The 288,358-nt window shown below is 43.0% G+C and overlaps 7 protein-coding genes and 2 long non-coding RNA genes across 27 annotated transcripts; 5 read left to right on the forward strand and 4 right to left on the reverse strand.

Annotated features, from left to right (window-relative positions):
- Positions 1–20,592: 20,592 nt before the first annotated feature.
- Positions 20,593–45,749, reverse strand: UBA2 (ubiquitin like modifier activating enzyme 2). The gene is made up of 17 exons (XM_075008476.1): positions 45,556–45,749; positions 42,259–42,342; positions 41,920–41,990; positions 39,882–39,946; positions 37,846–37,946; positions 37,546–37,667; positions 33,933–34,000; positions 33,492–33,613; positions 32,030–32,129; positions 31,229–31,389; positions 28,734–28,827; positions 28,518–28,630; positions 28,276–28,431; positions 27,844–27,940; positions 26,800–26,905; positions 25,239–25,375; positions 20,593–22,532 (listed from the first exon to the last, which is right to left on the reverse strand). Exons 1-17 carry the CDS (start codon positions 45,697–45,699, stop codon positions 22,354–22,356), a joined length of 1,920 nt encoding a protein of 639 aa, XP_074864577.1. The 5' UTR covers positions 45,700–45,749; the 3' UTR covers positions 20,593–22,353.
- Positions 45,750–46,287: 538 nt separating this feature from the next.
- On the reverse strand, positions 46,288–56,007 carry PDCD2L (programmed cell death 2 like). The gene is made up of 7 exons (XM_075008789.1): positions 55,845–56,007; positions 54,488–54,651; positions 54,279–54,348; positions 53,266–53,663; positions 51,998–52,108; positions 49,172–49,323; positions 46,288–47,603 (listed from the first exon to the last, which is right to left on the reverse strand). Exons 1-7 carry the CDS (start codon positions 55,971–55,973, stop codon positions 47,473–47,475), a joined length of 1,155 nt encoding a protein of 384 aa, XP_074864890.1. The 5' UTR covers positions 55,974–56,007; the 3' UTR covers positions 46,288–47,472.
- Positions 56,008–65,799: 9,792 nt separating this feature from the next.
- On the reverse strand, positions 65,800–83,414 carry LOC142020496 (fatty acyl-CoA hydrolase precursor, medium chain-like). Its single transcript, XM_075008348.1, has 14 exons — positions 83,099–83,414; positions 80,259–80,372; positions 78,846–79,050; positions 76,019–76,157; positions 74,672–74,805; positions 73,825–73,978; positions 72,618–72,722; positions 71,241–71,348; positions 70,777–70,917; positions 68,983–69,063; positions 68,478–68,625; positions 67,092–67,238; positions 66,471–66,549; positions 65,800–66,057 (listed from the first exon to the last, which is right to left on the reverse strand). Exons 2-14 carry the CDS (start codon positions 80,332–80,334, stop codon positions 65,874–65,876), a joined length of 1,701 nt encoding a protein of 566 aa, XP_074864449.1. The 5' UTR covers positions 80,335–80,372; positions 83,099–83,414; the 3' UTR covers positions 65,800–65,873.
- A 7,408-nt stretch (positions 83,415–90,822) lies between these two features.
- On the reverse strand, positions 90,823–135,924 carry LOC142020454 (fatty acyl-CoA hydrolase precursor, medium chain-like). 5 transcript variants are annotated; one of them, XM_075008254.1, is made up of 14 exons: positions 131,994–132,076; positions 126,114–126,256; positions 123,761–123,965; positions 122,851–122,989; positions 114,029–114,162; positions 109,292–109,445; positions 109,038–109,142; positions 107,998–108,105; positions 102,278–102,418; positions 98,220–98,300; positions 94,866–95,013; positions 92,997–93,146; positions 92,152–92,224; positions 90,823–92,048 (listed from the first exon to the last, which is right to left on the reverse strand). In XM_075008254.1, exons 2-14 carry the CDS (start codon positions 126,133–126,135, stop codon positions 91,862–91,864), a joined length of 1,647 nt encoding a protein of 548 aa, XP_074864355.1. In that variant the 5' UTR covers positions 126,136–126,256; positions 131,994–132,076; the 3' UTR covers positions 90,823–91,861. The 5 variants fall into 5 exon arrangements, with proteins under 5 accessions (XP_074864355.1, XP_074864354.1, XP_074864356.1 ...); XM_075008253.1 differs by lacking the exons at positions 126,114–126,256; positions 131,994–132,076 and adding an exon at positions 135,795–135,924; XM_075008255.1 differs by lacking the exons at positions 126,114–126,256; positions 131,994–132,076 and adding an exon at positions 132,894–133,247.
- Positions 135,832–140,579, forward strand: CIAO2B (cytosolic iron-sulfur assembly component 2B). Its single transcript, XM_075008257.1, has 5 exons — positions 135,832–136,038; positions 136,781–136,860; positions 137,700–137,825; positions 139,455–139,500; positions 140,362–140,579. Exons 1-5 carry the CDS (start codon positions 135,897–135,899, stop codon positions 140,457–140,459), a joined length of 492 nt encoding a protein of 163 aa, XP_074864358.1. The 5' UTR covers positions 135,832–135,896; the 3' UTR covers positions 140,460–140,579.
- A 28,009-nt stretch (positions 140,580–168,588) lies between these two features.
- On the forward strand, positions 168,589–173,973 carry RRAD (RRAD, Ras related glycolysis inhibitor and calcium channel regulator). The gene is made up of 5 exons (XM_075008477.1): positions 168,589–168,672; positions 168,847–169,213; positions 170,823–170,896; positions 171,514–171,718; positions 173,080–173,973. Exons 2-5 carry the CDS (start codon positions 168,859–168,861, stop codon positions 173,355–173,357), a joined length of 912 nt encoding a protein of 303 aa, XP_074864578.1. The 5' UTR covers positions 168,589–168,672; positions 168,847–168,858; the 3' UTR covers positions 173,358–173,973.
- Positions 173,974–181,482: 7,509 nt separating this feature from the next.
- Positions 181,483–192,436, forward strand: LOC142020574 (uncharacterized). The gene is made up of 3 exons (XR_012647449.1): positions 181,483–181,613; positions 186,122–186,179; positions 192,362–192,436. It is a non-coding gene; the product is annotated as an uncharacterized LOC142020574 (long non-coding RNA).
- Positions 192,437–194,852: 2,416 nt separating this feature from the next.
- CDH16 (cadherin 16) lies at positions 194,853–246,716 on the forward strand. Of its 14 annotated transcripts, none has more exons than XR_012647445.1 (17): positions 194,854–194,991; positions 196,776–196,914; positions 201,356–201,514; positions 205,119–205,315; positions 207,866–207,991; positions 210,321–210,471; positions 211,798–212,028; positions 213,609–213,685; positions 214,189–214,269; positions 216,181–216,369; positions 224,145–224,392; positions 227,964–228,097; positions 232,043–232,282; positions 234,182–234,298; positions 238,502–238,548; positions 243,548–243,664; positions 243,972–243,990. XR_012647445.1 is itself a non-coding variant. In XM_075008547.1 (17 exons), exons 2-17 carry the CDS (start codon positions 196,842–196,844, stop codon positions 244,018–244,020), a joined length of 2,241 nt encoding a protein of 746 aa, XP_074864648.1. In that variant the 5' UTR covers positions 194,854–194,991; positions 196,776–196,841; the 3' UTR covers positions 244,021–246,716. The 14 variants fall into 14 exon arrangements, 10 of the variants coding, with proteins under 10 accessions (XP_074864653.1, XP_074864648.1, XP_074864649.1 ...); XM_075008547.1 differs by having other exon boundaries at positions 238,502–238,553; positions 243,972–246,716; XM_075008552.1 differs by lacking the exon at positions 196,776–196,914 and having other exon boundaries at positions 194,853–194,991; positions 238,502–238,553; positions 243,972–246,716.
- Positions 246,717–257,128: 10,412 nt separating this feature from the next.
- Positions 257,129–282,683, forward strand: LOC142020705 (uncharacterized). 2 transcript variants are annotated; one of them, XR_012647488.1, is made up of 3 exons: positions 257,129–257,198; positions 277,348–277,539; positions 279,451–282,683. It is a non-coding gene; the product is annotated as an uncharacterized LOC142020705 (long non-coding RNA). The 2 variants fall into 2 exon arrangements; XR_012647487.1 differs by lacking the exon at positions 257,129–257,198 and adding an exon at positions 276,390–277,180 and having other exon boundaries at positions 277,345–277,539.
- Positions 282,684–288,358: the final 5,675 nt, after the last annotated feature.

Raw genomic sequence — 288,358 nt, forward strand, 5'->3', positions numbered from 1 at the left:
GGCCGGGAGGCCGCGGCTGGAGGAGGTGCCCGGGGGCAGCCGCCCGTCCTCGCCGGCTCCTCCACCCGCTTTCGCGGCCTGGGGGGCAGGGGGCGGGAGCCCGGTGCTGCCGCGCTAGGGAGGCGCTCGGCGTGTTCTGCTGCCGCAGTAAATGTCACCTCCTCCCCCCGCGCAGCAAAGCAGGGGGCAGGAATTCGCCGCCCAGCCTGACATTCCTGTCCGGGATTCACACGCTGCTCCGCTCCCGCCCCGCCCCGCCCCGCCGCCGCAGGGAGTTGGGGAGGTGGAGCGCCCGTCTCCCTCCCCGCCAGCCCCGGTCGTGGCTGGACCTGAAAGGGTTCGGGACTCTTGTTGCTCGAAGTTCTTCGGGGTGTTCTTCTTGAGGTGGGGGGCAAGGCTGGCTGCGGTGCCTGAGACCGAGCCAGCCTGTGGAAGAGAAGACAAAGCAATCGTTCTTTTTGAAATAAAATGTATTCCCTTCGGTAAAAAGAACCACCACCAAAGCGTCTCTCCTAAGATGGATGCAGCAGCAAGGCGGGATTTTTAATGAAATAATTACACCAGCACTGTTCATTTAAAACAAAACCAAGCCCGCGTCATAAAACCCTATTAGTTCTGTGCGAGCCATTCTTGTCTACTGAGGAATTCCATTAGGGAGCTTTGCTCTAGAGACTCCTCTTCTGGCTGAGTCCCTGCTTCCTCTGAGCACTTCTTTCTGCCTGGAAATTCCCACTGTTAATTTCAGTTCTAAGGGGAATATACCTGCTGAATCTGATAAAGCGGGTCTTTGCCCACGAAAGTTTATGCTCCAAAATATCTGTTAGTCTGTAAGATGCCACAAGAATTTTTGTTGTTCTTGAAGCTACAGACTAACGCGGCCACCTCTCTGATACCTGAGGAAGTGTCTTACCCACTGATGCTCACTACCTAATAAATTTGTTCCTCTTTAAGGTGCTACAGGACTGCTTGTTATTTCTCAGGCAGTTTATGACAAAAACAATCATTTTTGAGTTAGCTAAGCATAAAATTTATGCCCTTTTTTTAAAAAATACACTTTTGGCTTGCAGATTGTACATATTTTTGTTAAAATATCTGAATTGTTTGCAACTGGTGCTTCAGAGGCAGTGCTTGCTGTAGTGCCAGTCAGCATTTACTGGGGTGTTTACAAACTTTACATGGATGGCTTGTTTATGTGTATTCCATATTCTAAACAAAAGTCCAGTGAACTTTATTTGTAGGAGGCCCACGGAATTAAAAAGTATTTTAAGCCTCCTCTACACTGAGGGGTTGTCCATGCTAAACGGAAGATGGACCTGGTCAGGATCATTCTTCTGGAGTTAGATTTTGCATGTCTGGTTAAGATGTGGCAAAAACGATCTCTCTGAGCACCACAGTTGATGCCTGTACTCCACGCTATTGTGTGGCGTAAGGGATGTCAATGCGACAGCATAGAGGCTAGGTCTTCACTAGGGAAATAAGTCAATTCTGATATGTCAATTCTAGCTGCACAAATGCCATAGCTAGAATTACACAGGGCCTTTTTTCTGCCAGAAACAAATCTCAATAAACCCTAAAATAAAATAATTTGAATTTAATGGGGCTGCTAAGGGATCAGAATTATAGACTCAGTCCTATGATTACATGCCAACTCTGCAGTTGGATCACTGTAGACAGATACCCTGCATCTTTGTGGAGCTGCATAGGGTTTGCCTAGGCCAGAGAATCCAATTGCAGGATCAACAAGAAGTCCTGTGGCACCTTATAAACTAACAGATATTTTGGAGCATAAGCTTTCGTGGGCAAAGACCCGCTTCATCAACGGGTCTTTGCCCACAAAAGCTTAGGCTCCAAAATATCTGTTAGTTTATAAGGTGCCACAGGACGTCTTGTTGTTTTTGAAGATACAGACTAACTCAGCTACCTCTCTGATAATTGCAGGATCAGTGCTTTAGGATTAAGCAAATAACTTATCAGCTGCTTAGTGAGTCTGTAATTTTTAAAGGGCTCTATATGATGTATCTATGATGGCCCAAACAATTTCTGAATCCACATGAATTTTTAAAGCAATCTATTTATTTTGGCTGTATGTCTATGGAGAAGTTTCTACCCACTTTTATTTTAATGTGATGGTTCTGGGAAAAACATAACACTTGCTGGTATTTAAATTTGTATGACTTAAAAATGGTGCACAATAAAGTCTAAAAGCAGGATAAAAATTGTTACAGGTCTGAAACCTCAGATACCAAACTGTAGCCTAGAGTACATTTTGACACCTACGTGCCACACCCCTGAAAATAGCTTGTGTTTATCAGGGAAGCGCTGAGGTCGCCCTAACAATAGGTACGCAAATGTTGCCACTATAATGTCTGCAACCAGTGGAAATGTTGCAAGTTTGAGCTGTGGACACTGTACAGTGCCAGGAACATTTTATCCTGTTATCAGACGTATTCAAACATTAACAGTAATACCGCACTTCAAACAGTCCCTAACCAGGGAGGATGACTAGCAATTTTTGTGTGTTAAAGAAGTGGAAAATCAGTGTGTGAGTTGGCAATTGGTGGTGTATACAGGAAACAGAAAAGCTGTGTTGGGGGGTGATGCATAGGAAGGACAGGCTTCCAAATTTGATGTCACTGCCAGTGTAGTTCCAAGGGCAAAGATGTGCAAATATAGTGAATCTAGTCAATAAAACACACTTTTCTAATTTACGCTTTTTGTTGGGTTCCTCACTATGCGGTTACCCTATGTGTGCTACTGATTGCTTCCGTACTTCGTTAAGGTGTATTGTATCTTAGTTTGCAGTTGTTTGCTGCTTGTAAATGCGATCTGCAATATTTGGTGCATCTATGATGGCTTACTATCTTTGTGCCATACAATACAGGGATGGTTGCCATCACTCCAGGCTTGTCCTGGAGTCTCCAGGAATTAAAGATTAATCTTTCACTAAAAACTATATCATGTGATACAGAAGCTCCCTAAAAGTTGGGGTGCCACTGGTGCTGAAACCGTGACCCCCACTGCCTCATGCCATGTCTTCCCTGAGACCCCTCCTCAATCTTTTCCTCCCCAGGATGCCATCCCCCTTTCCCTTCTGTCGTCCTGCCCCCCCCCCCGCCCCGTTGTTCACCATTCTGGCTGGTAAAAATGATGGGGCCATGCCCTCTCCCCTTGATCTAGCACTCCCGATATGCTGAAACTTTCAAAAATAAGTCCAACCAACGCTGGCAACACTCAACTGGGGAGCCGTAATGTAATCTTCCCTGCTATTCTGACTTGGCAGGACGCCTGCAGTGGTTGCAATGTGCTCCAATCCCTGGCCACTTCAAACAGTGGACTGAGGGGCTCCCAGCATATATCCCAGCGGTGGTTTAATGTGGCCAGTAGGAACTGGTCTGAGGCTACTTATCTCATGCAGACCCCAGAACAGTGTTCAAAAAGAAACACGACTCTGTTAACTGGAGTCCTGTCCTCCCACCAAGCCTGATTCAATCTGTAGGACTTGGCCATTGGCTTGTATGGCCCAGTGCACTGTCAAAAAATTCTATATCCCATTTCCACTAAGTCCTATTTATAATTATCTTGACCTCTTCTGAGATCGTGTTTTTTCTATAGATAGTTCTTTGCAAATATGACCCTGTTTTCTCCCTGATTAATCCCAGTAGTCACTCAAACAATATGGTGGTTAGGGATAGAAGAGAACTTGGTCAGACAATCTGACTTGCCGAGAGCTTCAATCACTTTTCCTCATGAAGTAATCAACATCCATATTAACATGACATGGTGGACAGGTTGGTGTAGCAATCCTCCCCGACTCAGGGTCACATCGTGCCCCTTGCTGTGTGATCCTGCAAGGGAGTAAAGTAGTATCAGGAACCCTCTCCCCCTTACTCCCCATGTCTGTTGTGAGCTGCAGCATAGATGGGGAGAGCAGTCAGATGGACATTTTCTGTCTCCTGTGCAGGTGGCTGGGATGTAAACAGGAAGTCGCAGGGGGTAGTTGCAATCTTGGCTGAGCCTCTCAGTGTGCCAGCTAGTAAAGCTGAAATGGCCTGAAGTGGGCGAGAGAGCTGTGGCAGGAAAGATGCTAATAATGCCAAATGTTCTCATGAAGCAAAGTTTCTGACTCACAGTTCAGCCCCCTGCTCTGTTTCTGGGGCAATCCAGTTACGTACTACCCAAGACTGCAAAGTTATCGTCCAGCTCTTGACATACGAGGAGTTAAAGCACATGCTTTTTTCTGCAGCAGGAACTCAGAAATAATATTAGGGACTGCAGAGGAATCTGGGAAAAATCACCCCATTTGGGAAGCATTTTGGATGAATTACATTTTTACAAGCTTTCAGCAGTAAAATTAAGATTACACCCAACACATAACTCAAGAAAGCAAGGCTTGGGTAATGCTACTGCAGACCGCTGAATCCCCTTGTGTACCTCAGCACAATGGTCTTCTCTCTGTCCTTTTATAAGAGATCCGAAAGATCAGCTCCTCACAAGAAATTGTATTGCTGTAGTACATGTAAGAAAATGTATTCATACGTGCTATAGTCACAGATGTGGCCCACATGGATGAAATAAATATGTTTACAGTGGTATATAACACGCCTGAGTGTTGTTACATTTTTTTCTCATAGACAACCACATGTGTCGCAATGTGCAAATACAGAGGGGTTGAGCTGGAAGTGCTGTAGCTATTATAAACGCTCGAGTAGTTTTCTCCACTTTTATATTTATGAAAGAAGCCAAGCAACAGAAAGAAAACAAAAGGAAGAAGCCAAGTAACAAATTATAATCTTGGCATTTTTTCTCTTGCTCCTAATTTAGGCATATTTGTGAAGATTTAACAGCTAATAGAACCAGCTGTAAAATGGATGTATAGCTACAGGACTCATTCCTGCACAAAGGAAATCCTTCTTCAATAGCTTTCATAGAGCTACCTGGCAGTATTAAGGTTAGATCAATAGAAAGCTGAATTTAGTTGCTTTATTTGGTATGTTAATCTTTGTTTGATTTAACGTGATACCAGTAAAACAGATATCAAAGAAAGCCACCTGCGATGGTTAAATAAGCTCCTTTGTCTAATACTTAAAGGGAGGAAAAAAAGCCAGGTGGAGTTATTGATCTGTGAATATCAGCTGCCTAGGCCTGGCAGTCAGCAGACTCCTATTTCTATTAATTGCCAGTGTGCCTTCGAGGAAACCCTGGTCAAGCAAGATCAGAAAAATAAATTACTCTCTGTGTGTGGTGATTTTCTTTCTCTCAGCTGCAAATCGCTTACACACAGCAAAACTGAGACTCCGTAAAGATAATTCATGGATGAAATCCTGGCCCCATTGAAGTCCATGGCGAAACTTCCATTGATTTCAGCTGGCCAGGATTTCACACCATATGTTTTTACTATGATGATGCAAGATTGTTTGTTGTGGTTTTGACCTTCCCAGTTCAAGAATCTGGAAATGGTGAGAACTTTTCTGAGATTCACATAACAGATTTGATTCTACCTAAAACATATTCTCCCTGCTCCTGAGTAAAATCATTAAATTATGATGTTGGGTACATTATTGTAGATTTAATATTATGTATGTTTACCATTATATTTTTCCATTTTAAAAAGCAATCAATTTTTTCATGGGGAGAGGAAACCTAAAGATTATTCCCAGAGCCTTTTTTTGTTGAAAAAAAGGAGCCAGTACTCAGCCAGCTCCCCATCCTCAGGCAATCCCATCGCTAAGGCTGCTGAGGGGCCAGTACTCAGTGCTGGCAAGTACCGGCACAACCAAGCATTGATTATTCCTCCTCCTTACTGTCTTGGGACAAGATTTTTTAATATTAGTGGTGATCATTTATATGCAAATTAGTTTGTTTGTCCAGAGATGAAAGTTAAAAAAATACAAACCTACATAAACAAACCTTTTCAAGTCTGAACTTTGGTGCATAACTATGCCTCATTGCTTGGAGGAATATTGCTTGCTTGCTAAAAAGGTTATTTAAAGTAAATATATCTTCAGGATAATTTAAAACAGAGCAGCTCTAAGACCTCAATTTTCCAAGTCTAGCCACCTGATTTTTAGTGATTTGACATATATCTATTTTTTACCCTGCTTTGTAGTATATATGAAAATATAAGCATCACAAATACCCCATTTCTTTCCTTTTAAGACTGACAGAATTCTGTGAACCTTGTGCTTTTATAAAAACCACTGGAACCCAAGTATCGGAGGGGTAGCCGTGTTAGTCTGGATCTGGAACAGCAACCTTGTTATCCCCACCCTTGCTCTGGCTTATATATACCTGGCCCTGCAGATTTCCAATACCAGCATCTGATGAAGTGAGTCTGTGCTCACGAAAGCTCATGCTCAAAACTTTTCTGTTAGTCTATAAGGTGCCACAGGACCCTTCGTTGCTGTTACTGGAACCCAAGTTACTGCTATTCTGACGTGTTTTGGAGTGCCATCTTTTGGTAGACAGTGACATTGCACTTGCTCAACTACATTTAACTGCTAGACAAAAACTATTTAAAGTATTTTTGACTAACTAGTCTGAAAGCTTGTAGATAACTTTTCATTATAAATCTGCATTCAAATGTTTAAAGTGTTTTACATTCTTCTTACTCTTTTAATATTTCAGTGCAGACACAGCACCAAGTTATTCCAACACAACTCAGGACAATGCCTTGAAAACACCATTGATTCAGTGCCCTTAAGCTTAGACAAAGTATCCCAAGTATCCAAGTTTATTTCACTACTTACATATAAAATAAACATCAGTAAGCATTTCTCATTTTTCATGTAGTGTTGCATCCAATAATCTCCAGGGAGTTTAAATAGTAAAATTACTTTCTAAAACAATTTACTGGCTAAAATTTTGGATGTCTGCAACATCAGATCTGTCTTAATCATAATTATTCACAAACATAAGACATAGTTTCAAATATAATCAGCTGGCTTCATACCAGAGACTCCATTTGCACATCTACAAATTCACATTTACTAGTTCAAATAACTTGATTATGTGCCTCATCATTCATTTAAAGATGGGGCAAAATCAGAAGCCTTGTCTGAAAATGTGGCCCCCTCATTTCAGAGATCTGAAAGAAGGGATATTCACAGCTACAAGGGTAGCTAATCTTCGAATGATAGAAAGTAATGAAAGGGAAACTACAAAACCTTTGCCAGTTAGGAAATCCTAATTTCTTTCAGTATCTGAGTCAAAAGTCATTACATAGGTAACAATCCACTCAGATTTTTCCTTTTTTTTTTTTAAATGTCAGTTTCCAGTTGGTGCAAGGTATGAGTGAAGTCATTACTTTATATTCACCCAACACATGTAGCAGGTCAGTAGCTGCGTTAGCTTGCTGACATTGCCCAAATAATAATTTTGACCATGACCTGAGACATCTTTACCAGAAGTGAAAGTAGTCTCTATTGAGATTACTTTGGCTCATGATGATGGTATTTTCTTCTTAACAACAATAACAACTCTACCCATTTAACCTTTGTTCAGTGCAAGTAATAATAAATCAAGTAAAATGCACATGGGTAATAATTACATAATAATGTAACCGAGATTCATATAGCATCAGTTGATCCATAATACATACAGTGAGAACCCTGCATCCGGCACTAAAGTGTAGTCACCGGCAGGAAGGGGGAAAATAGCAAAATTATGATAAATTGGAAACAAAGAACAATGTTAGCAGTGGGAACATCAGTGGACCTTAGGAGGGAAGAAGAAACTTACTATGATTTGGAACTTGTTTGGGACATTGGAGCCAAGCACTGAACTTTTGTGTGATGGGCACTTTCATGACTACAGTTGGTCGAGGAACTTAGTTTCATATCTAATTTAAAAGATATAATCTCCATCAGTTCAGTCCACCAACATGATGCTGAGCTATGGACTTATTGATTGAGTGAATGTCTATACTGGATTTGGATGTGTAATTACCCCTATAGATTTGATTAATGTGCTAACGATAGAAGTATAACACCCGTGGTGCAAGCAGCTGAATTTACTAGCCACCAGGAGTAGCAGGAGTTACCCTCTGAAACCCAAGGTAAATACTTGGGGACTCCTGTAATTTGTACTGTTGCAGCAGCACTTCTGTTTTTAGAGACCTAGTACAATAAGAACCAGCATGAGTATGTCTGCTAGGGCTGGAAATAACAGCCACAAAATAGACGCACCCTAAGAGAGACGAGTGTCACCTATTGATCACTATTGCTTTCTGCAGATGTTTTTCCTATGTTCTCTCCAGCCATGACTACCAGGCCTTCTTCAATGCCACCTCTTACTTTCGTTGCTTGGTCTTCTACCAGCCTAACAATGCTTCAGCCTCTCTTCCTTCAATATTTGCGTTAAAACAGCTTTCTTCCAGAAGGCTGAGCTTCCTTACACATCCATCTTTCCTCAACGAAATGTCAGTACAACACAATCAGGCACTAACCTGCCCAGTTCGCCACTCTACCATTTCACTCTTAGGCCACGGAGGGAATGATATTACCCTATCATTCTGCTCAGATTGTAGGCTTTTTGGACAATGAGCACACCCTCTTGGTTATGCACACAGACCCTAACACATTCTGATGCTGCACAAACAATACATAACAGTGCTGCCGACTCCTGCAATATTTCTTGTTATTCTTAAACTCCCAGATCATGAAACCAAAGGATTACATAATCAGTGCAAACTAAAAAAAACCTAAATGTGCAGCTCTCAAAGTTGCTGAGCACAACTTGAACATTAAAAAACCCCAAAAAACAAAAACAAAGAAAGAGAAAGAGAAGTTACTGACCGTAGTAACGGTGGTTCTTCGAGATGTGTCCCCGTGGGTGCTCCACCATAGGTGACGGCTTGGCCGGCGCCGCAGATCGGATCTTCCAAGCAGTTTCTGCCGGACCGCGCATGCGCCGGCGCGCGCTGCTCCCTGGCGCGCTCCTGGCCATGTGCGCGATCCGGTCCCCGCCAGTTCCTCGACCAACCGCCTCGGTTGCCCCTGCAAAACACTAACAGAGATCCGAAGCGGGGAGGATGGGCGGGAAGTGGAGCACCCATGGGGACACATCTCGAAGAACCACCGTTACTCCGGTGAGTAACTTCTCTTTCTTCTTCGAGTGTCCCCGTGGGTGCTCCACCATAGGTGACTACCCAGCAGTAACCCAGATAGGTGGTGGGTAATCGGATTATGTGCAGCTGGTCCCCGAGAGGACCGCTGCAGAGAGACGGGTATCCTCTTGGAATACCCTGTGAAGGGCGTAATGTTTGGCGAACGTGTCGTAGGATGACCAGGTCGCCGCTCTGCAAATGTCTTTCAATGCAACGCCCTTGAAAAAGGCTGTTGATGCTGCCACCGCCCTGGTGGAATGAGCCCTGGGAGTGGCCGACAAAGGAGTCTTTCTGAGCTCGTAGCACATTTTTATGCAGGATACAATGTGCTTTGAGATTCTCTGCGATGAGAGACCTTCTCCTTTAGATTTGGGAGCGAGGGAGACCAGGAGTCTATCCGTTTTTCGGAAGGACTTGGTCCTGTCTACGTAGAAGGCTAGCGCCCTCCTCACATCCAGGAGGTGTAGGCGCGCCTCTTCGCTGGAGTTATGAGGCTTTGGATAGAACGAGGGTAGAACAATAGGTTCATTGATGTGAAACTCGGAAGAAACTTTGGGAACAAAGGCTGGATGCAGCCGTATGGTTACCGCCTCCTTGGAAAAGACAGTGCAGGGTGGCGTTGCCATGACTGCCGCAAGCTCGCTCACCCGACAGGCTGACGTAATTGCAAGAAGAAAGGTCATCTTTACTGTAAGGAGGCGAAGGGGAACCGTGGCCAAGGGCTCGAACGGTGGTCCCATGAGTGTGGTAAGCACCAGGTCCAAGCTCCACGAAGGTGGAATCGGTTTCCGAGGGGGGTATAGGTTTACCAACCCTTTGAGGAACCTGGTAACCATAGGGTGGGCGAACACCGTGTGCCCTCCCTCCTCATGTCTGAACACCGAGATGGCAGCAAGGTGGACCTTTAACGAGGATAGCGAGAGTCCTGCTCTCTTGAGGTCCAGTAAATACTCTAGAATTGTAGGTATAGGCACCGAAAGGGGGGCCAGCTGCTTGGTAGAACACCAAGCCATGAAGCGAGTCCATTTTTGTTTGTAGGTTTTCCTAGTGGAAGTCCTCCTGCTACTTTCTAGGACTTGCTGTACTTCCACTGTGCATGTGCTCTCTAGGGAGCTGAGCCATGGATTAGCCACGCTTGCAGTCGCAGGCTTTGGGGGTGCGGATGCACTATGGACCCCTGGGCTTGCGTGAGCAGATCCGGCGCCACCGGAAGAGGCATCGGTGGGCGGTCCGACAGGCGCAGGAGTAGGGGGAACCATGGTTGGCGATCCCACGTTGGGACTATCAGGATCATCCGAGCCTTGTCTCTCCTGGCTTTTTGCAGAACCTTGTGGATCAGCACTGCGGGGGGAAACGCGTAAAGCAGGGGGCCTCCCCACGGGATCGCGAACGCGTCCCCCAGGGACCCCCGGCCCAGCCCTGCTCTGGAGGAGAATCGTGGGCACTGTTTGTTGTGCTGAGTGGCAAACAGATCTATTTGGGGAAACCCCCATGCGTGGAAAATCGGCCGTAGTAGATCGGGACGGATCTGCCACTCGTGGGTGAGCGCAAAACGTCTGCTCAACTGGTCTGCCTTCACGTTGTGCGTGCCCGGCAAGTAGGAGGCTCTCAGGATTATATCGTGGGCGATGCACCAGTTCCATAGGTGGATTGCTTCCGCGCATAAGGTACGGGATCGAGCTCCTCCTTGCCTGTTTATGTAAAACATGGTGGAGGTATTGTCTGTACTGATCCCGACGACTTTGCCTTGTATACGGTCTCGAAAGTGTTTGCAGGCGTTGAACACTGCTCTGAGCTCTAAAACATTGATATGCAGAGACTGTTCCGTGGGTGACCACAGTCCTTGAGCCACCTCTTCGCCCATGTGCGCTCCCCACCCTATGAGGGAGGCATCCGTAGTGAGGAAAACCGATATTTGCGGCTGATGGAAGGGTACCCCTGTTAGCAAGTTCCCGGGGTTTACCCACCATTGCAGGGATTCGCGCACCCCAGGTGGGGGCGACACCACCCTGTGAACGGTGTGTACTGCTGGCTTGTATACACTTGCCAGCCAATGTTGCATGCTGCGCATGTGCAACCTGGCGTTCTGTACCACAAACGTAGCCGCTGCCATGTGGCCCAGCAGCTGCAAGCACGTCAAGACCGGCACCGTAGGGCTGAAGGTGATGACCTGCACGAGGGAACCGATGGCTCGAAAGCGAGCCTCTGGTAGGTATACTCTCGCCGAGACCGAGTTTATGCGAGCCCCTATGAACTCTATGTCCTGTGAGGGGTCTATCTTTGATTTTGCCAGATTGATAACCAGGCCAAGAGCGGAGAACGTGTTTGCTGTGATGCGTATCATGCGGAGAACCTCCCTTTTCGAGGTCCCTTTGAGCAGGCAGTCGTCCAGATACGGGAAAATAAACACCCCCTGTCTGTGCAGGTAGGCTGACACCACTGCCAAGGTCTTGGTGAAGACTCTGGGGGCCGAGGAAAGGCCAAACGGTAGGACCTTGTATTGGAAGTGTTCGTTGCCCACCATGAACCGGAGAAAACGTCGGTGAGCCGGATGAATGGTTATGTGGAAGTACGCGTCTTGTTGATCGAGGGCTGCGAACCAGTCTCCATCGTCCAGTGCTGTAAGGATGGAGGCAATAGTGATCATCCGAAAACGTTGCTTGCGCAGATACCTGCTGAGGCCACGAAGGTCTAAGATGGGCCTCCAGCCTCCTGTCTTTTTCTCCGTCAGGAAATACCGAGAGTAGAACCCTTTCCCTTGCAGTTGCTCCGGCACCTTTTCCACCGCCCCTATGAACTCTAGGTGGGCCACCTCCTGCCTGAGCCTGGCTACATGGGAGGCCTCCTGGGGGTGGGGCTTGGGCGGGGGTCGCGGCGGCGGGAGCGACTGGAAGGGGATGGCGTACCCCGTGGCTATGATCTCCAGCACCCATTTGTCTGTGGTGATCCTTTGCCACTGGTCGTAGAATGGTCGGAGGCGATGGTGAAAAAGTCGTTTCGGATGATCTTGTGCAATGGTGGTGATGGCACAGCCCTGGATCTGTATGTCAAACTTGTGGCCTTTGGCCCCGCCCCGAGGACGGACGGCCCTGTTGTGAGCGTCGCCTGGGGGTTCTGTACTGCTGGTGCTGCTGATGCCGCCCTTGCTCGTAACCCCTGTGATACTGGGGGCGCTGTTGCTGGTATTGGTACCGCCTTTGCTGTGGGTAGTACCTTTTCTTTGAGTATGGAGGGGTGTAAATCCCCAGGGTCCTGAGTGTGGCTCTTGAATCTTTACTGGAATGAAGGACCGAGTCAGTTGATTCAGCAAACAGCTTCTGCAAGTCGAAGGGAAGGTCGATTATCTTCGCCTGCAGATCTCTCGGTATGCCCGAGGTCTGGAGCCAGGACTCCCGTCGCATCACCACTGCAGTTGCTGTGGAACGTGCTGCCGTGTCCGCAACGTCCAAAGCAATCTGAACTTCCATCCTCGCAGCCGCGTAGCCCTCTTGCACTATGGCCTTGAGGACCGGCTTTTTGTCCTCTGGAAGCGAGTCCATGAGGGAAGTTAATCTGGCATAGTTGTCGAAATTATGGTTCGCCAAGTGCGCTGCATAATTTGCCATTCGCAAGGTTAAAGTGGAGGAGGAGTAGACCTTTCTGCCGAACAGCTCTAGCTTCTTGGCATCTTTGTCCGTTCCTCCTGTTTTAAATTGAGATGTTTTTAATCTTTGCTGCGAGGACTCCACCACCAAGGAGTTTGGCTGGGGGTGGCTAAACAAGAACTCCATGCCCTTCGCCGGCACGAAGTATTTCTTATCCGCTCTCTTTTGGACAGGCGGAATAGTTGCCGGGGTCTGCCATATGGTAGTGGCGGACTCCAAGATCGCTTCATCAAGCGGGATTGCTACTCTGGAGGAGGCCGGGGAGCTCAAATTTTTAAGGAGCTTATGATGTTTCTCTTGCACTTGTGCTGTCTGGATGCCTTGCGTGAAAGCTACCCTCTTAAACAGCTCCTGAAACTGTTTGAGATCGTCCTTGGGATGGATGTCCCCTAAGGCCGTGGCCTCATCCAGGGAGGAAAACGAGGAACCGCTGGGGTACATTTCTTTGGACCCTTCCGGTTCTTGATGGTGATGGTGCGCCCTCTCGCTGGAGGTTTGCGAGGGAAAATCTCGTGGGTCCACGGCCAGTCCCCCCTGGGATGCTTGAGTCTCCGTCCCCGATCGCGATTGCCCTCGGGGGTACGAGGTAATATGTGGGGATCTCTCCCTGGTAGATTGCCGATGGTGTCCATGCCCCACGTGGTAGGGACGACCATGGCAGTATAGGCACTGTTCCTGGGAAGGTGACCTTGACCATTCCCTTTGCACGTACCCTCTGTGTCTGGGAGAGGGGGATCGTCGAGACACTGGAGAGAGCGATTTTGCATAATAGTCCAGCGATTCAAATCCCAGGAAGGGCGAGGGTGGTGCCAGCCATGGGGAGGCTGATTGCAGGAAAGGAGAAGGGGGCTCCGGGTAGGCTAGGGGGGGCCCCTGCCTTCTGGTTGGAGTCTGCAACATGAGCGGAGGGCTGTGAGAAAAGAGCTCCACAGCCCTGTCTGGAGAGGGGCTGCAGTGCCTCCTCTTGTGTGCAGCCTTCCCCCTCCCTGGAGGAGGTAACTCCGCCCCCTGATGGGCGGGGGATCCCGGCCCCGTCGGCACCGTGCTAGGCACGCTCGAGGGCGGTGCCGCACGTGCGGAGTCCTTCTGCGCCTGCAGGCTACGTGCCTGCGCGCTCTGCACCGCCGGTTCCCCGGGGGTCGGTGCCGCTGGTACCGGCGCTTGCTTAGCCGCCGCCCTGCCTGCGGTGCGGGGCGGCTGGCTGATCATCGGAGGCTGAGCCGCTTCCACGTGGCTCTCCGTGCCGCCGCCGATCAGCTGTTGCTGCGGCTGGGGGCTGCTCGCTCCTCCCGTCCCGCTCACTGTTGCTGCCGGCAGGGATCGGGTTGGAGAAACTTTCCTCCGTTTTTGCGCTGATGGAGTGAGGGAGGCAGCTTTCCTTCTAAGGGCCCCGGAGGGTCCCTCCTGCTGCGGCCGCTCCGGCACGTCTGGCTGGAGGGCCTTGTCAAGAAGCAGCAGTTTAATTCTCATCTCCCTGTCTCTCCGTGCTCTGGTCGTTAACTTTGCACAGAAGGCGCATTTTTGTGCCACATGGGACTCCCCCAGGCACCTTATGCATAGACTGTGCCCATCGGACACTGGCATCGCCTCTCGGCAGGACTCACATTTTTTAAAGCCTGAGGAGGACATTGTTGGTGAGTCTTTGAGTTTGTTTGTGGGTACTTAGCACTTCTTTGTGCTGTTTCCCCGTCCGATGGCCTGCCTCCGCAGGAGGGCTGATGGCCCTAGCTCCCGGCCTCCGGCGCTTGTTACTGGGACTGGCTTGAGCTGTCCCTCCGTAGCTTGTATGTTGTTTGTTTGTTTGTTTTTTTTTTTACAAAATAACAACCGGTTACTTATGGTATCCTAAAGAACTGAAAAACTTTAAAGAGAAAACAAATAAAGTCGTTGAATACGCTATGTGGCTTTAGCCTAGTCGGATTCCGTCTGCAGCCGACGGCGGTTGAGAGGAACTGGCGGGGACCGGATCGCGCACATGGCCAGGAGCGCGCCAGGGAGCGGCGCGCGCCGGCGCATGCGTGGTCCGGCAGAAACTGCTTGGAAGATCCGATCTGCGGCGCCGGCCAAGCCGTCACCTATGGTGGAGCACCCACGGGGACACTCGAAGAAGAACCCAGGTTATACTTTTTTTTTCCAAAAAGAAAAACATGGCTTTTAACAAAGCCTTATGATTTTGTGGCCTGACTCATATTTGAATATTTGAGATAGGCAACAATTAACCCTGAAATTTAGTGATGACAGAGCCTGAATCTGGTTAGCCTACAGGATCCAACAGTGATTAGCAATAGGCCTTACTGTAAAGATTTCAGTTTGAAATTGCAAATTAGATAGAACTTGGCAGCCGTGAAAGTCAATAGGCATTGACCAGGGGTTCATTTATGTCTCTCGCCAGTTCAAAATTGTCAGTGTCCCAGAACACAAGTAAGGTATCATTTGGAATTACTACAAGCAGTAAATTGGTAACGTTTCAAATCTGATTTTTCAGGAACTACAACAGTGAATTATTGTCAGTTGCCCAATTTGGGCTTTCTCCTGGCTGAAGGGGATAGTATCATTTTGATAATTCAGTGGACAGGTTCCTTGGGCCTCCACATAAACTATTTTGAGAACCAAGTAACTGCCTGGGTAAGTGTAGGGTGGGGAGTTGGAAAGGGAGGGAGCCGTTCACAAGAATCTCTCCCAACAAAACGTGCCACAGAATAAAGGAATGTGAGCTTCCATTTTAATGTCATGCTATTTTTCATTACCAAGTTTAGTAAGGGAAACAAATGCATTGTTCGTATTTAATGAGGGTAAATACTTCATTGTATTTGTACACTGCTTTTCATTCCAGCACTTAAGCTACAGAACATGCCCATACAGTAACAAACATTACATGCTAACCTCCTTTCTGTCTTTCCTAGATATCTTCATTAGTGAAAGTTTTATCACCATAATCAGTAAGCGCAGCAAACTGCACCAACATAAACAGTGCTGTATACCAGTAGAATTAGCAATGCTTCATTGGTTTATTGATTTCTACTTCTGCAGAAATATCTTATGGAAGTGAGGCTTTGCTTAGCATCATATAGGGACTGAGGTGAGAAACTGTGAAAGAACCGAGTAGAGCTCTTGGAGTCTCCCCTTGTTTTAATTACTAGCCTAATCTTCTTTTGGTTTTGGTTTTTTTTGATTTTTACTTTTTGACAAACACTGGACAAAAAGTGTTTAACAACTGAAATTGTCAAAGCTGAAAATAGGACATTTCAGAAATTAAAAAAAAAAACAACAAAACCAGAAAACTACAGAACAAAAATCTACAACTGTCAAGCAGCAAGGTAAAGTTTAGGTGAAAAAATCCTACAGTAAAGTGGACTTTACAATGCTCAGGGAACATTAAGATCCACCCATCATTCTGAAATACAGACTTTCATTTGCTGTGAGATCCAGTCTGGATATTGAGTTATGCGTCAAGTATTGCTGAGCTTCTTAAAGAACCCAAGTGAATATCTGGCACTAAATTAACAGCACATCTTGAAGTCACCTTTTTTCTTTAAACAGCCTGTTTAAAAGGTATTATTTTTATAACTCCTTTTTATTAAAAACATTTGAAAGTCTCAGAACTAATTTGGTCACTTAAATACTGATTACCCAAACAGAAGGAAGTAGGGTAATCAGTATTGTCTCCTAAATGGATTTTTGGTTTTTGAATGAGCAGTGTTACATTGTAGGCTAGATTTCAAGTTGTAAAACAGACTGTGTTGGGTAGGTTACATGGAAACTATAATCAGCAAATACAAGATTTTAAATTAATTGTTGATATCTAGATTTTCACATCTAAAATTCAATTAAGGAAGGCTATACTATATTTCTAAGTAGTGCGTTAAACACCAGTCACAGACAGGCAAAATATTTACCACTGCAGACAAACACTGGGTTCAACTCCTGCGGTTCAAAGTTTAGAAGTAAATGTAGTTTAGTACTACATTTTTACATCCATACTGCAGATTTCTGGTTTTAGTGGTGTATTCAAGGGACAGCACAAGCTGGCAAGGCAGATTGCAGTGTGCAACACCAAAGGGAGTGTTCCCCACAAATGCGTGAAACTGTAGTAATACAAAATGCAGCATTTCAGTATTATACAACAGACAAGCATTTGGGGCCTGTGGCCAATGAAGCATAGAATGAGGCTACGTCTACGTTACCAGATAATAGCGATTTTAAGGCATTTAGCCCAATTTCCCATCTTCACTGTAACTTCCATTATTATGGAGTACTAAAATTGACATCATATCGATACCATAATATCATAGTAACCTGACAGGTGTAGCATTCCGGTCAAATCTAAAATTCCAAATGAAGGAAGTACCACGTCTTTAAATCAAATCCATTAGCTTCCAGAGATGTCCCATATGTGCCACACAGTGCCCCACAGTTCTCTGCTCTGGCCTCTTCCATCTCCACTTTTCTCAGGTGTGCAGGAATTGGGCAATAGGAAGACTGTTTCAATTCAGCGCCTGGAAGCCTGTGGCTGTAGTGTCATGCTTGTATGAGAGACCAAAAAAATCTCTTTTTTTGCTATTAGGATGGCTGGGGTGTCTGTAGCTCTGTGTCTAACTCCGCTAGCTGCCTTTTCTTTTTTTTTTTTTTCCCTGCACTGCCTGGTTCCGGCTGCTGCCCCACTGCACCATGTGGCAGCTACTCTGTGGGCGGGAGGGTCATGCTTGTATGACAGGATGACAAACTTCTTTTCAGTTGTTTACATTTTGTCCTGCCCTCCCCCATCCTTCAGCCCTCTCTGAGAAGTGCCACGCAGTCTGGAACTTTCCCTCACCCACCTCACATGGCTTGACCCCAAACCAATAAAAGGTGCTGAACATGCCACGAGGCAGCTTGCACGTGGTGAAGGTCCTGGAGCTGCACGGGGGACGTCTCCCTTGGCAGCTAAGATTTTTGCAGGCTGACAGCCACCTGGAGAAAGTCTCCAGCAGCTGAGATATTTGGGGGTCTTGCAGCCACCCGGGAGAACTCTCCCTCTGCAGCAAAGATATTCAGGGCTGTCTGCCTCCTGGTGAAAGTCTTCGGTGGTTGAGATATTCGGCTGCTGGCACCTATTAGGGGGAAGTCTCCCTCAGCACCTACCGTTCAGGGAGCTGGCTTAAGAGCATCAAGCACCCAGAGTCAGAGGCTGGGACCAGACTTACCCTCCGATGAATCTTTGTTAAAGGATTTCAAGTGTACTCAGTCCAATGTGGCATCCGGTTCTCAGGCTCCCTCTACGTAGCTAATTTGTAGGCACACGACGTACCATCGAAAGTTGATTGGGCGGACATTCAGTGTAATGCCCTTGGGTACTTAGATGTGCATTTCTAGATTATAGGTTGGGTGCAAGGATGCAAATTATTGCTAAGCTGAGAATCTTCTTTGCCAGAAGTCTAAATACATAGCCAAGCCCTTCCTCTGGGCCCACTGGGCATAGGGGCAGGTGGTGGGTTCTGACACAGGATTTCCTGGGCTCCCACTGGCTTTAAGAAGGTCCAGAGGCAGGCACCATAGAGCATTGATTACTGTGGAAAAGGTGTCCCCTGGGGCACCTGGAGGCCCTTTTGGTCAACAGAAGGAAAAACTTTGTCTCTGGAATGACTGTCTTTTGAGACCAAATTTTAGTATGGTCTTGATCCAAAAGCCATTGAAGGCAACGTAGCAGGTCTCCAATTACCACAGTAATTGTAGCAACCAACCGAGGCATAACTGATTTGATGATCCATTGCATTTTCAGTATTTAACTCCCATGTCTATTACTTACAAATACACATGCAGATTTTGGAGTGGATGCAAGGATGAAAATTCTTGTTCTGAGGATCTCCTTTGCCAGATCCAAGCCTGCACCCGCTGGTAATGGGGCAAGTGATGGATTCTGCCCCGGAGCATCAGCAAGCGACCAAAAGCTGCTATAACCGATTCAATGATCCATTGCATTGTCAGCGTAACACCTGTGTCTACTTACACATACATTTCAGGTGCAAATTCTTGTTCTGAGGATCTTCTCTGCCAGGAGATCTAAATCCAGATCCAGGTAGCATGTTTGGGCCTGGATGTAGCCCTGCTGGAGCTCCTTCTCCTTGACTTCCTCCATGCTGCAGCAGGTCGTGGTCTCATTCTTTCAGGGTGGTGGCCATCTGGCACAGGCTTGGGCATTATAGTGCTTCACCTTGGGGTCTTGGAGTAACTCCTCCTTGCCCCACAGGCCCAGGAAGGTCTGGACCTTGGGCCCAGCTGAGGAGGGACCCACCTCTTGGTGCCTTGTACTAGTTCCTTGGACCTCTCCAGCTGATTGTTTGAAGGCCTAGGGAGTCTTGGGCTCCCTCCTGCTGTACCATGTAGAATGCGGCTAGAAAGGAGTAGGTGCAAGGGTGTGCACAGCAGCTTGTAGCTCTGCTATTCACACACTCAGAAATTTGTGACTAGAGTGTCTGGCCTTTGAGACAAAATTCTTGATCTGAGGATCTTCTTTGCCAGGTCTAAGTCCAGATCCAAGCCTTTCCCCTGGGCCTGCAGTGGCTTTTGGCCTTGATAATATTAGGCATCCCCTCAGTTCATGTAACCCTTCTTCCCCACTTAACATCAAGCATGTACTCCAGTGCTTTTGCATCCTAATTTGAAAACCTGTCAGTTTGGAAGCCCAGCATTGTTTTTCTAACCTTTTATAACCACCTTACTACCCCTCCCTCCTCCTTACGAAAAGCACATCTCTCATAGATTCTGGCCAGATTCCCCCTGGAAAAAGAGACATTTAGTTAACAAGGCAGGGGAATGAGGAAAATGAAATGTAGGAAGATGTCGCCAGATACTCACAGACACTTGCAGGGTGTATTTTTTTTTACCATGCTGCACCAGTGCAAATACCCAGAATGCTACAGGGTTCAGGGAACTGTGTGATAAGATCCCACAATACACTGCTGCAATGGTCAATTTTGGTGACTTGTGTGTGATAGCGATAAGTTGATTTTGTGGGGAGCCTGTGGGAAGAGGAGGATGCTCAAAATTGAATTTATAAAACCTAGCGTTAAAAAATCAATTTTAATAAAGTCAATTTTAGCTCATAGTGTAGACAGCCTGAGAGTTTGGGTCCTTTCCTTTTGTCTCCCTCAGCCTTCCAACGTGCAAGACTGATGACTTTGAATGTTCATTAAAAATGGAACAAAATGAATACTGGTGACACAAAGTCCTTCAAGAAAATACATTAAGAGCCATGACCCCAACGTACCATTCACCAATTTACGATACGATCCTGATGCAAAATTGCTTACATTTAGAGAAGTCTTAGCTATTTGACTCATGCCAAATTCAAATTCCAAGAGATGAAAAGCAACGCTGAACATAAGCAAACTTGGTATCAGAAAGTTAATCAAAATTGCAGCTTTCCGTGATGTATACAAACAGTATATATTGTATGTCTCTAAAATCTTGCCTACCAGTCATCGCTAGGCAAGCATATAGATAAAATATGAGACAAGATTACAGCATCTTTCAACCTAGATGGTATGAGTTTCTGATTGGGACATGATAGCAAAACTCTAATATATGGATCACAAGTGATTCCAGCCATAAAGTTTCTTGACACACACACACACGAAACTTAAAAAAAGAAAGTGCATTTGCCTTAATTTTCTGGAAATAACACAAAGGTTAGTAAAGGAAGCTTTACATCTGAACGTGTATTCATGACAGACTACAGATTATTTTAAAAAAAGGCTGCAAAGATACATTATCCAATCTCTTGTACTTGAATCCCCAAGTCCCTCTTCCCCTCCCCCCGAAAGGTGCAGAAGCAAAACAGCAAGAACATCAGTCCTTTGTCAGTGCCACTTCCCTTTTAAAATTGATCCAATTTTGGCATGATTAAAAACTCCTTTGGATCACGTATTCATTTTCAACTCGGCATCAAAGCCTGTTCTGTCAACAAAAGACTAAGCGTCTAGACCTGTAATTTCATATTTGGAAATCTGAATTGAGAAACCAGTCTTATACCAAAAGTTATAATTTGAAGAGACTAAATACAGAACTGTGGAATCCTGTACTTTGTCTTGTTAGTATCTATGCCATGTGCTTTGTTTACAACTGAAAAAGTAGCTTATGTAGATGCCAGAGCCTGGACATTCCATGAGGAATCTGAACATTAAGTATTGTTATTTCTGTATTATGCATCATAATCAATAGATTCTGCAAAGAATTTCACTTAAAATTCTGTTGGTGTACAAGCCACAATAATAGAACTCATTTAGTCAATTTTATTGCCTCCATAGGGCTAACACTAGACATACTAAAGCAAACAGTAGTGATTCCGTAAGATTGAGGGGCTTCCATTCTGAAAATAACATTGATAAAATAATAGTAATCCTGATTTAGGTGCAAAATCTTCACCTTAAGTTGAAATATGTTGCAGACATATTGTGAACTCTGGGTCCTGCTGAAATAAACAAAAATGTAATACTTTCAAAATATTGTTCCAAAACTTACATATTTCTCACACAGCAGTTTTTTTCAAATACCAAACTGAATTACAGAATTTCTTGTTATTAAGAAATCTGTAACAACTGTAGATCTAGTGTAATCTAATGAACCTCATGAAGACAAGTGCCATAAAGTGGCACTGTCCACTGGCAATTACAATCTGGAGGAAGGTGGTTTGCATGCTCATACTGAATAGTATAATAATTGATTGTCCAGGAAAAAATACTGACATATAAGTTTTATTAAAAAATTCCTCTTCCACTTCAAATGAAATTTTAAATTCCGTACTGTGAGATGTTTTAAAAGTGAAAATAGCACAGTATTAATTTCTGAAGACCGTGTACATTGCAAAATATCCCAGAATTCCACATAAACTTGGACTGTGCAAACTGATATAGCAAGTATTTCAGATGTCATTTATTTGGTCCATGAGATGTACAGTATAGTAGTAGTATTTGAGTTTTACAAAACATCAAATATAAATAACCTGAAACTGTAACAATACACAAAATTTGCTTCTTACATTGACATACCAGGCAGTACGTGCTGAAAAACTTGAGTAAATTAACAATGTTTTACAATAATGTACACAGTGCCAGTTGATGTTTAAGATCAGAATTTAAACATGGCACTTTATATTTCTCTGTTTTCAAAGAATCTGATCTCAGATTATTTGAGGGTGTGAAAAATGGTTAGATCTAGGCTAAAATATTTTTGTCTAGCCAAAATAAAAATCTAGTATTTATAAATCTGGGCTTCAAATGATGACCCTTTACTAAATAAGAGTAGTTTTTGTCCTAATGAATTATATCTAAATGTATTTACATAAAAATAACATGCTTTGTTTTCATGACTGTTTAAGGAAATACTTATGTTTAAGTATTTATAAACTAAATTTCTACTACATTTAATATAGCATATTGGAAAACTTCTACGATTCTATTGAAATTAGTGTTTTACCATGAAGAGAAATGGAAACAAATTGTCTAAGCCAGGGCATGAATCTGCCTGGGAACAAAGGCAATAATAATAGTCTAGTTCTGGACATTTAACACACCCCAAAGAAACATCTTATCACATTATCTAGATCATTCTATCATTCGTTATTTGCACTCAGTCTAGTGCTATTATATCATCTTGCTCTTCTGTCTGGTCTGTACGCATTCTCTTTGTACTGACATGCTCTCGGTCTTCTAGTTTTCTCTTGAGGTTTTTATTTTCCACATCATCAGTATTGCTCGAAGGACCTTCATCATCAGAATCAACGATCAATACATCATCTTGATCTGGAGCTTTAAAAAAAAAAATCAATTGGTGTACTCAAAACTGACTATTTCATTTACCACAAAACCAGAAAAACACAGTCAATGCCAAAAACAGTCACGGCTCTCGATAAGCCATTCCCACTCCTGAACTCCCAGAACTTTCTGGCTGGGATAAGGGTTAATTGGCAAGATCTCTGTGCATATGCAAATTCAGTATGAAATGTATGTGCGCCCTATGTACAGGTGTTTTAAGTTTAGAACGTACATATTTAAGTCCTAATCCAACTTTTACTCTTAGTCTATTTCTATGCTAGAAGCATCTGTCTACAGATGTTACTGGGAGACGAGATGTTCCAACAAAAATTCTGTTGACACATCAGATGTACGCATAAAAGCAGATCGATCTTTTGATCTGCTCTGTTGACTAAAGGGCCCCCGGAGCATCTACGCAGCTCTTTTATCAATCGTTTGTGGACAAAACACATTGTGTGTGTAGGTGCTCCCTGATTTTTGTTGACAAAACTCCAGTTGTAGCCTCAGTGAATGAACTAGAACTTCTACAGTAAACTCTTTCATATCCTGCATTCTATCATACAGAACTCTCAAAACAACTGGGATCTTAACCATAAGTAAATTTTAGTTACGTTTTCCATATACACAGTATAGCGAAAGTAAATACAAATAATTACAGAAAATACAGTATAAGTTGACAGTGTGCAATACTACTGTTGGTAAATAAAGTACTCTGCATACATTTTTGTTTGTTTCTTAATATCTAATCTTGTTTTTCTTTAGTGTTCTGCGTTGATAGATATAACTCACTATTATCCAGAATATATGAATGTCTGGTAACCTCCCAGTCCCAGGGACGCTGGATATGAAAGAGTTTACTGTACTAACAGTCATATTCCATAAGAGTGAAAAAGAACTAGGAAAAGAGAAAAAGAATAGATGGGAAGCTTAAAAAATTAAAAGATGATAAAAGGAGATGTAAGGAAGAGAACAGAAAGAACACATTAAGAAAGTACATTTACCTTTTAAGAATACTATTTTCTGTGTGTGTATACTGTAGAAACTTCTTTGGAATATTTATAAAAATTGCCTCCATCTCAATTTGAACAAATTCTGACCATACTCTAATGCTTTGTATCAATTTAGAAAAAGTGATAAAGTGAGCGGCATGGAAAGTGACCTCTTTTTTTCTGCACATATTTTGAGTAAAACCACAAAAAAAGCAAAAAAACAAAAAAACCAAACTTCCCAAAAAACTATCAACTGAAAATCTGTGTTTTCTACACATAAGATTTCATTTTCATATAATCTGTACTACCTCTGAGCGCATAATAGGAAGCTTCAAATATTTTAACTCAGATTTTATTTCTTAAACCATTTAGGGTACCTTCACAGCCAGACATTCTAAACCTGAGGGAGAAGGTATTGATATTGTTCTGGTTAGCATATTGCTCTCACCATATTTTGCTTAAAATGGGGAAAAGATGGCAGGTATGTCCTATTGCCTAAAACACTGGACTTAGTTTTACATCCAATCCTGGCACTGCTGACTACTGGCTGACCTGGGAAAAATAAGATCCCACCCCATACTGCAGCTTCCCCATCTGTAAAGTGGGGATAATACAAGTGTTTTAAGATCTGCTGATGAAAATCACCAAGCCTATTTTAAACAATCAATGCAAATTACACTATTCCTTTATCTGCTCTATGTCTACAAAATTCTTTGCAGTTAAACATCTTCCTTTTAAGAAAAACTATTCAAATAACTTAGATTTTTAAAAATTTGCATTTAAGATAAAATATTAATTTTCTACTGAATCTCAAAGGCGCATTTTTACTATTTATATGTTATATACAGACAAGATACCTTCATAATAGGCAATTTGGGGCGACTGCCTTTTCACATTAGAAAAACTGACTTAGTAGTTATCTTGTAAAGGATACTTTATGTTTTAACTAGAAAATTTACCCACTGCTCTGGTCCTTAATGCAATTATTTTTTTTAAATAAAAAGGAAAAGGTACTTGATTTAAATGCCTATATTTTTCAAAAATAGTGTTATTTTTACAAAGTTAATTTTTTATTTAAGATTTCTTAAAAAAAGGGATTTTTTTTAATTTTCCATATTTTATGTCTATTTTTTAAAATGGGAATTCCATCAAGTGAATTTTTTCTTTAATCCCTAGTATCTCAATATTTACTGGGTTTTAACAGAAAGGGATACAGTCATTTGGTTTCCAATAACATTTTCTTCTCATTCTCAAACCTTAAGCGTTGATTTACCTGTGCCAAAACAGAGAACTACTCCATATTTCTCTTTTCTCTCTTTTCTGTCAGATTTACTGAGAAGCAATCCTATTTCCAGCTTCATCCTATTATTCTGGGTCTTCTTGGTTCAATCTTTTTCCACATTCACTCAGCTATGTCAATTTTGAGGACTGTACATGATTTGGTGATTCCCTCTTTTCTGTTTGGTTTTATGAAAAGCAATCACATTCCAGGAACATCCTGTTTGCTTTCACAACCAAACCCTTATTTTGCCTTAAGTTATGACAAGAAGCAGCTGTATACCAAATTTGGTGGTCCCAGCTCTTACTGTTTAGAAAGAGTTCTTCATCAAACAGACAAACTCTCTAAAATATATATAGCAGAATTTAGTGCACAAACAGGTAGCTTTCTTGTAAAGAGAGCTATTTAACTCAATTTCATAATTATTTTTACCTGTTGAAGTTGACGGCTGTGCACCATCATCACTACCATTGGTAATGTTCTTAGAAATTGGTTCTGATGGTTTGGGACCGACTTTTTCAGGAGCATCTCCAACAACTTCAAATTCTACATCTTTTTCTAGATCTTCACTATGGAGAAACCCATATGCTTTAATCAAACATGCTAACATTTACATTGGTCGTTTCATGAACAAAGCCACACATCTGACACCACTACCAAGAGACCAACATGTAATTATCACACAAGGATAACAAACAGAAAAGCTGTTTTTTGAATTCACACATACACCTTGCTTCAATAGCCTGTTGGAGAACGAACAACACTATGGGAACAGTCATTTGAACTTTGTTCCTAACAGGTTCCGTCAATTTAAATGCCCATTTTTTCTGTGTTCATCGCAAATGCAGACAGCCTGAATCCAGTTAATGAGAATGCAAATAATTTACTCAGCTTCCCCACCACACAACTGTATTTACCTTAGTTTTAGGAGCCTTCTGTATACTCAAAAACACAGGCCCAAATTTTTAACTGGCTACTGATTTTTGAGCACCAAACTTGCAACCCCTTACTCCAGACACGGGCAATAATTTTTGATGGGGGCCACGACAAGATTTTGTAAGTGGTCAAGAGCCGCACTTTTCCATGGACGGGGTGCAGGGTCTGGGACTGAGGTTGGGTGCAGAAGGGAGTTTGGGGTAGGGGACTGGGGTGCAGGAGAGAGTGGGGCGTCAGAGAGAATTTCAGTGAAGGAGGGGGTTGTGACCTGGAACAAGGGATTGGGGTGCAGGGTCCTGAAGGGAATAAGGGCGCAAGAGAGGATTCTGGCCTGAGGAAGGGTGAGGAAGCCTGAGGAGGGAATGTAGAGGCAGGCTGCAGCCAGGAGACAATTACCTAAGCAGCTCCTGGCCAGCAGCACTGTCAGGCAAGCTTCCAGGCTTGCTAGCAGTACTAGATCACTCCATATGGCTCTCTGCCATGTGGGAGTCTTTTGTGCGATGTCTCTGCCCCAGCAAAATCTCTCAGATCCTATTGACCAGAAACAATCAAAGGGAGCTCAAAGATTTTGCTGGAGATGGGGTCAGTGAGTAAAGACCCTCCCCTATCCACTGCAGAACAGAGTGTCACAGGGAGCAGCTAGCCACTTTCAGTGGCTCTGTTCCTGGCACAGGGGTGGGCCAGATCTTGACATCCCCTGCCTAATTCTGATTATAAAGTACTCATCAATCTTCCATTTAGTAGTTTTTAATAAAATAGTCCAGAAAGCTGTAATTCTTTTCTCCTTTGAAATGCATCAACTGTACTCATTTTGAACATACATTGCACTTGTTTGTATATCATGACATAACTTAATTAAACAAAGATCTCTGTAAGTTTCTACTCTTGCAATGAAATTGTCTGTTATTTCAATTCAACAAGGCAAATATGCCCTACCAAAGTTTTCATATTATTTTAAGTTGTTTAATGTTTTAAACTTGTGTGTTTAAAATTCACCTTAGAACTATTCTACAGAATATGTATTATATGTAAGAAAACAAATGGTTCAAAATCTTACCTATGAAGCACATTGATTAACAGAGTATAGTCCTGCAAGAAATCATCTGCCTGTAGCCGAGAGCCATTCCGAATTCCAAATTCAGATAACTTTCTGTGGTTATTTGCTATGAAAATAGTAGAATATTTGACAGAACTTTTACAATAAATACAGTAATAGTATCAGTACTTCAACAAACAGGAGCTTGTATTTTAAAACAAGAAATTCACTGTAAGAAAACAAGAATAAAGTAAACTGGATTTACTTCAAATGAAATGTTAACTCTATTATAAATTACTTAAAAAAGTTACATTGTTTGATAGGTCAAGTTTAAAAAAAGCCAGATGCTTCACAGTCATCTCAACCATTTTCATGTCATTTTTTTCTGTGCATTGTAACCCCTATGATCTTTCCAATAACTTGGCATAACAGAACAAAAAGGCTACATCTACACTGCAGTCTGCTTTCAGAAGCAGAAAGCAAATGAGCGAGATCGGAAATGCAGATGAGGCGCATATTTAACATATATTGTGACTCATTTGCATATTCTTGCACAATCGCACTTCCAGAAGACTCTTTCTGGAAGCAAAAAACAGCCGTGTAGACAGGGTTCCTTCAAAAACAAATGCCGATTTTTAAAGAACCCATCTTCCGATTTTGGTTCTCGAAGAAGGGTTCTTTCAAAAATGGGGTTTATTTTTGAAGGAACCCTGTCTACGTGGCTGTTTTTGCTTCTGGAAAACACTCTTCTGGAAGCCAGATGCTGTGATAATATGCAAATGAGGCATGAACTATGTAAATCCATGCCTCATCTGCATTTACAATCTCACTCATTTGCATTCTGCTTCCCAAAGCAGACTATAATGTAAACGTAGCCTAAGGGAACACAGGAATATTTTGATTCAGATTCTTGGTCCCTCTGTATCCAACTTAACCCTTAATATCTCTTAATACATTTGTGCATAACTTATAGGATTACTAATAAAGAGTTTAAAACAATACTACACTAGGCTGTCTGGACTCCAGTACAGTTTCAAATGAACCAGAAAGCTAGTATGGACATACCTTCTGTTTCTCCCTCCTCTGAAGATATGAGAATAGTCCCTTTTCCATCATCTATCTGTACATCTGGTGCTACCATAGCAAATTTCTCTTTCACTATCTGAAAGGACAAAAATGACAAATAATGAACACCTTTATATTAAGACTAGTTATGCAGGAAATAAATAGCATTTCCACTTAAACTAAGATTATTTAAATCTTTCTGATGTCTTGTGAGGCATTTGTATTTAAAGCCTACTAAAAATTGATCTTTATTCATCTAATCATATTAAGTTACCTCACAACCGGAACCACAAGACCCTTAATAAAATGAGTTAATATTTTAATGAAAATCTGAAGTACAATCAGTGTACTTAACCTCAGATATTAATATTTAAAGTGAAACAGAACAAAGTCTAAGTAAACAAATTACAGTTAAGGTTTAACAGTCTTTACCTTATCCTGTAATGTCAACACAGTAACCTTGTGTACATTAAGTTTCACTGTCACTTCTGGTTTACTTGCACACACATAACAATTGGGATTTGGAGGATCCAATGCACAAGGAACAAGCAGCTTCTTTCTTGGATTTGGTTGTTTGTTCAGAAAAATCTTTGAGGAAGAAAAGGGCAAAAATATAAGAGTCAAATTTTTAAGGTATAATTTCAAAACAAAAACAAAAATGTTGTATCACTTACCGTTCTACATTGGTCTATTTGTCCGGATAAAATCTTCAAACCTTCCAGCACTATCAAACCAGCTATCACTGCATTAGTTGTAGCTATAGCAGGGATAATATTTCCTGCCATTGCTGGAAGAAAAAAAACAAAACATATTTCCAGTGAATGAACCTTTAAAAATATACTAGAGAAAAATACTTTATTTAATGAAGTCATTAATAATTTTATTCTTACACTTGATATCAAATCTGCTCTTCATATTCATACTGAAAATGTGCATCCTGAGGTTTGCAGCAGATGTAACAAAATCCATTGCAGATGGGTCATCCTGCCAACAAATTTAACAAAACATTTCAGAGTATATTTTAAATTGGAAGAAATGTTTGCAAAATTCTATCATCATGAATACAAACAATTTGATTGATCTAATAAATTACTTCAAATTAAAGCATTTCTTCTTTCAAACAGTATTGTTTCAACTTTTAGACAGTGTAGAACTTTATTTTCATTCTGTAAATTATTTACATAATGCTTTAAATGTTCAAAGCAACTTCTAGACATTAATCCATACAGTAGCCCTGAAAGATAAATGTCTTATCTCCAGTAAGACTGAGAAAAGGCAGGTGAGGTGACTTGCCTAGCACTACACAAGAGAGCTAGGATAAGAATTCAGAAAATACTCATTTCCAAACCTGTGACCATTCATCAGTCACCTTTATTTTTCATTGCATACCTGTGTATCTTTCTTCTTCACCTCACAGCCAAGCCAGGAATTTAGGATTCTACTTTTATCAAATGATTTAGTATGGTAAGTCCCTAAAATACAGTACAAAGAACTTTCCTGTATTTGGTGTTGGATTTTTTAAGCTGTAAAGGAAACAATCTTGAAATCATGGCTTGATGGTTAAATGACTATCCTGATCATACAAGCTGCTCTACCCAGGCACAAAAGGCAAGGGGATGTATAGCAGCTTGCAGGATCAGCACTTTAGTGGGATTTCCTTTTAATAAAACTGTATTTCCAATTAATATTTTATGTGATTTATTTACTGATGAATAACTGTTACTTTTAAAAAAAATCTGTGCTTGTACTTTATTGCATGCTATGCAATTATACCTTTGTTAGATGCAGGCTATCAGAGAGACAAGGTGAATGAAATAACATTTTTATTTTGTTTCATTATGTTATATTGACATTACTATAAGAGTCCCGAACCCCTGCCCTTCTTTGTACAACTTTAAGGAGTACCTCCCTTAAGCTTCTTACCAATTTTATCTGATCACTGCATCCCTTCCCTATGGAGGAGCACCTCCATGAGACAACTGTCCCAAGCTTACATCATGAGTTGCAATATCATTGCTCCTTTTTAGCCCTCTCCTCCTTCATTCAGGAGGGAGGGGGCAAGTAAGAATGTAAAAATCCCATTTAATTAGTTAACCCTTTAAAAGTTAAGTTTAACCAGTTAACTGATTAAATGAGGATGGGGAATGGCCAGGGACCCTGCAGAACTGATGTAGCCTCCTACCCATGGCAGGCTCCAGCCTCCACTGGTTAACCACATCCTGTAAGCCTCATCTGTTTAGGGTGAGGCTTACCAATTAACTACTAACATCCCTAGGGGCAAGGTCCTAGCAGCAGGATTTCTGCCCCCAACAAGCCATGGGGAAGGCCAAAAAAAGACCTTGTCTGGACCAATTTGGCAGTGAGGGGGAAACTATTTTCCCACCCCCAAAGAAATGAGTGACTACTGTAATGCCCATAGCAGATCATGACCAGACATGGTATTTAACTACCTCTTTGGATGACTGCTTCTCCAGTCGGTGCAGATAAAAGACAGCTTTTCCTGTACCGGCGTTGCTATAAATAGTCCTTCTGGTTACCTGGGTTAATATCCTCACACTGACCAAGTATGAAGACGTCTCAGTGAGTGGCCTCCTCTGATAAGTCAGACAACAACCCCCAGTGCTTCAAGTGTGGTGCAGTCATTTTTAAAAAACCTCTCCATTCTTCATGTCAACTCAGATAATCAGAGCTCACAGACAAGACCACATTATTTTTGATAAAAACCAGATCAGCTCCTCTTCCCAATTTGCATTAACAAAGAAATTGTTTATATCCAATGTCTATAGTTAAGAGTTTTGAACTAGCCTTACACAGCAATTGGCTTGATCCCTGCCTCTATACAGGTAACTATACTGGTGTATACTGGAGAGGAATTTAATGGATAGTGCATTGTTTTTACTGTGATGTTGTAGCCATATGGGTCCCAGGATACGAGAGATATGGCAGGTAATCCCCTTAACTGAAACTACTTCTGTTAGGCCAATACATTTCTCCTGACTAACAAAGTAAAAATATGCACCACACTGCTCTAGCAGATACGTAAATTCTTAAAAGTAATTATTTTGCTTCCAAATACTTGCTCCTTCTGAGAACTGTGTGACATGAGTAAATCCATTGCTCTTTTATAGCCACCGCCCCTCCATTTAGGGTGAAAGAAAGAGGACAAGGTCCTAGACTGTGGGTCAGTATGAGTAAAGAGAGAATATGTACAGCGGCCCTGCATCCTCCTAAGGTATAAAGGCTAAGTACAAACATGCGTCCACATGAATAGCCAGACCTATGTTGTGTTCCTAGATATACTATTCTAGGACCAAACGAAGCCTTTATTGATTGATTGGCACATTTATTTAGCATATAACCAGTTCTATACATTTTCTGAACTAACCTTATCCCATATAAGCTCAGCTCCATCACCCTTTTCAGCTAGGTGATCTCTCAGAGTTTCAACACTCTTTGAAAACAGACGTGCATAGCTCTTGACATCCAGAACTTGTTGGTCTTTCAGGCCTAGGGAGGAGTCATTCTGTTGATCAGGTGTGTTTTTCTCTTGAAAGTGAAAAAAGTTAAAATCATAAATATCTGGGAATTGCATAAAAGTCTTTAAAGATGTCAGATTGGCCAATGTTAGTAAAATTGTACTCCATTTAGAAAATGCAATTAGAATCCACAAATTACAGGAGCTGAAATATGTATAACCAATCTGTACTTCTGAATTTTCAAAAGCTAAATGGTAGTATACTCCTATCAGTCACAATTGCTGAAAAATCAATACTGCTGTAACTAATACCGACACCAAAAAAAGTCTGACTACAATCTCAGTATGAGACACTTCTATTGTCAAGAATGAAGTGTAGTTTAAATAACACTTGGTTGTTACAGCTGGGAATATCAGTATATTCTATGATGCTTCACCTGAAGAACTGAAATACGTACTTTTAAAATGACAACTACAGAACTGTGTACTTAATAGCTGAGATAGTAAATGCAAGTCAAATTTAGAAAGGCATTTTCATTCTCCAAAGAAATAGCAAATCTTAAAAAAAAATCAAGCAATGTCAAAATCAGTATTTTTGAACAGTTACAATGGTATGTGAAGTGCATACACTTTTATATGGTTGAATTCTTAAAACATACCATATCAGAACAAACAAAAGAACAAAGGAAATATAAAAGAAAAAAAGATTACCTTGATTTTGTACTTCGGTCCAGTCCAATGGCACTGGAGGTTTTCTTTTTTTCCACAGTTTATCCATTGTCAACAGATATCTGATATCATCTTTGAAAAGCTAGAAAACAGGATGAAAAAAATCAAAAGAAAGCTAAAGGTATGTACCTTGTTTTACTTTGTTTTTAAAGCTACTTTAAGACTAAGAATTTGTTCTCTCTATTGGAGAGCACTTTGCTCAGACAGGCTACATCTACACTACAGTAATCTTTCAAAAGAAATCCTTCCAGATCTCTTCTGAAAGAACTTATTTCAAAAGAGTGTGTCCACACACAAAAAAAGCAGATGCAAAAGAGTGATCTGCTCTTTCGAAAGAGAGCATCCACACAGCCCCCGCTCCTTTGAAAGAACGGGCCAGGGATTGAAAAAACCAGGTGACGTGAGGACTGATCTTCTGAATTCAAAAAAAAAAAAGAGAGGGCCCGCAGAGCATCTACACGTTTTCTTTCAAACGAAGGCACTCTTCCTAAAATGGGAGTGGAATAGTGTTTTCAAAAGATGTGCTGTGTTCTTTTAATTTAATTTTGAAAGAACATTTTGCGTGTGTAGACGCTCCACTGGATATCTCCAGAGAGCCCCTTTTTTTCGAAAAATATTTAGAAAGGACTTGCTAGCGTAGATGCCATCACAGCGATTGAAATTACATAACAATTCCCCATCACCTCAAGAAGGCACAAAGGGGAAAGATGCTCCTGATCCATACCTTCTAAAACTTGAATTATTTCATATAAAGTAGATATAAGCAGTGTTTGGCACCCAAAATATTTTATCATTCACAAAGTGTCAAGGGAATAATGATACCACACATGCTCACAAGTGCAAACACACACAACTGAAGTAGTCATTGGAAGCATGGGTTCGTGTGCTGAAGGACACTTCTACCTATATGTCTAATTAAATGTCTGTCTTAATTCTAAGGACTATGGTAACAGCTCTCACTGCTTAATATTACAGTCATCATGTTCGCTCCTACCATCTGTCCACTAGACTGGGGCAACTGTTTGGTGATGGACTCTGAAACAGCACCCTCTCTGCTCCTGACTGTATGTAGAGCACAAAGAACAGCTGTGGCATTTGCTCATGCCATGTAGCCCAAGAATAGTTTCTCATTTGTTCTCTTTAAAAAATAACTAAATCCAATGTAAATTTGACTATCATTTAGTCACTGCTCTGGTGAAATGCTAGCTGTTACTCTAGTACTCTACTCTAGTTAACTGTTCCTCTCCTGGAACACAGGGAAAAGAGTATGCAGGGTAAGATCACAATGCTACACCAAGAACGACTCTCACTGTCATATCATGATTATTTTTTTAAGTAAACAGATTTGACTAGTAGCTTTAAGCACTGAAGTTGAAAATTTTTGCTTCAGTTTACAGCAATGCACACACTTCAAAATAAAAGTACTTATGAGCAAAACAATTACCTTAGTGAAAAGTTTAACTGGATCATAGCCAGTTGATTTAGCCCATTGCTTAGTTGAAACACGTTTAATATCACCATCTTCATTAGATGCTCTTGCTCTGGCCTCTGCTTCTGTTGGCTCCCCTAAAAAATAAATGGTTGATTATGATTTTGAATTTAAAATAGCAAGTTGTGACCCAACACATATTTTTCATCATGGATAAACTAAAGCTATCTAAGGAACAGAACTGAACATTCACCTGTCTGAAGCATTCAGACGGTTTTCCTGCTACAGTCTTTTGGCCTATTAAAGAATCCAAAATGGAGAAAGGAAAGCAGACAATTCTCAGGATCATCTCTTAATAGACCAACATGAATACATTAAAACTAGCTGTAAAACATAATAGGGCATTCTGATTAACAAATGTGATATACAATTAAGTTACTGATTTATGTCACTCACAGGCAGCTTCAGGATCAGCTCTGTCAGGGGATACTTCCTGATCAGCATCTTCTTCACCAAACAACTGACTATGCATTTAAAAAACAGAACCAAAATAGTAGATTAACATCATATAAAAATTGCTAAGTAAGTAGTTCCTTACTTATATGTGCTTTTTAAAAGCTTGTCACAAAAAATGAACAATCATAAAACACTAGAAGGGACCTCGAGAGGTCATCGAGTCCAGTTCCCTGCCCTATCAGCAGAACCAAGTGCTGTCTAGACTATCCCAATAGGTATCTATCTAACCTGCTCTTAGAAATCTCCAGTGATGGAGATTCCACAACCTCCCTAGGTAATTTATTACAGTGTTTAACCACCCTGACAGTTAGGAAGTTTTTCCTAATGTCTAATCTAAACTTCTCTTATTGCAGTTTAAGCCCACTGAGTCTTGTCCTATCCTCAGAGGCCAAGGAGAACAATTTTTCTTCCTCCTCCTCCTAACCCTCTTTAAGGTACTTGAAAACTGCTACCATGTCCCCTCTAAGTCTTCTCTTTCTAAACTAAACAAACCCAGTTCTTTCAGTCTTCCCTCGTAGCTCATGTTCTCTAGACCTTTAATCATTCTTGTTGCTCTTCTCTGGACCTTCTCCAATTTTTCCACATCTTTCTTGAAAAGGCCCAGAACTGCACACAAGAAAAGCTTTACTTATCCCAATTCATTCTACTTGTTTATTACAGCTGTGTTAAATCTTAGTGTCTCAGGTTTTGCTATGAAAATTTCACATGGCACTGTCTAGTGCAGGGGGTGACAACCCCCGGCTCATGTGTGAAGAGCGGCACGTATGCTTATTCTCATCAGCATGCAAGGCTCCGCCCCACTTCCCCCAGGCAGCCAGTAGCTCGCTTAAAGCAATGCCACCTGTGGATTAATAAAAGACCACCACCTACTAATGCTACCAACCACCACCTAAACAGCACAGCTCTTCATCTTAGTTTATTAATGAAGCTGTTGTAAGTAGGACTATTAGGTGGTTTTAATAAGTATCACCGTACCTAAAGATCTCATATAGCCAGAAGGGACCTTGAGAGGTCATCAAGTGCAGTTCCGTGCACTCACAGCAGAATCTATCACCATAGTTCACAGATTTTTTTTTTAAACCCAACCTACCCCAGAACCTTGAAAGGCCCCCTCATGGACTGAACTCACAACCCTGGGTTTACAAGGCTAATGCAGATCAAAAAGTCAAATTTTGGTACTCTGCTTCAGAAAGGTTGCTGACCCATGGTCCAGTGTTTATACTGTGAGACGCCCCCACGGGATAATTCCGCAGAGCTTCTCTAGCTTGTAAGTGTGAGGTATGTAACAAATATAATTGGACCCCCAAAATTATTCTGAAATTATGAGAAGGGAGCATACTTTGATAGATGAACAGACTAACCTTAAAAAGTCTGCCACATACAACATGACTGTGGGAAGCACTATGTTCATTCCTTTTTCAAGATTATGACACATTTTACACAAAATATGCGTGATAAGGTAGCACTTGAAAACTAATAATTTGTTGATTATTGTACATGTGCCAGCATTGTACACAAAGTTATAATATTCTGCTAAATTACATAACTAAGACATATTCAAAATCTGGAGAAGTAGTTGGAAGCCAGTCCCTCAGAGACAAAAGGCAAACTGATGCCTCAAACAGGTGTCAACAAAATCTAACAGACCATCACCTGGTTAAGTGGCCATTCTTTTGGCAGGAAAAAGGGTTTGAAAGAAATTTATGTGCTGGCAAAGAAACAGCTGGAAGCTCCTGACCCTACTGACTTTGTTTCCTGAACCCCAGCAGGAGATGACTCTCAAAGATGAGAAAAATTATAAGAATTAGAAACAGAAGCCCCAAGTTCTTCCTCCTTTCTTTTTAGCCACAGCAACCACAACACCTGAGGAACAAAGGAACAGCTTTGCATTGAGAGAAGAATCCTGTCTGAAAAGAATTAAGACAGTAAGAGTGCCAGGACATGTTGTGAGAGAGATCTTTTGCTGTGAATTCACTCACCTTATTAAGTTAGGTATCAGTGGTGTTTTTGCCTTTCATTTCTTTGTGAGTAATTCTGACTCTTATGCCTCATTACTTGTAGGTTTTCCCCCTCACCTTTCTTTCTATAATTAATAAACTTGTTTTGCTTTACCTAAGCAAGTATGTTTGGTATGAAGTGTTGAGGAAACTTAACTTGGTATAACAAGATTTTTGTGTACCATTTTCTATTAATAATATGATGGACTTTATATAAGCTTGTGCTGCCTAGAAATGGGCACACTTCTGCCAAAAAGTCTGGGACTGGGAAGTTCCTAATGTTGCTGTTACGTGTAAGTCAAGAGTGGCTGGCCATAGCACTCATGCAATACAGCTAGGAGATATATACATGCTGGAGATTATGGATGGGCACAGTGAAGCAGTGATTCCTGTGCTGGAGGATTCAAGGGACACAGCTGTTCAACAGTTCAAATTGTACCCGGGCTAATGTGATAAGCACTTAGAGGTCAAGAAAATAAAATGCCCAGTCTACACCTCTACAGAACTGAAATAAAGTGAATAATGGAATTCAAATGAAAAGTTCTTATGAACGTGGTTTGAGAAATTAACTAGTCCCATCCTGCAGCAGAGCTATTTATCTTTCCAATTAACAGAAAAATTCTACAATAAAAACATTCATATCATGGCCATTTTGATTTAAGGCTGCATGACCTATCCTCTTGAAAGGACGGCCAAACCTACGACTAGAAACCTGCATCTGAAACAAAAGGCAAATATCACAACTCACTTCTCTCTCTCTGTTTTGGCTCAAAAGGAAGCTAGACTCATCTATCATGTAATGCAGATTATAACCAAAATCAAACTAATGCACATAGGAAGTTAGCATTTGTTGCTTTCCAGATGACTGTTGAAAGAATATTGCCTTTGCCTCAAAGCTTAAAAGTTTTACTGTCATCAATCAGTTAACACAAAAGGAAGAGGAAGCTTTTTTAATAATAAATTTCTAGCCCAGAAATTTAGTCTTGAGGACAAACTAAGATCTTGTAGGTGACATCTAACCTTAAACTACGTTCTTTTCACCAAGACAACATAGAGCTAAATGGCACCGTTGTTTTCTAAATAGAAACGCAGGAGCTGCAAAGCCAACTTTATCTTAAATTTTCTCCTTGTTTATATAATTCCAACAATACTGTGACTATCCCTGTTATTTATACTAAAATATGTTGGTGCATGTAAACAGTCAACAAATTCTTTCAATCAATAAAGTAATTATGGTAGAAAATATACCTTGGCTTCCCACAAAATAATTTATAGCGAAGCAATAGGCAAACACATGCTCTATCAACCCATACCTATGTTTCCAAGAAACTTTTTTTTCTTTATCAATTTCTCTTAATGATGCTAAAATATCAGTCTGTCTTCGGAGCTTGTACAGGTTGGGCAAGCTATCAAGAGGTTTTCAGCATACCACTCAAAAGTGGGAAAGAAAGGTTGATGTTAAATAATTTTTAATTTACTTTTTTGTTGCTGGCGATACATTTAGAAATTACAAGACAGTGCATGGTGTGCTAGCTATTTAAAATATGTGTACTTACTTGAACAAATACTTAGCCCACACAATGCAGTGAATAGGTTCTGATGGAGTGTTGCGAATTGTGCAGCCTGGAAAAGTCTTCTGAGTTGGTTTAGGATGACATTCATAGCACTCCGTCACTCCCTACAGATTCAGGAAAAATTAAGTATTTACTTAGGTTACACTGTGATGACTCCAGAAAAGGTATTTGTCATTAATAAGTGACAATATTAGCAATATCTCAGTAAACAAAGACCATTCTTTTGTGCAGCATAGGCTAGACAATCAGTGTACCAAACCACAAAAAGTTGTATCAACTAACCTTTTTGATAACTGTTACTTGTCCAAGGTAGCCAGCAGTTCCACTCTCTATAAGAGGAACATCAGCAGCCAGACACATCCTGTTCACATGGTTACGTGCAGCTAGAGGAGAAAGTATTCAGGATTAACTAAAAAAAAAGAACATTTGACTTTGGAGAGGCTAGAGACCAGCCTTCTGCATAATGTATATCTACATCTATCTCATTTTGTCATATGCACCCACCTTGCTCCTATCATCCTTCAGTTAACAGTATACTTTAACAACTGTTCTTAATATAACAACCTCCAATTAAAATGTAGTTAGGAACAGTAACCCCTTACTTAACATTGTCCTGGTTAACACTGTTTCACTGCATATCTATTAGAGCACATGCTCACTCCAATTTGTGCAGTGCTCCCTTACAAGGTTGTTTAGCTTCCCGCTGTGTCCACCACTTGTAGGATTTTCTGGGAAAATAGAAACCCCTGTAGGGGTTTGGAATCATGGTAGACTGACAGCCTCTCCATCAGCTCCCCTAAGTTCCCTGTAAGGTCTGCAGCCTGGCAGCTGCAGTACAGCTGCCCCTCCACCCATGCCATGCTGCTCCTCCTCTCTGCCTCGGAGCTGGTCCGAAGAGCCTCAGAGAGAGATGTCCTCCTACTTCCCCCAGATCAAGCCTCCTACACTGTATACCCCATCTCCACAAAGAAGGTTACAGCTGTAGGTTCCTGAGTATGAACTTCCTAATCTACAATACTGTATTTAAAAGTGAGTGTACTTGAAGAGGTAATATGCATCTGTCTCTATCCAATGCACAGTCTGTCTCTCTTTCACACACACACACACACAGCATCTCTCTCTCTCTCACACACACACACTCTCTCCCCCCACCCACCCCTTGGCAACATGCAGCTACGCATGCCCTGTCCTGAAGAAAAAGTGATGCACTCCAGTAGAACAGTGTGGGTTCACCATCATGTCGTTTCTGTAGGGAAGTGTTTGTCGCCACTGCCCTCCCTCATGCCTTTGTCCATGCTGGCTTTTAGAGTGTGAAGTTTCATTAACTACAGCATTAACCCTGGAGAGCTCAGCCAAGTGCTAGTTCATATTTACTAGCAAGACATTCCCTGGAAAATATTCTACCCTCTGATTCTACCACCTCAACCAACCTTTGCAATCACCACTGCTGTGTACATTAGTAAATTGTTTAATAGTTATACTGTACTTCTGTGGTTACACTACGGCACTCTGCCAAGAAAAGTCACTGTCGGAACAGATTTCCCAAAAAAACTTCTGTCGACAGTGCAGCCGCACACAAAAACCAACTGGAAGAGTGCTCCATTCTGTTGACAGAGTGGCTGCTCTCTTGACAGAACAGGCACCCGGAAGCACAGCAGACATGGCTGCCCATTGCTCTGGATGCTCTGTCTGTTGAGAGAAGGCCCCCAAGAGCATCCACACAGCTTTTTTGTTGAGAAAATCTTTTGACAGCAGCATTATGCCTCATGGCTGAGAGGCAGAACGCTGCTAGCAAAAATACTGAGTTATGTATTTTGCGTGTGGACATTCCATCAGTTTTGTTGGCAAAACTTGCTAGTGTGTATATATATACTGTCTTTTGTCTGCTGAAAAAAAATTTCCCTAGAACCTAATTCTTACCACCCCAACTCTCTTTACATTATTTCTAATGGGGAGATTTGATTTGCTTAACATAGCAATTTTCAGGAACACAATTACAATGTTAAGCAAGGCACTACTGTATATATATCAAGGGTAGACATACCTACCATTCTTAGCACTTACAATATACACCACAATTCATTTTCGAAGTTAATCATGAAGTACACCTTAAAGATGGTTTAAGGAAATAGGTAAATACAAGCCTCATTTCTCAGATGAGGAAAGAGAGACAGAGGCTGAGTGACTTACCTGACACTGTAAAGACCATTCATGTGAGAACTGACATCAGAACTCAGTAATTTGTGCCTTCTGCCTTGTATGTACAGGTCACATTTCTTTCATCTCAGAAACAAAGCCATAAAGAGTGGAACTCTTACCTCTGTTATCCAAAGCATTCATAACCAAAGTAAATTGCCGGAAGAATTCTACATTATAGTCAGGGCTGTAGAAAAGAAAAAATATTAAAATCAGACTATTAAAAAAGGTTGTTGGTTATTAAGATACAGCAGAAATCCTATATACACAATGAAAACAGAAGCGATATCTGTGTGATAAACTGCAGACATAAGCTGAGTTTACTACTTGTGTTTAACCAATTCTCCCATCTTTGGCCCAATTTAAAGTCACATATTCCTCAATCCACCAGTAGTAAGAATCAGAACATTATACTACCAAAAGGAAGCTATTCCAAGCTTCCAAAAGAGTGGACTTTAAAGATATGATTTTTTTTGTTTAAAAATGGTCCAAGTTTTAAGTTATTTTGGACTTTTTGTCTAAATTTAGTTTTAATTTCCCTTCGCCTGAGATATAATAATTGAGACTCCTATTCTTACAAGCAGGGAGACTCATTACCCAGTAAAGCTCTTGAACACATTCTAAACATTTCTAAAAATTTCTTTCCTAAGTAAAAACAATATATGAACAAACAAAATATACAACCACAAACTATTTAACTACTTTTACCAAGTAGCATTCTTTATTATTACTGCCAGTTAATTTATAAAATTGTCAGATAGAAAATATCCCTTGTAGTTCAACTTTAAAACAATAACCCCATGATCCAAAGCAGAGTTGGATATTGAAAATTCTCCTTTCAAGCTCTGAGCACTAGCTAACAGAGCAATAAGCATTCAAGATTTCCGACAATATTGACAATTATGATTCACACAGAAATCCTTTCCACCACAATGGGGGAGAATGGACTACATATTGCACAAGGTCCCTTTTAAAAGCTATGAAAAAAAACTTGCAAGCAGCATGACATGCATAAAAATCCAGTGGAAAAAGGGAAAAATATTAATGTCTGGAAGTGAAAGAGGCAAATTTAACATGCAAAGAAATTGTCCAGCTGCCAGAAAGGAAAAGCAGAACAAAAGGTTGAACTATAAAATGCATTTTACAGCATCGTTTAATGCTCAAGTTAACATTCTAAACTAAATACTGTAGTGATGCTCCGTCAGTAAAAGTTATAACAATAACTGTTAACCTGTTTATAAGATTTGTAACCCAGTTAGAAATAATTCCAATGTTATTAAATGCAGAGAAAAGGTGTTGACGGAAGAAGAGAAGTATACTTTGAAAAATATATTATTTTAAAATATTATCAATGACGAAAAAGAGTGAAGCTAATAAATATTTAAATAGCTGTGTGTCCATAATTAACATCTTCACATTCCATCCTTATCAACACAACATAAAACATGGTTTTGAAGGAACTCGAAAAATACAAATAAAACCATTAGAATTACTCCAGCTTCTGGAAAATATGCATTTTGAATTATTGATCTAATACATTAAAGATGTTAACATCTTTAAAAATATAATTAACTGTTGACACACAAAGGTAGGGTCAGATGATTATTTTAAGAGTGTTTCTCATGTACAGTATAAACGCAGACTACGCAAATACATTAAAATTCATACATATTAAAGTATGTTCTGGTTTTTATTAAGCACTAAACATACTTTTAGAAAACATTAAAATTATACATTTATCCAGTTAGATCCTGAAGCCTTAATATAATTCAATGTTTGAGAAGTGTTTCTCAACTAGCAGTTTGTGGACCTCCCAGTAGCTGTCATCTCCCTGACATAATTTGGAAGGCAGAAGGCTGGTCCCTAGTATCAAAAAGGCTGAGTAACACTGTTCTAGGAAACTTTAACAATGACTGAAACAAGGACAAAATTGGATACAAACACTTAATAAATATCATTAAAAGAAAATTCAAAAGTTCATAATCAAACTCAAGTCTCTCAGTTTGTTGTAGCCTCACATTAGTTAATTTTTCAAATTTATTAATTTTATAAAATCTCCAAGATACCAACACTGCTATGTTTTACGTAGAGATACAAAACCATGTAACATACAGAAATTCCCAATAATGAGTATTTAAATAATATTTAAGAAAAACATACTTCATAATACTGTCATGATAAGCTATAATATTAGCTTCTGGGTAAAACTGTAGCACGCTTTCCTTGGCAACCTGGAAAAGAACAAACAATTGGTCATCCACTGTTTCTACCTTTCACTCAGGATCCTACAAATCTGCAAACACTGTATTAGTACTGGGGTTTACTGTATGAAGTAACAATTAATTATTTTAGAATGTGGACAAGAATACTACAAGCTATATGACATGATTCTGATATTTTCAACATTCATCTCCTATGTAGTTCAATAACTTTTAATACTATATTCATAATATGAAACATGTTTACTAGAAAAGGTAAGCTTCAAAATTTTCTATTTACCTGTGCTTTTGACCTCCCAACATGTTTCTTTTGAAACAAAAACTGCCTGTTGAGGTTGCTGACATCAATAGTATCCAGATCAATCTGTAAGTACACAAGAGGCAGCCATTTCACACTTGCAAACTAAACAGACCAAAAGTAGAGCATGTAACATTAAAATCGAGTAGTTTCTTCATACTGTCTTCAGAAAGCACAATTTTCTGATCCACTGCAATTTGTCAAGTGAAGTTATGTGCATTTATGAACAAAAATGTGAAAACCAGTTGGTCTAGCTGGTGAATTGACATTTATGTTAAGTCACCAATTTCTGAACAGCTTCATTTCACTTTCTACCCTTTCACCCTGACATCATTATCATCACCACAAAGCATCAAACCAAACCCTTTGAATCATTAATTTAGTTAATAAAATCTACTTCTAAAATGTTTAAATAACTAAGTATAACTGACCAGGACACCTGAATATATTGATGTACACAGATATTAAAGCTTAAATTTTCTGATCTGTGCATGTGTACACTTACTACATCTGCACGCTGACAGCTGCAGGAACTGCACACACAAGTGGTTAGATGCATATTTAACTGGCCATCTGATTGTGCACTTACTGTGACTATATGTTCTGAAATGTTAAGAGCTGAGATGCATTTCACAATTTAAGGAGGTGAGGGTTAGACAATCCAGAAAAATTCCTCGGGAAAATAAAAAATGCACACACTTCCAACCACATATTAAAAAAGTACATGCTAGTTAGCAGGAAAGTGCCAATTTCTGATCCTGCTGTCTTTTAGGATATGTTCAAAATGATGTGCAAATTTAGCAATGTGATATGCAAATGAAGAACATTAGCAAGAATACTGCTCAGAAACTATATTTATAAAATGCAGTTTTCTCACCCCGTATACTTTATTGATTCATTTAAAAATACTATGGCTATATTTAAGGCTAAAGTTAAAATTAAAATATAAGATGCAGAAGTGAAAGCTCTGAAACCATTATCAACACAGTTACATTTAAGATATGCAGTAGTTTCTATTCCTCTTTTTCTAGATGAACTTGTACCTATGTACCCGTATTCACCACAGTGGATTGACACAGCAGTGATCGATACACCAATTTGCTCTCATTCTCTTTGTCTTCTCCTGAGCCCCTTCCCACAGAGCCACATTTTCATACATTCTCTCATAGTTGAAAGAAACAAAGAAAGAAAGAAAAACAGAACTATGGTCTTAATCTAACCCCTATTTATGCTAATAGGGCTGGACAGGATCCTAAAAGAGGGACACAAGCAAAATACTAAACACACCAATGGACAGTTTACCTGGCTTATAACCAGTGTTCCCTCTAATTTTTTTCCTTCCATGTGCGGAATAAATTTTGTTATGTGCCCCAAGGCACGTAGGTATATGCATCATCAATAAAAATACATGCTGCCCACTGGAGGTGGCTCTGGGCGCTCGGCTAATCAGGCAAACCGCACCGGAATCTCTTCTGGAAGGCTGCCCAAGTGTTCTGCTTACAAGAAACAAGGCTTAAAACCCTTATTTTTCCAAAAACAAAAAGAAGTCCTGTGGCACCTTATAAACTAACAGATATTTTGGACCATAAGCTTTCATGGGCAAAGAATTTTTGTTTTTGCAGATACAGACTAATGTAGCTACCCCTCTGATACTTGGTTTCCAAGGCAGCTATAGCAGTCTTTGGAACAAAAGTACTTGCTATTTTTCAGGGGTAACTGGAGTCTAATGACAACATCGAGAACAAAACAAAATAAGATGCCTCTCAATGAAGAAAAATGCTGTTCTTTGTTCTCTTTTCTGGGTTTGGTTTCTGATGTAGTATTTAATGTTAATTCCATCCAAAACACAATGACAAACAGACTGCTAGTAGAATAATGTACTCATAGGAGAATGTGGCCAGAGGCCTGGAAACCTCTTGCCAAGTGGCAAAACGTGATTTCAGATAAAAGTTCCTAAGACCTGAGGAAGTGGGTTTCTGCACACAAGAGCTTATGCTCCAAAAAATTCCGTTAGTCTATAAGGTGCAACAGGACTTCTCGGTTTTGAGGATAGAGACTAACAGAGCTACCCCCTGACACTTACTTTGTTAAGCAAGTATGGATATGAACAAAGCTTCTCAGAACTAAAGTGAAAATCTGTGCTCACCACACAACATTTTCAAACATTATTTATGGACAAAGACAGATGGGGCAAAACATGGATGGAAATAAAGACAGCACCTAACAAAGACCTGCACTCTAAATGTGCCTTTTTAAAAAATATGGTTCTTCGCAGCTGCATTAAGTAACTGTAATGAATTAAAATCTGAAAACCAGATTTGGAGATATTTTCTGCCCAAAAGGAAGCGCTAACAGTCCTTTTTCTCATTTTTGCCCCTTCTTCTATACTCCAGTTTAGAGATTAGCATTAGGAAACAAAAGTGAAAGCAACAGCCCGAGGAATGTATCAGGATTGGACTTTCAAGACTGACAGTTTTACAACTGTGTACCTAAAAATACCATTTCACTACCCACGTATTTTGCTTTCATTGTCACCCAGCAGACTACAACAGCAGCCTCTACAAGACAGTAACATTTATGCTAGAAGACAGCTAGCATTAAGCTAAAATTAACACGGCTTTTCTTCTACAAGTTTAAGGGAGCAGCTGAAACGGGGCAAACGTGATGTGCTGCTTCCCACGAGGCTTTGCCTACTAGCTCTCAGAAAAGCGAAGCTTCTCCTTCGCCATGTGACTGGGCAATCCCTGCAGGGAGCAGGCAGGCAGCGATGCCTTCCCGGGCAGATGTGACGAGGGAATTATTTCGCACGGATCACACCTCTGAGTTCCTGGAGAGCGAGAGCTCTCGCTCCAGCCTCCCGGAGTCCCCAGACAGCCAGTCGTTACCGTACGCCAGGCGCACCCCAGCCTTGCACAGGATGTCAGGAGGAGGAGGAGAGTCCCCGCGCTCGGACCGTTATTTATGTTCGCACACAGTTTCTTTTTGCCCTCCCCCACCCGCAGACCAGGCCGCCAGGCCAGCGCCTCCTCCCCCACCCACTTGGTTCTCGTCTCCCTCCCGCCCGCCCCCGAGGCCCAGCCCCTCCCCGGTCCCTGCAGCTTTGGCGGGCAGGAGCAGTTTGAAAACACCAGGACAATGAGGGGGGAGGGGCGCACGCGCGCGCGCCCCAGGAGCTGCTGCTCCCCAGCCCCCCACAGCTCAGCTCCCCGCAGCCGCTTTCCTCACGCCCGGCCCCGGCCCCCCGCCCCGCCCGGAGTTCGCCCCCGCCCCGGGCCGCACCACGTCGATGTTGCTGAAGCCCGTGAGCACCAGGTTCTTGAGCAGCTCGCAGCCGATGCCGCCGGCTCCCACCACCAGCAGCCGAGCCCCGGACACGGCCTCCGCCAGCTCCCAGCGCAGGGGCCCCGACACCGGCACGGACATGGCGAGGGGGAGGCAGCGCGAGAGCGGGGAGCGACTCGCTGAGTCTCTCCTCAGCGCCGGGCCGCGCTTGGGACAACGACGAGCCACAGCCCGCACCGAAGCGGCCGCTGCCCCGGCAGCGGCCCCTGCCGGCGGGGAGGAGAACGAGCGGGCCTAGAGTGGCTTGACAGCCCCGGGGTGACAACGGCGGGAGGGGACGCCAGGAGAGCCCAGTTTAATTCCTGTACAAAAGTCTACTGTCGCGAAGAGCAGAGAGATGGCTGCTGGGGGGCTGGGACCACGTGCTGTGGAAAGTGACAATAGCTTCAGACCCCCGCCCAATAATATCCCTCTTCCAATTGTGTCAGAAGCAGAGTGGAGTTTAGTAGCTTGCTGTGAAAACCACCTTTCAGTGCACGCCCCGGGGATTCTACTGCACTTTCATTTCATCTGCCTCAGTTTGCAAAAATTATGTTTTTATTTGGAATCAAAGCTTATCAAGCCTTACCCACACGAGAATGAACAGCGGACTTTAGAGCAGACCTCAGGAACGTTTTAACTTGTTTTTAAAATATGTTAGCCTTAGAGTCAAAGCTTAGCTTCTCCTCTTGCTAACACCTACAAATACTAGCTGCAGTTTGCATTGCGGTAGACTTTTAAAATGCATTTTTAACTAACATTTGAAAAAAGCCATCTTTTCTCATAAGGCTTACACCCCTCCAAAGTTTTTACTTTACACAGTTATGAAACCAATACAAAAAACTTTTGAGTTCACTTTGAACCAGGATTGCTGGCAGCAGCAGTATTTAACTAAACCGTGAACGCCTGTATGTTGCCAAAGCCTTAGGGTAGAAAAATACTCAGTAGATGTTAGACTGTATCCAGCTTCTCAGAATCAGAAATATTCAGTACTAGGAATTGTTCTGTATCCCAAAGCTGTGTTTGTTAAAGCAAAAAAAGGGTAAATGAGCTTACAAAAGAGAGGAAAAATAAACCCATCATAGGAGAGGTACTTTTAAACCATTCTTATCAGAGAACCCTTCCATACAAAAACATCTGTGCATAAATGGGATGGGACTCAAATTTCCAATAACTCTATTTTCACATTCAACCCTGAGCCTAACTCCCACAGTGCTGCTTGTTAATTTTGTTTCTTAAAGCTCACTGACAAAGACCCAGAGTACCTCAACCTCAGTGTTAATATCAAACCAGCAATTCACAAAGAGATCATCATCATCCTTAGATCAGTGATCATAGAAAGGATGCAATTTTTTGGATCAGAATCCACATATTCACTTCATATGAAATTGAAAATTAGAAATTCCAACTGAAATGCTGGGCATTTTATACTTAGTGTAACTGCTACACAGAATCCTACCACATGGGTCAGCTTTCCCGGCTGAACAGGTTGAGGACTCTAGAATGGTACTGAGCTCACACAGGCAGAACAAAACAAATCTAGAGTGAGTGCGATAAATAACCTTCCCTCTTTTTTCCTCTCATCCTTGAAAGTTTTAGGCACAGTTACCAGCAAGAATGTGCACTACTAAATCACTATACAAAACTATGTTCATAAACAAAAGCAGCAAATATTGGGCATGCACCATATTTTAAGAAAGTGTATTAATATTCACATGCCAGCACTGCAGTTTTGCAGTTCTCTAGACAAGAACTACTAAAACCCACATCATCATGTAACTTCAAAATGTCATGGTATTTTCATTAGGTGATATTTTGCTGCACAAGTAACAATTTTACTCAAATAAGATTTTTATTTCTATAAGTAAACAAATGTTATTTAAATAATTGCTGATCTGGATCTTCTTGTATAAAAAGAAATTCCTCCAAAGGGTTCTGATGATTAACTAGCCAACAGCTTCTCTCACAAGTGTAAATTAGAACTGTTCCAAATTCCACTGATAGATCTGAAAAAGTAATATTTAAGAGTTTATAACATGTAATTTATTAGTAGCTAATATATTGAAAGGCAAGTGTTTATAAATGTATTCACAAATATGTATAAATAGCATGCAAACAGCTATTTACATACCTAACTGGTCATTTATTCATGTGCAATTCTAAAACAATAGCCCTTTCTCCACAAGTAATTAAAAGATCTATTTAGCAAGGGACAGAAAGGTATACTGACACAATTTTAAACAACTGTGGGATGCTAATTAATGTCCCAATCTGGCTAACACTTATGCACATGCTCCACTATTCATGTGAGAAGTCTTAATGACTTAACTATAATGCTGTGTAAGCATATGATGTGGTAGGTGGGCTGCACTAATGAACTACTCACATGCCTAAAAGTAAGCAAATGTGTGTTTACAGGATAATAGATTTAATTGAGTGCTAAGTTTCTGGACTCTACAGTATTTAAACTCAGAAGTTCTTTAACAATAAAAATGATCTAAAATGATCTAAAACGCACATTCCACTTCATTCATTCAGGATTCCAAGTTGTTCTCCCACATTTTTGTCAGCCACCATGGCTTCAGCAAGGTTGAATGAGTACAACAATGAATACAGTTCAGTATGGATTTGGGAAATCACAATCCAATTTGTCTGGAATAGGGTTATCATAATCCACACTGCAAAAAGCTGGTTTCAATGAAGCCCAGATAGTGTTCTGAACAACATATATTTTGATATAAATCCATAATAAATCATGATTTTGTTCAGTAACTAAAGCCTTCTCACCTCAAATACTATTAGATTGTAGGGCTCGCCTACACTTGCTGGGTAGCTGTAGAGTTTAGTGACTATTCTACTTATGCTGACAGAAAAGCTTCTACTGCCAGTGTAAGTACTCCTTGAGAGGCAGTAGCTATATCGATGGGAGATTCCCAGCTAAAAGGGTGCTATGTTGAGAGGGTGTTTGATCAGCATAACTGTCACTCCAGTGTGTGGATTTTCTATACCTGGGAATGATGGAGTTATACTGACAGAAATTACTAATCTAGACAAAGGTTTAGCTTCCTAAACAAACTGAGTATTTTATCACTACAAGGTTTTAAAGGAAACCCACTGAGATTTCTAAATAAACAAGACTATAGCCACAAACAAAAAGCTTTAAAGATATTGATTTAGTCCTCAAGTCTTCAGTTTAGACTAGTATGTTAATTGCTATACAGAGTTTTCTAGACTTCTCCTATTAGAAAGGCATGAAAGAGAACATGAGGCTTTGATCCGACAGTCCCAGAAAATAAGAACTAGGAGGATTGGGAATACTGCATCTCATTAAAGGGAAACTTAATTGAACTTTAGTCAGTCCTAGCACTGTCCTCATAAGAGCCCAACCCTGCTGAGTAGAATCTAACAGATGGTTACCTCCAATATTAGCTGATTTCTTGATTGCCTTAATAGTATTAAAAATAGCTACTACTTCACTCACAGGGTACATTTCGCAAGAAGCAAACTAAGTTACAGTATGTTATAATCATAATCAACTAGTACTGAGTTAAAGCAGCAACAAAAGATTTAACACCTGCATCAGTACTCTTCAGCATGCTGACCAGTGCTGGCATAAGTTGAAACTCAAAGACTCTGTTACTTCCACAGGTGGTGCAGACTGGAACCATGTTATTGATATTGTATGAAGGACATGTTATAAATAAAGGCTGACCACTCCAGGAGTATCTAGAGAAGAAAAATACCATGTATTTACATTTTTTGCAAATAAATATTATTGACAAGGACACAGGACAATGTCACAGTAGTACGTAGGATTCTAAATATAAGAGGCTGCTTGCCGCACAAATAAGACATCAGCAGGAATCATAATCTTCACCTAAGTTTTAGAAATATTCATTTATTAGTCACAAAGGTTAAGGTGGGGAAAAGATTTAGGCAGTGCATACACTACCCCGCCCTTTCAGAAGGGACATGTGAATGTAGCTAGTTGCTTATTTGAATATTCAGTACCTCATTTACATATTGGTGGCCACTTGCCATTACGGAAGAGCTGTGTTCGAAATGCAAAACAGCCGTGTAGATGGGGTTAGTTCGAAAGGAAGCCCCACTTTCAAAAGCACCCTTCTTCCTAAATTTTTTTCAGGAAGAAGGGTGCTTTTGAAAGCAGGGCTTCCTTTCAAAGGAATGACATCTACACAGCTGTTTTGCATTTTGAAAGCAGCTCTTCCATAATGGCAAGTGGCCATCATTATGCAAATGAGGTACTGAATACACAAATTACTGCCTTGTTTGCATTTTCGGTCAACTGCATCTACATGCCGCTTCTCAAAGGGAAGTGTAGTGTACATGCAGCCTAATCAGAGTGTCATAGGAAAGAGCTGGATCCAATCAACAATGCAGTCTTCCAATATTTAAAAAAAAGAAGCCAATGACTGGTGCCTGTAAAATATACAATACCCTCACCTCTTATTAAACAGGGTTGGGAACAGAGAGCTCTTAACACCTTGCATTACTAGGTGGAGTCCATTGCAGCAGCACTGTATTTATCAGTAAAGCACGACATTGCTAGTACAATGGATCACTCATCTCCAGAAAACCAAGAACCACTGTTCAATGGCAGCTTCTGCTTCAATGCAGCACGTGGGACACCATTCTGCCCCTCTGAGCACAGCACAGAATTCACACCTGCATGGTAATGAAACTAAGGAGCACCCTGTCATTTTTTTGGCCTGCTCTGGGATGTAAGGACTACCTAAGGCTGTGTCTATACTCACATGGAAAGTCGATGACTGATACGCATTTTAGGTATGCAACTGGCATACCTAAAATCAACTTTTCAGCCATCGACTTTGGTGGCTGTCTTCATGGCTTAACACTTATAGCTTGCCAGGACTTCCAGCGTCGATGTTGACCCTGGAATGCACCATTTCATGCATGCGCGAAACGGTGCCTCATAAGATTGAGCCGGAGAGGTTGACTTTCTGCAGTAAGTGTAGATGTAGGCTAAGTTACAACAGCAGATTGGCAAGTGCACCTCAGCCTCTCCAATGATGTTTCCACCATAAGCCCTTTTCCTTACACATCCCATGCGAAAGTCTCAGGGGATATCTTCAGTGAACACCTAGGCTACGTCTACACTAGCTCAAATCTTCCAAATGGCCATTTTGAAGATTACTAATGAGGCACTGAAATGCATATTCGGCGCCTCATTAGCATGCCACCAGCTGCGGCTCTTCGAAATTGCTGCTTATCGCTGCTGCGCAGCTCGTCCAGACAGGGCTCCTTTTCAAAAGGACCTTAGGAACTTCAAAATCTCCTTATTCCATTTAGAAGATTTGTGCTAGTGTAGACATGGCCCTTGCGTCTATCCTCCTCAGTTCTCCCTTGACCAGATCCAGAGCTCCAACAATTTTACTGATATGAAGGAGTCAGACCAGGGGGTGAGAATATCATCTGCTCTGAATATGTGTTTCTTTCATCTATACTGGATCATACACCACACTGAACTCTTACAAATTAAAATAATTTTAGAAAGATTACATCTTCAGTGATGTCAAATTGAAGATTTGTTCATTCTCTGACACAAATGATTGATATTACTATGCCCTCCCCACCACCACGTTTAAATTGTCAAAATACAATAGTGCCTCGATTTACAAGACGGTTGTGTTCCCACGCACCCTCATGCAACCAAAATTTCGTATAAGTCGGGGCGGGGGGCATTTTTCCAGCCAAAAACGCACATTCTGCAGCTGGGGAAGCAGCAGGAGCACCTGGAGCTCCTGGCGTTGGGGGGGGGCAGTTGGGGAGGGTTAAGCCTGGCGGTAGATTGGGGCTGTGGGAGGGGGACAGGGGAGTTAAGCCTAGCATGGATTAGGGTTGCAAGGGGGTGGGAGGTGGAGTTGAGCTGGAGCCGCGCACAGGGGCGGCTGAACCAGGATGGGGAGGGCGCTGAGCTAGAGCTAAGCAGGGGGGTGATGCAGCAGGGGGTTTGAACTGGCGCAGGGGATTGAGCTGGGAAGGTGGGGGGGGGTTAAGCTGGAGCCGTGTGTGGAAGGGGAGGGTTCAACCAGAGCTGTGAGTCGGGGCTGGTGAGTTGCAGCCATGTTTGGGTGCGGAGCCAGCGAGGTGTTTGAAGCGGTGCCGAGGGGATTAAGCCAGAGCTGTGCTTGAGGGGCGGTGAGCAAGAGCTAGGTGTAGGGGTTGGTGGGTGAGCTGGAGTTGTGCATGGGGTGGGGGCGGGGAGGGAGGGTGTTTGAACTGGGGCTGGGGTGGTGAGCCAGAGCCATGCGGTGGTTGGGGGTGAGCCGGGCAGGGGAGTGGGGTGTGTCTGAGTTTCACTCACGTCAATGAGAGTTAAGCGCAACTCCAAATCGTGCATTTTGAGGGTTTATTGTACCTTAGAATTTGATCATGACAGGCAGAAATTCTCTTCATAAATTTATGGAACACACAGTCTATGTTTTTGACCTCACTCTTCTCATATTTCTCATCAGCTTCACCTAGAAAACTAGATAAGTAAGGAGAAATTTCGTCAATAAGGTATACAGTACACACGTTCAAAAATAAGTATGGTTAAAGCTGAAAAAAAACAAAAACTATTGACATTTCTTGTTATATTACCCATAATGAAATGATACCCATTCCTTACATTAGAGTAAACTCTTTAATATAAAGTGTAATTGATCAGTTTGGTTCACAGATATTCATTGGCTCAAAATCATTTAAGACAGTATTTCTGAAACTATGTTCCACATAACACTGGTGTTTGTGAACTCCTCGCAGGTATGCTGCCAGTGTCTGACACTTTGGTGTCATACACTGATTGTAGAGATTTTCTGTTATAAAAACTAGATACAATGTTACTTTTTCATTGCTATGATACCTGCTTAAATTGCTTCATTTTGTTTTTGCTGTATTTGCTGCTGTTTGTTTTTTGGCCTGAATTTTATTTTGAAGAACATTTTCATAGGGCTTCCTCATTAAAATTATTATTGTTTGATGTTCCATGGTCTCAAAAAGTTTAAGAAACACTGATTTAAGCTATTTCTAACTAGCCTGTAATATAATGCCTGTAATCCAAACCACCACATATAACTGTTGATATCTAGCATCAGTCGCTTTTGTGATCGCTCAAAGCCCTTCAGTTTTAAATTCTCGTGTAGCTTTTATTTATTCCCAATACAAAATTGTAAGTCTTTGAACAAATGATCAGAAATGTTACTTCAAAAACGCATCTATATGGATCCTACGAATGTTGTTATCTTTTGTCCCTAAGAACCAAATGCCCAATTTTACACTATAACAGAGTGGCAATTGTTCCTGCTAAAAGTGACCAACCATACAAGTGTTCAAACAGCATAACAATTCTCATGTCCAAAAACCTATTTTTCAAACTATTTCCTTCACAAAAGTCAGCCATCTCATAGCCATCCCATCCCCATATTCAACTTCACAGGAAAAGGAAGTCTCAGTACTAATCTAGGGAACTATATCCATACCTCAAACATAATTAACTATTAATATATAATTAAGATAGCATAAAACTGACTGACAGTCTAGTGATCTAGGAGCTGAATAGTGATTAACTGATTTGGAAGAAGTCAGCTGACAGGAAAGTATTAAATGGCCTTCATTTAACAGCACAGACTATAAGCTTATTCTCACCTTTCCGACATCAACTGTTCCAAATCAATCCCCTCCCGTTGCTGATATTCCTTTAAAAGTTTGTGTGCATGAGCTGTATCAAGGCAGCTAGTATAGTCCTCCTCATCTACAACACTGATGTAGTAGGACTGAAATCTGGGACAAGAAGCAGGCATTACTATGCCATCTCCACATGGAGCCAGCCTATGTAAAGAATCAGAGACATCTGTAGTGTCTGACAGGCTAAGTCCTTGAAATTGGGATGAATACTCTGTGTCTGTGGACAAGGAGGAACTTCTCACTTTGTTTAAGCCAAGTAAGTGACTGGTAGTTTGCACAGGATATGCTGTTTCATCACCAATTCCCCAGTCATCTGCTCCATCACACCAATCCTTCATCGCAAAATTATTCTCTTGGTTCTGAGGATAAAAAAGGAAAATTTTCAAGAGCTCTGTCCCTAAGACATTTCACACAAATAAAGGAACTAAGTTTCTGAACGTAATGTTTAATACGCCCCCCCAATGGCTAAATACTGATACTAAAACTTCCAAAACCAAAGAGACGTGCAAAATAAGGATATTACATGCAAAGACATTTCCTATTTCATAGATAATTTATAACTTCAATTTTTAAAAGCTGAATTTTTGTGTTAGATTGAATTAAGATAGGACTTATTACAAAATTATGGTTCACCATTTTTATTGCCAATTCAAATCAAAATCAATCAGAGGACAAATACACTAAGTCTATCAGGATGAAAACCATACATGGTCTGAAAAAGTGGGTCTGTCCCACGAAAGCTCACCTAATAAATTATCTTGCGAGTCTTTAAAGTGCTACTTGACTGATTTTTTGTTTTGATGGTATATAGACTAGCATGGCTCCCTCTCTGTTACTATTTTTATACTTAGTTTTGGCCACCCACAGTTTAAAAAAAATTCTAATTTGGAAAAGTCCCAGCCGTAAGGAAACTACACATTGTTTATGAGGTCCCTAAATAATACAAAAAACGAAATCATACTTGCAAGTTATACCTGCTTTAATTTGATATCTTGTGTTTCTTTTCCTTGAAGCTCCAAATACTGGGAACGTAACACTTTCCAGCTTTAAAGTGAAAAATAAGAAAGTGATGCATAAGGAAAACCAGGTAATTGATGTTATAAAGGCTAATGATTACACAATTTATTTTTGTATTACAGGAGGACCCACTGTCCCAGAACAGAAATGCAAACCATATACATACCTTTCTGATTTTCCCCAGCAGTCTTTCATGGCACAAGCAAATACATTAATGACACGGTGGAATAGTGAACCTTCAAGGGGGCAATATATCTGCACAATGTGCATCAGAAAGGCACCGCAGATCCCACAAGAAGGATAACTCATAGTTAGTGAAGGGACACAATCCTAGGAGACACAAAACAGAGGCTTCGATTAAGGACCATTTCAAGATGCACTGCACAGTGTTATTAAATGCACTGAGCCCTATTACGGGAAGAATATGATAGGAGACCATAAAATTATGGCAGGGAGAATGTGAATATGTAAGTATTATTCACTCTTCCACACTAACAAAAAGATAAAAAAAAAATCACACAATTAAATTAACTGGCAGCAGGCTTAAAACAAATATAAGAAAGTACTTCTTCACACAATACACAGTCAACCCATCGAAATCGTTCTTTAGGACTTCACAGCTTCTCTTCACAATAACAATGTTCTAAAAAGAATTAGGCAGGTTGGTGCAGAATAGAGCCACCAACTGCTATTATTTATCGTGATCAGGAGCACAATCACTTGCTCTGGGTTCCCCTAAATTTCTGTCTGCCAGAAGTGGGGACAAGACAATTGGGGATGCACTGCTCACTAACTGCCCTAGGCCGTCTACACTAAAGGGTTTTGCCGACAAAACCAGTGGCACATCCACATTCCCAAGGCATTCTGTTGACAGTAAAATAACAGAACCCAACAATTCTGTTGACAGCTGCTCTGCTATGAGGCAGAATGCCTCTGTTGACAGATTCTGTCACAGAAAGCCAGTCAGGATGTTCCAGGAGGGTCCTCTGTTGACAGAGAAAGTTCCCAGGACACCAGGCAGCCCGGCCTGCTGTGTGTCTGGTTGGCAGTTTTGTCAAGTGCGTGGCCAGGCAGATTGGCTGCTCTCTGCTGACAGTGGATCGCTCTCTCAAGCCGCTTGGCAGCCTGGCCGCGATCTGTCAACACAAGTTTTGTAAGAAGGTATCTTCCGAAAGAAACAGCAGTCGACAGATGGGTCTAGTGTAGACCTAGTTCTAGTCGGTTGAGTGGCCTCTGCGGGAGCCTGGGCACTGATCGGACCCGGAATGGCCTGACTCAATAGGCCATTCAAGAACCCCTGCCGTACCAGCGCAACTCGCACGCGCTTCGCTCGGGGAAGCGGAGGCCTGAGGTGCTGCTGCTGGCTGAGCTCGGGCGGAGAGAGCCCGGAACGTGCCCAGCGCAGGGCCCGGGAGTAAAATATAACTCTAACCCGGCGCCGCGCGGGGGGGAGTCACCATTCCGAGACAGCGCAGCGCCCGCCCCGCCCCCGCAGCGACCGCTCCGGCTCCCGGGACCCTTACCGGGCAGCCGCCCAGCTTGCTGGTGGCCCAGGACGGGCCCTGTCTGCTGCTCCGACCGGGCTCGTCGATGGCAGCGTCACGGAGACCCAGCAGCACGGGCTCCAGAGCGCGGCCGGCAAAGGCTGCCATGCCCGGGCGTCAGAGAGCCGGCGGCGCACCTGGGGCTCCCAGCGCCCACGTGACTACGGCAGCGCAGCAGGGACAAACTTTTCTCCGCAGTCAGTGTGCACGGGCGGGGTTGCAGCGTGCTGCGCTCCACTTAAAAGATGGGCGTAATGGAGCCAGACTAACGGCGTTATGAGGGCGTAAGCTTTCATGGGTACAACCCACGTGGTCAGCTGGAGGCAGGGTGCTTGAGATAACAAAAGGCCCCCATTCAAGTGATTGAGGGCTGGTGAGGTGATGCTAAAATCATGGCAGGGTGCTGTACTCCACTAAAAGATGGGCGGGGGAAGAGTAGGTACCGAGAGTGGTGTGCTCGGGGGGTCTGCACTGGGACCACTGCTGTGCAGCTGATTCACAAGTGGTCTCGGAAAAGGGCTAAGCAGTGACATGGCAACATTTGCAGGGGATGGCAAATTACTCAAAATACTGAAGTCCAAAGCTGCCTGCAAAGCATTACAGGATCTCCCAAGGCTGGCAGATTAGGTAGCACCCAGGCCATTTCCAGAGGGGTAATTGTGAGGCTGCTTCAGCAAACACAAGAAAGAGTCCGGTGACACTTTAACGACTAACGAATTGATTAGGGTGCTAGGACATAAGCTTTTGTGAGATACAACTCACTTCCTCAGAGGCTGAAAAGAAAATAGGAAGGGATATGGAGATGGGAGTGTGGCATCATTGTGAATCAGGTGAGAGTATCTGAGTGGGAAATTATGTATTTTAATGTGAGAACCACTCCATGTTTCTATTTATTTCAAGACATCAAGTTTGCATATGAATTCCAGCTTAGGAGTTTCTTGGTGGAGTCTCTTTTTGAAGATTTGTTGCCTTGCAAGTCAGAAACTGTGTGTCCAGGAAAGTAAGTGCTTCTACCTGGGTCTTTGTATGGTACACATCATAATAATGGAGATACACATTTCTTAGAACTGGAAGGTCATCAAGTGCACACCCCTGCTTCTCCCCCCATTTGCCCCAGATAGCCCCCTCAAGGATTGAGTTCATAACCTTGAGTTTAGTAGGCCAAAGCTCAAACACCTGAGCTATTTTGCTACTCAAAGTCTGATTTGTTTCCATTGATTCTTTCATGTAGAGAGTCTGGTTTGTTTGATGTCCATAGCAAGGGGTATTGTTGGCACATGATGACATATTACATTAGTAGATATGAACAAGAATGGGCTTTTGGTGGATTACTAATGTGGATAGCTATTTTTGGTGGATTTGGTGGATAGCTAATGTGGTTAGGTCCAGCAATGGTGTCACTATGGTACATGTGTAGATGGAGTTGGAAATGGAGTTACAGAAATAGGTTCCTGGATTAGGTGTTTCTGTTGTGGGATGTGTTGGAGGTAAGTATCTCTCTCAGGTTGTGGGGACTGTGTGAGGTAAGATGGAATTCTATGTTGATAAATGCAAAGTAATGCACATGGAAAAAAAAATCTAAACTATACTTACAAAAATGATGGAGTCTAAAACAGCTGTTACCACTCAAAAAAAGATCTTGAAATTATTGTGGCTAGTTCCCTGAGAACATTTGCTCCATGTGAAGTGGTAATCTAAAAAGCTAACAGAATATTGGGAATCAATAGGAAAGGAATAGATAATAAAATAGAAAATATCATACTGATGAAAGAGAAAATACCATACTGCCTCTATATAAAGTCATGGCATGCCTGCATCTTGAATACATATCTGGTCAGCTCATCTAAAAGAAGAGTATTTTGCAGTAGGAAAAGCTATAGAAAGGGCAGAAATGATTAGCGGTAAAGACGAGCTTACATATGAGGAGAGATTAAAAAGACTAGGGCTGTTCAGCTCGGAAAAGAAATGACCAAAGGATAGGGGGATATGTTAGAGCTCTAAAAAATTGTCAATGGTGTGGAAAAAACAGAATAAGGAAATGTTATTTACTCCTTCACTTACGTACATAAGTTGCTCACCCAATGAAATTTATAGGTGACAGATTTAAAAAGAAACAATTTCTTCATGGTCAACCTTTGCAAGTCTTTGCCAAGGGATGGTGGAAAGGCCCAAACTGTATTAGGGTTCCAATAAGAGCAAAACAGTTTCATGGAGAATAGGCCAGTAAAGGCTACTAACCAGGAGGGACAGGGATGGCGTCCTTAGCTTCTGTTTGGCAGAAACTGGGAATGGGAAACAGAGGATGGATCATTTGGTGATTACCTCTTCCTTTCATGCCATCTGAAGCACCTAGCAGGATACTAGGCTAGATGGACTATAGATCTGACCCAGTATGGCCATCCTGATGTTCTTATGTAGAGCTAGAAAGTATTTGTCTCCCTGCTGTAATCCACTAGACTCCTTCCAGAGCTGAGAAAGAGCCTAGAAGTCCTGTCCCAACGGTCTCTGCACTCTGCAGAGTTAGTAACAAAATAAATAAGTATATAAAATGTTTAAGCCTAGCCAGTGTCTCCATCTCTTTACACTTGCTCACTCACTCTGGGTAGGCGGTGGAGGCATGGGAGGGGAAGTGGACTCCAGACTGGGTGTGAGTGGTTTGGGAAGTAGGAGGGGCCTGGGCTGGTGCCCAGGGCTTCCGCTGGTGGGAATGAGCTCTGGGTAGGGGAAAGGGTCTGGGACCTGGCCAGAGCTTACTTCAGGGCAGTGCCTGTGTTGTGGTCGGGGTAGCACACACAGCCCCCTGGGCCTCCCCTGCACCTAGGAGTTGGCAGGACATGCTGGTTGCTTCTGGGAGCTGCGCAGAGGCAGCTCCTATGGCTAACCAGACTTTTAGCAAGCCAGATCAGCTGTGCCGACGAACTGCTGGCGTTCCTTTTCAAAGGGGCATTCCAGCTGTAAACTTGATGCCCGGCAACCTTGTGAGGGAATAGTTGATTCAGTAAAAGATATTGCCTCAACCACGTTGTGTCTCAGTGCAAAAAAGAAAGACACTGTGTCAACAAAAAGCCCCAAAGAAATCTAATATGACCAAAGCAATTAAATTTTACATTGTTGGAGGTGCTTATCAGTAAAAAGTCCATAATGTGCTTTATTTTCCCCCAATATTAACTTTTTTATATAACCTTAGAAATGCCCATCAATCTAGGTTACACTGAGGTGACCGAATAAGAAATCCAAAAAGTGAAGATATAGCTATATATAACATTCAATGTTGTTAAGTGCATGGGCAGCAGGTATCAGAGGCCAGGGAAGGCACTGCCTTCCCAAATTGCAAGGCTGGCCCTGTCCAAACTCCACCCATAGATACTCCCTGCAACACAACATCCGAGTCCCCTCCTGTCGAGTTTTCTGGGACTATTCAGGCTACAGTCTGGTCCAGATTGGAGCCACCCACCCTCCCTGTGCTCTGGGGCCAGACAAGCTAGGGTCGCCTGCCCTCCCCATGCTCTGGGTCTGGGGAAACTGGGGGCTGCGTGACACCCACTTGGGGAGGGTAGTAGGCTGGGAGACTGCCCCTACAGTGAAAGGGCTTGGCTCCCCTCTGGTACTGTGTGGAGGAGGCGAGGCTTGGAGCGTGCCTCTCTCAGCTCTGTTTGCACATCATCCATGGGTAATGCAAAATAATGCACATTGGAAAACAGAAACTAGACTATGAATACAAAATGATGGGGTCTAACTTATCTGTTACGCATCAGGAAAGTTATTGGAGTCATTGTGGACAGTTTTCTGAAAACATTTGCTCAGTGTTAAGCAGCTGCTTTAAAAAAAGCTAACAATGTTAGGAAGCATTAGGAAAGAGAGAGTTCATAAAACAAAATATCATAAGGACACTATGGCTGTGGCCACACTAGCCCCAACTATCAGAGGGGCTATGGTAATGTGGCCTTTTGGAATATGCTAATGAGGCACTGCTATGAGTATGCAGCGCCTCACTAGCATAATGCCAGGTGCACGTGCTGCAAAACTGCTGGTTTCAAAATGCATGCTGCTCATGTAGCCAGGGGCCTTTCAAAACAGCCTGATTTCAAAAGTCCCTTCTCCCCATTTGGTTTTGGAAAGAAGGGGGTTTTCAAAAGCTGGGGGGGTCGTTTCAAAAGGCCCCCAGATACACGGGCATTGTGCGTTTCGAAACCCGCAGTTTCAAAGTGCATGTGGCTGCCGTTACGCTAACGAGGTGTTGCATATTCATAGCAGTGCCTCAGTAGCATATTCCGTAGTGCCACAGTACCATAGGGGCTAGTGTAGCCATAGCCGCACTATGTAAAATTTAATTGCTTTGGTCATATTAGATTTCTTTGGAGCTTTTTGTTTTATGAACATAGTCCAGCCTGTGTAAATTCTGAGTGGGGGTGGGAAGAGAGTTGTGAGTACCGTCCTCCACATCGAGGGAGGAGGTAAATGTCTTACCGTTTTGGGTTTGTAATCCAAGGGAGGGGAACACGTTCCACGGTGGCAAGTCCCATAAACTGAATCTTTCCAGAGCTGATCTCAGCGTCTCTGTGTTTCTGTAGCTGGGTGTGGTCCAGCCTGTGTGCATGGCAGGAAAAGGCTTGTGAGCCTGGCCCAGCAACTCCAGGTAAAGGAGACCTAGGCTGACAGAACAGGCAGATTCACTGGTATCTCAGCTCATCAGGTGACTTATGAGGAGGTCCAACTCGTCACAATAACTTAACATAAAAGTTAAAACAGGAACAGTATTTTTGTCCTATCAACACATTTTGAGAAGGTTTAACAAAATAGTTTGGCTGATTCCTTGGGCAGGTGAGATTAGTACCCACAGAAACAAACCAACAACCTCTGCTAGGCTAATGGCCTCAGTGCTTGGAGCTAGTCAAGCTCTAGTCAACATAGGATCTGGAACAGGGGTGGACAGCCCGTGGCTCTCAAGCCACATGCAGCTCGTTGAGCCATTAAATGCAGCTCCTGCTCAGAGCCACGTGCCTGGTGTGCTGTCTGCTGCTCTGCTGCTCTGTGCACGCGCACCAGTGCCTGGAGGGAGAAGTGTGCGGTGGCGGTGGCGGTGGTGGCAGCGGCTCTGGTGAGTCATCAGCATCGAGTTTGAGTGGGGGTGGGGGTGCCTGGCTATGGGGGTGGGGGTGGGGGTGGGGGGCACTGAGTTAGAGTGGGGGATAGATAGATCGATAGAGAGACAATATGTGGCTCAATGGCCTCTCCTTTCTCCAGAGTCAGGCACGCCCAACCCCTCCCCACTGCAACTCAATGCCCTCCCCATTCCCCCACAGCCAGTGACCCCCAGCCTCCCCGCTCAGACTTGATGCTGGCGACTCACCAGACCCACTGCCACCACCTCTAGATAGATAAATAGATAGACACAAATAAATATATAATACATGGCTCTTTGCACTATATCCATGGCTCTTCGTCCCTCACTGGTTGGCCACCCCCGATCTAGAGGATGAAGGGGAAAGGCCAGAGGGACAAAGGTGGCTATGTGGCACTTTCGCACTTTCTGATTCCCATGTTTGTCACAGTCCTGGTCCACCTCTAGAGTAACTTAAATTTCCGAGCTCCTCCAACGTCTGCTGGCTGGACTTAGGCCCCCTGGGGACTGCTGGAAAACAGCACACTCTGTTACGCATCTAGCCTGTGTGGACAGAGGCCATTTTCTTATTTGTTCATAGCTGAACAATAAATGTACAATATAAATCATGCCTCTTATGGAGCACTGGTATTGGTGACAGGCATTCTTTTGAGCAGGATGGGTGAGCACTGGCTGGATAGGTGCCCAGGCTATTGCCACGTGTGTGGGAATGGGAAGGGGACATGACCCACCTATTTCCCTTGTGCTTCTGTAAAGGCACATAGGAGAATATGGGGAGGCACAGATGCCCATGATACTGGGGGTTACAGAAAGGCTCTTCCAGCTGTGAACAGACAGGCCAGCTACACCACTGCAGCTCCTGTTAGGGGAACAGCCTTTCTTCTCCCTGAAGTCCCCAGCATCTTTTCCCTGCACACTCTGGCAGAGCCGTAAGTTGCTCCATCTGGTGTTCTGCCCCATTCAGGCTCCGAAAGCAGAGGAGAACAGTGAAGCTAACTAGGAAAGGAGGGGCACGTCATGCAGAAGGCCCCCTTACAGATTGCCATAGCACTCTTTGAGTGAACATAACGCTTTCCGCACAGAGAGCAAGGCATTTCGATCGTCTTTAGTTGGCTCGTAACAAATAAAAGCAGCAGCCCTTTCCGCCATACTAGCCAGCTATATTGAGGGTGGATGTACTTGGGGGCAAAGGTCACATTCACATTTGTTAAGATTCCCAGCCACCCTTTGCAGTGGTTTGTGATCTCAGGAGAACTGAGGTGCATAGGGCCAGCTTACTGATGGCAAAGTATTAATTTCCTCCTGGAATACAGGTTGGCATTCTCTGGCCTATCAATGTCCATGGTCTGGCATGATTTTAGTTAGCTGGATATACTCATTATGAGTGTGACCAAGTTTCTGGCAGTCCCATGAAGTTTTACACCCACCAGTCCTGACTCTCAGGCTGGTTCTACACATGCCCCCTCTGAACCTCTTTTCGGAGGGGGCATGTCAATGAGGCAATTCAGAAGATGCTAATGAGGTGCTGATATAAATATGCAGCACCTCATTAGCATAATGGCAGCTGCATGTGATTCAAAAGTGCCGCGTTCAGAGCGCACGCCGCCCATGTAGACAGGGCCTTTTGAAAGGACCCCCTGACTTCGAAAGCCCCTTCTATTTGGTTTTAGGGCATAAGGGAACTTCGAAGTTTGGCGCGGACTTTGAAGTGCCTGCGGCTACACTGCCTGTCAGTGCTTCAAAGTTAGCAGCTTTGTAGTTCCCACGGTGGCATTTGCATTGCAGCACCTTATTAGCCTCCTCCAATTTGCCTGCTTAGCATGCCCCCTTCGAAGAAGAGGGCTAGTGTAGATGCACCCTAAGAGAAGTAGCTTCTGGTAGTTTGAGCAGTTGGCAAACTGCTCTGAATACCTCTTGCCTTTCCCCAGATGGAGTGGACTGATCCATCAAGCTTCCTCCACAGGTACATTTGACAATTTCAGGGCCCAGTTTTCAAACATGCATGCCCTGAGTTTATGGCATATGTCAGTATTTAGCTTCAAGTGCTGGTCTAGAAGCCAAAGGCCCTCAGTAGAGCAAGGCACATCAGCACATGTGTAGGGTGACCTTATTTCCCTCTGCTGAATATGAGACACCAACACCATGTCTACACTAGCCAAAAGCTTTGAAATTGCTATGCAAATGGCCATTTCGAAGTTTACTAATGAAGCGCTGAAATAGATATTCAGCGCTTCATTAGCATGCGGGCGGCCGCGGCACTTCGAAATTGACGCGGCTCATCCCAACGGGGCTCCTTTTTGAAAGGACTCCGGCTACTTTGAAGTCCCCTTATTCCTATGAGCAGATGGGAATAAGGGGACTTCAAAGTAGGTGGGGTCCTTTCGAAAAGGAGCCCCTTCTGGATGAGCTGCATGGCAGCAAGCTGCGTCAATTTCGAAGTGCCGCAGCCGCCTGCATGATAATGAGGCGCTGAATATGTATTTCAAGCGCTTCATTAGTAAACTTCGAAATGGCCATTTTCATGGCCATTTCAAAGTTTTTGGCTAGTGTAGATATGGCCCTAGTAAAATTACTCCTATGCAAGCAAATTCAATTCAATCAGTACCATGCAGTACAAACATTCAAACTAACATCAAGTTGACTGAACCCCTTTTAAAAATAAATACTGTGTACCTGGAACCTTTTTCTTTACTTTCTTTAACGGTTTCATGGGGAGAGTTACACACACACTCCCGTACACCTCTCTCACATGAGGATGGGGGTCATTGATCGATCTGACCCAGCCCTCCCTGGCCAGAGCTCTCCACCCTCCATGCCTGGCTGAGCCCCCAGCACAGACCTGCTTCTCTTGGTATCTAGCACCACCTCTTCTCAAGGCAATATGTGGGGGCACGCAGGGAAAGAAGACTCCCTCCGCAGATTTCTGTTGGGACTCATACCGAAACTTGGCAATCGGCTGCCCACTGGCACTGAGCGGGAGGGAAGGGATAGGAACAGCTTCCAGCTCAATGGGGTGGGGATGGAAAGACCAGGTCTATGTTTTTCCAGAGGTTCTCTCTTCCATCCCTTCCCCACTGCCCCACACCCCTATGGCTAGATGCAGTGTATTACATTATAGAAAGACAATAACACCTCCAAGCTGCTGTTAGCCACCATCATAACCCAGCTGCCTCCTGGCCCCAGCTACAGCATGGGCAGGAAGAGGTTAAGCCCTAAAGCTGCATTGGGCACAACCTGGCTGCAAGGACTTCAACCAAACAGCCAGAGGTGGCTCACCTAAGGGTCTGAACAGCCCCACTCCACAGAACCAATTAGTGGAACAACTCAGCAGAAATCACATGTAACTGCCCATGGGGGGAACTCAAACTTGGGATCGCAGGAGCTTAGTACAGGAGCCTCTACAGCTGGAGCTAAAGGTCAGCTGGCTCTCAGCTTAGGCTGTAGAGGACACTCATTCTTTCTCTGTGATGTGGGCTAAGTGCCACTACATGAGACAGCTAACCACACATAGGTGTGTGGGCTGCACATACACTCAAGGAAGTGTTTGCACTGAACAGAAGCTTGTAATGTGATAAGGGAAAAAAGGCATAAAAGGAACGAAAATCAAAAGCCCCAGAAGTGGAAGTCCAGCCATTTCCCATAGGCACCCAGTGTCTAATGCTTCTCTGGGGCAAGTCTGCATAGGGAGGAGTTAAACTGAACTCCTATTTACTAGGGACCACCCTGCGCCCTGTCACACGGTTCATGCTGGAGCACCTACCATGGTCCTCCTTTGGTGAGTTATTTTTCCAAGGATTGACTTCAATGTCAAAAATCCACGCTGGAGCCTTCTTTCTCTTAGCTGGAAGATCTCCTGGCCAGAGCTAGCAGCAAGCCCTGGGGTAAGGGGCCACAGCAATCAGGCAAGCTGATCCCTTTCACCACATGCATGAAACCATTGGTGAAGGTAAAATTAATTTATTCCCAGTACTGGCAGAGGGAGGGGCACACCAACTCAGGGGGGCCATGAGGCCACTCCACACAACCCTCCACCACCCCCAGCCTGGGGCCCCCTCGCTCTTCTTACCTTCCCCTCCCCATCCCATGGTAGGTATGAAGGAGTGAGGGGCTGCCAACATTCTGCCCCGCCCCTACACTCCCACAGGGCTGCATCTCCTGTGGCTCTGCACCCCTCCCAATGGGAGGGCAGCAGCATGCAGGGAACAGGAGCAGAAATTTGACAGCTCCTCTGACTGCCAAGCCACTCTCAGCTCCCTCACTAACGCTGTTCTCCTGAGATGCAGCTCTGTGGGCAGTTTGGGGTCTTTTCTGATATGCTGTACCAACTATGAATAGTTTGCTGGTATGGTTTACCAGACCTTACTGGTCCCTTTCCTACCATTAGGTCACATCACATCTCCCAGAGCTGGAAGGGACCTCAGGAGGTCAGCTAGTCCAGTTCCCTACCCTCTTAGCAGGACCAAACACCATCCCTGGCATCTATTTACCCCAATCCCTAAATGGCCTCCTCAAGGATTGAGCTCACAACCCTGTGTTTGGCAGGCCAATGCTCAAATCACTGAGCTATCCCTTCCCTAAGATATCCAGTCCCCTGCCTACTGGGGGCAGGACCAAGCACCATCCCTAACAGCTTGTTTTTTTTTTTAAATCTATTTAGCCCAACCCCCCTAAATGGCTGCCTCAAGGATTGAGCTCACCACCATGAGTTTAGCAGGTAAAGCTCAAACCCCTGAGCCATACTTACTTTCACCTGGGTGTGAAACCATACAAAAATCTCTGGATAAAACTGCACAATTTGTTAATTTCTCACATTTAAAGTAAACCAACTTGTATCAGAATTTATTTTGTGATACAGCCACACATCTTGCTCTCCAAGACGTTCTGAATTATAATTCTGCATGCTCTTTCTTTTCCTTCATTATCCTGATCTTTTCAGGCAGGGTCTTCGTCCAGAACTCCACTCTCTTCCTTTTCAGTTTCTTTGCTTTCTGTTGCTGTAAATTCAACTGCAGGTATTGTTCATTCACATCGTACGCTGGCCATTCCACCAAACCTTCGCCATTAGGATTTCTGCACGCAATAGAATGAAGAGATGATAGAAAAGGTTGGGAATGGGATAGATAGTCTATAACTTCTAACTCTTCAGTCATACAAGCATAATATTTTTCACGAGCCTGGGGGTAGTTAGGCGGACCTCAGTCTGAGATATGAGATGTACACTAGGCCTGGGGCTCCATTCTCAGCTGTCAAGAGGGCCTCAGGTCACAATTCCAACACATTTTAGTGAGCCTCTGGGTAGCAGCTTGCACAGTCACTACCCCTCCTTTACTTGTTCTGCAATTAAAGCAGAGGACTTACCCTGCAAAGGAGAGTCACAGAAATCCCTCTAGAATCATGACAGAGTCTGCACACCTGAGTTGTCTAATTGGCTGTACACTCAAACAAGCAAATTCTCTATTTGAAAAGAAGTCCATGAATCTCACCCATTTCGAGCAAAATTAGCCCAGTATTTCATTATTGTCTTGCTGAGGTGTTTCTCCTCTTCCGTAGCATCTCTGGAAGCTGGGAATATCAAAGGAGACTTTTTTTTGCATAGTGAAAGCAGATTGTAGGTGTGGGTTCAGAACCACTTTGCATCAGCTGGTTAACCTTTGGATTCTTGATATTTAATAGATGGCCTATCAAAGGACTACTTTGAAGGTGGGTGTGGGTCTGTGGGGAGGGGGTGCCACATAAAGGAAACGTAGATGTTGAGTGCCTCCAAAAAAGGGTTAAATCACCTTAGGTTGCTGGATAAAAAAGAAGCCTGGAGATAACTCCTTGTTGTCAGGTAAGAACTGGGAAAATCAATATCACAGACAAAAACTACCCATTTCTCTGCTATGCAAAACCACCATCAAACAGAAAACATGTTTTTAATTTTACAAGTAGAATTTCGCATGGCTGCTTTAAATATGACCAACTTCTCTCTTCTTGTACACTCACTTGTGCAATTCTGCTGACTTTGGCAGGTACTGTCAGACCACGACAGTGGAGGGAACAAAATATGGCTAACCTGCTAGCTCTGCTAGAACAATAAACATACATATTACCCAATTCCTTACCAAACAGTGATGTCTCATCAGTAAGAAATGCCCCTCCAAAGACAAAACTAAGTTCATCTCCATGATCTGCTTTTACAAAATCTGGTTTGAAACTTGCTGAACTTGGACGATGCTGAAATTCGTAAAAATAGACAGGCGAGCCAGAATCTAAGAGAAAATATATTAAAAAATAAACCTAAAACACTATGTATACATGAAGCTACCAACTTTGTTCAGTGCTGAATCAGGAATGCTTGTTTTCCTTTATTTCTTTAAAAAAAATTAAAAACAACAACAGCAACAAATTACATTTTACAATTAGAAGATGAAACAATTCTAGCCATGTAACTGGAGACTTCAGTAAATTGTTTCTGACCCGAGTTTCAGATGTGACATGATCTCCAAACGTAAAAGGAAGAATATTGGATTCCAGATAATTAATGAATCAAGCTCTGGACATATTAAAGACTTAATTTTGATCTATGAACCATTATGAGAGCTGTTCTCCTTTGAGACAATGCAGATGACAAAACCAAAGGACAAAGCATGTGAAGACTGAGGGCAAAGCATTTTCAGTCCTCCAATCTTGCCATGGAACCAGCTTCCAGAAGAGATCAGCTGAATCTAGAATCTGCTCCTACATCAGATTTTTAAATATTTTTTAATCATAACCTGACAGCCCAGCTTTACAAGACACTGCAAAACCCTTGAAAAAGCTTTTTCACCATAGCAAAAATGAGAACATCAAACTTCCATTGACACAGCTGCCCTCCACCCCAAAAAAGAAGCCAAATCCCCAATCATATACCCCAAAAAGAGATTTTACCCCACAAAAAGAGAAGAATGAATGATGCCATGAAATTCAGTTGGGACTTTGCTATTGCTGTCAGTTTTACATGGAAGACACTCAAATACTAAGCTGAAAGGTGGCAGTGTAAAATTTGCAGATGGATAAACGTAACGAGACAGACCTGCACACACAGTCTTTTTGGCTGCATCCAGTACCAAAGGGGGAGCAATTCAGCCACAGTGATTGAAATACATTAGGGAGACATTACAGAAGAAGTAATTAAAGTTTAACATAAGAAATAATTGACTTTTGTCTGTGAGAGTCAAAATGCTTATACGCTTGAAAGGTAGAAATATATTCACAGCAAGTATGCCTATGCCTTGCCCTCCAGGCGCTGTTCAGTCACCAAGATTAGGAAAAGCTCATTGAAAAGTGATGCAATAACCTTCAATAATGAATACAACCAAGAATGCTTGACCTAATTAGACAGAGCGATGACCAAACTGAAGTCAGATCACATATGTATTAAGTGTGCAACCCCTAAATCAGTGACGCCTGAATTTTAGCAATTTTGCATTTGTGACTGTTCATTTAATGAATATTAACTAGAAACTCACCTCTGTGATAATTAGATGTTTTTATAGCTGGAACTAAAAAGATTGTATCTCCTATCAAATCCAGAAACTGGTCCCGCAGGGCAACAGGGTCATCTGTGTCTCCCAGATATTCATCTATCACTAGAGGCACAAATTCAGCTGATACAGACTGCAAGGAAGGAGAAGGAGAAGAAATTAACCAAAACCATTAAAAAAGTGTCAGACTCTAGAATTCAAGTTGATAAATTCCACAGGGTATATGTATACTTAAATCAGAACCTGACAGCCTAGCAATAAAATGTAAATTTTGAGAGTACCACCTATTTATGCCATTTTTGAGTTATGCAAGTAGGTGCCCCGGTGTGAAAAACGCCAATAGGCCTTTAGCATCTGAGAGTTTTAAAAAACTTATGTGCTAATCCGCCCCCTCAACCCCCCCCACAAAAAAACCCCCAAACATAAAAACTGCCCCAAGCCCTAAATGTTCAACATGTGTAGAAAGAAAGAAAATCTGCAGGTCTCTTACCAATAGCGGATGCATCATTTGTAGTGTTGAGAGGACGGTTTCTTTATGCATCCCCTCCTTCAAGCCAGGTATATTGGATGACTACACAGGAACATATTAAATATAACTGTTTATGTTTATATAGCCCCAAGAGCCTTAACAATTACAGATTTATAGATAACCCCACAAAAAACATTTCTGTGTAACACAGGAACTTCCATTCTGGATCAGAAGCAAGATCATCCACTACAGTATTAGCTCTCCAACAGTGGTCAAGACCATGTGATTCAGAGGAAGGTGTAAGCACCACACAATAGGCAGGTATGGGTAATCTGCCCCCCTCTTCCACCATCAGATCTCATATGATACTTTTACACTGTAGCCTTCACTTGAAATACAATACACAATATGTGCTAGGCAAATTGAGTATCCTATTTCTAGTTAATTTCAGTATAGGCAATTTTGGCATTTGGTGCTGTCTATACAGAGCAAATGTCGAAACACTGCACTATTTCAAGGCATCCCTTACTCCTCCTGCAAAGAGGTGTAGAAGGATGCCAAAATAGCACACCGGTATTTCGAAAACTATTTCCAAATACCGGGTGCATGTCATAGACATTGAGTACCTATTTCAGGATATCTTGGTATCCCAAAATATTTCTGCAGTGTAAACATAGCCTAATAGTTAGAGGCTGATTTAAGACTTGAAGTGTGAGATTCCATGTCCCTTCCAAAATGCTAACAAAAATTCTGGTTATTCTTGTTGTCATGAGTGTGTCCAACCCCTTCTTGAGTCTTGAGAGCATCTAGTTAACATTAGAAAAGTTGATACAAAATTTTGCCAAGTTTTTAGCAGAAAGTAGATCTAGATACATATCACTAAAGTTCTGACTATAAGGTAAATCAGACTCAAGCTATGGGATTTCCTCTACTGCAGGAGCCTCTCAGTTTGAAGAAACCTGCATCTTGTGATGTGGAGGGAGTAAAGTTGTAAACCTGCTCCTGAAATAGAATTGCAAAGCAAAAATAGTGGGTTTCTGTGTAACTGCTTCTCCTTTGTGATGAAGGGATGCCTCAAGGGCTGTATTTATTAATTAACAAAGACAGTGCTTTCCCTTGTTTGTTTTAATATTTGAATATCAGCCTATATTTTAACAGTAGCTAGTGATTTGGAGAGCCTTCACTTAATTTGGGATGGACACTCTGAGACCTTGTAAAGGCTCCTGATGCCAGAGAGTTATGCTCAGAGCTTTCTAAAAAAAAACCTGGCATCCAAAATCACTGGTCAACTTTGAAAATTCAGGCCATCCGATCTTCATTCCCCTTTATTCATTCCCCTCCCTTTGCTGGAGGCCCATAGCAAAATACTTATAAGACTTCTATAGTGATACCAGCAACCTGAGCTGCAGCTGCTACTTACCAAATTGAGGGGGAAGTGGGAGAGAAGCCAGGTGAGGAATGTTGATCATTACATGAATTTCCAGTCATATCTAATTCTGAGACTTATCTTTCCTCTATTCCACCCTCAGTCCCAGAGGTGGTCTACATTTGTACTGACTCTGGACTCCATCTGAATGAAAGGCCCTTGTGAATGTATAGATTTTCCTGGTGAAGAGTGAAGAGTTCTAGGAAGTGTATGCTGTGTGCATGTGCTGGGGTAATGCCAGCAAGGGAGGGGAACCTGAACCATAACCCTACGTCTGACAAGAACAGGTGACCAAACTGCTTTTAGCAGGAGAGGAGGCTGGTGTCCCAATATAAAAAAGTTCATGTAAAAGCTGCTGTGAGAAGAGCCATTAGAAGTAAGTCACTTACATAAGGAAGCATCCAGCCATATTCATGGTTGTTTACTCCTATTATATATGGGACACTATTGAACTCTTTCCCAGCCATTAGCTCTTCAGGGTTTTTCGGAAGAATTACGCCATCAATAACTGCTGGCATGATTGCGATTTGCTGGAGGAAAAGAAAAGGACACCTTTTTAGAGCTCTGCATCAATACAAAACCTGCATCGACATCTGATCTGAAACCTGCAAAAATGGTTCATGGATATCTGCAGATTTGCAGGGCTCTCCACATTTCCAATTGCTTTCTCGCCGACAATACTGCTAAGGCTCAGCTGAGACCAGACTTTAAAATCACACGAATATGAGTAGTTTACATAAAAAGAAAATACAGCTGGGCCCATTTCAGCCAGATGTGTCTCTGTTGATGCAAGTGCTTTTAGAGCTGTGTGTTCAGTGGCTACATCTGACATCTCAGAGCCCATCTTCCCCACCTGCTGCAGCTGAGAGCTCAAAATCATTTCTTCCTCAGGTTTCTTCCTCAAGCAATGAACCATGGCAGCTGAACTGGAGGTGTCACAGCCAGAGATGTTAGCAACCATCTGCAATTAATACAAACAATTGGAACTTTTACAGTCTTTTAGGTTCTAGGGAGTTTTTGTTCAACAGTACACATAATAAAGTGTTACAAGGAATAGAATGCAGCATTTATGAAGCCCACATTGCACACGCATTCTCAAGTTCAATTTTACATGATACCTGAAAACATAGAGAGGGAATTATTGAAACTGTTCATTGTTAGCCTAACTGACTTCAGTGGGAGCAGATTTAGTTCTCTGTTGGATACTTTTGAAAAATCTGACCCATAGCACAGACTGCTAGCTGAATGTGCTTATGGATCAGCTAGTTGGATCTGGAATCTAAACAAAAGACCAAATGCTGAGTGTAAAAAAATGTGTTATTTTCAATGGACACATGTATCTCATAAGAAATGAACAAAACCAAGGACAGAACTCAAGTTTCACATAACTCATCACCTTGGCTGATCATTGGCATATGTTCAGAATAAAGCAATATGCATTGCTTTCTGAACTTCTTGGCTGCTGCTGGTTTATATAACATTAATTTTACATGTTCCAAAAATATTTTAGATTGAATGTACCAATGAAATAGCAATATCTGGAGTCTTCAAATTCCACTGAAGCAGACTAACTTTCCCCACTATGGGCCTGTCTACACAGCAAGTTATTTTTGAAATAATTTAAGCAATTTGCACTATGCAAATTGCGTTAGTTATTTCAAAAATTCCTCATTCCAAACTTGGTGCCATGCAAATGGCACCAAAGTTTGGAATAAGTGGCTGTTCCAAAAGTTCAGTTACCCTTCATATGATGAAGGGTACATGAACCAGAATACTGTGCTTAAAATGGCAGCACTATTTCAAGCCTGGTGAAAAGCTGCAGCATTGTTATTTTGGGATACATTTGTATCCTGAAATAGCAGTTGCTGTGTATACACGGCCCATGAGTCCTCCATGGGTACATATGTAGCGACACGAAGAAGAAGGAAGGAACACACAAAGTTTTCAGCCAAGAACTGAATTTGAGTGGGAAGTAGGAAAGTCACAAGCAGGGCAGATAACAATTTCCTCTTAATAAAAATAGTATGAAACACCAGAAATATGGAATTTGATCTCTGTGGGCTAGGTTGCAATACACATGCGCTATGAAGAAGCTTCAAGGAAACTAGCTGAACAAAGAAAAAAGCCATTAACTCCTCTGGGACAAGAAAAAGAACTGAGAGGGCAGACGAGGGGCAACATAATTGTGCAGCTTCATTAACACAGTCAGTAAGAATGGGTATAACAGAACCTTGGCAATCTCTTCCAGATGTGAACTGAACATGGCAGAAAGTAATGCAACTCCACTTTCCGAAGTGGCTTTCTGGAACAGGCCCTTGGCCAAGGGAGATAGAACCTGGAAGACATGAAAAAGTGGAGCTCAAACGCTATCATCCAGGGCCCACGGGTGTCTCAGGCAGGGAAGTGGCCAATGGGAGCTGACAGATTGTGCTGGAGGTGGCGGCAGTGTGCAAAGCATCTCCCCCCAGCCCACAGCACAGAGTGGCACATGGAGCAGCCAGCCGGCTGCAGCAGGCAGGGAGCCTTCTTGAGGGTCCCTCTAGGATGCTGCCAAGAGCCACCTACGTAAGTGCCTCCCCTCCAGACCCTGCCTCTGGCACTCACCACCCCCTCCCACACCCTAACTCCCTGCTCCAGATCACCATCCAAATCCTCTGCACCACCACCACTCCAGGTCACAACTCCCTCCCAGGCCCTGCACCCCCTCCTATGCCCCTCCCCGATGCCAAAATCCTCTCCTGCACCTATGCCTTCTCCAAACCCTGCCCCAGGTCACAACTCCCTCCTTCACCCAAAGTCCCTCTTAGACTCTGCACCCTCTCCTGCTCCCCAACCCCCTGCCCTGAGCTCCCTTCTCATCCAGTCTCTGTCCCAGACCCCACACCCCCCTCCATAGAGAAGTGTGCCCTTTGACTACTTATCAGAATATTGGAGTGGCCCCCGTCACCCAACTGTATCGCCCACCCTCCCTATAGACAGTTTACCATAGAGATGGACCCAAGCTTCCAGTTCCAGGTGGAGATACAAACTTTCCAGAGGTTGGAGTGGTCATTCCTATACCGGGGGGCTGGTGCAGGTTTTAGGCTTAATGCATTGTAGAATTTATGCTCACTATTATTCCCAGTTTCAAGTAAAGATATGGGATGGGTGGGGTTAATATACCAGCCACATTTGTATCCACTATAGCGTTTGAGGAGAAGAATGGCCTTGTGAATAAAGGGAAGTGAGGAGATAAGAGTTTTACTTCTGGCTCTGCTGCGGGCCTTCTATGCCCCTCATCCTCTTTGTGACTCAGTTATACCATCTGTAAAATGGGGATAATACACCCCAGCTTCTCAGCAGCATTATGAGACTAAATAGATCCATGTTTGTAACGCACACTGAAAACTGTGGATGGAAAGCAGCACAGAAATTGGATTAGTCGTTGTAAAACCTACAAGGACAGAAACGCTGATGCCTCCTGCAGACTCTCCAAATATAGTGACGGATCCTGGATCTCCTCCAAAATGTTTGATATTCTTTTGAATCCATTGGAGAGCTGCTACTTGATCCCAAAAGCCCCAGTTTCCCTGAGCATGCTCATCACCAGTACTGAAAGCAAGACATTTCTAAGTAAGACCCAACAGATTTTATTTTGCTGTTATTAAGTTTATAGTTTTATTACTAGACAACAACAAAAAAAAACGTAACCACTTATGCACATTGATTAGAATAACCTTATTGAAGATATGTATTTCTAAAAAGCTACCTCCACAAATACCGAAAGAAAATGGGTCCAATTCAACCCTGGGCTAACTTCACCTTTGGTTAGTGAGGGTTCCAATATGAATTGACCCCATTTAATAAGGTGTGTAAACTTTCCCCCATTTGTGGTCTGACTTTTGGCTAAGGGCTTATATACATTTCTGGATGATTAAAACAAAAAACAACAAAACAATCCCCCAGAAATTCAGACTTTGAGGTGCTTATGGCAGGTCTATGCTAAAAATGCTGCACCTACGCAAGCAGTAGGGTCCCATGACTATAAATAGAGGCACTTGAAAGAATGAACCTATGGGGTAAACATGTGCCTTTGTATCACATCCACTCTGTGTTTTAGGAGGGTATTTGAAAAAGTGGACATGTAAAATAGTTCTTTAGTATAAGTACTCAGAGAAATGTAGCACAGCAGTGTTTATACAGTTGATATTTAATATTTTACGCCATTAAAATATTTCACGTTCTTATATCCTTTTCTACAAACCATTTATATTTTAAGCTGGATGAGATGACATAAAAACTTACCTAAAGAATCCAGGGATACCTAATCTATACTGTATGGTTACCACCACCACGTTCTCATAGGCACATAAAGCTGACCCATCAAACATGGAAGCTCCACCCATCAAGAAACCTCCTCCATGGATCCAGACCATGACCTGAAAAGAGTAAATTGGGTTACAACTCTCTCTAACTGTGACATCTCCAATCTCCTATGTAAAAACCCAAATCAGTACATTGCAGACTGAAGTTCTAATGCAGATGAACCAGCTGAAGACTCAACATAAGCTAGTGCTTATGTCACTGAGACCATCATGGACACTAAAATCCATCCAAAAGCCACAGCAAGGGCAGAGGCATCCTTCAGGGGGTAGTCAGTTGCATAAAGAGTAGATAAACATGGACTGTGTTGACCCCTATCGTGTGGTTTAGACTGGACAAGCACAGCCATTAATTATGTGAAAGGAAGGCATGGTCTAATAGAACAGTAGTTCTCAGCTAGGGGTACATATACCCTTGGGGGTACTCAGAGCTCTTCCAGAGGGTCCACTAACTCAGTGTTTCTCAACCTTTTATGAATAAAAGATTGGACTTATTTTATGTTCATCTATTTTTTATTTATCCTTCTTGCACAATCATAACTATGATGGCAAGTTTATTGCCTGTAGAAAATTTCTTCCAACCAAACAGTTGCAATTAAGTGGTTTAAACAAACGTGTTGCAATGGTAGAAAACGTTTGTGTGTCTGAAAATTGTAGGTACTGGAGGGGTACTTATTTTTTTAAAAATGGGATAATTTTGAAAAAGGTTGAGAAACACTGCAGTAGAGCTAGGAATGATGACTCTCAAATACATTCCCTTGGTGGCCATAGACAAGTAATTTAAACTCTTTTGCTTTATCAGTAACATGGGAATACAGTAATGACAAACAGCAAGCTATTCCCCATGCACTGCTCCTAGGAATTATTTGCTATTTATAAAGTGCTAGGCGAGTGATAGGGATTCAGAAATGCTTTTGAAAGATGTAAAAAAAGAACCTATAGTAGTTTACATATAACTCTCAATTATGTCTTTCCGAAAAATACACATTGACCTCTCCAACTTTTAAACATAGAAGGATATGTTAAAAGCCTGGAGAAGCAGATATAGGGAAAGGATTTCTTTCTCGTTCTTTGGAGACCTACTTCTGAAACACTTTTTTTTTTTTTACAAAGTGCTCTTTAGCTTTAATTTTGATTTCAGTGAGCACTTCCAGTGCTAGAAAATGAAGGCGATTCAGACATTGCCTTGGCTGCTGTCCAGGATTACTGAGTACTTGTAATAATTGCACATTGTTTGGGAACATTACATTTGTACAGTAGCTTTGCTTACTGGTAACTTGATTCTCTCATCAAAATGGGCGGGGGTATAAATATTCAGGTACAAGCAGTCTTCAGAAATTGAGAAGTTGAGTTGTTTATTTGGAAAAATTTCTTCAAATTTTTCCAGTATTGTCTGGTCTTGCAAGCACCTTAAAGAACAGAAAAAAGAATTTTTTATTGTTACAATGACAAAAATATTCATCATCAGTTTCACTAAAGGGTGCTACATTTCATAAATCTTTAAAATAATTTAAAAAAAATTCAAATAGTAATTATTTTTATTTAAAGCAGAATTTTGCTAGTTCTTTCTTTGCATTTTATAGCCTTAACTTGCTAAAGGGGATATTTTATACTGGTTTTGTCAATTAGTTGGCTAATTTTCAGAATTTCTGTTTTTACATGGATATTTTTCCAGTAAAAAGTTCCCAGTGAGGCCCTCATTCAGCCAACACACATGTGCTTAACTTCACTACTGTAGGTAGTCCCACTGAAGCCGAATGAGCTATTTATGGTGCGTACAATTAGTGTTGTCAGGGTTAAGAGAATAAAATGCTCATCTCTGTAGGAAAAACAGTCAAGCACAGGGCCTCATTAACATCCTTACTGTGGTAATACCACAAACACAATCCCAAAATTGATGACAAATACCACATGCTACATTTCCAGCCACCACTACCTTCCAAAATACAGAACTTTCACAAGTCAAGAAGACAGAAGGAATTTTGCTCTGAAGTGACAAAGATTTTAATCCACTAGCAGGGTTTCCGAAACTCTGTATAGTTGGGATCTGTTTTTTTTTCCCCAGTACCTTTTTCCAAAAATATAAATGCAAATAAAAAAAATTAAAAAATAATAAATTTTCTCTGTTTATTATTTATTCACAATACTAATAGTACATAGCAATGATTTGTATATTTTCTAAGGACAGGTGTTTTCTTCCCCAAGGACTGGTACTGGGCCATGGACCACACTTTGGGAAATGTTGCAATTTTTCAAAATAAAAATCGTTTTAGCTTCTAATGTTGCAAACATGGCTGCACATGCTTAACTTTAAATATGACTAGACCCAATAAAATAAATGGTATGATAAATATGAGTCAAGTTGCATTACCACTTAAATAGCTGGAGGATTAGGATGTTAGTTTTTTAGATATCTGGGGCACTTTGCTTATAGCAATTTTGTAAAGTTTAAATAATGTATCCTACCATTAGTATTTTTTTCAAAAAGAATGTAGAATTTGGTTTATTATAAATTTTAATCTAAAGTTGAAAAGCACAAGTGTTTGAATCAGTTTGACAAAGCATCAACCTATTTTAAGTCAATTGTTCAAAAAAAAATCAAGTATTTAAATCCAATGATTTAGTATATCTTGATTTCAATGTTACCATCCTCTTTTAACAGCATAAAAATGGTGTCAAAATTTGACTTCAAGTATTTTCCAATATAAAAATGATATCCAAATTTGACATCAGATTATTTTAGAAATGTAGACATTTGTAATGATTCCTTCACCATATTACCTACAGTCAAATACAGTAGTTAAGAAAAGAAAACACTACTAAAACAGTTTCTCTACTCTTCTACTCCCACTGTGAGATTTCTAAAGGTAGCTACAGTACTCAATCCAAGATTTAAGAATCTGGAATGCCTTCCAAAACCTGAGAGTGTGTGCAGGTGTAGAACATGCTTTGAGAAGTCTTAAAAAAGAAATGCTTTGATGTGGAAACTACAGAATTTGAACTACTAAAGAAGAAAATCAATCTTCCATTGGTAGCATCTCACTCAGAAGATAAAGGTGAACAAGTGTCAATCCACGCTAATTTGGATCATTACCAAGCAGAATCCATCATCTGCATGGACACATGTCGTCCGGCAGGGTGGTTGAAGCATGAAGGGATATATGCATCATTAGCACACCTGGCACATAAACATTTTACAATGCTGGCTACAACGCTGCCAATGAAAACACCTATTCTCACTTTCAGGTGACACTGTAAACAAGAAATGGGCAGTGTTATTTCCTGTAAATGTAAACAAATGTATTTGTCTGGGTGATTGGGTGCAGAAGAAGTTGGACTGAGTAGGATTTTAGGCTCTAAAGCATTACATTATTTTATATCTGAATGAAGGTTTTTTTGAACATTATTCTTCAATTCTAAGTTCAACTTTCATTATAAAGCATTCTCAGAACATTATTTTTATTAGGTGAAATAAAAAATATACATTTTTTTCACAACTGCCAACATTTGTAAGAAGAACAAAGTGGGCACTGTATACTTTGTATCCTGGACTGCAGGTGAAAACAAATTATTTAAAACTGTAGAAAACATCCAAAAACTTTTTTACTATCGTTTAGCAACACCATTGAGATTTACTAATCACTTGAGAGCCCTGGTGTAGAACCTTCTATCCAAGAATCTCAAGGAAAAACTCAATTTCATCTGAGCTTCCCTGGTAGCATTTCGGCGTGGAGGACATCGATGAAGCAGTCTGTATGTTCTCCAGTCACATTCCACAGGGTTACCACATTCGTAGTGGTGAGGCCTGTTAAGACCAATGAAATCTTAGAAAGCTAAGAACTCCAGCACTGTTGTTGGAGTGGTTTAGAGCAAGAGTTGTGTGACTGGCTTTTGCTAATAAAATAGTGTTAAACTTGCACACCTCTGTGGCTAGATTTACCGTCAGAGGAGTTGTTCCTTATTATGACAACACACTCAGTGGAGTGAAGCCCTCCTTTTGGAAAAGCACTTTTAGGCAGTGAAAAAATATTAATTTTATTTCAGCCAATAATGCTACATTTAAAAAAAAAGTAAATGTAGAGCACAAGGATTCTTACATGGGTGGAAAAGAAGTTGCGTCTCTCACGCTGATCCATGGTTCAGCTGGTTGGGGTGGGGAAAATCTTAGGGCTCCCACAGGTGGTTTTGCAAAAGGAATTCCAAGGAACACGTTTGCAAGTCTGTCAGTTCCTTTGACAGTGACCTGTTTTCCTTTCAGTTGCCCATATTTGGTCATCACTTCTGGTTGTTGGCTTTGCTGCCCTGTGTAATACAAGATAAATGTAAGTAAATTCTAAATAAACAGATAAGTTAATGGCCTGATTCAGAGCCCTGATGACTTAATTGGCTTTTTCTGTTGATTTAATGGGCTTTGATTTAATAGCACCAAACACAGATTTAGTATCCCTTAAAACTGTTTTTTTCCTTTTTTCTTCCAAGCTACCTGTTGCTTACATTGGCTGCAACAAGCGTAACTATTACACACACTGACTTCTTCCAATGCAATGCATATCCCCCAGTTCTTTCAGATATTTGCCCCATCATGAGCTGTCTCAACAAAGGCCACCATACTGCAATCAGATGCCGAGATGGGCACCAATCAAAACCCCAAATCCAAACACCTAGCAAACGTTGGAGTGTTTGAAATCAGAATCTAATGAGAACTCTGTGACTCGAGTCCATCCTTGTCTACAGCACATGACTAAAAGCAGGGTGTAAAGTTAACTGGACTACAGTTGTTATTCTATCGATCTTTGTACTCAGTCTTGCCCATGAGCAGGTTAGCACACATAACAAAGTTCAATATCTTGTGCAATCTGGCATACCTTTCTCCTTTATCTTGGAAAGCTCTAGTATTTAGAACTTACGTTAAAGGAAGTGCAGTAAAATAATTTCATGGCTGTGGCCACTACTAGCCACACTCTCCCCAGACTGTCAGCAAAGGCTCATTATTTTCTATGAAAAAACCTGCTCTGAAATAGAAGAATGGATGAGTTGGAAGATTTTTTTTTTTGTTGCACTCCTCTTCTACTGCTTTCACCTCTCATAAGCAACAAGGTGCTGTAAAAGCACTGCAAAAGCAACTATGAAGTGTGCAGGCAAAGATTACTAGATTAAAAAATAATTTAAACAGTGTGCAGAACACAGACAGCCTAAGCACTGGAGATCAGAAATGAGCCTGCAAACTACAAGACAATAAACTCAGAGCTGATGTAAGCAAGTGAAATTCTGTTGGAACTTACTGGATAAACTTTTTAACGGGAGTTACAGCAGACAAGAATAAGACCCAAGAACTCTGGTATAGAAACAAGCAAATGGATAAAAGCTTGTGTAATTTTGACTGCTGATCCTGCAGAGTTAACCATATAAAAATCCATCTCTGAGAGATAGCCGTGTTGTTTGTGAAGCTACAGAGTAACGTGGCTACCCCTCTGAGACTGTTTTTTAAAGCAAGACATTTTATTCCTTACCCTGAACTAGAATTGCGATCATCCATGCTGCACAAACCAGGGACCAAAGCAGGGAACTCCTCCCAGGAAATGGCATTTTCTTCTGAGCACTTGAATGCAGTGTTGTTTGTTTAACTGTGGAAAAGCAAGCCCCAATCTTAGTGCAAGGCACAGGGGCCCAGTGATGAGCTTGCAATTACATTCTCTTTCAACCTCATGGTAGAAATGTATTGAAATCTGTTTTTAAATCACAGTTTAGCCCTAAGACCTGACTTGAAAATGCACCAGAAGTTTCTGAGCGAAGTCAGTGTGGTTCCTGTCACAGAGAAGCACCTGAAAGTAACGATCACACCCCCTTTCCCTCCCTTGTGATCACACCCTCTGTCCCTCCCCCGCATGTCACAGTCACTGAGTGCCTCTTTGCAATGGTTTCTGAAAGGCAGCCTAGGTGGGCAGAGGTAACAGTTGTAAAAAGTATCTGAAATCAATTCAGCAAAGAAAAGCTGGTAAGACTCACTACAGAATTAGTTGTACTCTGTGCACAGAGGGTGTAGTTCAATAAACCTGTATTTCTTCCCGCAGAGGGGCCGCTGTTCAGTATAAAGAGTCACTGTAAAGATACGTGAAAGGAGCGCATATGTGACTGGTCACTCTTCGCAAACTCACAGTGATGGGGGTGGGTGCAATGTGGACCCCCCCACCCGGGTCTAAATGCCTGTTGTGTGCCCTTGCTTCACCCCAGTTGGCTACAGTTAGGGGAGATTTCTGCAGCAACTGCACCTAGGCAAAGGGTCAACTATTTCTCTTCCTTTCCCCTTTCAAGGGAAGAGGATCTGTCTGGAAAGAGGGCTACTCTCTCAGAAGCCCCTGGATTTGCAGTTCAAAGGGTTTGGTCTCCCAGGCTACATCTATACCAGAGAGCTTCTTCGGCAAAACTGCTGTTTTGTCAATGAAACCTGTGGAGCGTTCACATTACCAATGCATTGTGTTGACAGTAAATGGACGGAAAGCAGGACTTCTGTTGACAACCTTCTGCTGTTCTCCCAGGAGGCAGAACGCCTTTCTTGACAGATCTCTGCTGACAGAAAGCAAGTATGGCTGGTCTGGGGGGTTTCTGCCAACAGAAAAGTCTTCCATGGCACTGGCCAGCTGTCCCTGGGAGACGCCCTGCTCACAGCAATCACAGCTTTATGCCCCCTGCCTCTGGCCATTCTTAAAGGCACAGGGAGCCCTGGAAACTCCATTGCAGAAAGCTGAGAGCAGGGAAGCAGCCCAGCAGCATGTTGCTCTACACCTTGCTCCACAGCTACTCCCTTCTGCTCTTCCAACATATGTGAGCCAGCCAGCAAGCCAGCCACCCTGCAATCTCCAGGGGCCCTCTAGGGAGCTACTGGAGGGGTCCTAGGAGCACCCCCAGGGCACAAAATGCTGGGCCCCATCCTGAAGTGGGTCCAAGGTCAAGGACCTCCTCAGCCTCTGGGGCGAGGAGATCCTGCTGGACCCCTCTGCTAAGAGGCACAACGTCCCTGCATACACCCAGCTGACCACCGCCCTGGTGTTATGCTAGTCTATAAATATAAATATCTATATAAATTTATATAAATACATCTGTTAGCTTATAAGGTGCCACAGGACTTCTTTTTGTTCTCGAAGATACAGACGAATACAGCTACCTCTCTGATACGCTTCTGGAATAGCTTATTTTGAAATAAAGTTGCTGTGTAGATGTTGGACCAACTGTGTTCTTTCCTGGCAGTTGGAGAACACTGCTGTGACATCAGCGATTAGCAGACAGGTCTTTAACCCTCAGTACTGCCACTGGAGTTTCCCTGCTGGGCACCTAAGGCCCCAGTTTTAGTTGTACCTGAATAGGGGTTATCAGTAGGACTTATGATGTCCTCCAAAGTTTGCAAACGTGCAAGTGGTAAACCTTGGTTTTCATCCTCATCCTGGTAGTCTTATCTCATAGACCACGTCCTATCTGCCTGACCATCTTGAACACACCTTGCATCAGGCCATTACTTTAACTATTGGCCTTAGCTCAGTCTAAAGAATATTATCACTTGACTGAAAATATTGTAATCATACCTGCCTACTGTAATTTTTCTCTTGGATTGTTGGAGCTTTCTCAAATTCTCCTTGGTGAACACGCCAATGTTTCTGAGTTGTTCACTTAACTGTATGATATATTGGATTGTTCTTAAGGCCTCCCACATCTTGGTTTTCCCATAGTTCTTGTTACAGATTCAAGATGACCCACAGTTGTCAACCACAAAGCAATTCAAAGTGGAAGAAGCCAGTAAAGGCTCATAGGACCTCCGTTATGGCAAATAAGAGTTGTAGTGTAACCCTGAAAAATGGTTTTGGGGGCAGCCCTCGAATAACCTGCTTATCATCCCTTTCACCTGTCCTTTCCCAGCTATGAGATTCTATGAGCAGTTAAAGAAACACTGAAAGGACGTGGAGATAAACTTTCTGACAAAAGGATTAACACAGGTACTATTTTCTCCTACATAATGTAGTTTTATAATGTAACTAATAATTCCTTCCATAGTATAGCCTGAAAATGAAAATCAGACCCAAATCTCTTATTTCAAGACAGAGAACAGTCAAACACCAGTCACCCACAGTTTAATGATGCTGAGTGGATACAGCCTGTAACGGCCAGTCCATCACAGATTGCTGACAGCAGATCTGAATCATACCCTAAATTTTACATAGGTAACTTGTGAGTAACAGAATTTTTTTTTTTGCATCTTTAGTAACACTCAGACACATTAGTACTAACCCACTACACTACACCACAGTTAGTATAAATACGATAATATATATACATATATCAGTAAAACTAACAGGCTTACTTTGTCCACTGACTAACTGTTACTGCTACTACTGCTGGGTTTCCAGGTTGCTCCGTTTTGGTCTGGTCCTTCAGGTCAGTTCTCTGCTTGATCTTGTCTGTTCTCTTAAGCAGCCACTCTCCTAACTCTTCTCTTCTTCTTCTCTGTCAGCTGTTCTACCCCCCACCCTTTCAGCCTGCACTGTCAGCTCTCAGCTCTTTCCTGCACATGCTTTTGATAGTAGACCACAGTTATGCCACACCTCTTTGGCTTTGTGCCAGTCCTATGGAGTTGTTTTTTTTTTTTCTTTTTCTTTCTTTTTTCCTTTTCAGCTGAACTTTTGACTTTTTGCCCTACTTTCAGCAATGAAATACCATGCAATGGGCTGCTTCTAATGGTGGAACTAATTCAACATGGAAGCTAGGGAAACAAAATGAAGTCCAGGGAATCTTTCCAGGATTAGTGGAAGTAGCTTGTCCCATTGCTTAGGTTTTTCCGGACAAAACGCTTCACCATTCTCTTTAGGATCTTATTAAATCACTCTACTAGACCCTCAATTTGCAGGTAGCAGCTGTCAAAGACTTGACTTTCAGAAGGAAACATAAAATCTTGTATCATTTGGGAAGCAAAGTTAGTCCTGTGGTCTCTTAATATGTCTCAGAGAAACATTAAGTGTGAAAAGAGCATCAAGAACTTTGGAGTTATAGTGGTTGCTTTTGGGGAGCAGAGAGGGACAGCTCTGAATATCTTATTGCATAATTTACAGTCACTAGCATGTATTGATGCCCTGCTGTGTTTTTTTCTAGGGGTCTGGCCATATCTACCTCTAAGTCTCAACCAGGGGCAGAGAAACCAAGGGTCCCTCAACTTCTTGCTACTTGACTCTCTGGCCAGGAGGAAAAATATTGTCTTAGTTCATGGTGCACATTCAGCCATTAGACTTGAACTACTATCCAGGCCAATATCTTCTCTCTCTCCCCAGGTGTCCCACACAGGGCATTTCATATGTTAGCTGCAACATGGGCTAGCAATATTAGCATGTTACCAGTAGCTGGTTCCTCACCAACCTAGTTTGCTGATTCTTCTCTATTTGGTACAAGTGCTCCTTCTTGAGTGTGAAGCCTTCATTTTCAGCTCTCCTAAGACTGTTCTTATGGTGTGATGGGTGGACTAGTCCCTTAGCCCCCCTGGTGCAGGCCTTATGGTCCTGCCACTCCCCAACCCAGAAAGGGGCAGTGGAAAGGTCCTGTGAGCTGCCAAGAGTGGCTGTGTGGAACCAGACAATCAGGGGCCAGCAGCAAGAAGAGAGCTGATGGCTCTTCGGGCTGCCTGTTGGGACTCCAGCTGGGATAAGGCCCTGAGATAAAGGTGCAGATGGTGCTGAGGTAAGGAGGAAGTGGCCAGGAGATGTATGGCCTGCTTCCCCTCACACTGAATTAGCCACCAAGTGAAGTGAGGGTGAAGATGTTGCCTCCAGGAAAGGAGCCCCAGGGCACAGAGAGAGACATTACTAAGGGCACTGAGAGAGACCCCTGTTGGACTTGTGTCCCAGGGGGGAATTTGGCTTGTTATTTCAAATACAGACAGTCTGTGATTCAGCCTGAGGATTAAGTTGCTGAAGAGCCCTCATAGGCAGAGCAATAGAATGCAGGCAAACACACAGCACCAGCGGGCATTCATGAGAGGTAAATGGCCCACACCGCATGGGGACTAGCTGATGACATGCACAGCTTTATGTAGGACCTCTCCTCTGTTCTAGCATGACATTCCTACTCTTTAAGACGACTTCCAGGTCTCAGTGAGCTGCTTCTTTCTTCTGGTGAGGATCTGCGGATGTGTTGCTCAGGAAATCCCTTCCCTGGGGCCATTAGCTTCCCTAGCCCACGGCAAGTTCTGGGGAGCTGGTGTTGCCACTTGGCCCCACTCTCACTTTCCACCCAGGCCTGGGTATTATTGACTTGCCCCCCGCCAGCCCCGCCAGTCTAAGGACGAATCTAAGCATATAACCATGAGGCAGGCCAACTTCTCTGTTAAGACTATGGTTACTAGTGCAATACGGGTTCCCACCCTCAGTTGTAGCTGCTGGCTATGGTAGGTCTTGACATTGCCATGGATACAACGGATGTGGATTGTGTTCTTGGACACCACATTATTTCCCACCATAGAGGCCTAGACCACCATCTGGCTGTAGCTTCGCTTGGACTGTCACCAATGCAATCAACTTGGGCAGAAGGTTGTGTCTTTGTCCAGGTTTCCACCATCCAACCTTGGACATGCTTACACTCTACCAATAGGCACTCCCTCTATAGGTGTCATCTGCCCACAAGAATTGCATGTTTCTGGGCATGCTAGTCTTCCCTAGATTGAGGTCAGATTGCCTGCAGGATGTTATCCAGACCACCATCTGTGACCCCCACTTCAGATGTCTGGAGTATCAGGATTACAGCCCATTATTCTGGAGTTTTTTGCAGGAACTCTTGTAACCTTCCAATAAAACTAGAGAGTCATTTTTTGCATACCTTGCCTTTACTCTGAATAGTCAGGAGGGAAAGTCGCTCGAGTGGAGGTCACTCTTATTCAGTTCAACACCCAGCCAGCAGGGACTCCATAATCTATAATGCCATGTGGGGGAGTAGCCTCAGTAGACAGAGGGCATGACCAGGAAACAAGACCCAGTGGGCAGCCAACAAGAGCCAGCAGAGAAGCTTGGGGAAGCATTGGGTCCATAGCACTGGACACCAAATACAGCAGAGATCCACAATCTGCTCTTTGAGCTCACATTGTAGAGTACCTGGGACTAGGAAGGTCTCATCCTGGAACACCTCTGTGGTTGATCATGTTGAATGTTCCTGATGTAATGAAGTGTTTGTACTGACAATGGGAATTCAGTAGACCCCCCAACTTACGTGGGGGTTGTGTTCTCACAACCCGCATGTACGTCAAATTTCCCAGGAAACTCAGGGGAGCCAGGAAACTGACAAGGGCAAGTGGAGGGGAGCCAGGGACCAAGCGGCAGCCTGGTTCCCAGCTCCCTTCTGCTTGCAGAGCCGGGAAACTAATCAGGGCTAGCACCCTTGTCAGTTTCCCTGCTTCTGTGAGTGGCAGCAGCCTAGTGAGTGGCAGCAGCTTAGAGCCTGACTCTTAGCTGCCACCACTGACGGGAGCAGCTGCCACCCCAACAGGAGTGGGGAAACCTCTCCTGTCAGTCGCGGCAGCCCAGTTGCTGCCACCCGACAGGAGTGGTTTCCCTGGTCCTGTCGGGCAACTGTTGCGTTAACCAGAGACACACGTATCTCAAGGGTTTACTGTAGTGTGATTCATGGGGAACCTGCCTCCCCAAAAGGTACTAAAAGGGTTTGTCACTCTAAGGCAAGGGCTGGGAGTCTGGAACCCACTGCTAGCCAGGGAGCCCACACTTTAACGACTTGTCAAAAAAACACATGCTGGAAAACCAGGAAGTGATAAATAAAAGTTGCCAATATGATCTCCTTGAGAAAAAAGGGAAAGACCCTTTACACACTAGAAAACGAGGAAACAGAGTTAAGGCTGAATTCTAGCATGATCATTACATGGATTTTGTCGGAACATTAAAAAAAAAGCAAAAAAAAAGCTAGCCTTTGGCAACTACTGCTAGGCTATTTGCAGTACTGAGACCCTATAGACTCTCAATTCACTTTCCACAATGAACGTTTCTGTATGTACTATACCAGTGGTGTCCAATGGGAACTGAGAGAATGCCATACTGATGGTTGTCATCTTTCTATATTTACCACTGACACCTCCCCCAGTCAGGCTTCCCCAGCTCCCCCCTCAAAACAAACGGTCTCCCCCAGAGCCAGGCACCCCCAGTGCCACACTCTAAATTAATTCCCGCAACTCCTCAGAGCCGCTGGAGCCGCTGTCAGAAGAGCTGCTGGGGCCGCCACCAGGGCTGCAGGAGCAGCTAGGTCTGCTGGGGCGGGACGAGCAGCTGGGGCACATGCAGCTCCAGAGCCAGAGTCACCCCATGGCAGTGTCTCGTTCGCCACATGTAGTGAGTGGTGACTGCATTGGACACCGCAGTACTACACCACGTCTATTTATACTGAGATAACAGTTCTTAATCTAAGGGTCATTCATGCTGTAGGGGGAAGGGAGCAGAATGGGGGTATATGCCTGATTCTAGCCGCAAGGAATACGTATACGGCAGGCTTGATGCTCCCAAAAGCAATGAATTTCTCAGGAGAAGCCACTGACAGACCGACTGTCGTCAATGCAAAATATCAAGAACTTGACTGGATAAGAACTACAAAGGATGCACCTCCTTATCTTGCCTAAGATTAAATGTGGAGGGCTCTTCTGTCTGGATGATGAATTAGGTCAGACCAGAGGGTAATTATTCACCTTTCTGGTATTTCTTTGTGTGCTGAGTACCAGCATACTTGAAGAAGCCAGAAAGCTGGGTCACGCCCAAGGAATGTCACAACTCAGACCAAGTGCCTTACATTCCACAGCAAAAGAAAGATTAGACAAGAAAATTGGGAAAGGATCTGAATTTGTGCTGTGTAACTGTGCTGGCTCTTTGGAAAATTCTATGGAACCATGGGGAAAAGAGAGAAGCCAGAGCTGGTGGCAATGACTGTCTCTTCATTATTTTCCTCAAATCTGTTTCCTTGCCAGGTGCTCAAATAACCAACATTTGGGCAAGGCCACAGGCTGTGAGAAGGGATTGCTTCCTGAGCAATGACAAAATCAGCAGTGGTCAGAGCCCATATGACTGTAACTGGCATGGAGCTTACCATGGATTTCACCTTCCTGGATGTCCTGGGTATAATACTGGCTCTTTTTATTGTTGTTTAATTGAAAAATAAGTGTTCACTTGCCTCTGTTTTCTTTGCTGCTGACTGGGAAATGAAAGTCAGAGAAGCAGCAAATGACTTGGATTTTGCATTAGAATGTGTAAGTGTGTCCTTGTTAGCAAACAACCAGGAGACCATTCTGGGACCCATGGTGCAGGTGGGAATTCCACCAATGTGAGTCCCATCAGCAATTACTTCTCCCACTGTCCTCACAGCTGCCTGCATCAGTGAATACAAAAATCATTCGATCAGCAAAGAAAACCCTTTAAAGATACCAGAGAGAAAAAATATTCCAGCCAAACTCACTGTTAGTCATAATCATGGACAACATTGAACTCTCTTCCAGTCAGCGTCTCTTCATGTGTCTTAGGAATACAGTAAACTCTTTCATATACAGCAGCCCTGGGACTGGGAGGTTGCCAGATATTCAAATATTCTGGGTAATAGAAAGGTATACCTAGCAACGCAGGACACTAAAGGAAAACAAGATTAAGAAATAAACAAAATGTATGGAGAGTTCTTTATTTAACAACAGTAGTATTGTACACTGTACATGTATAGACTAAGTCTATACTAGAAGTTATCTGTCTACAGAAGTTACTGTCAGAAGAGATGTTCCAACAAAATTTCAGTCAATAGATTGTATCTACACATAGAAGCAGACTGATCTTTTGATCCATTCTGGTGACAAAAGATCCATTCTGGATCTTTTGATCCATTTTCCAGAGCGTCTACACGGCTTTTCTGTCAATAGAAACTATTGACAAAATGCATTTTATGCGTTACTGCTCCATGACTTGTGTTGACAAAACTCTCAAGTGCAGATGCAACCATATTGTATTTGCTGTATGTATTTGTATCTACTTTCACTATACTGTACTTACGGAAAACGTAACTAAAATCTACTTAAGGTTAAAATACCAGTTATTTGAGAGTTCCAGATGATAGAATAGTGGATATGAAAGAGTTTACTGTAAATGGACCATCCACAGCTGAAGGCACAATTGAGATTTGCTGGAGGGAAAAAAATAATTTGTTAGCTTTATTTTCCTTTTTCCTCTGAAAGGTACATTAAAGTTTCCATTGCAAACTTGAGCCCAGGAACTGCCCAAAGGGGTTCAAGCAGTCTGAGAACTAAAGTATGTGAAATCTCTCTGTGCCACGTTGTAATGGTATTTAGAATAGCAGCATTGGATGGATGGCCTACGTCTGTCACAGTTGCATGCTAAGGAGTAGTGTGAGTGTTTCCTTTTACCTACATAGAACCCCCACTTACACCTCTAGACTGTATTAAAACACACTCTGCCTGGGATTCGTTAACAAGTTTGGAGGCCCCTCTGAGGCCCTTGGATAATGCTAGAGCAGGTTGGAAATGAAAAAGAAAAGATTTTCAAGACTTATCTGAACATTGTTGAGGGAGAGATTCTTCACTGGAATTTGAAATTCTCACAAAATAATTGGCAAAAAAATCAACTTTTGGAAAATGTCAATGCAGTCCAGGCAGGACTAAATCTGAATTTTGTAGACAGCTGGCGCCCAAGTTCCACAACTGCACCTCTTCTTCAGAGCAAATTCTGTTCCCAAATAACTCTCACAGGCCCTGGGTGACAGTCCTGTTCTTCCCTACAAATAACCACCCAACCTCAAGAAAATACTCACTAGCAGCCACACAACATACCACAGAAACAATAAGCCAGGAACCTCTCCCCGAAAAAAACCCTGTTGCCAGGTCTTTCTACATACTAGAGACACCATCACTGGACCTAACCATGTTGCCCACACTGTCAGGGGCTCATAGACTAGCATATCCATTAATGTGAAATATGCCATGACATGCCAGCAATGCCCCTTTGCCATGTACCTTGTACAGACTGGACAGTCACTGCGCCAAAGGATGAATGGACATAAACGAAAGGTCATGAATTGGAATACACATAAACCTGTAGGGGAACACTTTTATCTCCCAGAACATACAATGATGGATCTTAAAGGGGCAAATCTGTTACAAAAATATTTTACCATTAGGTTACATAGGGTGACATCTGAATTGAAATTCATTTGTAAGTCTGACACATTCACCCTGAGGCTTAACAAAGATCTCAGTTATTTTACACATTACAAGGACAATTACCCCACCTTTGATATTGGCAGGAATGGCACACATCCCACCTAACTTAATTTACTACTTCCACAGGTCCTATTAATGATGGGTGCCCTGCTCCCTCTCACTATATTACAGACCCACCCACCCACCCACCCCTTGGTTTCTTATTTTTGCTCCAAATCTGATGAACTGTGTCTGACCCGCAAATGTTCATTACCTAATACAATTGTTATTCTTTAAGGTGCTAGAGGACTGCTTGGTTTTTGTTTGGTTCATTAGGTTTTTTCTGTGAAGCTACAGAGTAACACAGCTACCTCTGGACACCTAGTTTTCTCTCAGTGCAGCCCTCTGCAGAGTGGACTTTCTCTTTCAGCTTCTTCAGATGGGCTCTTGTCTTCTTTTTCCCATATCTGAGTCCCTGAGCTATGCCTCAAATGAATCAGCCCAGCTGGGCCACAGCAATCTGTGCTTTGTTTGCTTCTGGCTGCTCTGTCTTATTGATCTAGTTGGCAAAGTGAGTTCCAAACCACTGGCATCTTGCCTCAGCCTTAACACACCCTACAGGGATAACTATGAGCTTTATGGATTTAACATGCTGGAAAACAATTTCAGAACAATAAGAATAGCATGGGTGGAGCTTATGCAGGTATATTCCAGGCTGAAACATGCAGTATTATACATAGTTATTTGTCTTCATTATCAGTAGAGTTCTTAGTGTGATTAGCATTGTAGTATGTTGCACTGTGTGCAACGCTGAGATTTTTGCTCTGTCTCTAAATAGTTACTTGATACAGACAACTAACTTTTGTCTGAGGATCAAAACTTTATTGCCATTATTCTGTTACAACATTGTTAGTTTTATGTATTTTTAATCACACACAATGACATAAAATATGATGTATCAGTATTCAAAGAAAAAGTCAGTGTCTCATATTATTTCATTCTCCATTGCTTTGATGTATCCAGGGAAGAGTAAAAGATGAATAAAAATGGTAATTACCTGATGCAAGATAGAATGTTGTATAATTTTGCAAGGGAAATATTACTGAAAAATGTCACATGGTAAAAAGAGATTGATTTCTGAAAAAGATACTGTTTCTTTTCTCGTTATTTTTGCTGTGTTTGGTACAAGACATCGCAGTCAAGTTCTTAGCAATATTACATATACGTGCACTAAGCCTGGCTAACAACCTTTGCATGTGTGATCTTCCATTATAGTTTTTAAAATCATTCAAAGCATTAATATAAAATAAAAAGCCCTACCTAGCATCATTCAAAACACAATTGAGGAAAAAGAAGCATGCATCTCAGGATATAATTTGGCCTTACAATTTTAACACTTTTCCCTCAGACTCTTCTGATATTAGAAATAATTTCTGTTTTAAACATTTTATTCCAGCCCAGTATCAAAATGCAGATGTTTGATGGGGAATTTGTGTTATAGTTTAAACGAAATATGCTATGTTGGTGGGTCTCTTCCTGAGATATATAGTTACACTCATACAAAATTATCCTTCACATTAAATCCCTAAATGCTCAATCTAGACTTCCCCTGAGTACCCCTAGGGATGATGCCTCAGTTACTTCTGTTGGGAGTTAATTCATTGGTTCAATTGTGAATATCTCCTATTACTTAACATAAAAGATCCGGGGTTTTCCTCTTTGTCCCATAATTTGCAAGTTAGCAACGAAATCTCTATAAAGGTCCACAATTTGCTCACACTGCCCTCAAACAAACTGAAAAAGTGGGCTAACATGATTAAACTTTTTCTGCTGAGTCAATATTATTCAGGTAAAATTTTGCTGTGACAAACTGAAAGATATAATTTTAAACATTATCATTTATAACTCTGAGTGCTCTTGCCTATCTTCAATTATTTTCTTCACTTTTTCAGGTAAGATCTTTGTCCAGAACTCTACTCTGTTCCCTTTCAGTTTCTCTGCTTTCTTCTGCTTTAAATTTAATTCCAGGTATTCCTCATTCAAACCATAGACTGGCCATTCCACCAGACCCTCGCCATTAGGATTTCTGGAAATGTCAGAAAAAAGAATAAAAATCCCCCATTAAATCAGCTGAGATGGAACAAAGTCAAATTTTACAACACGACATTGTATTACATCATTAATCTCACCCATTTCTTGCAAAGTTAGCCCAATATTTCATTATTGTTCGGCTGAGGTGTTTCTCTGCTTCTGTAGCCTCTCCTGAAAGGGAGAGTATGTATACGTAACTACTTTGTAAAGTCAAAAAGCATAACAAAACATTTGAAATTGAACATGCATAACATCAAAGCATGAGTGTATTAGATAATTCAACATAGAAGCTACAACAGAATTGCTTAAATGGAAATGAAGCTTACAGATTTTTATTGTTTAGGTATTATTCTAGCTCATCTTATGCTAGCATTTTTAAAGTTTAGCAGAAAGAATGATGAGGTAGTTCATTAAATATATTCCTGATCATTTAGCAGATTAGGTCATTAAGCCTTTTTTCTAAAATCATACATAACTAGGTTTGCATTTCAACAGATTACGTAACGTTTCTACTCCTCGTCGCTCCCTTAGACAAGTGGGAAGGTACAGTGAAAAAAGAAATAACTGGGAAGACAAGTTTACAGAATGGATGTACACTGAATCCAAAACCACATGACAGTCCTAGCGCACAAGTGGAAACTGGTTTGTCAATATGCATGTTTTTCCACATATGGCGTTTTAGTAGTACAAGAGGGTAAGAAAGAGTCCCAAGTAACACTTTGAAGATAAAAGAAAAAAAAATGTACAAGTTAAATTATGTAGAAGAAAGAAGGGAATGACACAAAAAGTACATCAGTGTGGTTCAAAAAATAAATTACAATCTTTTCTCTGTTTGCAAAAGCAAAAAAGTGTGGGTTGTATTTGTTTAAAGGGCAAGCATGCATCCATGTGAAATATGTCTACTTCACATTAAAAAAATAATACCTGAGAGATGAGTGCTTACCCATTATGCTCACATCACCGTCCAAGAATGGTCCACCAAAGACAAAGGCAATTTCATCTCCGTGGTCTGCCTTTACAAAATCTGGCCTAGTATCTTTAAAAACGCTAGACTGATGCTGGAATTCATAAAAATAGAGTGGAGCACCAGCATCTAAACAAGATAAAATCGAGAATCAAAGCCAAGATTACAACTATTGTACTTTTCCCAGGGAACCATTAAATCAGGTCAGAAGCTTCATGCATGTTCTAAAATCTGTTTTCGTATTTTAAAAGACTAAAGAAGATTACATTTTGAAATGAAACGCTAACTAAAATTCCAGCTCAGTTAGGGTTTATAATCAGTTGTTTTTGAACTAGATTTCAAAAATTACAAGAGGCTGAGGTATGAGCAGACGAAATTCAGAGAGTTCAATGTCTCTCCTGTCTACTCCCTCAATCTAACAATCACATCGCCACCACTGGTATTGGATACAGAATAATTAGAACTGAATGGACCTGGGTACAAAGTTATTTTTGCTGTATCCAATACTAAAGGAAGAAACAATGTTCTGGAATACTGAATGAAAAATATTTGGGAGCTACCACAGGCAAAACACCCACTATCTCCTAGTTTAGCTGAGAAAATCCAAACTCAGGGTTAACAAGTTATGTTCTTTCATTTAATTTATTTATACTGCAAAAAACATGATTCTGCCAACTCTAGTATACTCTCTCCAATATCAGAACAATAGGATCTACGAACGAAGGAAGTTATGACAAAGTAAAGGTGGGCTAGACTGCAGAAGGATGACCTGTACCAAGATGTACTCTTCAGAAGACCAAGCATCTGATGAAGTGAGTCTGTGCTCACGAAAGCTCATGCTCAAAACTTTTCTGTTAGTCTATAAGGTGCCACAGGACCCTTCGTTGCTGTTACAGATCCAGACTAACACAGCTATCCCTCCGATACTCTGTTACTACTGTGACATGTGGATCAGGTTCTAAATGAGGAACTTATCCTAAATGAGTTTCTCTGCCTACATGCTCCCTAAGATGCCATGCAACCATGCAGCTTCCCATTAAGTCCATGCAGGAGCTCAGGAGTGCCGCAGGGAGAGATCTCTCTCCCCAAGCACTGAAGCTGCTGGAGACAGTGGGAAGGAGCATGGATCTGCCACGGACAGTGGAGGGAAGCCACTTCCGGCCAGTCTCAGCACTGAACTGCCATGGCAAGAGGAGAAGCCACTCCCCACCGGTCCCAGCACTAAGTGGCTGCAGCTGGCAGTGAATGATTCACAGCCATTACACCAGTGGGAAGTCCCCCAGGAAGCCTGAGCACCAACCCGCTGCTCCACCTTGAGAACCCAAGCTCTGAGCACTCTCGTGCACCTCTAAGGCCTCATCCTTGCGCCCTCTCCAAAGTCCACACCCCCAGCCCAGAGCCTATATCCCCTCTTGCACCCTAACCCCCAGCCCAGAGCCCCTCCCCAAACGTGGAATCCCCCCCCACATCCAAATCCCCTGATGCCCATCCCTGAGCCTGTACCCCGTCACACCCCTTGCACCCCAACCCTTTGTCCCAGACCTGAACCCCAGTCCCACGCTATAGCTCTCACCCACAGCCAGAACCATCATACTCCTGCACCCCAACTCTATCCTTCAAGCCGAGCCCCTTCCCATGCTCGGAACTCCTGGGCTCCAATCCCATCACGTGAATTTTGTTATGTGCACCACTGTGAAGGTGATGTGTTGTACATAACCTCCACATTGGTACACATAAGAAAATTCATTCCACTCCAGAGTGGAAAAAATTAGAAGGAACACTGTTCTCCGCTAAAGCAAACTGGAAGTTGTGGTAGGTCCGAATTTTGGAGGCTGAATGGAAATTCACCTCTATGATATTTAGACACTTGAAGAGCTGGAATAACAAAGATGATATCTCCCATTAGGTCCTGAAATCGGTCTCGCAGCTCAGCAGGGTCATGTGTGTCTCCTAAATATTCATCTGCTAGCAGAGGCACAGATTCAGATGGAAACTTCTGTAATGAAGGATAGGGATACAACATTAACGGCATCTAGTGCGCTTCTCTTGAGAGTAGAGATTCAATTGTTCATCAATGATCTAGAAAATGAGGTAAGCAGTGAGGTGGCAAAGTTTGCAGATGACACCAAGTTGTTCAGGACAGTCAAAACCAAAACAGATTGTGAAGAACTACAAAAAGATCTCAGCAAACTGAGTGATTGGGCAGCAAAATGGCAAATGAAATTTAATGTGGGTAAGTGTAAGGTAATGCATGTTGGAAAAAATAACCCAAATTACACATACTACATGATGGGGTCAAATTTAGCTACGACAGATCAGGAAAGGGATCTTGGAGTTATAGTGGATAGTTCTCTGAAGACATCCACGCAGTGTGCAGCGGCAGTTAGTAAAGCAAATAGGATGTTAGGAATTATTAAAAAAGGGATCGATAATAAGACAAAAGATATCATACTTCCCCTATATAAAACTATGGTACGCCCACATCTTGAGTACTGCGTGCAGATGTGGTCTCCTCATCTCAAAAAAGATATATTGGCATTAGAAAAGGTTCAGAAAAGGGCGACTGAGATGATTAGGGGCTTGGAACGGGTCCCATATGGGGAGAGGCTAGAGAGACTGGGACTTTTCAGTTTGGAAAAGAGGCGATTGAGGGGCGATATGATAGAGGTATATAAAATCATGAATGGTGTGGAGAAAGTGAATATAGAAAAATTATTTACCTTTTCCCATAATACAAGAACTAGGGGACACCAAATGAAATTGATGGGTAGTAGGTTCAAAACTAATAAAAGGAAATTTTTCTTCACACAGCGCACAGTCAACCTGTGGAACTCCTTGCCCAAGGAGGCTGTGAAGGCCAGGACTCTATTAGGGTTTAAAAAAGAGCTTGATAAATTTTTGCAGGTCAGGTCCATAAATGGCTATTAGCCAGGGATAAAGTATGGTGCCCTAGCCCTCAGAACAAGGGCAGGAGATGGATGGCAGGAGATAAATCACTTGATCATTGTCTTCTGTTCTCCTTCTCTGGGGCATCTGGCATTGGCCACCGTCGGCAGATGGGATGCTGGGCTGGATGGACCTTTGGTCTGACCCAGTATGGCCGTTCTTATGTTCTTATGTTCTTAATGTACACACAATCCCTCAGGAATACAATTATAAAATTTTGTCATAGCTATAAACAAGAGCAGGGAAAGAACAGCTATTTAAACGAAACCACCTCTCAAGAAGGAACTGGAGGGGAACAGAAGACACCATTCACTTCAACGTGCGCGTCTTCTCTATTTGCTTCCCTCTGTACCTTGTAGCGTATAGGGCAATACACAGGCCTTAATTACCACTGTTCCATGACTTCACTGGGGATTGTCAGGGATTTTTCATCCCTTGGGCATAATCGTCCCCGTGGGCCAAGGGAAACAAGCGTTGGGCCATTAATATCATCACAGGGGCAGGTAGACTCTAAAAGGTACATAGGCTGCCAGTTAGCAGCCCCAGTAACGGTCACTCTGTGTCGGTTGGTTTTACCGGTAACCTGAACTCACAGACATTTCAAATCATGAATTTCAAAATCCAGGTCCCTCATTGGTCAAAGGTAAGGCAGCTCCTGGAGAGGGACCTGATTGAAAACAGGCCCCTCAGAACTTTCGTATGCTAATGTAATCATAAATATTCATGAGTACAGGAAATATAAGGCGGCGCCCCGCAGCGCTCGGGGTTAGTCCGTTCCCATTCGCCCAGCCTGCCAGCTGGTTCAGAAGACTTTGTGAAGAGCTCCTGATTTGCGAAGAGCTCCTGTCTCCAGAGCCTGCAGTTCTGCAGCCGCCCAGCAGAGTCCGCTCTGCTGAGGCATTTTGCTTGAAATCACTCTTGAAATAACCCTCTCTAAAAGAGCTTAGGCAGATAACCCTGAGGTAAATTTAGGTGAGGGTCGAACTGGTCCCACCTTTAGGGTGGGATACTGCGCCCCCACCCCTTAGCACCCAGGGTCTGCCACATAAATCACTGCGGCACCTTCGATCTCGCCGCCAACAACAGGCTGAGAGCGGACGTGGAGTGGGACGAACTGGCCCCATCAATAGGGTGGGGTACTGCGCCCATTCCAACTGAGGCTCAAGGTCTGCGACTCACGCAGCACCACTGCCCTCGCTGTCACCGCCTCAGCCTTCCACCACCGGACGTGACTACCGGACTCGACCAACGGACCACACGGACACGTAAAACCCCACATCCCGGAATACTAACTTTCTGACTTTTAAACCGGGCTTCGTGAGCTTAAATCTAACAAAAAAAACCATTATCTGGACTGCACATTTGTTTAACAAAGCCCATAGTTAAACTTGTTAAGTTAAATCCCCATAGTTATATTCCCTTTTACCTCTTTTTTCCTACTTCTCTCCTTTTCCCCTTTTTTCTCCAAGCCCCACTGAATAAGCCAGTGGGAAAGGAGCCTTGTTCGGCTGGACCGCAAGGTATCCAATAGGGTAACCTACCCAGTTACCCAGGGTAATTGAGGGGGGCAAATTAAACCCCCCCTTATTGCTCAGAGAAGGCAAAAGGGCTCATTAAACTTTTTGTCCTTGTATTTAGCAAGGGAAGTCTCAAAGTGGCTTCATCAATGGGACCCTTAACTATACTCATTGTAAGTTAAAACCTAGGTAAATAAGATAGCATATAGAGTGGTAGTTATAAAGTAGTAGTTTAATTATTATATTGTTGACCTGTTAATTATCGTTGGCGTTAATAAATATAATTGTTGTTTATTATAACCTTCCTCTTCGTGCTTTACCCTCGTCACAAGCAATCCCTTGCCAGTTCCTACCCTGCCAGTGGTCAGCTTCTTCCCCGGTCTCTGGCGTTGCGTCTTAGGCCCCCTGCCGGAGGTGGGTGGGGTTGGTCTGCGGAGGAGCGGAGCAGCCCTTGGGCGGGCTTTCTGCCGGCTCCTCTGTGCCCTCGTCTGAGGCCCTGTGGGGATCCGAACGGATTGCTCGTGCGGGGTCAGCGGGGGGTTTCATCACCCGCGATTCTGCCCGCACTGTCAGGGATGATAGCGGAGAAGCCAAAGTTAGGTCTGGAATCCACCATTAAGCCCATGAATGTATAGATACTGGAAAATAAGATCGCGCCAACGGCATCATAGGCCCCCAACATGAAACCATTTAAAATGAATCTTAAAATATTAACCAAACAAACTTGCTGGTCTCTTACCATTGGCAGCAACGTCTGCTCCAATGCGGAGATTATGGTTTGTTTCTCCATCCCTTCTTCTATGGAAGGAAAATCAAATTCCTGTATGTAAAACAGATTTTTGTTTTTCTATTGATTAGATTGATTTGATACCAGGGATTATTTAATTCACAATGACCTACTGCTTGCTTCCTTTTATACTGATGATTCATTTTTATTAAATACAAACTTAGTTTTCAAATACCAAATTATATAAGCAACCAGAAAAATGGTTGAGCAGATTTACACCCAAAGCTGTGACAATCTGAAAGCCTTACCTGTTTTAATTTGGACATGCTTATACCAGAGATCAGATTTAGTATAATTCGTTATAGACAGTTTGATTGCACACATTAAAACTAGGACTGTCAAGCAATTAAAAAAAATTAATCCACTGTTAAACAATAATACCATTTATTTAAATATTTTTGGATGTTTTCTACATTTTCAAATATACTGATTTCAACTACAACATAAAATAGAAATTGGATTTATGACTGACTTGGAACGACAATTCCTCAGCTCTCGTCCTTTATTACCCCTCCTTTACTTATGATACACTGATGACATCTTTATCATTTGAACCCATGGTATAGAGACTCTAGAAGAATTCCACAGAGATTTTAACAATCTGCACCCCACCATCAACTTAAGCCTTGACCATTCCACACAACAGATACATCTCCTGGACATTACAGTACAAATCAGTGATGGCCTGATCGATACCACACTCTACCAGAAACCCACTGACCACTATACTTACCTACACACTTCTTCTAGCTTCCATCCTGCACACGACACGATCCATTATTTACAGTCAAGCCCTCAGATACAATCGCATCTGCTCTGATCCTACTGACAGAGACCAAAACCTACAAGATCCCTACCAAACATTCATTAACCTGAATTACCCACCAGGAAAAGTAATATAACAAATCAGCAGGACCAGACGAATACGCAGAAACTAACTACTCCAAGATAGGCCCAAAAAAGCCAACAACAGAATACCGCTGGTCATTACCTATAGCCCCCAACTCAAACCACTGCAATGCATCATTAAAGACCTACAACCTATCCTAAATCAGGATGCCACACTCCAGAAGGCCTTAACTGACAGGCCTGTTCTCTCCTACAGACAAATCTCCCAACCTTATGAGGATTCTCACTAGCAACCACAGGCTATACCGCAACACTACTAATCCTGGAACTTTTCCTTGCAACAAGCACCGTTGCAAATTTTGTCCACATATCTATTCTGGAGATACCATCACTGGATCTAACCATGTTAATCACAGAATCACAGGCACATTGTCCTGTTCCTCAACTAACATCATATATGCCATCGTGTGCCAACAATGCCCACGCACCATGTGTACAGGACAGCCTGCAAACACTCTTCAACAAAGAATGAATGGACACAAACAGGCATCAAAGAACTCCGAATATACAAACCTGTCAGCCAGCACTTTAATGGAGTGGGCCATTCTGTTAATGACCTGAAAGTCCGTGTTTTACTGAAAAGGAACTTTAACTACCGTCTACAGAGGAAATATTCAGAACTGTCATTTATATTCAAATTCAATACATTAACATGTGGTCTGAACTGGGACAGTAATTACCTGGCCCATTATAAGCACTTTTTTACATACTTTGTTTTATCTAACTCTTAACTTCCCCATCACATACAACCCTTCTGCCACCTCTCTGCTCTTCTGATTTGCCACCCTTGATAACAATTTTTCTGATCTGTCAACCTTGACAACAATTTTTGGACCTCTGTGCTTTATATATGGAGTCTGTTCTGGTATGGCTATGATCTGAAGAAGTGGGTCTGTCCCACGAAAGCTCATCACCTAATAAATTATTTTGTTAAGACTTTAGAGTGGTACATGATTGCTTTTTTGTTTTAAATTGGACGGCATTCACTCTGGCTACGTCTACACTAGAAGCATCTATCTACAGAAGTGACTGCTGGAAGAGAGATTCCGACAAAACTTCTGTCTACTGATCGTGTCTGCTCATAAAAGCAGATCAATCTTTAGAGCCTCTTTGACGACAAAAGGGCCCCCAAGTGCATACACAGCTTTTTTTGTTCACAGTTTCTGTAGACAAAAACACATTTTACGTGTAGAACCTCCGTGAGTTTTGTCGACAAAACCCCAGTTTTGTCTACAAAATTCTCTAGTGTAGGTGTAACCTTTATGTGTTTATTTCAAATATTTCCACTGTAAAACAAAAGATAGTATTTTTAAATTCTCCATTATAACTACTGTAGTGCAATTTCTCTCTCATTAAAGTTGAGCCTCCAAATGTAAAGTTACATTAAAAAAACCTACATTCAAAAATAAAACAATCTTAGAGCCTGTATGTCTGCTCAGTCCTACTTCTTATTCAGCCAATCATTCAGAAAAACAAGTTTGTTTACATTTGTAGGAGATAATGCTGCCCGCTTCTTGTTTTACGATGTCAACTGAAAGTGAAAATAGGCATTTGCACAGGACTGTTGCACCTGGCATAGCAAGATATTTATGTGCTAAATGCACTGAACATTCTTATGTCCTTCATGTTTCAACCACCATTCCACAGAACATCTGTCCATGCTGATGACTAGCTCTGCTCAATAGTGATCCAAAAAAGTGCAGACTGGTGCATGTTCATTTCATCATCTGAATCAGATGCCACCTGTAGAAGGTGGATTTTTATTTTTGGTGATTCAGGTTCTGCAGTTTCCGCATCAGAGTACTTCTCTTTTAAGATTCCTGAAAGCATGCTCCGCACTTTGTTCCTCCCAGATTTTGGAAAGCAATTCAGACTCTTACACCTGCAGTTGAGTGCTATAGCTATCTTTAAAAATCTCACAGTGGTACCTTCTTTACAGTTTAAGATCTGCAGTGAAATGTTTCTACAATGATCATCATCATCATCATCATCCAAGACTGTTGTAACATGTAATAAATGTCAGAGCGAGAGATATATAATTCTCCTCCCAGCACTGAGTCACAAATGTAATGCATTTTTAATGAGCATTATCACATGGAAGCATGTCTTCTGAAATTGTGGCTGAAGCATGAAGAGGCATATGAATGTATAAGCATATTTGACAGTAAGTACCTTGCAACACTAGCTACAACAGCGTCACGTGAACATTTCTCTTTCAGGTGACATTGTAAACAAGCAGCAGGCAGCATTATCTCCCATAAACAAACTTATCTGTCTTTGTGATTAGCTGAACAAGAAGTAGGACTGAGTGGACAAGTAGACTCCAATTTGACCTTCTTTTGGTTTTGAGTACAGTTAAAGTCTACATTCATAAGTTGCATTTCCACATTAAAAGATTGCGCTACAATACTTGTATGAGGTGAACTGAAAAATAATATTTTGTTTATCATTTTTACTGTACAAGTATTTGTAACTAAAAATTATACAGAGTGAACATTGTACACTGTATTCTGTGTAGCAGCTGAGATCAATATATTTGAAAATGTAGAAAAACATCCAACAGTATTTAACAAACAATAGAATACCAATTGAAATTTAATAGTGATTAAACTGTGATTACTTTTTTGAGTTAATTGTGAGAGTCAACTAGTTAAAACGTGTTCCTTTAACAAAAATTACATGTCTAAAAGTCTCCACACAAAAATTGGAGTTATTCTGAGAAAACACTGTAGGATTGAGAACAACTCTCACGGAACACAAGGCACACTGGCAGTGTATTCTAGACTCCTGTCAAACTCTCTGGAAAGCCCAATAAATGACTGAGACATTGGAGAAGAAATTTAAGTGGTTACTGGGAGATGTCTACGGCCGTGCATCGAAAAAAGGGCAAGGCTAATTCAATATGAACCAGATGCACTGATACGAATGACATCAAGGAGTGCTGTATGATTTATAGAAATAAGAACAGAGAGAATGGAGAGCCGGGATGGCCAACTATTTTTAAAATACTATATGCAAGGGGTCTATGCCCTGATTCTGGTCCTATGGAACTATCTCATATCTTGTAAAAGAGTGTAGAAAAATCATTGCAAGTGTCTTACTGAAGGAATAATCCAGCCGTATTCATGGTTATTTACTCCTATTATGTATGGGACAGCACTGAACTCTTTGGCAGCCAGCAGCTCTTCAGGTTTCTTTGGAATAAACACACCATCTATAACTGCAGGGATAAAAACCATTTCCTGTAAGAAAAACAAAATCATTATTTCATTATTATTTCTTCCTCTAGATGATATTGCAAAGTTTCTACTGCTGAGCTGATACAAGACTAAAGTAAGTACTATGTTTTAATGTCTTACAATCCAGTGCAGAAGAGGGCTGTAAAAACAATTATCCGAGGGCTCAAACCTCAGCCTATTTTTACTACACTCTCATCTGCTTCCTTGTGGAATAGCTACATATGTATGTGCAGGGCATGTTCTGTCTATTTCCCCTTTTCCACGTCAGAAATATATGGGTGCAGGGTGGGAAAATATAGCATAATTTTGAGTACTGGGAAATGAGTAGTAGTACAGTAAAACAAAAACCACGTGTAAGATTTTCTTCGTGGCCTAACTCTGCTTCCATTGAAGTCAATAAAACACTCATTGATTTCAAGGGAACAGTTAGGTGAGTCTGCACACTTCAAAGTCACACTCTATACAGCCAGGATTAACATAAGAGCTGAATGTACCCTGGAAATGTGTGGTGTTAGCTTGATTTGTATAAAATGTATACTTAAGACTTCTACAATGTGGGGGAAAGAATTTCAAAGAACCTTTTACGTGACTACAGAAGAGAGAATGGTAAATTACGAGCAGTGACATGTATACTGCTGTGTAACATACTTTAATTTTGCCCTGCTAAGAAAAAATGACTGCAGTGTTGGAAATATTCCCCGTGAGCTAGCTATATCCCCCACTATGGCCTAGAAAATTTATTTATTTTTCACAACAGGTGAGCAGCACCACTGACCTGAAGAGGCTAACCCGAAAACATGAAAATAATCCCTAATAAGGACCACCCTCTTTGGCACTAAAAACAGCACACTTACATCCAGACTATAGTTCTAACATTCCTGAAATTCTAACATACTTTTCTGGAACAACAAAAGTGCAAATGACAGAATGGAATATGAAAATTGGCCCCTACATATTTTAAAGTGGCTTCATTCAGTGTCCAAAATTGAGGGTACCAAGGTTTTGTTTCCATGACTAACTGTGCAAATAAAATCTGTTTTGCATATGAAAATTGCATTTGGAGATTAAAATCACTTAGATCTGTAAATCCACAGAACATACTCTACACATCTCGGTCCCCAGGCCGAGTTTAGCAGCAACACCAATACTGCCACTAGACCGAGAAGAGTGGAAACAGAGACGTAACCTCTCTTCCAGAAGGCTCTTTACTGACCTGGCCAATAGTCCAGTAGATAGGTGTTGGCAGAGCACTGCAAATCCGCAGGAATCCTCTTTATATCTGCATTCATGCATGTGAGCGTGGCTATACACAGCTCATTTTTGCAGATACAGATGTGGATACACATTTTCTACCTAGATCCCTGCAAATTTGCAGATATTTACTTTATATTTGTAGGTACCCACATTTGCAGATGGGGGTACAGATACACACAGATCAAGTTGCAGATACAGGTGTGGATACAAATTTTGTATCTGTGCACGGCCTCTAGGTATTGGCTCCCCTGTCCTCTCGAATGGCTGAAGTGAGATGTGACAGTCCCTCCATGCTTTAATCAAACTGGCTTATGAATATAAACACGCATATCTTGAAGATGCTTTAAACAAAATACCTCATGTAACCTTTCAATGTTAGTGCATGTCCTACTTTTGTGCACATACTATTCTTTGATGTGACGTTAGAAATATTACGTATGAATCTGTTTATTATTCCAAATGTGCTAATGAGAGCCATTACTGGTGCTCCAGAAACCCAATGGCTTGATGATCAACTCAATGACTTGTAAATGGCCTTGTTCATCCTGTAAGTCTAGAACATGGTTTCCCAAACTGGGGGGCATGCCCCCCTGGGGTGTGTGTGAAGAAATTCCAGGGGGGCACGAGGCAACCCAGCCCCCCCTTTCATTTCCCCTACCTGAAGAAAGATCTGGCTTTTGCTTCTGGCTCTCAGCACCTGCCATTTTACGTGGGAGACCTGGCGCAGCCGCTGTAAAAACCAAGCAGCTGGCGAAGACCCATGTGGAGCTAGCTGCCTCCTGCAAAGATCAGTGAGTGTGGGTTGTGGGGGTGGGAGGAGGAGAATGGGGTTAGATGGGGGGCTGGAGGTACCTGGCTCGGGTGAGGGGGATGGGGTAAGAATGGGGGGCTGGTGATGCCTGGCTTTGTGGGATGACAGGGGCTCGGGCGGGCGGCTTGTGGGACTTGTGGTGCTTGGGCAGCCGGCCCTAGCAGTGCAGGGTTCAGGCAGCTTGGATTGGTGGCTAGCCCCAGCAGCGCAAGGCTCAGGCAGCTCAGGCTAGCAGATGGGCAGCCGGCCCCAGCAGCGCCAGGGCTCAGGAGGCTTGGGCTGGCAGGCAGGTGGGTGACCCCAGCAATGCGGGGTTTGGGTGGCTGGCCCCGGAAGCGTGGGGCTTGGGATGGCAGGCGGGCAGCTGGCTGTGGCAGCATGGAGCTTGGGTGGGTGGCTTGGGCAGCTGGCCCGGGCAGCTGGCCCGTGGGTAGTGCAGGTGTCTGGTAGGCAGGCAGCTGGCCCCAGCAGTGTGGGGCTCAGGCAGCTGGCAGGTGGGCGGACAGGTGGGTGGGTGAGTGGCTGAGCCTGGTGGCACAGGGCTCGCGTGGGTGGCTCTGACAGCACAGGGCCTCTGGTGGGTGGGCAGCTGGCACGCGCAGCTCTGGAGGCTGGCATGGGGCGCAGGTAGCTGGCCAGCTGGGGCTGCACCAGGCACCTTCAAGGGTTCAAGAAAAAATACTGATGCTTATTTTTAATTTTAAATAACATTTTTATATCAAGTTTTTGTGTTTATTTTAAATTACAAATTGAATTTTTTGTTAAAAGGGAGGTTGGATGTTGGTAAAGAAGAGGTGGGGAGGTGTGAGGGTTTCTCAAAAATCAGAAGGGGGGCGTGATGCTGAAAAGTTTGGGAACCACTGGTCTAAGAAGGTGCTTGGTGACTATACCACTCGGTACTGAAATCTGTTGAATCTGGTGTTGTTCCATGGGAGGGGGTTTGCCAAGCAAAAGATTTCTGTCCTGAGAAAAAGTCTACTAAAGCAACGGTAAAAGCTATCAGCTCTTGGTTTTCAGCTGGCTTTGGAAATTTCCTGGCACACCCAAAAAGGATAAAATGAACTTTAAAGAGGACCTAAGACCCAGGTCAGAGTAAAAGAGTTTGTCTGACTTGAAGTTTACACCTCTTAAAGAGCTGCTTAGGGTAAGATTTTGCATGCAAGTTTATTAATGAATTTGAACTAGCTATGCATTTTCTATTAATTTTAATTCAGTGACTTACAGTAAAAGCCAGGTTATCTGACATTCCGATAAACAGCACTCTCAATTAACTGGCATCTGCTCGGCTACCAGCCACTACTGGCTGCGTGGCTGGGGCTACCTGCCATGGGACTGGCCACTGTGGGGCCAGCTGCTTGGCCGGGGCCAGCTGCTGCAGGGCTAATGGAGCAGGGCCGACTGCTGCAAACTATCCAGAAAATTTGATTCTCTAGCAACCCCTGCTCCCCAGGGTTGCCATATAATTAAGCTTCTACCATGCTTTGATCTGTCTGTTTTCACTTGCAACCACTTAAATCCTATTTTTCATACTGTTCCTCTTTCTCCTCTCTACACTGAAATCCCCTTCACAAAAACAGAGTCAATTCAGGAATGCCTCCACATGCCGACAGCTTGCTCTGTGAAGCCTGCCTACTTTCCCATTCTAACGCTTGATACAGAAGCCTCAGCACGCAGATATACCACAGAATGTATTTCCCTGGGACGGCACCTTTGGGATCTGAGTGATCCTTAACAAGGGAATTTGCTGGACCAGGGAAGGTCAGGCATCCTGGACTCTCTTGGAGAGCCACGTCTCCTGGCTGCCGAGTGCCCCGACCCCAGGCTGCCTGGAGGACTCTGCTTGGGCTGCCAGTGGGTTACCTGCCCCCAGAACAACTCCCGGCCACCAAGGTGCTGCTGATGGGGATTACCAGCCAGATTCTCTGCTGGATTCCCCAGCCCCTGCTGAACTCCCACCATGGGGCTGACAGCAGGGATCCCTGGCCCCAGCAGGGCACCTTGTGCAGGGCTGCCAACAGGGCTTCCCAGCCTGTCCAGGCTCCCTGCTGCCATGGGGCTGCTGGTGCAGATCGCACTCAGAGTGGGCTCCCCGACCCGGCTCCCCGCAGTGAAGTTGAAGGCCAGGCTCCGGGCAGCTAGGGCTCTCTGGTCCAGCAACCTCTGTGGTCCTGCTGGACCAGGTATGTTGCCAGTTGAGAGAGTTTCAACCTGTATAAATACTCAGAAGTAAAACAGCAATAAACTTTGCATTTGTGTAGAATCTGGGGGTAGCAGAATAACCAAGTAATAAATGTCATAAAACTAAATACGGGCTTGAACACAAATTCTGGACTCAGACACTCGAACTCTGTGGCATCTAAAACGTGGATTAAAATTCTGCAGCTCAGTGGACCATTATTGTATGAAACGCTCAGTCCGGCCTTGTCTACACTACCAAGTTGTGTGGAAAAAACTTACGTTAACCCCAAAAATTGACAAAACAAAATCTGGCAAAGAGTGTTCACATTTGCTCTGTTGACAGATCACACCTACGCTGGAAGCGCCATCGTTGAGAGTGTGAATGATGCACTGCAGGTTATAGTCCACAGTGCAGTGTTGTGGGAAAGCAGAGCTACTCACTATGTATCTTGGGATTCCCCCGAGTTCTCCCGCAGCCTCCTCAGCTGCTGGGAGCAACAGTATGAGCAGTTCTGTGCTGAGGAATGTCAAAGCCGCACAGTCGTCTTGCCCTCTCCCCAACTCCCTGCAGCAACAGTCTGCCTGCCACTGTGTTCCACGTGCAGGACAGAACCTGAGCATTCCAATGATTTGCTCTTTGGACCTCAAATGGAGCTGTTCACTCAGCTGTCAGATACTTCCCAGAGCTTTGAGAGGGGAGGGGCACATGCGTGCAGGGTAGCAGAGATCAAAACACTGAGCAGCACCACCAGGGCAGGTGTGTCTGTTGACAGAGAATACACTGGTTCTTTGTTGACAATAAAGGGAAGGAAAAGAAAAAAAGTCTTGGGGGGGGGAGTTTTTTCTGGCCGAAATAGGACAATTTTCCCAACAAAAGTTGCACGGCAGAGTGTGCACACTCACTGTTTTGTTGCCAAAACCTAGCAGCGCAGACAGGGCCTGAGTCCTCCTGTACAATATGTATTTGCGTCAGTATAACGACGGCACTCAGGGTTGAGGATTTTCAACATGATGAACAACACAGTTACACTGATCTACACCTCCGTGCAGGCAGCCCTATGTGAACAGGAGAGGTTTTTCCACTGACACACCTTCTACCTCATAGGGAGACGGACTACTTACGCTGATGGAAGATGCTCTCCCTTTGGCGTAGGCAGCATCTTCACTGAAAGGCTACAGAGGTGCAGCTCTGATGTTGCAATGGTGTAAGTACAGACAAACCCTAAACATAAGTAACTGCGTTGAGGGTCAAATCCAAAGCCTACTGAAGTCAATGGGAATCTTTCTATTGCTCTTAATACGTCTTTGGACAGTTCTTAAATTAGTAGCTCTCACATACCTTACATATAACACCAGTCAGGGTCACTATTTCCTCAGCCGTTTTCTTCCTTAAACACTGAACCAATGCTGAACTGGTTGTTTCACAGCCAGATATATTAGCAATTGTCTGCAATTGTTTAAAAAAAAGAAAAAAGAATGGATGAATGTGGCATGATAATGACAAATCACCAGTAACTACAACTTACTTGTACAATGGATTTTAAAAAGTGCCAAAAGTTACCAGTGTGCAGAGGCAATCAGATGCTTCCTATGTCAGTTCTCCATTACACACGTCACTTGCCTTTGTGCGTGTGTGTATATACCCAGAGAATGATGTATGGATATATATGAACAGAAGTCTGCAGATCCCATGTTTGAAAACTATTTTCTGGTTTCTCTGCACTATTCAAAGCAAACCAGGATATTTTTAAAAGCTGCCTTACTCTTCAATAGATACACGTTTGATGGTTCTCAGATGTAATTCTGGTGTAAATTGTGATTAGTTTGATTGCGGTTCTTTTTCTGTTGCCTTTGTAATATCTAAGACACTCATCGTTCCCCCTGGAATCATTAAAAAAAATAGGAAAATCAAGTTCTAACCCCTACTTTTCTTCCTGAATTTGGAAACTAACAACACAGGATGCTGACACCTGATGCAGACTTCCCCCAGCTCCAAGTTAGGTAAATGAATTTGTTCAGTGTAGCAGATTATTGCAGCTAAGTCCAGACAGCTTAGAAGTGAACATCCCCTCTTTCTTTAGTCAGGAGCTAGCAGAGTTGCTGCTCAAATATTAACCTCTAATAAGGTTACATTCAAAATCTCCCTGACCTTGCTGAAGCACTACAGAAAAAAATGGGAGATCAGAACCTGATATTTTCAGTCTAAATTCTTTTTGTTGAAGTAGAACTAACTGTAAATAAAATCTTTGAAGATCAATTTGCTCTATCAGAAAAAAAGAGTAATGTACAAACATTTGACTGTTAATTTGAAACTCAATTTGAGAAGATTTCAGGCATAGTTCTAGTGAAATACTATTGAGATAATACTGAAAAACTTACATTAGCAACTGCTTGAGGATAGGAAATAAAGAAGCCAGGAAGTTGAGCAACTCCACTTTCTGATATGGCTTTATGGAACAAACCTTTTGACAGTGGAGATAAGAGCTAGAAAATGAAAACAAGAATATAATTTACATATTAAAATACAGGTTAGATATAATTCATGATTGACCACTTCAACAGCTAGATTTAAAAGTGAGGCTTGGCTCTAGACTCAGTGTTCTTAATATATAAGGTACTTATTGGCAACCTACATGTGCTCCAACACTGAATCCTCCTGCAGACTCTCCAAATATAGTAACAGACTCTGGATTGCCTCCAAAAAATGCAATATTTTCCTGCACCCACTGAAGAGCTGCCACTTGATCCAATAAGCCCCAGTTTCCACGGGCATGTTCATCACCAGTACTGAAACCAAACGAGTACAGAGGTTATTAATAGTAAAACCATCATCTATGTACTTTTTCACTATTGGGCATACCATACTGGCTCTAGAGAAAGAAAACCACGCTGATATTTTATTCTTATACTAGTTTATTTAAAGTCTGTTTTGGAGCCCCAGTCTACAGCTTTGAGTACTACACACGTCACTGCCGATCACTACATGGACTTTCAAAGGAATAGTTTTCCACTATACACATGAACTCCACACAACATAATATTACAGATACAGCGTATAGCAACAGGCACACATCAAGTTATGTTAGGTTTAGGCAGACCAAATTAACATTCTGTATTTTATAATTTGTTGTTTGACTTCAGTTTTTTACCCAATCTCACGGCACCCAGAGCAAAACTGATTAGATGCTTTTTGTCATTAATAATGAAAAACAGAATTAATTACTTGAAAAAAAAGATGCTTCAATTGTGCAGTAAGAAAGGAGGAAGGGACAATTAGTTAAAGTCTGTTAAACCTGCTGGCATGTAGGGCAGCAACATAGGTCCTCCACCTCTGTCTGTCTTTGACCATTTTCTCCCGTGTGTCCCAGTTGTAGTTCATTCTCTTAATGTCTGCGTCAACAGTATGCCACCATGTTGTCTCGGCCCTCCCATGTTTCCGTTGTCCTTCAGGTGTCCAGCAAAGTGCTATCTTTACAATGGTGTCTTCCTCCCTTCTCAACACGTGCCCTACTCATCTTCAGCATCTTCTCATGATGATAGTGGTCACGTCCTGCTGGTGGCATCACAAGAGCAGGTCATGGTTGGAGATTGTTTTTGGCCAAAAGGTGAGAAGTATCTTGCGAAGGCTACTGGTGTGAAAGGATGAGAGCTTGGAAAGGTCACACTCTGTCATCTGCCAGCACTCTGAGCTGTATAGTAGTGTTGATATGACACAGCTCTGGTACAGCTTAAGCTTAGTGCGGACAATGTACTGTGTAGCTCTCCATACATTGTTCATACTAAGGACATTTCTGGCCTTGCTTAGCCTGTCTGGATGTCATTCTTGTGCCTCCATCATGGCGGATGATATTGCCTAAATATGTAAAGCTGTCTGTGCTGGGTAAGTTTGCATCCTCTACCATGATTGGTGCTGGTGATTCTATGTTGGAGAGTCATAATCCCTGGGTGTTTTTTGGCTAACTCTTAGTCCAACCTGGCATCCAAAGGTCCATAGGCATTATGTCTTTTCCTGCAGTATTGATGGGCATGGGAAAGCAACGCAACGTCTTCTGCAAAGGTCTTCGAGTGTGGAAAAAGGTGTCCATCTGATATCCCTTGATGCATCTGCTACTACTGTTCTCTGCATCACGCAAGCCGTGTCTATATGTGCGCCCCTCTTCGAAGTAGTGGCACTAACTTCGAAATAGCGCCCGTCACGGCTACACGTGTTGGGCGCTATTTCGATGTTAACATCGACGTTAGGCGGCAAGACGTCGAAGCCACTAACCCCATGAGGGGATGGGAATAGCGCCCTACTTCGAAGTTGAACATCGAAGTAGGGCACGTGTAGCCGATCTGCGTCCCGCAACATCGAAATAGCGGGGTCCGCCATGGCGGCCATCAGCTGAGGGGTTAAGAGACGCTCTCTCTCCAGCCCCTGTGGGGCTCTATGGTCACCGTGTGCAGCAGCCCTTAGCCCAGGGCTTCTGGCTGCTGCTGCTGCAGCTGGGGATCCATGCTGCATGCACAGGGTCTGCAACCAGTTGTCGGCTCTGTGGATCTTGTGTTGTTTAGTGCAACTGTGTCTGGGAGGGGCCCTTTAAGGGAGCGGCTTGCTGTTGAGTCCGCCCTGTGACCCTGTCTGCAGCTGTGCCTGGCACCCTTATTTCAATGTGTGCTACTCTGGCATGTAGACGTTCCCTCGCAGCACCTATTTCAATGTGGTGCTGCCCAACGTCGAAGTTGAACGTCGACATTGCCAGCCCTGGAGGACGTGTAGACGTTATTCATCGAAATAGACTATTTTGATGTCACTACATCGAAATAAGCTATTTCGATGTAGTGTGCACGTGTAGACGTAACCCCAGTCAATCACCATGTTGAAGAATAGTGCAGACATAACGCATCCCTGTCTGACCCCACTCTTGACTTTGAAAGACAGACTGCAGCATCCCACGCTGCATGTGAAGTTGGTGTAAAAGCTCTTGATGAGCTGGACCACTTGCAGAGGGATTCCGTAGGCTGTCAGAATGTGCCAAAGGCTTTCTCTGTGTATGCTGTCAAAAGCCTTCTCAAAATTGACGAAGTTTATGTACAACTGTCTCTGCCACTCTGTGTACTGCTCTATGATGTTTCTCAGGGTGAAAATCTGCTGTGTACATCCCCTTCCCTTGCAAAATCCAGCTTGCTCATTCCTCAAGACTTGTCGATAGCATTTGAGATCCACTGGATGATGACCTTGGCTACGATCTTGCTGGGTATGGATAGAAGTGTGATCCCACACCAACTGTTGCAGTCGCTGAGTGCTCCTTCCTTGGGAATCTTGATGACGACTCCATCGGGTATCTGCTGTCCTTCCCAATTGCTGTAAACAGTGGTTGGAGAATGGTGGCTGCAAGTTCTGGATCTGCTTTAAACAACTCCATGTTCAGGTTTTCAAGTCCTGGGGCTTTGACATTTTTCAGGGATTTGAGGGTGGCACTGATTTCTTCTTTCTCTGGTGGATCAACGTTAATATCAAGGTCGTCCTCAGCTTCCTGGATATCCACTACTTTTTCAGGTGGTGGTCTATTCAGAACTTCTCTGAAATAGTCTGTCCAGCATGCGTCTTGCTCTTTCTCTGTAGTCAATAACTGCCCTTGTCCTGCCATGATACCTGTAAAAAACAAGCTTGGTGATTCTGTACACATTTCCTTGCTCCCCTTGATTAGCTGCATCTTTAGCTTTTGTTGCAAGGTCCTCCATGAAAGCTCGTTTGTCTGCCCTCGCTAGCTGCTTCACTTTCCAGTTTGCCTCTCTATAATTCTACTCACATCTTTCTTGAAATCTGGCTGATTTAGCGTCTACCATCCTCTTCTTTATGTCCCATCTCTGTTCGACGGCTTTTCATGTATCAGGCTTGATCCACTCCTTCCTCTTCTACCTATCCTTGAAACCCAGATAAGCTTCACTGCTCTTTGTGTAGACTACTGCAATCTGTTCCCATTCTATGTTGATTTTATCTGTGATACCGGTAGGTACATCATCTCTTAAATCTTGCAAAGCTTGAAATCTGTTCTTCAGCTGAATGGTGAAGACTGTCTTCATGGTGACATCTTGTAGTTTTTCAACATTGAAGCGTTTTTGTGTGGGCATCTTAATGCCTGTTCTTCGCAGCTTGAGTTTCACAAGCGCCATCACTAGATGGTGATCACTACCAATGTGCACACCGCTCCTCGCTTTCACATTTTGCAAGCAGCATCTCTACATATCATTGATCATCAGGTGGTCAATCTGATTCTTATATCTGCCGTTTGGTGAACACCAAGTCAGCTTGTGAATGTCGCGGTGTGAGAAGAGCGTCCCTCCGATTACCAGACTGCTGATGGGACAAAACCCTACAAGTCTCTCACCGTTGTCTGCCCATGGCCCTGTCATAGTGTGTGTTGTCATTTCCCACTGTGGCATTCATATGACCCATAATGATGGAAGGTCATGGTGTGATGTAGACTCCATTTCTGCCTGCAGCTGCTTGAAGAAGGTGTCTTCAATTTTCTTCACCGCTGTCATTGGTTGGAGCATAAACATGGATCATGGTGATGTTCACTTGTCTTCCTTTCAGTCTGACGCTCATTAGTCTGGTGTTGACAGGTTTCCACCCTAGCAAGCATTTCTTAATCCCCTTCTTAAGGATGATGGCCACTCCCTCATACTGCTGGTCATCGGCTCTTTCGGAATACAGCACTGTTTCTCCTGTGCAAGTCTTCAGTCTCCCCAGTCCTGTCCATCTACTTTTACTAACACCAAGGACACGTGGGTTGTATCATTTCATTTCAGCGACTATTTGTGCTAGCTTGCCAGTGTCATACATGGTTCATTCATTCCAGAATCCAATTCTGGTCTTTGTCTTGGTGTCCATCATGATGGCAGTAGCTTCCTCACGGCTTTCGCTATTATCAGCCCTACAGGTCCCCACAAAAGAATTTGGAAGGCCACCGCACAAAGTTGTAGGAGAGTTCTTTGTTGCTGTTCCCGTAACATAGTGTTTTTCTAGGTCTGGGTCGTTAGCCCTGAGCTCAACCCCTAATCTGGAGGACCAGGGAATCACACTGAGTCTGGTCTCTACCCTTCGACCTGTCCGGCATGGGTGGCCCGACCAGGAGCGCTAGGCTCCTACTGACATAGCTCTAAGGGTCACTGAGACATACAAGCAACCAACCGTGACAAGGTAGTAATCTGTTGGGAGGAAGAGGTTATATATGTATTCTTCAAAGACCACAGTTTTGGGCCTGAAGAAATTCTTGCTCAATCATGAGCGTACTTCTTGACAAAAAAAAAGGGTGTGTGTGGGGCGGGGGGGGAGAGAGAGAGAGAGAGTTTGAGCAGACACATGGTAACAAAATATGTCTCACCTAAATAATCCAGGGATGCCTAACCTATACTGGACAGATACCACCACCACATTTTCATAGCTGGATAATGCCGAACCATCATATGTTGAAGCTGCGCCTAGAATTAAACCTCCTCCATGGATCCACACCATAACCTGAAAAAGCAGGATCCGTTAGAGCTACTTGTAACAATGAACTTGCTAATTTTGCAATAAATATCAAATACAACTCAAAGGGTTGCAGGTTGCAATATTTATAAACAGCACTATTTTAGAGCAATAGTTCAATTTGATAAACAAGGAGAAAAACATTGTTTATTTCAATACTTTGGTAGAAGTGTGACAAGTGACCCATACTAAGGCTCAATACATTTTTATTTATGTTTATCACCAAGATCATGATAATAAATTTCAAAATACCCTTTCTACCTAATCTTATTCACTTATACCTGTGTACAGTACTTAGGTTTTCAAAGGGTGTCAGAGGTTCTTTACCCTAACCAAGTTACTGAAATAATATTCAGCATTTCTGCTGTTCAACTGTTTGCTATAATTACATATAGCTCCTGACTTTGTATTTCTAACAAGGTGTTCCTATTCGGTGACTCATCAGAACTACGATGATTATTTTTATTATTTTACAGCACCCAATGGAATGATGGGCACCCTGAAATATAGATAAGAAGTCATGATCCTCAGATCCGACACAATGAAAAGGGATAAAAGAACAGCCGTGGGAAGCTGAGAGAGCAAGGACAGGTTAACCTTTGTAAAGTTACAGCACAGGTGAGAAGGCGAATGAACATCATGGCACAGTTAAAGATTATTAAATGAAATATACAGATGCCTTTGCTGGTAATTACTTATAGGCATCATGGAAGAAGTAAGCCTTAGGGAAGTATATGAAAGGAAAAGGTCCTATGGATAAGCTCAGGAAAGAGAAGTTACTCACCGTAGTAACGGTGGTTCTTCGAGATGTGTCCCCGTGGGTGCTCCACAATAGGTGACGGGCTTGCCCGGCGCCACAGATCGGATCTTCCAAGCAGTTTCTGCCGGACCGCGCATGCGCTGGCGCGCGCCGCTCCCTTGCACGCTCCTGGCCATGTGCGCGATCCGGTCCCCGCCAGTTCCTCGACCAACCGCCTCGGGTGCCCCTGCAAAACACTAACAGAGATCCGAAGCGGGGAGGATGGGCGGGTAGTGGAGCACCCACGGGGACACATCTCGAAGAACCACCATTACTACGGTGAGTAACTTCTCTTTCTTCTTCGAGTGTCCCCGTGGGTGCTCCACAATAGGTGACTACCCAGCAGTAACCCAAGATAGGAGGTGGGTAATCGGATTATGTGCAGCTTGTCCCCGAGAGGACCGCTGCAGAGAGACGGGTATCCTCTTGGAATACCCTGTGAAGGGCGTAATGTTTGGCGAAGGTGTCGTGGGATGACCAGGTCGCCGCTCTGCAAATGTCTTTTAACGCAACGCCCTTGAAAAAGGCTGTTGATGCCGCCACTGCCCTGGTGGAATGAGCCCTGGGAGTGGCCGATAAAGGAGTCTTTTTGAGCTCGTAGCACATTTTTATGCAGGATACAATGTGCTTCAAGATTCTCTGCGAGGAGAGACCCTCTCCTTTCGATTTGGGAGCGAGGGAGAATTCGAGTCTATCTGTTTTCCGGAAGGACTTGGTCCTGTCTACGTAGAAGGCTAGCGCCCTCCTCACGTCCAGGAGGTGTAGGCGCGCCTCTTCGTTGGAGTTATGAGGCTTTGGATAGAACGAGGGTAGAACAATAGGTTCATTGATGTGAAACTCGGAAGAAACTTCGGGAACAAAGGCTGGATGCAGCCGTATGGTTACCGCCTCCTTGGAAAAAACAGTGCAGGGTGGCGTTGCCATGACTGCCGCGAGCTCGCTCACCCTACGAGCTGACGTAATTGCAAGAAGAAAGGTCGTATTTATTGTAAGGAGGCGGAGGGGAACCGTGGCCAAGGGCTCGAACGGTGGTCCCATCAGTGTGGTAAGCACCAGGTCCAAGTTCCACGAAGGTGGAATCGGTTTCCGAGGGGGGTAGAGGTTTACCAACCCTTTGAGAAACCTGGTAACCATAGGGTGGGCAAACACCGTGTGCCCTTCCTCCTCATGTCTAAACGCCGAGATGGCGGCAAGGTGGACCTTTAACGAGGATAGCGAGAGTCCTCCTCTCTTGAGGTCCAGTAAGTACTCTAGAATTGTAGGTATAGGCACCGAAAGGGGGGCCAGCTGTTTGGTAGAACACCAAGCCGTGAAGCGATTCCATTTTTGTTTGTAGGTCTTCCTAGTGGAAGTCCTCCTGCTACTTTCTAGGACTTGCTGTACTCCCACTGTGCATGTGCTCTCTAGGGAGCTGAGCCATGGATTAACCACGCTTGCAGTTGCAGGCTTTGGGGGTGCGGATGCACTATGGACCCCTGGGCTTGCGTGAGCAGATCCAGTGCCACCGGAAGAGGCATCGGTGGACGGTCCGACATGCGCAGGAGTAGGGGGAACCATTGTTGGCGATCCCACGTTGGGACTATCAGGATCATCCGGGCCCTTTCCCTCCTGGCTTTTTGCAAAACTTTGTGGATCAGCACTGTGGGAGGAAACGCATAAAGCAGGGGGCCCCCCCACGGGATCGCGAACGCGTCCCCCAGGGACCCCCATCCCAGTCCTGCCCTGGAGCAGAATCGTGGGCACTGCTTGTTGTGCCAAGTGGCAAACAGATCTATTTGGGGAAAACCCCATGCGTGGAAAATCGGCCGTAGCAGGTCGGGACGGATCTGCCACTCGTGTGTGAGCGCAAAACTCCTGCTCAGCTGGTCTGCCTTCACGTTGTGCGCACCCGGCAAGTATGAGGCTTTCAAGATTATATCGTGGGCGATGCACCAGTCCCATAAGCGGATTGCTTCCGCGCATAAGGCACGGGATCGAGCTCCTCCTTGCCTGTTTATATAAAACATGGTGGAGGTATTGTCTGTACTGATCCCGATGACTTTGCCTTGTATGTGGTCTCGAAAGTGTTTGCAGGCGTTGAACACCGCTCTGAGCTCCAGTACATTGATGTGTAGTGACTGTTCCGTGGGTGACCACAGTCCTTGAGTCACCTCTTCGCCCATGTGCGCTCCCCACCCTATGAGGGAGGCATCTGTAGTGAGAAAAACCGATATTTGCGGCTGGTGGAAGGGGACCCCTGTTAGCAAGTTCCTGGGGTTTACCCACCATTGCAGGGATTTGCGCACCCCGGCTGTGGGCGACACCACCCTGTGAACGGTGTGTACTGCCGGTTTGTATACACTCGCCAGCCAGTGCTGCATGCTGCGCATGTGTAACCTGGCGTTCTGCACTACAAACGTCGCCGCTGCCATGTGGCCCAGCAGCTGCAAGCACGTCAAGACCGGCACCGTAGGGCTGAAGGTGATGACTTGCACGAGGGAACCGATGGCTTGAAAGCGAGCCTCTGGTAGGTATACTCTCGCTGTAACCGAGTTTATGCGAGCCCCTATGAACTCTATGTCCTGTGTGGGGTCTATTTGTGATTTTGCCAGATTGATAACCAGGCCAAGTGAGGAGAACGTGTTTGCTGTGACGCGTATCATGCGCAGAACCTCCCCTTTCGAGGCCCCTTTGAGCAGGCAGTCGTCCAGATACGGGAAAATAAATACCCCCTGTCTGTGCAGGTAGGCTGACACCACTGCCAAGGTCTTGGTGAAGACTCTGGGGGCCGAGGAGAGGCCAAACGGTAGGACCTTGTATTGGAAGTGTTCGTTGCCTACCATGAACCGGAGGAATCGCCGGTGAGCCGGATGGATGGTTATGTGGAAGTACGCGTCTTGTAAATCGAGGGCTGCGAACCAGTCTCCATCGTCCAGTGCTGTAAGGATGGAGGCGATCGTGGTCATCCGAAAACGTTGCTTGCGCAGGTACCTGTTGAGGCCGCGAAGGTCTAAGATGGGCCTCCAGCCTCCTGTCTTTTTCTCCGTGAGGAAATACCTGGAGTAGAACCCTTTCCCGTGCAGTTGCTCCGGCACCCTTTCCACCGCCCCTATGAGCATGAGATGGTCCACCTCCTGCCTGAGCCTCGCTACCTGGGAGGCCTCCTGGAGGTGGGGCTTGGGTGGAGGTCGTGACGGTGGGAGCGACTGGAAGGGGATGGCGTACCCCGTGGCTATGATCTCCAGCACCCATTTGTCTGTGGTGATCCTTTGCCACTGGTCGTAGAATGGTCGGAGGCGATGGTGGAACAGCCGCTTCGGATGACCTTGTGTGATGGTAGTGATGGCGCAGCCCTGGATCTGTATGTCAAACTTGTGGCCTTTGGCCCCGCCCCGAGGACGCACGGCTCTGTTGTGAGCGTCGCCTGGGAGCTCTGTACTGCTGGTGCTGTTGATGTCGCCCTTGCTCATAACCCCTGTGATACTGGGGGCGCTGTTGCTGGTACTGGTACCGCCTTTGCTGAGGGTAGTACCTTTTCTTTGTGTATGGAGGGGTGTAAATCCCCAGGGTCCTGAGTGTGGCTCTTGAATCTTTACTGGAATGAAGGACCGAGTCAGTTGATTCAGCAAACAGCTTCTGCGAGTCGAAGGGAAGGTCAACTATCTTCGCCTGCAGATCCCTCGGTATACCCGAGGTCTGGAGCCAGGACTCCCTTCTCATCACCACTGCGGTTGCTGTGGAACGTGCTGCTGTGTCCGCAACGTCCAAAGCAATCTGAACTCCCGTCCTCTAAGCCGCGTAGCCTTCTTGCACTATGGCCTTGAGGACCGGCTTTTTGTCCTCTGGAAGCGAGTCCATGAGGGAGGTTAACCTGTAATAGTTGTCAAAATTATGGTTCGCTAAGTGCGCTGCGTAATTTGCCATTCGCAACGTTAAAGTGGAGGAGGAGTAGACCTTTCTGCCGAACAGCTCTAGCTTCTTGGCATCTTTGTCTGTTCCCCCTGTTTTAAATTGAGATGTTTTTGATCTTTGTTGCGAGGACTCCACCACCAGGGAGTTTGGCTGTGGGTGGCTAAACAGGAACTCCATGCCCTTCGCCGGCACGAAGCATTTTTTATCCGCTCTCTTTTGGACAGGCGGAATAGTTGCAGGGGTCTGCCATATCGTAGTGGCGGACTCTAAGATCGCTTCATCAAGCGGTATTGCTACTCTGGAGGAGGCCGGAGGTCTCAAATTTTTGAGGAGCTTATGGTGTTTCTCTTGCACCTTTGCTGTCTGGATGCCTTGCGTGAAGGCCACCCTCTGAAACAGCTCCTGAAACTGTTCGAGATCGTCCGTAGGATGGACGTCCCCTAGGGCCGTAGCCTCGTCCGGGGAGGAGAGCGAGGAACCGCTGGGGTACGTCTCTCTGGACCCTTCCGGTTCCTGCTGGTGATGGTACACCCTCTCGCTGGAGGTTTGCGAGGGAAAATCTCGGGGTTCCATGACCAGTCCCCCCTGAGATGCTTGAGTCTCTGTCCCCGGTCGCAATTGCCCTCGGGGGTACGAGATAGTTTGTGGGGATCTTTCCCTAGTAGATTGCCGATGGTGTGTATGCCCCGCGTGGTAGGGGCGACCATGGCAGTATAGGCACTGTTCTTGGGAAGGTGACCTAGACCACTCCCTTGGTGCGTACCCTCTGCGTCTGGCGGAGGGAGATCGTTGAGACACTGGAGAGAGCGATTTCGCATAATAGTCCAGCGGTTCGAACCCCAGGAAGGGTGAAGGTGGTGCCAGCCATGGTGAGGCTGGTTGTAAAAATGGAGAAGGGGGCTCCAGGTAGGCTAGGGGTGACCCCTGCCTTCTGGTTGGAGTCTGCAACATGAGCGGAGGGCTGTGAGAAAGCAGCTCCACAGCCCTGTCCGGAGAGGGGCTGCAATGCCTCCTCTTGTGTGCAGCCTTCCCCCTCCCTGGAGGAGGTAACTCCACCCCCTGACGCGCGGGGGATCCCGGCCCCGTCGGCACCGTGCTAGGCACGCTCGAAGGCGGTGCCGCACGTGCGGTGTCCTTCTGCGCCTGCAGGCTACGTGCCTGCGCGCTCTGCACCACCGGTTCCCTGGGGGTCGGTGCTGCTGCCTGCGGTGCCGCCGGTACCGGCGCTTGTTTAGCCGCCGCCCTGCCTGCGGTGCGGGGCGGCTGGCTGATTATCGGAGGCTGAGCCGCTTCCACGTGGCTCTCCGTGCCGCCGCCGATCAGCTGTTGCTGCGGCTGGGGGCTGCTTGCTCCTCCCGTCCCGCTCACTGTTGCTGCCGGCAGGGATCGGGCTGGAGAGACTTTCCTCCGTTTTTGCGCTGATGGAGTGAGGGAGGCAGCTTTCCTTTTAAGGGCCCCGGAGGGTCCCTCCTGCTGCGGCCGCTCCGGCACGTCTGGCTGGAGGGCCTTATCAAGAAGCAGCATTTTAATCCGCATCTCCCTGTCTCTCCGTGCTCTGGTTGTTAATTTAGCACAGAAGGTGCATTTCTGTGCCACATGGGACTCCCCCAGGCACCTTATGCATAGAATGTGCCCATCGGACGCTGGCATCGCGTCTCGGCAGGACTCACATTTTTTAAAGCCTGAAGAGGACATTGTTGGTGAGTGTTTGAGTTTTTAAGCGGGTACTTAGCACCTTCTTTGTGCTGTTTCCCCGTCCGATGGCCTGCCTCAGCAGGAGGGCTGATGGCCGTAGCTCCTGGCCTCCGGCGCTTGTTACTGGGACTGGACTGAAGCTGTCCCGCTCGTAGTTTGTTTGTTGTTGTTTGTTTTGTTTTTTTTTTTGCAAAATAACAACCAGCTAACTCGTAGTAGCCTAAGTACCTGAAAAACTTTTAAAGAAAAAACAGATAAAGTCGTTGAATACGCTATTTGGCCTTAGCCTAGTCGGATTCCGTCTGCAGCCGACGGCGGTTAAGAGGAACTGGCGGGGACCGGATCGCGCACATGGCCAGGAGCGCGCAAGGGAGCGGCGCGCGCCGGCGCATGCGCGGTCCGGCAGAAACTGCTTGGAAGATCCGATCTGCGGCGCCGGGCAAGCCCGTCACCTATTGTGGAGCACCCACGGGGACACTCGAAGAAGAAGAACATTTCAAGCACAAGATGCTTCATGCAAGAAAGTGTGGAGAAAGTTGTCAGAAAAGCAGGCAAATAGGATTAAAAGGCTGCTGTTGTTTGCAGCACAGAGGAAGTGGGTTAAAGGTATGTGCAATAAATATGAGAAGAGATAGGTAGAGAGGGGCGGAATTATAGAAGGCCTTGAAAGTGAAGGCTAGAATATTGATCTTAGAGTAGGGAATTGGAGAAAGAGTCAAAGAAGATGATCAAAATGAGATAAGGAAGCAGGTACATGTTTGTGTGGACTGGCGAGCGGGCAATGTGGATGTGAGGGAGGCCAGAGAAGAGGCTGTAGCATTCAACACAGGTGACAAGATGGTACAAGAGATAAGTTACGGATGTGTGGACACAGAAACAGATTCAAACAGGACCATGGACAGGAAATTAGTAGTACTCTGATAGATGGCGACTGGTCAAGTCTGGGTATGTGGGACAGAAGTCTGGGAAAATCAGAACTCTTCGTGGACGAAGACTACCACTGGCAGACTCCATTCAGTGGTAGGTGGATTTGCTGTGCATGTGCCTCTCAAATTTGAACTCACACCATCCACAAAAAGATCTAAGCAGTGTGCCAGAAGAGAGTTTCCTTTTGGTCAGCTCAAGATGAGCTCCACAAAGCCACGCTCAGCTGAAAATTGTTCTTTGAAGATCCTAAGCTGCCAGGAAAAATGGGCATTCTATGAAAATCATTTATCACCAAATACCTTTACGAAACAAAGTTCGAGGGCCTCAGTTCACTATTTTAATACTATAGTGGACAAACGTGAAATTGATAGTATTTCCAACTTTTCTGGACACCTTTGTCACACTAATGCAATCTAGTACATGGTTTCCCAAACGGGGGGGGGGGCGTGCCCCCCTAGGGGTGTGTGAAAAAATTCCGGGGGGATGAGGGGGAGCGGCGTGAGGTGACCCAGCCCCCTCCCCCCCATCATTCTCTCCACCCAAAGAAAGATCCGGCCTTTGCTTCTGGCTCTCAGCCCCTGCCATTTTATGTGGATGACCTGGCGCAGCTGCTATAAGAACCAGGCAGCCAGCGAAGACCCACGTGGAGCTAGCTGCCTGCTGCAAAAGTGACTGAATGGGGGTTGGAGTGGTAGGAGGAGGATGGGGTTAGATGGGGGCTGGGGACGGGGTAAGAGCACGGGCTAGTTGTGCCTGGCTTTGTGGGAGAGGAGTGGCTCAGGCAGGTGGCCTGCGGGGCTCAGGCAACTGGAGCTGGCAGGTGGGTGACTGGCCCTGGCAGCACAGAATGGCTTGAGCAGGCAGCTGGCCCCAGCAGTGTGGGGCTTGGGCAGCTGGCACATGGCTGGGGTGTATGGCTGGTGGGCAGGCAGCTGGTCCCAGCAGTGTGGGGCTCAGGCAGGGGGCAGGCAGGAGGCTCAAGCAGGCAGCTCTGGCAGTGCAGATTTTCAGGTGGGTCAGTGGCCTGCTCAGGCAGCTGGCACAGGGCTCTGGGACCCGGCACAGGGCTCAGGCACCCAGCCAGTTGGGGCTGCACCAGGCATCCAGAAGGAACCAAGGAAAACAATTTGTGGTTATTTTAATTTTAAATAATATTTTTATATCAAATTTTTGTGTTTATTTTAAATTACAAATTGAATTTTTTGTTAAAAGGGGGTTGGATGATGGTAAAAGAGAGGTGGGGGAGCGTGAGGGTTTCTCAAAAATCAAAAGGGGGGGCATGATGCTGAAAAGTTCAAGAACCACTGATCTAGTAAAACACATAGGTGAAGCTACAGGTACAGCAATAAAGTAGCTTTGCTTACGGGTAATTTAGCTTTCTTGTTTGAATGGGCAGGAGTGAAAACATTCAGGTACAAACAATCTTCAGAAACTGTTAAGGGAGGATGTTTAGCTTTTAACATTGTCATCAGTCTCTCTATCCACTCGATGTCTTGCAGGCACCTGAATGACACAAGGAAAATGATAATAAGGCACAATCATGTTAGTTTTACGTGATACTAGATTTCTGATAACAGCATTGCTGACGCTGAACATATTTTCAGAATGATCCAAAGTATCTATTTCACAACACCACATTATCTCAAAAGAAGGAAACCAGCTTTAATCAAGAATTGGAAATAATGATCTGAGGCTCCCGGGGGAGTGTGAATTTCCCAGGCTACTGGGGGAGGGGGTGTTCCAGCCAGTTCTGCGTGAGATGGATGAAAAGGAACCCCTAGATATTGAACCCGGCCCTGGTTGCTGCTGACTCCTTCCAGCAGAAGGGTTACACACATATAATATTTTCTCCAGACCTCTAGCCTAGCTTGTATTCCAGATGTATTTATTAAGGACAACTTTAACTAGATTGGCAGAGCATCCAAAGTTCAAATGTAGACTTTTATTCTCATTTTCTAAAATAAACAGTTTTCACAACTATCAGGTAGATTTCTAAGCACATACTGGTTTTCTGATAGTACTGAGCTGTTTTAGTAAAGGATAAGAACACCTTTCAATTCACAAGAGAAATGACAGGAGGATTTTTAGAATTTTACATGTTCCTTATGGAACCCATCATTACCATGAACACACATTCAACAAAGCCAAACTCCTTTTGCTAGGATACATAAAGTTACACAATCTCAGAAATGGGAAAACGGGCATATGTGACTCAATTCAGATGTATTTACTAAACAGGGTAGCTAGGCAGAGCCTAACACATTCAGATCTTACATTGGTGGGTAGGCTGTTGCAACTCTCACACCTTTCCATGGTTCTGGTGGTTGTGGGGGTGAAAATCTCAGGGATCCAAGAGGTGGTTTTGCAAAAGGAATTCCAAGAAAAACATTCACGAGCCCATCTGTTCCTTTCACACCGGTCTGTTTTCCCTGGAGTCGCCCATATTTGGTAGCCACTTCTGGTTGTGCACCTTCATGCCCTGTGCAACATATTTTTAAAATATCAGCATATTCGCAAAGAGACAGATTTCCTGGTTGCACATCAGTGACAAGATGTGACCCATATTCCCCCAGATTCAGAACCTTCCTAACCCCACTTTCACATCACAACCGTTCTCTTAGTAACCCACTTGATGAACAAACCTCACAGACTTTCTGGGTAATACAGGGATTTTTAACTTTGGTATAAGGAGCATTGTCGCAGAGTGAACAGGGAAACCACAACAACTCTAAAACAGTGGGGTGGGGTGGAGAGCAAGAGAAAAGTGACCATCTTAACCATGAAAGGTAAGGGGCAGATTGAGAACTGATGACAGCAGCTTTGGCAGTGTTATTCAGCTTGGTCAGTACAGCGAAGCAGCAATTTGAGGGGACAGGCCCCATCAACCCTCCCCCTCCACACACATCACCTCTTTCCAGGAGGTGCTAAAGCTCTGGAAAACTCTAGGTTTTGGGGCAGATAACTTGGCAATTAGTTGACTGGGGCACTGTATCTAATGTAATTCCTATGTACAAGAAAGAAAACTAAATAAATATTAGACCCACTGAGCTTGAATACAAACTTGCTGACATTTTGTGACAAATCACTTAAGGGACTCTGGTCAGCCTTAAAATTTGAATAGATATTCTTACATTGTTACTAACTCTGAGAGAGAGAATGAGGGAGATAGAAATTGCTATGATTCTGGGGTTCTATCTCAGCTCTGGAAGGGGGCCGGGGTCAAATGGGTTACAGCAGACAGCAATTAGATTCCAGCTCTATATAAGAACATTACAATGGCAATACTGGGTCAGACCAATGGTCCATCTAGCCCTGGATACTATCTTCCAATAGTGGCCATTATGAGGTGCTCCAGAGGAAATGAACAGAAGAAGTAATCATCATGATCACCCATCCCCAGCTCTTGGCAAAAAGAAGCTAGGGACAAATCTACCCATCTTGGCTAGTAGCCATTGATGGGCCTATCCTTGAACTTATTTTGTTTTTACTAGAGAACCCTGTTATAAGTTGGACCCTTACACTATCCCTGGGAAAAGAGTTCTACAGGTTGACTGTGAAGAAAAAAAAATTGGTTTATTTAAGATCTGTTGTCTATAAATTTCATTGGGTGAACTTCTTGGCTGTGGCTATACTACCCCTAGCTTTCACAGGGGCATCAAATTATGGCTGCTGGAAAATGCAAATGAGGCACTGAATATTCATGTCAGCGCCTCATTTGCATTTTCAAACAGCAGTAATTTACATGCCCCTTCCAAAAGGGAGGGGTAGTGTAGCCACAGCCCTTGTATTACAAAACAAAAACGCAGTCACACAGCACTCTAAAGACTAACAAAATAATTTATTAGCTTTCATGGGACAGACCCACTTCTTCAGATCTGGAAATTCTACGCTATGTCAGTAACAAAATAAATAAAACATTTCCTTATTTTATTTTTCCCCTTCATTCATGATTTTCTAGACCTCTAACATATCCTCCCACCTGTTAGTCATTTCTTTTCCAAGATGAAAAATCCCAATCTCTCCTCCAATGGAAGCTGTTCTTGACCGCTAATAATTTCTGACCCCTTTCAGTACCTCTTCTTTTTGTAGATGGGGAGACCAGATCTGCACACAGTATTCAAGTTGTGGGCATGTCATGACTTTATATAAAAGGCAATGTGATACTTTCTGTTTTATTAGCTATTCCTTTCCTAATGATTCCCAATATTCTGTTTAACAGCAGCGGTCCAAACGCAAATCCCGGCAGCACACCACTTGGCCCTATTTTTCCCCCTTTTCTTTTAAGTGGAGTACCAGGCAATGTTTTCATGATGATCTAAGGATCATTCAATTATTTGAATGGCAAACCTTTTGTTATTCAAGCTCATTACCTACTAAATAAAATTGTTAATCTTTAAATTGCTACAGGACTGCCTTTTATTTATTTGCATGGCCATTTCTAAGTTTTTGGCAAGTGCAGATGTAGCCAAGGAAAGATAAACACCCAAAAGAAATCTCAAGCCAAACCAGTCAGTAACAGGAGTTAAAGCAAGAGGCCAATAACATTTGAAAGTGCTCCTAAATATCTAGTAGACATTCTCCCCACTTTTCCATTGTAACACAGCTTTAAAAATGATCAGCAAAATACCTAAGTACGGGCCATCCCTCATGTCCGAGAGTGCCCTGCAACATTATATAACTGGTTTCTGTGTTCTTCCTGAATCTGGGCTTGTATATCCTTATCCTACAATGTACTCAGCACCTTGCTGCATCAGGACCACAGTTGGCCTGCTAAGGGAACACAATCGGAGAAATAACAATGTTAGGACCCCTTACCACAAGCACACTAGACCCTGCTTTTGGGCATGCGGACAGAGGAACCCTATTTTTGCTAGTATTATCACCTTCATTTGAAAGGCTTGGCTGACTGTATTACACAGGTTTTTACTTTTTTTAATTGCCTTATTGCTTCTAAAGAGGTGGCATTAGAGACACGCTGCTGGATAAACTGGCTCACGTATACCTCTAACTGGTCTTCCCCCCACCCTTTTTTTTTTAAGTTTACTGAGTAGTTTTGCCATAGTTTGTTTACCTAGGAAGGTGTCCCCAACTTGTGACAAGCTGAACCACAAGAACAACTTGACAGCCTAGCAGGCTGCACAACTGACAGTGACACTTATGACACTGTGTTAGTATTAAAGACAAATAACACGACCCCAGACCACATGAAACAAAATTTTAGAGTAAAAGAAAAAGTTTTAGCAGAAGGATGATGGGTAAAAATCCTTTTCTTTTTTTTTTTCCTTCTTGCTTAAGCCTTTTATGGCTAGTCAAGAGCTGTCAAAACCCTACCCAAGGAGGCCCGAAAGTGGTGGGGGTCACTTTGGTTGGCTTAGGGCCTGGCCCGATAGAGACTGCAGGAACCAAAGAGGCTTCCTACCAATTGGTGCGACAAAGCAGTCTCCGTGCCACAATTTGCGAGTTATGGGATTCTTATGCAGCCAGCTGGACAACTGGACCTTGGCACTAAGGTACAGTAAGACCCCCAAAAACGTATGTGTACCACAAAAGGTTAATGTATTAAGGTGTGGCCAAACAAAAGGAATTGTTTTTCTTTCTCTTTAAGGAAGGTAAACCACCTGTGTCTGTGCCCTAGAAAACAGCGTGTTCCGCCCTGGGCTGTTTAAGCCATGAGACTGGGGCACTGTACCAACAAATGAGTACAGAACTGACTTACCAACAAGAAAAAACACAAGCAGTTAATTGCAAACTGTTTTAACTTTTTAACTCTTACAATGCTGCAATTAAAACAAAAAAGCAGTCAAGTAGCACTTTAAAGACTAACAAAATAATTTATTAGGTGAACTTTCGTGGGGCGGACCCACTTCTTCAGACCACAGCCATAGCAGAACAGACTCAATATTTTTAAGGCAGAGAGAACCAAATATAGTAATCAAGGTGGACAAATCAGAAAAAAAAATTATCCAGGTGAGCAAATCAGAGAGTAGAGGGGCAGAGTGGGGGGGAGTCAAGAATTAGATTAAGCCAAGTATGCAAACGAGCCCCTATAATGACCCAGAAAATTCCTGGGTTCAAACCACGTTAATGTGTTGAATTTGAATATAAAAGAGAGTTCAGCAGCCTCTCTTTCAAGAGTGTCGTGAAAATTCCTCTTCAGTAAGACACAAACTTTTAAGTCATTAACAGAACAGCCAACTCCATCAAAATGCTGGCTGACCAATTTGCGGATCAGGAGTGTTTTTATGTCTCTTTTGTGCCCACTAACTCTTTGTCTAAGAGAGTCTGAAGTCTGTCCAATATACAAAGCATCTGGGCATTGTTGGCACATGATGGCATATATGATGTTAGCTGAGGAACATGAGAATGTGCCCATGAATTGTGAAGCCTAACAATAAAGCCAAATTTTAGTTCCTGAAATTTCTGGAAATTTCATGAAAAACTCCTGGCTCGTTCACCAGCTGTAGACCCGGGGCTGGGGGGGAAGGTAGTAGGATTTATGGACTGGGGAAGGCTTGCCAAGGTTTAAAGATTTCAGGTTTTCACTTTTTTTGAGTTAACAACGGAGTCTGAGACAGAGCCTGTCTCAGGCTAGAGGTGATTTTTTTGCGATTTTTAGTCATTACACAGACAATATTTTCAGCAGCACTTATGGTTTGTTTACTTCGCCGTACCATGATATTTGAGCAGCACTTAACAAATACAAACTGAAGGTGTACAACAGAGTCAGTATTTGGTTACAATATTTAACAATATTTTAACAGCAATACCAGTTAATTAACTAACTCCACTTATGGTTTAAACTTATGCGAAGCAACCAGGATGCAATACTTATTGATTTGTTTGAACCCTTTAGAAGCTGAAACCAGCTCGCTTCAATAGTTGAGGAAGGAGTTACTGCAGTAGTTAGGTTAAAGAAGAGAAACAAAGATTGTTTCAGGAGAGACAACAAAGATTAAAAGGGATAGTGGAGATAGTAAAGAGAGAGCGCCAACTGGTGTGACAAACACCCCCCCTGGTGCAGATTCGTCTAGCACGCTTTTTTTTTTTTTGTTTAAACAGCAAGGGATTTTTATACCCATTTTACCACATAATGATTAAATTAGGGTTTGACTTTATAGAATTGCTGATATCCCAAGTTTTTTGATGATTTTAACCTAAGTGTTTTTTAAAACCAAGTTTTTAATAAAAGGTCAAGGAAAAAATACTGTCAAGTGACCTTGATCCAAATTTGGTTGGTAATTTTACACTTTTTTTGGTTTTAAAAAAAAACCCCTTTGGCACCAATTGGCATTAAAAATATACCCCAAATAGCAAAAATTTATGTACATATTTTACCATTACTAATATAACTGTAACCTTTTTTTTTGTTTGTTTGTTTTTTTAACAAAAAAAAACATTTGGCAAAAAGTCCCGTTATGCCATGTTTAACTGGCAGGCTGCTTGCGGTACTGCTAACAAAATAAATAAAAGGGCGTAGGCCTTTTTTGGGCCTAAGTTAGCTACACTGTTATCTAGCTTATAGCCTATGGCTGTACTATAACAAATTCTTACTTAAACTATATTTTAAACTGCATTTAAGCTAGCACAGGCTACACGAGGCAGTGTAGATGTGCACCACCAAAAGAAAAAAAAAAGAAAGAAAGAAAAACCCTGGTATATCTACAGAAAATGAACACTACTTTTGGAGTACCTGTATTATCACCCTTTCTAACAACTCAAGCTAGTGACCACACTAACGTATATTATCCACACACAGCTCAGCATTAAGATGCTAAACAAATCCATGAGTCAATCACAAATGGGGGGTGTGGAGTGTGGGAGGCTCAAGACAGTGGGCTGGAGATGTGGGGTGCAGGACTCAGGTTTGGGGTATATGAGATGCTCAGGATTTGGGACTGGAGTTTGTAGGTGGTGCAGAACTTAGGGAAGGGCACTGGAGACATGGAGGTGCAGTAATGAGGACTGGGGTACATAAAGGGCTCAGGACAGGAGGTTGCAATATGTGGAGGTGCAGAAGTTGTGGTAGGGTGCTAGGGATGTCAAGGGTTCAGGTGTAAGGGTTGTGGCATGTGGGGACCCCAGAGCAAGGCATCAAGGTTCACAAGGGGCTCAGGGCAAGGCATGAAAGTGGGCGGTTAAGGAGGCAGGGGTCTGGGAGTGGGGGGATAAGGTACAGTGTGTGTGGGGAGCCAGGAATGGCCCTGGGGCCAGGTTAGCTTACCTGGCTGCTGGGGCCCAGACCGCTGAAGGTGAGCCCAGTTTGGATCTGGGCCACTGCCATGCGCAGCCTTCACTGTTCAGTCCAAACACGCGCAGTCCTGCTCAAAAACGCGGGACTCAGCAGACCAGGTCGGGGGCAGAAGCAGGCCAGAAGGTGACCTCCTGTGGCTGCTTCCCACCCCTTGCCCCAGCTAATCCCCAGCCAAGCTGGCTGGGGAGGAGGCCAGGAGAAGTGTGTGAGGGGGACTTGTGATGCAATGTCCAGGTGTGCAGTGCAGCAGATACAGGGGAGGAGAACATATCCCTTGCGCCGCCCGGAGTACAGGCCTGTAATTACAACCCACTCTCAATGTTAGAACATACAGGTTGGACCTCCCTGGTTGGGCACCCTTGGGACGAGTCAAATTGCTGGACCAGGGGAGATCAGGTCTCCGGGGGGATGGAGGGGGGCACCAGGCTGTCAGGTAGGCTCCCCTCCTCGCTGCCAGCCCAGCTCCCTTCTCCCAGGCTCCTGTCAGGTCTCTACTCCTTGCCCACCAGCCAGGCCCCCTGGGCCTAGACTGACTGTGGGATTCCACTCCCCACCCTCCTGGGCTGTGCTAGACTGGCTCCGCTCCGGCACGCCAACATTTGTCTTTGAGAGCCTCCAGGACCACAGATATTGCTGGACCAGAGTGGTTTAACCAGTATTTCTGCTTCTGATTGCGAAATGCCAGAAAATTCTTCTGGTGAAACTATTTCTGAAAGGTAAGAAATAATTATTTCCACTCTGCTTTCATGTATGATAGCAAACAAAATAAAGGGCTATGCTAAAAGCATAAAAGAAACATTTATAGAATGTAAGGTCAGAAGAAACCATCTTTTCTGATCCCTTGCATAACACAGGTCATAAATTTTCACTCGGAAATTCACACATCAAGTCCTTATCTTGCAGTGGAGCTAGAGTGTGTATTTTTAAAGACATTCAATATTGATTTTAAGACATAAAATAATGGAGAGTCCATGATTTGACTTGGTAAATTGTTCCAATGATAAATTACTACATTGATGAAAAATCGCAACTTATTTCTAGCCTGGATTTATCTAGATTCAGCTTTCAGTTATTGCATTTTGTCGTGCCTTTGCCAAATACCTTAAAGAACCATCTGCTATCTCAAATCTTCTCCTCTTGTAGGTACTTACAGGTTATGATGAAATTAGCTCATAACTTTCTCTTGAATAACATAAATATTTTTTTACAGCACTCACAAGAAGTTCACTATAAGGCAAGTTTTCCTGGAAAAAAATGGAAGATTTTCTGAGCAGCACAGGGCCACCTTTTCCCCCCCAACCAGGCAGAGCCTGTGGGCTGGATCTGGCCCTGGCTTGCCTGTTTCCAGTCCAGGAGGTTTGGGGCTTTGCACCCCACCATGTCAGATGCTGCGGGGGAGAGCCCCAAGCACCAGGAACCAGATCCAGGCAAGCGGGCGGTAGATCTGGATTGTGAGCCAGGGGTTCCCCACCCCTGTTCTACGGGACATACAAGATGAAGTGACCCTTCTAACAGCCATGCACTCATGGGACAAAAAAGGGAGGTTAATGAGTTACAGTTTGTTTTAATAAGCCCTAACTCCAGTTTACTTATTAAGAGCATGATTTGTACTATCTAGCAAAGTTACTAAGTTAACCTCCCAGGCTCATCTTTTGAAAGTGTTGTGCAGGTTTCTTTTGAGGATGAAGACTAGTAGGTCAGATACAGAGAAATTAACAGAAACACCAGATTAGGTGTGCATGAATACGTTTAACTAAGCACTCACTTTATATCAGACATCAATCTGAAAAGAAACCTGCACAACTCTTTCAAAAGCTGAGCCCGAGGGCTGAAATTCCTCACTTTGCTAGACAATAAAAGACTCTGGATTTATATCATATGACAACAATCTGCAACAACCTCACTGTCGTCTGGAAGCTTTTCTCTCCCACCCAGCGAAGTTGTCCAATAAAAGATATTAGCTCACCCCCAACTCAGCCCTCCTAGTTTTGTCAGTTACCTGCAAAAACGCATTTCTTCCCAAAGTGAAATTAAAGCGTGGTTCTCCTTACAACAGACTCTAGACAGAGTGACCACTTAAGAAATGTGAAAACTGACACTTTTTGGACATGGTCGTGCATATATAGGACAAACCCCCTAATATGGGATGTTTGGTCACTCTAGCAGAATAGGACTGTAAATGTAAAAAACATCAGAAGGGTCCCATGCTTAAATCCCTTCCTGACTTCTCCGATCAGTAAAGGAGTTTGTATTTACCTTCAGTTGCAATCACAACAGAGCATGCAGCACAAAACAGCACCCAAAACAGACAAATCCTGACAGCAGGTTCCATTTTCATGTCTGCATTAACCAACTGCTTCTCCTCTTAACTGTTAAATGCAGGTATGAAGGTCAAATTAGTAAACTAAGGGCTGATTACGAAACTCTGGATCCAAACAGGAATTGGGTAAAAGGCCCTGGACGAACACGTTAAGAGGATATTAATTTGCACCCAATCCCTAAGCCCTTTGTGGAGACACGATAAACAAGAATTCCCAAGACGAACCCTCATCAACTATTTACACCACCACTCACTACAAAGAAGTTGTACAGGTCATCGTTCTTTGTAACCACTGACATGTTTGGCATTTTGAAGAGGTCACTGCCCAGCTCCAGTGAGTTTACAATCTACGTTTTCTGCTCAGACTGCTTGCAAAAATAAGCACGCTGAAGATGTATGTTACCGGGCTGAGTTAAAGCTTTGCCCCACTCACATGTGATGATGTGCTGACCTACTCCGGGTCCCGTGGGTGTGCGTGGGGTGTGATACAGAGGGGGGAGTCTGGTGCCTGGGACCGACTACCCCACCTTTATAGCAGCCTTATATAGCGTAGCAGCAATATGTGATTCAGTGTATCCACTTTAAAACCTAGGTTTCCACAGTATTATGAGTACCAGGAACAATAACACTCTGATTGTGACCACCACAATCCCCTGTGGCTGTTCTAAGTCCCAATAATTCTCTATACAGCCCCAGCTAGTCCAGCTAGTGGTATTTACCGATAGTGATTGATTCATTTATTTGTAACTACAATTACTTAACACTTGTTATATATTTATTTGGCATAGGCTAAACAGTAGGTTACATATAGCTGTATATGATTACATGTGACTTACCAATAACATCCAATGCTCCCATATCTCACCAACAACTACATTACAGCGGCCCTTCAAGTCAGAGATACGGCTTAGTTGGGACCTTTCGTGGTGGTGACATCCGGGTGATCAGGCCGGGGTCTGCTGTCTGGACTGGAAGCTGCTAGCCTCCGCCTCGTGTCCAGAAGCCCACACCCTTATTCCTGCTAAATCACCTTTTATACTGTTTCTTACTTGGGGGTTCAATACCTGGCCAATTAAAGCGTTTGTTACCTAATTTGGGCTTTCTATCCTCCCGGCCTGTCAGAACATGTCACAAGATTTCCTCTATCCTTGGTCTTTTTCTGAACCTGCCCCCGAGACCCTCTGATATTGCACAACCAAGATGTTCTCTTTGGGGGGCTTCCAGCTACTAGCCCCAGCTGTTCTCTTTGGGGGCTTACTATCTGCTTGTCAGGATGTTCTCCTTGGGGACTCTCCAACTACTTGTCAACTTTCTGATTTTTCTCCTGGCCTGACTTCAGACCTTCCCGCCATTGTATGATAGCGTTCCAAGATGGAGTGCATGGTCATTCTGTCTTGCGAGTGAGGCTCAGCCACCAGGTGCTCGTGCTCCCACAACATGGAAGTGCCCTTCTTCAATCTCCTAACACCTCAGAACTTCTCCAGTTCTACTGAGGTGAGAGAACAACTCCATTTCACAACTTCCATTTGGTGGGCTTGCTTGCATCCATCTGCCGCCCGCATCTCAGGCACCTCTGGCCACAGCACTTAGCCTGTGCACACAGTGTGGAGGGTCCATGCAGGAAGCTGCAGCAGGGTGGGGCTGGGGGCAGAGCCATCCCATCCATAAGATGAATTGGAACAGCTGCTCCAGGCCCTGAACCTGGTGTAATTGCAGCAGCACTGGGGGTCACTTCTCCCAATCACCACAGTGCTCTGCTTTTCCATGCCACCCTCCTGGCACACAGAGTCACAGAATTCTAGGTCTGGAAGGGACCTCAGGTCATCTACTCCAGACCCTGCCTAAAGCATCCCAGCCATGTCTATGTCAAGCTGGGACTTAAAAACCTCTGGGGATAGAGATTCCACCAACGCTCTCAGTAACACATTCCAGTGCTTCACCAACCTCCTGGTGAAGTAGATTTTTCCTAATATTCAACCTACACCTCTCCCTCTGCAACCTCAGACCATTGCTCCTTGTTCTGCTATCTGTGACCACCAAGAACAGCCTCTCTCCAGCCTCTTTAGAGCCCCTTTCAGGAAGTTGAAGGCTGCTATCAAATCGTCCCTCAATCTTCTCTCCTGCAAACTAAATAAGCCCAAAGCTCTCAGCCTCTTTTCGTAGGTCACATGCTCCAGCCCCTTAATTTTTGTTGCCTTCCAATGAATCTGCTCCAGCACATCCACATCCTTCCTATATTGGGGGACCCAGAACTGGATGCAGTACTCCAGATGTGACCTCAGCAGTGCCAAGTAAAGGGGAATAATAACTTCTCTAGGGCTACGTCTACACGAGACCCAAACTTCGAAATGGCCATGCAAAAGGCCATTTCGAAGTTTACTAATGAAGCGCTGAAATGCATATTCAGCGCTTCATTAGCATGCGGGCGGCTGTGGCACTTCAAAATTGACATGGCTTGCCGCCGCGCGTCTCATCCCGACGGGGCTCCTTTTCGAAAGGACCCCACCTACTTCGAAGTCCCCTTATTCCCATCAGCGTCAGGACGAGACGCGCGGCGGCAAGCCACGTCAATTTCGAAGTGCCGCGGCCGCCCGCATGCTAATGAAGCGCTGAATATGCATTTCAGCGCTTCATTAGTAAACTTCGAAATGGCCATTTGCGTGGCCATGTTGGCACGGGAAACGTTATTATATTCTGATCTCATAGAGACATTGTTTTATAAATGAATGCTTATTGATGTTCTCATAAGGTTCAATATTGAATTTAGCATTGTTAGTGAATCCTCCTTAATTTTCAGTATTGTTTTGTTAATGAGATCCTGTTCATGTTCTATACGACCGAATAACTCTACCTTCCTGTAATTTACTTTTTGTTAATAATCTATTGGTACTTGACCTCCTGCTCAATAGGGAATTACCAGAGCGGAATGGCATAAGACCAGTAAGAATTCAGTTTGAGCTGGGGGAGTGGATAAGGGAATTATGAGAAACTCTCCCCTGGTTTGTTGGGAGGGGGTGAACAAAGGAGGCGAGAGGTATAAGTATTGCACACTGCTTGTTGCAAGGTGTGCAGGCTTTGAGGAGAGATCCCCCTGCACCTTACTTGGCATGCCAAATAAAGATTCTTCTTCCACTCTCGGTGTGTTATTGGGCCAGCGTTGCACACCGGTCACGAACTTCCACTGTGCCACCTTAAGAAGGAGGCAACAGCCATTTCGAAGTTTGGGACTCGTGTAGACACGGCCTAGATCTGCTGGAAATGCTGCTCCTGTACACCAATATGCCATCAGCCTTCCTGGCTGCCAGGGCACACTCTTGACTGACATTCAGCCTCTCATTCACTGTAGTCCCCAGGCCCTTTTCTGCTGCACTGCTACTTAGCCAGTGGGCCCCGAGCCCCCAACACTGCTTGGGATTCTTCCGTCCCAAGTGCAGGACTCCCCCGCCGCTTAGCGAGCCTGCTGCCGGGTCTCTCCTCCCACGTGGAGAGCGGGGGTGAGGGGGGGGAGCACGCTGCAGCCTCCGCACCAGACCCTCTTAGCCCCCAGGCCGTGTTAGTCGGGGAGAGGGAGCGGCAGGAGCCGAGCTTGGAGAAGGGGCCAGGAGCGCGGGGGGGGGTTGTTCCCCGCCCGGCTTCCAGCCGCTAGAGCGGAAACTCTCCCCCGCCTGCCCACAAGTGTGCGCCCCGCACTATCCTTCCCTCCCGCCACCGGAAGCGCCTTCGCGCGCGCGAGAAACCTCCTCCGCTCCCGCCTGTGTGTGCATCGGAGTACATCTCCCCTCGCCCTCGCGCCGGAAGTGGAGGAGTGTTCCGGGCTGTGCGGCCTGGCAGCAGGGGCGATGGTGGGGCCGGCTGCGGGCGGGCCAAGCCCGCTGGAGAACGCGAACCCGCTGATCTACCGACGCTCGGGGGAGCGGCCCGTCACGGCGCGGGAGGAGGACGAGGAGGTGCACGACTCCATCGACGACCGGGAGATCTTCGATATCCTGCTCAGGGATTGGCGCGAGGCAGGCCCCGGGTGTCGGGGGGTGGGAGCAGAGCGGAGGGCGCTGCGATCTCCGAGTCTACACGCTCCATCGTGTCGCTTCCTGCGCGCCGGGGCCGCCCGCTCCGGAGTCCTTCCCGTTGTGGAGAAACCTGGCATTCATCTTGTCGCAGGGTCTGGGGGCCTGGCCTGGTAACAGCTGCTGAGAGAGCCCCGCTGAGCGCCTCGGAGAACCCCACACTTAGCAGGGCTGGGCCCCTGTCAGAGCGCTGTCAGTCTGCCTGCCTGGTTCTCACACCACCTTCGTCACCAAGGATCCCAGCACCTTCTAGTAACACGCAGTGATGTGACTGTCAGACCAGCCCCCTTCTCTCCTCTCCCCTCCCCTCCCCAGGCGGAAAGATTGTGAGACTAGAGCAAGGGTTTGGTAGGGAGGGGGTGTTTCGTTGCACAGGTATGCGTGCAGGTCTGTCATAAACACTTCACGCTATTTAGGGGCTCCAACTCCCAAATAGCTGGGTGAACCTCCCAGAATACAAATATGTTAAACCATGAATCTAACACTATTCTTTTTCAGAAAGATGTAGACCTTCCTTAGCCCCCTGAATAACAAAAGAAAAGCAAGGTAGAGTAGAGGAGTCTAAACAGTGGGGTAATGGATAGAATCATCATCCCTTCACCTGTACTTTTCCATTAGAATTTTTTCTATTTACTGCTTTATTTTCCTTTACATTATACATCTTATTCGTTCAATTAATGACCCAGAACATCCTCTTACTTTGGAAGAGCTGAACGTTGTTGAACAAGTTAGAGTTAAGGTAAATTACTTTAGTAACAACATGATAATAGAAAAGATTTAACAAGCATTGACATCCAAACCACACTTTGTCTCTGTACTGACATGTCTGGACACAAATGTATAACAGTTTCAGTAAACAGACCTAGGAGAAGCAAAGTAGAGACGTTCTAAAACTCAAGTAAAGAGCTTCCATTAAAAGTCTCATTCCTGTAAGAGTGGGGTGACTCAAATAGCCAAGGAAAAGTTGGGGCTTTAATTTTCAAAAGCGTTAAGATGACATCAGTCTCTTCAGAAACACAAATATTTATAGATACTAAATGTTGTTAAATTGCCACGGAACAATTATTGGATTATTTTTTGTTTAAAACAGTTTGATTAAGTAACTATAGGATATATGTCTATTTTAGCAATTATGGGGGCAGGGGTAGCTCAATGGTTTGAGCATTGGCCTGTTAAATCCAGGGTTGTAAGCCCAGTCCTTGAGGAGGCTATATAGGGATCTGGGGCAAATATTTAAAAAAAAAAAATCTGTCAGGGATGGTGCTTGGTCCTGCTGTGAGTGCAGGGGAGTGGACTCAATGACCAACCAAGATCCTTCTAGTTCTATGACATAGGTGTATAGTGGGGCAGATTCTGTGCTCATTTGTCGTCTTAGTTTATCATACACATTTCTGATAGGGAGGAATGTTTAGAATGGTCATTAGCATACCAGGTAGAACATTACATTTGAGAAAGGGGTATGGTAGGTAAAATAATAAACGGAATTGTGGGATGGGTTAAGGAGTATTAATTAAGTTGAAATTCACATTAGTATTGACTTGTGAATTTTGTATATGGAAAATTTTTGTTTTTCAACAGGTGAATGACGCTGAAAGTACAGCAATGGTGGAGTTTACTCCCACAATTCCTCACTGCAGCATGGCAACATTAATTGGCCTATCAATAAAAGTAAAGTTAATCAGATCCTTACCTGAAAGGTTTAAGGTGAGTAATAAAATGATCCCCAGTGGAGAAGAGGGAAACATTTTTAGAGAAAATCTCTAGTGAAATATAACTAGGGCTTCTTTTTGCCACTCTTGCTCTGGGAAAAGGACATGCTCCATTAAAATAAAAAAAAAAAGGAAGAAAGAAAGAAACACAAAATTAGTAATTACTGTAGGCTCAAGGCAAATAGTGAATTGGATTTGCAAGTTAAAAATAACACCACTTTAAAATTAACTGATGTCTTGTGGAAGAGATTATAATTTTTACTTATGGGGAACCCTGACACCATAGAAGGAAGTTAAATGTTTTGCTCCAGTCCACATGAGAAGTGTGTGACAAAAGTAGGATTAGCATTCAAGAGTTACTGACTAATAGTTCTGAGTTCAGATCACTTTACTAGGCATCTGTCCCAAAGAAAACTGATTCAGGTTTGTTTGTTTTTTAAGTGGTTAGTCCAAGTTAAAATTCCTTTGTGTAGAAACATTTTCATGTATTAATTATGAAATTGTTTAACTCCAAAATTCCAGAGTTTTGTTGACATGTCAAAATGTTAAATCTCCTTTAATGGATGGTGTTAACATATTATTTTAAAAATAGATTCGTTTGAAAAAAATTCAGTCTGATAAAACATTTTTCAGATATTTGTCCCGAATGTTTGTGTAAGTGCATTTAAAAAAAAATCTTAAGGATCTTTTTTTCTGCCTTCCTGTTAGATAACTATAACCTTCTCAGGAAGAGAGAAACATATCATGAGAGTGGAAAGGAAAAAGGAGATGAGACTCTGAAATTGACAAAATACTGTCAAATGCATAAAATAAACAGATTTTTTTTAACTCAGCAACCTCAATATTGAACAAGGTGTTACCTGTAATTGTGGGAAGTCCAGACTTTTCAAGAATGAGTTTGAAGCTGATAAAGACTCTTGACATTTATTTTTATAGGTGAATGTTACATTTTGCATGCTGTACAGGCGATTCAGTTTTTCTTCTATATTTTTATAGCTGTTGTCCAACTATTTATAAAGACTCCAAGAGTGGAGTCAAAATAAAACTGACCTAATGTAAAAACAAAAAAGCAGTCCCGTAGCATTTTAAAGACTAACAAAATAATTTATTAGGTGATGAGCTTTTGTGGGACAGACCCCCTTCTTCAGATCATACCCATACCAGAACGGACTCAATATTTAAGGCACAGAGAACCAGAAAATTGTAATCAAGGTTGACAAATCAGAAAAATATTATCAAGGTGAGCAAATTAGAGAGCAGAGGGGCAGAATGTGGTGGTTGGGGAGTCAAGAATTAGATAAAGCCAGGTATGCATAAGAGCCCCTATAATAACCTAGAAAATTCCCATCCCGATTCAAACCACATGTTAATGTATTGAATTTGAATATAAAACAGAGTTCAGCAGCCTCTCTTTCCAAACTGCTGTGAAAATTCCTCTTCAGTAAAACGCAAACTTTCAGGTCATTAAACAGAATGGCCTACTCCATTAAAGTGCTGGCTGATATGTTTGTGAATCAGGAGTGTTTTTATGTCTGTTTTATGCCCGTTAATTCTTTGTCTAAAAGAGTTTGACGTTTAACAAGTTTTATAAATAACGATTACAAATACAGCATTTTATTTTTAGGTGGATGTTCACATAACACCAGGAACCCATGTTTCTGAGCACGCAGGTGAGCTTTTCTTAAGGCCAAGAGGTACTGTGAGGTGTTAATAACATTCTAATTAATAAACATTGGACCTCAGATGGAACTGATCTCAAGTTCACTGATGTGTAAGTGCAGGATAGGGAGGGAACTGGAAGTTGAGAGTGACTGTAAAGTCTTACTTCCCCACCCTTTGCCACAAATAGTTTACCTTACCAAAATCTACTGCTAAATCCAACAGTGGTTACACATGGCAGTTGAATAAGCGCTAAAATAAGTTGGGGGTCCTGATTGCACAGCTTGTTCCAGGCTGATGGGCTCCTGCACTTACACAGGGCTCTGATAAAATATTAAGGACTCCACATGCCTTTGGAACAAATTGCAGCACTATGAATGAAATCGTGAATTTACCTTGTACAGGTGAAACCTCTCGCATTCTCTGGTCCAGAAACATCTGTGGTCCAGCATGATTTTAGTTATCTGGATGTCCACTAATTATGGGTGTAGCCAGGGTTTTCCTGGTCCCATAAAGCTTGTTATAGCACTAGTCCTGCCTCTCAGTGTTTTGTGCTGTCAGTCAGCTCTAATCTACCCCAGATAGCTTCTAAAAGCCCAGTCAGCAGGAAATGTTGGTAATGCTGCAAAACAATGCTGATGTCTCATGGTTCAGCAAATTCTCTAGTTCAGAACTGGCCAGGACCCAACGTTGCCAGATGAGAGGTTCAACTTGTACAGCACAAGACTGCAGCATACTTGGAAACTTTAGAATTAAGCAAAACAGGTCTTCTCATAACAATAGTGTGGGAAGTAACGAACGATGTAAAATGGCATCGTGCATCACTACAGTAATGTATACTGACAGTCTTTTATGGGAATATTTTTACACAGTTAATAAACAACTTGCTGACAAAGAACGAGTAGCAGCTGCTTTGGAGAATTCACATTTGCTGGAAGTGGTGAACCAGTGTTTATCTGCTCGATTGTAATTGCCTGATGAAGAATGTTTTTGTTTTTTGATGTGTTAAGCTAATTTTGTACATAAATGGGTTTCTAATATTTAATTGTATGTGTGTCTGTGGTTAAAATAAAGTTATTAAAATTTATAATTTTTTTAAATGACTGTTCTACTATTACAAGAGTTAATGACGAAATTAACTTACAAGCAATAATGTATTCAAGATACCAATAAAGTAAGATGACAGTTTTATTTTGTCAATGGGGAATTTAACATAATTCAGCACCAGAAACAGTGTGACTTCTTTTTAGAGAGAAGAAACTCCCACCTTAAAATAAAAATTTGGTTTGACTTGGTTTTGCCAGTCATCACTATCCTAAAACAAAGACTATTTATAAAACATTAAGCCAAGGAATATGTTAATCTTTAAATTCAGATCAGTTTATGCACACTTGTATTGTACTACTGGTTAGCCTCTGAAACTATCCCATAATGCCCCTTGATATGCCCTTTCTGGTCAATGCTTCATCGCCGCTGCTTTCCAAGTGAGCACAGGAAGTAGGTGATATGAAGCAGGGTCACAAAAGAGCCCCAGCAGAGAGCCATCAGGAGATCCAGGATCGCATTTCTGCCATGGGGGTAATCTGTGCTGAGTAAGCTGCAAACCAGCAAAAGAAATGCACACATTTATGGAAAGATTTCCCAGGGCACGTTGGAGAAAGGTTACATCAGATAAGCCCAGCAATGCTGGGTGAAAATCCTGTACTCCCCTGCCTGGTGGACTGTGCAGCCCATGATTCCAAACAGTGATGCCCTGTCATGCACAGGGTTTTGGTGGTTGAGAAGGCTTTTTCCCTGCACAGGATTCAGCAGCAGAGGCTGAAAAACTTGTTTTCTGCACTTCACATTTTAGGGGGTGGCTCCTCCCAAGCCACCATGCAGCTGGTAGGCTAGCCCCCTGTCCCACCACACGGCTGCCAAGCTGTGCAGAGCGTGCTTTTGTACAGCATCATGCCCTGTCCTGGGCAGCGTTTTGGTATCTGAAAAGGCTTCTCTCTTGCACAGGACTTAGCAGGAAAGGCCAAGAAACTTGTTTTGTGTGCTACACATTTTATGGGGCTGTGCCCCCTTCCCCACAGGGCGCCATGCAGCTGTTACATTTTTAAGCGGTCACTGGTGGAACTGTTCTTCAGGGCATCTGCCTCTCCCTGTTCTGCATTGGATATTATTAAAGAGTTTAGGCTTCTGCCCATTCTAAAAAGGAACCCCAACCCAACAAGTTCTTTGGTTAAAGACAGTTTCCTATGCTCTCCCTGCAGGGCCACACTCTCTTCCCAAAGCCTGTAGCTTGGGGGATGATTTCCTATGAAGGAATGGTGCTTGTGGTCTCTCTTTCTTTTTCCTCTCCCACATGGACAGCTGAGCTAGGGCTTCTTTACCAGAAGAGGCAAGGGAATCCCTTAATTCTTTAGTGGGACCAACAGACAATAGTCTCAAGGGTTCATCTTTCCTCAACTTTTCTATCTTCTAATACTTCCTTAATTTACCTTCTTTTCCTGAGTCACTACTAATTCTGATGGGGTAATGGCTCCATCCAGCACTCTAACCACTAGACAGTCCCAGAGCAGAAAAGAACACATTGTATCTTCTTTCTTTGTGAAGATACTGGCCTATGTGTCTCCTTCCAGCACTCTAACACCAATGCTCTCTGGGATTCCGTACTGAGTCTTTCCTTCTATTTATTCTTGTGTTCATAATGAGCCTTAGCGCTTGAGCCACTGCTACTCCTGCTGGGGTAATGGTGCCTTCCAGCACTCTAATTACTAGACACCAGTGTTCTCTGGGATTCCATATTGAGTCTTGAAGTAATTACAGTGCTTGAGCCACTACCGCTAGACACCAATGCCCTCCCAGCACTGGAGAGAGAACCCAGGAGTTCTGGCTACCAGCCCTCCCACCCTCTAACCTACTAGACCCCACTCCTAGAGCAGGAAGAGAACCGTGCCATTGTATTTTCTTTCTTTTTTAAGACAGTTGTCCATATGGTCACTCCAGATAATTCCATTAGTATCTACAGCAGCCACAAGTGGCTCTTGGGTATCATGGACTTCACTTGGGGAAGAGACGCTTGGTCTAGAAGTAGTGTCCTTAATTTACTTGAAGTAATGACAGTGCCAGAGCCAGTACTGTGCTCCGGGCTTTGGAAAAATGGCCCTTTGTTTTCAACGACAGTGGGGAGTGAGAGCAGTGTACTCAGATGATATCATCACACACCCACAACCACTTCAGGTGCCTTTTTTCCCCCATAAAACACTGGCACTGTCCTAGCTGTAGGGGTGGCCATTGGGGCTCCATGTGCTACTCCCAACCTTGAGCACCAGTGCTGACTCTGCAGCTCCCATTGGCTGGGAACCACAACCAATGGGAGCTCCAAGGGCAATAGTTGCAGACACAGGCAGCATGTAGAGCCCCTGGCCCCTCTGCCTACAAGCTGGACATGCCAACCACTTCCAGGAGCCACCTTAGGTAAGTGCTGCCAGGCTGGAACCTAGCCCCTAGGCCCTCCTCTGCGCCCCAATCCCCCACCCCAAGTTGGAACCCTTCCTGCACCCTAACTCCCTCCAAGCAGCTGCACCCCAATCTCTTACCCCAGTTCTGAGCTCCCTCCAACACTCTGAATGCCTCAGACCCAGTACAAGGCCTCCTCCTGCATCACAAATCCCTCACCCCTACCCACGCTCAGCCAGAGCCCTCACCTCCTCCTGCACCCCAATTCTCTGCTCCAGTGTGGAGCCCCCTTCTGCACCTTGAACCCCCTCATTTCTTGCTCCACCTCAGAATGCACATTCCCAGCTGGAACGCCATCCTCTCCTACACCCCAGCCCACTGTCCCAGCCCTGTGAAAGTGAGGGTGGAGGAGACTGGGAAATAGAGGGACGGGATGAAATGAATGGAAAGTGGGCCATCGATGACGGCGCAGGATTGAGGCAGGGGTGAGGTAAAAGTTTTTGGTTCATGTGATTAGAAAGCTGGCAACCCTCTACGCTCATGTGAACTAAAGCGGCAGATTACACAAGGGTCCTGCGATTGTGGCAGACTAGAGGCTAGAGCTATTTAACATCAGTGTAAAGTAACTTATGCCTGTAATTTCTTCCTACAAGCAGACCAGCTAGTCGCTAATTTTTCAGACACATGAAATAATCGATCTGCTGTTGACCAAGGGACAGCTGAAAGGCTGAAGGCAGGACAGGAACAAGCTGCTAATCTGACATACTAGATTCCCCTCAGTGCCTTCAGGTTTCCATGCACACTACAAAATGGATACTGTTTAGTGAAAGAGTTTTTCACCACTGTGTTACTCATTCACTAGCATTCAGTAAGGATCTCATTCTCGAAACTGGAATGTGTGCACGTTCATTTGCATTTTAGTAATAAGGTATATGCATGTCCAGTAAAGAGGAAAGGATCTAAAGCAGGAGTAGACAGACAGTGACTTGTGAGCCCAATGTGGCTCTTTTTAAAATTACAGTGTAGCTCACAGAGCCCCCTGCAACCTCCCTATTATCCGTCTAACAGACTGGGGGAGAGCTTGAGAACTCTGCCTTGCAGCAGGAGTGAGGGGGTGGGGGTGGAGGCAGAGGCTTCTGCTTAGCAGGGAAAAGGGCATCTCAGGGCTTTGGCTCAATGTGACACATCTGTGGGGCTCAGGATTTCAGCAGGGGTGTAGCTGAAGCCCCAAGTCCTGGCAGGTACCTTCTGTGGGGCTGAAACTCTGAGACCCAATCCCTGGCAGACATGCCACCGTTCTCACACTTCTGAAGATTGTTTTATGAGGCTCAGAGGGCTAGTGAGTTTGGCCACTCCTGTTCTACAGGATTGAACTGGCAGGAAGGACATCCTGAGTTCTGTTCCCAGCTCTTTCTCCAAATGGGAGAGGTCTGGAACTTTTGTTTGAGACATCACTGCTAGTCTTGGCTGCAGGCTATATGGTGGTAGCTGGCCCTTTTGTTTTGTTGGGTTGTTAGCACCCGTATGGTGACTCATGGCATAAGCATCAGAGAGGTAGCCATGTTAATCTGTATCTTTGAGAACAACAAGAAGTCCTGTGGCACCTAATAGACAACAGATATTTTGGAGCATAACCTTTCGTGGATATTTTTGGAGCATAAGCTTAAGCTGCTTCATATAAGCTCTGAGGGCGCATTTTGCCTCACCTACCTGTAGAATGTTGTTAAAGAGCTTGTTTTTGTACTAGTTAAATAAAGGGGGAGCTTTCAGGAAAGGGAACATGTTGGAGGCTCTCAGTGAAACAACTGGGTATCACCCTTTGGAGCACTGTGGAGGGGAAACTTTGTATTGCTTTGGAGTAGATGTATTTCTTTGACCAATGTGGATGTTATAATAGTGATGACAGTGACAAGCATGAATCCACAGTAGGGACATACCTCAAGCAATCCAGAGTTACCTTGTCGTTGTTTCTGCTTACAGTTGATCTCAGTCCAGGGCAGGGGTCTGCAATCCATGCCTCCAGAGTCACATGTGGCTCTTTAAGGACTTTGTGGCTCCCAATGCTATAATTGCAAATTAAAAAAAACAAAAAACAAAAAACCTCCTGATAACGTTTGATAAACAGTGAACCTCTAAAAGCCCAACGGTGAACAATTCATATCTAAATATCAAATGGTATATGATCTCAAAACATTGGGTAACTTTCCCTTTAATATGTGCAGTGCATTGTGGCATATGATACTGTGTCAGTGTTTTGATCATATTGCTAATAAAATCTTGATTTTGGATAGGAAAAGGAAGCTTGCGGCATTCCTGCTATGAAGGGCAATGTGTATTCTAACAAAGAAAACTGAAATTAAATGTGAAGTAAAATTGGCATAATTAAAATATGTTTGGGAGTGAAAGTCAGGAAGACAGTGGTACAAACACACATGTAAAGTGTGAGGAAAGAAAATATGTAAAAAGTTTGTGAACATCCTGCAGTAAACATGTATTGCATTGCAAATCATTGTGTGCACTGTTCTTAAAATAGGAGTTACAAAAAGTATTGTTTGATGTTATTTATTAAGGACCATCTCGTATTCACACACACTGTGGCTCTGGAATTAGAGCTTTTTACCAAATTTGAAAAAAATGGCTCTTCTTCCTATTTTGATTGTCGACCCCGGTCTAGGGTATTATTCAAGGTGCTTTATCTAGGACCACGGACAGCACCTATACTATCAGCTGCTGCCCTTGGGTTGATTGCAAAGGAGAATGTATTAGCAATAGAAGCAAGAATGCAAACTGCAAAAAACAAAGATAGCTCAAAAGGTGCAGAAAACTTCTTTTCTGCTTGGCATTTTATAGAACAAGGTGGAAAAGGTGACTTGTAGAGACTCTGTGCTGGGATTTTCCTGTGGGATGGAGAATGGAAGTAATTCCTCCAAACCTGCAGACAAACTGCAGGACATCAATGCAAGCCCATCCCCAGGCTCTATGCTAACTTACGTGCTGGAATAACTGCTGTAACCGATATGCAGACTCAGGTGGGTTTGAGTCACTGGATCTGTATCATTATGGTTTGAATATCTCTGTTCCTGGGCAGCTCTCAGTCCCCCAACTTCTCATTCATGGACATTTTCTGGGTCAGTTCTGCTCCACTGGAGTACGGTGCCATCTGTATAGCCACTCAGGATCCTGGCCCTGCCTTGCAGCACAGTCTCCTCCTGGAGATTCCAAGAGCCCCCTGGGTGGGTAACAAATGATTTGTGCTAACATTGTATCTAGGGACTTTGTTGAACACTACCCAGGGAAGGATGGGTTAGGCTTAACTTTACTTACTGATGGGTGACATTTCTCATATCCTTGAGTGTCATTAGTTGAGTCCCACACGTGCTGGGAAGAGTCTGCAAAAATAATGTTTTATTATTTTAGTCTTTGGCCTGTGCTCAAGATCAATGTGTTTGATAAACATCTCCCTCTGGAACCTCATTTTATAAGCTACATTTTTCAATGGTTTCACAGTTATTGCAAAAGTTTCCCATTAGTCTGTCAAACAGGCCCATGTTCCACTTCATCCCTTTCTAATCCAATATCATTTGAAACAAACAGAGAGGGTGAGAGTGATGGTTTATGTTCATAGCCTCATCTGAGAGGGAAACTTTTACATTACAAGCTAAAGCAAACTTTCACTTAGGAAGGTGAGTGCCATCCACGGAGCCATATATTCTTAACTTTATTCAAGTCAGTCCTTTTGAAATTGATGCAGCTGTTTGCACATTTAAGTCTATTCAAGTGTCATGGCAAGCCCATTTCCAGAAAGGTAATTTTATGATACTGCCTGTTTCTTAGCTGCCCATGAGGCTAAAGACGTGCCAGGATTTCACATGGCACACCTATCAACACCAAGGGACCCATATCAAAGAGCTCAGCATGTGTTTAACATCTTATTTTCTCTCTGGAAAAGCAGCAACCTTACAAGATGCTCAGGAAATGGCATGTCTCACATCACAAGGACCTTGTAAAAGTACGCTAAGGGTGTCTATTCCTATTTGGTGGAGCTTCCACAACAGGGAGCCCACAAACTCAAGCAGCATGTATACTCCTCCAACACAATGAGGAGAAGCATTACATTTACAGGAACGCTTTCTTCCCATGTGCTTTAGACATCTGTCCTTAGTACTCCAGATGTTCAGGGCAGGGACTGTGCCTTTTGTGTGTTTGAAAACCAACTTGTACACCTTATGCATTACTGGAAACAAATAAATAGCAATTCTGAATTAGTGTGAAAGACCTTTGTGCTGGGTACAAGGAAGAGAAAAATCCATGCCAGTGCACCAAATACAATGCTTCCCATGTGGGTGCCATCAACTTCTCCAGAATCCAAGGTAGGCTTTTTTAAGTATCTAGCTCTTTAGGGTTCAGAAGATACACTCATGGGAAATCTAGATGCATCTGTACACTGGCAGCATACCTGGGGAAGACGTGCTGTGCTGATGGGAGAGCACTCTCCTGACAGCATAACAACTCCACCTCAGCAAGAAGCATAAGCTATGTCAGTGGGAAAGTGTCACTGTGGACAGTGTGAAACTTGTGTCACTTGGGGATGAGAGTGGATTTCAGCCCTAAGGAACATAAGTCAGATAAACTTAGGCTGTTGTGTAGACCTGTCCTCCTATCAATTTTTGGATGGTTAAACTGACAGGCTATGGTTACAATGATGCGAACTGCCAGCAGCAGTCTGCAAATGGGCGGTCTCAAAAATGCAAATGACTGCTCATTTGCATATTCACTCACTGGCAGATGCTGCCACCAGTACAAATAAAGCTGTGTAAATATGGTTCTGCTGGCGAACCTCCCCCTTTGTTGGCAGCCTCTGATTTTTTTTTCAGGCATAAGACTGGTAGGCAGGACCCAAGGCAGCATGCCAACAGCGGGGTCCATCCAGTGGGCAGTAGTTGTTATAGACAATTGGACACAGGGGGTCCGGAAGACACAGGGCCCAAGGTAACCACCTTGCTTGCCTTGCCCTAAGGCTGAGCCTGACCTTACTACCAACACATCCCAGCCTTTCAGGAGGTTATTAAGAACGTGTGACGCTGATTCTTTCACTGCACCACCAGTGCTTTTCCTGAGCACACCAACCAACACAGGCACCGGAGCATGCTCTGAAAAGCCTAGCGCTTGAGTTACGGGTGCCTCAAATTTGATTTGTGCAATGACCTGACCCACGCATCCCCTATGAACCAACCTGCTGTCCACATTCAATCATGACATGTGCTTGAGCAAAACTGAGCAGCCAAGCAAGGCACAGGTCTCTGCTGCTGCACATTGAAGAGCATTAAGGGCTGCAATCTCAGCACCACACTGGACCAATAATTCCAAGCCACGCTCTGCTCTTTCCAGGTGGCATGCTCATTGGGCAGCGCGACCCACCTCAAGCGCAGCCCCGACATGTCCAGCCAGAGCTCCCCTCCCCCGACCACAGACAGGACACGATGCACCCCGGCTAGGAGGCTGTCTCCAGCCCAGCCCTGGAACACACAGGGCTCTGTGGACAGCTTGGAAGCAGGTTACCAAACAGCACAGCAGCAACATAGTCGGACCTGGGGCATGGTGCGTGGAGGGAAAAGGCTCTACAGCCAAGTCCCTTAGGTAAGAGCTGTCTGGCAGTTCCTTTCCCATGTTGCACTCAGGTGCTGCCTATCACTCAGGCAACCCTGCCTTGTCCAGCCTCAGTCACCTTGCGCCTCAGCCTATAGCAGCAAACAGACCTAGGAGTGGCTGCTTGGTATCCAGAGGAGTTCCCATCTGCATGCAGACATGAATAAGCCCTCGCCACCCCATGCTTAAGGTGTCTCTGCTGCCCTAATGCCTAAGATGATGACCTCAGAGGACCTGATAAGAACCCAGTTTCCAACTCATGACCCTACAGAGGACCATGCACTGATACTAATGGGGGGTGGTGTTGAAATATCAGCCTTGCTGTCCCTTGCAGATGCACTTTGCACTGTATTCCTCATTAAGCTGTTCCTCATTCCTCACCATTCAGGCAGTCTGGCCACTTCCCTCAAACAGCACACAGGAACAGGAAATTCCATACAGGTCACTCCAAATTCATGGCCCCCAAGCAGCAGCTAGGCACATAAGTACCCAGGCGGTCCAATCCCAAGATCTTCAGGTAGCAGAAAGTTAGGCCATTAAGATGAGAGAGCATAAAACCTGGGAGTCCATGAGCCATACAAGCTACCAAACCATGAATGAAGGGATCAGAAGACACCAGAAGATACCTGAACAAGCTGCTACACACAGACCGGGCAGATCAGGGGAGATGTGAACAAGGGACTTGGGCCCAGAGTCTCAAAGATATTGATTACCTGGCTCCCACTGAAATCCCCAAGGGTCAGCTGCATCAATATCTTTGAGAATCTAGACTTTGGTCAATGTGGATAATTTTCTCCTTTCCTGATGCTGGAGTTGGGCAAAATCCCTGCTGGCTCAGGTAACCCCATCAGGCACAGCACCCTCACTTTAGATTTTATGAAGGGAATTTCTATTATTCTCATAGATGCTTGTTCTTCAGAGTATTCCTTATTTTCACAGCCTACCAAACCAGGCTTCATCTGGCTGCCATCAAATCTGGCATGCATAGGAATTAGACTCAACTAGTCTCAAACGATTATAGGGGTACCTGTTTTAGTATCCTAACCCCATGACACCAGAGGGTGCAATTTTCCAATCTGAGATTATTTGTGCTAATGGAAGTGCTGGCATCTGTTGCCATTTAAGGATTAAGAAGCTATACTGCAGCCTGCCCAGATGCCTTCACTGGGGAAACGGAGGGATGCTAGCAGCTTTTCAAATGTTTTTCCTATCTTTTTAATAAGACCTGGCAGGATCATCACCTTAAAATATAGTGTCTGAAAAAAGTGGTTGTGTTAGCATTGCAGCCAACATTTTATTAAGGGCAATCGTTTCTGGGATAGAGAAGAAATACCCGATAAACAGGATCAAGTGAAAGGTCCTTGCATCTCAGTTTTGGCTTCTATTTTCATTATGATTTTTTATCCATTGTTTTTTGGATGATGAGGTAGAGCCTGAAAAATACCTTGTCAAGTTACACTTCATTAATGATGGTCAATATTTTTAATAAGTGATGGGCAGCCTAAAACAGACCACTGTTTCTGGGATGCTTTCTGCTCCTCCTGCACAATGTATACACTGGGCCTCATTCTGCAAGTTTGCAAACCCTTGATCTCTCACAGAGGTCTCACACAGATTGTTCAGTTTTATGTGAGTGATCAGCTGTTGGCATTTTTTTCACCAAGAAGACCACTGAGTCATTTGTGGCTAAAATAAAGAGTTAAATTCATTTGGCAAACAAATACACATAGCAAATTATATCAGATTTTAGCCTTATCATGTTTGGCTTCAAATGCTGTTGGTCCAGACGCTCTGCAGAACTATCTACATTTCCCTGGATAGGCAGTTAGGTCTATCAAATACTGTATTGTACATTTATCAGGTTACAAAATAAATGACTGATTTTTTTTACCTTCATTAGTTGAACAAAAGTATTCCAATAGTTCCAGATAATGGTATTTCCAGCACCATCAATTAAACCAGAAATTGCAATAACAATGGATTCCACTAATTCATGAAAATAGGTGCAACATTTTTATCACACTGAAAATACAGGATGAGTATTCATGGCATCCTCCACCATTTTAACACTGAGGTTGAAAGAGCAGCTGAAAGGCAAAGCATATATTATAAAGAAATATTTATGTCACTCCTCTTGAAATGCTAGCACTCAGTCTATTTATTATGTGTAAAAACTCTTGGGATTCAATCCAGCTCCGTATGAGGTTAACGGGTCTCTTCCCCTGACTGCAATGCATGTTTGATTGCCCTTCTTTCCTAGCACAGGCTGAACATCTCTAATCCAGAACGCTCTGATCCAGCAAATTCTGTAATCCAGCATGATTTCAGTTAGCCAGATGACCATTTGTCATGGGTACGGTCAAGTTTGCCATGGTCCAGTAATGTTTGTTTACAGCCCCCAGTCCTTGTTCTCAGTGTTCTGTGCTGTTATTAAGCTGCAATGTACCCCTAAATGTCTTCTAAGAGCCCAAGACGCAGTGGAAGTGTTGGTAATGCTGCTACACAATCTGACCTCCTGTTGTCTGGCAAATTCTCGTGTCTGGTACCGGTCAGGTCCCAAGGGTGCTGGATAAGAGATGTTCAAATTGTACATATAAAGTGGCCACTCTTCTCTTAGGTCATTATACAGTGCGAAGGGTAAGTTGAAACAAAGTGGCATGAATAGCACCACCCTTTGGGATGACTGGAAATGCTTCCAAGGCAGAGACTCTTGAATACACAAATAAAACAAATATGCCAAAGACAGAAAGTGCAGGAATGAAAGCTGCCTAGAAGAAACAATAACTGCACTTCGGTTGCCCACATTGGCTGTAGATAGTAAAAGCTATTCACCAGAGAAATTTAAGCAATATGTGCCCGGTGCACTCTCAAAACTATGGTATGGAAAGTCTGCTAAGGAAGTGGAAAAGGGCTGACTGCCTATGTGGCAGATCTGAGGATTGTAGGCTCAGGCCTCCGGCTCAGTGATACCTCTAGGAATAGTGTATTACAGCATTACCAGTGTGAACTCCAGTAGCAGAGATCTGGATCCAAAGTCTGAACTTCCCTCCCACAAGTTCAGAGGTGTTTCAGTGCTGGGTTTTGGTTGGATCCTATCCCACAGAAACTGAATTCCTTCTTGAAACTTCAAGGTGACACCTTCATAAAGCTGGTGCTCCTTAGGTGATGTGAGCCTTTTTCCAGCAGATGGTGCTGCAGTTTCACACAGGTCAGCATTTACTCTGAGATATAGCTTTGAAAGTAAACACAGCTGAAATCTGGGAGGAGACACTTTTTATCCAGTGTCCCAAACCTTGTGCTGTCTCCTGCTTATAGTAAGAGCTAGATACACACAGTAAAAGCGACTTTTCTTCTTCATGGAGCCAGATTACACTGTAGCATAAGGCATTGTTTGTCCTTCCTGACTGCACCATGGGAGAGTCCCCACACTGTATCTTCAGGTTTTCTGCTTGGTTCTCCTTCTGTTTCTACAGAACAGAAACCTCCAAAAATCTTAGCCTCATAGAATCCAGAATCACAGCAGTTGCACCAGGAGATATGGTGAGGTACATGTTTGCACAGATGAAGTCTAGATCATAGAATTTTCTCAATCTGACATACTCAGTTCTGAGGCTGTCCCAACTGCACTGGGATGGGTTTACCCCAAACAACTTGGCAATTTCTGAAATCAGCAATTTTAATTAGGATCACGGTTGATTAAATCTGCAAAGTATTATGGTTTTCAGCCTCTGTGAAGCAAATTATTTTTCTGCTCTTTTTACATGTGTAAAGTGCAATGTACTGGGTATATGATTTTCTTTCTCCGTTAATTAAAAAAAAAGATAGTCTCCTATATATCCATATGTTTTGATAGTGACTTATGGCAGAGTCATTGCTTTAGTTCTTCAATGAACACTTTTTTCTTCTTATAAGGGAAAATCCACTGCATCAGAGTGAGATTATCTAAAAAAAAAAAAACCTTCCAACAAACTACTATATTCTTCGCTGTTGCCTAGTTACTTGCTGCTACTACCTTAGAAGGCTGTAAAGTCATCTGAACGTTTTTTTTTTCTTGTCAATGGCATAGGAGCAGAGGTGTAATGATCAATACCAACTTTTTGCTTGGTGAATATTATTAAAGAAAGGCTGTGAACTAGGGCAAATGTGATTAAGACAGAACATTTACATTAGGAGCAATGTACTGTACTCATATTTTCCCCCTCATAATCCAGCTCCTGCTGCATGAGCTGGCAGTGAAGTCACAGCCTTGACATTTTTGATGTGAGAGCCTGATGTCTAGGGAGTGGTTGTATGGTCCTTTGTTCTCTGGATTTCACACGTAAATCCCATTCATGTTGACTACCATTGTGAGTAGTTATCCAGAAGGTAGTAGATCCTCAGAACCAGGACAATTCCCTTGCCCTGACTGTGAACGCCCATGCCGTCCAAGGCTTGGTCTCCTCAGCCACATGCGAGTCCATCACCGATGAGCCTGTGCAAGTTCAAGACCTCATCGTCTGACACGACAGACTTCCAAGGAAAGAGGAAAAGACCCTCTGGGTCTCATTTACAGCAATGTAAATTGATGGCATTGGAGATAGCAAATTAGGAGTTATGCCTTTACGGCAGGAGACTCTGTTGACCTGTCTACCTTTATTTAAGCACAGATAGGTCTGGCAATTAGTAAAATCATGAACATTTTAAAACCACAGCTAAGACCCTAGAACAGGGGACAGCAACCCCTGGATGCTTGCCAAGAGTAGGATGTGAGCCAATTTTCATCAACACTTGAGGTGGGAACTCAGCCCCGCTCCTCTCCCCCCATGTAGCTGGGACCTTGCTCAAAGTCATGCCTGTGGATTAACAAAAGACTAGGTAATGCTACCAAACCACCAACTGAATGGCAAAGCTCTGCATCTTCATTTATTTATTAATGAAGCTGTTGTAAATAGGACTATTAGTGACTTCAAAAAGTATCACCAGCACTCAGGCCATACATAGAGGTCAAACGATCAAATTTTGGCTCTCTCCTCAGAAAGATTGCTGACCCCTGCCCTAGAATTTCTATTGAACCATGCAATTCATAGCCATCTTTTTTTGGAAAGTCCCGTTCCAGTGACAGAGTATAGCGTATAGAATGCAAAAATGTGAGTGACAATTCCTGGAACACCACCACAACAAAGTGTGAAAAGGCTCCATTACACTGCCCTTCTTTGGGCCTGGAAACAAGTGATTACTTGTAAAGTTGTCAACAAACTAGAATACTTTCAACCGTAGTTGGTTGAGAAATGGATTATTTATTAGTGGAGATGGACCCAGGTCACAAAGTTTGAGCCCAAAGTTTTAGGGGTTTGGGTTCAGCTCATCATAGAAAGAAGGGCTGGTCATTAAATTGGATTTGTGTTTCATTTGGGTCTGTTTATAATTATTTTGGAAAGAAAATTTTCCACGTACTAAGATATACACTCACCACACTAATAATTATCCTCTGTACCCCACCCCGCAGCTACAGATCACAAACCACAGGGAACATTTCAAACCATTCTATTATTTCAGCCTTCATTTGGGCTCTTTATCGCATGTTCTATAGTGTGTTTTGACCTTGATCATATGAAATTTATACTATGCCCAAAAAAACATTCAGGCTGGTTAATTCAGATTCCATTTGCTCAGTTTTGTGAGGCTGGGACTGAGAGTTAGAGTTACTGAGTTACATATTACATTAATTACTTTCTCTGTGACAAAAATAGAGACAAATTAAACACAAAGCAAAATAACAGACATGCAGAGAACAGCGCTCATATGATCTTATTTTCACGATAATGAGCATATTGCTCTCCACCAAAATATCCCCATTTATGGCAGCGGAGAAAGAATACATGTTTAAAAAGGCTTGCACAGCTATCGCTGCTCTGTTATTAAACAGCTGTGCAGCTAATTTTTGGTGTCTCCTGAAAGAGCTGATGATACCACAAACACCACATGTGGACATCATTTTATATGAAAGACTTGATGACATCACTAACAAGGGAGTCCTAAGGTGTAAAAAGGCTAATGTCCTTTCCAGTTCACTTTAAAGAGCTGAGTTCTCCGTGACAGATTTTCACACTGGCTGCAAGCTTTTGTGGAACCAAAAAGGAACTGGAGCTTTTCCAAAATAAAAAATGTCATTTTCCTGTGTGGTGCTAGAGGCTAATTAAGCATTCATAGTGACTGGCCTTCGGTTTTGAGCAAAGAACATTAAAAAGCTATGCACTAGCTATACCTTATTACAGGCAATTAAACTGGAAATGTGCATTTGGGAGAGAGGGCCGAAACTTGCTGACAGGAAAGTACAATTCCCTGCACTCAGCCTGCACTCAGAAGAGGGCAGTGAGTTCAAATTTCACATTACAGTAATTACATTTCTGTTTTATGTATAGTTTTCTCTGATAAGGAATTTTCGGAAGCACATTCCCATAGCTGTTCTATCATTTCATGTAAGATGACTGGGTCTGCGCCCACGTCCAGTCCAATATATACTTACAGATTTTCACTGGAAGATTTTCCAAAAACCTCTTTTCCAAATAACAAGAACTTTTAATTCAGCATCCAGTGGAGCTGAGTAAAACCAGCTCTTTGTACTTCTCATCATGTGAAATAACAAGCCATATTTCTTAATCAAGAAGTCAATGCTCTGGTTAAGGGCCTGAACAAACAAACACTCAATTTTAAGCACATGAGTAAAGATCCATTGAAATCAATAAGATTATGCATATACTTAGATGCTTCATAGGACCACAACTTAAATTTAAGACATCTTTAAATCAAAGGTGTCTTCAAAAGGAAGGCGGAAGCTTTTATGAAGATAAAAGTTTTCTCTGCTGAAGCTTGCTATGGTAGAGGTGAAGTTTCAAAATGAGGCCATCACCTGTAAAAGGGTATCATGATAGGAGGCCTGATACTAATGGAGAAGCTTCTAATTTAAAAACCAAAAATATGTGGTAATTGGCTAAATGGATGTATTAACTTCAGCTCCCAGCACCTCATTGTTAAGAGACTACTATGACCTTTGGGGGTCCATTTATTGGATCACCCTGAACAAGATTAGGTAGATGGTCACAACTAGTTGCATTGTAGTATACTACAAAATCTACATGAAGTCCCATTTGTCATCAGAAGCAGCAAATGTATGCAGCCTAATCTCCAGGAAAGACATAATGTAAAAAATCCAGAGCCAGTAACCTGAAATCTACCATGGTTTGACTACAGGCTGCACCATCACAATTGCACATACGCAGAAAGATTCCCTATGCAGAGATTCCAGTGCGAATAACCCTCTGCCCAGGATTATATGAGACCACCTCAACAGACTTTTGTCCAACCAGCATATTCAGAAATGCATACCTCATGTGTTAATCTTACCTGAGATCATTTGTTATTTAAATACAGCCCAAATTGTTGGTCCCTGAATCACACAGCCCTCCCTCCTTTTTGTTATTTCCTGCGAAGCATAAACACTTGCTATAGCGATGGAAGGGTTTTTCCATCACTGTAATAAATCCGTTCCCCTGGACAGGCAGTAGTTAGCTCAACAGAAGAATTTGCTGTCAACTTAGAGGTGCACATACTGGGGCTCAAGTGAACTTAACAGTGTCTCACAGGGCTGTAGATTTTTCAAACACATGAACAACAAAGCGAGGTCAGCCTAAGTTTCAGGTGTCGACCAGGCCTTATCTTTGGCAATTTTTCTCGGGTATTATCTGGAAGAAGTATCTCTACAGATGATTTTCAGACACCAATATTATAGTTGAATAGGAGAAACAGATATTATATGCTGCACCATTTAATGGGTTTCAACTTGTCGTGAATTAAGACTACAGGTTGAACTTCTCTACTGGTGCACTCTCTCATCTGGCAACATCTGTAATCTGGCATGATTTTAATTAGCTGGATAATCACTTAATCACCAAGTTTCCCATAGTCCCATAAAGATTGTTGACACCCATCAGTCCTGGCTCTCAGTATTCTGTGCTGTTATTTAGCTGTAATTTACCCCTAAATGTCTTCTCAGAGTCTAGTAAGCAATGGAAATGTCAGTAATGCTGCTAAACAATATACCTCCTATGATCTGGCAAATTCTGTTGTTCAGCACTGGTCAGGTCCTGAGGGTACTGGATTAGAGAGGGTCAACCTGTAGTAGGCAGATATTCAGTTTTTGCATTGGACCTTGCAAGGGGCTTTTTGTTATAAATTGAGACAATCTTGTTCACTGAGCACTTCAGAGCAAATAGTTCCAAGAATATTTATTAGCCCATGCTCAGTCAGTATGTATGGCATATGTTACCTTGACGGGATCTGACACTGCAAGGGTTTAAGAGAAAATAGTAAGGAAAAAGGCTTAGCTCACATCCTGATTTTATTCCAACCTGTAATGCAATAGGCGCAAACAGATGATGGCTCATGATTCAGCTTCACAGTGACCAGAAGGCTCAAGGGCATACCCAAACTGTGATTCTGGTGCTAAGTTGGGGCACAGGATGAGCATTACTGTGTCAGTAAGAAATAGCCTGCTCACTAAAAATAAATACGTCTGAAATTAGACTGCATCAGACCACTCCCAGAGGGTCAGTTTACCCCCTCTAAGTCCACAGCCCCACCAATCTGTTTCATTTGACATAAAAAGAAGCTGGGAAACTTCCTGTGGGCAAAAGTGAAACTAGATACACCATTCATCTGGGCAGTCTGTTTTAAGAGCAGTGATTCACCCCTGCCAGTTGGTCCTGAGGTTAGTCCAGTGATGAAATCCCTGGAGATTTCTCAAAGCAATAGGCATAAAAAGCAATGGAAAGATGAGAAATGTTTGGATAACCCCCTTCTCAAGTAATGTTTGAAGCCTTTTATGGGCACTTCAAAGAGGCAGGCAATGACAATGTCACTGACTTATTGGACAGTTGGGGCAGGGGCGAAGGGTGGGAAACATAGCTACATATACTGAAATATTGATTGAAAACCCTGAAAGGGGCAAAAATTCCTCTAAGGTTCCTAAAGACTCAGGCATTAGAGTTTCTAGTTTGGATGTAAAAAACATCATCACAGTATCTGCACCAATAGCAAACTCCTGAGTTCATGACTCATTGTTAATTCCATAGATACAAGGACTAAACCTGATGAAGTCCCTTTGGGCACTTTTCCCCTCTTTGTTGAGCTCAGAAACCTTTCAAAGCCATCAGCACTCATCCATTTCCACCACAATTTCCACTTCATTCTTGATGCCCCAATTCACAGTCACCATTTTTCAATCAAAGGCGACTGAATATGACTAAAGTTGGTTATATGTGGCTACAGAGCGTATTCCTCAGTTAAGCAGCTGGGTGTAACTCCTTCCCTTGGGAACATCCCATGCACAAATTTAGCATAAAGGCCAAGTTAATGTAGGGAAATCTTGCAATCAGAACAAAGGAAGTGTAGAATGAAGCTTGCAAGCTCTATCTTGAAACTATACCTTCATGGATAGGTTATAAAATACATAGTCTAACTTTGTATCATTCTGCATTACTTATGAGATAATGCAATAGATAGTACAATACAGACTAGAGTATCTAATGTACCTTTGAACAAAGCTCACATACCAAGTCAAATTTTTGCCCTCATGTACACCAAGCCAGCATTATGATTTAATATAGATTCTGCATACTGTGGGATATTAGAACACTTTGGGTGATGGCAACAATTATTCCCTGAACTTCTGTGTCTTATTGCTTGTGTAAAAACCCAAGATGCCATTTTCCATTGCTACCTCCTGTCTCCCCTCTCTTTGGCCCCAGTATGCTAGTTTTGTAATTAAAAGAAAAGACTAAAATATTGCTTCTATAACCATTTTTGAGTCCAGGAATTTGGAAAGTGGCCAGCCTCACTCTCCAGCTGGAGCTGTGTCTCACGCAGATTGGCAAGATCAGATCTCAGTGGATATTTTGCATTCTGTGTAGAATTAACTTCCCCCTTGTCATTCCTGGTTGATTAGATTCTGTGCAGATGAATTGAATGGACCAAGGGGAGAGAGACTGAAGAGGTGATATCCAGCTTAGAGCCAGGCTGACAGACAACTCTATCTCCCCTGCAGTGTTCCCACTGCTTTTTCCATCCATGTGCAGAATAAATGTTGTTGTGTGCACGAAGGCATGTTTGCATGTGCATCACCAGTAGAAACATATGCTGCCAGCTGTGGGCGTTGTGGGTACTCTGCTAAACAGCAGGTGGCATTTGAATCTCTCCTGGGTGGCTGCCCAAGCACTCAGTTTACGCAGCGTTTCCCGACCTTTTGGCCACAGTGACACATTTTGACAATTCAGTAAGACTTTGTGACCCAAGGCAATTCAGAACTGGGAGGGCAGGGAAGGGAGGGGAGGGTTCTCCCCTGGGATTTTTTTTTTTTGTATAAAACTTGATTCAGCCCCAGACTCAAACCCCTTGCAGCCCCAAACTGCCCTCTGCCCCCAGGCTTAAACCCCTCGCGGCCCCAAAATGCCTCCTCCCACCTCACACAAGTGCCACTGCTGTCCTGGGACTGCTCCTTTGCTGTGCTACCACCACCTCCTCTCTGAGGCTCCCCCCAGCCCTGTTACTCCTTTCCCCCACCTGCAGCACAGGCAGTTCCCTGTCATACCATGCTGAAATGGGACTCAATTTAACTGGTTTAACAGCTGGATCCCTCGGGCTGGCCCTTAAACAAATTAAATTGAGTTCCATTTCAGCATGGCAGGGCAGGGACTGGAAGCCAGAGGAGTTAGCAGCAGCAGCCGCAGGAGCTACAAATGGCTTCTTAAAGAGCCACGTGGCTTGGAGCCACCCAGCTGGTGTCTCTTAGGACATGTTTGGGTCTCAGACCATAGGCTGGGAGTCCCTGGTTTACAGGGAACACTGCTCGCATGCTCCGGTGCTGCTACTCCAGAGCAGTGCTTAATTTGTGCCAGAGCTGAGCCCTCACTCCTCTTTGCATGGCAGTTTATAGCCCCAGCACTTCTGGGCTTGTCGCATCAGTTAAGAAAGTAAAAGAAATAAAAAAAAAAAAAAGAAATCCCATGAGACCCAGCACCTCTTTAATTACAAATTAAGCCCTGCTCAAGCCTGTGAGCTGGAACTGATCTTGTTCAAGTTTGTTGCTTGTGATCAAATGAAGATGATGAAACAACATAAACAAGGAGATAAAAGTAATGCAAAGACTGGAATTACAATGACAAGACTGTGAGAGACAAGGTGGGTGAGGTAATACCTTCTGTTGGACCAATCATATTTCCCTTCTCTTTCTCATCTCTGGGACCAAGAAAGGCCACAAAAGCACTGCAGACATCTTAAAATTGAAAAATGCTGCAAAAATTAAATTACAAACAAAAAAAAAAGGTCTGAGTTATGAATACCCTGGAAAGGGAAGATGGTTGGAACACAGACCAAAAACCTTAGGGCTGTTCTTTCAAATGTTGCAATTGACCACTAACCAAATACAGCTCTGAAATTGCTACACAGAAGAAAAATGCTGGTCAGGACTTTACACTTCATAGAGTACTGAGCAGTGTTTGCTTTTTTAAAAAAATTTTTTTTTGCTCTGCTGGCATGTCCAGTTCCAAATGACATGCACGGTTGACTGGTGAGCTTGTAATTCTAGTATTCGTAACTGTGAGGTTTTACTGTACAACACAGTATACTTCTCTTATTAGGTTACGACTACACTACAAAAATAACTTTGAAGTTGCTTACTTCGAAGTGCAACTTGGAAGTAAGCAACTTGGAAGTTGAGTGTCTACACACACCCTACTTCAAAGTTAGTATTCTAAGTAGGGCACTACTCCAGTACTCCAGGCACTACTCCATTACTCCAGGAATGGAGTAAGGACTTCAAAGTTAATGCTGAAGTAAGGGAAAATATGTCTAGACTCTCTGTTGGCTACTTCAAAGTAGTGCCTAACTTCGAAGTTAGTTCCTAGTGTAGACACACCCTTAATGAGTAACCTGCCTTGGAATCACTATACAATGAATCAGAGCTGAACTGTGTGCTCCCCAACACAAAATTCAAAGGGATCAGGGAATAAGATTCTTCTTCTCCTCCCACCTCCAATTATTAGCATGTATCTTGCAAAGAGAATAAATGAACCTGTTATTTAGAATGAGGAAAGCATCCTGCACTTCTTACAACACAAAGCAACCCAAGGCACAAGCTGTATTCCCAGCAAGAAATAATAGAAAAAAATCAGACTGCTTTACAATTTCGGTATGATGAAGAATGGTCTGGCCAATATGACACACACCGGAACTGAATACTGGCACTTTTCAAGAGCTGGCAAAAGACTAAAAACAGAATAATAGGAGGCAAAAAAGAAAAGAGAATGAAGGAAATAAGGAGAAAGAAACTCAGGCAAGGTAGAAAAATAAAGTATGGAGGAAAACAATCCTCCAGCAGAAAAGCAACTGAAATTTAACACCCTCTCCCAAAATATAGCAACGAAGGGTCCCGTATGCGTCTATGAAGTGAGTCTGTACTCATGAAAGCTCATGCTCAAAACTTTTCTGTTAGTCTATAAGGTGCCACAGGACCCTTCGTTGCTGTTACAGATCCAGGCTAACACGGCTACCCCTCCTAAACAATAACAATAACCTTCCCCGCTTACATGCACACCGAGTCTGAATATAGAAAAGAAACTTTTAATAAAGGGAGGGTAAGTAACTTGGTGTTAATTTAGGAGAACATCACAAACAGGATTCATAAACATAAACCACGAATAAAAGTCTCATCCCAAGCAGATTGGCCAGTGTCCTATTCCCCTTGGGTTCTTAAGTCCAGCAACCCAGAAATCCCTTTCACATGGCTGATCCTCCTCTGTGCTTCACCTACACTTGCTGCTCTTGGTCAGTGCAGACCCAGAGTTCACAGGTGGACCTGCCAAGATACTTCCCACCCTGAGTAGGGGAAGGTAAAGGGGTACCTTACTTGGTCCACTGGCCACTCACCATCCATCTGCTCACTGCTGTCCACAGCCACCCTGCTCTTCAGAATGGCTATCAGTCACCATCTGTTGCTATCCACCTCTCAGCTGTGACCTCTGCACATGAGTCTCTAAGACTTGGTCTACACTAGGTAGGTAGAATCAGTTGCAGATACACAATTATAGCTACGGCAATTGTGTAGCTAGAATCAACTTATCTGCAATTGACTTACGTGGCTGTCTCCACAGAGGGAGGTTGACGAGAGAAACTGCGGTCAACCTCCCTTATTCCTTGCGATATTGAGGAGTACAGGGATTGACTGGCTGTGAGACTGGTTCAACCTGTTTCTCCCCACTGTTCCAAGAGTAGAGCTAAATAGACTTCATTAGGAGCCTCTTGTTTATTTTTAAAATTGTGCCATTAGAGCTGAAGTCACTTGAGATGGGGCAGTGTTTCTGGTAGACATGCATGTAATCGAACTATCTGGGGTCAGCAGTCAATCCCTGTAGTCCTTGACTGACGTTTGAGCCCAAGGTCAACATTTTGTAACTTGTGTCTACAGTGAGATGCCTAAATAAAAAATGGCCCCATTTTCAGGGGTATCAAGTCAATGCAACTCTCACTGATCTCAGTGAGAAGGTTCCCAATACGGGTACTTAACACAGAAGAAAATCAGGCCACTTTTATTTAGGTATCTAAATATGGCAACTAAATAAAATATAGCCCACCTCTGCCATCGACCTCCTGTGTATCATCAGTCAAGTCATTTAATCACTCTGTGCCCTAGTTTTCCCCTGTGTAAATTGGGGATAACAATAAGTTAATTGAGAGGGAAATTGTGAGGTATTATACATTGTCTGTAACATGACCCAAGAGCCTTAAAAAAGGGTGCAACAGAAAATATTATTGAAGAAAAGTATTCTTATTTCATTAGCTCTTAACTGGAAAGTTTCTTGTATTTAATTTAATCCAATTATTCTGAGATAAATCCAGCCTAAACAACTCCCCCTTCCTCCAGTCTGATTCAACTCCAATTTAGGTATATGTGTGTGTCAGAATAGTCTTATCAGAATACTTTATCCATCCTATGATATAGTTAATTTTGCTGCTGGTACTTCTGGGAAGAATATAGGGTTGCCAACTTTCCCAACCAGCTGGATCAGATGCCAGTCAGGAAAGCTGGCAACCCCACAAGTTTGTAAATGGTACAAGTAGTGATCTGCTCCTGAGTTGTAGGACACTTTGGAGTGCAGATGTACCTTCAACAGGTTCAACAGCTTTCAATTACCTCAAATTTTAACTCAGTTTACAAGAAGGATCACCTGGTGGTGAAGTCACTGGACCAGAATAAGTAAATCTGATTTCAATTCTTGGCTCTGCCACAAACTCTCTGTGTGATCTTGGGCAAATCACTGCGTATTAGAACACTCCCTTTCTTCCACTCTTTAAATTCTAAAAGGAAAGCTGCATAATCACAGTGAAGCACAGACAGTTTTTATTTGTTTTACACAGTGCCTAGCACAACAGGGGCCTGATCTTGCCAGGTCACTAGATGCTACTGGAACATATAAATCACAATAAATAGAATTACATGTTATGCAAAGAAGTATGTTGTGATCCTTCACCAGTAATTATCCTGCCTTATCTCTTAATTCTCTCCAGCTTCACTGAATCGTTGGTCAGATGCAGATCAAAGGGCATAAAGTAGCAGTATGACTTCAGTCATGAATCAGATTCTCATGTTCCAGGCACAGATCCAGAGTCAGATGAAAAACAGACCCGACTGCCTTGCCAATGTGCTTCCAGTGTGAAATTTCTAGTCATCCCACCAGGAATAAGTGAGTCCTCAATGACTTAGTCCAAGGCCATCTCACTTTCTGTAAAAAGACAGCTCACATACTTCCAGACTCTGAGGGACTTCCTGCAAGGTTACCATGCCTCAGCAATCCCCACATACCAAGTTTGTTATTGTATTCCCCAAAGCACAGCCAGAGAAGACACCAACAACCTTCAAATCTGCCTAAGAGCCACACAACCATTTCTAAAAAATGGACTAGATCCTGTGTCTGGAGTGGACTTATTTCATAAGGCCGCAACAGGACAGTTTAATGATTTTAGAAAAAATATTTTTAATCCTTGAGATTATTTAAAGTACATTAATGCTGCAGAGAAAGTTTGCTCCTTCTTATTGGATATTTGGATCTATTTGTGTGTACACACAAACACACACACTGTATTTCTCACATAGTCCTCGTTTTCTTTTGTTCGAATCCTGATACTGCAAGTATTTATTTTAATTAACAATTTTCCTGTAGCATTGTTCTCATGATGTTTATATCCAGTGATTACTGTGAAGGCACAACTCATGTTGACTCATGTTGAGGCCTCTGTTCTGAAATCACACCATGAAAATATGTTAAGTAAGATTCTCATTAGAGCAGGAAATAGAACAAAGCAGTATTCCAATTAGCACTATTTTTTCAGTCCCCTCTCCTACCACTTTCAATTATTTTTCAGTCAGTAGCCCTGACACATTGTACTTTTGCCCTCCAGTGTGTCACTAAGTCCCACAGATTTTACTACTGGAAAATCTGTGCCATTGTGCAATGCAAAATTTTTTGGACATTAACACTGTGGACACAGAAAACAGAAATGGGCCAGAGTGCTGCTCTCCACCACTAGAAGCTACTGGACCCAGTAGTGCCTGCCTCACATTCAGAAGATACTGCTGGGGAGAGAGAGGGGAATTAAGAGAGTGGGAAGACAAAAGACTGCACGCAGTTGTAGTTCCCAGCATGCTTTGAGGGAGGTAGAGTGTGGTGTGCAGGAAATGTCATGCAAGCTGGAAACCAAGCATCGGGCTGTTTGGCCCCCTGGATCTCTGGGCTGTCAGGGGGAGGCAGGAAGAGGGCAGGTATCCTGGTTGGAGTGGGGGAGTGGGACTCTGGATGGGAAGAGAAACAGTAACTGAAATGTCATAGCATTTTCTTTATCTTTGTAACATCACAGAATAGTAGAACTGGAAGGGACCTCAAGAGGTCTTTGAATCCAATCTCCAGCACTCATAGCAGGACCATGTGCCAGATATCCCTGACAGATGTTTAACTAACCAGCTCTTAAATATCTTCAGTAATGGAGATTCCATAGCCTCCCAAGGCAATTTATTCCAGTGCTTAACCATCCTGAAATTTAGGAAGATTTTCCTAATATCCAATCTCAATCTCCCTTTCTGAAATTTAAGCCCATTGCTTCTTGTCCTGTCATCAGAGAATAAGGCAAATAATTTTCCTCCCTCCTTTTTGTAACACCCTTTTAGGTACTTGAAAGCTGTTATGTTCCCTCTCAGTCTTCTCTCTTGCAAGCTAAACAAACCCAGTTTTTGAAGTGGTTCCTCATCGGTCATCATTTTTGTTGTTCTTCTCTGGACCTTCTCTGCTCCTGGGAGATTGGGTGTGTGTCTGTATTATTACCAAAATACTTGCTGACAGATATTTTGAAATAAACTTAAAAAATAATTGAAATTGGCATGAGTATGTAGTGCTGTTTTGACAAAGAAAATTTTCACATTTTTAAAATACTGTGTGCAAAAAATTTAATTTTTTATGCTGAATTTTTATTTTGGGTGCAAATGCCCCCAGGATTAAAACATGTTGTGCATTTTTTTTCAGAAAGTAATGCCTTCCTCAGCCTGGGAACTGTCAAAAAAGGGGGAAAACGTCTTACATGCCAGCTTCCATGGTTTGACCCTCAAATTCAAGAAGGAACTCAAAAAGTTTCACTGAACAAGTTAATTAATCCATTCCGAATATTTTGTGAAGTGACACTTCATGATAGGGTCAAGTTTAAGAAGGAACATTCAGCTCTTTTTAGCAATAAGTTGTAGAAGAGCTAGTTTTGGGAATGGGAGACCTTTAAATGTATGTATAAGATGCTTATTCTTTGATAGATCCCAGTTTGTCCCATTTAAACATTCCTTTTCAAACAGCATCTAGCTAAACGTTACTTACGATAGTAGCCTTGGCTTCACAGTTCAGTCAGTTTAACTGAAGCACTTACAACTTTTAACTACCCTTTAAAGTCTTCCATTACAACTGACACAAGGCTATTTTTGCTCCCCATGCTGCAAGGCAATCAGAGAGCATTAGCTTGCGAGCATTTTATGAGCTTTAACTGCTTTATGAACACCTCTAATTGTAACTAACATGATAGGCAGGCTAATCGTCATCCCAACATCAACCGAGCTATTACAACAATTCTAGGAAAGTGATGAGATGTATGTCCAATTAAAGTTAAAAAATTAAATTAAAAAAAATTAAATCAGTTCCCTGAGGTTTGCCCCTTGATAGAGGTTTCCTTGATCATGTGTTGCATGTAAGTGGTTTCAACTGCACACCATTTTACACAAAAATAGAATTTTAGACACTGCCATGCTAGGTACTGAACTGGTCCAACAACCCCACTACAACATATGCTCTGTATTCTTTCCTCCCTCACTTCTGTTTCCACCTATTTGCTTCCTTTGCCCCACTCCTATATGGCCAGCCCTTATATTTGCATGGAACCCCAATAACCAGAGACTCCATATGATTAGGGGGATTTGCCCTCATTTATCAGTTTGCTGAATTGTGGTCTTGGCTTATAATCTTTTGGGTGCAAGAACCTGCCTTAGGCCATCACTAAGGTGCCTAGCAAAGTTTTGTCCTTTGAAAATTAATAATTTTAAATGATGCTCAGGCAAGCCATTCAGAATGTAAAGGTAGCTGTCCAGTTAGTTATAGCTAGCCTTTTGGTTACTGGCTCGTGACTAGAGCACCTCTGTGTTATTTGAGAGAGAACATCACAGTTTTATTAGGTTTCTGTAGGTGAAACTGAGACGAATCTGTCCCTTTATGCTTTATATTCATCTATGAAAACACTACACAAGCACACATTGCTCTTTGGGGCAGGGACTATTTTTGTTCTGTGTTCATACAGCTGCTAGCATAATATAGTTTTAATCCGTGAGCAGAGCTCCTAGGTGCTACTGTAATAACTGTGTGTGAACTGACCAGTAAAGTGAAATGTGAGAAATGGTGGGACAGACATTTTCAAAATAACATGGCACTATGCTTATGACAAAGATTGCAGTGAATCCTATTTCATAAACAAGCACATACACACCAACATTAACTACATCACTATAATAGAGAACAACAAACAAAGCATGTACACTTATGTACTTATTGGGTAATGTTGGAATCTTCCATAAAGATGTCCATACATGATGGGACAGAACTGGAAATGGTGCTTATTGACTAGAATAGTGAAAATAAGAGCAAGTTGAAAGGTGAAGGATAAGATCTGGAACAGGAAAGGAATTAGCTTAGGAACAAAGCTGAGCATCTTCAAAATGTGTGTATAAATGCACGTTGTACGGATGTGAGACATGAGAGTTAACGAACGATTTGAAAAGAAGGATATTGGCATGTAAGAGGAGTTGTTATAGAAAGGTCCTGAGACTAGGATGGATGCAGGTCACAAATGAGCAATTATATAGGAAGACAGAGACAAAAGGAACCTACTGCAGAAGGTTATACAACAAAAGTTTCAGCTATTCAGGTATATCTGCAGAATGAATGACAAATGAAAAATCAAGACCTTGGTATTTGGCATAAAGATGGTTCGAATAGGAGAGGCAGACCCCACGGAGAATGGGCAGATGATATAATAGATTGGCTTAGTTTCTGTAGACTAGCTGTGCACCACTCCGCGCTGGACAGGGAAAGAAGGAAGGAAATAGTGAGGGAGGCATTGGACACCAATGGGTGCTGAGTCCATGGTTGCTGCTGCTGCTGAATGTGTCTTTGCTTTAACAAAAGGATATTTTTAAAATCTCTATAAAGTTTTATATAACAAATGATTAAACTAAGGTACGGTGCACATTTCTTACTGAATATTCCGTTTTTAAAATTATGTCACACATCAGTTTTCTATAATTTTACAGCGCACTTCAAACAGAGGGCTGATTTAATACAAGTAGACTCCAGCATGTCATAGTATTTCTAATATGAAGTGTCTCAAACATCAATGGCTGAGTTACAATATAGACTTCCATAGTTTTCCAGCCTCAGACTCTCATAACATAGCCTTGAAAATCTGGTTGGCAAAAGTCTCACCCTTACAAAAAGTACTGGAGTTGCACTGATAACCCCAATACCATAAACATTACTGTAAATGGTGCTCTGATGGATCATTATTCTAGAATACTGTATGTATTTATGGGGAACAAATTTGCTGGTCAAAGTCTTTTCCCAACAGACTCATTAAGGGCCAAACTATCATCTTAGCTGGCACCTTGGGGGGTTTGAGGGGGAGCCAAGGAATGAATGAATAAGGAAACCCAACTACACCTAGTACATTTAAAGGGCAGAGTTAGGAGGTTGGTGCTGTGGCTACGGTGCCTGTGCTCCCATAAACCCAGCATCCTCCTCTCCAGAATGCCAGTTCAGCACATTTCACCTCTATGAACTCTCTCTCTACAAAAGAGATACATAAATACAAATAGTCATATTTTACTGAAATGTACGTGTAACCTCTCAGGGCAAGGTCTGCCCCTACTTTATCACCGGCCAGTGCCTCGCACAAAGGGACCTGATCCTGCTGCAGCTATTCCACCGCGCACAATTAAACAGAAGACGCCCACTTTTATTGGTGTATTTCTAACTAGACCTAATGGCACTCAGACACCGCAGCGATGATCCCGATCGAGCTGCTTTACAGGCACCACGCGCACTCCCGTCCTGCTGAACCTCCCAGGAACTTTAACTGCTTGATGCCCAGGAGCCCGGGGGGCCGCCCAAGGAGCGGCCAGGACCCTGTATTCGCTCCCTTCCTGCCTCCCTCTGGCGCGGGCAGGGGGCGTGGAGCCGATCACCCGCCTGCCTGGAACCCCCGGAACCCCGGAGGCGGGGGCGCAGGGGCGGGGCTGGGGCGCTTGCCTCACTGACACGTCACACCGGGGCGGGGCCGGGCTGGGGCGGCCGCGCTATAAATGGGAGCGCAGCGCGCGTGCTGCCGGCAGCAGGGACTAGGTGGCCGGGAGGTGTTGGGCGCGCGCGGCGACAGGGAGCAGCTACCGCCGGGAATTCCCTTCTGTTGCGTAGCCTCCACCCCAGGTAAGCGGGCCCGAGCGGACCCAGCCCCGGGGAGGGGGCACTGCCGGGGTCCCCCTCGGGGAGAAGGTGGCGACCGGACAGCGCCGGGGTCCCCCCGCTCCAGGCTCTGGTGCTGGGGCGGGCGGGGAGCCGGAGACCCCTGGCGCCTGACCGCGACGGTTGCTCTCCCCGCAGCCAGGCGCCCCCATGACGCTGAACCGCGGGGACAAGCTGCGCTACCTGGACAAGCGGCGCTGCAGCACGCCCTTCGCCGCCCACCAGCCGCTGCACCGCCGGAGCATGCCAGTGGACGACCGCGACCTGCAGGCGTCCGTCCCGCCCGGCGCCCTGGGCGAGTTCTCATCGCTGGTCCGCTGCACCTCGTACAACCCGGAGCGCGAGAGCTGGGCCTCCGACTCCTCCGACTCGGTCATCTCCTCGGGCAGCGATTCCGACGGCCGCCTCTACAAGGTGGTGCTGCTGGGCGAGCACGGCGTGGGCAAGACCAGCCTGGCCAGGATCTTCGGCGGCGTGGACGACTGCCCGGATGCGGAGGAGGCAGGTGAGCGCGGCGGGACCGGCCCGGGGCAGCGGCACTGCCGGCAGGTCCTGCACCAGGGCTGGTCCTTCGCCCTGCCCTGGCTGGAGCTGCCCGGAGCCGTCTGTGTTCAGGGTCTGGCCTTGAACTAAGATACAACGTAGGGGTCTACCTGGGTGTGTCCTGCAAGGGGGGTGCTCCCATCACTGCACACCTGCAGAGGGGATACAGGCTAGAAACAGCCATTTGTGTGTGTGGTCACTCATGCTGCTTGCACAATAACATTCCTGCATGTTAGTGTCTTGGAAGGAAATCTTAGAGGCATCACACACCAAGGGGCACTGAGCCCCTCTTGATGATGATTATGCTGTTAATGCCTGAATGCATAGTAAGTAGGACTTGAGTTAATGATTAACTCAATCAAGTCCATCCCTAGATCAAGATTAGTGTGAATGTAGTTTATTTGGGATTACCACTGTGCTACTTATTTGATGGAAAAGCTTGGTTTCTAGAGCATGAATTAAACTTTCTGTGGCATAAAAAGCCTTGGTAGTTAAGTTTGGTTATGAACTATTTTTTTGACAATTTAAGATACACACAAACCAGATGCTTTACAAAAGTTCATGTAACAAATACCCAGCTTCTCCATCAGTAGATCTTACATTACATTACAAAGGAGTGCTGGTTCCTTATGCTGTTTTGTATATTGTATGTTAAGTTATCATATTGGTTGCAAGCAATTGCCTGAAACTGGTCTGAAGAAGTTCTTTCAGTTTTGCCCTTGAGGAGTAAGGCAGTCAGCAGGCTTTTAAACATTACCCCTAAAAAGCCAAATAGTAAGTTTCAAAAAGTCACAGGAGTAAGTTCTCACTCATACCCCATCAGCAGGAAAATTCAGAGGTAGGCTTATCACTAGTGTTGTGCCTGACTATTGCAGATGAACTGCAGAAATTTCTGGGATGGGACATAGTACATAATGTACACCCTGGGTCTAATCCTGAAATCCCTACTCAGAGTGCCTGGACTAGTGGTTATTTTTAAATATACTATTATACTGGAGTGTAACAACATAGGTGAAGGATCAACTGATAGTCTTTATTCTGAATTTTCCTACTTAAGTCATACTTGAACACCATGTATTCTTAAAAAATAAGGGCTAGGTACAAAATTTGCCAGAGAAACAGTATTCATTGAATATACTGCACATCCTAGGCCATCTTCTATCATACTCCAACTATCCTATAAATAGCAAATAAGATAAGAACACACTTGGGAAGCAACAACTGTACTAATGACAGTAGTTGAGTCAAACAATGAAGTCCTGTGGCACCTTCTAGACTAACAGATGTTTTGGGACATAAGCTTTCATGGGAAAGGACCCGCTTTGTCAGATGCAAGATAAGCTTTCGTGAGGAAAGAATCTTGCATCTGACAAAGCGGGTCTTTTCCCACGAAAGCTTATGTCCCAAAATATCTGTTAGTCTAGAAGGTGCCACAGGGTTTCTTGTTTTTGAAGATTGAGTCAGGTATCAGAGGGGTAGCTGAGTTAGTCTAATGGATCATGTCAAGTGTTCTGAATGCCAAGATTTGTGCAGCCAATGAAATCCAACAACACTTATTTTTTTCTCGGTAGGGAACACGTATAACAGATCAATTATAGTCGATGGAGAAGAAGCTTCTCTCATCGTGTTTGACATATGGGAGCAGGTATGTATAGCCAGTCTTTATTTATGGGTTACTATGAGATCAAACATTTTGGGAGTAAGGGAACTTTGAAGTGCACCCTGCTTCCAAGTTAGCAACCCCAAGTTCATGGGGGGGGGGGGGGGGGGGGGGATTATGCTAATAAGGTGCTGCATATGCAGCACTGCACCTCCATTGCTAGTCTCTGATCAGCACGCCCCCTTTGAAGGAGGCGGCTAGTGTAGACAGGCCTATAGAATATGGACTTTTTGGTCTATATTCACTCACTCCTAGTAGCTGGGATATTTCAGGCTGTGTTTTGGGCCAGACTTAACTGCTTAGCCCTGCTGGTGTGGAGTTACTTGCACAAACACTCTTATACCAATAAGACAGTCCTGTGAGTAGCTGCTTATCAAACAGAATATGAATGGGGGGGTCAATCTGGCCCATTCCAGGCCTTGATGCCATTTGGGGAACGAGAGCATGTCTCATGCCCAAAATTGGGATTTTTCTCAAGAGCAAGGTAGTAAAATAACTGTCAAGCACCATCTTGCAATCCTTTCATTTTACAAATTAAAAGCCAGCAGTAACATGATTCCTGATTGTTCAATGCACTAAGTCATTCCATTTTTTCCTCTTAGGATGACAGCCAGTGGCTTCAGAATCATTGTATGAAGATGGGAGATGCCTACGTGATTGTTTACTCTGTGACGGATAAAGTTAGCTTTGAAAAGGCCTCAGAACTGAGAATTCAGTTAAGAAGAGCAAGACAAGCAGAAGATATCCCCATCATCCTTGTAGGGAATAAAAGTGACCTCGTCCGATCCAGAGAAGTCTCAGTAGATGGTAAGAGATGCAACTAACTTGCGAATTAGTCTAAATCGGTAACCCAGGCTGCAGAGGATCTTGACCTTGTGGAACAGGGTCCAGCTCTGCTGCTGAGAGGGGCAGGGCTGAACATGGAATGTCTATGATCCAAACTCTTCAAAGTCTGGAGCACAGAGAAGGCGCAAGCTGCCAGCAAAGCAGAGCTGATTTGATTTGTGACTCTTTAGCATTGTGCCCTGAAGCTGCAGTAGTAAAGTGGTGTAGAGCAGCAGCCTCTGGGTACTACTCCATGCATCTCAAGGTCAATAGTGACCCTGAAAGTCATCAGCCATCTTCTGGCTGCTCAATGACACTTACAAAATGGCTTGATGGTGTTTCTCTGTCCTAGTCCTAATGGACAGAGGTGGAAATAAAACCAACAACTGGCAGTCTCCAGGGAGCATAAGGAAATAGACTGAACAATCCCTTAGAAATGAAGATCTAATGACTGAGTCCATGCTGGGCCTTTTCTGTGAAGCCAATTATTGCAATGGCCACAACTCCACCTGGCATCTACCAAAAGCACTGAATTCTATTTAACAATAAAGACTGATGGAATGCTGTAGAATCTCCTCAGTACCCTGATGAACTTGGTTGGTGACTGTGCTGTCTCATGCCATGCTTTAGATGGCTCGCTAGGCTGTACAGGGCACTTAACCTGGACAACTTAGAGCTGTCACTTGCTGGTGCAATGGCTGGAAGTGCTTTTTTGCTCCAGTGGTGACCCACTTATTGACACTGCTCTGCACAAATTTGATTAAATTTATAAATTCAGGATTATTTTACGGCAAGCTGAGCATGGAAATTCATGCTTCAGCAGTGGCCAAAAGTAGCTTTTAATCTGAACTATTAAATTCTCATGGTGCATGCAGCTCTCACTACACTAAAGTGATGTATGCTTTCCTGACTTGGCCTTCCCAGCTCTAACATGCCTTATTTGGAACCATCTTAGAAAACTCCCTGGTTATGCTGTTTCCAGAACATGGCAGCCCAGCTGAGCTGGAACTTTCACCTGAAAGGAGTGATACACTCTGAGCCTTATGCTGGCTGCCCACATGTTTGTCAGTCTCACTTAAACTGAACAATAATGGCCAGTCTACTTAAGGAACCATCTGTTGCCTTATGTGCCATCAGATTGCAATATCTTGATAGTCTCGAAGACCAGGGACAGCCTTCTCTGTGGCTCCATGATTGGAAATGCTCATCTCAACATACGTTGAAGTACCTTAGTGGTATAAACGCCATATTCCCCTAGTAAGGGGATTTTTAAGTCACATTGCAGCTGAGGAAAGCCAACATGCATGAACAGAAATGTCATTCACTTGCCTCTTTCTTTCCAGAGGGACGGGCCTGTGCTGTGGTGTTCGACTGCAAATTCATCGAGACATCAGCTGCTCTTCATCACAATGTAAAGGACCTGTTTGAAGGAATTGTTCGACAAATCAGACTTCGCAAAGATAGTAAGGAAGACAATGCCAGAAGATTGGCCAACACAAAAAGAAGAGAAAGCATAAGTAAAAAGGCAAAGCGATTCCTTGGGAGAATTGTGGCAAAGAACAATAAGAAAATGGCTTTCAAGGCAAAGTCAAAGTCTTGCCATGATTTATCAGTGCTTTAGACTCTTTCACCAAGACCAGATGCTGCACGAGGGTTGTGAACAAGCATTTGACTTATGAAAGTATGGACAAACCTACGTGGTGATGGAAAAAAGACTTATTTAGGACTCTCCTTAATGTTATAAGGTTCTTAAGCAAGACCTGGAAGTTACATTGATTTCTTCAATGGTAAATGGTTTAAGCATCGGTGTGTGCAAATAAATGAACTAATTTTATGTAAGGGGTTATGCACACTTTCACTGCATACACTTGTTACATAGCCTCCTGTCTTGTGGATATTGGAAACAAAGAGGAGAGGAAGTGAAATATCACCATAAACTTGTCTCCTTTGCAGAGCAAAACTTAAATGTTTGTACGCAGGCTCGTACATTTTTTTTAGTAAAAATAAGCAATGAAATACTCAAAGCTGGGGGGCTGGTGTTCAAACAGCATTCTAATGTGAGATAGCAAAATATAGCTACAGAATAAATAAATGACATTAATTTGCACTTCCATTGTTACTCAATTTGTTACTTGTTTACATGCAGATTTTATAATAAAGTTATTTCCATTATACTATGTCTCTTTCTGCTAGCATTACTCTAAACTGAAGTAGATCTGTATGCAGATGTGATTCTATGCATATTAAATTCTAGGTTTTAAAGGATTTAATTCATCTTGAATCTGTATTCAGTGGAAACATGTATAATGGATTGTGGGTTTGTTAAACCCTCAACATAATAGTCCAATATTACTCTACTAGGATAAATTATATTGGTAATGGAAACAGGATTTGGCTCTTGGGCCATGTTGATACTAGCAGCCCCATATATCTCCATTTCAGTAACTAGGGGTAAGGTAAAACCATTTTTCCTCAAGAGCCAGTAGGGACTGGCCTGTTGCAGATGAGATATCTCTGAACAGCTCCAAGAGCCTCCATTTGGCAGCATTGTGGCTCATGAGTGACAATATGCCATTCTAGCCTATAGGGCTCATAACACTCAGCTGATGTTCCTTCTGCTTAATTATCATTAGCACTGCTGATTTCTTCCCTTGTTGAGGTTGGATTGCTTGTCTAGCAGTTGTCTTAGAATAACTTGTTCAACTAGTGTTAGTTTTCACGCTATTACTCCATCACTCTCGCACCAAAACACTCTCCCAGTTCTCTCCTCCTATTTAGCATCAGACTCTCAAGCTTGCATGACCAAGTTTGTATGGGAGCATCTTACTTTTTTTCTGATATACAGAATCACTACTGCACATCAATTCACCATGAGTGCTCACAAGCTAGGTCAACCATGAGACCTCCAAGGAATAGGCAGGTATTGCAGGAGGAAGGGGTGCTTTGGTAAGTAGCACTCTTTGCTCAATCTGTAGTGAATGAAGGTGCCAATAGGCACATGCTGCTAGGTCACCTTTAAAAGGAAGTTCTTGAACACAGGGGTTAAAGAGCACATTAATCTCCATGAGTGGTGTTAACCTTGTTTTTCTGGTTAAAGTTCAACTTAGGTGATTGTTTCCCTAACCCTCTTCCCCTGGAAATTTCAAATGAATGTAGTTCTCTTGCTGCACCATAATCACTCTAATCTTGCTTAGTGTTGGTAAAATAGTTGTCTGTCTACACTGGAGCTTTATTTCTGCTGCAAAACATCCTGATTCATCTGTTCCCCTTGGATTCAATGGCAAAACTACAATTTCCTATGTTTTATGAAGCTTTCCCCTTCTAGTCACCTTCATTCATGACCACTGCAGGCTTGATACTGTTAGATTTCTTTTGTTTGTAGGACACTCCAGCTATGTTGATTCACTGAATGTGGGGTCTTAATTCAATTTACAACAAAGAGGGCAGGTGCTGCAATTGCACTCTTGATTTAAAATTTGGGGTCATGCAAGGAACAATGATATTCTTCATACTACAATATGAATGTGGCTGCAGAGCCTCCTCAAGGTCATGGTTAATAATTGTGCTTGTGATTTACAATGCATAATGTTCACTTTTCCATATTCATGAATTCACAAGAACAGGATTTTGGATAATACTTAATCTTGAACATATGCATGAACACCCTGGTTTTATATAATACAAGGTATTTAATTCTTTATATAGAAAGCATTGTCACTTGATAGGACTACATGAAACAGACCATCTAAAGAGACCATGATTATACTGTCTTTTCCTTTGGTGTAATATGTATATTTACATATATTCAAAATACTCATTGGCTACAGTTACACTAGCAAGTTTTGTTTTTGTCAACTAAACTCATGGCACACACACAAAAAGTTCATCTTGCCTCAAAGCTTTGGAGCATAACACTGCTGATAGATTCTGTTGACAAAAAAAAACGGGGGGGGGCCCTACTCTCCACAGGCAGGGCATCCAGAACAATGAGCAGCCCTGTATGCTGTTTCCAGGTGGCTGTTTTGGCGGGAGAGCAGCCGGAGGGTCTGCCTGCTTTGTAGACAGGGCTGAGCATTCTCCTAGCTGGCTTTTGTGTGTGGCCATGCTCTGTGGACAGAACTTTTGTTGGGAAAACTCTCCCAACAGTGACTTCTGTTGACAGAGCACTGTAGTGTAACCATAGCTCTTGTGTATTTCTTTTGTTTGTTCAGGCTTTAGCACAATGGGTCCCAGTTCAAGATTAGGTCATGTAGGTGCCTCCGCTATTTGATAATTAATAGTACTCTAACCCAATTCATTTCCTATATGATAACAGTAAAATTACTGGGCTCAATTAATATGAAGTTCTTCCAGCCTCATGTTATTAGGTGGAACTTTCAATTGCATTTACATGAGTTGAGTGCCCAGCTCTCATTGGTTTCTTCCCAAGGCCTCTGAAAATTCCACCTACCGTTTCTAAGAGTATCAGAAGCATCTCTCTTTTTTTTTTTTTTCAGTTTGAGATCTGCAAGTGGAAAGTAAGCTCAGAATGATAGTGTATGTGAATCTAGTTCTTTTGCATAGTTAATAGCTTTTAAACTTTCAAATTAATAGCATGTACATGTCAAATCTACATGAAACTGAAGGAATCAGTGGCAGTGGTCAGGCCAGTAACAGCTCTCACAGAACAGGGTCTCATTCCATGCACATTTTGCAAGACATGCATATTCCATGGGGAGCTAGGTCAGCCATGCGTGCACAATACAACCTAACTTTACTAAAAAAACACAGCTAATTATATGTCCAATTGAAGACTGAAATGGAGGAATCCCTGAAAGTAAGGATTTAGTACAGAAACACTCAACAACACACCCTTATCCTAATGATCCCCACTGTTTCCTCTGCACCAACATTCATCTTGAATTATAATTCAGTACTTCTCCCAATCAAATCCATGACAAGACTCCCACTGTTCCAAGGGAGCTGAAAAGAGAAAGTATGTTGTTTTCTAAAATCCCACGAATTCCCATAATGCTAACAGCTTCATGATGAACTATTGCATAATCAGCTTTTAGAAGATGAGCTGTAAATTAAATGCACAGTTAACTTTTAAGGATCCTGCTTAGTGATTGGTGCATTTTTAATTAGAAAGTAAATAATTAACCCATCGTGCCTTTATTATTTCACGTTCAGTGTTATGTTCTGCCCTTCAAGGAACACAATGAGGTAAGAAGCACTTTCCTTTCAACAAGAAAAGTACCGAACAGGTTAGATTTTTCATTCCCTTACCAAAAGTAAGAGCTACTTTAACTCCTTGTTCATTCTAGTCCCATTGAAGGTTCATACTGGTCCTTGCTTGTCAAGGGTAAGGGAGTCACAGTCTGCCTTGTGCAAGTGAGTACTACTAGTAGTCAGTGTTTTGCCTAGATGGTTCTGAAGCTTGTTTTGTGAGTATGCTTAGAAACATGTTAACAAAATATTTAACTAACTGCTGTGATGGAGAGCAAATGTCATGGAACAAACTGCTGACAGTTTTAGGAAAGGGTAGAAACTTTGTGACTATTGTCAAAGGCAAGGTACTATTCTGAGTATAAAGTTCAGATCTTTCTTGCTCTAGAAAAGATTCTGAATATTTACTACCGTGGCAGGTCAGTATTTTGTTAGTTTCACATTAATGATTTTCTAATCTAGATGGCAAACTAATCAGAAATCGAAGGTAAGCTCATTTCAATAAAAAAAAATCATATTCTTAACTGAAATTGCTTTTTCTGCTAGAGATTTAGGTACAAAACAAGGTTGAAATGTTTTATCCTGATGCTAAGGGAAGCTATATAGAGGGGCAAGAGGTTATACACAATATACTGTGAAATTAGACAAATATGCCAGATGTGAGAGATTTAAAAGGAACACACATCAAAAAAGAGTCAAGGCCTAAATCTTGGCAAGTGCTGAGGTGCTGCAACAAATCGCAGTCAGAAGTGCTCAGAAGCTCTCAGGATTTGACCTCCTACGACCAAATGCAAGGACAAACCTATCCACAGTCCCTTGCCTGAATAATCTGACTGAGAACCGTGTAACCGTGCTGAGTTTTTGGGGTGGGGTTTGAAGGGGAGTGACAACAAGCATGAGCTGGGGTGGAGTTGGGATATGAGTGTTTGAGGCTTACCTGCAGGGGATGGTCTCAAGAGTCCATGCAGCAATCAGCTCTCTGGCTTCACCCAGCCCCCAGATACACAGTTTGAGGAACATGGAAGGAACAAGTGAACCAATGGGTGGTAGAACATCATCCCCAAAGGCAGTCAGTCAAGGGTGCAAGGACACCCTCCCACAACTCCCTGGTTCCCAACACCACATTCAAAAATATAGAGCCTTGGTCCCAGTCCAGGTCAGAGGTTACAACCTCCAGCTACCCCAGGGGGCAGAGTCAGTGGGCTTGAATACAAGTGGAGCTGCTTGAGTTGGTATGTGGAGGGAACATTAACCCATAAACCTGGAACTGCTCCCAGCAGGTGCTGGTCTCCTTGCCCCACCCTCAGGCACCACTGAAGGTCTGATTATTCTGGAGTGCAGCTGCTTTATGCAGTTGCAAGGAGCTTATCTGACTTAATTGCTGCATAAACCAGGGTCAGGATTTAGCTCAGAAAAATTGAGTGTTTTGTCTGAATGTGAGTGGGGGGGCAGCTCAGTGTTGCCTGAATAAGATTTTTCTTGGGAAAAGTTTTATATACCATGCATTTCAGAGGGCCCTCTAAGAAACAACAGACTATGTTTAATTTACTGACTGCAAGGCACGCTTTCAAAACAGACAAGTTAGAAGGTTAACTAAACACTCACAGAGTTACTAATATCCATTTCAGGAAACAAATCCCAGATCATGTTTGTAAACCTTTGTGATGCAGTCTAGGTATCTTCCTGGACTTTACTTTGATTTCATCTTGAAGGGGTTGTGATGAAAATGGTTAAAACCATACAAATATCTATAGCATTTTATAGGAGATTGAATGTGACTCATTAAAGCCACTCTGTGCATCATGGACTATGTGCATGTAGAGCACTTTAATGTTTCTGTCTCTCTTAACTCAAGAACTTTCCACAAGGATGAGCGGCTGAAAACCCCAGCACTACTTACTATTTTAACATGAGTATCTGGACAGGGACAGTGAAAGAGAAAATGTATGTTCCACCCACCCCTTAACCTTGCAGCTTCTTACCCCTGTGAGTAGGGCTTATGTAAGTCATCTCATTGAAGTAATTGGCCAAACCCTACTTCAAGTAAATGCAGGGTAAATCAGTGCATTCAGGTCCTGATCCTGAAAAGACTCACACATGCTAAACCTTATGTACTGTAGCAACAGGACTACCCACAGTGTGTGGAGTTAAATTTGTGTTCACATCTTTGCTGGACTAGGGCTGTACTCACGCTGGGTAATGGGGTTATCAAAACCAGAAATTGGCTTAGTGAGGTTGCTTGTGTGAGGCAAGCAGAACTCCTGAGACTATATAAGGTTGCCAATTTTTTATCTATAGAAAATGGAGCACCTCTCCCCCATCCCCTTCCTTGAGGCTTGGCTCCTTCTCAAAGGCCCCACCCCCACTCATTCCATCCCCTCTCCCCTTCTTTACTGACTCTCTGTGATCCTTGTCATTTTCAGTGGGCTGGGGCAGGAGGTTGGGGTATGGGAGGAAGTAAAAGCTCTGGAGTGGGTTCAGAAATGATGGGGCTGGGGTGCAGGAGGTGGTGGGGATCTAGTTAATTTAAAAGTGAAAACCCTGCCAGACCGATTATCAGAACCTGTGAAATCGCCATTCAAGTGGTAATAAGTCCTGTGGCACCTTAAAGACTAACATTTTGGAGCATAAACTTTTGTGGGCAGACCTCCTTCATCAGATGCATGAGTGGGGGGTTCCCAGATGAGAATTTAAATATAGGCCTATAAAAAGGAGGGAGTCTCAATCAAGGAGAGGGCCAGAACTGACAAGGTCTGTTCAGTCAGGGAGGATGTGGCTCGTTGTCAGTAGTTAATGTGGACATGTGACTATCAAGAGCAGAGAAACTGCTTTTGTGATTGGCCAGCCTCTCCCAGTCTCTGGTCAGTCCTTGGTTGATGGTGTCAAATTTGCAAATAAATTGCAGCTCTGCAGTTTCTCTTTGGAATCTGTTTTTGAAGACTTTTTGTTGTAGGACGGCTACTTTTAAATCTGTTACTGAGCGTCCAGGGAGACTGGAGTGTTCTCCTAGAGGTTTTTGTATATCACCATTCCTGATGTCTGATTTGTGTCCATTTATTCTTTTACATAGAGACTGTCCAGTTTGGCCAATGTAAATTGCAGTGGGGCATTCCTGGCACATAATGGCACATATTATATTAGTAGATGTGCCTGTGAAAGAGCCCCGATGGACTTCTTGCTGTTCTTGAAGACACAGGCTTGCTCGGCTACCCCTCTGATTCAAGTGGTAATGAACCCATTCAACGACAGGCATTTGCCAACCCCTGTCAGTTTCTACAGGACCTTAGTTTAAAATTTGTTTTAAAACTATTCATTAGCATGTTGCTGATGATTATAAACTCATCGTTATCCCCTCTGCTGCCATTGGACATAGGTATCAGAGGGATAGCCGGGTTAGTCTGGATCTGCAAAAGCAACATGGGGTCCTGTGGCACCTTACAGACTAACAAACGTATGAGCATAAGCTTTCGTGGGCAAAGACCCATGCTCATACGTTTCTGTTAGTCTATAAGGTGCCACAGGACCCCTCGTTGCTTGGGCATAGGAGCACCCATTTAACCGTATTGCATAGGGTTCCATAAATCCTAAGAATGCCTCTGCCAGGGATGAAGGGTTTGTGGGGTCAGGAAGGGGCTCCACTGGGGCTGAGAGGTTTGGCATGTGGGAAGGGGTGCAGGTTCCAGAAGGGAATCTGAATGTGGGAGGGAGCTCAAGGCCGTGGCAGGGGATTGACGTGCAGGGTAGTGGAGAATGTGTGGGGCGTTGGCCTTGGGACGTAGCTGGGATGCAGGATGGGGTTCAGGGCTAAGGCAGGGGACTTGGGTTCCATGTGATGATCACTTCTGGTGGCTTTCAGAAGCAGTTGTCATGACTCTCCTAGGGCATAGGGTCAGAGAGTTGGCTCCATGTGCTGCCTCCACCTGTAAGCCGCCTGTGCAGCTCCTAGTGGCTGTGATTCCAATGGCCAATGGGATCTGCAGAGCCAGTGCTCAGGGCAGCATGCAGAGCCATCCTGGCCACCCCTACAGCTAGGAGCTGAACTTGCCAGCTGCTTCCAAGAAACATGTGAGCAGGGCAAACAGTCTGCCTGCCCCAGTGTGCCACAACTAGGCTTTCAACAGCCCAGTCAGCCATGCTGAATGGTGCCTCGAGGGTTATTTTTGAGTCCCTGTGTTGCAATTCTCCCTGTTTTATCATGAGTCCAGCAATCTGTAGTGTTTTCCTTAAAGCCCTAGTTCCTGGAGGTAAGTGATTTGTGAGACACTCAATTTTCCAGGCCTCCTAGGTGCAGAGAAAGGTATGAAAACAACATGACCCGGGACAGCTGCTGTATCACAGGCAAGGCTGAGCTCAGGTTGCCTCAGAAGGCTGGCCATGACAGGGACCAATAGTTAAAAATAAAAAAGGGTAAAATGCTAGTCCCTTTGTAGTAAGTGAGGATTTTGCTATTGATTTCAATGGGGCCAGAAAGTCACCCAGTCATCACATATTTTCCTGGCAGTCTCAGATGGAATAAAACCTGATTTTGCATTCCTTACAGGACTGAATTTCATAAACTGTGCTCTGTGTAACACAGGTGTTCTGTGAGCAACTCGCAGGCATGCCACAAGCATTTGGAAGAATAATTCAAAGTTTACAATGAGGCTATATTTCCTGTTATTAAAACCAGGTACAGTGTTACTTCTTCATTGCTATGATACCCAATTTAATTACTTCATTTTTATGTTGCTGTATATATTGCTGTTTGGTATTTTTGGTCTGACAATTTTATTATTTTTTTTGTTGAAGAAAATTTTCATAGGTGTTCCACATTAAAAATATTATTGTTTGGTGTTCTGTGGTCTCAAAATGTTTAAGAAACTCTGGTCTATACAGCCTCCAAAAATAATAAATGGGGGCGAGGGGAGGGAAAAAGAAGTTTTGGTTTTTTTTTAAAATTAAGGTTTGTGAAAATGAGGAAAGAGATGAATTCATGAATAGGAAACATCTGATATTTTTTTCTTTTTGCTGTGTTTTGGTCAAGAACATTTTGACAGACGCATACACCCAAACAGAGCAACTGAGAAAATTAACCTAAAAATCAAAGATTTACTGAATAGTTGTGTTGCAACAGTCTTGAATATTCGAAGGATCTAAATTTGAAACTATGCTTCTAGGTCTGGGAAGCAATTAACAAGAACAAAATACTGTAATGCTCTTGGCTTTATTTGATTAAAAATAGAAACCAAGCCCCAATCCTGCAAAGATGTATCATATGCATTGTTTAAAACTTTACTCCCATGCCAACCTAGCGCTGTTGAATTCAATGGGACTATTCATATGAGTAAAGCTAAGCCTAAGCGTTTCCGGGGCTAGGGCACAACTGTACAAGCCACCATTTATTGAACAACCAAAAAAAAATTCTCAACTAAAATTGATATGCAGAAGAACTTAATAGGACTTTGGTCATGATCCTGCGAACACTTACATGGGTACTTCATTTTACTCGTATAAAGGTCAATGGCATTTCAAGTATGTAAGTTTTTTGCTGGATTACAGCCCCAATAATTTTGTTGTCAGCTTTTTATTTTTTGCCATTACTCTTCTCAGTGTCAAATCAAATATTCTTTCCCTGATAAATAATAAATTTAAAGCATCAGGAAAACTAGGATAGATTAATAACTCATATGCTCAATACACACATTAAAGCAAAGGAAATCAAAATGATTCATTTGCTAGTGGGTTGGTTGCTCTATGCCCTGGGATCTGTCAGATATTTTAATTTATTTTACATCATGGATTTTTCCAAATTTTCCACACTAAGTCTGACAGCAATCATAAGTGGCTTTTGAAAAGTGATTTTTCCTTTTCATTCTTTTGGGCTACGTCTACACAGCATTCCTTTCACAAGACAGGAATGTCAGTGAGGGAACCAGACACAGCAAATGAAGTGCTGAGTTACAAATCTCACAGTTCATTTGCATAATCTCATGTGATCACGCTGTCAGCAGTGTTTTCCGTGCAAAAAGAAAAACCATGAAAGAGGGTTCTGTCAGTGAAGGCCACCTGCATCAACAGCCCTTATCCCTGAAAAAAAAAAAATAAAAAAAATGAGGAATAAGGGCCTGTTGATGAAGGGGGTTTTCGACAACAGAACCCCGTCTACATGACCTTTTTTTTTTTTTTTGGCCAAAATCTCTCATGCAAATAAACTGTGAAATTTGCAAATCAGAACTTCATTTGCAATGTCAGATTCCCCCATTTGCATTCCTTTCTCACGAGGGGAATGCCATCTAGACATAGCCTTGCTGTTTGTCTTTTAATAAGTTTAAGCATTTCTATTGAACAAATATGTCTTATTTTCTCTTGGAATTCTCTGATTGTGGCTTATATAGTGTGGATAAGAAACATATTTGTTCTTCATTTATTCATGTATTTTGTCATCTTGATATTTGATATTTCTAACATTTGTAGAATAAATACAACTTGGTGACAGCCCTGCAACCTGTTTATCTTTCATGGAGGTAACTGGGAATTGGGCACAATCTGTCCAATTTCTAGCCATGGTACCATCATTTAATCTACTTTAAGGGCTAATATGCTGTAATAATTTTGTTCATTGACACTCCAAGAGCATTAGGAATACCAGCCTTGCAAGCCAAGGTTCCTAATAAATATTTACCCTTTTTTGAATATTTCTGTTTAACAATATTCAAGGTTTAGACCATTTAAAATATTAACATGGTATCCTTCAATTAGATTGAAGCTCCTAGGCTTGAAAGGAAGCAAAAGTTTTTCGACAACATAAAAGTTTAGAAATCCTGGCAACTTGTTTTGTTGTATGTTAGGTACTGATCTGGTGTTTTGTTCTGGTTTTGGTTTTCTGCTTTATTTTTGTCTTAAGGGCTTCCACGTAAATTAGCATAAAACATGAGCAGCATATTTAAGGCAGACTGAGCTTGTGTGAGCCAGTATTTTCCTGAATCAAAGTAACGTAGCACAGTAAAAGTTCTACTAGCAGCCCAAGTTATTTGAACTCAGTGACTGAAAATAATCCTACAGTGTTATGTTAAAGGTGACCTACGGAAGAAAAATGTTTGTGCCTCTTTCTTTATTCAACCTAAAGAATCAAAAAGCTTGCAAGATTTTTTAAAAAGTTTTTTTTTCTGATTGGTGTCTTTGCACTAGAAACAATCAGGAGTATTAAGTCTTGGTTTTCGCTTTTGCTTCTCTACTACTTAACTACTTGCATCCATTGAAGGAGAAGAGAACTTTAACAAAGAGAGCTTCCTGCCCAAGTGTTTGCACAAAATTCAGGTTAAACAGGTGTTAATAAAACTAAGCAAACAATTTTTAAACAGCCTGACTAAATATTCCATCTCCTTTAAATTGCTAAGGTTTTAGTTTTGTGAAGTAATAATCCAACTAGTTCTACAGTCATATAAGTACATTCCAGCAAAGACATATCTATTTCTGCCGTGAAATGCAAAGAAGAAAAAAAAGTGATTTAAAAATTTCTTTCAACTCTTCATTAAGCAACAGAAAGAATCAACAAGGGCACAACTTTACAGGTCCTTAAAAAACACCGGACACACAAAACCACCATAAGCCACATGACCAAAATTCTCCTGTTTTAAGTGACCAAACAAAAGTGCTACAGTTCCTCAAGCTTAAGAGCAAAAGATTATTCCTTTACAAAGTAATTTTCTTGGGTATTAAACCATGGTGTTGTGCTTCTGACAATCTGTTATTTGGCTGAACCTCACTACAAGAAAAGTGTTGCAGACGTTACACTTAGTTTAAATAGTTAACTAAACAAAGACCTTTCAGTGAAGCTTGGAATAAAATCAGAAATATGGGGGCTAGATGACCAGCATATCCAGTGGTTAGGCACTGGACTGGGCTTAGAAGTCTTTGGGTTCTGTTCCTGGTTTTGCTGCTGACCTGTGGAGTGATTTGGGGTGGTCACTTCATTCTTTGCCCTCCCACTCTTCATTATCTTGACTATTTTTACTGCTGTGTCTTCTGGGTAGGAACTTTCTTGTGCTATATATTTGTGCCAAAGCTTACTGAAGCCCAGCTCATGCCATTCTACAGTCCTGATACCTCTTTTTATCAGTGGCATTTAATAAGGCATGCAATTCTACACTGCACAGTGAGCACAAGGCATGTTGTAGAAAGGGTGCCATTTTGTTTCGCTTAGGCTCTGGCACCTCTTTCTTTACCAATTAAGCAATACCCAACACAACAGGCCTCAAAGGATTTTGGCCTTTCAATGCTGGGGAAAAAAAGCAGCAGCAGCAGCGTCATGACTGAAGTCTGACCTGAGTCCACACAGACTGAAAGACATTACGAACTCAGTTAAATGGGTTTGGCAGTCTCAAAACGTGTCAGCATCACAAAAGTCACTGTCACAAGTGCAATGCTTCTTGGCAGCCCCAGAGGGGAGGCTGAGGACTGCCCTCTCTTCTGGAGGGGTGGTTCATGACCATAATGAGCATGGAGCCTCCTTTAATTCTGCTAGTGGTGAAACTCTTCACTGATTAGATGCAGTGCATACTCTAGTCCTATCAAAATGCATCCAAACTTTTAATTGATAATAGAAAAGACTGAATACATAACTTCAAAAATGGGGGTGACTAGCTATAGCATGTAGCACCCCTTCTGTTACATTAGGGCTATGTTTACCACTAGAGACTTTGTAGTCAACTGGGGTGTTGTAGACAGAACTCACAGAGCATCTACACACAAAATGCATTGTCGACAGAAACTATCAACAAAAAAAGCTGTGAAGATGCTCTAGGGGACCCTTTTGTGGGCAGAGGAGATCAAAAGATTGATCTCCTTATATGTGTAGATGCAATCTGGCGACAAAAAAAAGTGTTGTCAGAACATCTCTTCCAACAGTAACTTTGGTAGACAAATGCTTCTAATGCAGACATAGCCTAGGAGTATCTGCCAGTTCTGCCTTGGTGTGCAGTCTACACATTTCCTGGTGAGATCTGTGTATATTTCTAGATCACTGACTTTATTTCAAATGGGCCCTGGTATTTATTTTTAAACCATGTTTTGCCACATCACTTTTATCTTGCTATGAGAGTTCAGTGGCAAAACAGAGAATTTAAGTCTGATAAATTTAAGAAAAATGATTGTTAAGTGAATTCCAACTCATGTATGGTTGCTTTCATTTAATTTTAGGGTGTCTAAACATACAGTTCCTGTCTGGCTACTGACGGTCTACTCTTCTGTTATTCAAGTGAGTGATATTACGTATGGTGTTTATATTGCACATTAGGTTTCTATGCTCATACTATGGTACGTAGTGCAAGACTCCATGAAATAAATAACCTACATGTTAGACAATAAAAAAAAGCCTCTTCTAACAGAATGAACATAAGCTAGTGCATTATTCTAGCATAAATTATCAGGTATCGTTCTTGGGAACAAAGAGGAAAACAATATTAAATGCCAACATTGATTTTACAGGTCTATTGACATTTCTGTCTCAGCAACACCTATCGGGGCTGATTCTGATCTTGCTTACCAATGTAAGGCCCCAGTTTAGCAAAGTCCTTAAGCACATAAATAACTGTAAGCACATGATTGCTCTCTCTACTTATGTGCTTAAAGCTAAAATATATGCTTAAGAATCTTACTGAATCGGGCCTCAGTGAGGTGCTGCCCTACTCAGCCAAGTTTACATGGAGGTAAATTACATCAGATGAAATGTGTGCAGGCCCTGATTCTTCACTGTTGTGCACCCAGTAAAGCCGCTGTATGAAGTGGGTGTAAATGCTACCAAATCAGAACTCTTGCACTCAGGTATAAATGGCCACAAGATCCAATGCAACAGAAAATAGAGCCCCAAGCGTTTAATTCTGGATATGCAACTCTCTCTGTCCCTCCCCAGAAAAAGTCCTTATTTTGTAGCAAACAGAATATCTTCCAAACACTACTTCTATCCACATTTACAAATGCTGAAGCCACAGCTCGTTATCACTGCCACATTAACCAACTGCTCCATACTCATGAAGTTGGAGATGGCTGAGTAAAAGATTTGAGAAGGACTGGAATCCACCAGAACAGGCTGAGTTCTAAACAATAGAGAACTGAACCCAAACTTCTATGAATTTGGGGTTAGCATCTATAATGCCGCTGTGTGGTGCTGTGAGGTGATGTTGTCTGGCTCATGATATCGTGACAAAAATCTTCCCATATCATTGGCCTGGAAGCGCTCAGAGGTTTGCAAACACTATTTGCAGGGAAGAAGCAGGATTCAAATGTATTCCTCAAGGATATTGTAAACTGCCATGGGTGTATCCTTCATGAGCTGAGATGTTAATATAATTATGAAAGCTCAGAACACAATAAATCCATAATGCATTTGATCAAGGTACACTTACTAAATGCACCTTTAATTAGATAGAAAGAGGAATCACTTGATAAGGGCAATGAGCCAGGAAGACTAGAGACACATGGACACAAGTACAAAACGCTGCAGGAGGTCAGTGATGAAAGGCTTAAAGAACTTAAAATACAGTAAAATCTTTCATATTTGGCAGCTCTGGGACCAGGAGGTTGCTAGATATTCAAGTATTCTGGATAATAGAGAGGTTTACCAAGCAATGCAGAACACTAAAGAAAAACAAGATTAGATTTTAAGAAACAAAATGTATGCAGATACTTTATTTTCTAACAGTAGTATTGTACATTGTCAACTTACACTGTATTTGCTGTACTTCCGTTCACTGTACTGCACTTATGGAAAACGTAACTAAAATTTACTTAGTGTTAAACTGCTGGTTATCTGAGAGTTCCAGATAATAGCATGCCACATATGAGAGTTTACTGTAAATCTGTCTCCCACATACACCCAAACACTGGCAAAACACCTCTTCATATGCATGTGTACATACTCACTTCCAGTGGAAGAATATTTTCTTCATGGACATTTCTTGATGTTAGGCACTGCTGTCTAGACATTAGTACCAAAGAGACACATGCTTGGTGACTTCTCCCGATTTGTGGTTATCAACACTCCAGTATTCAATGAAAAGTGTTTTGAGTGTTTGTGAAGGGTTATAAGGAGTCCCTGCTTATTCAAGGCTCTTTCCTTATCATTTAGAGAGGATTTATTATATCCTTGTTTTGTGGATCCTTTATACCTTTTCGGATTTTTTTCTTTTTTTGGTAATACATTCTTTGTCTGTTGCAGTAGCATTGTATATTATAATACAATGTGGATTCTCTCAGGTTTAAAAAGCTAGTCTACACCTATATTTCTTTGTATTAGAATAATGAGCGGTAATCGTGTATCTTCCTTCCTCAGCTGCTATTCAATATATAAAATTTGTTACCCTTTTATTTGTTTGATGAGTAGAGTTATCACTTGTGATTTCAGTTTCCATGGGATGGTATATACTCTCTACACACACAAAGAGTGACCAGATGTCTGAATTTTATAGAAGTCCTGATATTCAGAGCTTTGCCTTGAAATAGGTTCCTATTATCACCCACCCCGGTACAGACTTTTCACACTTGCTACCCGATTACACTCCCTCTCCCCACCCATTATGACACACGTAGGGTGACCATATCTCCCTATCCCAAATACGGGACAGGGAGACATGCGGGGGCAACTCTTTTCAGTTCCATCAAGGTGCAGGGAGATGGGAACTGGGCAGCAGCCACATGGGTGGGCTGCCGACTCCCCACGTCTCAGGGAGGTGGGAAAAGACGAAGCAGCCGCCAGTGGCATGGGAAGCCAGGTAGCAGCCACCAGTGCTCCTCCCAGCTCCCGCAAGGCACGGGAAGCTGGGAAATGGGCAGCAGCTGTGCACGTGCTCCTGGCTCTCTACGCCTTGGGGAGCCAGAAGTCAGGTAGCAGCCGCGCGGGTCCAGCTCCTAGCTCAGAGAAAGTCAGCCTGTGAAAACTCTCTACTAGAGGACATTGTGAAGTCAAGGACTATAACAAGGTTCCAAAATGAACAAGATAAATTCATGGAGGTTAGGTCCATCACTGGCTATTAGCCTGGATGGGCAGAAATGGTGACCCTAGCCAGAAGCTGGGAATGAATGACAAGGGATGGATGAACCATTTGATTACCTGTCCTGTTCATTCCCTCTGGGGCTCCTGGCATTAGCTGCTGTCAGAAAATAGGATATCGGCTAGATGGATTATTGATCCAACCAACCATGACCATTTTTGTGACATTTTATACTGAAGATACTAGTGCACCAGCAGTGGGAAACAATGCTACGCATAGCAAGGAGATCTGATGACATCATATTATCTAAACATACTGAACAAGGTGTGGTAATAGCCATATTTAGAGTTTACCTGTTTTGCATTTTATAGGAGAGAATCCGTGAAGTATAAAAATACACCAAGGGAAAGTAGCGTATAAAAGGTACTCCGACTTCTGTCAAGCTAGATATCCTATTCATCGTCATGACAGCTGACAGCTGTTAAAGGCCTTCAAGACATTTATTGTGGAGTGTTAAGGATTGCGTAGCAATTACAGGTTGTCACATTAAGTGTACAGGAGGGGGCAGTTTCTAGTTGTGCTGCCAGACTAGAGAGCTAAGATTATTGTGACCAAAAGCTAATAGAAAGAGGGATGGAGAGCATGCAGCAAAACTGATTTCAAGAGATGTTATACGCACACAGCATCTTTCAAAATCAGGTCCTGTATGAGGAGTTACTATCCATCCTACTGCTGCTTGGAATAGCTGAACACTGGCTGAAACTCTAGCTGTTTGGTGTCAGGCTGCTAACAATGAGCATAAAAGAAGATGGACCTGTAATAGGATGGTCTTAGCTTAACCCACAGCAAAATACTTGCCATTTCCATATCATCTCCACATCTCTTATCTGAGCAGAGATGGATTAGAGCAGTGGTTCTCGAAGATTTTGGCCTGAGTCCTTCCACACTCAATGCAAACCTTTCGTGGACCACCAGCCAGCCACTCATGACGACAACAACATGCCATCACTTATCTCTGAACACCTTAAATAATGAATTCTTCAGTATATTATTTATATCAGTATATTAATTATTTCAGTAATTATTCAGTATAGCTCCTGGAGCTATAACATAAGGCAGCATATTTAACCCATAAGAAAGGAAATAGTAATCAAAATCAAAATACTTCAACAGATTAAGAGCTTTAAATTTCTCATGTTAGTTTACCAAACTTAATTTTACATAAAATAAAATGTTAATGTCCAAAACCAAAAGATTTCAACATTGCCTTTATTTACTGCAGGAGTAGGGAACCTTTTTTGGGTTGGGGCCAATGATCCACAGAAAAATCAGTTGGGGGTTGCAGAAGCAAGAGGCAACCCCTGTCAAAAACACCACCTCAGCCCTCACTGATGTTGCCCCCAGCTGATATATCTCACTCCCTGGAGGGGGAGGATGGAAGAGGGCCAAGTTTCACGACTTCCCACAAGCCAGATTAACTCTTTGGGGTTCTGGGGTTCGTAGATTTTGTGAACTCCCACAGGCTCTGAGGCAAGGCCAGAATGAGGAGTTCCACGTGCAGGATGGGATTGCCAGGGAGTGGGATAGGGATGGGGGTGAGGGCAGAGGTCTGAGTGGGAGGCAGGTTGCTGGAGCAGGCTGGGAGTGGGGGTCTGAGTGGGAGGGAGGATGTAGGGGCAGGCTTGAGAGTAGGATGTCTGGCCAGGAGGGCATGTGTAGGATCTGGCTGGGGGGGCGGTCTGGAAGGGAGAAGGGGCAGCAGTGGGTTGGGGGTAGGGTGTCTGGCCAGGTGGGAAGGTGCAGAAACAAGGAAGGGTGCAGAGTCTGGCTGGGGTGCAGAGTCTTGCTAGGAAAAATCTGAGGCCATTGTACATAATTCTGGTCTCTTCAATACAGTAAAAGCTCGGTTTTCTGGCATGTTGTGGGTACAGGGTGTGGGTTACTCTGGTTAACAGAGTTATACATTACGAATAGAATACAATAGAATGAATAAAATATAAAACTAGTACACAGGTATTCACCAATCCAATAGTACTCAACTGCAGAGGTTGTTGGTTCTCAAAGCACTTAGGCAAATACAGGTGAAGTTTTCTATACAGTAGGTTATCTGACGATAGTGCATGTCTTGTGGTTAGTGCATGACATGCGCCCAAATCACTAAAAGTGCACTTAACATTTTAAGGCTTTGTCTACACTGCCATGTGAACGACAGAACTTTTGGTATTCACAGGTGCTCAAAGAAAAACACCCTGAAAGACAAAACTTTGGCTACACCAAGTGGAGGTGTAAATGGTTCATCAGCAGGAACACCATCCTGTCAACAGTGTGGCTTGTAGGGGGGTGGAAGTACTTTGGTGGCAAAAGTGTTGACAAACAGCATTTACACTGCTCGACTTTTAGCGACATGGCTGCGTCGATGCAGTTGTGTTGCTGAAAGCTGTGTAGTGCGGACAAAGCCTGAAACTACACTGAAGATAATTTAACCTTTCTTTGATGATTCAGAAGACACTTTCTTGCAATGCCTCAGGGTCAGGATTATCAACATCAATTATAATTGTCACAGAGAGGTACCCATGTTAGTCTGTATCTTAACAAAACAAAAAAGCAGTCCTGTAGCACTTTAAAGATTAACAAAACAACGTATTAGGTGATGAGCTTTCGTGGGATAGACCCACTTTTTCCGATCTGGAAACACTGCTGTACTGGAAATGGACCTGATGAAGTGGGTCTTTGCCCATGAAAGCTTATGCTCCAATAAATCTGTTAGTCTATAAAGATGCCATAGGACTTGTTTTTGTGGATGCAGACTAACACAGCTACCCCTCTGATAATTAAGAATCTGTCAGTCTGTTTAGCACTCATGGTGACAATTTGTTCCTAACGATCGCATGTGCTGAGCTCAGTTTGCATGTTTGGTTTATTTACTAAGATAATCTGCTTTGTTTTCTTTGCTCTCTCTTATAACCACTTGAAATGTACCCTTTCTAGTTAAAAGCTTGTTTTTGTTTATTCTGAAATCCAGTTTGTGCAATTCATAATGCGGGGGGGAGAGGAGAGGCTGTGCAAGCCTTCCTGCACATTGATTTCACAATATATCTTTGCGGCTGTACTCCAAGAGAGGTGGGCAGCTGAGCACCTAAGTAAGCTCCTTTAGTTGAGTCTTCCAAGAGCTGATCTCAATGCCTGTGTCTTTCTGCAGCTGGGTGTGGCCCTGCCTGCATGTCCTAGAGGAGGCTTAAAAGACTCGCTCAGCAAGACAAGGGGGTCCAGGCTAGCAGAATAGGTGGGCTCAGAGTCATGCCAGTACATCATGGGTGGTAGCCCATCACTATGGGATCAAAATCTGTGGTCTGATCTTGAAACAAGGGACAGGCTGCCAGGAGAGCATTTAAATTAAGAAATATTTTCATTTTCTTCTGACAAAACTAAGAAGCTAAATCTTCTTCCACAGGTGTTCCCATTTTTGTCTGCAGTGCATCCCACCAGCAACAAAGAACACATTGAGGTACCTGAAAATTACGGTGGGTCATTCCCACTGTATCTGAAGAAGGTAGGAATTTAAATACTTTTATACCATCTATCATCTTGTTTCATTGTGTGAAAAATACTTCAGACTTCAGTTAAAGATTCATTGGCCTGAATCTTCTCAATAGTGTAAATCAGATTTATCTCCACCAAGATTAATGGAGTCTGACCAGGGCAAAACTGGTGTATGAAGGAGGAGAAGACAGTCAGACTAACATGCTATCTATTAATAGGCCATTATAAAAAATGACCTTTTAACTATATATCAAAAAGTCAATTTCACTCATAGTTGTCTCTGTTTTTTAATCCCTACTAGCTCTCTCCAATCCTCAAAGTGCTAGTAACCACAGAACACAGGAGACAGTCATTGTCATGGTATAAACATGTATTGAATGCAATATATTTGACTCTGGCAATTCATTTTTTGTCCATAGCAAATTAATTATTACACCCATATCTTGCACTAGTGAAGTGGTTTGAACCTGAGAGTTCAAAGTGGACAATAAAAGGGAAAGGTCAGAGTCATTTAATTTTGCCTAAAGAGCTGAGAATTCAAAAACAGAACATTTCTATTTTTTTAAAAAATTTTCTATGTAAAATAATTGTTAAAATTTTCCATGGAAACATCAGAATTTTTAGAAAAAAAATCATAAATTGAAAACTTTTCAGCTTAAGAAAAAAAAGCCTATTTTGATTGAAAGCCAAACTTTGAGTTGAAAATGCTGCTGTGATATATGCAGAATGCCAAGGGGAGCACTCCTCCCACAGACATTCCTTAATCCTTGTGGCTCACAAGGAGTTCTGGGGTTGACATTGCTCCTGGAATGCGCTGTTTCACGCATGCATGAAACCGTATCCCGGAAGATTGAACCTAAGTGTTTGATCTCCCGTGGCCAGTGTAGATCTAGTCTTAGTCTGTACCTAGATAGGCTTTGAGCAGACCACTGACATTTTATGGCTACTGTTCTCTGCACCACCAACTAGGATGCTTGAAAGTCAGCTTTGGTAGTCAGTAAAGATAAAGCCAGTTTTAGCACAAAAATATGGGTATTTCCAGGCTTTAGTCTTTCATATCAGAACTACTTTGCCGAGAGTAACAGCAGTACCGCTTTCCAGAGCTGGTATCTTTTGAGTGCATAAGCACATGAATTGGTGCCAGAGACAGACACGTTTATTTTTAAAAATTATTAAGGGATATATTTTCAAAGAACCTCTTAAAACAAGTGTTGCATGTGCAACATTTAATGTTGAGTGCCTGTTCTGAGTGCACAGCTGACCAGTTGTGTGCACAGATTCTTTTTTATGCATACAAATGAATGTGCGTGCAAGCAGTTGTAGGCACCTCCATGGAAACTCTGAAAATCTGTCTCATATTTATTGAGGTAATTAGAGAATAATAAACTCCTGATATTGTTGCATGTACTGGTTTCATGAAGTATTCCAGTTAACATTAAAATTCTATTCAGACAAAATGTCCATTCAAGTCACTGGAGGTTTGCCTGAATAAGTAAAGAAAGAATGGGACTTTAGCGATAGCAAACCATCCTGGGTTTGTCTGTGTATTCTGCTTGCTTGTACCTGGCGATTTTTAAGCTATGCATTTTGAGAGCTCTGGATGAAAAGTGCTACATAAGAGCAAGTATGTTCTGGAGACAGGTTTATGTGTTTAAACACAGATCAGCTGTTGTGCAGTACCATGGGCACTTGTAGCTCTATAAAAAGAATAAGAATTTGTAGTAGTAACAAACCAGGATCCCAAAAGCAAAAATAAATTAAAAACAAATATTAATTAAAAACAATGCAACTGTTTAACCTCACCTGCCTGGATCCCCATCTGTCTATTCCGAATTTGCAAATGAAGGGCCATAGATTGTTCTGCCTGCATGGTGGGGAAGCCTATACCTGAGCCCATCAAATATTGGGCCACATAAGATACTCCATCAGAAGAGCAAAGCCTCCTTTACTTGCACCATCCTCTCACTATGCCTTCTGCCTCTCCCAGTTGCTAGCTCTCCATGGCCTCCCACTTTGGAAGTGGAACTCTGGGACTCAAACTTCTAGCAGACACAAATGTCCCTTCCAAATGACAAAACTCTCCTGATACCCAGTGTAAAAAATCTCCCTGTCCCCAATGTCTGCCTAACCCCACAGATGTTTGAGGAACTCACAAACTCTTGTCTACAATAAGGCCTTAGATATCTCTGGGGCATGCTTGGTGATGAACGTCCATTAGTATAAGTAGAATCTGAGCATGAACCAGAGAGAATTAATAGTCCTTGGTAGTCAGCTATTACAATGGCAGGCACTGCAGTTTGAGAATTAGCAAATAAGATGCATCTGTTAGTAGTAAAATGTTTTCTCTCTCTTGTCACTTTGCACTAAAATAGTCCCCTGATTCCTGATTTCCAATTTCAGATCAATATCCCACGCAATGGCCAGGCTGACATTCAGTTGGCTGGAAATGAAGAAGGCCTATTTGGCATAGATCCAGATTCGGGCATTCTGTACATCAAAAGACCTCTGGATCAGGAGAAACAAGCGTTCTACACCCTTGAGGTATGACAGAAGCCTTATCATCGCACTGCTCTTGTACAAATCCCCCAGCTGGTTAATGCTATTGTTGTTTGTTCTGTTGGAACTAAATACTGCCCGATTCCACAAGAAGACCACCGAAGGATAAAATCCTAATACTTTCCCTTAGTTTTTATTCAGTCTTTACACTGGCAAACTTCCCTGGAAAGCAACAGAAGCTACATGTGCTCTTGGCCCCTCTGAAAATCATTTAGGCCATTCATTTAGGTGCCTAAATGTGAATATCTAATGACCCCAGCTTGAGTGCAGAGACTGTCCTCCTCGTTTTAGTGCCATGGAAGTCTGTACTCTTTATTGGTATACAGACTACATTTAATGCATTTAATCTCCAGTTGACTCAGCATTTCCACAGAATAAAGCTGATGTACAGTATCCTGGTTTTACACCAAGGCTTACAAAACTTCATTAGGGCACTGGGCATTAATATACTAATTGGTGGCACAAGGAGTTTACTTGTGTCACTTTTTACCCCAGCTTGGGCCAAATCTGGAGGGTTGCTGAGCACCTGCTGAGTACCTCCCACTCCCACTGAGTGCTGTAGGAATCACTGTAGTGCAGCACCGTACCTAGTCCTTCCTAAGAAGCCATCTGGACTGCTTCCAGCTGGTTCTTCCCAGCCCATTTCCTTAACATGTGCTTTGCTCTTAGAGGAACAGTGCATACACCAATCAGAAGCTTCTATTTAGCCTTCTTCAGATTCATAAATATCTACAATCCCTCACTTCTGTCTGATGCTCTCAGCGCAGATCTAGAGACCTCTGTCCCCCGTGGCTGATGCACAAGCCTGTTTGCCGTAGGGCAAAGAGTGTACCCTTGCCCATGCAGGAGTTTGGTGATGTTAATGTGTACTTGTGACAGGAGGAGATTAGACAGTCATTTCAGCAGCCTGCTCAGCTGCAAGAGAGATGGGCTGTTTTCTGCTATGAAATGGGAACAGTGGAATGCCTGGATCTAGCCACACTGCCTTTTTCCTGGACAACCCACTGTTAGCACTAGTAAAAGTGGTGCAAGGCACCCTGAAAAGCCTGGAAATGGAGGAGCGAAGGGAAGGCTGTGCTCCCCTTCCCTTTCTGCACTGGCTGAAGGAGACAAAAGAGCGGTGCATATTGCATCCTTACAAGAGACATAACAGCTCTCTCTGATCAATCTCTCCCCACAACCTCCAGCGGTGTACTCCCTAGGTCAGAACAGGCCGGACCTCAGAGGTCACCAGTCTATCATTTCCATGTTATGTTTTGTTTCTCTCTCTTGTACTTTGAGTACTACCCTCTCCTGGACAGAAAGAGAACTTACCTGAGTGTCATGAACCCCATAGTGCTAATAGCTAATGGAGACTCTCCTTCAGTTCACATATTGATAGCTTGTGCCTTCATTACAGGAGGATTTGGCTCCAATCCTCACTGTTGCAGTGAAGAGCACAATGAGCAGCACATTAGTCACTAGGAAATCATAGCTGGCTGTTCTATATAAGGGTGTATTAATTTTACTGTCATACGACAACAGTAAAGAAAAAAAATTGCATCTTTCTTCTAACACTGAACAAGAAACTTTAAATAAAGCAGCATTAGCCCTAAACCTTTGCCCTTTTCCTACTGTGGCTGCCTAGAGCCTTCCTCAACACCCCTCCTGCTTGGCTTCACATTATAGACTTATAGAAACAGTACACATACCTCACACTAAGTTTAAAAGGGAGCGCATGCTAAGTTTAAAAGGGAGTACTGCTGAAATATATGTTCTTTTAAAATCAGGTGACATAAAAGATGAAGACAAGCAGCTGTTTTTTAATCCTATAACCATAATAATAGCAGTAAAAGATGAAAACGATAACATGCCAGTCTTTTCTGGAGGATACGTTCTCTGGAATTCTTAGCAAAGGGACAAAACCAGGTAACAATGATCTCCCGACTCCTTTCTCAAAGAGCTATTTCATTTTCACTTTCCTCTGCTGCTCTACTCTTGAGAAGGTTTTTATACTCTGCGTGTGCTAATCTTCATACATCTGATGAAACGTTCCATTTTTAAGACCATCCATTTATATTAATTGTATCATGTTTGTTTTAGAAACAACTCAGATTATCCGCTCTCTGACGATGAGGGAGCTAGAAGAAAACTGAACAAGTATAAAATAACTTCACCCCTTAGAGATAAGCGTAACCAAGTGCGTGGATATGAGAAGCTGAGTTCCTCTCTCTTTGGGATTAGCACGTTCTTTTTATTTGCCATTTGGCTGATATATAGGCAGTAAACAAGAGACAAAATATAGAAACCATGTGACTGCTTGTTCCATAGTCTTTTGCACAGGGTTGCTGTGTAGTTGCTTTCAGATGTCAGTACAAAGCTTCCTGATCACTGATGCTCAGTAGCAAAATGTCAGGGAGGAGATAAGCAGGCTAAAAGGAGCCTATCTTAGAAGTTAGACTGTTCTGTCATTAGTTTTATAGATAAGCTTCACTATGTATTTTTAAAACAGCAAACATTATTGCCTTGCTGAACATACAGTCAAAGAGATTGTTTTTAAATTGGAACCCAGGATAACGTCAGGGCTTTCGTACAGGGAGTCAGAAAGTTTGATACAGTAAAGCATAGCTTAAAAATCGACCTGTGCACTTAACTCCTCACATCAGCAAAAACATCTGAAAGTGATCTAGGCTATCAGAAACACAGGGAAAGGCTTCCTGAAAATTTACTTCCTCCAAAGTCAGGCACTTCAGTGAAATGAAGTACTTTCTAAATGATGTGTCATGATGGGAGGAGATGACAAAGTGCTGGACTTTTTAAGTCCTTTCCAGTCCTAAATTTCTAGGAATCTATGAAACAGAGGCCAACAACAGCTCTCATAGAAACTGGTCAGGACCCAGCAGTGTGGCTGACAGACTTGCTGGATCCCTGGGCAAGATGGGAGAGCTGGCTCTATTCCACCAGGAAGGGAATGGCCTCAGGTAGAAAGGGCAAGGCGGGGGATAGCCTCCCCCAGCTGGCCCTTCAGCACAAATGGGATCATGTTGACCAGGGCTCTGGTGGCAATTTAAAGAGTCTAGGGCTGTGGCCACTACACCTGCTGCAGTAGCAGCATCTGGGAGCTCCAGGTCCCTTTAAATTGCCTGGCTCTGGGGCAGGTATCTCCTTTTGCCCCTCCTTTCAGCAGCCTGGAGCTCCACCTTGGCTCAGCATCTCCACTGAGTACATGCCAGTTGCTCTGCAGCATCTCGTGAGCTGTGCTATTTTGTGGTAGATGCTGAGGTACTTTGCGCTTACAGACTGTCAACTGATGCGCTCAGGATGCTTCACAAACCTGAAAACACCACAACTCCCCTGTGGAAGAGCTGAGTGCAACTGAGGCACAGTGGGTAAGTGTCTCAAATTGGGCACCTTAAACTGAGGTATACAACATTAGTGGACACTTCTGAAAACTAAATTGCTCATCCAGTACCAAAGAGGGGGCCAAGATCAGAAAAGATGTGTGAGAGCTACTTACGCTAGTGAACTCCCTTAGCACTGCCTACATCCATTATATGAAGGCCAAAGAGATTTAAGTAGAGGTAACTCCCACCCTACTTTAACTCAGACTTCTGGCTCCTCAGTGCATAATGAATGGTCTTGAGTAGGATTTTTAAAAAAATTGCATTTAAGCTTCAGGTGGTAACATTAATTGGTTGAGGTGAACCCCAAAAGGAGAGTTTATGGGTTGCTTTTATCTACTGTGTATAAAAATATACCTTGCCCTTTCTTTAGTAAAGCTTTAAAACACATTAGCAAGCATGCTTTTAAAAACACCACTCAACCTTGTGTGAAATATGGTAAGAGGGTCTTGGTTAAACATCAGGGTTGCTCTCTACTGACTTTAAGCCATGCAAGGTGAGAGTACAATGGGTGTTAAACAGTTCCCTTCTAAGACTGTTAGCATAAAATGCTGCCTCAGATGTCAGTCAGGACACAAGGTAGGAAGCAGTGTTATTTACACTACTGAAAAATCAGGCTTAGCTCCATTGAACTCCATTGGTTTATACTGCTGCAACGCAAGTGTAAATAAGAGGAGAATAAGGCCCTTCTATAACAATCAAGTTTTTTGTCTGAAATCTCTACTTGCCTTCAGTGTGACAGTCTCCTCAGTGCATTCATTTGCGTTACTTTCGTCAGGCTGCATATCCCAGGAGGGGTTCTCGACAGCGGCGTGCTTTGTATTGTAGAATGTTATAAAAGTCTGAAGTGCATTTCCTTATGATTGCAAGAGACCAGGAAGCAATCTCATGCTGCAGTAACAGAAGGTTTCATAGTGTGAAGGCTAAATGAGTTTTAATGGGTACTTGTCATTTGCTACAATTTGTCACAAAAATTGAGGACGGCGGAAAAACAGGCAGAGAACTAAACTACTGCAATCTGAATGCATTATTGGCATTTAACATAACAGCATTTTCCTGATTCTATTTTCCACTTTTTATTAGTCCAACTGTTAACCCCTATGTAACTATAGTTTCCCCCACTACACTAGTAACAGGAACACAGTAGAAGTATCAAGTCTGGTAGTTTGTACCACTCATTCCGCAGAGCAGGGCTGAGGACAGGAAAGCAGCGAAGGAAGGGGCAGTTGCTCTAGGGCTTGGCAACTTAAAAGGGTCTGAGGCTCTGAGAAGCAGCAGCAGCAGCAGCAGCCGCCGCCGCCAGAGACCTTGGCCCTATACACCACCACCAGAGCCCTGCACAATGTAGTCCTCGCAGTGTTATGGGCTGGCTGTGGAAGGTGCAGCATGGTCCGCGTGGCAATGAAAGGGGGCTGCCCCTAGCCTCTCCCCTCCCCCCAACTTCTGCCTGAGGCCTCCGCCCCATCCAGAAATGATCCTTAAAGACGTTTTGGGACCATCATCATTGTGGCTGACTCTGGAAGGAAAGGAACTAAGTCAACAGGCAGGTGCTTGGGACAATATCTGTTTGTGAACCCACCAAATTACTGACAACAGTGTGAGATCGCCACTTCAAACACTAACAAACTGTCTGATCCATGGACCAATTCCTCTTCTCCACACTCTTTCCTCTCTTACTCCAGGGGAAAACAAGGGCACAAGCTGGCTCTACTCTGATGGCTACTAGTCATGTTTGGTGTTTTTGAGTCAGGCCTCAAAATAATGAGACACTCAGATGGTCTTAAAAATGATGAGTTCTATTCGCCTTTAGGTCACACATTCCACCAAGAGAGGCGGGCAAAGGGCACAACTGCATAAGGCCCAACATTCCAGAAGGGCCCACAGCTGCTGGCCACTGCCACAGTACCAGTAGCCAGCAGCTCCGGGCCCCTTTGAGATGCTACAGGAGTGTCAATCCACTGCTCCATACAGCTTCTGAGGGCTGTGGGGAGGCCCAGTGCTGTGCTGGCCTGCAGACAAGTTGGGCAAAGGGGGGCAATTGTCTCCGTTGGGTGTTTCAAAGGAGCCTGGAGCTCTGGCCACCATCTCTGTTATTTTGGCAGCAGCAGCTGCCAGCGCTCCAGACCCCTTTGAATTACCATGGCAGTGCTACTGCACATCACCCTCTGTGCGTTTGGGGGCTGGGGCAGTACCACAGTCCGGGTGGCACTGAAGGCCAAATGCCCTAGGCCCTGCCCCTTCTGCAGTGCAGAGCCAGACCTTCCTCCTACCTTGCTGTGAGGCCTGAGGCAGCTGTTGGCATTGCAGGTGCCATGCTGTGGGTACCACTAAGGGCTGATTGCCCTTGGTTTCACCCTTTCTGCCTGAGGCTCTGCCCCTGCTGGGGCATGGAGCTGGGGTCCTCCCTTACCTCTCCCTGGGCCCACAGTGGCTGTTGGCATCACTGTTCCAGGGGCAGTTGCTGTAAGAAAAACAGCAACTATAGAGAGGGCTGGGAACATATAAAACAGGGTTCCCAAGAAACGTTGTGAGATTTAACTCATAGGTTGTACAGGAGTCCAAGTGCCTTGCTTAAGGTGCTAAAGAGCTGCAAAGCATTTATTTATTATTCCATCTCATGTACTGTAGCCATCTGAAGGATCCATGGGATTTAAAGTCGTAAGTGATCTAAATTTACAAATGAAACCATTTTACTAGTATGAATACACAACACCAGGTTAAATATTGGGGGAGTTATACACACATTTACACTGTGACCTTCAACTAAAACAACCAACACCACCACCAAACACTTTAGGTATAAAATACCTATTGTCATGACACAGTTAAATTGATTCTAGATGGAATATTCAAGGTAAGGAAGGAGAACTGAAATTCTGCTACAGAAAGCATTTTTCATGATGAATTAAAATTTTTTTTTAGATAAATCATTATGCCACCAAACCCAATCTGTGATCTTTCAAACCCAGGAACGTCTTTCATGCATGTAAATGCTATTGACTTGGATGACCCTTCCACACCAAATGCTGATTTACAGTATAAAATCCTCACACAGCTGCCAAGTCAACCCTCAGAAAATATGTTCCAGATAGATTCAAGGACAGGGGCTATTTCATTGTCTGCAGAAGGTAAGTTACTTCTGGGTAGCTTCATCCTTTGTATTGAACATTCTGAATAATTATGGTCCTTAAGGTTGAAGGGCCTGAGGTCAGTTGCTTCCTTTTGTGTGCATATAGGCAGAAAACAATCAGGCCCACTAGTCATACAGAATGGTTTGACAGGTTTTCTTGCTCTCTGTTGTTGAGGGCTGTCACCTACATTGTGTATGTACTAATAGACTGGAAAACCTCACTGCATTGGCAGGTCTATTTCATACTGAACTCACTCCACTGATATGGTTTCTGGATAGTCCAATTTCTGTACAATGGAAAAGTAAGCGAGTGCAATATCCATTCTATGACAGAATGCCTTATTAAATGTCTGTATATTACAGTTCCAGAACCTTCCATTACCTTTGACAAAGTAGGGAAGCCTTTTCCAAGTGTCTCCACCAGGACTGAATCAGATTTGTAAATAATCTAAGAGTGCCAATCTAATCCCATCACATTACTCATTTTCATATCACTTCATCACGACCGCCAAGGTGAGTAGAGATCTATCATTTTGGGTGGAGTCCCTGCTCTTGGCTTCCTGTGGTCTCTACTGAGCTAGCAGATTACCCAGCTGTTTTGCCAGACTATAGGAAACTAATCACACTGATTGCTACCTGGTTTGTGATTAAAATCCTTTCTGTGGGAAACCAGGCTTTATTTTGTACTAGATTTTTCTGAAACTGCAGATTATAAAATACAACTGAGCACTTGCCTTAAACATTGTTATTTCTTGAAAAATACATCCAGATGCTGCGTGTGCCCCCACATCCTGTATGGCTGATAATGACAGGTTGTGCTCAAGGTTTTGTAGTGAAATGAACAGTTTTTTAGAAATTCATTTTGTGCACATAACAGCAGTCATGAACTGGATGAAAGAGTCTCCTAAGACTAAGCCGATGGGAATGTATAGAAAACACAGGAAAGTGCAGCTAAATTAATACAAATGGAGAGGGGATTAAATCAATCTGTACAGCTTTTTCAAACCCATAATTCTATTCATGGTACAAATTGTTCCTAACTTATTATTTAATATCAATGGGGAGTGGGGAACCTAATGGCTTAAAGAGAAAAATAACTTGTAAAAAGCCTTAAAAAAATGGAATAATATTAAATGCAAAGAGAAGTCCTTAACAGGTTAAATGTCTGCTGCTTCCCCACAATACAATGCTTATGGTGCTCTCATCCCATGCTACAACAGATGAAGAAGGAAGCTCCTTGTGTGGGTTTCAATGGATATTTTTAGCAGGTCCTGCTGGCTTAGAGTTTCCTTTCTTTTCTAACTGCCATATGTTGTAAAATACTGTCTAACCCAAAAAGAATATTTTCATGATTTTTATTAAAGAATGAAGATTTGTTTTTTAAAACCCTAATTCCCTTGAAATATAGAAATAGCTAGAATAGCAACTAGGAAATAACAAAAGGATGAAGCAGAAAGAGCTGGGGGGGGGGGGGGGAAAGGCAGATTTACAGAAAACTTCATGATTAAAGGTACAATTGTTTCAATAACACATGCAAATGTTTGTGTTACCTTGCATCATACCTGTTCATGAAGCTGCAATAGCTGGGCATTTGTGCATGGTGTTACTGCAACAGTGAAGTGAATGCGCACAATTTAGGTTCACAAATGCAAGACCTAGGTCTGAAATCCAGGCCCTAGTTTAACTCATTACTTTTATCTTTACATTTTCAGATGCTAGACAGGAGTTGCTACTGTAAATAAAGTGCACATGGAAGCAAACCCAAGGCTCTGACAGTAGCTCTAAGTGTTTCCATGAGACTGGGGTTCAAGAGCTGCCTTGAAAAATAGTAAGGGGTCAACTCTTAGGAGACCTCTTCCCTGCATCTTAGATAAAAGCTAAAGATCCCAGAGGCAATCAGGAAGCACAGATACCAGCCACAGTGATTAATTTGCTTCACTTACATCTGGATTGTTTTAATTAGACTAATCAAAATACTCATATTGGGTCAAACAGCAAACCTGTAATGAGGCAGGGTCAGCAGAACTGAGGCTTTGAGGCATATGGAGGCATTGATTCATGCATTATTCCAAAGAGTCTAAAATTCAGTTCACAGGGAAGTGACGTTTGTTGTGCTAGAAGAGTTTAACTAGGGAACACGGCCTTCTTTGAAGCAGGAACGGGGGACACAGGCTGAGGAACACCAGGCTTCCATTTTTCTGTATTTAGGTCACTCCCAGACCTATCATTTTTCCTACTGAAAAATAACCAAATCTAAGGTAAACCATAAAGCCTCCAGTGTGGGGCAGATTCCTGCCTCTGCCTCTCCCCAGGAACCATAAGTGCATTGCTCCATGGATTCATGCCCTGCTTCATTGAAGCACTTGGAACAGCCCCTCTTGACGATTGTCTGGTTTTAGCTGGGATCACTTGTGGGTTTAGAATCTCATGTCCCACTTGACAGAGCTAGTGGGCAGCAAGGGCTGTTTAAAGTAAGTCTGGGGGCCCATGCTAAGCCAGCTCTTACTACAAGGCCCAAGATTCAATGTGTAAACTTCTCCCTCTACCTGCTCCACAATTTCTGCCATCCCAGCCAGGAGGACTCATTTGCATGTAGACAGGGGTGGTGGTGGTAAGGTGGTAATGGGTGGGTTCAGAGCTGGAGTGTGACTAAGTGCTGGGAGTGAGGGAAGGAGGAGATGGTGATTTTTGGGTAAAGAAGAGAATTGGGGGATCTGTGTGACACACCCCAGCCAGGGTTGAATTACAGTGAGAAATATCGTGAAGTTTTTCCCTCCTCAAAGCTATTGATCAGCATGAAGCAAATTGGCATCAATCCCTTTCAGCACTAGAGTGTGAGCAGCAAACATCACACCAGTGGATAGTGGTGGGGGCCAAAGGTCCTAGGACCCCAAGACAACTAAAGACGTGGCAGAATTGGATGAATGGGCTCTCTTTGGATAATCCTAATGAGAGTGGTTGGAAGCTGTTTATCCTGACTTTCTACTATGGGATGAAGTCATGTACTGCAAGTAAGAGAAATTCAGGTCACAGACCAGCCCTGAGCAGAACGAGTGACTCACCTTGAATTCTTCCCTGGCTACAACTTGCATTCTTCCCTTGCACCAACTATCTCCATGCCACTTCCATCCCCAGGGAGTCCAAACACATCATCTCTCCCCCTTGGCAGGTTATTCTACAGTCTGTGCCTGTTGAATGTTCTGCCCCAGGCAATGCTGTTTCCTGTGGTTTTAAGCAGCAGAAAACACCTTAGAGACAAGATTGGACAGAAAATGTCCCATCGCTACAAGCAACAAAAGATATCAGGGACACAGCATATTTACCACCAGTGCTCCAGCTTCCCACAGAGGGGAACAAAGGTGGCACTTCTATCCCTGGCTCTGTAGGAATGGCAGAGCTGAAGTTAGTGTTCTGAGAGTCCGGGTGGGGAGGATATAGGAAGTCACAGAATCTCTGGCCCCCACCACAAATCCACTGGCCTAGTTGTTTCGCCTAAACTGCCAAAGAATGCGGGCACAATTTTCATGTTCCCCCATCCAATTTTCATGTTTCTGCTGAAAGGGATATAAAAATGTATTTAACAAGATTCTCTCAATTTGCAGGGAGCTCTTTGCTAGATTCATCTCAGGCCAGTAGTTACAAACTAGCTGTGCAAGTCAAAGACCTGGGAAATCAGTCTCTGGGATATCGTACTTTAGCAAACGTGGAAATTGCAGTTGTGGAGAGCACCTGGATAACCCCAAGCCCTGTTCTCCTTCAAGAGCACCTAAATGTGACTTACCCAAAGATCATTACAAAGGTGAGTCAACGGAGCAAATTTTCAATGTGTGTTACTTTGAGCTGAAGACATCATAGAATACTAGGACTGGAAGGGACCTTGAGAGGTAATTGAGTCCAGCCCCCTGCCCTCATGGCAGGACTAAGTACTGTCCAGACCATCCCTGATAGACATTTATCTAATCTGTTCTAAATATCTCCAGAGAACCGTTTCCAAGCACTCTCCTGTATTAACAGGATAGACTGAGCCTATAAACTATTATGCAGGTAAGTAACTCTGGGTCTCTGAACAGTCTCACTGAACTCAATACTATAATATTGCTGACATATACACTTCCAGACCTGCAGCCCTTGAATGTAGCTTCCTTAAGAAGGATTGTTGTGGTCAAATCTAAAAAGCCACAGTCAAACTAGTATAGCAGCAGGGGAGTTTAATTAGGAGTGCTAAAATGTTATTGTTGTGTGATCTTGAAGTGATGACTGATGGACATGTGTTTCCTCCACACCATGGTAGTAAACACCCATTGTTTTTTCAGAGCATTATATCTATTTACTTATACAAAAGTGTCAAAGCTCAGAACCAGCGTTTACCATTCACACCTCTCCAGGCAAAACCACGAGCTGATATCGCTGCTGGATTTCCCCAGTTTTCTTCATCCAAACCTGCCTGATCTCCTGTAATTCTCCCCATTCCAGCAATGCTAGAAATGTAGCACTGTTGCTGTGTTTGTACAGACAGAAACCTGCCGCTGTTCTGTTTACTGCAACTCTGAAGGGAATCCCTCAGGAATGGAAAAGATGAACAGGGGAAAAAGTTGCTTAAAATAACATTCTTATTTTAAACACTGCTCACAGACTGCACTGTCTCTCCTCCTCTCCTCTAGTGGCAAGTAAGGGAGCTTCCAGCTACACACCTACACATACATAGTTTGGAAATAGAGTCATATGGGTGAAGCAGCACGAAATCTAAACAAAGTCATCCAAGAAACGCATTAGTGCGGGCAAATAAATAAACGGATGTTTAAATTAGACTAAGGCCCCTTCTAATGGCTTTTCCCCCCATTATTTGGAGACTTGATTAGGCATTACACACATCCCATTAATAACAGTTACCATTCTGCTTTCTCCTTGTTAGGAACTGTTCTGCACCCATGGAGGTGAAAGGGTTTATACTTGTAAAAACAACTGACAGGTCGTATTTTACCAGGGCTCTACAGTCTAAATAAAACTGTTTGTAGCTACAACATTTCTATGGCAACAGTAAAAAATTGCTTTGAGTTTTCTTGTCCACTTTCCCTCATAATATCTGGCCTATGACGCTATCACTTTTTGGTGACAGAGATAAAAGGTTTGTAATACCTACTAATTTAATTTCATGTTTAAAATCAAATCTGAAGTGATTTAACTTTCCATCTGCTAAAGGATGCCAGGCAAATCTTTCACTGATTTGATTTTGCTTTATCTTGTGAGGCTGTATAGGTGATGCCATCAAACTGCAAAGATTACCGGTCCCAAAGTTTCTTAAGAATTTCACTTATTTCCTATCATCCCGTGATCAAAACATTAGTAGACATTTAAACTGAATTGCTATAAATGGTGCAGTGAACATTTGCCAGCTCTTGTTTTCAGCTAGAATATCAATAATACTACCTTATATTTCAGGTCACTAAAGGATCTTAAAGCACACTTCGAAACATTAAGTATATAAGCCTTGCAGCACTGCAAAAGGCAAGTAGGCTGCTACTATGCTCATTTGTTAATCTCTAAGGTGCTGCAGGACTGCTTGTTATTTGTGAAGGTACTGACTAGCACAGCTACCACTCTGATTTTTATAGGTGATGAAGACCTTCAAACAAAGTCAACAGATGTCCAGATCTGAAAAAAAATCAGGGTCTGAGAGACTTGCCAAAGGCCATACAAATATCCAGCAGCATTGAGCACACACAACCAGTTCTCTTGATTCCCAGAGCCATGTTGTAGCTAACAGATTACATCTATAAAACACTTTCAGATAGTATAAATGGCTTTTAGAATTCTCATATGGCACAGTATAGTGGCTTGGTTTTCAACCATAGAAGCTTTAATGACAAATATTAGACTTTGTCTGGGTGGCTGATCAATGCAGCTTGTTCCAGGTTTCACCCCCTATGATCACCTTCTAAAAAAAGGACATAAATTAAGGAAATATCCTGAACTGGTAATTCCAGAGACCAGCAGGCTTCATTCCTCCATCAAGCAAGGAAAGCATGGATGCTGATCATGCAAAGAACCCCATAATGCTGTGATAATATGTATCAGTACTGATCTGAATTGAAGATCTATAGGGGTGAGAAGACAGTTCTTGTATAGTCACTTTCTTGTTTCTATTCTGAGACCACCAACAAATGTGCCAATTGGCGATCATTGTGACGGTGGCTGTGGGCGACTGTTTGTCCACTAGGACTGAACTGAGACTCCCAGCTTATTTCACTGGTGCGCATTCTGGAGATGGAGCCTTTCCTATTTTATTCATATTTCCCATGCAACTTGGAGTACTTGTCATGTGTATGAATGACTGTCCCCTTGATTCCAGGTGAGTTGGAATAGTAGAGAAGTCCGTTACTATCTGAAAGAGAACTTTCCTCAAGGTCTTTTTTCAATTGACCTAGAAGGGAATATCTATGTCACACAAGAAGTGGACAGAGAAAGCCAAGCTGAGGTATGTATGAACGTAGGGATCAGTCAGGGACCTTAACTGAGTAAAGCCAAACTTTTAGTATCCAACCCCCAACTAGCTCTTGAAGATTTGGCCAATGAGAAAATTCATTGAATACTTATTCAGTAACAATCCTGCCTATGTGTGAAACAGAATTGTACAATTAGAATCAAGCAACTAGCGTCTCTATGCATTTATGTAGTTACATGGCCCTCAATCACAGGGAGGTGGGAAAGTGCTATCATTCCCGTTTTGCAGCTCGATAGGGGAAAAAGGCATGGACTAGAACAAGCGATTTGCCCAAGTTCAAATAGGAAGTCTGTGGTTAAGTCAAGAGTTAAACCCAGCCCAGTTCTCTATTCCTTAGGCAAGCCTTCCTGCCTTATTAGAGATTCTGCCAGCACAAGTCTAGTATCATTATATTCTACCTTCAGAAAACTCCCAAATACAAATAAGCCAGTGTTTTGTTTGTTTTCCTTTCATCCAGACACGATGGACTGCATTAACACAGTCTTTGCGAGCCAGTATCAATCAGACTTCTACTTGTTCTTGCTATTGTTCCCACTAGGATAAATTTAAAGCCCTTCAACAAGATTGCTTTCAGTCCTGGTTCAGGTGAAAGCCATTTCCATCAACAAGCATTTCTCTGAATGAGGTCTGAAAAAGTATCCCTGGCTGTGACTCACTGAGAAAAACAGAGGCAGATTTTGGCCCATGCTGTGTTGCAAAGAATTACCAGCTGGAAGAGTACAGATGTAGGAGTAGAGAGTGTAGATGGCTATTTGGGGGCATTTCTGAGGCAAGGGAGGCCTGGATAGAGCCCGGCTATTCTACAGAAATCCTGGGCTCTAACTGGCTTTGGGAGTCCCTGTTGAATTTGCTCCCAGCATTAACCCGGACCATAATGTGGCAGCACTGAATGTGGATCTTGAGCCAAGTGGAGCATAGCCAGACTATCTAGACCCTATTGTTTGCACAATTTTGGTCAACATGACATGGCAAGTGTCACTGACCACAATGCCATGTATCATACTTTGCCAAGGGGATTATTTAGAACACTGTCTGCTGTTTTTTTCCCTGTATTACAGGAACTGATGGTCCTCATGTTTATAGCAGGAAGCCTGGGCCTTCCATATAGTTGAAAAGCCTGCAAGCTGGGTTTCTAAAGTCTACTTTCTACAATCACGGATACAAGTTTTGCCATCAAACTCTAGATTCTTATCCCTAGAACATGTGAAGTTGAGAGCACCATGTCCAATGAAGCAAGAGTCCAAAGAACAGATACCAGAAACCCTTTATCATACTGTAATTTGAACCTTGATCAATATGCGTCTGTATGATTTATAAATAGACAGAAATTTTGGTTCCATCTTCCAGAGGCACACTAGTCCAGAAACGATTAGCTCATGGGATAAAATCTCATGTTTCAGATATGACCCAAGGCTGGGTCTACACTAGAGAGTTTTGTAGACAGAAAGGGCCTTCTGTCAACATAACTCAGGGAGTGTCTACACACTTAAAGCAGTCTGTTGACAAAGTCTCGACAGAACTCTGCATTTTCCTCGACAGTATTATCCCTCAAAAATTTGAGGCATAATCTCGACAAAAGCGCAATGTGGACACTTCTGTCGACAGATGCTTCTAGTGAAGACATAGCCCAAGAGTAACATGCTTTGGAAAACTTAATTTCCAAGTAGGACTGTGCTGATAACTCACCTGTTTATGGTATCCACTGTCATTTTTCACATGCAGCACAGAGTTGTGTTAAGAATTAATTTCATATGGATTATTTAGCCCAACTAGAGGGACAATCCATAGCACAGAAAAGGGAGTGAATTTTAAATATTATGGGTCCAGTCCTACACTCTCTCCTTCAGGAGGTTTCTTTAGGAAATGTGCCAGACTAAGGTCCTATGTAACCCATAAGAAGTCTCACATTAAAATTCTATGCAATGTAAGAGAATGGTAACCAGTCTACATAACCAGGTTTCCTGCTATAAACATGAGGACCATCAGTTCCAGTAATACAGGAAAAAAACCAGCAGACAGTGTTCTGAATAATCCCCTTGGCAAAGTGTTATACATGGCATTGTGGTCAGTCTATAGGATGGCCTTAAAAAAATTGAAAAGAGCATCTCTGTTGAATTCTATAGAAATTAGAAGTGTGGAGAACGGCCATAGAATTTTTCCAGAAGCATCTTGGTTCCATCCCCACTGCACTCAGTAGGACTTTTTGAAAAGGGCAAATATAAATGTTACGTTCTATTATATTAATAAAGTTGATTACATCTTAACTATAAATTTTCTTATGAATTCATTTGATCATCATCAGTATGAGCTTCAGATTTTTGCTGAAAACAAAGACGGAATGCTGTACGATAACCCACTGCAGCTGCTTGTAACAGTGATGGATGAGAATGACAATGGGCCAGTATTTTCCCAGGAGATTTATCGGGTAGAACTAGAGGAGAACACAGCCAAAGGTGAGAGATGTCAATCTGTGCCATCACAAGAAGTAAAAGGCTTATGGTGGCCAATGTGTGGCTAAGGGCACATGCAATGTGGCCATTCAGTCCTTACAAGGTAAGACTTCAGTGAGTGCTTTGCCTGCATAAGAGGCAGGAGTATACTTCAAAGGGTCATTAGGGTGATCTCTAACCTTAAATAAAATGCAAAGAGGGCATTTGAACTCAATCCCCTTGCATTCAAAGGGAGTGCTCATTTCTTTAAGGCTGTGACTACACTTGCATGCCTCTTTCGAAAGAGGAATGCAAATGAAGGAAATCAGAAATGCAAATGAGGTGCATATTTGCATATTGGCACCATTTGCATATTCTAATTTCAAAAGAGCTTCTTTTGAAAGAAGAAAGCCAATGTTGACGCTGCTCTTTCGAAAGTAAACCCATCTTTGAAAGAATCCTTCTCTTTATTTAATGGGGAGAAGGATTCTTTTGAGGATGGGGTTTAAGAGCAGCGTCTACACTGCTTTCTTCTTTTGGAAGAAGCTCTTTTGAAATTAGAATATGCAAATGAGGTGTCAAATATGCAAAATTTCGCCTCATTTGCATTTTCAATTTGCCTCATTTGCATACCTCTTTAGAACGAGGAATGCAAGTGTAGATGCACCCTCTGTCTTAACAGCACTTATTTCAAAATAGGAACTATTCACCACAGAATGAGACTTACCAGTTTCAAAATAAGCCAACCACTATTTTGAAATTATTTCAAAACCATGGTTGCGTTGTGTAGATGCTAGGATAGTTATTTTGAAATAATGGCTGTTATTGCTGTATAGACCCTTCCTTATATGAGCAGCTTTAAGAAATGGGTTATGGCAAACTAAATACTTTGTAAATCTGGTATTCACCTTAAAACAAAAAACATTAAAATATAAACCAATAGGACTAGTAAAAAGGGAAAATAAAACCTTTGTAATCTAATTGCAAGAAAATCTGGCAACTATATTACCTAAAAAGGCCCTGTACTAATATTACCCAAAAATAGCTAAAAGGGTGTGTCACTTCTCATGTCCCTTATTTTTACTTTCTTGTTTTAGTTGTATTCCCATGAAGGTATAATGTGTTCTACATATTCATGGAATCCTATATATTAAGTAGAAATTGAAACTGCACATCAAAACACACTGATCTTGGGGAAAGTTTGCATCCGATTCTAAATGTTGCACTTCAAGCTCATCTCCTTTACAAAGTGACATAACAAATCACTGGTTTAAAATGTCATTTTTTAAAAATTGCTGTGTTAATAGTTCCTTTACCCACTGGTAACTGGTGATGTTTCTTTGCGTGCAGGGAGCGAGATTCTCACAGTAAAAGCGGAAGATGCTGATGATCCAAAAACCAGCAATGTTAAAATTGCTTATGAGATATTGAGCCAGGTGCCACAAGTCTCAGAAGGCTTTTCATTTCATATTGGGAAAGACACTGGAGTGATAAGATTACAGGGTTCTGAACTGAAGAACAGTACTGCAAAGCACTATCACCTCCTTGTTCTTGCAGCAGATCTTGCTGGGATGGAAGGGGGTATGTTTTTGAAGGATCATGGGGTCCAATAGTTGATTTGTTACTAAGCAGTTGCAGTATTAGATTAAAAAAAGAAAAGCAAAACAAAACCACACCTTTCATCTAGAACAAAAACACTCCCTCAGTTAAATACATTGATCAAAGTACAAACAGCATGAAATTGTCACAACATGAAATTCAGTAAGTCCAAACACAATTGCCTTGTATGAGAACCTGCTCAGTATAGTATTAGGTCTCCTACATATAAAATTTTAGTCAGTCAGTCTGTAGCTGTGACACTCATATTCTGGATACAAAGTATTATGTGGCTGGCTACCATGAACCAAAACGATGAGCAGTCACTCAGTGACACAACAGCATGGGTGCTCCTGAGCCTGTGGATCTACCTCATGGGGTGTAGCTTAGTGACTGATGCTTGCCATTTCTATAACATTTCACAGGAGGATCTCAACACATTTTACAAATACCAAAGGCTACAAATACTGAAGGCTACTACTTCTAAGCCTGGTAGTGTGCCTGTGCAAAGACTAAGAAGCTGCTGTTCACCCCTGCACCAAGTATTGACATTGCCAGGCCACGTCAAGGGGGTGGAAGGAAAAGCAGTGGCTGTTAGGATTCAGATGTGGGTTGGGAGTGGGCTGGCAGGAGAGGTAGTGAGAGGAGCCTGAGGTCTGCCCCTGCAATGGGCCAGCCTATGCAGCCAAGTTGTAAGAGAGGAAGCAGTCAGCTACACCAATAATAGGGTTGCCACAGCTGACCTGAGAGAGCCAAGCACAGGTCAGGCTGTGCCTCTCAGAGTCCACTTTGGTTGCTGCCTTGCTCTGTCCCAGCAGAGTTCTGTGCTGTGCTTTACCTCACTCAGGCTGGATGGGGAATTTCAGTCTCTATCCAGTGAAATTAGTCTCCTGCCTTCTGGGAAAGAACTCTGTACAACGTGGCAGAGCCAGGCCTAGGATTCAAGAGCCAGAGTGTCCCCTACTATAAATTAGTGTAACCCCAGTACAGTGAATGGAGCTTTGTTGATTTAAAACTACCTGAGAATGTAGTCTCAGTCTCATCTACAAATCCACGTATCGTACTGCCTCCCATATGCACATTATGGTGTTAAACACATTACAGCCCCTGGAGGGGAAAAAAAAAAAAAAAAAAATCCCTGAGCTCTTGTGAGCGATCACATGCTCTGAAGGCATATAACACAACTGCGTGGCAGGCAGCATTTCATACGGGAATGGCTGGGGCACAGCATATGAGGGAGGGAAAGATTCTTTATTAAGTGGCTGTGTGGGCCGTACATGTTTGTATTTGTGTGAACATATACTAAATACACACAATTTTGAGATTAAGGAACTGCAAATTCAAATCCCATTTACATCCATAGGACATCTTTCAGACTTTGCTCTGCTGGCTTCTCTAGTCTTCAGATTCAGATCAGGCCCTGAACACAGATGATAATCTCCTCTCTAAAGCACAATATTCCTGATTCTGCATCAGGGTCTCCACACACCCTTTCTCTGCAGAATAGCTGCTTCTGCCTCTTTACTTTGGTTAAGAAATCTGAAAAATCCTGTGTTTGTTTCCAGGTCTCAGTAGCACTTGTACTGTCTTGATTGACGTTGTGGATGTAACTGACAGCCCTCCTGTGTTCTCACAGACAAAGGTAATCCTTTCACACAGCATGCAAGCAATTTACAATTTGTCTAGATCAGTGGCTGGGACAATACAGTATGGTCTTAAAAAGACATCCACAAAGTAATGACTATTGCTGCAGGGTAAAGACACATGACCTATTCTCTGAGTTCTACAGATGAAGGGAATCCAGAGTACAATACGTTCAACAATCCAAGCAAGAGGGATAAAAATATAGGGGGATGATTTTTTAAATGAAGGAACGTAAGCCAATATCCATGCAAAGGTGGGCGGAGGCACCCATGCATGCTTGTGTTTTTGAATGGCTATGTTCTTGCATGGACGCTTCTATTTATGCATGTTTTTAATTGTTGCATTCAAACAAACATGGATACAGTTTTGACTAGCAGGATGTAGTTTTGTTAGCTTCATATCTGTATGTGTGGGCTCCTGCACATATATATGAAGGGGCATAGATGGTTGGTATGTAGATGTCTGTATTTTCCAATTAGAGATAATGTTATCCTCCTTCAGCCCCTTAGGAGAGCAGGGAGCAGCAGAGGTGCCCCCTTCCACAGTGAATCACAGTACTGCAAGCAGCAGATATTCAAAACCGTGAGTTTGGCCCTGCAAATCATGAGGTTATCTTAACAAAACACAAGATTTAGAAAAAAAATTATATATCTGCTCCTTTTCCCCTAATTTTTGAACTTGTAGGAGATAAACACTCAGGTCACAGTTTTAAAAGCTCATACACAGGGGCTATAAAACCTCTTTGAATTTTTTAAGTAAAAGCTGAGCTTATCACATTATAACCTGACCCTAGGAGCTGGGCTAGGAACAGTGAACATACCACCATACATCACAGGACTCAACAAAATGATGAGCATTAACAACACTGAATTGGGTGTATAAGACATGCAAAGAACTGGTACAACACTGAGAAGTGACTCATGAAACTTTTACCGGCAGGTCAGAGCTTTGTATCAGCTCTGACAACTTCCCACTTACTGATTGTGACATTATTTTATGAAAGCAGAAGCTCCTTACTTACTTCACACAAAGGGTCCTGATGAACTGGGCACTACTTCAGAAAGAATGACACCCAATTTGGCTTGTAATTTCAGGGTTTCCCTGGGTTGCCTAAGGGTAAAATAAACAGCACAAAACACAGAAGTGATTCCAAGTGCTCTCGATCATTATCAGCCCTGTTCAGATGTTGTCACTTATTATAGAAGGTGCCATGTTTGATCTCAGTGGGGACAGAATTTAAAGATTAACACACCAGAGTTGGAAACTTTGTTCTGATAGCCAGCTGTGGAAGGAGTGCTGACATCTTACAGCATGCACCCTGGGGCACAGAATATAATACATCTATCCCTGCAGCTTAATCGCTTCCATATGTAGAGAGATACAGTGAAGGTTAAGGGCAGGATTTTCAAACATGCTCTGTGTTGGCCTAACTCTGCTCCCACTTAAGTTCATGATAAGACTTTCATTGACTTCTGTGGGAGCAGAATTAATCAAATGGTGACGGAAAATCCTTCCCTTAATGTTAATTTACTATTTTTAAGGTTACAATAACAAATGTATTTACAAATGAATTTAGTAACAGAGAGGTAGCCATGTTAGTCTGTACTCCAACAAAACAAAAAACATACAAGATGTAGCACTTTAAAGACTATCAAAATGATTTATTGGGTGATGAGCTTTCCTGGGACAGACACTCTTCTTCAGATCAATCTCATTCGAATACAGACTGACATCATCTCAGGCAGGACAATTAACGACCCCCCACCCCTCATCCCCGTGTCAGTTTTTATTGCTTTTTGATCCTCTGTACTTATAAATGTCAGTCTGTATTGGAAAGGAGATTGATCTGATGAATCGGGTCTGTCCCACAAAAGCTCATCACTGAATAGACAAATTTAGGTACATGGTGCTAGAAAATCAAAGACCTTTCACAATAAAAATGAAAAATAGAGCATTTGTGTGGTCGTCAGATACTACCATGTTTATCTACCATTCATATAAAACCTGGCTACCTACAAATTGTGCACACTGCTTGTGTATGAAAACATATTTGTATTGCTGTAACTTCCTTCTTCTTCCTTCATGCCTTCCATTTTCTTTACAACTACTTGGTATGTTCATATGTAAGATCGCTGGGCCATGGATAAAATTTCCTTTACATATGTGTACAGTTCATAAGGCAATAGAGTTCCTCTTTCTCTGTCATATTTTCATCATGCCAGTTTATTTTCCTCAGAATTTCCAGATCTGAAGAAGTGGGTCTGCTCCACGGAAGCTCATCAAATAATAAATTATTTTGTTAGTCTTTAATGTGCTACAGGACTGCTTTTTTTGTTTTGTGAATTATTGGACAGTCTATAATTATAACCACTGAAGCAATCATGACTCATATCAACTCTTTCTTCTGCTGCACCTAAAAGTAACCTGATGAAAGGTGTAAAGGTTTAGCACAATTAGAGAAATTCTGATTCTTTCTCATCTTTTTAAATGCAGTATGGGCCATTCAGTCTTCCTGAGGATATGGAAGTAGGTACATTAATAACAACTATCACAGCAACAGATGAGGACAAAGAGATGAAGTTCAAGTTCACACAGTTTTCTGTGGAATCAGGAAATGAAGATGAAACTTTCAAAATTTTAAGCAATCCACAAAATGGTACAGCCACCATCTGGCTTGACAAGGTACTATGTGCTTTAGTCTGGAACAGCGTCATTGAAATCTGCAGGATTTTTTATGCATCAGAACTATAGCAATGTGCCCTCTAAGTTTACGTTGGCTCAGATCAGTTGGCTGCTCCACTATTTTAAGATACTCCTATTCACCACCTCCTATTCCTGCTATATTCCTTTCCTCCAGACAGGCAATTGCACTAATACAGATTCTCTTACACTTAATTGGCCAGAATTTGAGGCAACGTAACTGGATGTAGGTTGCCTGTTCATAAGTGAGTGAGAGTGTAAAGAGTGAGGGCTTGTCTACCCAAGAGAGTTTTACAGACAAAACCCACACAGCACCTGCACACAAAATGCATTTTATCAAGAGAAACTGTTGACAGAAAAAGCCATGTAGGGGGCCCGGGGGACCCTTTTGTTGACAGAGCAGGTCAAAAGATCGATCTGCTTTTGTGCGTAGAAGCAATCTGTCAACAGAAGTTTTGCTGAAACAGCTCTTTCAACAGTAACTTCTGTCGCTAGATGCTTCTAGTGTAGATGTAGCCTAAGGGGACGTCTACACTTACCAGAAGATTGACCCATTCAGGATCAATCTTCTGGGGTTTGGTTTAGCATGCCTAGTGGGGGGGCTGTGCCAACTTGAACAACCAGGGCTTTACAGTCAACACTTATACTCCTCATTCTCACTGAAGAGTAAGGGAGGTCGACAGGAGAATTTCTCCTGCTGAGCTCACTCTGAGGATGGACTGATAAGTTGATTGTAGATATGTTGTAGATATCAAGTGACTGCCAAGAAGAAGAAAGCTGCAGAGTAGTAGCTTGCCATACCGCTAGCTGGCCATACAAATCTTGTTAGACACTAAAATTTCTGTTGTGACTGCAGTATATCAAAACCGGGGTACACTACAGAACTACACTACAGAACTTTTAGTGTGTGGTATCAGGGTTCACACAGCCAATTAGTGTGTAGCAAACTTGTGTAATATAGATTTACACATGGCTTGCATGTACTAGCTCTCCCTGTCGACAAACCCAGGTAGAAAAGAAAAACAACCTGACCATTTGGGTCCTGTTGTGTGTCATGAGATGGTCTCTCCTAAAAAGTATTTGGAAGTTAGTCTCTCAACTGACTGGAAAAGCAATGGCATTTCTAAAATCACGCACTTTAATTTATTATTTTATTATTTAGTCAATATTTGGCATCTTCTCTCATTATGACAGTTTACTTATGGTGGAGTTCTCTGTCTTTTGACACCAGGGTTATGTCTACATTGGCAAAAATCTTTGAAATAGCCATGCTAATAGCCATTTTGAAGATTACTAATGAGGCGCTGAATTGAATATTCAGCACCTCATTAGCATTAGCACGCTTCCTGCTGCGGCGCTTCAAAAATGTCTCTTTCGAACACCTGCAGTGTGGCTACACGGGGGAAGCCCCACACATTTCAAAATCCCAGGGAATAAGGGGATTTCGAAATGTGTGTGGTCCTTTCGAAAAGGACCCCTGTGTAGCTGTGCCATGCCGTGGGCATTCAAAAGTGGCAGGAAGCATGCTAATGAGGCACTGAATATTCAATTCAGTGCCTCATTAGTTATCTTCAAAATGGCCATTAGCATGGTTATTTCGAAGATTTTGCCAGTGTAGACACGGCCCATAAGGTAAAGTAAATGCCATTAGTACTGAATTGTCTGAACATGGATGAATCTGACCAGCTCTAAATTACATTCAAGTTCTTACACATTGGGTAGAATCTGATCATACATGGTAGTCTCACATGTCTCATTTATAGATGAATGAGGGTAGAGGTTACTGAGACTTTAGAAGCAACTCAGCTCTATCTCCAAACATTAAAACCATAAAGGCTTTTGTTCTGAAAATTTAAGCATATATAATGTTTGTGAAAGGTGCCAGATTATCATGCCTAGATTATGTCTTCATTGCTGAAAAAAGGTGTATTTTTAACCGTGTGGTATGTAATGCATGTGAGTTTTCCTGAGGTATAGCTACAGTGAAGACAAGGCACTTCAGTTTTACGGCAAGTTATATTGCAGAAGTTTGCTACACGTTAATTGGCTGTGTGAACCCTGCCACCACACACTGAAAGTTTTGTAGTGCACTTAGATATATTGCAGTCACTACAGAAATGTACATCTCTATATCCTCTCCTGGCATTAGCCTTATAGATTATCTTGTGGTAAAACTAATCTGGCTTGCCTTCACCGTGGTTTTACTTCAGGATAGCTACATGCGTTATTTACCCTAAGACTGGGCGGGCGGGAAGCATATTTTTAGCACCAAATACATGCCGCCTGGAAACGACTGTCCATCTGCCTTGTAGTGTAAAAGCATGCGATGCCTAATGTCCTATGATCCATATTCAAAAAGGAAGCACTATGAATTCTTGTATTCCTTTTTCCCATAACTTGATGCTTCATTCTTCTGAGGAGCCACAAAAGAGCGCCAAGGCAATGGACCCTGAGCTAAGGGCATCAGTGGTACGAAAAAGGAGTTAGTGAGATCTCTGCTCCCAATTGCCTTGTCAACACCTCTGGGAGGAATTCTTTGCTAAAACACCCCACTGCTAACATATCACTGGTATCAACTGTGGGAGCACTAGGCTAGTGCTCTAGAGAGCTACTGACGTTTTTTGCATAGTATTGTCTAACCTTGCTCAAGGTCTACATGACATGCTGCTTACCAAACACAAATGACTACTGGTATGATGTCTAAACTAGCATCCTACCAGGGATGTCTCAATAGGAAATTAGAAGAGAGACGGACAAAATTCTGAGCAGAATTATAGCACACTCCTCATTCCTCTGACAGATGTTCCTTTCACTCTGCTCTTTTGTAGAGACCCAGCAGACTGTTGTAAAAAGTAACAAAAGGAAGGTGGAAAAGGGGCAATACACAACTTTATCAAACTTTGGAGTTAAATTATTTTGTTTCTCTTTAAAAAAAAAACCTCTACATTCCCAAGAATTAAGTTTCAGTTTTTCTATTCACTTTAATCTGGCATTTTTGGTCTGATTAAAGACAGAAGTGAACAACTACAGAGTGAGTAAATAATGAAGTTATTACACTTGTTAAATAAAAACCATCAGATTTATTCATTTGGCCACCATCCCTAGGATGTATGTATCCATTTTCCTTCAGCTTTCAAGATGGATCAAAGCCATTAAAGTGTAATATGGGTTCTGTCCTGGGACCATGAGTCACTAGTAAACAAAAAGGTACAAACAAAGCAGATTATCCTTTAGTAATTTTATAATTCAGTACATCCTTATTGGTTTATTTCTGAGTAAACCAGTCTTACCTTTCCTTTGACGTCAGTGAAAGAGTAAAAGCTTGGCCTTGGCTTTTCAGTGTCATCACTGAAAGTGCTAATACTCTTCAACAGACAGCAGTGCAAGAGAGAATATCCCCTCAGTGAAGTCAGCTAATGCCTTACTTTCGTTTGCCACATGTCACTTAGAAGGAGAGCTAAGCCCCTGGAGAAAGTTACTGGTCTGTTAAACATTATATTTAAGAACTTGGAGCTCAGTGGTATGGATCTTCATGTTTAGCATATGACTTAGTATAGCACAATGGTGAGCAGTTACAAGTGACATAGGAAAAATTCAAATAATTCTGTGTCCAAATTGCAGTGTCTGGGTTATAAATACTAGAGATGGGTGATATCAGCTGAATACCTGATGAATATTTTGTTGATAATACCAAATATACCTCCAGTATCCCAGCAGGGAGTCCTAGCTCAGGAGAGATCCAGGATTGAACCAGCAGTGTGACAAGTGAAGTGTGAGATGCTTGGGCTGAACTACAAGGAGAACCTTGTGCCATCCCTGGCTCAAGCCAGCGTTTCACTGTCAAGAGCATCAAATTCTGGCTGTCTGACTGCAGCAGAAGTCTTGTTTTATCTGAATGCTTGAGTTGCTGTGAGGGTCTCCTTGTTTAGGACAGCAGGAGTGGGAGAGGGAAGGGATTTCTTCTGTGAGTCCCAATAACCAAAGAGAGCTTGAGAACACAATAGTCAGGAATGAGGTAATAAGAGTGATTCCAAAAATGGAGATCTTGACAACAAATTTCTTTGTGGGCTTCGGACACTGACAGAGTGTTAGATCCTAAAATCTGAAACCCAAAACCCTAATCCTGCTCAGAGTGCTCTGTAGGCATAAACCACATGGGTTCTTATCCAGAACTCATTGAAGTCATTAGAAAGACTCTGAAGAATTTCAATGGGCTTTGATCATGTCCCTGAATTACAAAATTTAAAGGGTAAATTCTAATCTTGATAACAAGAATATCAGACCAAATTCCAGATTAGACTATCACAGGAATTAATGTGGTAACTGAAATCCTATGGATCTGAATAGCATTTGACTCATAGCGGAGATGGAAATTACACAGAAGAATCCTTTAAGATCTCTGTACCAAAGCAGAAGGCCAGGAACACCTATGTTCTAATCCTCTGACACTGACTTCTAGTAGCTATGTAGCCTTGTTGCTTTCTCCTATGTTCAGCCTTCTTATTCCTAAAATGGGAATTTCAAGTTCACTCACCTTGGAAGGGTGCAGTAAGAGTTAAAAAGCATAAAAGCACTATGTGTATTGAACATGCACGTGTTAAGTGTAATTGTTATAACCAGATAATGCTAAAACCATGGTGAAACCTACAGGAAGAGTGATCTACCCAACTCCTTCCTTCTCACATATCTATCCTTCAGGGAGGTTCTCCAAAAGAGACACTTAAATCACCAAAGTAAGCGGTAGGAAAAAGGAAGAAGTGCTGCACCAAAAGTGAGTTGTAGCCAATCCCAGAGTGATGTTCTTGTTACAAGGGCTGTTTAGTTTGTGGGGCCTCCCCTTCCTCGCATGCTGCTACTCCCTTAGGGGCTTTCTGTGGTGTGCGTTATGATTTTTAACATTAGAAGTGAGTTTCAACTAAATTCAGACATGAAAAGATCAAGATGAGATTGCAAGAGAATGCCTGCATTGGACCAGGAGGTATACTTTCCAGTTTTGGTTGATGCACCTACACTAATTCTGATCAAGCTAGCGAGCTGAAAAAGTTGCAATAAAGTCATAACAGCCAGGGTCTCAGAATGGATTAGCGGCCCTGCAGAAGAAACTAAGTATGTACTCAAGCACCTAGCCCATCCTGATGCCTATGCCCTGCTATGGCTGCACTGGCATTCTTAGCATGCCAGTTCAATCAAAACTAGCCAGATCTGCCCACTCAAGCTGCAGTGTAAACCTATCCTAACACCAACTCCTTGCACCAAGTGGCTCTGCTTCCTAGTCCCATCTAGGGAGAATAGTGTTTATCAACCAAGTATTGCGGTTTGTCCAGTTGCACTACTGCCTGTAAAGAAACAAAAGGACTTGGAAGATAAAAGTAGCCCGGTGCTAAGTCATGGCAGTAGCATTTGGTATTTGCATGCAAAAACTTTAGACAGCCATTACAATTTATATGGAGAATTTAATGAAATATTTTGCAGTGTGTCTCGGCTTGGGAGTCCTGTGGTCCCACTCCCTCCCCTTCTGGGATCCTGTGAGTTCTCGGCCGCAGTCAGCCAGCCACTCTTACAGTCCAGGCAGCAATGCCTAGCGGCCAGAGTCAGTAACAATCACCCCTGCAGTCAGGGCAGTGAAGCCTAGTGGTCACCAGTCACAGCAGCAGTTTCCCCTTTAAGCCTATCCTGGGGCCTTGCTGGCAGAGGGGTTGCCTCTCCCAATGGTTCAGCCTGGAATCCAATTGCAACACACAGAGTCAGCCAGGTGGGAGGTACCACTCCTCCCCCTCCTCTGGGACCTTTCCTACCTTTGGTCCTGGGGTCAGTGTTTGCAGGCTGCTGGGGTCACTGGATTTGTCCATGATGCAGTGTCTCTTGGTTCTAGGCCCTGTGGGCCAGCAGGGTCTTCCCACCCTAACACCTGCATTTGCACAGCAGGAGGCTCTGTCTGCGATGCTTCCCCTGGAGCCATTGGTCCTGACTGAGCTGGATCACTGCTTTTATAGCAGCCCTCCCAGGGAGCACCCCCAGCAAGCCTTCGGGGTATAGCTTTCTCAGCCCATAAAGCGGGGTTAACTCTCGCAGTGCCAGTGCAGGAGTGGTCTGCCCATCACTCAGTGCATACTAATTTAAATGTATATAGTATGAGGATTTTACTTCAAAATCCATTATCAATTTCCTCCTTAGGGCTAGGTTATGCCCACTGGAATCAGTGGCAAAGGTCCCACTGAGTCCAGTGACAAAGAATCAGGTCATTAGTAAGTACATATGTGCTTCAGCAATTCTGTGGATAAACTGGGGCTAATATGTGAAATGACTTAAGCAATGTCCCTGAGTCACTCAGCTGCAGAGCTGGGACTAGAACCAGTAAGTGCCTCCTGAATTCTTAAGTGTGTTTAACCAGCACACCACACTTGCTCGCTGCCTCTTTCATTCCAGAGTTATATTTTTATATTTTGCCTTTTTAAAGACGCCTGTTACAATTCATATCCCTCGTTATGGCAGAGGCAGTATGCCAACATCTCCGTAGGTTTGGTTTACTAGACAAATACTTACAGAACAAGTTACTTTCTTAGCAGACGGATTTCCATGCACACAGAAGAGACAGACTGTTCATGGAATATTGTGCCATGACCAAATAAGGAAGAAAGGCGATTCCATCGGCAAGCCTTAGGGAAATATTATGTATAACGGGCATATCTCTGAGCAGTTCCTACTGTGCTTGCTGACCTGCAGCTTTACCCGTTAAACCACAAACACTAATAATATAATGGGAAACCCTTTCACAAACAGGCCAGCAGATTTAACAGTAATGGTCCAAACCACAACAATAATTACTGTAGTGCTTTTTATAGCAGGGACTTGAAAAATTCATTGTATGTCATACAGCATAAATGCCTGAAGGTGTAAACCTTAATTTGAGAAACTCGAAAACAGAAGTGAGCCCTGGGAGTCAGAAAAGGGCTGTTACTGAGATTAAGTTTAGGGCAGGGTTTGAATTTATCTGAAGTAGTAGAAATCTCAAAGTCTCACTATTTGACACTGTCACTGGGCGGGCGGGGGGTGGGGGGGAAATCTATTGATACCAAGGAATTGAACTCAGACAACTCACATTACATCTGGTCGAGTTTTGGATACAATCTAGAACAAAAATCTAGGCATAGATTTGGATCTAGCAATTCAAAATTCCCTCCCAGTGAAATTCAAAGTTTTAGATATAGGTGGCTGGTTGCAGTGCATCTCTGCTAGGGATTCAGAAATGGCTTACTTTTAAATATAGTGATTTACAAAAACAGCTCATTGAAAAATAGATTGTCCCCATGGAAAGTTTTGACTTTGGGCAAAAAATTTAAAACTAAATTTCTAGTCAAAATGGTGCCTCATGGGAGTTATAGTTTGTGTGCTTTGTACCCCTTTCTTTCTGGCTGGCCTGCACGTCCTATGATGCACCACAGTCTCCTTTCTTGCTGAGCCACAGCCAGATGTACATCATGGGAGTCTGTAGTGTTGGTGCATCATGGGAGATGTAGTCTGGTGAGAGAACTCAGCCCATAGAGGAGGATAGGTACATGAAGCACGCAGACTAGAACTCTTGCCCCATGTTTGAATTTAAAAATTTTGGCTTTTGGAGTGTTCAGCTGTTCAACTTAAAGAAAAAAAAAAAAGCAGCTGTTTTTAGGGAAAGACTTCATTCAGTCACAAAACCCAGTTTTTCATCAGGAACCTCTGACTAGCTTATTTACAGTGACAACCGATTAATGTGATTATAGGAACTCGACTATGAGACTGTTCAGGAGTACATTTTGATTGTCTCAGCAAGAAATGATGAAGAAGTGGTTGGGAAAGAGCAGGATGCCAGCTCTACAGCTACAGTGCATGTGTTGGTTAAGGATGTAAATGAAGCACCAGTGCTTACACAGAGAAGGTATGAAGTCACCATACCAGAAAGTGTAGAGTTGAGAACAGTGCTACTGACTGTTCAGGCTACAGATCCTGACATTTACACACCATCGTTAAGGTAAGACTTTCCCCGTATCTGATTCAGTTGTACTATGCTGCATTCTTTTGAGCTTATGTTTTTTTTAAATGTACTCTGAAATGTTCTCATTTCCAAAATGGTGCATTCAGTTAAAATAGTTGTTTCTAGTGCCTTGATGTGGCATTTAGCACAAGGACATGTCAAGACACCAAAAACTACTACCTTAGCTGAACACATGATTTCGGGCTCTTCAAATGAGAACAAAGGCAGACAGCAATAGAGACAGCCACCCCGGCCTGGTTCCTTGAAATATGGGACAAAAAAAAAAAAAAAAATCACCCTGAGTGATGAATCTGTAACACGGAAATGACACCATTTTGAACTAGAATAGTCTTACTGAGGAGTTTATCACACTAAGGAATTGTAGGAGATGAAGCCTGGAGAAAACTGGTTGACCAAAAATAATGAGATGATGGCATGCTTGTCATTTTAGAAGGAAGTATGTTACTTCAGTCCAAAAGGACACTCCCCATTCTGGCAGCATTCCAACACATGGGGCCAAGGCATACCCTTGGAAAAGCCCCATAGAAGGTGGGCAGGGATGGCATTGTGAATTTCCCCCAAAAGAGGGGTGGGGAAGATACGGCCCAGAGGCCAGGTTTGACTTGCCAAGCTGCTGGATCTGGCCCATAGGTCACCTCATGCATAGAGCAGCCAGCTGCTCCTTCTTCATGTAGCACTGTGCTCTGGATGCTGAGATGGAGGGTGAGGTTTTGTGTGCTGCTCCTGCTCCCTTATAAAAGCATCTCAGATCCCATTGGCCCATTTATGGTTACAGGTCAACAAGAAGCTCAAAGATTTTTGCTGTGGGGGAGGAGCCCTTGACTACTTTTCAAGTTCTTGGAGTACGCCCCCCCACCAAGTAAATTATTACCCACCCTTGCCCTAGCAGAAGCACACTTTTGCCAAAGGGGTGCAGGTTGAGTCTAAAACACTACTTCCATTGGTTATAGGACCTATGGGTGGAAGAATGTGTCTGGGCAGTGAGGAGCCAGAAGACAAAGCACTGTACTTCACTCAGTTTTGTACGGATCTCCTTGCGTTATAATGTTGTCATCCCCATAGTGCTACAAAGTGGAATGGGCAACAGACCAGGCTTTGCATTAGTAGCTTCCTAATGGAGGTGGTTCCCCTGCACCATGAACATAAATGCTTTGAGGTATAAACCTTCAGCTGAGATACATGAAATCCAGCAGAATTCCCTGTAGAAACTATTACTCATGGGTTGTGAGGGCTATACCCATACCTCTGCTGCTACAAGTTGAACCTCTTTCTCCAACATCCTTGGGAACTGACTGGTGTCAGACAAGAGAATTTGCCAGAGCATAGGAGGTCAATATCAAGCACATTTCCAACACTTCCACTACTTACTGGGCTCTTAGAAGATATTTGGGGTAAATTACAGCTAAATTACAGCACAGAACACTGAGAGCCAGGACTTGTGGCTGTAAACAAACTTTATGGGATCATGGGAAACTTGTCCATAGCAGTGTTAAGTAGCCATCCGGCAAACTAAAATCATGCCAGATTATGGATGTTGCTGGATGACTTCCAGATTAGAGAGGTTCAACCTGTAGTAGCAGTGAAGTAAATCCACCCCATAAAGGACTGATCTCTAGGAAACTGACTTGAAACATGTAGACTCCAACTGACATTTTCCCAGATAGGCCATAATCCAGCTCCTGTTTAGGTGAGGCAGTACGCATTTTTTAATAAATATAATCACATTTATCTCCTTCACTGTCTAAATAAATGATCGGGCCAAATATAACAAATGTTAACTGAGAGATAATTTTGTTCTTTGGGACATGTGGCATTTGAGTCCCTAACAATGCTGCAGAGGTTGTCAAATCAGCACAAACAGGAATTTCCCGTAACAGCATGCATGCATTATCTTTAAACTGTGGTCAGGAGCTAGAACAATACATTTGTAGACGAATACATTCAAAATGCTAAAATTAATTTGCAACAGCCCATGAAGCTTGAATTTTGGTGTCTTTGACCAAATAGAAGGTTAGCTTTTTTTTTTTTTTTTTTTAAAATTCAAAACCTAAACTGGAAAATACAGTTGTTTAAAAGACCGTCAAGGGGAAGAGAGGATGAAAAAGCCTCGCATGTTTTAGAGGCGTGTGTCTGGGTTTCTGGCTAAAATGGAGGTGGTAAATTATAGATGTGCTGGCACCCTGCCGGAAAGCAAGCAGGAATTAATGAGCCAGTGTGTAATTTCCTTCAAAGCACAGTCTGCAGTTCAAATTATCTCTTATTTGTTCCTATAAATGTGTACCCAAACAGTATTAAAATAAGGACACAGTTTCAATCTGATCATTTTGAAAACAGAATAACTCCAGTATAGTAGATTTCAATATTATAAACACAAAGGAAATCCTACCCAGTAGATTTTCAGGGGCTTTCAAAATTCTGAATTTCCATTTTGTACCAAGTACTTGAAATACATTTTTCCCTGGGAAAACCAGAAATTGCTGCCTGGTAGCATTCCTTTGGAATAGAGCAACACTAGCATTGTCTTGTCCTCTCCTATTTTGGCTATTGCAGCCTCTTCCTCTGGCCTTTCTAACATCCATCTTGTCCCCCTCAGATTCATTTTCTGTCTCCCCTTTCTCTACCATATCAGATATCCTGAGTAGGAATTCTTTCCATGTGATGGAATTACCAGCTAGCACAGACCTAGTGTAACCAGCTCCGGGAATCTTCTTCACAGCATATTCTGGAGCCATGGTCATACTGGGATGGAACTCTGGTGCAGCTTATGATCAGGATGTGAATGTTCCACAACTATGCACCAATCAGACAACATGCCAGACTGAAAAACAGTTGTGTGCATCTTCACTCCTGTCTCATCTGCCTACTACCCATAATTGGTCCATAAATTCATCACCTGTAGCAATAAAACCCATCACTTTGTGAATCAGGCACACAGCTGATTTAACTCATTCAATAGAAATTGATCTTCCTAGACTCCATTTTCCACAGAATAAGAGGCCCTTTCATCGACTTTGGTGGAAATCACCTGTACTCCTCTATGGGAGAATTTCTATCTGCTGTCACCAATTTAAAAATCATGCTTTTTTAAAGATTTCTGTGATCAAGACAGGGTTATTGTCCCACTTATTTATAAAATGATTTGCGTATTTTTTAAGTTTTAACCTTGAATATTTTAAGGTTATAGATTTTGAAGTTCTGGGCTTCAATATTTGAGATTCACAGATGTTATCTGTCATTAACATCTTCATTTTAGATTTAGCAGATCCTAAAGTTTTCTTTCTTTAATTTCACATTGTTGATTTTGACTTTATCCCACAGTCTCAGACTTACTAGTCAGATGAAAAGTTAAAGTGAATTATATAAATTAATAGCTGCATCATAACTATGGATGGTAGAATTGACAGACTAATGAGAAATAAAGCATGTTCTGCTCTCTGTGTACTTGCAGGCTAATAACCAAAAGAGAGTAGTCATGGTCTTATTATTCATTTAATAAAATAAAAAGTGAACATACTGTAGATTGCCTCTATCACATTTCACTTTACAGTTATTCCCTGAGAAATGATACAATGAACTGGCTTTCCATTGATGAGCATTCTGGAGAAGTTAGAGTCATGCGGGCTTTGGACAGAGAAAGGGTGCAGGATGTTTACACAGTGCAGGTTATTGCTCAGGACAGAGGTAAGACTGTGTGTTGGGTTTTGAATGAGACAGTTTTTTTCTCTTAAGAGGGAAGAAACAGACGACCAAATTCAGAGATGATGTGTAAGAGTTTGTAAGTGGGTGTTTGTCTAGATAAGACTTTCAGTCTACATGGCATAACATGTGTTTGGAAGGAGGCAGAAAAATTGTACTTGCTGTAGATTTAGGCATACCTCTCAATTTGGCTCCATGTCTGTCCATGTAGTCTGTTTAGATTGCAAAGGCAGGAACACCATGAATCTATGAAATCTGGCATGATTTCACTAATTTTGCAGTCATCATGGAGAAAGATCAAGACAGATCCGTGTATGAGATATTCAGACCTCAAGGATTAGTAGGTGTGATCTGTTACAGACAGATGTTGTTTTCCTTCACATGAAATATGTTTGAAGTAATACCAGTAAATCACCAGATTTCTCTCAACATAATTGAGAGAAGAACCTAATCTTTTGTTTCACCTGCAAACCAATCAGAGAGATCATTTCTCCCCCCAGGTGTTTTATCGGTTTATTATTAAAGTGGCCACTACATAACTGAGACATTGCTTAATTCCAAGAAAACAAAATGATTTAAAAATATTCTGAAACACCCAAAGAAAAAACTGCTTACTCTTTCTGCGCGAATGGCTTTGATTAAACAGCCTGTGTTCCCATCCCCCTCCACATTAAGAATTGCACCTGGATGGCCTTATTGAAATCTCCAGACATAAGACTCTTTCATTTGTGTTTAACAAAAGTGCTAGTCAAGTGATATTCAATTCACATCCAGCATCACAAACAGCATAACTTGATTTTTTATTTTTCTAACTCTGCCACCACTGCAATCAGTGGACACAGGTGCATGATCTGATTGTATGGGTGGAAAATGAAGAGGTTGGGTTTTTTAGGACCAAAGCTGTTAAGTACAGAACAGCAACCCCTTATTCATATAAAAGCTGCTTCTCAGCAATGATTCACAGCTCAATGATGTCACCAACAAATTTACCTTAAAAAAAAAAAAAAAAAAGCCAACTAATTCAGATGAGAACATTTCTCTTTCAGCCTGTCTGAGTCACACCTCTGTCTGACACCAGGCAGAGAATTTACTATTGTCATTGTCAATAGAAGAATCATATGTGAATGCAAGTATTGTAATTATATAAAAATCTTCTGTGTCACATGAAGCAATATTCATTTAGCTGCAGTATGTAATGAAAGGCTTGGTATTCCAATTGCCTGAAGCCAATACCACCACTGTATGGTAAATCATCAAATGCATTTGAAGGGGCAAGGTCAAGGAGATGACTGATCACATTTCTTTATAGATGAGTGTACTGAGACATACATGGGATGATTCACTCTGATATATAAATAGCCACTGGCGCTCAAAAAGCCCAACCCTGCAAGGCACTGAAGTGAGCAGGAGTTGAGGCAGGTCAGCACCTTACGGAAGGAACTTGACACATCCCAGGATTGCATCCTGACATCTTAGCGTTCCCTGGTTACTTATGAAGGCTCCATTTGCAATACTCTCTGTAACTCGGTGTTCTGCGTAATAACAGGGCAACAGTGGATCACTTCCATTGTTTAACATGGATACTGGCTGCCACTCCTGAGTAAGGAATCCTTTTCTTACCCACCACCACTTTACCAAATTCATATTGGTAAAGGTGCTACTGACTCAGCTTGGAGGTTCACCAGATCTGCCATCCAAGTTATTTGGACTTTTGCTCATATTTAATATAGAGATATGCCTACCTCAGAACTGATAGGGACCTTGAGAGGTCATGAAGCTCAGTCCCCTGAACTCACAGCAGGACCTATCACCATCCCTGATAGATTGTTTTTTCTTTTAAATGTATTTGCCCCAGATCCCTAAATGGTCCAGTCAAGGATTGAACTCACAACCCTGGGTTTAGCAGTGCTCAATCCATTGAGTTATCCCTCCCATCTAAGAGAGAAAACAAGACAACTCATCTGTAATTGACTGAACAATCACTTGAGATAACCCATTACCTGCTGCAGAGTGCACGGACAGCTTTCGCAAAAAAGTACATGAACAGCTCTAGCACCCATCAACTCTGTCAGGAATTTGATGACTATACTGCTCAAGCAGGATACTTGGGAAATATTTACATATACATGCTGTTTCTGCAACTTCTAAGAAACATTGGCAGGTTCACCTAAGAGTATCCTCTCATGGGTGGAGACTTACCTTCTCATCCTTTGAACACCTTTGTTACCCTTTGCCTACGTCTACACTAACCCCAGAACTTGGAAAGGAGCATGACAATGAACCTAATCAAAAGATACTAATGAGGCACTGCTGTAAATGTGCAGCACCTCATTAGCATAATGGCAGCTGCAGCACTTCAAAAGTGATGCTTTCAATCGCGCGTGGCTAGTCCACACAGCATCCTTTTCAAAAGGACCCTGCACACTTCGAAATCCCCTTTATTCCTGTAACCAAATAGGAATAAGGGATTTTGAAGTGTGAGGGTCCTTTCGAAAAGGACCCTGTGTAGACGAGCCACGCATGATCGAAAGCGGTACTTTCAGGAGTGCCACAGCTGCCATTATGCTAATGAGGTACTGTATAGTCATGGCAGTGCCTCATTAGCATCTTTCAGTTAGGTTCATTATCATGCCCCTTTCAGAGTTCTGGAGCTAGTTTCTAATCTAGGAACATACCTTTTACAAAGATCTTAAAATTATAGGCATTCCTCTGAGTGAGGCATGAAGAGGTGTTATTATCCCTCTCTCCTACAAGGCATATTGATAATATACATCACATGATAGGCTGCATTCAGGACACAAGTACTGAGTTTTTTAAAAAAAGTTTCTATTTTAACAATTCAGTAATAAGACAGCTGGGGCCATGTGTTCAGCTGTTGTCATTAAACATGAAGACAAACGTGTGTGAACAAATGAGAATGTGGTCACGCAGACGGGATGCTGAAACTGAGTGCATTTCACTTCTCTGCAGGCAACCAACAGTTACAAATGGTTAGAGAGCACCTGAAAATCTGGCACTGGAAAAATCTACATTGACTTCATATGGGGAGTAAGGGCTAAGATTGATGACAAAGCTAAATTAGAAAATATGCTTTCCTATTCCTCCTTTCAAGTTACTTGAAGGTTCAACACCAAACAATTCATGCTGTATGAACATGCTGAAAGTACAAGGGTGCTTCCAAGAGACCAGCTAGAGACGTAAGTTGTTAGCCCACAATCACACTATAGTATCCGATTCAGAGCTGTATTCTATTAGGAGAAAGGGGACTTCAGAGATGCCCCGGCACTTCGAAGTACTGGTGGGAGCACCGGGGCTAGACACGTGCCAGTACTTCGAAGTTGAATACTTTGGAGTTGCCACAGGGGGAAATTTGCCTCATGAAGTGTTGCTTATGGACTTCATTAGTAAACTCTGAACAGACTCATTACCATCCTTCCTTTGAAGGAAGGTGGTAGTGTAGACACAGCCAAAATGAAGTAATTTAAACCAGGTACCATAGGAGTTCAGTAGTAACATTGTTCTGCTTTTAATAACAGAAAATATGAACCACCAGTGTATGATATGAAAAAGTGTCAGAAGCTCGTGACACATCTGAGTTGTTCATGGAACACCAGCATTATACAGACCGTAGTTTAAGAAACACTGATATAGACAGTGCTTGGTCCTGCCATGAGGACAGGAGACTGGACTTGACTTCTTGAGGTCCCTTCCAGTTCTAGATTCAAAAGGGCTCAGCATCCAAAGCCAGGGCCAGCTTTTCAAACAGCTCAGAACGAAGGGTGCCAATTGGGTACTGAATACTTTTGAAGCTCTGGTTCCCGGAAAAGCAAGGAAACATTGTAACCAGCAGTATTTCCAACTCAGAAGTAGTTTCATGCAATTTTATCTGTGCCACTTTGTGGGACTTTTTTTTTGTTTTTTTTTTTGCAGGTAGCCCCTCAGTGTTGGTCACTGGTGAGATAGCAATCCACATCTTGGATGTCAATGACAACTCTCCATTCCTAGCAGGAGACTACTCCAAATCCTATCTCTGCACACCTCAGAGGGAAAAGCAATCCATCACGATCAGTGCATTTGACTCTGATGCAGCAGGAAACAGCATCCCACTGAGTTTTGCTCTTGCTGATAACCCCATGCTTCAGAGAAACTGGAGGATAAATGTGATCAATGGTGTGTGAATGGTAAATATGGGCTTCTTTGCAGAGAAGTGCTAGAAAGCCCTGTTTTAGTCCCGCCCCCCGTTTTAGGAAATTCCTTTGGGCTGAGAATTCCCGTGTTGAACACAAAAAGGCCAAGGAGAATGTTTGTGGGAAGGACATCTGGGTTTTGCATTGCAGATCACTAAAACACCATTCTGATTTCAAAATCTTCCTTTTATCCTTGTTTGTCATGCACTAGCAGCTTTTTAACCACTCTTTCAATCACTTCACATGGATAACCCCCCTTGAAAACTCATAATATATTTAAGGAAGAGGAGTTTTAATGAACCCAAGTGGTCAAATATTGTTTATTATGGATGGTTTGGGCATCCAATCCTGCTTCTTTTGGTTTCAGTTGTTGAAGCACCTGAGCATTTTGTGCCCATCTGACTATCCCATGAAATAACATTACATGGAAAATTTCAAATATTTTAGACCTTGGTTCACCCAACTGACAGTTTTCAAAAGTTAGGAACAGTAAAGTGTTTAAGAAACTCAGTATTTGACAGCCAGATGTGATCAGCCAGTACTAAATCTTATGAAAAAAGGAATTACAGTAACAGAATGGTTTTGACATCAGCCTATGAATTAATTCAACACCTGGTTAGTTTTCTAAAGTGAAAGGAAGTTCTTGCATATGGCAAATAGATCTATGAAGTGTTCACATGGAAGTTGCACAGATAAAATTCTAAGGTAGAGAGATAGGTGGGTCAATAGGGACCTTAATATAATATTTTCTTTTAAGGTTTATTATTAATGGGAAATCAGTTAATAAGCAATGGACAATATGATTTTTTAGGAAGTCATTATTGCTGTGTCTCAAGTTGTAAACATAGTTTAATAGGAAAGTATGGTAACATTAGGTATAAGTCTTTGCAACTGAGATTGATCTCTCTCTCTCTGTGTGTGTGTGTGTGTGTGTGTGTTTCCTCTCTCCTTTGTGTATTTTGAGGTTACTGATGGAAAGAAGCTTGTTTTGGGACAAAGATAAGATTGTGACAAACTGATAAAAAAGTGGGCCAACTCTCCATCTCTGCTGAGCCCTCTTTATGCCAGGTAAAATTACTGAAGCAGCAAGAAGGGGTCCCATAAAACCTGGCTCTATCTGAGGGGGTTTTCTCCTGGCCTGGGGTCTGTGGAAACAGCTGTAAGGCTGTGTCCCAACCACCCCTTTGCAACCTCTGGGGGCAGGGCAGAACCCATCATTGCAGAGGTTACAGGCAGTGCTGCAGACCGTATGGTGTTCATAAAACTTCCTAAGGTGCACTAGGGACCTCAGCAGCAGACCAGGATCAGGCGAATGCTAAGCCACTATAGCCTGTAGCGAGTTCTATGCTTCATATGTTAGAGGTACAGCCCAGCATCTCACCTGTGATATTGCTACACGGGTGGTGTACATTGTGCGCTGTTCTTGACTTTGTGTCCTTCCTTATAAGCACGTAAGCTTTGTAAACAATGTGATTGGCAACAGCACTGCTGTCCCTTGGCAGAGTGAGCAGGCTTTGTTACAAAGACTTCTGGGTTTGACGCCCACAGTGCCTATGCTGCAAGGTGCAGAATGCTTCCTGCCTTTAGGCCATGCAGCACCTTGTAGGAGTAGGACCTCACTCAGCACCAGAGCCAGCAGTAATGATGCCTTGTGATTATTCTGTAAGTGGGGGCTCCGACAGCTGCTGGAAAGTAGATGGAGTATTTTCTGTGTAGGATTAGAAACCAGGGAGTGAAGGCAAGCCACAGCTGACTTATTACTTGCATTCTCTCTCTCTCTCTCTCTCTCTCTAAGAAATCCTCCTTTTCTCAGACCTTCCTCCCCGCCAGCTCTGAGATTAGTCTTTCCATTTCATTTTGTTGTTTCTTTGTCACACCACAGACACACATGCTCAACTCAGCATGGGAATCAGCTGGCTGGAACCTAAAGTGTACCCTGTTACCATTATCCTGAAAGACAGTGGAACGCCATCTAAAGCCCAACACATTCAACTATCAGGTAATAAGAAAGCATTTCATGCTGGAGGGTTATTTTAGCACAGTCCATTGATCTACTCTTCTCTCCACATTAATAAGTTAAGGACTTACAAAGATCCTCCTTTGTAAATTATGGTCTCTACCCACCTCTCTTCCCACTCTGTCCACATGACTCCTGTCACATAGCACTTACAGTCAAATGTCATATCAGATAGCACTTGCTCAGTTTGTTTTCTGGGTGTTAGTCCAGAGGGCGATTTTTATAATCACAATGGAATGTTATTATTCTAGCAATTCTCATAATCTACCCCTATGCAGCATCCCAACCACCACGCTAGAGCTGTGTTTTTAAAATGATCGGTAAAGACATCTGCTTATAAAAATAGCCTTGCCTCAGGCAGCACAGAGTTGGTAATGACAGAGAGATGTGGCACAGGGGAAGATGCAGGGTCAAATGCAACCTCAAGAAAGTTTCCCTGATTATGAGGGTGCTGAGATCCACTGGCTGTAAAGGCGACATGCCTCCTGCTAGCAGCCAACAGCAGAACATCTTGGGGGTGGGGATTGATTGCTCCTCATTTCTGTTAGAGATATTGTGCCCCCCTCCCCTGGCTACGCTCGAAAAGGAAGAGTGATCGTTAAAAAAAAAAAAAAAAAAAATACACTGGCGAAGAGAAGACAGAAAGAAAGACAGGAAAAAGAAAAACAGATACTTTTTGTACCAGACTCGGTCACTTCCAAATAAGAGAGCCAAATAAATTCCTGCTCCACTTTCCCAATGCCCTTAGAAAGGGAGAGGGCACAGGGGGACTCTCCAGTTTAGCACATCTGGATGGAACAGTCAGGTTGCGTGTTCCAGTGACTCCACCCAGCAGCAAGGCCAGGATGCTTGGGGCAGTGCCACAGCAGATAGAGAAAAGTTTGTGCTGCTCCTTTCTGTAAGCACAATGCTGCGTGTTTGCTGCGAGAAAGTACGTGTGTCTGCTTTGCACTGGCAAAAATCCTCAGAGCATCTCCAGTTAGCCACCTTTTCCTGTACCCCCATGAGGGAAGCAAAACCAGGATTTGTCCCACGAGAGAGACTCATGACACAGAGTTTAGACAAGATGATCGGAATAACCATTCTGGCATGAAAATCCACAAGTTGGAAGTAAGAAGTGATATTCAAGGCCTGGAATACGACTGCCCCCTCTTCACAGCTGTGCACAGCCTGAGCAGCGCTGCCGCAACACTTCAAAAGGGTCCCAGAGCTCCAGACCCCTTTGAAACACCAGGCATGGGGGCAAGTTCCCCCTTTGCTGCTCCTTTGATGGACATGTTCACAGCAAGTACTTGTAGGCTCTTTCATAGTTCTCTGGCCAGTGCAAATTAAGCAGCACAAGAGAAAGATTTCAAGCTTGTTAGTCAAAATGTCCAGGTTAGGAATGTGCTTTAGCAAAAATAAAAACCTAAAGAATTTAATGCATGAACAGTCATAATGGGCCAGACCAAAAGTCCATTTAGGCCTATATTGTGTCTTCTGACAGTGGCCAATGCCAGATGCCCAAGAAGAAATGAACAGAACAGGTGGTCATCAGGTGATATATCTCCTGTCACCCATTCCCAGCTTCTAGCCTCCCAGAGGCTGTCTCTGCCCATCCTAGCTAATAGCCTCAGTGGGACCTATCCTCCCTGAATTTATTGTCCTCCTCTTTTTTGAACCTGGTTATAGTCTTGGCCTTCACAACAACATCCTCGGGCAAGGAGTCCCACAGGTTGACTGTGAGTTGTGTGAAGTACTTCATACTCTTTTAAAGCTGCTACCTATTAATTTCATTTGGTGACGCTAATTCCTGTGTTACAGGAAAGATTGAATAACTCTTCTTTATTCACTTTCGTCACACCAGTCATGAAGTTAGAGACCTCTATAGTCATACCCCTTAGTTATCTCTTTTCCAAGCTGATAAGTCCCATTCTTATAAATCTCTCTTCATATCGTAAAAACAATGAGAAATCCTCTGGCATGTTATAGACAAACTGATTTTTTTGGAGCATATGTCCCCCTTCTTCAGATGCATGCTTCTCGTTGTTTTTGCAGATACAGACTAACACAGCTACCCCTCTGATGCTTGTCCTCATATGGTAGCTGTTCCAAACGCAATCATTTTTGTTGGCCCTTTTCTGAACTTTTTCCAATGCCAAAGTATCTTGGAGATGAGGCGACCACGTCTGTATGGAAGACCTGCAGATGTGTGTGTGTGGGGGGGGGGGAGCTAAACAATTGTCCTGGGGGCTGGTGATCCAAAGAGCCCTGGAACTCCTTACTGCTGCTACTGTGCCAGTTCCTGGAGCCCTGGGCCCTTTTGAATTGAGGCTAGAGCACCACTCCAAGCAGCTCTGAGTTCTGCGAAGGGTCCTTGCACCCATGGTCTAGTCAGTGTCAAAAAAGCTGGCTGCCCTTGGCCCCACCGCTTCTGCACTTGGTCCTGCCCCTTCTGGGGTCACAGGGCCTTTCACATGCAACTTACCCTGGGGTCTTCAGTGACTGTCAGCACTGCTGACTGCATGCAATATTCAGGAGGTAACACACCATGGATTTATATAGAGGCAGTGGTGAGGACATGTGGGGAGATGGGAGGTTGTTTAGAATAAACAGAGGTACGAGACAAGGAGATCACTGAATATCTTCATCATGCACCTAGAGAGCGCGATGGACAAGATCAAGGAATAGGTAGAAGGGATATCTGTGCACAGGATGAGAATCAACAACTTGAGGTTCATGGATAACAGTTATCGTTAAAGAAGATAAAGAGAAGCTAGCAAGCATGGTGCAGGTGTTAAGCGAGGAAAGGAAGTCGTACGGACTGATTATGAACATCAAATAAAACAAAGAAAAATTATGTTTGGAGATAAAGAAATAGGAAGGAAGATCAGCGTAGATGGGATCGAACTAGAGAACAGAGAAATTCATGTACCCGGGAAGCAACATATGATCTAGACTGTAAGAAGGAAATAGTGACTAGAACAGCAAAAGATAGAGCAAGTTTGAAGGCGATAGATAAGATCTGGAAAAGCAAAGCGATTAGCTTAGGAGCAAAAGCTGAGTGTCTTGAAAATGTGTGTATTCACCAACATGTTGTGGGACATGGGTGATAACAAAAGATTTGAATAGAAGGATATTGACATCCAAGAGGAGTTACAGAAAGATCCTGAGAATAGGATGGGTGCAGAAGGTCACCAATGAGGAATTAAATAGGAAGATACAGCCGAAAAAGAACCCATTGCAGAGAGTTATACAACGGAAGCTACAGCTATTCGGGCAGATCAGCAGAATGAACAATGAGTGAAAAAAAAAAAAAAAAAAAATCAAGACCCTGGTCTTTGGCATAATGGACAGATTGAATAGGAGAGGCAGACGTCACAGAGAATGGGCAGATGATATAGTAGATTTAGTTTCTGTGGACAAGCTCCACACCAATCACTGCACTAGACAGGGGAAGATAGAAGGAAATAGCAAGGGAGGCAGCAGACACCAACGGGTGCTGAGCCCATGGTTGTTGATGATGAAGATATTCTCTGTCTCATCCACTATCCCTTTCCCTAACAATTCCCAACATTGTTTTTTTTTTTTTGACTGCTGCTGCACATTGAATGGACATTTTCAGAGGACTATCCACAATGTCTCCAAGTTCTCACTCAAGCAGTAACAGCTAAGATAATCCCAATTATACATATAACATAATGAGGACTATGTTTTCCAGTATGGATTACTTTGCATTTATCAACACTGACTTTCAACTGCCCAGTCACTTAAATTTTGTGAGATCCTTTCGAAGGTCTTCACAATCTGCTAATTTGCTCACCTCACTGTTTACTCTTTTCCCCAGATCATTTATGAATATGTTGATGAGGACTGGTCCTAGTACAGACCCCTCCGGAGCACCACTAGTTACCTCTCTCCACTCTGAGAGCTAACCATTTATTCCTGCCTTTTGTTTTCTACCTTTTAACCAGTTATCAGCCCATGACATCTTATCTTTTTAGCACTGAGCTTATAGTGGTCTAATGCTGAGGTTGTTGCATGCATTCCCACTGATTCTATTTTTGCTACTTTCCTTCATACTTTTGTGAGTGCCAGAACGCATTTGGAGAAGAGCCATTTTTATTTCTCAGACAGTGCATACATGAATGGTATTTTTGCCTTGTGCCAAGAACCAAAAATTTGTGTTTCTCTTTTGAATCTGAGATCTTGCCTTTGCATTTGTGAAAACATCTGTAACTTCAGCAGAAAAGGTACAGTAAGTTATTTTATCTTCTACTTTGTTTGAGCTTTATTACCAAGAACTTAGATCAAATTAATCTGTGGTGGAACCCTTTGTGTTAGTCCTATCATGTAAAGAAAAATGAAAAAACTGTTCAAGGATAAACACTGTATGTTAGAGCCCCCAAAAGTTACATAATTAAGGGGCCCTGTTCAAGGACTGTCTTAACACTGAGGAACAGGTTTTTAGTTACAAACTGCGTTCATGTTAACAGCTTACATATTACTCCTCTTCCCAGTCAATACCCACTGGAATTTTCCTGCTAGAGACCCAAATAAAGATATGGTAATTGCGTAGAAAAAATTACCATGTGCAACTTTCAGAGATGGCTGGGGTGGCTGCTGATCCATATACAGACATTTCCAATATGGACAGCTACTCAGAGATGGGAGGGGAAGCTTGGAGACTGGAGGAAGAATGAGGGTCTAAAGAGTCAGGGAGGGCAAGACCAGTAAGTCTTGTGTCAGTGGCAGGAGAGGTCTTAGACACATGAATAAGAGATGAGATCACAACATAGGCAATAAACATGAGCTGTTAACAATGAGTCTACATAAACAGTAATTTTTATCTGACAAACTTAGGGGAATTTATTTAGGGGATAAAGAACAGAACTCACTCTCTTCAAGATTCAAAAGAAGGCACATGCCATAACAGCTGAGTCTGCTAACATACAAGGCTATCAAATCTGTCTTTCATGGCTCTAAGGGGTCTAGAGAAAACCAACATTAAAAAAATGCAAGAGCAGCTCCAAAGAGGAGCAACACAGGTGTCATCCTCTGGGTCTGTGCCAGAGTAACTCCAAGCAGCTTATATGAGCTGTATGTTTTGGAAAAGGGTCTTGTAACAAAATTGCGTACTGAGCTTTGCCTCTGGGCATCTGTCATTACAAAACTAAGTTATTTCCTCTTAGAAGAGCTGCTATTGCACCTTTAATTAGAACTAAGAGCAGACCAGGGACATTTCTACTGCAGAGGTGTCATGTTCTGCTACTGTCACCATCTCCAAGTGAGTTACAAACCCATCTACAAACAGGGCTTGAGACAGTCCCCAGGCATTTACTCACCTGCAGATAGAGGCCAGGCAGAGTTGCTTCTGAAGCACAGCAGAGAGGGATACCTTCTCCCAGGGGAGGGAAGGAAGCTGCCTGCTTTGCTCTTACATTGACATTGGTCAAAGGAGGAGCCAGAGAGAAAGCTGTACTGGTACCATGCTCAGAATCAGCTCCTAATCAACAGGCTATCCAGAGGATCACAAGAAATTCAAGAGGGCTGGTGAAATGAGCTTTGCTTCACTGGTGCTGGAGACCATAAGGCTACGCCACGGGCAATGCCTCCATATGGCATTTGTGGGCGATTTGAAATGCTGTCCCTGTTTAGTGACAGTTCTTACAATTTTGTTTATTTGAGCCCAGTCACACTGGACATAAGGATGTGCATTGAGCCACCTACTTTCGCTTGACCCCAGAACATCATCATGGGCTGACTGTCAGTACAGCTCATTCATCTTGTGCGTGTGTCTGACAGGAATGGCCAAGTGACCTAATGGTCACTCTTGCTGATGACATTTACTTAACTAACTAGGTAATATAGGACTCCATAGCTAACTGGATAGGTTAGGGACACGTGAATAGTTTAGTGCCTTCTAGCTTAGCACAGGGCTTGCTTTTAAAGTAGGAAGCTCAGAAAGGGAAATCTTTCTGTGGGATTTACCTGTACAAGCACAGAACACGTAATTAGTGCATACCAACTGGACGCTGCACAGCCTTGCAACTTGGACACAGTGAGAGAGAAACTGTCAAACGAGACTGGCTGCTCCACTGTCCTCACTTATATACCTGTTAAAGATCCTCTTGTCCCAATGCTTGTCAAGTTTACTAGTTTATAATCTGACTGTTGCTATTCTCAGACTGCAAGATCCTCAGTGCAAGGACCAGCTGCGAAAGTGTTTAGCATTTAGAAGTTGTCCGGGGAGTAAGAACACTTCTAAGAAATAATGCAGCCTACGAGAGTATGTTGACTATCAGCATGTTCATGATAAATCCAGGCTTACAACTGTGGTTTGAACCTCAAGGTCTAGCAGGATGGCGTTTACCCACAGTAGGCATGTATGGACATGTTTCCTATCACCATGTAGGTCAGGTGTATCAGGCCAGTCTGCTGCAGTACCACGTGTTGATGGGCCTTCATATGACAAAGCTCATCCTTGGCTATGCATCTGGCCTGGAGTAAACCCTGGTCTGGTTCACGTAGCTATATTTTGTGGCAGTGCTGAATAATGCCTCTGTGAGGCAAAGGGGGAGGCTTGATTTGTCCACAGCCCAACCAGTACTCAGGGTGCTTCTCTGGCTCACCATGATGTCAAGAATGTGCAGGCATCCGAGCACAGGGCCAACCTCAAAAGGTTAGGACTGGCCTGTGTGAGCAATGTACACATGACAACAAAATAAGTATAAAACAGTCAGTGACAATTTAGGTCTGATCCTGCAATGAGCACACATTAACGTCAGTGGGGTTCTGCACAGGGGTTACTCCAGGATCAGGGCCATCATTGGTAGAGCTATATTTTAATAAGATGTTTCCTCTTTTCACAGGGAGTCTGCACTACATGGGCGTGTATTCTTATTTCTTCAGTCTAGGCACCATGCAAACCATAGAAACACACAATATACACCAGCAGCCTATAGCATAACTAAAATACAACAGGACCTCAGACATATTCCTGCTCAGCAGGCAGTCTGGGAATCACAGGGTACTAGATTATGTTTCAAATGCTATTCTTATAGTTTCAGTTTCATATCAAGTCCCATACTGTAAGTGGATGCTTTGGGCACACAGAACAGATGCAGTTGCAAGATTAAAATCAACTACGATACCCCATGTTTACTGGAGACTTTACCCAGTTAATGCACTGTGGTTGTTTTGCCTGATTTCATTAGATGTTTCCAAAGCCCCACTTCAATTTCATGAAGTCAGCAGGCACATACATGTTTGAGAGCCCACTGCATTAGGTGTGCGTGGGTTCAGTAGTCTGTAGTTTTCATATTTGAATTTCAAAGTGCTAAACAAACTCATTTGCGTACATTGCTCTTGTATTCAAAAGAGAATCATTTAGTGGCTATTTTAAGGATCTTTAAGTGGAACAGCCTAAGTGCAAACGCATTGAAAAGATGTATAGAAATATTAAATATCAAAGAATCACTATTCTGCTGTGCCCCAGTTGTGTTGAATCAGAATACCATTCCACAGCTCCTTTTTAAGGACCACAGGGAGACATAAATACATATACGAACTGTAACAGTAACACCATTCCTTAAGGCAGGCACTTATTTCCGAATAAAAGAATTCTGTGAAATCAGTGACCAAAGCCTAGCACATCTATAGCACTGGGAAGACTAGAGAGAAGAATACAATAAAAGATTTTCACTATCATAAGAGAATGGCAGGATGCTGAGCTATTTTAGCTCCTTTGAGTAAAGGCATGGGCCTTATGAATGGAGGCATTGCCACACCAGCTCAGACTACTTCATAGTTTCTGTGTTTATACAGCAACAAAAGATCTGCAGGACAGCTGCAGCTAACCTGGTTTGACATGCTCAGGCTTGCAGGGTTCAGGATTCGGGGCTAAAATTGCTGTGTAGACATTTGGGCCCTGCACCTGGTAGGTCCTAGAAATTTGGCTCCAGCTGGAGCACAAACACAGGCACAATGATATTTCATCCCTGGAGCCTGAGCCCTCTGAACCCGAGTCAGCTGACCAGGGCCAGCAATGGAGTTTTTATATCCATATAGATGTAACTAATGGCCAGTGTCTGATACTTCAGAGGAAGGTGCAAGAACCCACAGAGAGCAGAAATGAGAAGTTTGCCTCTACCTTTAATCTGCCAATCTAATTGACATTGGTTAAAAGCCTGATGCATGAGGTTTAATAGCCTTTCCAAAATTTCAGTGAGCATTAACTGTAATAACTTTGGGTATCCTTGTTAGCTACTACATGACCATTCCCTTTCTAAATCTTGATAAATTTCTGGCTTCAATGACTTCTTGGGGAAATGAGGTTGACATGCTAAGTACTGCGTGAAAATCTCCTTCTATAAAGTTTTGACGTTGACATGTTTTAATTTCAATGAATGTTCCATCATCCGAGTGTCATTGGAAGATTTCTCTTTGACTTCAGTGGTCTTGGAACTTGATCTATAGTGAATCTGACTAGTGCACTTGTAAGTGTACACAGATAAGTTCTCAACTTTAGATGCAGGATTAGTCTCAATGACCTCAAAGGGACTTTTGATGTGCAAGCTAAGTACATGCATAAATCTTTACAGAATGGATGCTGCAGAAATTCACAGACCTTTGGTCACACAAAGCTCTTGTTAAACAACGTGAATCTCAAATGTATAAAGCCACAAGTCTGTCCAGTGCAGACAATCCACAGACAAGAAGAAGAGCTAAATTGGCCATACCCATTATCTGTTGTAAGGCGTTCATCTGCATTGATAGAACCAGGTGATTGTCTCATGATGGGGTTAAGGCTTAGGTCTCAGAACTGAGGGGCTGTTGGTAAGTACCAAGTGAAGTACAAGCAAAGCTCTTGCTTTTAAAATGTTAGTTTATACCACTAGCTATGCTACGGGAACACTGTTTGTCACCCTGCCTAACATTTATATTATATTTTACCACAAGAATCAGTACAGGATTTGATAGCGGTAGCAGTGTAGGCAGCCATGCTATACCCAGTCCTTATTAGAACAGCCTGGAAAAAAGGGAAAAGATGTTAGAGAATTTACTCAGTTGGAATCTGCTTGTTCCAGGCAGGCACAGGGCTTGTCCCTGTGGAACCAATCTTCCTCCTCTCCAATTTGAGTTCTGACAAGAACGCTCTTTGAACTCAGGGAAATTTTCTTTGCTTATCTCTGATCTCTGGTGAGAGAGTTTATCCTGAATTTTTTCCATCTTTTCTTTTCTTGACTCCAGTGACAATTTGCTTGTGTACCATGGAAGGAGAGTGCATGCAAGAGGTTGGAAGGATGGAAGGAAAACCTACAGTGATTTCTGCTGTGAGCATTATCGTTGGTACCTTGGGAACTATAGGTATGGAACTGCCCACAAAAAGAAAAAGAAAAAGGTTGATTTTGTATTAGAGAACATACGTTTGCTCTTGTCTAGTTGATGTCGCATTTCAGTACAAGTATTCTCTGATTCACAAGCTTTGTTTTGATATTCTTCTATTACCTCTCCTGATATTCACATTTTTCTTCATTTCCAACATCATTTACAAAAAACAAACCAAACAAAAGAGGGGAAAAATGAGTTCTGGTTTGTGAATTGTTTGAATACAGAAACACTGCAAAGACCTCATCTTTAAACTCACTTTGTTTTCCATTTCTCTCGCCCCCAGGATTCTTTGTGCTCATAATCATTGTTCATTTGACCCTTCTGGGAGCTAACAAAAAGAAGAAACGCAAAAGCTGTGACAACCTTCAGAGTCCATAGCATTACGCAGCAAAACAGCCCAGCTTATTTTACAAAACATTTATGAATGGACAAGTCAGCCGACAGTGTGTGTCAAATCACATTCTATAAAGGTACAGCCTATGGGAGAAGGAGACAAGTCATGCTGTGACTGAATTCCTTAAGTAACTAGAATATCATATTTCTTTACCCTAGGACAGGGGACAGCAACCTGCAGCTCCAGAGCCTCATGCGGCTCTTTAAGGAGCCACTTGCAGCTCTGAGCACTGCTGTTGCCAACTCCCCTTGCAACTCTGGAGGCTGCTGTTGCTTAAACAATGTCCACAGTTAAAATGGAACTTAGTGTTTTGTTTAAGCAGAGGCATCCTGCCAAGCGGCAAGTGGAGTCAGTGGGGGCAAGGAGCCCTGGAAGAGGAAGCCAGCAGGTGTTCCCTGCTGGAGGAAGGAAGAGAAGCAGAAAGCGGTGGGGGAAGGGGCAGTGAAGGAACAGAGCAGGAACTGGCTCCCCCAGCTGTGTGCTGCCCACTAGCCACCACCAGGAGCTGCGGGACATGTGCCCCCAGACCGTGCCAGAGAGATGGGGGAAGAAAGCAGCCAGCTCACCCCGGGCCAGCACCGCCTTCTCCGTTCCCAGCCCATAGGAGCCTTGTCCTACTCTGGCTGCCACCCTGTTTCTGCCTTCCTGGCTGGCACTGCCTGGCTGCTGCAGCCCGCTCCAGGTGAGGTGCTCAGTGGCAGCAGCCAGGGAAGACAGAAAGCAGCTCCACTCCAGCTGCGGCAGGGAGCCACAGCCAAAGGGGGAAAAGATGCAGCCGCTCTTCCGCCAGCTGTTTGCTCCCTGCTGCCAATTTGGAAGCACCCATCCGCAGCACCTGGCACTAGTGCTGGCACTGTCTGGACCACACCATCCACCTGTGCAGTGAAGGGAGCAAGGTGGGCACCAGCTATAGGCCACCACCACGTACCTCAGCAGCTGGGGGAGGTTGGCATTACGCAGAGCATCTGAGACAGGTAAATCCTGGGGATGGAGGGATGGTTTGGGGCTGAAGGGTGTTAAACCTGGCGATGGGGAGCAGCTTTGCAGGATGGGTGGGAAAAGCTTGAGGATTTGGGGGGGTGGATTTGGGTGTTGAGGCGGGTTAAGCCTGGAGAAGGTGGTAACAACTAACTGGTACAAATCATTGTGTGTGTGCACACGGTTCTTAAAAACAAGGGTGACAAAAAGTGTGGCTTCCTTATTTATTGAGGACTGTCTTGTATTCACATGCGTTGCGGCTCTTGATGTATTGATTTTGTAACCAAATTTGGAAAAAAAAAAAAAAAAAAAAAGTTTCTTCTTGCTATTTGCAGACCCCACCATAGGGCAGTGTGGACACCCTAATTTAAGGGGTCTAATAGGGATCCATTACACCCACTGATCAGTTTCCTGTCAACTGCAGTACTCCAGCAGAACCAGACAAGTAAGGGGAGTCAACAGGAGCATTTTCCTTGTGTTGAGCCCTCACAGTATCTAACACACTCATATTACGTAGCTTTGAGTGACCTGGCCTCGTAGGGTAGTCTTGCCCTAAGAAAACAAGATAGGATGGCTTGTGCCGCTGTAACAATGTTTACAATTGTTTGAGAAAGTACACTGGGGACATATCAAGAGGAGCCAAAGTCCCAGGGCCTCCAGGTGTAGATCATCTTCCGCAGCAGAAATGGGATTCCTTGCTTTCATGAAGGGCCTGATTCTAAAGAGGCCCTGAATAGACACTCTTACCTTCCATTTAAAACATTGGGTGCGTAGGGCAGGCAGCACCTTGCAGAACTGAGCTCAGATAGAAAGCCATACCTTGTTCCCACATGTCAATGGTGAAACTCCGGATGACCTGAATGAAAGTAAGATTAGGCCCCAAGCTAGGAGACAGCAGCACAAGATCTAGGTTAGTCTCAACTCCATGGACACCCGGCTGATTTGGTGGTAACTTGTTCTCCCCCTTTTCTTTAGGTAGGATACTTATTAGAAAGTTGCCTTGCAACCCTGTTGTGATGAGCAGAGTTAGCCTGCCTTGCAGTATAGTAGATTAGTCCAGCCACAATATCACTATATAATTCACTTGAATCCCCCATTGCAAGACTGAATTGTTCACAATTATTGCTGAAAAAGAGTTGTTTTATGTCCCTGTTCATTCTTTCAAATAATACTCTCGACTCTTCTTCCTGCTCTTTGGAAATTCAGGGTTCTAATTATTCAATGACAAGATCAGAAACTACACATGAATGCTGCAGTACTTTTCACAGCTACTGACCTCTTTTAGCTCTGCAGAAACATATCCTTCTGTTCCTTCTGCTACAGCTCACTGCAAGTGAAAATTAACTCCTTTTGCTTTAAAAGTTAAAGAACTATATATTTCTGGGAATCCATTACTCATTTTCTACCTGCTGTGAAATGTTCATGGGTCACTAAACAATTAGAAGCTAAAATGATGATTGGAACTCATGAATTTTATAGTGCTATAATTTGTATGAATCCAAGAGAGTTTATTTAATATTGTACTTAAATGATCCTTTTTGTTTTCCCTGATAAGGGACCTGTAGACTAGACTCTGATTATTTGATATATTATGTCCAGCATTGGAAAATGAATATGAACTATGAAAAATTAAAGTAACGGCATTAGTGCTTCTGACCTCTGTGACTCAGTTAAATCTTCGTAAAGCTAAGGTACTAATTTTCACATCGTTTCCTACGGCTCTGGATCATCAGCAGGGAAGCACTACCAGTAAACACAGAGGTTTAATATTTACTGGGCCTGATTCTCTCGTCTTACCCAGTTGCTGGGAAGCTGAACTGACTCCCTGAGGAATCCCTGGTGTAAGAAAAAAATTCTTGGATGGTGGAACATTAGCCTGAATAGCTTCCACACTCACAAGAAAAGGGAGGAAAGTGAGTGTCCCTCCACTGACTGAATGGACCCTAAAGCCTCTCAGAATTCTGGCCTGGCTCCAAAAGTGAGGGAACACAAAGGTAATGTTGTTTACCAGCTTGCCCTACTTTCTCTCAGCCACAGCCAAGGATCTAGCTCATGGTTTATAAAGCATACACGCTACAGGCTTTCACTGACGGTGACTGTGATTCTATGAGCCGTCTCTTGCAGGTTACAATATTGCTTTCAAGGATTTTGAATGTCATGGTCCATGACTGACATGTCATTTGGGTACATAGAGATGTGCAACAATTTCTGGGTTGACTTACGGTCTCTGCATATCTAATAACTAACTGACATCAGAATCGAAGGGGAGTTAAGTACCTAAACTACTTTCTAAATTCCACAAGGCGCCTTACTTTAGATGCTTAACTACCTTTGTAAATTAGGCCCCAAGTCTCCAAAGTGACCCAGGAGTCAGACTCACCATAAATGCTATTGCAGCAGAGCTGTGATACTGCAGATATGTGGCTGTAGTGTAGACATTTGCCAGAGTAATGGAAAGCGTTTTTCCATAACTGCGGTAAATCCACCCTCTCGAGAGGGTAGCTAGTATAGCTAAGAAATTCTACTGTCAACCCAGCTGTGTGTACATGGGGGATTAGGTTGACTTCATTTCGCTGTTTATAGTAAAAAAATATTTTCTCAGCCCTGCACAAGCTGTGCTTAGCAGTAGACCAGGTTTCAGTGACTTTTGACATCATCACCCCCTCCCGCCCCCGTGTCTCCTAGTTGTCTTTCCGAATACATAACTTGGATTTTGGCCAGAAAAATAAGATGCCTCTTTCCTAGACAAGCACAGAAACTACCTGTAAGTCAGCTGCCGTTCATAGAGCAATCGAAATACCATTTAAGATAGCTTGTGCTTCTCCTTTGCCTTTAATACCCAAATATGAAGGCAGGTTATGTGGAGACTTACAAGGAGTGGTGGAGAGGAGCAAGGACTTGTGTGGACATTGAGTTATGAAGTATGTTTTGGGGAAGAGGATCTGTTAAAGTCATTATAACAGATATGTACAAAAGTTGGATCATTGTGCCAACAGCACAGAAATGTGTGTGGTTGAATTCCACTCGTAGCAATATGCCTGTGTGATGCAGAAAGAGCTGCTGACAGTAATAGCAAGCTGCTTTCCTCAGCACAGCGAAGGTAATAGAGGAGACAAGTGTGGGTGGCATTTTGACTCTCTGGGAGGGTTGCTTGTCATCAGTGTTATCCTAATGTAGTTGTTGGATCGTGATTTCCTTTATTTTTGCTGTGCAACCAGAATCAGACACATACATACATACCGTGGGCATATGATGTTCAGAGCCTGGCTCCCATTTGCCCTGTTCTCTGCAGGAACACTCCTGAGCATACCCTTTTATGTAGCGCCACCTGCAAGCAGAGGTAATGGACCCTAATGTCCTGTGCACTCAGCTGATGGGACTGGAAATGACAATTCTGTCACCTAGATATGCAGGTGTGAGAATCTCAGTGGGGTTCACTGGTCATGGAGCACCAAGTTCAAGATTACATACACACAGTGGGAGGCTGGCTTGAGGCTCACTAGAAAGCCGACCTTGCACTTTTTTTTTTGAAAGTCGTATTATTTCCTTGATAGGCATAGCTGGCTTCTCCACAACCTGCTATCGTATTGTGAGGCTAGGTTTCCCAGGATCAGAAGTCGTTTTGAAAATGTGGATTTTGCCCAGTACTCCATATTGAAACTTCGCAGACTTTTTTTGGCAAAGGGCACTAGGAGAGTTAGGTGCCCATTGTTATTACAGTTTACTGAGAGCTGGGCACCTAAATCCCTTAGGCTCCTTTGAAAATCCCCACTTCAAGCCATGGGTAGGCAATACTAAGGAGTAGCCACTTCACTTTCAGGACAAAAACCCTTATGGCTAATAACGTCACCAGCTGGAAGTAGCCCTCTATTCCTGCTCTGTTGCACAGCAAGGGCTCTCATTCTTCTCCCCAGTGATTATCAATACAGGAGCTCAGGCACCACCTCACACGGGAAAGCTCTCTGAGGAAGGAGCAGAGACATGGAAGGGCCATGCTGTTAACCTGGCCTCCCTTTTCCAATTCCAGAAGTGAAAAGCTCCTTACAAATGGTTTTAAAGAGACTTTCCCTACCTGGTTTCATGCTTTCTGTGAGCAAGCACAACCATCCACACTGCTAGCACCACAAGCTACATCAGACAGGGACATTCTGTTTCATTAGTCCAAGGTGGCAAACAGAGACATGCACGTACTAAGAACAGCAATGCCAATTAGATTTTCATGATGAGAAAGGAACAAAAGCAGCACAAGCTATTCCTGAGTCCAGCAGGAGAAATCCAGCCACCTATTGTTTTCCTGTTAGCTGTAGAAACCTCATTGTTACTAGCTTTAAAATTTGAGTTGATCATTGGCTTTGAGGACAAAACCCACTTATGTTTGATTAGCAAAAAAATTTCATTTCACTGCTTGATGAAAGTAACCTTTAATAACCAAAGCCTGGGTCTAGGATCACATTTAAGGTCATTTTCCTACTTAGTCGTGCTCATGTGACAAAACTTCAGCCCCTTGCTGGACTACACAATCAAAAATGAACAATCACTTTTAGAAACTAAAATGCAGCCAGTCGGCTGAGAGGGCTTTTGCCAATCCAGACATTTGATTTATAATTAATAAAAGACAAAACTAAACCAGCAAAAGGCCCCAGACACACAATTATCCTGGGGGTTAGAGAGCTTTTTGGTCATGTTGAAACAAAGCTCTATATTGAAAGAGAAGGGAGCAGGGGAGGACTGTTACAATCAAAGCTGATCTTAAAGCTTTTAACATGTCCAACAAAACAAACCTGACCCCTGAGGCAGACATGAGAGTGCAAATGGAGCAAGGAGCCCTGGTTAGACTTGGGATTGAACCCATCGCCTCCACCCTCCCCCACTGAGGTCAGACCTGAGACCAAAATAGGCTGTGCTGCTGTCCTGGAGAGGGCACGTTTCCACGAGCCTGTTGGTCCATATCTGAAGAGAGCACACTCCAATGGAGTTTCAACACAGTGGACAAGACAACTGATACCCATAGCAGAAGAGTTCCAGACCCTGCCACGTGACACGAGGAAGCAGAGCTGAGCTTTAGGTCCTAGAACCCTAAACTATGGCCCAGGGGGCCTAGTACTAAACCAGACTGGACAAGCATCTACCAGAGGTAGTAAGAACCAGGGTCTGGAATGGGGAGGCAAGTCTGTCCATCCTGTGGCTGTAGCCAGGTAAAGCTCCTGATAATAAAACGTACAACCTTGGCATGAGGAAAATAACTGAATTTTTGCCCTTCTTGTCCTTGCACTATGCATATTCATCCCCTGTACTAAAGATACCACCTAGGAGTAAAATAAATCTGTTCTCTAGATCATGGAATCGGGTCCAGGCTCAAGCCAGGTGCACTTTGAAGGATGCTGTATTTGCTTAGGATTACAAATACTTAGACAGGAAAGTTCGAGAAGAGCTGAACCATTGGTTCAAGGAGTGTCCCCGGGAGAGGGGCACACAAATCCACTCCTTGCAGTCACGTGAGATGCACTACAGCATGAAATTAATACAGCATGTTCAGCTATCAGTCAAACTGTAAAACCACTTCAATTTGTTTAGAAAAAGCTAAAGCTACAATTAAACTAAGGGAGCAGTAACATTTCCTCTAGTAAGAGATTTTTTTAATAAAAAGACAGAGTGGAAAATAAAAATATATTAGCTCCTCCACCATTAAGTTTCATAGAAGAAGAATTTAATTCCCAAGACACTTCTCAAGTCAAACAGGAGTTATGCAGCACAGATTGTATCATAGTCTGTCTGCAGGAACAAGTCAGGTGAAAACTCTCATTGTAAACCAGTATGAGTTACATATTTGAATAAACCGTTCTGATCTGTCCCAGGGCAGGCCTGCATTGGGGCAGGGAGAGCTCTCTCAACCAAATGCAACAAGATTCCTTAATTCTTTTGCCGTTAGGTCGACGCTGCACCATTAACATTCCTCTAAAATCATTAGGACATCCCCACTATTTTTAGCAGCACAGAAAGTGCATTCTGCAACAACCTCCCCTACCATTTGGCAGCAAAGCAGTTAAGGGGAACAGACATCGTATTCTGGACAGTCTAAAACCAGACTGTTAAAACCGTGTAAAATATTCATAATTGTACACTGGTGACTTTGACAGCACATCCTTCCCCACACCTACAACCCTCAGACAATTCTTGCAGTCATGGTGTAACAGAAATTGGGCATTAGTTGTCCAGATCCATATATAGCACCCAATTCAAGAGGGGCTGAAACGAGACAGTTTCCAGTCCAAACTAAGCTTAAAAATCAGCAGTCAGCCATTAAACAAATGAACAAAAATTGAGAATAGAGCCATTACTGTAAAAGGAATGTAAACATGAAGGGTATTTTTAAACTTTTTTCCATGCCCAGAGTGGCTGTAACACCTTAAATATGGTAATTGTTTTCTCTAGATCTGATACAGATGTAAAACTTTATAAACTCTCTCATGAGCCTTTGAATTTATGCATGAGCATGTCAGACTTGAATACCTAAGTACCGCGTGGATGAAACAGTGAACACTCTGCTCAAATTATCTGCCCTGGACCATCTAGGAACTGAATTTAAATAGTAGAAACATAAGTAATTGCAGCTATATAAATATACCCTACCTTGTGTGTAATATACCCTTTATCCCAGGTACATTAACTGCAGATGCACTTCTAAAACCATGCAAGTTCCTAGCGTGGTTAACCGTCCCGTGGTGTGGCACTTAGCCCACTTCACACAGAAAGAATAAGTGTCCTCTACAGCCCAAGCTGAGAGCCAGCTGGCCTTCAGCTCAAGCTGCAGAGATTCCTGCACTAAGCTCCAGAAGTCCCAGGTGCAAGTCTGCCTGAGGGCAGTTATACATGCCAATTTTGAAAACAGCAGCCCCGGACAAAAATCTCAGATTCAAAGACCTCCAAACTCAGGAAGAGTTGGGATATGTTGATAGTTGATACCTTGAACTGAAGTTGGCAGTTCAAGTCTACTGGGTAATCAACTAGCTTGCAGATTCTGCCTTCTTCATGCCAAAGCCACTCTGGCAAATGATGGTAACAACAAACCCAGGGACAGGACGGGACGGGACACAGTTAGATTTCTTTTTCCTCAGAGTTCTGCCACGTGCTAATGAGCATACCTACAAGAATAGGGATGCAAAATTAGGTGGGTATTGAAAGTGTCCATAAAGCTCCTTTCAGGGCTAGTTGCCAGCAAGAGTGACTTGCTACAAATCACGCAGAAAGAGTCACATTCTTGAAAAATGCAGAGGAATAGAGTCAAAATGATTACAAGGGGTCAGTTTGGTTGAGACATTTCCCCTTCATGTGCTATTTTGCTCCACACATTTAACTGGTTCTCAAACAACACAGCAGCATCATAAAGTAGCGATGCTATGTCTGAACTCCCATCTTATGCAGGCAAGCAGAGATGACACAACATTAACCCAGTTTATAAATGTCTGCATTTAATGTACAGGCCTTTTCAGAGGTCAAGAGAGGCCTGGGCCACTTGCAGCTTTTGAGGCCCCTTGCCATATCAAAAGTTAAAAATGATGACAAATGAAAACAAAATAAGGCACATACCTGATTATTTTTTGGCATTTGATAAGTTTTCCAAATTGTTTTTATGCACGTCTCTATTTAGTGAATTTTCACAGAAAAATGCTAAAAAGCTCAAGGTATCTAAATTTGAGGCAAGGCCAAATGACCCTCCTCCTCTGGATTGACCCTGTTAATATATATGGACAAAAACTTCAGGTTTATTGCATGGGCTGACTATTTTTAACAGCATGTGTTTTCTGTCCAGTATAGGGAACAACTTCAGTAAGAGAAGCAAACAGTGAGAGGCAAACAAATCAGCCTTCAAATTATGTGCCATTGGGTTACCAGTGTAAGAGAGGTTTTGCCTGGTGGCTTTTCTTATCAGTGCAGCTGTTTTTGTTGTTGTGCCATTGATTTATTAGGAGAGGAATAAGCACTGGATAAACTTGAAGGAAAAGAACTGAAGGAACCATACAATATAATCAAACAACCTCACCCACTGAAATTTATAAATAGCAACTCAAATTTGTTACTCAGTTTTGTCAGTGAAACGTGAAGGAAGTTAAAAGCCAATGGAAATGGACAAATACAATTGCAAAATATAGTGAAAATATTATCAAAGCAGCCTTTACTTTTAAAAATAAACCACCCCACAATACACAATCATAAATGTAGTCTGCAGTGCAAATGTAATGATAGGAAATAATTTAATGTACTGTAAAATTCCAAAAGCCAGACAACAAGCTCAATCTTTCTTAGTCATTAAAGGTGGAATGGAAGTGTTCTGCTGATCCATTTAAAAATAAAGATTAATTTGCATTTCACTTTTGAGATAGAGATGAGGGGAGCATGCAAGGGGTGGGTTGTGACTCAGGTTCTGCTGCTGCTGCAGAGACTGATTCTCTCAGCATCAGAACTTGTGCATTTGTGACTGAAGTCTGTTAAGCAGCCCACACATTCATGCCTTAGCTTTTCTACCTGTCAGCTCTAACTCCCCTACTCATCAGTAGGAGCGCCTCATCTGAGTCATTGAGATAGCTTGTTCAGACACCGCTGTCCTTTCTACTTTCCACCCACCCACAGCTCTTCTCCGGCTGAGCAATCCAGACTCAGCCCTCACCTACAGAAGCACTGTAGCACAGGAAATACTTGGAATTTATCCACCTAAAGTTGTGCAGGTGCTCTTGTAAGGTCATTTATGGGCTTTACACCTGGTTGAGTTTCTAACATAAAAAGGTATGGAGTTCTTATCATCCACATTGGATAATCAATCCCAGAGACTGCAGTCCTCCGTTTATCCACATACACGCACACACAACTACAACCTGGCTTCAGCTGGGAAGGCACCCTGGTTGGTAGCAGCTATATGTCAGTAACCTCCTGGAGCTGTTCAGTAGCTCTACATACAGTAAACTTGAAGGTCTCATTTTGAGCCTCTAGTTATCAGTTCCCACATCACCTAGCTAACCAGCACACTAGGATCAAAACAAAAAAGCAGTCCAGTAGCACTTTAAAGATTAACAAAATAATTTATTAGGAGTTAACTGATTACTTATCAGCCCAGCAACAATGACAAAAACTACTGAACCAGGGTTGAAGCACATAGGTTCTTGCAACCATGCCTGCACTTTCCCTTATCTAGGAGTAGACAGATGATGCCCTTCTGGAGAGACTTTTCACCAATATTAATTTTTATTCAACTTTTTTTAAAAAAAATATATTCTAAGAAATGTTCAGGCAAAAGTGTTCGTCTGATCAGAGACTTGGAAAACAGAGGACATTCCCTGTCCTGTATAAGGTCAGTGTATTCTTTTTCTCCCACTCATCCCCCACCTCCAAATCAAACCCATGGTGCCAACTGCACTTACTTCAGTAGATGGATGCTCCATGTCTTTCTCCAAGATGGGGGTGGCATCCCAGAAATAACATCTGCTTTCATTTCTTCCATTGCCATTCACGTGAATTTATGAAGTGCCAATACACAACTGTAAATAATTACATTACTTCTTCATTGCCAGTTGGGAGCACAGACTGCCTCTGCAAAGTTCAAAAATGGATTCCTGAAAGCTCTTTTCAGTAGAAAGACTATGTAGCCAGCAGGGATAAGTAAATTAGGATAAGCAGAGGGCCTGGATTTACAACAGATGTGGTAAATGGAGATCCTTTCATTAAGGCCAAATGAGATACATCCAGGTAGCCCTTGACTTCATCATAACCATTTGTGACTTATCTTGCTCTTTTTCATTAAACACAGAAGATATTTAAGAAACTCTGACCCATAATGGGTTATTCACTTCTAGCCACGTACACACAGAATTTATTCTTGTAAACTGTTGGTGACATCCTGACCTCAATGATGACAAAAATATTGCTTCCATTGATTTAAACTGGGCCAGAATTTTACCTGGAATCTTTGAGATATCAGATGCACATCCTGACAGGCTGAGAACTATACAAACAGGGCAGGTGTTTTAAATATCTCATGCAACAGTTGTTGTAACCACTGCCCATGAGATACTACAGCACACACCATTGTTGGGAAATTTTTCTTGGTGTTAGCTTAAAATGTCCATTTCTTTGCACTGCTTCTGGTTACTCCTTTTTGATCTTTCTTCAGCGGAAGTACATAAACCACTGGTCAGTGGTTCTATGTTTCAGTATTTGTAGGTAATTATCAACTCCCTTTTAAAGCATTGCATAAACACAGCTAGTTCTTTTAACCTTGCTTGGCAATGCAGACATTTAATCCTTTGAGTTTCTCCTCTCCTTATGGCTCTCCATACTGCCTTGGTAATAACTGAATGCTATGTTGCTAGTACTCACATAAGGGTTATGTTAGGAGGATGCTATATTATCTGCACCAAATCCAGAATGGGAGATCTCAGTGTATGAAACTCAAAGCTGCAATGGCTTCTTCTACCTTTACATCAAATTGTCAGAGAGGAGATCTGCCCTAGTTGTTTTATTATTCCCTTAATCTGACCCATTCAAGGCTGAAAAAGAGATTGCACTCCAGGGGACAATTTATCATTTCAGCTATTCTGGTGTAAATCTGGATTAAATCAGTAGAAGTCATTTGAATGACTCCGGATTTAACCAGCTGTGGCTGAGACCAGAACCTCTTTCAAGGTAATTTATTTACATATTTCTCAATAATAAATAGCTCAATTCAGTTATAAATACCCAACCTATCAGTTTTAAGCAGGTATAGAAGGCTGGGCAAGGCCTTAGAAACAAGGGGAATCAGTCTGGTGGTAGAGGAGCTGGTTATTATTTCCATGTACATGCATCAGTGGTATACGGCTCAGGGAGGCTTTTTACTGATTTGGGCCACAAAAGAATAACAGATATAAAGAAAACAGCTGCTCTGTCTTATTTAAGATGTACTCTTGGCATGATAGGTATCACCTACTGGCATGTTTACAGCTGGCTGGAAGAAGATCAGGAACAAGGCTGGTGCATGCAATTATATTCATACATTTGAACCTGCCTTACTAATGCACAATATATACCCAATGCATGTGTATAAATCAGGGATTTGTGAATGAAACTGTACATCAATGTACCTAACAGACCAACAGTATCTGCAAATACCAGACCATTGTGAACTCACTAGGTTAGACAGCTGCATGTGAGTTAGGTATGTGCTACTGTGTACATACTGTTGTGCCCATCTCTAAATCTATCACTCTGAGGTAACATTTCAAAACATCCCAATGGTTTGGAGCAGGGCTTGGTAATGGAATACTTTGCCATTCCAGTTTCAACCCAGCATGCATCATTACCATCTATGGCCTGTTTGGTAACTTATGGGTTGTAAACTTGAGGTCTCTGTCCAGTTTTTTGAGTCCAGATGTCCATACAATGAAAAACAATATTGATTGACCTGACAGAGGAGCCAGGGACAGGCTGGCCTGGAGACCCAACTACCTTTTCATTCCTGGCGATAGCTTCTCATGTAAGGCTCAAAGCACAGGTGTGAGGCAGCTAGGGGAAGCTTTTACTGACAGTACTTGTACCATAGCCACCCTCTGGATAAACATTAACTTTCCATCTTCCAACTACTAGCCCTGTGCTGTCCTCAAGCCCTACATTTATTTTAAAGCAAAGATGCAGAAGGAGAAGATAATGGGTGTAGTCTCCATACAACATATTTTACAAAACCTCTTTACAATATTTTTAGCAAGTTGTGAATGAGATTTCCAATTCCAGGGAAAAATATAATTAGAGCTCCAAAGCACAGAACCCAGAGTCTGCCCAGACAGAGCACTGTGCTCCCTAACCATTCCCCGTAGAAAGAATCAGGGGTGTCTCAATTTGGCACATCACTTTTGGAAGAAAAAGCCCTCTGCCTTGTGACAGCAATGACTGCACAGTCCACATAAGGCTTTGAACATCTGTGCACTGCTAGGGGGAAGGGAGACAATGAAATCATACACTTTGAACCAAGACCCATGCAAAGTAGACAGGCAAATTCTTATTTTTAGCATCTGCCCAACAGCAAAGGCATAGCAGTAGCACATAAACAACCCAGAGTGGAGCAAGTAACCCAGACTAACCCAGAGCACGCTAAAATATTCAAGTTCCAGCCACGTGAGTATTTTATAGCATAAACACAAAGGCAATCTATAATGGAGGAAGACTGGGTGGGTGAGGTAATATTTTTTATTGAACCACATTCTGTTGGTGACACACAGATAGAGCGAGAGAGAGAAGCTTTTGAGCCACACAAGGTATGCAAAGAAAAAACAGGCAGTGAACAAAAACCTGCAGCTGTCCATGCCTAGGGGTGTCAACAGACTTGCCAGTCTCCCGAGCCAAGTGTGAGGGGGGAGCTCCGTGCTCCTGAAAGGGGGCCCTCGCATGGAAGGGGCAGAAGTGGAGAACAGCTCTCTGCCACCAGCCCTTCAGAGCCACGGGGGGTTCTGGCGAAGATCTAAAGGGTCCAGGGCTCCAGCTGCCGCTGCTGTCCCAAAAGCAGCAGCAGTCAGAAGCCTCTGGCCCTTTTGAATCACTGGGCTCCAGGGCAGTTGTCCCCCATGACAGAAGGCCTGTCCATGCGAGCCAGCTTAGGCTTGTGGGGCTTGGGCTGTGGAGTTGTTTCTTTGCTGTGTAGATTCTAGACTTGTGCGGGAGCCTGAGCTCTGGGACCCTCCCACCTGGCAGATTCCTGGAGCCTGCACTCCAATCATGCTGTCTGCAGAGCGATGAAACATGCTGCAGCCTGGCCAGCCTGTTGCTGTGTAGACTATACACAGAGCTCTTCTTCAGGGCTGGGAAAAGAACATGGGATTTTTGACTGATTACCATCTGTAACCCACACCCTTCTATTTTGTCTTATGACTGCAGGGGTGTTAGTGGGCCACTGTGCTTTGAGGGTTCCCTTACAATTGTGCTAACTAATGACATTTAGTTGGGACACGGTGTGTACCTTTCTGAGACCTGGGAAAGAGTTTGGTTGGGCTTGAAAACTGTCTCACTCACCGATAAAAGATACTACCTCACCCAACTTCTCTCTCTCATATTCTGGGATTTAAATTGCTATAACTACCCTGCATATAATGGAGGAAGTTAAACAGGAAAAAGCACGTCTGCATCCTCTGACTATCTGCATGTGCAGGTCCATGGATGGAGAGGGCTGGGAGGTGGGGGCCAAGAGGGCAACTACCCTCTTGGCCCAGCATTTCAAAGAGACCTGGAGCTCCAGCCATGCCTCTGTCAAACTAACAGCAGTGGTGGCCAGAGCTCTGGGCCCCTTTGAAGCGCCGTGGAGCTAAATGCCCTAAGCCCCACCCCTTCTGCCTTTGGCTCTGCCCCAGAGACTGGGACCCCTTCCCACTTTGCCCCCAGGCAGCTGTCAGTGCTGTTGTGCACATGGCTTCATCTTGCCAAATGCCCTCCACTGAAGTACTTCATAGACCCTCACAGGATCAGATCACAGCTGAGGTCTTTACAGATCAAATAACAGTGTTTGCAGCAGTGCATGGGACTGTGTGACAAATACTTGTGCTTCAAAAATTACAGATTTTTCAGGTATCTACTTTCACCCTGCATTGCCTGAGGGTTTTGGTTGGCAGGTGGGGCACTGCTGTGCTGCACTCTGATGCTGAGACCTTGGGCCCATCACTGACTACATTCTGATTCCAGGCACCACATGGAGATACACATCTCATAGAGAGTGGAAGGGACCTCAGGAGGTCATCAAGTCCAGTCCTCTCCCCTCTTGGCAGTATCAAGCACTAGCCCCTTTTTTCATCTATTTGTCCCAAATCAGCCTCCTCAAGGATTGAGCTCACAGCCCTGGGTTTAGTAGGCCAATGCTCAAACCACTGAGCTATGTGTTCCCCTCCTGTGCACGCTTCATACCCCAACCTCTATAGGAAAACTAATGGCTTCCAGGACAGTTCACGATACATAGGTGAGAGTCAGGAAATACAGTTATAATTCAGTTGTCCCCTAACCTAGACAGAACGTGCCTGTGAACTGTAGTGTAAGCACGACCTTACCATGTTTAACATAGTTAAAGTCTGGTCCACTCTACAAATTGAAAACATGTTAGATAACTGTTAGTTAATAGTATGGACATGCTGTTATCCTGATATTTATAATGCTTCCATTTTTTCTGCTTGAGCATGTGCTTTTCAATCAGCGAGCTGGTGGTAATCTTCATCTCACAATCACTTCGTTGACTTTTACTTCCATATATATTGGCTGTGTCTACACTTGCATTCCTCTTTTGAAAGAGCTATGCAAATGGGGGAATCAAAAATGTAAATGAGCTGCAGATTTGCATATCTGACACCTCATTTGCATATTATTATTTCAAAATAGCTTCTTTCAAAAGAAGAAAACCAGTGTAGACACTACTCTTTTGAAAGTAAACCCCATCTTCGAAAGACTCCTTCCCTTTTTTATGGGAAGAAGGATTCTTTCAAATCTTTTACCATGAGAACCATCCAAGGAATGGTAGGGTCCTTCCAATAAAGATAAAACTTAGAGATACTGTACTAAATGCAGACCCAACATAAATTGCACCCAATAGTTCAGAATTGACCCAAAGATTTTCCTTATGTTGTCTGGACAGATTTATTTTATGAATCAGTGTACATAATAAAAAGAAACATAGTGTGCTTCTGTACTGTAAGTATTCCTTGAAAAAAAATCCATAAGTTATGATCCCATGGTCTTAGTATCGGGCAACAAAAATGTTTTCCAGGGCAGGATCTCCAGGACTGCAAACCTACAGACTAAGTTTTTCCCAAAGCTTATTTAAATTACCCTGTTTTGGAATCATATTTTCAGACCACATCCCAGAACAAGATATTTTGCTATCTAGTTCCAGAGATGGTCTCCCTTTCTATATTGTATTTCAACACAGAACACAGAGAAATAACAGTGTTAAACCCAAGGGTCGCAAAGTCACCAACTTCTATCTAACTTTGCCATGACTACTACTCTGGCATCTGAGCATTGTGTATGTGCTTTCGCACAAAGTACTGACGAAAGAAGTAGCAATTCAGCTGTCTTAAGCATTCAGCCTGAAAATCATTGTCTGTGTTTTCTCTGCTGTGATAAACAGTTGAGACAGTTTCCTACTCCTGTCACTCCTTCGCACTTTACCTAATATTCCACTAAAGACTGAATCACTTCTCAGCAAATTTATTTAAAATGTAGTGTATTCCAGTAGCAGTCTTTATTTATCTGCCTTTCAGCATGATGAATAACAGAGTCATCCAACATCTCAGCAGAATTTCATTAAAACAGGCATCTCTTCCATAAGGCAACACAAAAGATAAAAATTCAATAGCACAGTGTATAAAGATGCTTAGAAACTAAAATACTGCAGAGCAAAAAACAAAACAAAACAAAAAACAAACAAAAAACCACGATAGAGTTGTATGAAATGGTTTAAAGCAATAAACAACCTTGTTAACAAGACAGAAGGAAAACGCTGCAACGTGTCTATATTTTTGCTTGGAGTAATTTACTTTATATAGATTCTCCTTGAATAAATAATCTCATAAATGGATCAAGCCCCAAGTGACAGAGTTTTCCCTGGAGGCAAAGTTGGCAAGTTCTGCTTATGTCATGGCAGAACAGATATAAACAACAACATTGTAAATGGCTCAAAATGTTTTCCTGGGGCTTTGCTTATAACCCCAATCTCCCAGAAATAAATCAGGTGAAACATGTTCTGTTAATAAATTATGTAAAGAGCCAAGTCTGGACCTACTAAATATTTAGCTAACCAGATAGACACTATCAATTATTCCTTTTGTTCCTTCCTTACCCCTAAGGAATTTGTTCCAATAACCACAGTGACACCTACAAGCTAATGCTATAGCCATTCAGATCCTAATCATAATCATTGCTAATGAGCACTGACAGTAAAGAAAGGCAAATCAGTTTATTTTTTCCACCGTTATATCCTCAGAAGGGCCCTTCCAGGGAACAGAAATCTCTTGTGTTTTCATGTGCTCTACTAGGTATTTGTAGCGTTCTCTTTATGTGATACTGAAGTGCTCTGGGTATATTCGACACATACAGTACCTCATTCTGAAGTCCCAGACCTGATGTACTGGGCAGAATTTCAATTAACCTGAAAGCAATAAAGTGCCCCAGGCTGTATTTTTATGGGCATAGAGTAAGTCCAATGGAGAGTCACTGAAATCAAGGCAGGAGTTACTCAGACGCTTTTTACACACACACACACACACCCTTGGTTCATTGTCCTTCTCACACAATATTGGAAACATTCAAGTTTCCAAAGGCCTTTATCATTACATCCTGTTTGCAGCTGCTGCTCATAAAGCCTCTCTACCTCTACCAGTATTAAATCTGCTCCCACCCTCAAGATAACTCTCCCGGCCCCTACAATGGAACGGGTCTTGCTGATACCATGAAAGTCACACTGCACTAGTAGGGGTGGCAACCCCAAAGCTACCTATTTATGTTGATACTACAGTAAACTCTTTCATATCTGGCAGCCCCAGGACCAGGAGGTTGCTGGATATTCAAATATTCTGGATAATAGAGACGTATGCCTGGCAATGCACAACCCTAAAGAAAAACAAGATTAGATATTAAGAAACAAACAAAACTGTATGCAAAGTACTTTATTTTCCAACAACTATAGTTTTTTTACACAGTATTTGCTCTATGTACTTGTTTATTTTCACTATACTATACTTACGGCAAATGTAATGATTAAAATGCCAGTTATTTGAGAATTTCAGATGATAGAATGCTGGATATGAAGATTTACAGTACTCTGATTTTTTCTTTCATTAATCTCAGTAAGTTCCCATACTGCCTTCTAGCACTTACTTTAAAACCTTTTTCATTACCTTCTCCTGCCTCAGGAACTCAGCTCCCTCCTTTATAGATCACATGCATAAAACAGAAAACATGTTGGCTGTGTCTACATGGGCACAAATCTTCGAAACAGCCATATTTCGAAGATTACTAATGAGGCGCTGAATTGAATATTGAATACTGCCACACACTTCTCTCTCCAAGTGCTGGGGAGGGATGCAGGCAGAGAGTGGCACATAGCGCTCCTGCAGCTCTGAGCATTTTATTGCTCAAAGGCCGCATGCGGCTCCATCGCGTGTACCCCGTCACTTCTCTTTGCCCCTGCCGTGCTGTACAGGAGCCAGAGGAGGTGTCAGACAGCAGAGGCAGAAGCCACAAATGGCTCATTAAGAGCCACAAGCATCTCAGAGCCACCCAGTTGCCTTTTAAAAATGGTACTGCTGTCTGCTCCCCGGGCTGGATAAGAAGACTCTGTGGGCCATATTCTGTCCCATGGTTCACATGTTAGACACCCTGATCTACTTCAACTTGAAGTAGTGGAAAAAAGAGACCCACTGGCAGCCTTGGATAGTCCCCTTGGGGAGGAGGAGGTCTCCCTTTTCAAGAAAAAAAATCCTTTTCCAAAAGGAGGCTGGGAGTGTTTTCCCAAAGCTAATGCTGTTTATACAAAAAAACCCATAAGGCCGAACTCTCTGTAACCCTCCCAGCAAGTAAGGATCTACTGCAGCATGTAGCTAAATCAAAATAGAACAAATCAGAAATAAATAGAGGCACAGTGGGATTTCTAAGAAAAGGAGTGGAGCAAGGGCATGCCCTGGGAGCTCTTGGGCCAGCTGTTCCCACCAATTTGTATTTTTTTTAGGGTTTGATGGAGATTACACTAGGGATCTGTTTCCCCAATTATGGAGACTTCACTGCATTAAACAGAATTGCACTAGGAATTCATCTGGCTCACTGCTTCTGTAGTACACAGTCCTGGGGAGAGGATCAGTGACTCCACTTCTTCTGCCAGCTCAGAATAGCCAGAGATTGCAAACAGTGTCCCAAAGGCCAGCAAAGCCCATGTGTGCTGACCCCCAGAGCACTTTGCAAGATGTTTCTGTTTTCCCTGTTTTTCATGGGCTGAGGAGGGCTGACAGGCAGAACAAGAACAAATGATTTATTGTAGACCGTGGAGAGGCACATTTAGGGCATTTATGAGCCAAGTTGTGTTCCTTTTAATTTTTGTCTGTGCCCAAACCCTGTTTCAAGATTTTGTGACATACCTCAAGCTCCTTAGATGAAATGCTCTCCATGGGCCCAATCGCAGCTCCCACAGAAGTCAATGAAAAGTGATGATATTGCAGGATACAGTCACAGGGGCGATAAGCATTATTGCTTTATTACCACAGACACACCCAAAGGGGCTTTTATGCACCTTAGACTTTTGTCTGTCATTTGGCCCAAACTCAGAGCACTATAGCAAGAAGTAGCAGAACCATATTTGTCAAATTAATCAAACTGTATTTTCCTGGCACTTCTCAGTAGGAAAAAAAAAAAGGAAAAAAAAATAAGACAAAAAGGTGACTAGACTGGAAAGAAGCCCCATCTTAGTTACTTCAGTAGACAGACCAAGCTGTACCTTGCACTAATGGAATTACCAAGAAAAGAATACTAGAAAAAGTTTGTAAATGCGCAGGAGGGTTGGTAGTATGTTGGGTTTCAGTGTTTCACTTCGGGATAATGCCACAGGAGTAGGTTGCTGGGGTAGAAAAATAAGGCTGCAAGAGGCTCAGAGTGAGTATCTTAGCTCAACAGGGATGAAAGTTATTTGCATGGCACTCCCTCACATCATCAGTACGGTTTTTTATTTCAAATGTCCCCCAGTGTCAGAATCCCTTTGAAGCTATCATAGTTTTTGGAGCTTACACACATCTTACAACATTGGCTCAGATCCTCAGCTACCTCTTGCTCAGATGAGGAGGGAGATGCAGAGAAAGTCCTGTGGTCCCTCTTGGGTTGGGTGTGTGTCAGACAAGTTCCCCCTAGTGTAAGTTACAGCAGCATGAAGGCTGCTCAAAGTTACCCCGGCTAACAATAGTCCCAAGGAGCTGATAGTAAAACCAAGAATCATTATGACATGGCGAAAGCCCGAACTCCACCCCCTTTCTAATCTACACTCCTTTCGTAGGCAGAAGAGGGAAGGATGTGTAGCTGTTATACCTGCCCCATTGCTGTTGTAGGGTCACCTAAGCTGAGGTGATTCTATCATGGCTGGCTAAGTCACCTTAAAGACTGCTTTGTGCCAGTGTTTTAAAGACAAAACTAGCACCAGTGGCCAACACCAACCCATATATGTCCTACCCCTGTCTTTGTCTCATTCTGACAGTTTTGGGTGACACATTCAGAAAGCAATAACTCAGCCCAAGATTGCACCCCCCGCACAACTTGGTTTTAGTTACTTTCTGCTCCATCCAAGATGGGGCTCCTTGATCCTGCTGTGTTTCTGAAATCAGACAAGAAGGCTGATGTATTCTTTTAAGCTCCTCAGGACTAAAAGCAAGAGTAATTAATTTGATGAGCTGAGTAATGAGTATTTACAGGCCAGAAGTGCCAATATCAATACTAAAGCTGCTTAGAGAAGAATAATCACCCCTCAGAGATGAAATTGAGGAGAACAACAAAACCTCTCATGGGATCAGATTGGTGTATAATAACTTTCTCTGCTGGTGATGTTAACAAATTATTTGCATCTGGCTAATGAAATCCAGATGCATTCCTGGGGTAAAAGAAGAGTCTCACAGCTTTTCAGTCACAGATTTGAGAGACTGAAAGGGAGCTGCTGCCCATCCTCCAAAATCTGAGCCGGAATATCAAGAGAACAGATCCCAGAGACCGCAGCTTCCTCTGTGTTTGCTGCTTCCTTTATTACTGAGCTTTTCTTTGAGAACTAGTCCTGTCCTTTTGGATAAGGCTGGGTAAGTAGCAGCCCTTATGAGTTTACACTTTACACTTTTCCAATCCACCTAGAGCTAGGATTAGAATTTACAAATTCATGGATCCCAGTCCTGTGCTCTGATCTTTACAATGTAGTGACTAGACCATTCCCCTGGAAAGTCACAAGAGTCCCCAGCATCTGTACTGAATGCTTTTTTTTCTTTCATTTGTTTACACAAAAATACAAAGGGCTCAATGGACTTTCTCCCTCCCCTCCCCAGGCAAAAGAAATAAGATATTTTAAATATTCCACTATTCTGTATTCTCCAGGCTTCAGTGATGAGAGGGCCATTCCCTCCTATTCCAACTACACCAGTGCTTAGTAATTAGCAACACTGGGGGCATGTTTCTTATGCCTTTGCTTTGGCTACTTAGCAAGTCACTGAAGCCCTGTGGCACTGGAGCCCCCTACTGGAATCTGAACATATGCCCTGTGTAGCCTAGGGTGCTGGAGCACCTGCCCCCCGTTGGTTCCTTCCTTTAGAAGAACTAGAAGGACTACTACATTCACAACTTAGAATGCTGGAGAGAATTCAAGAGCTTCTTTTTTAGTCCACTTATATTGTCGTCTGCCTCAGACAGCGGGGGCAAGAGTTCACCTTCTTCTCAGTAAAAACAAAAAAACAGTCAAGTAGCACTTTAAAGACTAATAAAATAATTTATTAGGTGAGCTTTCCTGGGACAGACCCACTTCTTCAGACCATAGCCAGACCGTTAGTCTTTAAAGTGCTACTCGACTGCTTTTTTTGTTTTGATAGTATATAGACTAACACGGCTCCTCCTCTGTTACTATTCTTCTCAGTGGTGGAACTGCTGTTCCCAGTACTGACTCATCAGAGAACACACCTCAGAACAGCGTAATGCAGGCCCCTTTGAAAATGAGCAAAACCTGTCTGATCTTAGCCCAGGAAGGTAACTCAATTAAAAAAAAAATAAAACCCAGCCTAGTGAAATGATTGGAAGAAGTTACTCAGCAGGAAGGAAACCTCACACCCCATCCTCCCCCAATCCCAGGACAGAGAAGTCACCTTGCTCGTTTTAAGTGCTTTCTCCATATGACCAACAACTTGGCATCTCCAACAAGAATAATTTGACTTTGGATGGAGGCTGGATCTGTGGCAAGTATATAGTTACAGAGTAAATCATGCTTCCCTTCCTCTGAGTGCATGTTCTATTTATAGCACATTCCAGAGTCTGCAAGGATTCCCAGAACACTGCCGTCTCCAGTTGAAAGTTGTGTCTGCAGAGCATGGAGTAGAAAGATTAATATGAAAAAGCCCATTGCTGGCAGAAAGGGTGCCTTGCAGGTGGAGCTGATGGGGAATATATGAAAAGTTATTGTCAGATTGTACAGTCTATTTTGTCTTGATTCCACACAGTAAATCATTACATCGTTTACAGAGCAAAATAAGAATGACATAGGACAATTTAAAGTGCAAAGTCATATACTTAAACATATAATAGGAAAGTGAGATTTTTCTGCCGTGCTACAAAACAATGTGAATGTTAGACTTTAAAGACACTTTACCATCACTTTTGTCTAAAAAGAAAAATGTGTAGAAGTAAACATCCTGCAAACCACTCAGCCATGGGGTAGAATGTTTCAATATTTAATTTGCTTTACTAACAAATTAAATAATTCATTAGACGTTTGCATCTGAAAATACAGCTCTAATAATAAGAGCTTTTAGTGTGATAGCACAAAAAATTAAAAAGACACTGCCAAGGCATTAGAAAGATTACAGAGGAATAACAGTGAAGGAGAACAATACAAGTTTTGTTAAAAGAAAAACAAATAAATTATCGGACTTTGTTAATAGCTGATGAAATTGGTGGGACAGTCCATTCTCTAGTTGTCCACACATCACCAAAAGCATCATCACAAGTGGCATTCACAATTTCTTGACAGACCAAGTAGAGAAACTAAGGTTGGAATGGGTACGTCCTCCTCAAAACTGACTTCTTTTGATTAACTTTCCTGACTTAGGCCAATGCAATGGCCATTTAAATCAATTGCAGTCTTACTGCTGAGTTCAAAGGGCATTAAATCAGGCCCTTATTATCCATTCTGGTGCTGTCTCAAAAGCTTGGACCCCATAGCTGGTTAACAGTCTATCAATAACTTTACTGAAACCAAAGCAGCTTACACAGTCTACTTGTATTCAATAATTTTCTCCGAGTGGCTGGCTGCATTTTCTCTGCATAATTTACTTATTTCCTAGTTAAATTATTTAGTTAGTTACCTGCCTAATTAATAGCCTCTCCCTGCAAATTGCTCCCTCATCTCCCATTGGTTTCAAAGACTAACCAATTCTCAGAAGATTATGAGCATTTTACGGGATTAGGCCCTGACACTGTATGCCTTTCACCATACCAGAAAGATTTGCAGAACGGCTTCTCACCCAGCATAGATTTCACTGTCAAAAATAGGAGCATAACCTTCTGAAAATCTGACCCAGTAATGAATGCTGAACATACCAAATGCATGGGTGAACTTAGCCGAAAATTTGACACGTTGCCTTGGCCCATGCTACACGTATCCTATGACAAGAGTGAGAAGAGTCTGCAATCATTTGTGCTCAGTCTATAGCATCTTTCATGAAAACTTAGTGTGCATGGAAGAAAGGGGTTGAGGGAATCACTGAAATCTAATTAGTCTGGTTAAAAGAGGTGAACTAAACTGCACCACCATGAATACACAAATCATCTATCAAGGGCTTCTGCTTCTCTCCTCAGGCAGATGCCTCAGCTTCCAGTAGTGTAGAGTAGATGGTGATGTTCATGACAGTAGGAGAGTATGTTCTCAAAGCCCTGTTCGAAATCAGTGGGGAAGTAGTAGTATGTACATATACTGCTGAAATTAGTTGCTTTGGTTGGAAGGTCAACTGTGTGATGGGAAAAAAATGCTACTGAGAAGAAAATGTCATTTAAGATAGAATAAAGAACAATAAATTGTGAGTTGTCCTTGGGCCTGTAAGAGATGGTTGGAATTTAAACCAAAAAAGCCTGCATTTGATTAAAAAACCAGTGAGGCTCCTAAGTATATTTCAAAGGGTTGTTAGCACTGAACTGCACGTTTTCATTAGTTAACATTACAGAGGCATTGTTTTGGGAGAAGCCTCATTGATCATTTAAATGATAAAGAACATTTTCGTGTCAGTGTAATTTGACATTTTTCACAATCGTGACTAAGGAAAAACATGTATTGATTGGGTATGCGAATGAGTTTTTGACTAGTTGAATCATACTACATGCTGCTAACCAGTTTGGTTGGCTTTCAACACTATATAAGAACAAATTGTACTCTTGTAATATTTATTGTAGTTTTACTACATAAAGGCTAAGCCTTGTTACCATGGGAACTAGGCACTATAGCAATCAATTTAATTAATCAAATTAAGAGTCTCTAAATTTATCATCGATAATGAATTAAATTTATGAATATAGCTTGAGCTCTGCTATAAACCTTCTCATAATACCTTAAGGGCACTATAAAGCGTACAGTTAGCACATGCTATCATCAAATCCTCATATTTCACTTGACCTGGTTACTGTGTATTAACTGTTGCATAGTAGGAGAGGACATTAAACTGGCTGGTGGCTTTAGGAAACAGGAAAGGATGGACAATGTCAACTACAGGCAACGCTCCCTGTATATATTCTGGTACTGAAAGAAATTCTAATTATTCATTAAGAGCTAAGCCAGGAAGGTGTCATCATTAAAAAATCAGCATTTATCAAGCCATCAGACTTGAGACTTCATCAGTGTCTGAGAAACTGCATTATTGCCCTATATTTAAAATGGGAAATAACTGATGATTTTCAGATGTCATCGTGTGATACTGAAGGCAAATGGGGTTTCTCTTTAGAGGCGACCACTATACTTTTAGTGCCACTTAATGACATTTTAATTTCTGAAGTGCTAGTTCTCCATTTGCAACCTATGGAAAAGAAGGAACACGAGCTCCCCAGTTGTCTGTCCTATTATTTATACTTAATGTGGTGAACTGCAATGTAAGCCTGCATGTGTAACTTCAGCTTTTCACAGAGAGGTAGCTGTGCTAGTCTGTATCTTCACAAAACAAAAAAAAAACAAACAGTCCTGTAGCACTTTAAAGACTAACAAAAGAATTTATTAGGTGATGAGATTTCATGGGGCAGACCCCCATGATTTCCAGATCTGAAGAAGGGGGGTCTGCCTCACAAAAACTCATCACCCAATAAATTCTTTTGTTAGTCTTTAAAGTGCTACAGGACTGCTTTTTTGTTTAGCTTTTTCAGAAAGAAGCCAGGTGAGACAGTATTTTAGTTACCCTAGATTTAGTTCTCTTTTTTATATGCCTTTTTTTAAAAACAAATTTCCAGTCTCACACATTGGCTTTAGCATGTCTCCCACCAGATACTGGAATAATTTACGCAAGGTGTGAAGTAGTCTGTTTTTAGCTATCTGTTTGTTACTATTCTTATTCAGCCTGGTGTGCAAGATGTATTCCCACACAAGGGGTAGTATTTAGTAAGGTCACAAGGATGCCCAGCTCTTATCAAACACATTCCCTGGAAACTTGGCAGGGTCTTCACTGTTACAAGAACTCAGGGCAAATCATCTGTATTGTTGTTAGATCTGTTTGAATTTTTCCATGTTCAAGAACAAAAAAGAAATAAAGATTGTATAACCAGTATGACAAAAAAAATGTGAGCTGAGGAGAACTGGAGCTATGTTCCCTCTGATAACATGTTGGCTGCGTCTACACTAGCAAGTTCTTTGGAAAGATTTTTTGAAAGAAGGGGGCTCTTTTGAAAGATCCCATGGAGCGTCTATGGACAAAAAGGATTCTTTAGAAAGTAAATTGAAAGAATGTGGTGCTCCTTTCGAAATTGCTGTTTCCTTTCCCTTTTCAGGAGGCACACCCCCGTACAAAAGCTTCTATTGAAAGAAAACATATGTAGATGCTCAGCAGGCCTTTTTTTCTCGAAAGAGCAGTCTTCCTGGGGCCTTATTTTTTGACCCCTAGCCCGTTCTTTCAAAAAAGCACAGGCTGAGTGTGTGCTCTCTGTCGACAGAGCAGATCACTCCTTTGACCTGCTTTTTTTGTGTGTGGAGGCACATTTTCAAAAGTTCTTTTGGAAGACATCTTCCAGTAGAGCTTCTTTCAAAAGATCTGTGTAGTGTAGTGTAGCCTGATTTTGCTCTCCTGCAAGTTGGTATTGTAATGGCTTAGGTCCGTTGACTTTAGTGGCATTTCTTTAGATTTACACCAGTTATAAACAGAAAAGAATCATGCCTCATGCATTCATTCATACAAGAGAGACTTAGTTTAACTGATTCCATCATTCCGTAAAAGCACCAAAAAGTACATTCAAAAGTGAGCATGCTGGATGATTGTAAAGATGATTATCTCTGAGCTGGAGACAAATGCAGGATCTCCATTGTGTGAGCTCTGGATGCATAGGTTTCTCCACATTTTACTTGTTTTGTATAACCCCAAAACCAAAGGAAAAACAGACAAGATTTGCACAGAGACTTAGGCTTGGTCTACACTAGGCAGGTAAATCAACTGCAGATACGCAATTCTAGTTAGGGCAATTGTGTAGCTAGAATTGACTTATCTGCAATGGACTTACCTGGTGTCTTCACAGAGGGAAGATGACAAGAGAAACTCTCCCATTGACCTTCCTTACTACTTGCACTATCGAGGAGTACAGGGGTTGACTGCTGACCCCAAATACCTTGATTTAGTGCATCTCAACCAGGCACATGAAATCAAAGACTTACCCTTATTTATGTCTAATATTTTGCAGGATAGATGTGGCCTTTCCCCTTGCCCTTCAATTCCCCATCACCTCTGCCAAAAGACCCCATCTTGCATTATTCTCATACTCTGCATCTGTCCTGGTGGGGCATTCCAGGCCCATGTGAGGTTCTTTCTGAGCATATACTGTCTTCACAGCTCTCCCAGGCCCTTCTGGAATAGAGAAAGTCAAAATCCTACTGCTAGACTTCCAGGCCAGACCGAGCCACGTCTCTTCCAATAGAGCTGCTCTATATTTAACATGCTTCCTGGCTGATCAGAAATGGTGCCTCCTGCACTTGGTGGGTGACAGAAGGGGAGAAGAGGCGTCTGGTTTCAAGAGATGTTTTTCAAAAAGGAATTGTAAGGAGGGAAGAAAGCAGAGGAAAGACAGGTCAACAGAGCAGTCACTCAGTACAGGCATGAAGGATTGTCTGATTTACTGGAAGTTTCACTTGGGTCATCCATTCATTTTAATGAACTGGATGGAAATTAGGGCCTTAGCCCTGCCATCTGCAGAACTGATGAGACTCAGGAACCCTCTTCCTCACCACACAGACAAGCAGTCAGGCAGGAGGAATCCACACCACACACAACAATACACCAGCAGTACAGCTTTGTAAACAGCCCTCATGTCCTGCTCCCAAAGGGACTGAAAACTGATGGTTTTCAGACGTCATGGTGTGATACTGAAGGCAAATGGGTTTTCCCTGCTCCACAGCATAGTATGTACTGTCAGACCAGAAGAGAGTGGGTGGAGGTGGCTCAAGTTCAAAAGCCAAGCCTGGTCCACAGGATTAAGCCCTTCACCCAAAGGTTTCCTGCCACAGATGACATACCAGACTGTGTCTGTCTGCCCTAGCCTTGGCTGCTCTAGGAAGGTGAATAATCCTGTAACCTTTGTTAACACTTTCAAGGTTTGTTCCCCAGCCTCCCAAATGACCAATCATTATACCATCATCTCTCTCATCTGCCTTTACTCTGTGTCATTTGTTCCTGTTGTGCTCATCTACCTTCTTTAAATTGGTAAGAGTTTCATGGTTGGGAGTCTTGCTATCTGTTTTGTAAACCACTGTGTACATCTATGATACTTGCAGAATACACACAAAAGAAAATAACTGACTGCTTTCTTTTGCAAAGCGTTCACGGGATTTTCCAACTCTGTTGTACCTCCTTGTACTGAACTCAACAGCCTGTGACAGGAACTTACCAGTCCTCAGGGAGAGGAAGGATGGACCACTGGATAGGTAACTAGCTTAAGGCTTGAGAAACTTAGATTCAAGTACGTGCTCTGCCACAGACTTCCAGTATGACTGAGGACAACTCATTTAACCACTCTATGCCTCAGTTCCCCATCTGTAAAATGGGGATAATAGCATTGTCCTACCCCATAGGAGAATCATGCTGATAAAACTATTAAAGATGGTTGGGTGCTCATATTCCGTGGTGATGCTCCCTCCATAAGTAGATAGAGAGACCCAGTTGATTCAGACTTTTTCCTGAAGCATGGCGTTGGACAGCAAGTTTCTGAGGTAGATACGTAGGAGGCCAGAGAGCCTAGCAGCAGATCACTGAGTCGGAGTTCAATGTTTCCGGGTCAGAAAGGAAAAGGATCATGCAGAGGCTGCAAACACAGCTCTTGGGAGAATGATCTTGTGTGTGTGTGTGTGTGGCACTCAAATATCTAAAAACAAGAGGCCAACACACAGTGCTGCATCCAGTTCTTCAAGGGTATAGGGACAGTGACCTACTGTATGGCCTTTCAGCAAAGGCAAGGATGTTAGAGGATCCAAGCAAAACAAGGACAGGTCCATGATACACCACTGAAGAGATCAGGTAACTAGACAGGGCTCATGACTGGTAGCCTTCCCCTGCTTAGCTCTCCCAAGAGTCACATTGTTATTTGTACATTGTTACTCGTGGCTCTCACAGTTCACCCACTGTCTTTCTATCAGCCTTGATTTTCAAGTGGTGGTGTCAACACTCTCAACAAAAATAAACCATCCTGACATATGACACAGATATTCTGCAGGCTTAGAGAAGCCTATTTATAGCAACCCTTTGATTTTAGATACCGAGCATTTGCTATTTTTGACATAAGGACTTGGAGAAACTTTTGGACCTTTTGCCCATGTGACTAACTTCATGCACAGCTTGGTCCTCCTGTCACAGAGCTTAGGGCATCTGTTCAAGAAAGTGGAATATGTTTATTATAACGGACATTTATATGCACTAGACTGAAAGGCTGATTCTCAGCAGCTGACTGGTGGCTGATACCCCCTCATGCCTGTGTAAATGGGAGGTAACCCCAGTGAGGTCAGTGGAACTGCAAAGATGGTATAAGGGAGATTAGAAACAGTACATGAAACTCTCTTATTCTTAGCACTTGGCCAGGAAGATGCTAAAATAGCCACTACTGATGTAAACTGTACAGCTCGATGTCATGATGCTGTTTGTTCTTGTGCATACTATCAGGTTATTTATGAACCTTTTTTAAAATCTAGTGCCAGAGGTGAACCTTGCTGTTACAGGATGCACAATGCAAACTGATCAGAGCCTAATTGTTAGGGAAGCTTTTCCCGTTGCCCATCATTTGAGGGGGTGGGTGAGAACAAGACTGCTGAGAGCAGCACAGATGACGGACAAGGTACATGTTGTGCACTGCCTAAAATCCCATCCCCTCACTCCCAACATACAGTCACAGACACTACTGTAATTAAGATTCAGCAAGCAAGAGGCAGATAAGCAGGCAGGAGGTGTTTTACACAGAACTGAATAGCTCTATTCATCTGTGTAATATGTGCACCTGCCAGCTGTCAATTGGAGCCTGCAGAGGTTCCTCCAAGGTAACAGTGTCACATGGTTTCACCCTAATTTCACAAAGGCAGAATTCCCTCCGTACAGGAGGGGACACAAATAGACCTCTTAGAAGATGCCAACACAAAGTAGACTGCCAGAAATTTTATACATGAGGTACGTGGGTTGAAATTAGAGCAAGCTGAGTATATTCCAAGTGGTACCATAACCAGGAACTACAGAAGTGTAAAGTATCTATTTTGAGGTAGTTACCTCTCGCAGATATAAACTTTCAGCAACAGCAATCATTAGGACGCCCTCTCCAGACCCTGATCCCTTGTCCCACTCATGCACAACTTAACGGATCCACTTAGTGATAGACACATGTATTTGTAATGTGCTATTGCTCTGCTCTGAAAGCCAGGGGACTCTTCCAGAGGGAAGCTTGGGCAATCTGATAACATTGTTGTAAATGAACGCATTATTTTTAACATGCTCTTAAACATATGTCCAGAAATCTTGCTCTCCCCTTACAGCCCCACCCCACCCTGCAAGCTTTTGGCAATAGATTCATTAGCACTGTTGTAGGAAGAAGGATGATGTTTTTACAATTCTTACAGTGCTCAACACCATCCTTTGAATGGGTTATCTGCTTTCTGTGTTCTGCAGTGGGACACCAATTCTCTGAGAAGGGGGATTCCAGTTTTCTTTCCCTAGCAAGACCCCCTTCACTCCCTGGCTTTAAAAAAAAAAGTAACATCTGACTGAAATCTACCACCCCACCCCCTCCCTGTGGTTGGATACACTGTGGAATCTGTTCCCAGTAGGATATTTTTCCCACAAAGAGTTTAGGAACCTGCCCAGCTGACTGACCCGGGTCACCTTTATCCTTAATTCACCCATTTTCTCCTTACACGTATAGCACACCCTCTAAGTAATTTCAAAGAATTATACTGAGAGTGGGTCTTTTTTGAGAATGGTGTGGCGAACAAGAAAAACATATTCATGCTTATAAAGGCAGATTGGGTTTAGAAGGTGATGTACAGTCCATTAAACAAAGAGAAGAAACTTACATGAGATGTTGGAAATGGGCACAGAGGCCACCAAACACTGTTAATAATAGGTCACAATGAAATTCATTGCTAATGTGGCTTTCATATGCTAGTCACTCCACTGGGAGGGAATTGTTCAATTTCTTCTTCGATGTGCTGTTACAGCACGTTAGCAAGCAAATAACAGCTTTTGGGTGATTTAGCAAATGTGCGTAGCCACAATCTGATACGCACCAGCCAGCAGAACTGAGACAACACAAGAGCAAAAAAAGCTGCAGCCTGCTGAGGCCTGCTCTAACTCACTGCCTGACTTTGGAACACAGGACAGAAGACTGGAAGGGACCTCCTGGGTAAGTAAGTCCAGCTCCTTACTGTTACAGGCACCCTGTCAGATGAGCCTATTAAGTGTCTCAAGCTCCAGATGTTACTGGACCAGAGAGCTCTGGTGGCTGGGATTCCAGGATCAGGACCAGGGTGCCAGCAGCCAGGACTGGCAGTGGATCTGGCCCAGGGGAAGGGAGCCCAGCCTGCCAGAGCCCAGCAACCAGAGCCGAGGCCAGCAGAGGACTCCAGCCAGGGGCACGGAGCCTAGCAGCCAAGGCCAGACCAGCCGCGAAGCCCAGCTAGGGCTAAGGGCAGAGAGCCCAGCTACCAGAGCCAGATGTCTGGGGCTGACTGCAGACCATGGCTGGTGGCCAGCAGAAGAGCCGGACTGGCAGCATGATCCACCAGCAGAGCTGGACTGGGGACGCAAAGCCTGGAGGGCAGCCCAGCCTCATCTGTGGATGGACCCCAGGAGATCCCAGAGTGCATCAGCAAAGGGAACAGAACTGACCTCCCCTGGTATGGCAAACGCCCTCTTTTGGGACCTGTCAGGTCCCAAGATGCCAGACCAAAGAGGTCCAACCTGTGTCTTGATAGAACAAGCTTGTTGTTTCTGAGCTGGCCTTTTCCTGCTCCTGTTTCCTCACCTACAATTGTAATCTTTTGTTTTTCTCATCAGGAACATTGTCACAGCAACTAAGCATGATGCTACAAATAGACGCTGTGACATCAAGGGAGGAGTATGTATCAGGACTAGAAGGGCTGCTAAGGGAAAAGCATTACTGTCTCGATGGAAACATCCTTAATTATGAACAAGCAAAGAAAAACGGAAGTAGCTTTATCCGAACAGGTTTTATCCAAAGGTTGTGCCCTCTCAACACACACACACATGAACTCCTACGAATAAGGGGATTTCGATGTTGGTGGGGTCCTTTCGAAAAGGACCCCCGTGTAGATGAGCCACGCAGAAGCGAAACGCAGCAATTTTGAAATGCCGCAGCCAGCGGCATGCTAATGAGGTGCTAAATATGTGTTTCAGCACCTCATTAGTATTCTTCGATCTGGCCATTAGCATGGCCATTTTGAAGTTTTTGGTAAGCATAGACACAGCCAATGAGTATGCCAGGGCAAGATTAGAAAGGCCAAGGCACAGAATGAGTTCAAATTAGCTACACACATACAGGGTAACAAGAAGTCATTCTATACATATATTAGAAGCAAGAAGACGACCAAGGACAGGGTAAGCCCATTACTCAGTGAGGAGGGAGAAGCAATATCCAGAAACTGTGAAATGGCAGAGGTGCTTAATGACTTCTTAGTTTTGGTCTTCACCAAGAAGGCTGATGAAGAAATGCCTAGCATAATGCATGCTTATGGGAAGGGGATAGGTTTAGAGGATAAAATACATACAGAACAAGTTAAAAATTACCCAGAAAAATTAGATGTCTTCAAGTCACCAGAGCCTGATTAAATGTATCCTAGAATACTTAAGGAGCTGATAGAAGAGGGTTCTGAGCCCTGGTGGCTAGGATTCCAGGATCAGGACCAGGGTGCCAGCAGCCAGGACTGGCAGTGGATCTGGCCCAGGGGAAGGGAGCCCAGCTTGCCAGAGCCCAGAAACCAGAGCCGGGGCCAGCAGAGGACCCCAGCCAGAGGCACGGAGCCTAGCAGCCAAGGCCAGACCAGCCGAGAGGAGTTGCAACAGCTTTGAAGGATAGGCTCATAATTCAGAATGATCTGGATAAACTGGAGAAATGGTCTGAGATAAACAGGACAAAGTTTAATATGGACAAATGCAAAGTACTCCACTTAGGAAGAAAAAATCAGTTTCATATATATAGAATGGGAAGTGACTGTCTAAGGAGAAGTACTGTGGAAAGGGACTTAGGGGTCATAGTGGACAGCAAGCTAAATATTAGTCAACAGTGTGACGCTGTTGCCAAAAAAGCAAACAGGATTCTGGGATGCTTTAACAGGACTGTTGCGAACAAGACACAAGAAGTCATTCTTCCACTTTACTCAGCACTCATTAGGCCTCAAATGAAGTATTGTATCCAGTTCTGGGCAGCACATTTCAAGAAAGAGGTGGAGAAATTGGAAAAGGCCCAGAGAAGAGCAACAAGAATGATTAAAAGGAGGAGGGAGAAAAATTGTTCTCCTTGGCCTCTGAGGATAGGGTGAAGAGCAATGGGCTTAAATTGCTGCAAAGGAGGCTTAGGTTAAACATTAGGAAAAACTTTCTAATTGTCATGGTGGTTAAATACTGGAATAAGTTACCTAGGGAGGTTGTGGAATCTCCATCGCTGGAGATATTTAAGAGCAGGTGAGATAGACATCTATTGGGGATGATCTAGATGGTGTTTGGTCCTGCCAAGAGGGCAGGGAACTGGACTCAATAACCTCTTGAGGTCCCTTCCAGTTCTAGTGTCCTATGATTCTATGATACAACAAAAGCATAAAAATAAACTATGTGCAATATCTTTACAGCAGTGATGCAGCAGAAAGGAGCTAAGGACACTGAAGATTCCAACTTGGACCATGCAGCAGTGCGGGCGACATGCAAGGAGGCCATCCCCCCTCAATAACCATGGGCAGGAGGGGCAAAGGCCCAGCCAGCAGCCTCTGAGGATCTGAGGGGACATGCAGGAGGCCTGGCCTCCTGCAGTCACTGGCAGCAGCAGGGTAAGCAAAGCAACATGGCCCCAGCTCACTATGCTCTACTGGTGCATCACTCAGAGGAGCAGGACCACCCACACACTCACTGGCAGGAAGTGGAGCAATGGAGCTGGGTGAGCAGAGTGAGCTGGGGCTGTGTTGCTCTGCTTCCCCCACTGCTGCCAGTGAGTGGGGGGAGGCAGGGGCTGGACTTCCAGCACCACTATTCCTGCCCTGGGCCACATCACTCGGGGGTGAGGGGAGGGAAGAAGGGGTTGGGGGAGGAGCTGGAGCAGGGGCAGAGCAAGGGCAGGGAAGAGGCTGGGATAGGGTGGAGAATGGCAGGGATGGGTAGGACCTGGTGTGGAGGAGGTTGCTTGGCCTTTCCTTGGGCTATAAGGGGTCACATGGCTGGTAGCCCCTTGTGTCACCCATTATCAGTTGCCTTTGTGAAACAGTAAGAAGAAACTGGTGGAAGAGAAAGTAGAAAACATTTTAGGATAAACCCCTGTTTTCAGGAATTTGTAGTTTTAGAAAAGTGACATTTCAGTTTGAATCTTGGCACACACTAATTTTGCAGGAGAATTTTTGTGTAGCTTATTGAAAAACAAAGGAGTTTGGGCCTGGGGATTTTTGAAGCTGTTATTAGAAACACATACCAAAAATAGTTTGTCACAAGCACAGATTCTGTTTATTTAAAGTCATCTCTGTTTTAAGAGACTAGCCGTAAGACATCAATAAAGACTGGGGATTTTTTTGAGGGAAGGAACAAAAACATATTTTATTATGAAAAGAGATGAATGAGTGGGGAATGAGACTGAATTTCTAAGACACCTAAACAGTACAAAGACCTACTTTGATTTCAAGAGAAGAGACAAACGGATTCAAATTTCTCCCAGGATGTTTGGAAAGCACCAGGATGTTTGGAATAATCCTATTAATTAGAAATCTTCTACTGAAGTTACCACATCATTTTTAGTCAACAAAGTTTTCGATTGCTGCTTCTTCTGGGAACGTTTAAAAAAATCTAGGGAACGTTTAAAAAAATATAGCCCAAATCTACTGACGCTGTAAACAGGTACAGCTCCACTTATTTCAATGGAATTTCACCAATTTATATTAGTTGAGAACTGGGCCCTTCTTTTCTATAAAGCTGAGCCAATATAAATACAATCAAGAAACGAAATTTACACTACACTAGGATCCTGAATTTTAGCCCAGCCTCAACTTAGACTCCTTGAAGCAGCATTGACGGGGCACACAAATTTTCAGGCACAAATTATGTCGTGTAGATGCCTACATTATGAACACCTGATATAAAACCCCTGCTTGCAGGTTACTTTATTGACAAAGATTTGTCTGATAATGTATAGCCAATAATTGACTGACAATTATCAGCACATCCCCACTAGGGCAACAGTTACACAATAGTTGTTATTTTTGGGATAGAATGTATCCCAAAATAGCAACTCTGTGGCTAAAAACTGCACTTGATATAGCAGCACTATTCTGAGCACAGTCTTCCATTTCCGCTACCCCTCATCATGAGAGGGGTAGTGGAAACTTCAAAATAAGGTAACTCACAATACCTCATGCAATTTGTGCAATGCAAATAGCATAAGTCATTTTGAGTTACGGCCATAGCTTAGCAGAAAGTGCCATCTTGTGAGAAGATCTGCATTACCATAACCCAAGGCAAAAGGGATCATCAGAAGAACTCCACCTGGTGCCAGACAACCAGACACTCTTCCAGAATTTAGACATTTAGACCCACAAGAGAAATTAAAATCCAAACAAACAGTTTATTATATCAAAAGTTGTTAAATATTGCAGAGAGACAGATTGAAAATAGATACTGAAACTGAACTAGATGCACTGTCATTGGAGATTTTCCAAATGCTTGTCAGTCAAATTTGCATTGTTATTGGTTTCTTCTAGAAAGAAGTAATAAATGAGAAGCAAGGGTCACAGTGGATTCCCCACTATATCTCCCCATTTAAAATAAAATGGCACTTGGGCATCTAATATGGTATCCAAGAAAATACCTAAAATGCTTGGGACCAGCTCTTCAGCTAGGGTTGCAACAGGTGACCCCATACTGTCACCTCTGTGAACATGCAAAACCCAGTAACACTGCACACAAATCAACATTTGCACAGGTCAATATTTGTGCTCATGTTAATAGCCTATGCACTTTGTGTACCCTTCACTGAAATGTATCCATTGTTTGAAAAGCACAATGAATTGCTTTTCTGCCCCTTCTCTGTTCTTATTGCAGTTGTTATGTTGAAACTGGATTCATGTTAGGCCTTTTTCTGCTCCCATTAAATTTTTTGTCAGAAAAGTTGGGCTTTAAACCCTTTGTACAGAGGTAGCCTTAATATAGTCTATTACTCTATCTTTTGCTATGTCATGTGTGATCTGATTATCTGGCCATTCATGCTGTTCTCATTCAGAGAAAAGGAGGAATGCCAACCTCATGAATATGATGCAAAAATGAAAAGTAAAATGGCTAGTAACTGACCTACACAGCTCATCAGGCTCATTCAACTCTCTATTCTCTCCAAAGAGAGAGTCTGGGACTGACAAAACATGCTCTGAGTCAGCTCATGATGAGTTTCTCAATTGACTTTTCAAGTTTTGGTTCATGAGGCCTGGAAGCAAACAAGGTACGGTTTGGAGCCTGAGGTGCTGGTAATAAAAAAACTACTCTGATGTAATACTGAGTGATTGGATTTGGTGCTGTCACCAAAGTTTTGTCCTGAGACAGAGTGAAGTAGACAAAACAGACTTGTAGATGACCCATGCTCCACCAGGAGTACAAGGATTTAAGAAGAAGACGACCAAAGCTTTCTACAGACTTACTGCCCAGAAACATAATGTATTAGTCCACTCAGTTATCAATGCTGATTTTACAAAAATGTTTATAAATATATTTTAATGTCATTAGATTAGGAAAAAAAAAAAAGCTCAATAGCATGCTTCATTTACAAAGGAAGGAGAGAGAGAGACCACTGCAGATCTGCAGTGGAGAAGACATGACTGCAGCAGAAGGAGAGAGAAATGGAAATGTTAGCAAAGAAGAAAAATGTTCATTGCAGTGTGTTATTTGAAAAAAAAAATCAAATCTAGGATTGCAGTTCTATTTAGCCTCCTCATGGCAATGAAATTTTTTTAACCACAAACCTTCCCTTCTTCTGTGCTTGGAAAGTGCCAAGTACATACTGGACGCTGCCAGAAATGACAATAATAAGAATAATAATGTCAACTATTTAAGCTTTGCTCTTGCAGTTTATTTCATCATCAGCACAATACACTAGCCTGACAATTGGGTGTAAATAATGCTGCGTGACAGATAGCTGCTGTTCTGTTACACTGTTTTCAATGGCTAAGAATTTCTCAGAAAGTGTAGTGCTAAAGTTAGGAACTGGCACATTCTTTATTTCCCAGATGGCCTTTAACTCAAACAAATGTTGTCACATTTTATACAACTCCTGAAATAGTTTTATCTTTGAATATTATTAATGTCTGTAAAAGGTACAGGATTTTCACAAAAACTGTATCCACACAGTGGTGTTAGAGAGAGAGAAAGAGAGAGAGAGAGAGAGAGAGAGAGAGAGAGTTACTAAAATGAAGGGTGTATTTTGCTTATTTTGTGTTCTAGGTGCTTTACATTTAAGTATGTTCATTCTAATACATTTAATGTAACCTGATTTGACTATTGTGTCCATCAGTAGTCAATAATTGGCATTAATGGAAAAATAAATGGAAAATCTAACAGCAATACATGGGTTTTTTTCTCTGTTTTATTGAATTTAAAATAAATATTGGTTTTATAAAATCATGGAATTCATATCCTAAACAAAATGTAAACACATTTTAATAATAGTTATCAAAACCAAATAACACCTCAAAACCACAAAATGCCAAGTTTCAGTAATTATGCCAGCAATGACCAGACAGTATTTATGGAAATCTCTTTAGTATTTTCAATGTTCAGAGGCCTTCAGATCCAACCTGATTTATGCCCATGGTTATATCCACATAGCCATATTGATTTCAGTTACTGGAGCTTTGCAGGGAAATGTAGAGAAAAAGCAGACCCCCATTTGCAGTGTTTTTGAGACCAAACCAAAACTTAACATGATGTGGAATTTTCCTTTGAGAAATCTATACAGCAACTGTGACATTCTATACCAGGGGTCAGCAACCCCCAGCACTGGTGCCAAGAGTGGCACGCAAGCTGATTTTCATTGGCAAATGAGGCAGGAGCTCAGCTCTGCCCCGCCTCTCCCATGCAACTGGAAGCTTGCTCAAAGCCATACCACATGTTGATTAAGAAAAGACCAGCTAATGCTTCCAACCACCACATAAACGGTAAATCTCTGCATCTTAATTTATTTATTCATAAAGCTGTTGTAAGTGACTTTAAAAAGTATCACCAACACTCAGACCATACATTGAGTCAAAAGGTCAAATTTCGGCACTCACCTTGGAAAGGTTGCTGACCCCTGTTCTATGCCTTGGGGGAGCATCAGGTAATCTCCATGGTCCTCATTTTTATATCACTGTGATCTTAAACATTAAGCATGCCTTGCAAGGTATTAGGTGAAAAGTTGTGATCTGCTGAAAGTCATTTCTCTCTCTCTCTATATATATATATCATCAAAGCAAATTACATTCTATGAATATTTTGTTTGGTTGTCATTAAAACATGGCATAAATTGGTGAATCAGCCAGATATTAGCTTCCCTGAGACAACAGCAAGGAGAATACTCAGGTATGGTGTTCATAGCCAGTGTCCAGCAAGGGAACTACAATTTAGTGACTCCCCTGCATGAGACCATACCAGTGGAATTGCTCAACTTTACCTGGAGACTCAGCAATGCCCACCAGACATGCCTGGACTTGTGATCCTCAAGCACATAGCGGTGAGGTTACAAAACAGAAGACACCTTTGCTGCAAGCAACAAACATTCAGAAGACTGAAGACTCCAGCAAAGGAAACTGGCCAAGGCTTAAGGACCAAACCTGTATATTAAGGACTGTGATATCCAGTGTGACCAGGAAAAACTACTTAATCCAGTTATTGCTCAGTCTAGTAGGCTTGAGAGTTAGACTGCGTGTTTATATTTTATTTTTGATAACTATTTTGACTTTATGCCTATCACTTATGGTCACTAAATATATAGCTTTTATAGTAAATAAACTTGTTTTACTGTTTATCTTTACCAGTGACTTTCCTGAAGTGTTTGGTAAGGGTATTTGCTCAGGGATTTTACAAAGGCTGGCGTATATCTACTTTCCACTGATGAAGTGGTGAACCAATTCATGAATTACATGGTATATTCCTGGTGTACAGTGCTGGAAGCTGGGGAGTAATTTGGCTGGTGCCTTACTCTGAGGAATTCATGAGTGGCTCTGGGAGCATACAGTTGTACTGAATGATAACAGCACATGGAGAGGTTTGCTGCTAGTCACAAGTAAGGCATTGTGAGACACAGTCCAGGCTGAAGAGTGTTAAGGGGGCACAAGAGTCCTGTGGTCCTGGGGGTCCTGTCACAATAACATCGGGCCTAATCTATACTACATAGTTAGGCTGGTTAGTGTAAACTACCATCATTCCACTTACTTGTTGAAGGTGTCTACAATTAAATTTGTTTCTTACAAATAGAAATGCTGTTATTGTGATGAAGTGACGTCACCTCCCCGAGGTGCACTGACCCAGGGTCAATGCTGTGCTGGTATAGACACTGCATTATTTATGTTGCTCTAACAATCTCCCCAGTAGCTGTCCTACCCTGGTCACAGATGTGACCTCCACTGTACGGGGTCATGGAGACCAGAAATGTGCTGTAATGGGATTTGCAAATCCCATACTGAGCATAGGCAAAACGAGGGGAGAAGCGAGTTTCACCTGTCCTTCAGGCAATTGGGGTCAACATAGCCTATGCAGTTATCAGTAGGACCCCTCGTGGAGACATGTATCCACACATGTGGCCAATAAGGAAAACAAGCCCACTAGTCATAAAAGAGGGAAAACAGAGTGGGAGAATGAGGTAGAAAGGCCTGGGCCAGTATATCCAGGATGACTCTCAGAAAATAACAGATAAACTAAAGGATGCTGAAAGCACTGACAAATTCAATGTGACATTATAGCTTACCTTATGGTGAACAATGAACTGAAGGGGGCCAGTTAGGAAAAGAACGCCAGAGAGACTGCCCCAAGAATAGCTGACAGCTCCCTATTCTTTAAAGCACCTCGATTTTCTGAAAAGCCTTTTCCTGAACCAATTAGGTAAGGACCCCTACCAGCAGTACACTGTTATGTACAATAGCCCAGCTGACCATGCCAGCTACATACACCAGACATGCGCTGGCTTGGGTTAACAAGACATAAGGGATCTCATGGGCCATGGGGAGAAGAGGATGTGCAAGCACAGCTATGGACCAGCCAGAGAAATATGGATGTCTATATGCAGAGTGCACAGGGGATGACAAAGGGGTACAACAGGGACAGAGCCAGTGAAGTCCGAAAGAAATGTCTGGCACAACAGAAGGTCAGAGCAGCAAACAGTCAACTCACTGCTTAGTGGCAGACCTGCATAATGTGTGGTGAAGACTCCATTATCATGGCAAAGGCCACTATGGTTAGCTCTAAGGAGCCCAGATCACAGGTCCCTAGCCTGAACAGTGAGGATGAGGAAGAAGTGGAGGAGCACAGGGGGCATACAACCAGGTGATCCAACTGCATCATTAGCCACAACCCGTCTGAGACTCCATTGCAATCCTGTCAGTCCCAGGAGTCAAGCCTGGGTGAGCTCAGTGTAGGGAAGGAACCTCAGGAAAGTATGTAATTGTGTTCCCTGTTAGAATGACATACCAGTGGTGACCCCAATATAAAAGGACACAGCCACTGACTTTTTCTAATTTATATGTACGAGAAGAGCTAGTGTACCGCAGTTCCCCTGTAGAGCCTTATGTCTTCTTCCACAGTAGGCAGCTTCCCCACACCAGTGAGCAATAACTTCGGCAGCACCATTGCACTAGGCAGGCTGCAGCATACGTGCCTAGGCAGCTTCAGAATGCCAGCAGTAGCTGTTCTCTCTGGTTTTGTTACACAGAGCTTCATGCATCCAAGCAATTCCCTTCTCTTTTCCCTTATCCCTGGCAGGCCACGCTCATCGTGGTTGGAGCTACAGCTGCTGCCAGAGAGCACCCAAAATCAAAACAAACCTGTTTTGACTGAGTCACAGGACTAATAAACACTAAATGTCATGTTCACATAAGAAAAGAGTGTCCTGCCATGAGTCAGTTCCCCTAATCATATGAGATGCCATCAAAGAACACTCACAATATGGTGCAATTAGTCAGTTCCCCAAACAATATGTTAGGCTTCTGATATCCTCAAACAATGCACTAAAATATGCACCAGCACAGAATAGAGCATAGTCTCTAATACAAGAAGAGACATTGGTGAGTATTCACAATGGGATTTGACATGAATGAGTTTCACCAATGTGAGAGCCAAGTTTCTACTGGGTGTGAGGTAACGAATCAGCTCCAACTGTGGAACAAGACACAACTGAAAACTATTTCCAATGCACCACGAAACAAACATACAGAATTAAGCCTAGTGGTATTCAGATCCTCATGCCGTGTGAAATGTCAAATTCTATTGCAGCCAATTAGCCCATTCCCCATAATGTGAATGAGTAGGTGACACTAAGTAGGTGATATTAAGCACCCAACCACCCAAAACATTTTAAGAACAGGTTTTCCATATGTTTTCAAAGAAAGCATTGGAATTACAAAGGCATTACAAAAAAGCTGAGCAATTTAAATGTTCGGGCTGGCATGGCAATTACTAGCTCACCCTGATGTGGAGGGGAGGGAAAAGACTGTAGAATTTTTGTCATAATGGACTTGTGGATGTGAAGTTCAAATTAGCATAGGGAAGGAATGTAGCAGAGAAAGCAAGGGAGAATGGGACTAAGGACTGTCAAACGTTGGATAGACCATATCAGTGTGACTGGCTTCGGGTGCATAGCTCAGGTACTCAGCTTGTAACCTCGACTAAAGAAAATGGAAAGTGTCTCAGAAGAGACAAGAAAAAGGGAAGTGGGGGGCCTCTTTGACCATATGCAACTAATATGGAGCCTGGACGAGCAGGAGCGGTTACTAACACATGACTTAAAGAATATGATAATCAAGCTGAAGCTGGTGAGCCCTCCCTATTCCACATCCCAAATAAGGGACCAAGTGAAATGTGTTGTAAAATGATTGGTGTACAGACATACATCACCCCAGGAAGAAGTGACATCAGAAATCCTATAAAGGAGCATAACAGCAACCCCCAAAGTGGGGACTCCTGATGCCCTGGAGAAGCCAAGTATCGCCTGCATCGAGACTGATCACCCTTTGACCCCCCCCCCACCTGCTCACAAGTTAGATAGAGTGGTGTGCGAATACCTATCGGTACCGCAAAGAAACCTGTATAAGTACAGCTTTAGCAGCATAATGCAACAGTTTATTGTTTTATCTTTGTACCTGCTCAATTGCGTAAGTAAAAACTATTGCTTGTATTAAATTTGTCTACTTCTTGTTATTTGTTTGTTACCCATATCCATTCTTTTACCCGCTACCCTGACGAGTGGTCAGAGGGAAAGGTACCCTTAACTGTATCGTGGTGTGTTTATGTCTTAACTCCTGAGCCTCTAAGGGCCATGTGTAAGGCTGAGGCAAAGATGCCCCAGGACCCCCAAAAGGGCTCCAGCCCAATGACCTGGAAGTTCTGAAAGCAAGCTGCCTCAGCTGGGAAGCTTGCCTTTCTGAACCTCCGTGTTCTACAGGACAGAGTGTTGTGTGTTTGTATGTCAGTACTGACAGGTGGGCTGCGGGCAGACCCACTACTGGGGCTCCTTTTCAGTTAATCCCCTTTTTCAGTTAACCTCTTTTCAGTCAACCCCTTATTCCAACCAAACCCAGTTAGAGAGCACTAGACGAACCTGAGAATCTGTGTGTGTGACAGTAGAACCCTAGAAATCGCACACATCAAGGACCCTATGTCCTTGCCCTGTGCTCTGCCACTGGCTATGTGAAAGGGGCATCAAGTGACCTACTTTAAGAGATATAGGCTACGTCTACACTAGCACATTACGTCAAAGTAGCCTATTTCGAAGTAAGAACGTCGAAATAGGCTACGTCAACGATAATCGTCTACACGTCCTCCAGGGCTGGCAACGTCGACGCTCAATGTCGAAGTAGAGATGGGGAATGTCGAAAGGAGCCGCCCTGGAAGGAAATGCAGAGCATCCACACACACAAGCACCCTCTTTCGAAATAAGGGGCCAGGAAAGACCGCGGACCGGGTCACAGAGCACACTAGCCCTTCCGGACCAGCTGCAAGCCTCTCCTTTAAAGGGCCCCTCCCAGACACACCCGGCCTGCCCAGCACGAGGTCTGAAGAGCAGTAGTCACTCTCTCGCAGACCAAGTCACAGCAGATATGGACACCCAGCAGCAGCAGCAGCAGCAGCAGCAGCAGCAGGAAGCAGAGGCCCTCCAGGTAGTCATCCAGGGGGCAAGCGCCCTGCTAGGTGCTGCCCGGGAGCCCACCCTGGAGGCAGACAGGGATGCCCCCGACTACCGGGCTCCCCTCTTCCTCCCTCACCGGCTGCTCCCCCGCCTCTGGAGCTACCCCACCAGCTCCGAGTGGTGGGAGCAGCTCGTCATGCGGGACTGGGACGATGATATGTGGCTCCGGAACTTCTGCATGCACCGGCAGACCTTTCTCGAGCTCTGCCAGTGGCTCAGCCCAGCGATGAGGCACCACGACACCCGGATGCGGCGTGCCCTCCCCATCAAGAGGAGGGTCACAATAGCCGTCTGGAAGCTGGCCACTCCAGACAGCTATCACTCCATGGGACACCAGTTTGGAGTGGGAAAGGCCACGGTCGGGGCCGTCGTCATGGAGGTAAGGAGGCCCAGGCACACACCCACTGGGGGGCAGGGAGGCCGGGTGTGGCTTGGGGAGGGAGGGAGGGAGGGGCCAGGTGTGGGGCTGGAAAGGGAGGGGTACTGGGGAGGGACGGGATGGGCAAGTGGGGTACCCGGGGAGATGCCTGGGAGGGGGGCCTGGGGGAAGGGCCCTGGGGCACCCTGCACAGGCTCATGGGCACCTGTGTTCCCTCCCTACAGGTGGTCCGTGCCCTTAATGCCATGTTGCTCCAGAGGGTCGTCCAACTCGGGGACCTGGACGCAGCCGTCGCCGGATTTGCCTCCATGGGGTTCCCGAACTGCTTCGGGGCCCTGGATGGGACCCACATCCCCATCCGCGCCCCAGACCACAGCTGAGGAAGATACATCAACTGCAGGGGCTACCACTCCATGGTCCTGCAGGCCATGGTGGACAGTCGGAGCCACTTCCAGGACGTGTACGTGGGCTGGACAGGCTGCACACATGATGCCCATGTTTTTAGGAACTTGGGCCTGTGCCGCCGGCTGGAGGTGGGGACCTACATCCCCCAGAGGGAGATCCCTCTGGGGGACACCACCATGACCCTCTGCCTCGTGCGGACGCGGCCTACCCACTCCAGCCCTGGCTCATGCGCCCATACACCAGCCACCTCAACGCCAGCCAGGAGCAGTTCAATGCCCGCCTGAACCACGCCCGCCAGGTGGTGGAGAGAACATTTGGCCGTCTGAAGGGCCGCTGGTGGTGCCTCCTTGCCCGACTGGACGTCAGCCTCCAGAACATCCCCCACGTTGTGGGCGCGTGCTGCACGCTCCACAACATCATTGAGAGCAAGGGGGAGGCTTTTGTCTAGGGGTGGGCAGTTGACGCT

This window comes from Carettochelys insculpta, chromosome 14 (assembly GCF_033958435.1).
Source record: "Carettochelys insculpta isolate YL-2023 chromosome 14, ASM3395843v1, whole genome shotgun sequence".
Classification (NCBI taxonomy): Eukaryota; Metazoa; Chordata; order Testudines; family Carettochelyidae; genus Carettochelys; species Carettochelys insculpta.

Bases quoted from the DNA above. Each gene is read 5' to 3' on its own strand.
- LOC142020496 (XM_075008348.1), bottom strand. From the start codon at position 80,334: ATGCCATTTCCTGGGAGGAGTTCCCTGCTTTGGTCCCTGGTTTGTGCA. The intron at 72,723-73,824 runs GTAGGTTTTACA...CATGTCTTCCAG, and splicing joins GCATCAGCGTTTCTGTCCTT to GTTCTATCTCCCTTGGCCAA. The intron at 67,239-68,477 runs GTGAGTTTCTAG...ATTTTCTCTTAG, and splicing joins AACATCTAATTATCACAGAG to ATTCTGGCTCGCCTGTCTAT.
- RRAD (XM_075008477.1), top strand. From the start codon at position 168,859: ATGACGCTGAACCGCGGGGACAAGCTGCGCTACCTGGACAAGCGGCGC. The intron at 169,214-170,822 runs GTGAGCGCGGCG...TTTTCTCGGTAG, and splicing joins CCCGGATGCGGAGGAGGCAG to GGAACACGTATAACAGATCA. The intron at 170,897-171,513 runs GTATGTATAGCC...TTTTCCTCTTAG, and splicing joins TGTTTGACATATGGGAGCAG to GATGACAGCCAGTGGCTTCA.
- CDH16 (XM_075008547.1), top strand. From the start codon at position 196,842: ATGAAAACGATAACATGCCAGTCTTTTCTGGAGGATACGTTCTCTGGA. The intron at 214,270-216,180 runs GTGAGTTTGGCC...TTTTAAATGCAG, and splicing joins AGCAGCAGATATTCAAAACC to TATGGGCCATTCAGTCTTCC. The intron at 216,370-224,144 runs GTACTATGTGCT...ATGTGATTATAG, and splicing joins CCACCATCTGGCTTGACAAG to GAACTCGACTATGAGACTGT.
- CIAO2B (XM_075008257.1), top strand. From the start codon at position 135,897: ATGGTGGGGCCGGCTGCGGGCGGGCCAAGCCCGCTGGAGAACGCGAAC. The intron at 136,039-136,780 runs ATATCCTGCTCA...TTTACATTATAC, and splicing joins CGACGACCGGGAGATCTTCG to ATCTTATTCGTTCAATTAAT. The intron at 137,826-139,454 runs GTGAGTAATAAA...TTTTATTTTTAG, and splicing joins CCTTACCTGAAAGGTTTAAG to GTGGATGTTCACATAACACC.
- UBA2 (XM_075008476.1), bottom strand. From the start codon at position 45,699: ATGTCCGTGCCGGTGTCGGGGCCCCTGCGCTGGGAGCTGGCGGAGGCC. The intron at 28,631-28,733 runs GTAAGAATAAAA...TTTTTCTTCCAG, and splicing joins GAGCAGATTTGATATCAAGT to CAATGGCAGGAAATATTATC. The intron at 25,376-26,799 runs GTAAGATTTTGA...GTTTCTCCATAG, and splicing joins TTAATCAATGTGCTTCATAG to TGAAGATCTAGAAAAAGATG.
- PDCD2L (XM_075008789.1), bottom strand. From the start codon at position 55,973: ATGGCAGCCTTTGCCGGCCGCGCTCTGGAGCCCGTGCTGCTGGGTCTC. The intron at 54,652-55,844 runs GTAAGGGTCCCG...TGTGTCTCCTAG, and splicing joins GCAAGCTGGGCGGCTGCCCG to GATTGTGTCCCTTCACTAAC. The intron at 54,349-54,487 runs GTATGTATATGG...TTCACTTTAAAG, and splicing joins TGCTGGGGAAAATCAGAAAG to CTGGAAAGTGTTACGTTCCC.
- LOC142020454 (XM_075008252.1), bottom strand. From the start codon at position 132,075: ATGAAAATGGAACCTGCTGTCAGGATTTGTCTGTTTTGGGTGCTGTTT. The intron at 123,966-131,993 runs GTAAATACAAAC...TATGTTGCACAG, and splicing joins TGTTGTGATTGCAACTGAAG to GGCATGAAGGTGCACAACCA. The intron at 109,446-114,028 runs GTGAGACATATT...GTTTGGTTTCAG, and splicing joins GGCATCCCTGGATTATTTAG to TACTGGTGATGAACATGCCC.